General features: G+C 39.1%; 1 protein-coding gene, 3 long non-coding RNA genes and 1 other non-coding gene across 7 annotated transcripts; 1 reads left to right on the plus strand and 4 right to left on the minus strand.

Annotated features, from left to right (window-relative positions):
* Positions 1–95,148: 95,148 nt before the first annotated feature.
* LOC138437421 (uncharacterized) lies at positions 95,149–98,151 on the minus strand. Its single transcript, XR_011255955.1, has 2 exons — positions 97,734–98,151; positions 95,149–95,491 (listed from the first exon to the last, which is right to left on the minus strand). It is a non-coding gene; the product is annotated as an uncharacterized lncRNA (long non-coding RNA).
* A 13,365-nt stretch (positions 98,152–111,516) lies between these two features.
* LOC138437420 (uncharacterized) lies at positions 111,517–119,467 on the minus strand. Its single transcript, XR_011255954.1, has 3 exons — positions 118,101–119,467; positions 116,308–116,425; positions 111,517–111,656 (listed from the first exon to the last, which is right to left on the minus strand). It is a non-coding gene; the product is annotated as an uncharacterized lncRNA (long non-coding RNA).
* Positions 119,468–121,056: 1,589 nt separating this feature from the next.
* On the minus strand, positions 121,057–155,827 carry CAND1 (cullin associated and neddylation dissociated 1). Its single transcript, XM_069584695.1, has 15 exons — positions 155,341–155,827; positions 146,118–146,261; positions 138,622–138,776; positions 136,337–136,460; positions 135,115–135,371; positions 134,929–135,034; positions 133,613–133,758; positions 130,820–131,112; positions 129,101–129,242; positions 127,265–128,758; positions 126,272–126,367; positions 123,782–123,951; positions 123,541–123,705; positions 122,354–122,461; positions 121,057–121,619 (listed from the first exon to the last, which is right to left on the minus strand). Exons 1-15 carry the CDS (start codon positions 155,406–155,408, stop codon positions 121,395–121,397), a joined length of 3,693 nt encoding a protein of 1,230 aa, XP_069440796.1. The 5' UTR covers positions 155,409–155,827; the 3' UTR covers positions 121,057–121,394.
* A 95-nt stretch (positions 155,828–155,922) lies between these two features.
* LOC138437422 (uncharacterized) lies at positions 155,923–231,427 on the plus strand. 3 transcript variants are annotated; one of them, XR_011255957.1, is made up of 3 exons: positions 155,923–156,077; positions 221,688–222,091; positions 222,613–223,363. It is a non-coding gene; the product is annotated as an uncharacterized lncRNA (long non-coding RNA). The 3 variants fall into 3 exon arrangements; XR_011255958.1 differs by lacking the exon at positions 222,613–223,363 and adding an exon at positions 227,894–231,427 and having other exon boundaries at positions 155,932–156,077; XR_011255956.1 differs by lacking the exons at positions 221,688–222,091; positions 222,613–223,363 and adding an exon at positions 170,026–170,754 and having other exon boundaries at positions 155,931–156,077.
* A 22,612-nt stretch (positions 231,428–254,039) lies between these two features.
* On the minus strand, positions 254,040–254,111 carry TRNAE-UUC (transfer RNA glutamic acid (anticodon UUC)). The gene has a single exon. It is a non-coding gene; the product is annotated as a tRNA-Glu (tRNA).
* Positions 254,112–288,358: the final 34,247 nt, after the last annotated feature.

Genomic DNA, 288,358 nt, shown 5'->3' on the forward strand with positions numbered 1-288,358 from the left:
ACCTGAATTATTGCAATAATCTTTTAATGGGTCTTCTGACTTCCACCTAACGTACTGACCACACTGCAGTGCACTGTTGAGAACCTTCTGAGAGCTGCCCCAGGAAGACAATGGGAAGCTGACATAGGCGTGGCCTGGCATTTCCCAGCTAACTCATCCTGATGGGTCTCCCACTCACTCTCACACTCAAGATCCTGGTGTCATCCATATTCCCTCTACCTGGAATACTGCTGCCCATCTCAGTTTTGCCTATTCATCCTTCAGATCACTTTGCAAAAATTATTTCCTCCAGGAAAACTTGCTTGATTTGACAGTCTAGGCCAGGGCTACTCAAAGGGCAGTCCACAGTCTAATGCCAGCCCACAAGTCGTACACAAGGAGATATGTGCAGAAATGGAGAAATCAGAATTCAAAACCTTCGGTATTTTGATATTACCATGGCATCTAACCACATGATGATTAATCTTTTTGAACCTGGTTAGTCACACACAGGAACCACAGCTATGGCAGCATCAGTTCATGACAGATTGGAGGGGAAATCTGATCATTCATCACACTGAATTCTAGAAACACTGCTGTAGATCACATGCCATGTTACACACTCTTGCAGGCCCAGGCACCTTCCTTTCAAGTATTTATCACAACTGGTCATTTTACATATATGTTTGTGATTTTCTTTTTCTCCCACAGACTTCTAGATTCATGAATGCAGGCACAGGCTTGCTGCTTGAGACTGCATCCTCTGAGCCTAGCACACTACCTGACATATAATTGGTACTCAGGAAATGTGCCTGATTAGTTAGGGGAAAGAGTGAGCCTTGTTGATTTTAACTGTGTCCCCTCGACACCACTCTTAGTACTTACCGAGTCACCTATGGTTTATACATGAGGATGGGAGAATGGCAAGGGAAGGTCCTGAGAGGGAGATAAGAGAATAATGATTCTATTCCATGAACTCAACCAAACCCTCTCAGATTGTGTTTTAGTGGCATAATACATGTAAAATAAAAAGTGGACAGAGTCATTTTAAAGAGTACAAAGGAAGGCTTTGTCTTTGATAACTTTTCTCTAAACATTCTGTCACACATCAAGGGTGTTGTGTCTGATATTCATATTTGACTCTCATTAAGTAACATCAGAAAATATCACCACCGTCCCAGCACTAGAGCTGGGTACATGCCAGCTTTCTGCAGGATCGTATTTGCGCACACAGCCCTCCCGCCATACCCTTGTTCCAGCTGATCTGATAAAAGGAGAGAAAGAAAGCTTGTGTGCTGGTGTGACTGTGACAGCTTGACTTCCGGCAGCCGCTGGGCCTCAGAGAATAATTTCCTCCCTAGTGGGTTATCAGAATCAAAAACCTCTGATGAATCAGAATTTCAAAGGATGCAGATATCCAGTTTAAGAGGATTATTCTAAAACTGCTCTGAGGAGGACATTTGGACTTCTGGCTCCCTGATTCAAACAGGCATCAGAGGCAGCTGAGATCTTGAACTTTTCCCAGGAAAGAGAAGAAATTTTAATACAGTGAAAAGAGCACTGGATGGCATCAGTCTTAGCCCCAGCACTGGGAAAGGTACCTCATCTCCCTGGATGTTTACTCTTCTCATATGTTAAAAAAGAAGGTTTGATCCAATGACCTCCTCCACCTCTTCTAGCTCTGAAATTCTCCGACTCCAACCTCTAAGTCCTCTTCTAGCTTTAAAATTGGTGGATGGAATGATTCAAATTCCTCTAGGCTACAAGCTTCAAGCATGTTAAGGAGCTCTCTCTCTGTTCGTTAGCCTCGATTTCATACCGAATGAGGTGGTACTGAAAAGTTATATTTAGATAAAGAACTTGCCGTGTGCTACTCATTGTTTAAAATTTCCTCTGAAAAGCCTACAAGACAGCTTCATGCCCTGTATTGTGAAAACAAATTTGGTTACAAAATCCTGGGGCTCAGAGTCTAACTCTAGTTCTACAAAGGGAAAGTGTATATTCTAAGATTCTTCCCCAAAACAGCATGTCTGGAAAAAAGGCCCTAGGATCAAATAACTTCCGAAGTAAACTGCATTGGATACCCTCTTCCTGATGTATCGCCCTGAAGAAGTATACATGCTAGAACTTGGCAAGTCCTACACTAAAGAAAACCAACTGAACTTCACTGTCCTGGCCTTTCTCAACATTTCACCACTTGAAGGCTTCTATTTTTCCTCTGAAATATTTGTTCACATTTAGTAAACTAGGGCTTCACCAGACATATTTGGAAAATGCTGCTCTAAGCATCCCGGGCTTGGTAGATGCAGGAAGTTCCTGAAAAAGGCAAATTCTCCAGTCCTACCCCAGACATCCTGAGTCAGTATCTCTGGAGGTAGAATGCAGAAATATTAGTTTTCACAGGCCCTCAGGGCAGTGATGTACTGGAGCTGGTGAGTACCAACTTCCAAGAACTGAATGTTAAAATTCCAGGAATCTGAGAAATTTCTGAGCCAATCAGCTTCACATAAGTAGACTGGAATTTGCCTTGGTGGAAGTATTTACACCATGAAAATCAGCAAATGCAACAATTCAGGAGTTTTTGTTTTCCCCAGATTGCTGGTTATTAAAATTTATCTGCAAATCATGGCCTCCAGGTGATCCTTATATACAGTACAGTTTGAGACTCACTGATAAAGCAAGGAATTATATTATGTGTCAAAACGATGCCAAAATTTCAATCATTTGTTTTTAACCATGGTTTTAGATATTCTAAGAAAATAGCATACAGGAGAAAGTCTATCATTTTCTTAAAATAAGAAAAAATTATCAAGGAAGTAAAAATAATCAGGTAAGCAGAATCTCATTAGGAAGACGAAATTTTTGCTTTTATAGACTTCGTGAATGCAGACCTGTGAAGGCCTTGCTGACAGATATAGCTTTTGATGGATCCTCTTTAGTAATCTGAAAAAAAAAATCTAGAGATATAAAAATGTTCTCAGACTATATTGACTGTCATTTTTCCTTCTTAATTTTCTAAACTCCTCTTCACCACTACATTTCAGACTGAAAAGAAGCACATCTCATATGTGCTGAGATTCTCCTTGGACTCTTATGTCCCTGGGGTGTCTTTAGAAGGGGTGATATGGTACATTATTTCTTTCTTAAAGGGACTTCTCTGACAGATCCAATTACAGTTCTGATTTCATGTCTGATAGCAAACAGAGTCCAGGGTGATCTTTTCTTTATTTCTCTGGTTCAAGCAAAGTGCAAAATCCGAAGACTGAACAGAAAGAAGACTGTGAGACCGAAAAGTTTGAGTTTCTACTTAACATTTGCCTTATTATCCCCTCTAAAGGTAGACAACCTCAAGGTGCCTGCTGGATTAAATAGGGTTTTGCCTGAATGGCTTATCTGGCATAAACACACTGCACTGGGTGTCATATCCCAGGTCCCTACAACCTGACCCACAAGCAAACAGGATTTAATTGTTATGAATCCTGCAGTTCATTCTGACAGCCAAACGCAACGACACTGCCTGTCTCTCCTGTAAAATACCAAGTGGTATATGCTTAAAGACAGAAGACTGTCTTCTCTCTCATCAAGTCTAAGACTTCCTGACAGCATTGAAATATACCTGGGGCAAAACAATGATGAGGAAGGAGAGATGAGGAGATGTTATGTTTATTGAACATTTATCACTTGCCATGCTCAGCCCAGGCATTGTGTGAATTATCTAAAACAACCTTTACAGCAAACCAAACAGCTTTTGCTGTCCAAAACCCTTTTAAACAAAGGGTCACAAATCCAATGCCTTTGGAGTCAGACAGATAAGCTAAATAATTGAAGTGAGCAAGGCGAAACAGTAGAAACACAACGAAAACTGGTAACTCCTCAGTGGTGGGGAGACAGAAGGGAGTGGCAGAGACCTTGACAAAACATCTGCTTTTTGTGGCTAATAACTTTAAATCTTTCAGTACTAGCCAAGTTTTCCAGTTTAAAAAAATACAAAATAAAAATTCTGTGGTTCAAACAATACACATATATGGGTCAGATCTAGCCACTGGCCACCATCTGCCTCAGACACAGTCCTCCCAATTGCCTACTGCTTCCCAGAGGCCTAGCACAACAGCTGCAGGATGGGCTGGTTCTAGGCGTGCTGCCCAATCCCACAGATTACAGTCTATGCTGTAGCCTTGCATTTTTATGTATTTCTGGTTTGAAGCAGTGCTTGAGCCTCTGGACCCTTCCATTTAGGGGTCTCTCTTCCTTTCCCTCTTCCCTTTACCCTCTCAAACAATGTTTTCTCACTCAGTTCCCACCTCAGCTCACTCTCTGGACTATTATCATCCTGCGGTCAAGTGGAAAGCTCTGAACCACACCCCTGGGGGCATGCGCACTCCTGCATTCCTCTCTAGGAGACCTGGCCATACACATTGGTGACACCAGTAATCAAGTCCCCTCCCCCTACCCAGACTGCTGACCATCACACCCCCTCTATACCATACTACAGATAGAGGCTGTTGACACACTGTAAGTGTACAGAATTTATAAAGGAAATACTTAAAACCAGTTTGTGACACTTGGATGTTTAGTCAGATAAAAGATATGCAAAGATGATGGATTTAGGAAGAGATTTTCCTGTAGAGAGTTATTGCCACACCATGAGTCTCTACCCTCTCCACGAGTCCCTACCCTCTCCACTACCCTTCAGGCTCCACTCTGAGAAGAGAAGTCTGTAAATGGGTCACTGGTTCTTCTACCGTGCAAGGCAAGGGGTGCACAAAGGTTTCCCTTAGTCAGATGTGAACCACAGGAGAAAGCCAGCATGGGGTCAAAGGACATCCCAGAAGGCTGGAAGGAACCTAGCAACACGAAGCCGAAGGGAAAAGTTGTGTGCTTACTGGTTCCAGAAGGAGTTGAAAATGGCCACCCAAACTCTAGACAAGGCAGCCAGCAAAGTTTTCCTGGAGAAAGCCAGATAGTAAATCTTTTAGCCTTTGAGGTCTGTGTGGCAACTACTCAACTCTTTGTATCATGGAGGTAGACATAAACAAGCTGAGTATGACTGTGTGCCATCAAAACTTTATTAACAAAACCAGATAGCATGCTAGACATGGCCACACAAGGCCAACTTTAATAGCGGTACCCCAGACACATCAGCCACCAGCCTGGGACAGAGGAGAGCAGAGCAGAGCTCAGCTATGGAAAAGCTCATGAAGAGGCTTTCCTTGGCAGTCCAGTGGGATCCCACATACCTCGAGGCCAGAAAACTAAGACATAAAACAAACAGTACTGTAACAAATTCAATAAAGACTTTAAAAATGGTCCACATCAACCAGCACAACATTGTAAAACAATTATCCTCCAACTAAAAGTTAAAAATTAAAAAAAAAAAAAATCAACTAAGAACCTGAAGGCACCACAATGGACACCCTTCTCCACCAACACAAGGATTGTGACCTTTTTATTTGCAATGGCACTTTCCCTCAAGGGAATTACAAACTTTAAATTACCCTGGAGGGAATTGGATCCTCACAAGTAAAAAAGCAAAATAAAGCTCCTCAACCCTTAGAAAAAACACACACACACATCAAAAAAAAAAAAAAAAAAACCTAAAAGAAAAAAGCTCATGAAGATCGAGTCAATGTTAACACCCTGCCAAGCCTGCTACATGACCACCAATTCACTTGAGAACCTTTCTCACCATCCGCCCCTCTTCCCTGTACTCCTATCCTGGAGAAGTTAGAAACTAGCCAGCTGTAACCAAGCAGAGCATTACAGTACTTTCTCAGGACAGATTCCTCCCCTGTATCCTCTGCTTTAGCTCCTCTCTGAAGTACCTAGACAATAATATCTGAAGGATATTTTCTGAGTTGTTTTATAGAAGCTAAAACCCCCACCAAATGGAATAAATTAACTGCTTAATGATCAAGAGCACATAACACTGGCCTGTTACCTTGCCATCAACCAATCAGAATTGTGCACAAGGTGACCAGGTACCCTGGGACCCTCCCTCACCTGGCCTTTAAAAATGAATTGCTGAACCCCATCAGGGAGTTTGGGCTTTTTGAGCACTGTCTCAGACTCCTTTTATAGCACCTTAACAATAAATGTTCAACAAGAAATACTTCACCACAACCCACTATCAGTAGATTGGCTTAGTACTGCCCTCAGGCCAGCAGACCCAAATTTGGTTCGTAACACAGCCAGCTGGGAAGGGAGAGAAAAGCCAAAGGAAGAAAAATAGAGAAGCAGCAGCAACCAGCTTTCCTCCCAGCAAGCTTCCAGCCTGTGGAAGACAGAGCTGAGAGAGGACAAGGTATTTGACACTAAATCCAATTTGGGTTGAACACACTTAATTTCTGAATTGAGACTGTGTTTCCAACTTAAAATGACCATAGATGGACCTATTTATTACTTAAGAGTCAATAGAAAGATAGTGGGGGGGGTGGGGAGAGAAAAATGAGATTGATTAAAATCACTGTTTCCAAAATACTGGTGACCTACAAAATCAGAGTCCAGCATTTTCCTTTCTCTGCTAAGCCCCCAGCTCTAATGAAAAAACAAACGGTGAAGTCATCCATCTCAATCTGTGCACAACTTATGACAGAAGCAGCTCATCAGGAAGGCAGCTCGATAGTGGTAATGTTTTTGACTCCTTGTCACATCCAGTTTCTTCAACTGTCCATAATAGATATTTGGTTATGGAAGATAATTGGGGATTCTTTTGTCCTTTGATAAATATTATGACAATATCTGTCTTTCTTCAGGCAAGGTGCATACGTCCACTCAGATGCATTTAATTCTCCAACAGGGGCATGATTCTCAGGGTTCTGCCTTTCTAAGTGTTGGGAAGAAATGGGAACATATGGGAAGAAATGAGGGGTGAGGGCTGGAACCGCTGGAAAGCCTGTCACTTGCAATTCAGAGCAAATGCCTAATTATAGAAGGTGCTGATCAGTTCATTACTGGCTTTTGAACCACCCCCCTAAGGGTAGTGGTTTAGTTGCTAAGTCGTGTCCCACTCTTGCGACCCCATGGACTGTAGCCTGCCAGGCTCCTCTGTCCATGGGATTCTCCAGGCAAGAATGCTGGAATGGGCTGCCATTTCCTTCTCCAGGGGATCTTCATGACCCAAGATCGAAGCTGGGTCTCCTGCACTGCAGGCAGATTCTTTACTGTCTGAGCTACCAGGGAAGCCCAATGAATACCGCCCCCCTAGTGAAAGCCGACTTAATCAGCAATTTCACCACGCTGAATGGGGCCTGTGGGGCATTTGCAGGAATCAGCTGGGAGCACTTGAGTTGAAAGCTTTATTTGTTCTAAGACTAGCACAGCCAGCAGTAGGAGACTCTATCTGGCTTTCCTTAAAGATGTAAAGTATTACTTGTTTTATTTTTCATTTTCTAAGCTAAAAAGGTTTTTAAAAGAAACAGCATCATCTTCTAATGATCTTAGTTACCCTGTGCTGAGAATACTATAGAATAAAGATTATCTAACTCACACTTCAGGCTTCCCTGATAGCTCAGTTGGTAAAGAATCCTCCTGCAATGCAGGAGACCCTGATTCAATTCATGGGTCGGGAAGATCCCCTGGAGAAATGAAAGGCTACCCACTCCGATATTCTGGCCTAGAGAATTCCATGGACTGTATAGCTATTGAGCTGCCTTCCTAATGAGCTGCTTCATTCCGTAGCATAGTCAATGGGGTCACAAAGAGCTGGACACAACTGGGTGACTTTCACTTTCAACTCACTTCATCTACATTTTCCAAAATGTATAACTTCCCTGATTTCATTGTCTTTCACAACCGTCACACAGACATGCTATTGCTTGATAATGATGTGGTCCTATTTAATTATGGCATTTGCTAGTTTTTGGCTAATCACTAATTACTTTATGCTTGGTTCAGTTCAGTTGCTCAGTCGTGTACAACTCTTTGTGACCCCATGAATCACAGCACACCAGGCCTCCCTGTCCATCACCAAGTCTCGGAGTTTACCCAAACTCATGTCCATTGAGTCAGTGATGCCATCCAGCCATCTCATCCTCTGTCATCCCCTTCTCCTCCTGCCCTCAATCTTTCCCAGCATCAGGGTCTTTTCAAATGAGTCAGCTCTTCACATTAGGTGGCCAAAGTATTGGAGTTTCAGCTTCAACATCAGTCCTTCCAGTGAACACTCAGGACTGATCTCCTTTAGGATGGACTGGTTGGATCTCCTTGCAGTCCAAGGGACCCTCAAGACTCTTCTCCAACACCACAGTTCAAAAGCACCAATTCTTCAGCGCTCAGCTTTCTTTACAGTCCAACTCTCACATCCATACATGACTACTGGAAAGTAGTATGCTTGGTTACAATGGAGTTTTCCTTCTTATCCTATCTGCTGCTACCAGGGAGAATGGATATGTGTCTATCACCTAATTCATACAGTTCTTAGTGTAGTGTAATGCATATCATATTTACTTAGCTAATTTTTTTTTCTTTTAAAATTCCGCTACATCCACTCTACAATGGTGACCAGAAGAAAAAGAGAGGAGGTCGATGATTATGCGAGTCTTGGTTGACTGCCAACTCCAGTAATCATTTCATATTTGAGAATTTTTTGCAATACCAATTTTTCATCTCAAGTAGTGAAATTAAGATCTACACCTCCTCTTTTTTTCTTTTTTCAGTAACTCATTGTCATTAAGAATAAAAAACTCTCCTAATCAAGGTTGGATTTTGTCTTCAAAAGGGTAGATTATGTAGAAGACTGTCAGAGTACAATTTTCAAATTTAGACTGTAAATACCATTTTTAATGAAAGAAAAATTAGGTACATGTTCAGCCTCTGGCATTATTCATTCAACATTTCTTTTCTCACTTTCACTCAAGAAACACTCATGTAGAGCCCATCATGTCTGAGAAAATGTCCTAGGCACGAGGATAGAGCAGTGGAAGTGAAAAGGCTAAAACTGTTATCAAAGCAGATGAAAGTTATGCAGAGATGTAAAGTAGGATGATATAAGGAAATGACTCAATAATAAATTGAGGCCTCTCTGAGAAGGTGAATTACAGTCAATCTGGATGATGAGGAAACGACCATGCAAAGATCAAGTAAGAACCAAAACACTCTGGATGGAGAGAAGTGTAAACGCAAAGGACCTAGCATGGGAATAAATTTCAGGGAGCAGAAAGAAGCTCAGTGTGGCTGAAGCTTCGTGGGTGGTGTGAGATGCTACAAGATGAGCACAGAGGATGAAGCAAGGGTCATAGGATGAGGGCTTCTCAAGAAGGGTCTTATTCTGTATTACAGGAAATCAGACAAACGGGGGATATTTAAGTCACAAGAATAATGTAATCATAATCTGATCTGTATTTTTAATATTATATTCTGGCTGCTATAGGAAGAGTGGATTGTAAGAAGACAAGAATAGAAAATAAATACAGCAACTGTGATGCTCCTCCAGGCAAGAGATGTTGGTGTCTTGGAGTAGGATGGTAGAAAAGATGGAAAAAAGTAGAATAATTCCAGATAGACTTTGAGGTTGAGTTCATAGGCCTTTGCTGCAGGGCTGATGTAGGAGTAAGGGAATGGAAGGAATAGGAATAATGCTTAGATTTTTGTTTTGAGCAACCAGGTGGTACCACTTATGAACTGGATCTGCAGGAGAGGACCAGAGTGGGCAGGTCAGCAAAAAATGAAAGTTATTTTAGTCATGTTAGGCTTGAGATATCATTTGGCAACCCAAACAGAGACAAGATAGGCAGACAGAGTTGGAGAAGTTCAGGATGGTTATAAATATTTGAGAATTACCTATAGAAAATGGTGCTTGGAGCCATGGGATAGATGAAGCCACCAAGGGAGAGAAGGACAGAAGAAGAGTGAAGAAAATATCCAAGGTGAAAGGCCGTGGCATAGCCCACTATTTAGAATAACAAGAAGAAAGAAGATTCATTTTAGAAGCCTGCAAAGCAGCAGCTGGCAACATAGGAGAAACACCAGGCAAGTGTAGTCTCAAGCCACCAAAGTCTCAAGAAAGTGTTCTAGGAAGAAAAAAATACCCAACTGTACCTAATGCTGAGGAGATGCCAAAGAAAGTAAGGGAAGGGGTGTATCCCTTATAATCTGCAGCATGGACACCGCTGGTGAGCAATTCAAGAACAGTTTCAAGGATTTGTGGTGGTCATTGGCTAAGATTTCACATGCCTAATACAGGGACACGGGTTTGATTCCTGGTCAGGGAACTAAGATCCCACATGCTACAGGGCAAATAAGCCCGTGTGCTCTAGAGCTGCTGTGCCACAGTGAAGATGAATCCTAAATAAATAAAAATATATTTTTTGAGCTTTTATTTTTTGTAATTTTTTTTACTTTACAATACTGTATTGGTTTTGCCATACATTGACATGAATCCACCACGGGTGTACATGAGTTCCCAATCCTGAACCCACCTCCCACCACCCTCCCCATATCATCTCTCTGGGTCATCCCAGTGCACCAGCCCCAAGCATCCTGTATCCTGTATTGAACCTAGAACTGGCAATTCATTTCTTACATGATAGTATAAAAAAAATTAAAAAGAACAGTTTCAAAGGAGAGGTGCTGTCAGAAGCTCAATCAAAAGAAGTCCATAACTATAGGACAGTCACTTAGGACATCTCACTGAGACAAGTTGAAATAGGAAAGTCTCTAGAGGGCCATTTTCCCCCTCAATAAATATTTATTGGCCAAGTGCTAAGTGCAAGGCACTGTGCTAAGTATTTTTGAGGCATAGAAAAATAAGTATTGTATAATACATGCTTTAAAAATCTCATAATATGTGGTAGAACACCAGGAGAGTTATAATAGTCATCTGTATCTGTTATTATTGCCATAATAATGCTGCATAGCAAACTGCCCCCAAACTCAAACACAATAAGCTTTGATTATTGTTCATCAACCAGCTGGGAGGTTCTTCTGATCAGGGTCAGGCTCAGCTAAGCTGGGCTGAGCTTGCTCACATGTCCAAGTTTAAGGCTGTTCTAACGCTGAGACCTTTGTGAGCATAGGGGCTGTATATCCATGAGGCCAGCCCTGTCCCTCAAAAAAGATCATCCGCCAAAGAGGAGGACGCCAACATATAAAGAGGAACAGAGATACTTATTAAAGAGACTGGTGGCTCAGATGGTAATGAATCTGCCTGCAATACAGGAGACCTGGGTTCAATCTCTGGGTTGGGAAGATCTCCTGGAGAAGGGAATAGTTACCCATTCCAGTATCCTGGCCTGGAGAATTCCATGGGCAGAGGAGCCTGGTGGGTTACGGTCCATGGGGTTACAAAGAGTCAGACATGACTGAGCTACTAACACACAACAATCCCGTTGAACCTAAATCCAAGACTATTTGAGGTCTTCCATCCTAGATTTCCTTTGAAAACCCCAAACTCCCCTCTGTATTGAATATAGTCTGAATTGAACTCTGTCACTTGCAATCCAAAAAGTTCTGACTAGTACATCCAAGTTGGAATTTGGATGCCTAAAAAAAAATAATCCACTGACGATTATTTATTCAAAGAGATATGTTTAAAGGCAGATTTTAGGAAGATTGATTCTCACAGGCTGGTTGGAAGAGATAAGAGCCTGCTGAAAGAAAGCGTAGCTTTCAAAAATTTCAGAATTTCGTTTTTGGGGATAAAAAGGAGAATCCCATTTCCTGTTGCCCAGCTGGTATTTGGTTGGTGTCCAGAGGTGCAGCCCTGCTGGTCATTAAATGTCAGCATCCATTCTGATAAGTGACAGGCACATTTTCTGACTGTTAAGCACCTTGATGATCACACTCTACCCACTTAGGCTTCAGTATATCTTCAACTAAGTGAAATTGCTTGGAAAAATTTTAGAATTTAGGGTTTCCCAGGTGGTGCAGTGGAGAAGGCGATGGCACCCCACTCCAGTACTCTTGCCTGGAAAATCCCATGGACAGAGGAGCCTGGTAGGCTGCAGTCCATGGGGTCGCTAGGAGTCAGACACGACTGAGCGACTTCCCTTTCACTTTTCACTATCATGCATTGGAGAAGGAAATAGCAACCCACTCCAGTGTTCTTGCCTGGAGAATCCCAGGGACGGGGGAGCCTGGTGGGCTGCCATCTATGGGGTCACACAGAGTCGGACACGACTGAAGTGACTTAGCAGCAGCAGCAGCAGGTGGTGCAGTGGTAAAGAATTCACCTGGCAATACAGGAGACACGGGTATGATCCCTGGGTCAGAAAGATCCCCTGGAGAAGGGAATGGCAGCCTGTTCCATTATTCCTGTTCCAAGTATTCTTGCCTGGAAAGTTCCATGGACAGAGGAGCCTTGTGGACTTCAGTCCACAGGGTCGCAAGGAGTCGGACACGAGCACACACGTATTTTGGAATACTGCTTTCTCTCTGCCTGTGATGCATGACCTCAATTATTTCCACTTTGGATATCAAGATGCACAGAAATAAATTTGCCTGAGGCCTGGATGAACTGGCTCCCCATGAGAGGGACTGACTTCACTCCTTCTCTGACCTAGTCATGCTGAAATAATCAGAGCAGAGCCCGGCAGAATGCAAATAGCAATAACATCCAGACCATCAAAGACACCGACAGGAAGCTGACATCTGGCCACAAGACAGCAGAAGCCGACAGGCGAGGAGAGAGTCAGGGTGATGCCACAGAGAAAATGAAGATATGATAAACCGTTAAGAATCATGTTGGCAATGCACAAAGTATTGCTGAGTTGACTTGTATTACCAACAAAATCCAGGAGGTCAGGGCCTGTGGAATATCCAGGCCAGAAAGATGATGTGTCTCCCCACCTCCTGCCTCTAACACCTCCCTCCCCTACCCGCGGGCTGCTGCTCACAACTCCACCATCCAAACACTTTCAGGGAGAATGGGTACATGTATATGTATGGCTCAGCACCTTCGCTGTTCACCTGAAACTATCACAGAGTTAATTGTAACTAGCCAATGTTAATTGGCTATACCCCAATACAAAACGAAAAGTTTAAAAAATTAAAAAAAAATAATTCTACCATCCAAATGCTGTTCTTTGCTCTAAGGAAATAATCAAGCAGTGGACAGTGATTGAATCTTTGTTCATAATAGCAATAATTTTAAAACAACCTCCATGTCCAAACTTAGCCGGCTTCCTGTGACTGCCTGGATAAATTATGATGTGATCATACAGTGAGATACTGTAATTCCATTTAGTCAAAGCTGTGTCGCAATGTTATCCCTACATACAAGGGAATCTTAGCAGTTTCAGTTGAGGCTATTGTCATCTTGAACAAAATCAGAATTCTTTTTATCAAAAAGAAGTGAGAATAGATGTTCCTAAGCAGCTTGTAGCATCTACCATGCCACTTATATATCCTGTAATATGTGATTGTTTAAGTAATGAATGGTGCAGTCACAGGATGGAATACTCTCTGCAGCGGTCCGTAGCTATGAGAAGAATAAAGTAGGAAGTTCTATGGTAAATGTCCTAGATGTTTTTTTTTAATTGCATTCTGGCTTTTAAAAATATTTATTCATTTATTTATTTGGCTGTCTCAGGTCTTACTTGGGTTAGAGTTAGCTAGCATACAGGACCTGTGCTGTGGGGCATGCAGGATCTTCGGTGGCTCACAGGCTCTACAGTTCATGAGCTCAGCAGTGGCGGCCTGTGGGCTTAGGTGGTCCGCAGCATGTGGGATCTTAGCTCCCTCACCAGGGTTTGAACCTGTGTCCTCTGCCTTGGAAGGCAGATTCTTATGCACTGAACCACCACGAAAGTCCCTGTCCTGGACATTTTAAATGAAAAAAGCAAGCTCAAGAAATGTAAATGATATGATGCGTGTGTATATCTCTTTAAAGTACAAATAAAATTTGTGAAATGTTTTATTTTTTAAAAATTATCAGTAATTATTTTTGGAAGATGAGACTGAGAAGGAGTGCAATATTTACTTTTCACTTCAACCCATACGATATTTTTGTAAATGGAACCAGAGAAGTTGGTATGAAAATATTCAGGAGTCCTACTCTGATAATTTGCTTTCAGATAGGTCTAAATATAACAACGCTGAGGACATATCTGCCTGGTTCCTGCCCTCTGAGATCCTCGGCAAAAGGTCTATTAGCCAGGTTTTCTCTTCAGCAAAGAAGGCTCATTGAAAGAAAGAATCATATACCCACCCAAGATTCTGTCTCAGACAGAAGTCTACCCCAAGGCTTTGGAGGGCAACATCAGTTCCTCTCCATGTTATTTTCTTATTTAAGGTAAAGGATATACTCCCAACTGTTTCTTTTTTTGGCTGCGTGCTGTGGCTTGCAGGATTTTAGTTCCCCAGTTCAGTCCAGCTCAGTTGCTCAGTTGTGTCAGTTGCTCAGTTGCTCTTTGCGACCCCATGAATCACAGCACACCAGGCCTCCCTGTCCATCACCATCTCCCGGAGTTCACTCAAACTCACGTCCATCGAGTCAGTGATGCCATCCAGCCATCTCATCCTCTGTCGTCCCCTTCTCCTCCTGTCCCCAATCCCTCCCAGCATCAGAGTCTTTTCCAATGAGTCAACTCTTCGTATGAGGTGGCCAACCAGAGATCATATCTGGGCCCCAGCAGTGAAAGCACTGAGTTCTTACCACTGGACCACCAGGGAATTTCCATCTTGTTTCTAAAATCATTTTGATAGTTTGATTTATTTTTAATCACCTGCAATAAGAGTTCTTCTTCATATTTAAGTTAAAACCCCCTCTGTGGCCTATAAATTCCAGCTCTATCAGGCCAGTAGAAAGTTGGTCACTATCTTCCATGTTGTAGTTAAAAACTGGAACATCTCCTAATAACTGAAGACATTAAACTTGTATATCCTGAGCTTAGAAAACTAACCTGTAGCAGTTCAAACAAAAGTGTAAAGTTTGCTTTAAATCTTGAATTTTATAATTTGCGAGAATGTTGCACTCTGCTCCATGATACAACTACAACTGATTCACGTGAAAATAATTTTCCCTTCACCACCAGTACTTGAATACAATGCTCCAAGATGTGTTGTATCTTTGCAAAGACTACCCTCAACACTATGTTTCCTCAAATTATGCAGCCACATGACCTCACCCCTCAGTCTTCTCAACTTCTAAGTCAATCTGTAGACATGGGCCCAATTCTTCAGTTCTTTACATTTTCCATCATTTTCCTCCAAAGCCTATTCCAACCTGGAACTACCCTCAAAGCATGGTGCTCACAAATTCACTGCTTATACTCCAATGAGATACTTTTGACAAAGGTCCATATTTATAGCCTCATTTTCTCTCCCCTCTTGTTTTTACACTCACTACTTATTTGTGCCTCTACTTTCTGGAAAAGGAAGAATGCATTTAATGGTTGAGTCAGTATTACTGAGCTCCTCCACTAAAGACTGGTGCATCATTGAACAGTGTACAACAGGAATGATTAACATGCCATAGTGAAGATAAGAAAAGATAAACTGGAAAAGCCAAGGAAAGTTATAATAGAATGTGCAAGTTATAGAATAGAAATAGTTATAGAACAGTCCATGGGATAGTTATAGAATAGTCCATGGGATTTTCCAGTCAAGAATACTGAAGTGGGTTGCCATTTCCCTCTCCAGGGGAATCTTCCCAACCCAGGGATCAAACCCAGGTCTCCGACATTGCAGGCAGACTCTTTACCGTATGAGCCACCAGGGAAGCCCACAGAATAGAAAATCTGTTCTGATATCAGTAACATACAGGAAATCAGGCAAGTGTGTACATAAAGTGAACAACCACATGGTGAGTTTCTGGGACACCCAGCATCTGTCCCAGTCCCACATGCTTATCTTTAAGAAAGCCAACCTTCCCGCTACTTCCCTCAGCTTCAGTGGAAGGACACCCCAGGAAATCTGCTGTGTTCCCTGCCCAGTGCTGGACCATCCTGCCTGCCACACCCAGCCTGTTCTGATGAATTGAGCTCTTGTCTTTTCTTCCCAGCTGCTGCCTTTGACCTCGCCAAACTGTCAGTGTCCAATATTGTTTCTCTTATACTAAATTTGGCTGCCCAAAATTGCGTTCATCCCTCAAACTACATTTTCTTCTCATAGCGCCACTAAGTGCCAGCATAGTCTCAGCACATCCTCCAGATAAAACCCAGGTTGGAACTAATCAGGAAGATTAAAATGACTGCTGGGATGGTCTGAGTCTCTGAAGAAGAGAACTGGACAGTGATCTGGCAGAATCTCCAGTATATTTGCAAAAGAAATGTTTTTGTCCAGGTACATAGAGTTCAATTTGAATAATATATATGATAGGACTCCACTGATTGTAGTTCCAGAATTGGAAATGTATAAAGTTCTAGAAGGGTTTGGACAGAAACTAGCAAAGAATAAGCATAGAATAAATTCAAGGCAAAACATGCCTTGTATATTTCCATTGTAGATGGAAATCTTTATAAGGTTATAAAAAAAAGTGATTCCTATTTACAATAGCCAGGACATGGAAACAACCTAGATGTCCATCAGCAAATGAATGGATAAGAAAGCTGTGGTACATATACACAATGGAATATTACTCAGCTATTAAAAAGAATGCATATGAATCAGTTCTAATAAAGTGGATGAAACTGGAGCCTATTATACAGAGTGAAATAAGAAAGAAAAGCACCAATACAGTATATTAATGCATATATATGGAATTTAGAAAGATGGTAACGATGACCCTATATGCATGACAGCAAAAGAGACAGAGATGTAAAGAACAGTCTTTTGGACTATGTGGGAGAAGGTGAGGGTGGGATGATCTGAGAGACTAGCATTGAAACATGCATATTATCATACGTGAAATACATCACCAGTCCAGGTTCGATGCATGAGACAAGGTGCTCAGAGCTGGTGCACTGGGATGACCCTGAGGGATGGGATAGGGAGGGAGGTGGGAGGGGGGTTGAGGATGGGGGACACATGTACACCCATGGCTGATTCATGTCGATGTATGGCAAAACCACTAATATATTGTAAAGTAATTCACCTCCAATTACAATAAATTAATTTAAAAAATAAAATAAGTGATTCTCAGGCCAAAAATAAGAAGGAATTATTGTAATTATGAGTATGTTTCCCTAAAAAAAATCTTTAAATAAGATTTCTTTGCTATCCAGAGGCCAGAGTATACAGTGATATGATCTGCTGCTGCTGCTGCTGCTGCTGCGTCACTTCAGTTGTGTCCGACTCTGTGCGACCCCATAGACGGCAGCCCACCAGGCTCCCCTGTCCCTGGTATTCTCCAGGCAAGAACACTGGAGTGGGTTGCCATTTCCTTCTCCAGTGCATGAAAATGAAAAGTGAAAGTGAAGCTGCTCAGTCATTGTTGCTGCTGCTGTCAAATATGCTTGACTATCATAATTTAAAAGAAAAAAATTAAAGGTAGATTCCAGGCCAGGTAGATTAGGATCTCATGAGAAAGAGTTAGGAAGTCTATTTTTAAAGCATTAAATCTATTTCTGATGATTGGTTAGATATGGGATTCATTGTAGAAATCTACATCCTATGGTACCTTCCAGAGTAAAGATTAAACCTTTTGTTTCCTGAGGCTGGTAGTAGTGATGGGTTTCTCTCTTGCTATTTTGAATTTTTAAATAATAACCTGTTTCTCCTCAAGCCCGAGGTCATCTTGGTGGATACCAGCCCAATTTATAATAATCCTTTCTTTAAGAATTTTCCAGTCTCTAGGGAGGGTGGACATGGAACAACAGACTGGTTCCAAATAGGAAAAGGAGTATGTCAAGGCTGTATATTGTCACCCTGCTTATTTAACTTATATGCAGAGTACATCACGAGAAATGCTGGGCTGGAAGAAGCACAAGCTGGAATCAAGATTGCCGGGAGAAATATCAATAACCTCAGATATGCAGATGACACCACCCTTATGGCAGAAAGTGAAGAGGAACTAAAAAGCCTCTTGATGAAAGTGAAAGAGGAGAGTGAAAAAGTTGGCTTAAAGCTCAACAGTCAGAAAACGAAGATCATGGCATCTGGTCCCATCACTTCATGGAAAATAGATGGGGAAACAGTGTCAGACTTTATTTTCTGGGGCTCCAAAATCACTGCAGATGGTGACTGCAGCCATGACATTAAAAGACGCTTACTCCTTGGAAGAAAAGTTATGACCAACCTAGACAGCATATTCAAAAGCAGAGACATTACTTTGCCGACTAAGGTCCATCTAGTCAAGGCTATGGTTTTTCCAGTGGTCATGTATGGATGTGAGAGTTGGACTGTGAAGAAGGCTGAGCACCGAAGAATTGATGCTTTTGAACTGTGGTGTTGGAGAAGACTCTTGAGAGTCCCTTGGACTGCAAGGAGATCCAACCAGTCCATCCTAAAGGAGATCAGTCCAGGGATTTCTTTGGACGGAATGATGCTAAAGCTGAAACTGCAATACTTTGGCCACCTCATGCGGAGAGTTGACTCATTGGAAAAGACTTTGATGCTGGGAGGGATTGGGGGCAGGAGGAGAAGGGGATGACAAAGGATGAGATGGCTGGATGGCATCACTGACTCGATGGACATGAATCTGAGTGAACTCCAGGAGTTGGTGATGGACAGGGAGGCCTGGCGTGCTGCGATTCATGGGGTTGCAAAGAGTCAGACACGACTCAGTGACTGAAATGAACTGAACTGAACTGAGGGAGGGCACTCCTAGAGACACGGAGGGGAGCAAGAGACTCTAGTTCGATTCCAGGGTCTGGAAGATACCCTGGAGGAGATCATGGCAACCAACTCCAGTATTCTTGCTTGGAGAATCCCCATGGACAGAGGAGACTCACAGGCTACAGTCTATGGGGTCACAAAGAGTCGGACATGACTGAGTAACAAAGCAGCAGGGAGGGCACCCAGCAGACTTTCTTTATGACATGAATCCAAATGCTGGCCTCAGTTTAGTGGAAAAGGAATGTTCCAAGCTCAGAAGCCCAGGCCTAACCCCAGAAATCTGGAATCAGGAGCAAGAAAGAGAGTTAGACTTTGTGGACTTGGCAGCTGTGGCTGCTACTTTCCACTGGACTGAATAGCAGAAAAAGTTGATCCCAAAAAAGAAAGTGAAGTCGCTCAGTCATGTCCAACTCTTTGTGAGCCCATGGACTGTAGCCTACCAGGCTCCTCTGTCCATGGGATTTTCCAGGCAAGAATACTGAGTGGGTTGCCATTTCCTTCTTCAGGGGATCTTCCCAACCCAGGGATCGAACCCCAGGTCTTCCGCATTCCAGGCAAATGCTTTACCATCTGAGCCAGTAGGGAAGCCCAATCCCAAGAAAGAATACAACAAATACACAGAAGCAGAATGATAGAACAGAGAGGGTGCTCTCTGGATCCCCAATGGGTTTCCAGACCTACTGCAACATTCCAAGGCCTAGCTGCATTTGGGTTAGCCTTTGGGTACATAAGGTACCTCTCTTCCTTATAATTAATTTTGTATATTTTAAAGCTATCTCAAAATGAAACTTGCAACAAGTAGTCAATCTAATGTGCCTCAGTTCAGTTCAGTTCAGTCGCTCAGTCATGTCCGACTCTTTGCAACCCCATGAATCGCAGCACGCCGGGCCTCCCTGTCCATCACCAACTCCTGGAGTTCACTCAGATTCATGTCCATCGAGTCAGTGACGCCATCCAGCCATCTCATCCTTTGTTGTCCCCTTCTCCTCCTGCTCCCAATCCCTCCCAGCATCAAAGTCTTTTCCAATGAGTCAACTCTTCGCATGAGGTGGCCAAAGTACTGGAGTTTCAGCTTCAGCATCATTCCTTCCAAAGAAATCCCAGGGCTGATCTCCTTCACAATGGACTGGTTGGATCTCCTTGCAGTCCAAGGGACTCTCAAGAGTCTTCTCCAACACCACAGTTCAAAAGCATCAATTCTTTGGCACTCAGCTTTCTTCACAGTCCAACTCTCACATCCATACATGACCACTGGAAAAACCATAGCCTTGACTAGATGGACCTTAGTCGGCAAAGTAATGTCTCTGCTTTTGAATATGCTGTCTAGGTTGGTCATAACTTTTCTTCCAAGGAGTAAGCATCTTTTAATGTCATGGCTGCAGTCACCATCTGCAGTGATTTTGGAGCCCCCAATAATAAAGTCTGATGCTGTTTCCACTGTTTCCCCATCTATTTTCCATGAAGTGATGGGACCAGATGCCATGATCTTCGTTTTCTGAATGTTGAGCTTTAGGCCAACTTTTTCACTCTCCTCTTTCACTTTCATCAAGAGGGTTTTTAGTTCCTCTTCACTTTCTGCCATAAGGGTGGTGTCATCTGCATATCTGAGGTTATTGATATTTCTCCCGGCAATCTTGATTCCAGCTTGTGCTTCTTCCAGCCCAGCATTTCTCATGATGTACTCTGCATATAAGTTAAATAAGCAGGGTGACAATATACAACCTTGATGTACTCCTTTTTCTATTTGGAACCAGTCTGTTGTTCCATGTCCAGTACTAACTGTTGCTTCCTCACCTGCATACAGGTTTCTCAAGAGGCAGGTCAGGTGGTCTGGTATTCCCATCTCTTTCAGAATTTTCCACAGTTTATTGTGATCCACACAGTCAAAGGCTTTGGCATAGTCAATAAAGCAGAAATAGATGTTTTTCTGGAACTCTCTTGCTTTTTTGATGATCCAGCAGATGTTGGCAATTTGATCTCTGGTTCCTCTGCCTTTTCTAAAACCAGCTTGAACATCTGGAAGTTCATGGTTCACATATTGCTGAAGCCTGACTTGGAGAATTTTGAGCATTTGTTTACTAGTGTGTGAGGTGAGTGTAATTGTGCAGTAGTTTGAGCATTCTTTGGCATTGCCTTTCTTTGGGATGGGAATGAAAACTGACCTTTTCCAGTCCTATGGCCACTGCTGCGTTTTCCAAATTTGCTGGCATATTGAGTGAAGCACTTTCACAGCATCATCTTTCAGGATTTGAAATAGCTCAACTGGAATTCCATCACCTCCACTAGCTTTGTTTGTAGTGATGCTTTCTAAGGCCCACTTGACTTCACATTCCAGGATGTCTGGCTTTAGGTGAGTGATCACACCATCATGATTATCTTGGTCGTGATGATCTTTTTTGTATAGTTTTTCTGTGTATTCTTGCCACCTTTTCTTAATATCTTCTGCTTCTTTTAGGTCCATACCATTTCTGTCCTTTATCGAGCCCATCTTTGCATGAAATATTCCCTTGGTGTCTCTAATTTTCTTGAAGAGATCTCTAGTCTTTCCCATTCTGTTGTTTTCCTCTATTTCTTTGCATTGATCACTGAGGAATCTCTTATCTGTCTTTGCTATTCTTTGGAACTCTGCATTCAGATGCTTGTATCTTTCCTTTTCTCCTTTGCTTTTTGCTTCTCTTCTTTGCACAGCTATTTGTAAGACCTCCTCAGACAGCCATTTTGCTTTTTTGCATTTCTTTTCCATGCCTACTTGTACTTAATAATGACATCTTGAAGTCAGAGAAGTTCCATGGCCCTCAGTAGAGATAAAAGTCATTCTTTTCCCAACTCTAATAGTCCAGAGGAAAGAGTTATTAGAAAAGAGCCAAACTCTTCTCTAATACTGATCAGTATGCATAGATACACAGTGTATGTAGATCTTTGGACATAAAGGAAGTTGTCATGTGTCCTCTGAACTATTAGAGATGGGGGGAAAAAAATCAACTGCTTTCTTTATTGAGCTTCCCTGGTGGCTCAGATGGTAAAGCATCTGCCCACAATGTAGGAGACCCGGGGTTCAATCCCTGGGTTGGGAAGATCCCCTGGAGAAGGAAATGGCAACCCACTCCAGCATTCTTGCCTGGAGAATCCCATGGACAGAGGAGCCTGGTAGGCTACAGTCCATGGGGTCACAAAGAGCCGGACATGACTGAGTGACTTCACTTTCTTTATTAACATGGAAAAAAATGTTCCATACATGATCTGGGACAAAATTGTTTTGTAAGATTATTTACAAGCTGCTTCTGGGAACAAACTATCATTCCTGAATAAAACTGCTTAAGCAATTTTCTGATACACTTTAATTAGCCTAAGGCCTCTTCTCAGAATTTGGTACCCACACTCTCAGCTGCCTGTTTGTCAGGAATCAAATGATATTCAACCAGCTATTGCTTTTTATTCTATCCAGTCAAACCAAGATCATCTAGCCAGACTCTTTTCTTCGAAGATATTCTTCCAAAAACAAGTCTTTGAATTGGCCAATAGAATCTCTTTGCTTGCAGGAAGTGTGAAATAAAATTTTGACATCAACTCATAACAAAATTGTATGAAAAAATTTAAAGTCATGTTGTTGGGCCTCAATAAGGACCTTTTTAAAAAAAAAAAATTGTTATTGGAGTATAACTGCTTCATGATGTTGCATTAGTTTCTGCTATACAACAAAGTGAATCAGCTATATGTATGCATATATCCCCTCCCTCTTGAGCCTCTCTCCCACCCGCTGCTCCCCTCATTCCACCCCTCTAGATCAGCACAGAGCACTGAGCTGAGCTCCCTATGCTATGCAGCAGCTTCCCACTGGCTATTTTACACATGGTAGTCTATGTATGTCAATGCCACTCTCCCAATTTTTCCCACCCTCCCCTTTTCCCCCAGGTGTGAACATGTCTGTTCTCTACCCATAAGGACCATTTTTCTGATCATGTTGAAGTTTCCTTTAGACCACCAGCTGTAACTTTACTTTAGACAAGTTTTTTGTTGCTTTGTTCAAAAAGATGCAATTCAATTTTGATATAACAGATTAGAATATCTGTTGGGGATTTTTCTTGAGCTATTCAAAGTCTTGTTGCTATATTATTTCAAAGGCTTAGAATTATGCCTAAAAATTTTGCCTCTCTTCTGTTCTCTCACTTTTAATTTTGTTCATTGAAAAAATGGTTTGGCATCTGATATAACTTATTTGCTTCTCCTGGAAAAATTCCTTCTTTTTTCCTCCTTTCTTCCTGGTGTTACTAAGAGCCTAACTGCTAGGGATACTTCAAAAGAACATCACTATCATTTTGTCAATTAACATAGGCATGTGTTTATTCATTAGCTCAAATCTTTGTTAGTAACCACTATGTGCAAAGTACTCTTTACACTTTCTGTCCTTCAGAAAATGACAGAAAAAAACAGTTCAGTAATGCAACAGTTAGGCCACTTCACGTTTCAGAATTACATTCACTTACATACCAGCTGTATTTAAGGGACTAGATGTGATAGACAGAGTGCCTGATGAACTATGGATGGAGGTTCACGACATTGTACAGGAGACAGAGATCAAGACCATCCCCAAGAAAAAGAAATGCAAAAAGCAAAATGGTTGTCTGAGGAGGCCTTACAAATAGCTATGAAAAGAAGAGAAGCAAAAAGTAAAGGAAAAAAGGAAAGATATACCCATTTGAATGCAGAATTCCAAAGAATAACAAGGATCTCTTCAAGAAAATTAGAGATACCATCATGCAAAGATGGGCTCAATAAAGGACAGAAATGGTATGGACCTAAAAGAAGCAGAAGATATTAAGAAGAGGTGGCAAGAATACACAGAAGAACTGCACAAAAAGGATCTTCATGACCCAGATAATCATGATGGTGTGATTACTCACCTAGAGCCAGACATCCTGGAATGTGAAGTCAAGTGGGCCTTAGGAAGCATCACTACAAACAAAGCTAGTGGAGGTGATGGAATTCCAGTTGAGCTATTTCAAATCCTGAAAGATGATGCTGTGAAAGTGCTTCACTCAATATGCCAGCAAATTTGGAAAACGCAGCAGTGGCCATAGGACTGGAAAAGGTCAGTTTTCATTCCCATCCCAAAGAAAGGCAATGCCAAAGAATGCTCAAACTACTGCACAATTACACTCACCTCACACACTAGTAAACAAATGCTCAAAATTCTCCAAGTCAGGCTTCAGCAATATGTGAACCATGAACTTCCAGATGTTCAAGCTGGTTTTAGAAAAGGCAGAGGAACCAGAGATCAAATTGCCAACATCTGCTGGATCATCAAAAAAGCAAGAGAGTTCCAGAAAAACATCTATTTCTGCTTTATTGACTATGCCAAAGCCTTTGACTGTGTGGATCACAATAAACTGTGGAAAATTCTGAAAGAGATGGGAATACCAGACGACCTGACCTGCCTCTTGAGAAACCTGTATGTAGGTCAGGAAGCAACAATTAGAACTGGACATAGAATAACAGACTGGTTCCAAATAGGAAAAGGAGTACATCAAGGTTGTATATTGTCACCCTGCTTATTTAACTTATATGCAGAGTACATCCGGAGAAGGCAATGGCACCCCACTCCAGTACTCTTGCCTGGAAAATCCCATGGATTGAGGAGCCTGGTAGGCTGCAGTCCATGGGGTCGCTAAAAGTCGGACGTGACTGAGTGACTTCACTTTCATGCATTGGAGAAGGAAATGGCAACCCACTCCAGTATTCTTGCCTGGAGAATCCCAGGGACAAGGGGAGCCTGGTGGGCTGCCGTCTATGGGGTCGCACAGAGTCAGACACAACTGAAGCAACTTAGTAGCAGCAGCAGCAGAGTACATCATGAGAAACACTGGTCTGGATGAAGCACAAGTTTGAATCAGGATTACCAGGAGAAATATCAATAACCTCAGATATGCAGATGACACCACCATTATGGCAGAAAGTGAAGAAGAACTAAAGAGCCTCTTGATGAAAGTGAAAGAGGAGAGTGAAAAAGTTGGCTTCCAACTCAACATTCAGAAAACTAAGATCATGGCATCCAGTCCCATTACTTCATAGCAAATAGATAGGGAAACAGTGGCTGACTTTATTTTGGGGGGCTCCAAAATCACTGCAGATGGTAACTGCAGCCATGAAATTAAAAGAAGCTTATTCCTTGGAAGGAAAGTTATGACCAACCTAGACAGCATATTCAAAAGCAGAGACATTATTTTGTCAACAAAGGTCCATCTAGTCAAGGCTATGGTTTTTCCAGTAGTCATGTATGGATGTGAGAGTTGGACTGTGAAGAAAGCTGAACACCAAAGAATTGATGCTTTTGAATTATGGTGTTGGAGAAGACTCTTGAGAGTCCCTTGAACTTCAAGGAGATCCAAGCAGTCCACCCTAAAGGAAATCAGTCCTGGGTGTTCCTTGGAAGGACTGATATTGAAGCTAAAACTCCAATATTTTGTCCACCTGATGTGAAGAGCTGACTCATTTGAAAAGACCCTGATGTTGGGAAAGACTGAAGGCAGAAGAAGAAGGATATGACAGAGGATGAGATGGTTGGATGGCATCACCAACTCAATGGACATGAGTTTGGGTAGACTCCAGGAACTGGTGATGGACAGGGAGGCCTGGTGTGCTGCTGTTCATAGGGTAGCAAATAGTCAGACACAACTGGGTAACTGAACTGAACATGCCAGCTGACATTGAGAATATTTCAATGTTGGAAAATGTGTAACTGTACTGAGATGTTTCAAAGGTGCACTTAATTCATTTTATTGTGTGACCCAAAGCAGTTGTTCTAAGGTTCCTCCTCTGCTTCCTTCAAATCTCTTTCTGCCTGTCCCAGTTCTAGCAACTGACTGACTTTTCTTTCTCTCTCTCAACTCCTCTTACATTAGTCTAATATCTCAAACTAAAGCTGTTCTTTCAGGAGGTTTTGACCCTTTCTAGCCATTCAACACTTTCTGAGCATTTGCAACTGTATTCTCTCTGTGAGTTTTAGTCCAGGTCTGGAAACTGTCCTGTCAACCAGATGCCCTTCCCTTTTACTTGGGGCTGAGAGGAGTAACAGGACTTTAATACTCATATAATAATATGAAGTCTGCTGGGAGAAACATTAACAATCTCAGATACACAGATGATACCACTCTAATGGCAGAAAGTAGAGAGGACTTGAAGAGCCTCTTGATGAGGGTGAAAGAGGAGAATGAAATAGCGGTTTGAAACTCAACATTCAGAAAACTAAGATCGTGGCATCGGGTCCCATCACTTTATGGCAAATAGGAGAGGAAAAAGTGGAAACAGTGACAGACTTTATTTTCTTGAGCCCCAAAATCACTGCAGACAGTTACTGCAGCCAGAAAATTTAAAGATGCTTGCTCCTTGGAGGAAAAGCTACAATAAACCTTCATAGGGAATTTAAAAAGCAGAGACATCACTTTGCCAACAAAGGTCTGTATAGTCAAAGCTATGGTTTTTCTAGTAGTCATGTATGGATGTGAGAGTTGGACCACAAAGAAAGCTGAATGCCAAAGGACTGATGATTTCAAACTGTGGTGCTGGAGAAGACTCCTGAGAGTCCATTGGACAGCAAGGAGATTAAACCAGTCAATCCTAAAGGAGATCAACCCTGAATATTCATTGGAAGGACTGATGCTGAAGCTGAAGCTCCAATAATTTGGCCACCTGATGTGAAGAACCAACTCACTGGAAAAGACCCTGATGCTGAGAAAGATTGAGGGCAGGAGGAAAAGGGGATGAGATGGTTGGATGGCATCATCAATTCAATGGACATGAGTTTGAGCACACTCAGGGAGGTGATGAAGGACAGGGAAGCCTGACGTGCTGCAGTCCATGGGGTCACAAAGAATAAGACACAACTTAGTTACTGAACAATTATTCTGTCTCCAGTAAAGCTAAGATCATACAATGTGAAATAAAGGCCATAGACAAGTTTGAAGTATCAAGGGCATCTAAAAGAGTGGGAGACCATTTCTATTTGTGAGGATTAGCCAAGTTTCACAAGTCAGCAGATGGAAATCGACTCAAAGTTCACACATCAGTCATCTAGAGAACATGAAGCCTGATTCCCATGTGAACCAAGAACTTGTCCCATCAGGCCTCACTTCCTGATGTACTGCGGCCCAGGCAAAGCTATTTCTACCTGCGCTTCTCTCCAGATGTCCTGGGCAATTTGCTGAGGGACTGAGTCAGAGCTGTCATGGGCCAGCACAATGGCACTGCACAAAGCACAGAAGAGTTTCTGCCATTGCCTTTGTCATGAAACAAACCCACCTGCATAGTTAATATGGTGGGCCTGAGACTACTATCCTTAGGGCTAGCTTGCAAGATGGTCCTCTCACTACATATGGGAATTTGGTTTCCAGGAGACTTTCCATTGTTTCCAGAACTGATAAGAGTGGTTCAGTGTGCTAATCTGTGAAACCCACATGGTTCAGACTGAACACCTGCTTTCCTCTGAAGAGTCTAGAATTTTAGTGTATGCTAGGGAAAGTATATGCCTATGCCACCAGTCCCCAGGAAAAACCCTGGGTACTGAGTCTCTAAGAAGCTGTCCTGGTCACAACTTGGTGCTGGAGAGATCAAGGCCAGCCTGTGCAGTTTCACTGGGAAAGGGCCCTTGGGAGTTTGTGCCTCATTTCCCCCAGACTTCACCCCGTTTAACATGTCTCTGTGCCAGTTTTGCTTTGAACACTTTTGCCTTGAGGACTATTTAAGTCCTGAGAGTCCTACTAACAAATTGCTGAAACCCAGGCATGGTCTTGGAACTCCTGACACATGACTCCCCCTACATAAGTGGGCTCATCTCCTTACACTCCTGCCCTTTCTCACTCTATTTCTTTCTGTTCCTTGAACAATTTAAATTCTTTCCTGCCTCAGGGCCTTTGCATATACTACTTCATCTGCCTAGAATACTCTTCCCTGTCTCTTCTTATGGCTCATCCTGCACGCTTCAACTTATATGTAACCTCTTCAGATACCTTCTCTGACCACCACCAACTGAGTTATCACCTCTCACATCACCTGTTTATCTACTGTCCACCAACCTTCAACCTAAATTGTCTTTATTTACTTGAATATAATTAGACTGCAGTTTCAAAAGGTGTGGGACCTATTTGTTCACACAATAGTCTAACATTTATGACACAGAAATAATTTAATCTATATCTGTTGATAGAGCACATGGATACACCCCTGCATTGAGATCAAAATATCAAAGGAGGGAGAAGGAGACATTTAGAAATCCATCCTACAGTTCCATTCTTCTTTCTCAAGATTGCTTTGGCTATTCGAGGTTTTTTGTATTTCCATACAAATCTTGAAATTATTTGTTCTAGTTCTGTGAAAAATACCACTGGTAGCTTGATAGGAATTGCATTGAATCTGTAGATTGCTTTGGATAGTATACTCATTTTCACTATATTGATTCTTCCGATCCATGAACAGGGTATATTTCTCCATCTATTAGTGTCCTCTTTGATTTCTTTCATCAGTGTTTTATAGTTTTCTATATATAGGTTTTTAGTTTCTTTAGGTAGATATATTCCTAAGTATTTTATTCTTTTCGTTGCAATGGTGAATGGAATTGTTTCCTTAATTTCTTTTTCTACTTTCTCATTATTAGTGTATAGGAATGCAAGGGATTTCTGTGTGTTGATTTTATATCCTGCAACTTTACTATATTCATTGATTAGCTCTAGTAATTTTCTGGTGGAGTCTTTAGGGTTTTCTATGTAGAGGATCATGTCATCTGCAAACAGTGAGAGTTTTACTTCTTCTTTTCCAATTTGGATTCCTTTTATTTCTTTTTCTGCTCTGATTACAGTGGCCAAAACTTCCAGAACTATGTTGAATAGTAGTGGTGAAAGTGGGCACCCTTGTCTTATTCCTGACTTTTGGGGAAATGCTTTCAATTTTTCACCATTGAGGATAATGTTTGCTGTGGGTTTGTCATATATAGCTTTGATTATGTTGAGGTATGTTCCTTCTATTCCTGCTTTCTGGAGAGTTTTTATCATAAACGGATGTTGAATTTTGTCAAAGGCCTTCTCTGCATCTATTGAGATAATCATATGGCTTTTATTTTTCAATTTGTTAATGTGGTGAATTACATTGATTGATTTGCGGATACTGAAGAATCCTTGCATCCCTGGGATAAAGCCCACTTGGTCATGGTGTATAATGTTTTTAATGTGTTGTTGGATTCTGATTGCTAGAATTTTATTGAGGATTTTTGCATCTATGTTCATCAGGAACTGGAGGAATCAACTTGCCTGACTTCAGGCTCTACTACAAAGCCACAGTCATCAAGACAGTATGGTACTGGCACGAAGACAGACATATAGATCAATGGAACAAAATAGAAAGCCCAGAGATAAATCCACACACATATGGACACCTTATCTTCGACAAAGGAGGCAAGAATATACAATGGAGTAAAGACAATCTCTTTAACAAGTGGTGCTGGAAAAACTAGTCAACCACTTGTAAAAGAATGAAACTAGATCACTTTCTAACACCGCACACAAAAATAAACTCAAAATGGATTAAAGATCTAAATGTAAGACCAGAAACTATAAAACTCCTAGAGGAGAACATAGGCAAAACACCCTCCGACATAAATCACAGCAGGATCCTCTATGATCCACCTCCCAGAATACTGGAAATAAAAGCAAAAATAAACAAATGGGATCTAATTAAAATTAAAAGCTTCTGCACAACAAAGGAAAATATAAGCAAGGTGAAAAGACAGCTTCCGAATGGGAGAAAATAATAGCAAATGAAGCAACCGACAAACAACTAATCTCAAAAATATACAAGCAACCTATGCAGCTCAACTCCAGAAAAATAAACGACCCAATCAAAAAATGGGCCAAAGAACTAAATAGACATTTCTCCAAAGAAGACATATGGATGGCTAACAAACACATGAAAAGATGCTCAACGTCACTCATTATTAGAGAAATGCAAATCAAGACCACAATGAGGTACCACTTCACACCAATCAGAATGGCTGTGATCCAAAAGTCTAAAAGCAATAAATGCTGGAGAGGGTGTGGAGAAAAGGGAACCCACTCACACTGTTGGTGGGAATGCAAACTAATACAGCCACTATGGAAAACAGTGTGGAGATTCCTTAAAAAACTGGAAATAGAACTACCTTATGACCCAGCAATCCCACTGCTGGGCATACACACGAGGAAACCAGAATAGAAAGAGACACATGTACTCCAATGTTCATCGCAGCACTGTTTATAATAGCCAGGACATGGAAGCAACCTAGGTGTCCATCAGCAGATGAATGGATAAGAAAGCTGAGGTACATATACACAATGGAGTATTACTCAGCCATTAAAAAGAATACATTTGCATCAGTTCTAATGAGATGGATGAAATTGGAGCCGATTATACAGAGTGAAGTAAGCCAGAAAGAAAAACACCAATACGGTATACTAACACATATATATGGAATTTAGAAAGATGGTAATGATGACCCTGTATGCAAGATAGCAAAAGAGACACAGATGTGTAGAGCAGACTTTTGGACTCTGAGGGAGAGGGAGAAGGTGAGATGATTTGGGAGAATGGCATTGAAATATGTATACTATCATGTAAGAAACGAAGTGCCAGTCTATGTTCGATGCAGGATGCAGGATGCTTGGGGCTGGTGCACGGGGATGATCCGGAGGGATGATGTGGGGTGGGAGGCGGGAGGGGGGTTCATGTTTGGGAGCTCATGTATACCCGTGGCAGATTCATGTCAATGTATGGCAAAACCAATACAGTATTGTAAAGTAAAATAAAGTAAAATTAAAAATTAAAAAAAAATCCATCCTAGCTTCTTCCATCCTATTGGAAGTCCATTTTGTACACAACAGAATAACACCGCACACAAAAATAAACTCAAAATGGATTAAAGATCTAAATGTAAGATCAGAAACTATAAAACTCCTAGAGGAGAACATAGGCAAAACACTCTCAGACATAAATCACAGCAGGATCCTCTATGATCCACCTCCCAGAATACTGGAAATAAAAGCAAAAATAAACAAATGGGATCTAATTAAAATTAAAAGCTTCTGCACAACAAAGGAAAATATAAGCAAGGTGAAAAGACAGCTTCTGAATGGGAGAAAATAATAGCAAATGAAGCAACTGACAAACAACTAATCTCAAAAATATACAAGCAACTTCTGCAGCTCAATTCCAGAAAAATAAACGACCCAATCAAAAAATGGGCCAAAGAACTAAATAGACATTTCTCCAAAGAAGACGTACGGATGGCTAACAAACACATGAAAAGATGGTCAACATCACTCATTATTAGAGAAATGCAAATCAAAACCACAATGAGGTACCACTTCACACCAGTCAGAATGGCTGCGATCCAAAAATCTGCAAGCAATAAATGCTGGAGAGGGTGTGGAGAAAAGGGAACCCTCCTACACTGTTGGTGGGAATGCAAACTAGTACAGCCACTATGGAGAACAGTGTGGAGATTCCTTAAAAAATTGCAAATAGAACTACCTTATGACCCAGCAATCCCACTGCTGGGCATACACACCAAGGAAACCAGAATTGAAAGAGACACATGTACCCCAATGTTCATCGCAGCACTGTTTATAATAGCCAGGACATGGAAACAACCTAGATGTCCATCAGCAGATGAATGGATAAGAAAGCTGAGGTACATATACACAATGGAGTATTACTCAGCCGTTAAAAAGAATTCATTTGAATCAGTTCTGATGAGATGGATGAAACTGGAGCCGATTATACAGAGTGAAGTAAGCCATAAAGAAAAACACCAATACAGTATACTAACACATATATATGGAATTTAGGAAGATGGCAATGACCACCCTGTATGCAAGACAGGGAAAGAGACACAGATGTGTATAACGGACTTTTGGACTCAGAGGGAGAGGGAGAGGGTGGGATGATTTGGGAGAATGACATTCTAACATGTATACTATCATGTAAGAATTGAATCACCAGTCTATGTCTGACGCAGGATGCAGCATGCTTGGGGCTGGTGCATGGGGATGACCCAGAGAGATGTTATGGGGAGGGAGGTGGGAGGGGGGTTCATGTTTGGGAACGCATGTAAGAATTAAAGATTTTAAAATTTAAAAAATAAAAAACTAAAAAAAAATAAAAAAATAAAAAATAAAAGAAGACACAGTTGTTCTTGCTATGCATGTGTCCTCTCAGTGCTAATTTTAGCAGTTCTCTTGAGATCCTACAAATATTTTAGTCCCTGCTCAAACAACTGGCTGTAATTGACCTGAACTCATATTTCACTTGAGACCCAAGAATTAGTAGTGATCCTACTTGCCAATGGTAAGAACTCAGATTCTGATAAGGCAACACTCTGTCCCTGTACCTCAGAATGCTACTCCCTAGTGACCTTCTCCTTTTTGTATATTGTTACAAAATTTATTGCTTCCCTTGTGGCTCAGCGGGTAAAGAGTTCACCTGCAATGCAGGAAACCTGGGTTTAATCCCTGGGTTGGGAAGATCCTCTGGAGAAGGGAAAGGCTACCCACTCCAGTATTCTGGCCTAGAGAACTCCATGGATTGTATAGTCCATGGGGTCGCAAAGAGTCAGACACAACTGAGTGATTTTCACTTTCACTTTCATGAGATTCATAACTTTATACTGATGCTGAGCACTTTTTAAAATTTCAGTTTAGATTTTAAGAATCAATTGCTTTACAAAACCACAAAATAATGTTGCCAAAGTATGAAACAAAGAGAAGTATGAACAGCCTCCTCAATGACTTCCTTTTTTCCAGTAGTTCTTGGATCATCCGAAAGACCTGTACTCAGAAACGTCATTCTGAGTCATTCATCTGTCAAATGAAAAAAGCAGAGATCAAAAACAAAGGTTTGTTCTAAAATGCACTGGCCTTTAAGGAATCCTTTATAATCAGAGATCAAAGCCAGAAGACTTCTATGAAGTACTATAGCTCATCTGGCTATCTAGGATAAGACTTTATTTTGCAAAAACTTTATTTTTCTACCTAGAGGAAAACTATTTATTCTCCAAAAATCTGATCAGATACCACTTCCTTGGCAAAGCCTTTCCAAATTCCACAGACATTAGTAGCTTCCTGCACTGTGCTCTTATTGCCATTGGGGGAAACCTTTGCCATAGCACCACAAGCATATTATATTTTAATTATTTGTTTGTGTATCTTTCTCCCCCCAGCCAGGCTATGAATTCTTTAAAGCAGCCATCTTCATCCATCTTTGTATCTTTATACTTCGGTGGCTTCATAAATACTGATCAACTGGCAAAAGAATCAGAATTGAAACTGTAGGTATATGATTCCAAGTACTAACCTCTGGTCTGTTAAAGAAAGCTGATGAGTAATAGGGTGTACATGTTGGGTTTGTTTATTTATTTACAGCATTCTAAAAGATTTGATACAAAAATTTCTAAGGAATTTTGTAGATCAAAGGAAGCATCAAGTATTTTTCTCTCTTCGTTTAAATACAGCCAGGCTGTAAATTCCAATTTTCTTTTTGTCAAGGGGTTTTAGAGCCTATACTCTGTGAATTCTGTTTACAGTTTAGAGTATAGATCCCTCTGGAGCCCACTACCCCTACCCTACTTCATCCAGGCTGTGCATTCTGGGAGGTCTTTACACATCAAGGGAATGTTAATGCCCAAACTTTATGAAAAAGCAGTTGTAGAAAAATTAACTAATGAAGACCAGGGCCACAGGAAGAGAATTATGGTGTGTGTGGTGGCTCATCTCTGGGAAGATTTACTACCCCACCTGAAAAGACATGCTGCTGTGTGACAGGAATTTATTTACAGTTCAAGCCTGACCTTTTTCCTTGTTGAGGGAGATTGCATTGCTGGGTAGCTGGGGATTTATTGTCCCTGTTTAGCAGCAATGACATTTCCTGACGATTGGCTGCAGAAGCCCTTCTAAGCTCAAGCAGAGAAAATCCTGGCCCTGAGGCCCCTCCTGTACTGAGGGGCAGGTTTCATGGGGCAGAGTATTAATAGGTTTAAAGGACAAGGTTTACTGGAAGAGAGAGAGAGCGCAGGGGGCAGTGTGATGGCACAAACAAGCAGGCTGCCCCGCCGCCTCCCACAGACACCAAGACAAATATGTTCAAGTCACCAGGGGACTCTAGAGTCCTGCAGTGTGAAAAGTCAGCTGGCAGACATGAGCATGTAGGACCGCAGGAAAATGAAATAGAAGCCCCTTCCCCTCTCCCCATCTTTTTGGCCTCTCTCTGCACCATATCTAGGTCAGAGCACCGCATCGTTCCAAACCAGAGAAGGGATTCTCAGAAGGGCCTCTGCCAAACAACTCCCATTCCAGGTCATCTTTATAGTTACACCAACTGCCAAACTAGCATGTGAGCATCATAAACATCTTTTTGTTAAATCTGTATTTCTTTTCTCCACCCTCCCCATTGCAATAAAACTTGGGGTTTTTAAAAAATATTTTATTTATTCTTTTTTGGCTTTGCTGGGTCTTTGTTTCTGCACGCGGGCTTTCTCTGGTGGCAGTGAGCAGAGCAGGGGCTACTCACTAGATGTGCTGCACATCTAGTTCTTGTTCCAGTGGCTTCTCTCATCACAGAGCATAGGCTTTAGTGTGCTTGGGCTTCAGTAGTTGCGGCTCAAGGGCTCCAGAGCCAATGACTCAGTAGTTGCAGCACACAGGCCTAGTTGCCTGCCCCATGTGGAATCTTCCTGGACCGGGGATCAAACTTGTGTCCCCTGGGTTGGCAGGCAGATTCTTAACCACTGGACTACCAGGGAACTCCAACTTTGTGAGTTTTTTTGAAATATATATATATATATCCAAGGAAATTTAGAATAAAAAAAATTCTCAGACTAAGAAAACACCATGTATTGGTTATTGTGATTAAGAAAACCAAATGTTCCTAAGTAAATTAGAGAGTAAAGTTGACTCAAGACAGGGACTTAACCACAAGAATGATTTAGATGTACTAAATTCAAAATGAATCACCTCAAGTGTAGCCTGTTTGGCATCATTAGATTCAGAGGCATAAATATAATCTGCCACTATTAGCCCAGAGAATAGCAATTTAATGATCAGCTTGCCCCCTCCTCCCCATCTGCAGTGTGGACCATTAATCACAATCATAAATAAAACTCCAAGACACAAATGGACAAGAACTACAATGTTTCACTAAAGACATCTCTTTTTAAAATTATACACATTTTTATTCATGTTGCAAATTATTTCTGTGGTTTAAAGTATAGAATTAAAAGACTGGAAGAAGATCTAGTTATCATCTTGGACAGTTTTTCCAACATTTTTAAGCAAAGAAAAACACTTCCTCCCAAAAGAAGCCCGAAAAATAAGACAAACTGAAGCTGAGTTTCTCACCAGGAGGTCTTGGAGACCTCTCCTCCTTGCTGCCCTTAGCCCAAGAGCTCGTGGAGCATCATGTAGGGTTTGGAAGTGCTGAATCTTTTCTCAGGAAAGTCTGAAAGCTGCTGATCTGGAAGGAACCTCTCCTTTTTTATGAAGAAAAATGAATCCAGAAGAGGTTAAATTCCTTTCTTAAACTGACACAATCAGCTGCTTCCTAACCCAGAACTAGAACCCAAGTGTTAGGAGGCCAAAATAATTCCAGTCTGGATCCAAGTCTCTTCTGGAGCAGAAGGCTGGAAAGCAAGCCTTTTACATCTGGGTTAAAAAGATATGATCCACTGCCTTCTTCATTGCCCAAGATAGAAGTCAATTTTTAACATGTAATTCGATATAGCAGTTAATGAACATCTGTTTCCTATCAAACACTGCAATTCTGGGTTTCTCCTGTTAAAAAGAGAACTGCTGTATTATTAACAATAGCCAAAATATGGAAACAACCTACGCGTCCATCAGTGAATGAATGGGTAAAGAAGATGCGGCATAGACATACACACACACACACACACACGCATACACAATGGAACATGAGAAAGAGGGAAATCCTGCCATTTGTGACGTGATGCATGGACATAATGCCTGAGAGCATCGTGCTAATAAGCCTGACAGAGAAAGATAAATACTGCCTGGTATCACTTATATGTGGAATCTAAAAAGAAAAAAGCCAAGCTCATAGAAATAAAGAGTTGAAAAGTGGTCAGGAGCTGGTGAGAGCAGTTACGGAGAGGTTGGTTGCTGCTGCTGCTGCTGCTACTAAGTCGCTTCAGTCATGTCCGACTCTGTGCGACCCCAGAGATGGCAGCACATGAGGCTCCCCCGTCCCTGGGATTCTCCAGGCAAGAACACTGGAGTGGGTTGCCATTTCCTTCTCCAATGCATGAAAGTGAAAAGTGAAAGTGAAAGTGAAGTCGTGTCCGACTCATGGCGACCCCAGGGACTGCAGCCTACCAGGCTCCTCCGTCCACGGGATTTTCCAGGCAAGAACACTGGAGTGGGGTGCCATTTCCTTCTCCAGAAGAGGTTGGTAAAAGGGTACAAACTTTCAGGTGTAAGATAAATAAGCTCTTAAATCTAATGGTGACTATAGTTGATAATACCCTATTGTTTTGAAATTTTCTAAGAGAGTGGAACTTAAATTCTCTCACCAAAATAAATAAATCTGTGAGGTGATGGGTGTGTTAATTAACTACATGAGGGAAATCCTTTCATAGTGTATACATATACCAAATCTCTAGAATGCATACTTTATCTTACAACTTTTGTGGTAATTACAGCTCAATAAAGTTTAAATCAAAGAAGAACCAGAACTGCTCTTTCACGTAATCTATAGTCAGTTATCTCCACCAAGTACAATTTGGTTGTCAAATTTGTAACATGAACAACACATAATGATTGCAAAGCATTTGAAAACTGTAAAATGCTGCATAATTTAAACATAAAAATATAAAGTCCTTTCCTGTAAATAGGCATGTGAATCTGTGAGTCTCGCTGCCTAAATATTGGACACTTCTCTCAGGACATCACCTCTCTCAGGACGTCAGTGATGCAACATCACAGATAAAGCAGGGTGGCAGTGACACAGAGAAGCAAACGTGGCCCAAGATTAAAATGGCCTGTTCAGACACTGAGACATTCAGAGTGCCGCCAGTGGCGGATGCTGCCGGTTTGTTTTCTACAGTCAGCTTTTCTCAGCATTTACATCAACCCTGAATATAAGGTCACTATATCCTGTTACTGTTTATTTTACTTTGTTTGTCCTGGGCAGAAAGTGAAAAGGAGAGAAGGTATTCCCAGTGTAGTATAAAATGATCCAGGCTAATTAAACACAGTTAAGAGCCAAGTGACAGATTAGTTTTTCATCCCATTAGCACACATGCATAAACCAAAGTCATAAACATTTACTAAGTTCTTTGTCATTTATTTTAATGCTTTCTAAATGTGCTAAGGAGAAAAAATTTATGATGTGTTTCTACAGCACTCTGGTCTTAAGGTTCTATGCATCAAGAACTAATTTATTTCCATAATGGATTATCAGTTTACAAAGAATGCCTCACATAATAAATGTAAGGAATTAATGTCAGAGTCTCTAATTATTGAATAATGTAAGCAAACATATAAGCGGTTACTGAAAAAAATTTTATGTGCTGAATCTTCAAAAAGCAATATAAGGAGAAAAAGTTTTAGGTATTTTAAGAAAAACAAGATTTAAAAAAATCACATAGATTCACATTTTTACCATAAAAGAGTTTCAAAGCTGTTTACCACCCACTATTTAAAACCTAAATTCTAGTCCAAAGAATTTTGCACCACCTCCAGCAAGATTATTGTAATAGGATTCAAAGGATTACTAAAATATGGCTATTAGGTAAAAATAACTGACTCTACAGCTCACTTGCTTAAAGATTTATTTATCTTAGTAAACCTAGTAAGTCAAACATAGCCACTTAGTCTAACATTTCTACTCCCAATATATCTGAATTTTCGGTATCACCAGCAATCTGCAGAACTGATACATTTACCTGGCATTTGACTACTAAAAATACTTTAACAGAAATAAAAACTGTAAACAATTTTAACTAATTCACCTATTTTCCATGGTTACATTGCTTCAGCTTTGTCCCAAATAAACTTCACTGGATCTTAACATTATGTGACGTGATTTATATTGATAAGATGGCTGAAATTGATGAACATTTGTTTTTCTCAATCATGAATGGCAATAACTGACCATATAATCATTTTGCTGTAACCATGTAACTCAGTTTTATTTCAGGGTTTATGATAATGCATCTCAACCAAAGAAAAAAATGTAGAAGTAAAAACTACTTGACATGTATTGAGGAATATTAAAAGTATGCTGCTGTTGCTGCTGCTGCTGCTAAGTCACTTCAGTTGTGTCTGACTCTGTGCGACCCCATAGACAGCAGCCCACCAGGCTCCCCCATCCCTGGGATTCACCAGGCAAGAACACTGGAGTGGGTTGCCATTTCCTTCTCCAATGCATGAAAGTGAAAAGTGAAAGTGAAGTCGCTCAGTAGTGGCTGACTCCTAGCGACCCCATGGACTGCAGCCCACCAGGCTCCTCCATCCATGGGATTTTCCAGGCAAGAGTACTGGAGTGGGGTGCCATTGCCTTCTCCGATTAAAAGTATGTGTTAGTACAATTCCCAACATCCCTTTCTGTGGCAAGACCACCCACTCCCAGGAAACAGGGAAGAATCTAGGAAGATCTACTAAAGAAAGCACTCCTTTCTCCACCTTTCCTAAAACAAGTATCCTCAAAGCTGCTTATGGAAAATTATTAACTTAGACCACAGGCATAATATTCAAAGTCCCTCTCTGAATTACAACAAATTAGTTCAAGTCTTTAAGCATGGCTTGATGCCTGTTATGTGTGCTAAACATCATAGAAAGAACAGAACAGTCCCAAATTAAAGAAACGGGATTCTACTGAGACGAGGTGTGTGCATGAGAAGCTCTAGCAGGGAGTGAGCTGTTAGAAAACAAGACACACGGGTCATGGTCAGGGCTAGGTAACCTCAGAATTTAGTACATGATGAACTGGCCAAGAACATGGGCTTTGGAATATCGGTCATAGTTGCCATTTATTGAGTAAACTCAGGAGGTATAATTTCCACTGATTTTTTAATAGATAAGGAAACAGATGCAAGGAGGGGTCATATAATTTGCCCCAAATTACACAGATGTAAGTGGTAAACCCAAGTTATTTGACTCCTGAGGCTGGGTTCTTGGATCTGATAGCATACTGTCAAGTCCGGCCTCAGATCATAGTCCCCACCGGCATCACGACCCTGGACACATCCTTTAAGCCCTCTAAAGGTTTCTCACCTATCAGATGAGACCAAAATGAGATAATATATCAAGGGGCCTGGCATACTATCTGACACTTATTGTGCTCTGCAGCTCACAGTACTCTTTCTTTCTTTATTTTTGACGGCCCTGGGTCTTCGTTGCTGCGTGCAGTCTTTCTCTAGTTGTGGAGAGCGGGGGCTGCTCTCTGGTTATGGTGCACGGGGCTTTTCACTGTGGTGGCTTCTCTTGTCGCAGAGCATGGGCTCTAAAGCACAGGCTCAGTAGCGGTGGCCCAGGCTTTGTTGCTCCTCTGAATGTGGGATCTTCCTAGACCACTGATCAAATCCATGCCCTCTGCGTTGGCAGGCAAATTCTTAACCACTAGACCTCCAGAGAATTCCCTATAGCTTCTATTATTATTACATAATGATATCATAGTAATGACCATCCAGACTTCCTTTCCTGATTTGAAGACAAGTTTCTGATTCAAGAGAAACAAAAGAGTTAAAGCAGAGAGACAAGAAAGGCAAACACTGAAAATGCAGGAGACTTCTCCATCCATCCCAGGTGGATTACAATCCACCCAGGTTCTTACAATCAAAGAGAAGAGCTAAAAATTGCCAGTCTCCAAAATATCTGCTTTCATACATATCTGCAGTTTTCTCCTGGTGCTGCTTCAAGACCTTAGCCGTACGCCAAAGGCTGGCCAATTCCCCCTTCTTATAATCATCATTTTTGGAGGGTTTTTTTCCTTAAGTCAATTTCACCCTTATCATTACTATTGATATACTTTCTGTAATGAAGATTTAAGAATCAACATGGTCTGTTTTGTGAGGATTTTTAAAAAGTCATCAAAGAAAAAAAACAGTTTAAATGCCATTGCCCTGTTGATTGAACTACACAGAGAAAGTGTGGGGGAACTGGATGCATGGTGTTTGTTAGCAGCTTTGACATTCTGTCCTTTTCAACCTCACTCTTATTTTTCATCACAATTTCTTCTGTCAATTGGCAAGCTTCAAAAGAAAATTTTAAAAATATCTCTGGTGACAAGTTGCAAAGGAAGCTAAAAAAAAGTCATGTTTTTTTCCTTTCTCTCTAGATATTTCTTTCTCATGCCTTTCTGAGAAAATGTAAAATATTTCATCAAACATGAAAGAGAATTTCCATAAATATGAGCATATTTTTATAGTAAACATCTTGTTATGTAAGTTATGAATTCTTTTTAATGGATTCACCTGGCTTCCCTGGTGACTCGGTGGTAGCCTGCCAATGCAGGAGACCTGGGTTTGATCCCTGGGTCAGGAAGATTCCCTGGAGAAGGAAATGACAACCCACTCTGGCATTTTTGCCTGGGAAATCCCATGGACAGAGGAGGCTGGTGGGCTACAATCTGTGGAGTCACAAGAGTTGGACATGATTTAGCTACTAAACTACCCCCACCATGCTATTACTCAGGTGCTTCGTGATTTGGGTTTCACAAGTCCTCTCTCCCCACACCTCCCCACAGGGAAAACCTTTAGTCTCTCAAAGTCTCTGTGACTGAATCTGCAAGGTTTGGAGATAGAGAGGCAATTCTTATTTGACAGCAACTGCTGATTCCCATTGTGCTATATTAGCATCCCAGAGACACAGCTTTTCTCATTCCTACAGCTTAGGTACTCTGTGCCTTGAGCAAATTCCTTAACCTCTCTGAGTCTCTTGGTCTGTCTATAATAAGGAAATAATAATACCTACTTTGTGAAGATAAAATGTAAGTAAAAGTTCTGACCGTACTAGCCAGCACAGAGTAAGCCAATATATGATGCCTATTATTATAATTACTTGCCTTATACTTCTCTGTACATCTCTATACTTCTCTATACTTCTCTCTACTTAAGTACACAAAGGAGGTACTATTACAATAAAGGGTTTAGAGGCCTGAATAGCCTGGCTCTGAGGGTGTCCAGGCGAACTTAGTCTTTGGGTCAGGATGGCCAGGCTTTTTCTGTGGGAAGACTCTTTTTTTCTCCTGTAGTTCTGCAGGATTGACTTGTAGGCACTCCTGGTGGGTCCAAGCACTGGCAAAGGTAATCTACCTTGGTGATCCATTGCTCACAGTGTAGATTAAACTGGAATTTGAGTATCAATTCCACCATTTTGGTAGCATGTGACTGTGACAACAAAAAGTACTCAACTTCAGTTTTGAGAAAGGAAATATTGCCTGCCGTATCAGTAAACAAAGGATGATGCAGTCACCAGTGATTGCAGCCACCACCGACGGGTTAGACGGTAAATCCTGACAGAAATCAGAAAGGAATAAAGAATACCTGCTTGCTGTCTAGCATCCATCAGACTGCAGCCACTGAGGAAACGCTGGATGAAAGAACATGGGGTATTGGCCCCAGATAACTGAGGTACGTGTCAAAGGAATGATTTCAGTGACCCCAGACTCCTTGCATATTCCCATACATAGAAAAGCACTAGATTTCTTAACTTGAGATATCCAGTTTTCTTTTACTAACTGAAGTCTTTTGTTCCAACTTCTTGCCTTTGTTGTAAAACTCCTACATATTCTGGCTCCTCGCCTCGCCTCCTCAGAGCAGTTTTCTCAGGGTTGAGATGCTGCCTCCAGAGCTTAAAGTCTCATTAAAGGCATAATGCTCAGCTTTTAGGTTGTGAATTTTTTTTTCTGTTGATACAAAACTCATCTGTAAACTGGAGATGGATTGTAATATTCTCCACTTCCAAGAATTATTGCAAAGATTAAACAAGACAGTATAGTCAAGCACATGATGGAATTCAGTAAATTCTTTATACCTAGCTCGTTTGCCCCCAGCCCAGGTGATGGTCATTTGAATTAAAAGGTACATGGATCAGCTCTCCAATTGCACCCAAGTCCTAGGGGTCAAAACAACCTCACCATAGTTTTTTTCTATTTTGAACATTAAAATGTTCTTATATTAAGTCTCTGCTTAAATTATAATTCTCCCTTACCTAGTTATCCACCAGACAATCATTCTTACTGGTGTTTACTGACAAATCTATATAATATAAGCACTGAATGGATGGATTTGTGCATAATCAAAGCCAAGACTTACCAAGGGATTCCTATATCAATTACTTGTCATGAGTTATGTCATTTAATATTGACATGAACCCTTTGAAGTACTATCCCCAGTCTACAGATAAGAAAACTGAAGCTCAGAGAGATAAACTTACCCAGATTTACAAAGCTAGGAAGTAGCAATGCCTGCCTTTGAATGGAAAGAGTTTAAGTCCAAAATGTATAGTATGATGTATTTTCTTCAAAATGTGTTAACTATTTTATAGATGTAATTTCAACCCCTGTGATGACAGACCTCCAGCTGGTGCTGCTGCTAGTTGCCTGCTGGCACTTGGCTTGGCAGTCATTGACACAGCCCCCTGGGGAGACCGAGTCGGGCAGACCAAGTCCTCCAATTCACCATCAGGTTGCTCTGAGTCTTTGAGCCTGGGCCAATCCCTTGCCATGTTTCATGAAAATCTTTCCATGGGATCATGCAAGGAAAACAAAGAGGGAATGCAAAAACCCAGTGGTAATCTAGAGCTTCCATGCGATTAGGGAAAGGGGTGTTCTGTCAATCAAGCATTCTGGTTAAGTCAGAGATGTCAGTGTCTGTACAGAACATTAAGTACCCATGTTCAAAGACTATATGTCATCAGGAATCAACATTATCAACCCAAACAGAGCATATTTTTGTCTTTCTTTGACAGTTCAGAAGTCATGGGTGTGTCTCAAGGCCATTATAAGGCGTATCAATCACATTGTAAACTACCAGTGAGGAAGAAAAGTGCAATTTTTTTTTTAGTATTTTGTTTTAAATTTTTTTATGTGAACCATTTTAAAGTCTTTATTGAGTTCATTACAGCATTGCTTCTGTTTTATATTTTGGGTTTTGGGCCCTGAGGTATGTGGGATCTTAGCTCCCTGATCAGAAATCAAACCTGTACCCCCTGCACTGGAAGGTGACGTCCTAACCACTGGACACCAGCAAAGTCCAGAGAAGTGCAATTTAAAAGGGATTTACTAGACTAGAGAGAGTACATTATATATGTATATTGGATGAAAGAGTGCCCTAATTTTTTTATATTTTAGAATATAAAAATTTTATATTTTTATATTTCAGCTTACTTAAGCCAAAATCCATGAGAGCCCTTTGTCAGGTAAGTCAAAACCATGTGAATATTTATTTCTCTAGAATAGTTTGGGTCAAGTTCATTTGTAAATGTGTTACTGAACCAAACTTATGTCTCTTGCCCACAGGAAGTAAAGCCAGTCTACTGACACAAGGTTGTCATAAAGGAAAGTGCAGTGTTTATTGCAGGTGTCAGACAAGGCATGTAGAGCAGCTACTGCTGAAAAACCCTGAACTCCCCGGTGATTATCAGTGACAGATTTTTATAGACAGGGTGTGGGAGAAGGTTGTGGGGTGCATGACCAGCTCGTGGACATTCTTCTGATTGGTTGGTGGTGAGGTCATCAGGAATCAACATTATCAACCTTCTGGTTCCAACTGGTCTGTGGTTCACGTGCTTGTGGGCAGGATACAGTTAAATTCTTCCACTTGGTGGGGGTTTGTGTAACTGCAAAACAACTTAAGGATATGGCTCAGAACCCCGACAACACCTTAATGCCAGGCTTATAGCCTCCAGAACCATGAACAGAGATTTTCAGCCAAGGTGGTGGAGTAGGACTTGAGCTCACTCTCCTCTCATGAGCACACCAAAAAAAGTCTACATCCAAAGACAAGAAGACGAAATCAAGAGGCGATAGGAGGGGTTCACTCACGGTGTAATCAGATCCCATACCACGCAGATGGACAACCCACAGACTGGAGAAAAATTAAATCACAGAATTTCTCCCACAGGAGTGGAAGCTGAGCCCTATGCCAGGCTCGCCAGCCCAGGGGTCCAGTCATTGGGAGGAGGAGCCTCCAGAGCATTGGGCTTTGCAGGCCAGCGAGGCTTAACTACAGGAGCCCCCCAGGACCAGGGAAACAGACCTCCACCCTTGCAGGGCGTACACAGGTGCTCAGGGCAAAAGCCAAGACTCCACAGAAACTTGAGCCAGACCCACCTTCTGGTCTTGGAGGGTCTCCTTGGGGGTGGGGGTGGCTGTGGCTCTCTGGCATCATAAAAGATGGTGGCCAATACAGTGGGGACCTATGTGAACTCTGGGTGGAGTCAGACATTTTAAGTCCTTGGCACTGGGACCCCACCCAACAGCCTATAAGCTCCAGTGCTGAGACGCCTCAAGCCAGACAACCAACAGGGTGGGAAATAGCCTTGTCCATCAGCAGACAGGCTACCTAGACTTCCTGACTCACAGCCGCCTCTAGACACATCCCTTGACAGAGCTTGGCCCACCAAAGGGTCAAGACCCGACTCCACCCACCAGTGAGGAGGCACTAGCCTCTCCCACCCAGAAAACCTACACCAAGCCCTTAGACTAGCCTCACCCACCAGGGAGCAGATGTCAGAAGCAAGGAAAGTACAGTTCTGCAGAACTGAGTTTACAACACAGATCAGAATCTACACTGGGACCAACTGGTCCCTGGCCCTCTGCTGGGACACAAAGGACATCCCCTACAGAGAGCCCCTTCTCTAAGATGGAGAAACATAACTAAGCTACTAAACACATAAAAATACAAACAGAAATGTAAACAATGAGGCAGCAAAGGAATATGTCCCAGACAAGGGAACAAGATAAAGCCCCCATAGAACAGTTAGGTGAAGTGGAGATGGCCAACCTATCTGTAAGAGTGCAGAGTAGTGACCATAAAGAGGATCCAAAAACCTGGAGAAAGAATGAAGATGCACAAATTTAACGAACAGCTAGAAGATCTAAAGAGCAAATAGATGAACAATACAATAATTGAAGCGAAAAACACACTAGAAGGAATCAATAGCAGAATAAATGAGACAACGAATGGAAGAGACTGCTAGGATAAACATTAAATGCACCAATATTTGCATTACAGTGGGGTCACAGAAGGAGAAGAGGGAAAGAAAAGGCCTGAGAAAATATTTGAAGTGGTAATAGCTGAAATATGGGAAAGGAAATAGTCACCCAGCACAGAGTCCCATACAGGCTAAGCCCAAGGAGGAACGTGCTGAGACACAGAGTAGTCAGATGTGCAAAAAAATAAAAGACAGAAAATATTAAAAGCAACAAGGCGAAGAGCAACAAATAACATACATGGGACGCCCCTATGACTGTCCGCTGATTTTTTAGTAGAAACTCTACAAGCCAGAAGGCATGATATATTTAAAGGGATGAAAGGGAGAAACCCACTACCAAGAATACTCTACCTAGCAAGGCTCTTGTTCAGATTTGGCAGAGAAATAGAAAGCTTTACACACAAGCAAAAGCTAAGAATTCAGTACCATCAAGTCAGCTTTACAGTAAACTCCAAAGGAACTTCTCTAAGTGGAAAAGGCCAAAACCAGAAATAAAATTATGAATGGGAAAGCCCACTGGTAAAGGCAAGCTTCAAGATACAGAGCAAATATTGACAGACATAAAAGGAGAAATGGACAGTAACACAATAATACTGGGGGGACTTGAACACCCCACTTACCTAAATGGGCAGATCATCCAGACCGAAAATTAGTAAGGAAACAAGCCTTAAATGACGTAATAGCCTAGATAGGCTTAACTGATATTTATAGGACATTCCATTCAAAAGCAGCAGAATACACTTTCTTCTCAAGTACACACAGAACATTCTCCACAATAGATCACATCTTGGATCACAAAACAAGCCTCGGTAAATTTAAGAAAATTGAAATTGTAATCAAATATCTTTCCCAGCCCCAAGGCTCTTAGATTAGAAATCAGCTACAAGAAAAAAACTGCAAAACACACAAATGTGGAGAAAAAAATGAATCTATGTATATACTTTGTGTGACAGATGTAAAACAGAATTATAATTCTCATGGTATCAAGTTTTCCAAGTAATTATGAAATGAGTATTTTCATATTAACAGAATAAGTATTGTTATCCTCTTTCAAGATGAGATTACCAAGGTCCTCTGAGGATCAATAACTTCACCACAAGGCTCCTTAGCTACCAAGCCGCCTCATGAACCCACATCTGTCTGTGCAGCCTGTGGTCTTTTCCTGGCTTTCTCATCCAGGCTTACATATCAGAGTCACCTGAGGTGGTCTGCTAAATGTGTATCTTTGCTGGTTGGGACTCATGTTTTGCAAAATGTTGATTCTAATGTACATTGATTATCCAGAATATCCTGTTTGCTTAAATAGGCTTAGCTTTATCACTATGTGTATACTGTAAATACCCAGAGCTGTTAAGAGTATTTTTTCATAAATATATTAAGTGAAGTGAAGCCGCTCAGTCGTGTCCAAGTCTTTGCGACCCCATGGCCTGTAGCCTACCAGGCTTCTTGGTCCGTGGGATTTTCCAGGCAAGAATACTGGAGTGGGTTACTATTTCCTTCTCCAGGAGATCTTCCTGACCCAAGGATTGAACCTGGATCTCCCACATTGTAGGCAGACGCTTTACCATCTGAGCCAACAGGGAACACCAAAAATATATTAAAATATATTAAATCAAACTTGAAAAAAAAGAAAAAAAATATTGTCTACATCCCTGGAGGAGAAACTAAAGTCTTTGACTTTGTTTAATGGCTAAACTATCATTATTTTGTCTTTTGTTGTTTTCAAGGACATTAGGTATTTATTAGGGTTAGGAATTTTTTTTAATTAATTTCTTGCTCGATGGTTTGTCTTTGTTTTTGCGTTTTCCCACTTATCTGATTAAATTTACACTTTGAAAATCCGCGAAGGCCTAGGAGGCTAGTTTTTCTGCAAACAAGAGGCAGGTGGGAGGTCATGGGTGGAGGGAGGAGGTCGGCTCTGAGAAGGCGTCAAAGGGTCCTGCTCGGTTACAAACATGTTATTTTCTAGGTTGCCAAGGTTAGCCCTGATAACCTTCCTACAGTTTGGTATGTTGAATAAGGTGGATTTATAATGTGGTTTCAAGGATGAAAACTAATGAAATAGAAAACAGCTAATGGAAAGTCACCAGATCTGACCCCAAAATTCACTCAGGTGTCTTCAGGGGAGCATCAGAGAAACTTCCCACCTATCAAGGTCTCCCTTTCCTTTATGCTCTACCATCCCCAGAGAAACTTTCATTACCAGCCCCTGGAGTCTTTCTTCACTATTGTCTTTCACCTTCTTTGAGGTTCAGACTCAACTTGCCAGAAATCCTTAGGTCTGAGTCTCCACGTTCTCGGTCCCACTCCCCAGGTGAGTTCCTAACTAGACATCTCCGGCTCTGACTCTATCCCTGGGGACTTTGCCAGACTAGGAGTCAGGATTCTGAGAGCAAAGGCAGTGCTGATTCTCTACGTATGCTCTAGGGTCTTGGTGTGTCTAGCAGCATTGTTAGATGAAGAAAGATTATCTTTGGGTTGTCTCATATAATCTTGGTGACAAAACTTGAGGGCTTTGAAACTGGTCCCCATGCACAGAGGGCAAGGAGAGATGAAAGAGAGAGGCAGACCACTCCAGTCTGGTAGGTGGCAGATTTAAGGAAGGAAGGAAGCAAGCAAGCAAGGACACTTACATACAAGGCTTGGCTTTGGCAACTACAGGATGAGTAGATTTCCACACCTGCCCACCAGAATCTTAAAAGTTTACAAGAGGAGGGATTTCACTGGCGATCCAGCGGTTAAGACTTCACCTTCCAATATAAGGGGTGCAGGTTCAATCCCTGGTTGGAGAGCTAAGATCCTATGTACCTTGCAGCCAAAAAAACATAAAGTAGCAACAATATAGTAACAAAATTGATAAAGACTTTTTAGCAACCTAGATATCCATCAGCAGACGAATGGATAAGAAAGCTGTGGTACATATACACAATGGAGTATTACTCAGCCATTAAAAAGAATACATTTGAATCCATTCTAATGAGGTGGATGAAACTGGAGCCGATTATACAGAGTGAAGTAAGCCAGAAAGAAAAACACCAATACAGTATACTAACACATATATATGGGATTTAGAAAGATGGTAATGATAACCCTGTATGCAAGACAGCAAAAGAGACACAGATGTATAGAATAGACTTTTGGATTCTGTGGGAGAGGGAGAGGGTGGGATGATTTGGGAGAATGGCATTGAAACATGTATACTATCATGTAAGAAATGAATCGCCAGTCTAGGTTCAATACAGGAGGCTTGGGGCTAGTGCACTGGGATGACCCAGAGAGATGATATGGGGAGAGAGGTGGGAGGGGGGTTCAGGACTGGGAACTCATGTATACCCTTGGTGGATTCATGTCAATGTATGGCAAAACCAATACAGTATTGTAAAGTAAAAATTTTAAAATGCCTCAGGCCAAAAATAAATAAAATAAATAAATACAATTACCTTAAAAAAAGCTCTATTTAAAAAAACTTGACAAGAGGAAGTCTTAACCAGGTGTAGTCATGAATAACACCCAGATGACCTCAACACTACATTGCTCACTCAAGGCTGAGTCCTAGAGAACAGTTTCCACTGTGGGAAAAGTGGGTAGAACATACATTCCAAGGACAGAGGAGGAGGTTAGGAGCCTTCCATCGCCCAGGACCAGCTCAGGGGTCAACTGGCAGTCATGTCCTCTCAATGACCTCCTCCAACATTTATCTAGTGACTATGAAAACACCATCCCCAGAGAAACTTTCTGATTTGGAAAGGAATCACGCAAAGTGATTCCTTATGTCAGTAGTTATGTACATTTCATTTGGTTACCATATTAAAAATCTATTATGTGCTGGCCACGGGGTTCATGATAGTCTTGTTTTCAGGAACAAAAAATATAAGTCAGCAGTAATGTGGAATTCTAAGTCAAAACTCACCATCCACCCACATCTGGCCAGTTCCCAATGAGTGGCCTCTGCTGCATTCATTTCTGGAGTAGAGTTCTAAACAGGTCTCCCCAAGATTACACAATCAAATACAAATCCAGGTACTGCTATATAGAAATCACAAAGATGTAATTAAGGTTCAGTTCAGTTGCTCAGTCATTGCAACTTCATGGACTGCAGCAAGCCTGGTTTCCTATCCATCACCAACTCCCAGAGCTTGCTCAAACTCATGTCCATCAAGTTGGTGATGTCATCCAACCATCTCATCCTCTGTCATCCCCTTCTCCTCCTGCCTTCAATCTTTCCCAGCATCAGGGTCTTTTCCAATGAGTCAGTTCTTCACATTAGGTGGCCGAAGTATTGGAACTTCAGCATTAAACCTTCCAATGAATACACGAGGTTGATTTCCTTTAGGAATGACTGGTTTTATCTCCTTGCAATCCAAGGGGCTCTCAAGAGTCTTCTCTAACCCCACAGTTCAAAAGCATCAATTCTTCTTTATGGTCCAACTCTCACATCTATACATGACTACTAGATAAACCATAGCTTTGACTATACAGACCTTTGTTGATGAAGTAATGTCTCTGTCTAGGTTGTCATAGGTTTTCTTCCAAGGAGCAAGTGTCTTTTAATTTCATGGCTGCAGTCACCATCAGCAGTGATTTTTGGAGCCCAAGAAAATAGTCTGTCACTGTTTCCATTGTTTCCCCATCTATTTGCCATGAAGTGATGGGACCAGATGCCATGATCTTCATTTTTTTGAATGTTGAGTTTTAAACCAGCCTTTTCACTCTCCTCTTTCACTGTCATCAAGAGGCACTTTAGTTCCTCTTCACTTTGTCATTAGAGTGGTATCATCTACATATCTGAGTTATTGATATTTCTCCCAGCAATCTTGATTCCAGCTTGTGCTTCATCCAGCCCAGCATTTTGCATGATGTACTTGGCATATAAGTTAAATAAGCAGGGTAACAATATATAGCATTGATGTACTCCTTTCCCAATTTGGAACCAGTCTGTTATTCCATGTCTGTATGCTTCTTCACCTGCATACAGATTTCTCAGGAGGCAAGTCAGGTGGTCTGGTATTCCCATCTCTTTAAGAATTTTCTACAGTTTGTTGTGATCCACACAGTCAAAGGCTTTGGCATAGTCAATGAAGCAGAAGTAGATGTCTTTCTGGAATTCTCTTGCTTTTTCTATGATCCAGCAGATGTTGGCAATTTGATCTCTGGTTCCTCTACCTTTTCTAAATCCATCTTGAACATTTGGAAGTTCTCGGTTCACATACTGTTGAAGCCTAGCTTGGGGAATTTTGAGCATTCCTTTGCTAGAATGTGAGATGAGTGCAACTGTGTGGTAGTTTGAACATTCTTTGGCATTGCCTTTCTTTGGGATCGGAAAGAAAACTGACCTTTTTCCAGTCCTGTGGCCTCTGCTGTTTTCCAAATTTGCTGGCATTTTGGGTACAGCACTTTCATAGCATCATCTTTTAGGATTTGAAATAGTTCAGCTGGAATTCCATCACCTCACTAGCTTTTCCCATAGTGATGCTTCCTAAGACCAACTTGACTTCACACTTCAGGGTTCTAGCTCTAGGTTAATGACAACACCATTGTGGTTATCTGGGTCATTAAGATTTTTGTGTGTGTAGTTCTTCTGTGTATTCTTGCCACCTCTTCTTAGTATCTTCTGCTTCTGTTAGGTGCCTACCATTTCTGTCCTTTATTGTGCCCATCTTTGCATGAAATGTTCCCTTGGTATCTCTGATTTTTTTGAAGAGATCTCTAGTCTTTCCCATTCTATTGTCTTCCTCTATTTCTTTGCATTTATCATTTAGGAAGGCCTTCTTACCTCTCCTTGCTATTCCTTGGAACTCTTCATTCAGACAGATATATCTTTCCTTTTCTCCTTTGCCTTCCATTTCTTTATTTTCTCAGCTATTTGTAAGGCCTCCTCAAACAGCAATTTTGCTTTTTGCATTTCTTTTTCTTAGGGTTGATTTTGATCACTGCCTCCTGTACAATGTTCCAAACCTCCATCCATAGTTCTTCAGGCACTCTATCAGATCTAATCCCTTGAATCTATTTATCACTTCTACTCTATAATTGTAAGGGATTTGATTTAGGTCATACCTGAATTGTTTAGTGGTTTTCCCTACTTTCTTCAATTTAAGTCTGAATTTTGTAGTAAGGACTTCATGATCTGAGCCACCAGTCAGCTCCTGGTCTCATTTTTGCTGACTGTATCGAGCTTCTCCATTTTTGGCTACAAAGAATGTAATCAACCCGATGTTGGTATTGACCATCTGGTGGTATCCCTGTGTAGAGTCATCTCTTGTGTTGTTAGAAGAGGGTGTTTGCTATGATCAGTTTGTTCTCATGGAAAAACTCTGTTACCCTTTGTCCTGCTTCATTTTGTACTCCAAGACCAAACTTGCCTGTTACTGTAGGTATTTCTTGACTTCCTACTTTTGCATTCCAGTCCCCTATAATGAAATGGACACCTTTTTGGGGTGTTAGTTCTAGAAGGTCATGTAGGTCCTCATAGAACCATTCAACTTCAGTTTCTTTGGCATTAGTGATTGTGGCATAGGCTTGGATTACTGTGTTATTGAATGGTTTGCCTTGAAAATGAACAGAGATCATTCTGTTGTTTTTGGCACTGCAACCAAGTACTGCATTTCAGGCTCTTTTGTTGTCTATGAGGGCTACTCCATTTCTTCTAAGGGATTCTTACCCACAGTAATAGATATAGTGGTCATCTGAATTAAATTTATCCATTCCAGTTCATTTTAGTTCACTGATTCCTAAAATGTTGATGTTTACTCTTGTGATCTCCTATTTGACCACTTCCAATTTGCCTTGATTCACGGACCTAACATTCCAGGTTACTATGCAATGTTGTTCTTTACAGCATCAGTCTTTACCTCCATTGCTAGTCACATCCACAACTGGGTGTTGTTTTTGCTTTGGCTTAGCCTTTTCATTCTTTCTGGAGTTCTTTCTCTACTCTTCTCTAGTAGCATATTGGGCACCTACTGACCTGGGGAGTTATCTTTCAATGTCATATCTTTTTGCCTTTTCATATTATTATTAGGGTTCTCAAGGCAAGAATACTGAAGTTGTTTACCATTCCTTCTCCAGTGGACCATGTTTCGGTTTTGTCAGAACCCTCCACCATGACCCGTCTATTTTGGGTGGCCATACACAGCATGGCTCATTGTTTCACTGAGTTAGACAAGGCTGTGGTCCATGTGATCAGTTTGGTTAGTTTTCTGTGATTGTTGATTTCATTCTGTCTGTAATTAAGGTTACAGATCTTAAATTAGGGAGATTATCCCAGATTATCTGGATAAATCCAATCTAATCACTTGAGCCCTTAAAGCAGAAATATTTCTCAGGCAGTAGTCAGAGGGATGTAGAGGAAGAAGAAGATGAAAGATGAGGCAGGAAGAAGAGGTCTGAGAGATAGGAAATGTGATGAGGGGATGTCCCTGGTGGTCCAGTGGCTAAGATGCCATGCCTCCAAAACTGAGGACTCAAGTTCAATCCCTGGTTAGGTTAGGTTAGATCCCACATGCCTCAACTAAGACCTTGCACAGCCAAATAAATAAATATATAAGTATTTATTTTTTTAAAGAAGAAGTGTGATGAGATTTGACCCACTATGGTTCGTTTTTATGTACAAAGAGAGCCAAGAGTCAGGAAACATGACTGGCTTTTACTAGTTGACAACAACCTCCAGTGGGCAGCTGGCAATAAAATGAGGACCTCAGTTCTTCAACAACAAAGAACTGAATTTACTCAACAACCAAAACAAAGCTGGGGCAGGCAGAGGAATTCTCCCCCAAGAGCCTCCAGTAAGGAATGGAGCCCTGCTGACAATCTGATTTCAGCATTTGCAACCCTAAGGCAAACTTGCTTGGCTTCCAACCTACAAAATTGAGAGAAAATAAATAGGTATTATTCTAAGTTACCATGATAGTGGAAATCTGCTACAGTGGCAATAGGAAATTAGTGCACTAATCTCCAATGAGAAATTCATGTTTTCTAAATCCTGTGCCCTATTTGGTTTCCTAGTCCTCATTATCTTTGATTTGATTTCTCACCTTTTCACTCCTATTCACTAGGATGCAGAGATGGATCCGTAAAGTCCATATTTACTCAAAAACTGAGATCCATATTTATTATAGGATAAAGGTCATTTTGAGCATCTAATGGTGTGAAATTTTTCTGCCATTTACACATTAACGTACAGGAAACTTATTGTGTCCCAGAAATGCATGCTCATTTAACATAAAGCCAGTAGGTTTGAGGAAGTGAAAGGAAAGCTTTAAAATTCTGTCAGATGGATTTGACTCCATTAAGCCTAAGTTTTACAAGAGAGAAACCTAATTTTAGAAGTGAATTTTAAGTACCTATGTTGAATATTGGAAAGTTTTAAATGCCTTGTAAAAGCTCCAGGAATGGGTACAATATCATTTTTATAAAACCTTGCAGTGGAAATCAAGGATATTCAGTCAGAAATGCCAATGAACAGCTATGATAGACCTTAAGGAAGCCAGAGTTTATTTTCTTCAACCATTTCCTTCAGAACCTGGGAACCATTTATAACTAGTGACATGACAAAAACACATAATGTTTAATGTCTCTCAACCATAGGTTCTAAGTGCAGTTTGAAAGAGCTGACCGTATAGTAGCACAATTAAATAGGATTTGGCTTATTGGTACTGATACTAATATCAGCTGTTCTCGCAAGCATCAGCCATGAGTGAAGCAGCTTCACCTCCCTGATGACGGAAAGGTTAGGAAGACAAATGGGTCTACTCTGGAACTGAATGTGGCCTGCCTTCCCACTGAGGTTTCCCTTTGTGATAAAACCAGTAACCAGTGATATGGAGACTGCATAGGCTCTGAACTGCCCTCTGTGTGCTGACATGATGTTGGTATTGGGCTAAGATGGTTCGGGGGTGGGCATGGCCCTAAGTTCCTGCATTTCTGTTCACTAGAGTGGACTATATAGAAATCAAATGCATGTTTGGCATTCTGTGTGCAGTTTTTAAAAAAATTCTATTGGCACATGATTTACTTCAGATGTTATTTTTTGAAATGGTGAAAAATAAACTCTTCAAAGAAGCAAAATCGGCCAATAGCTGTCAATGGGCCAAGATACTAAAATCTGGACTCCATTTCTGGTTCTGCCAGTGACCTGGAACATGAAAATGAACAACTTGCAGGTTAGGCACACCTTGGTTCACATCCTCTGTCTACCATAAAATCGCAGACAAATGACACTGTGCCCAAGGGCATGGATCTCCAAGTCAGGTGGACCCAACCTCTAGTCCCAGCTCTGCTATTTAGCAGCTGTGTGCTTTTGCATCACTTAAGCTCTCCAAATGTCAATTTCTTTATCTTTAACTGAGCATAATAACATTTTCAATAACATCATAAAAATGGTGTTTTAATAAAATAGAGTAATAAGTTTAGCACAGTGCCTTGCCTATGGTGAACACTCACAAATTGTACCTGTTATTATTATAACTATTAAATAGAACTGGCAGAAGCCTTCATGCAACATAGGCAAAATCAGGCATTCCTAATTTTCATATTTATCTACAAGTTTACATCATCAGAATCAAATGATCACCAAATAAATTGCTTTGTATAATCTGTCTCAAAAAATAAATCTCATTGGCCACACACATCCCACTTCTGCAACTTTATATTCCTGAGATGCTCTAAGCTGTAAAACCACCTCTCACTGTATGAATTCAAATAACACTGCTTGAAAAAGAAAAATGGGAGAGAGAGGAAAGAATGCAAGGAGGCAGCTGTTAGCATAGGGCAAAGCCCGCATGCAGAGGACAAACAAAGCACATTTGTCTCTGTCATCACCACCTGGCCCTGCTTCCAGAGCTTAGAGACCATTTTTTTATGTTCAGTTTATTAATTGGGTTCCTGTCACCTCCTAAGTCCACCACTGTCAGTCTGGTTCTGTAATCTCAATGCTAACCCTAGGAGGAAGCTTCCTAAAAACCCTCAGTAGCCACGACTAGGAAGGCTGCGAGGTGTCACTGCAAGGTGACAGCCCCTGCCAGTGCCCAGTGAAAGGAGGAATGGCACGTGTTATCATAGGACCAAGGCATCCTGTCTAAACCAGTCAAGAAGCGTTTCAAATAACTTGTCAAACAAATGGAAATATCAAAAAACTAATATAAGCTGACACACATGTTGGCAAAAAGCATTACTCATGAGAAGCAATATTTGCTTCTTTGCCCACATTCTGTGATCATAAAAAACTAGACAAGAATATGGGCTGTCTCCAAGATAACAGAGACAGATACAGACACAGATATGAGGTAAATGTACAGATCCTGTTATACATGGATATTGATCCTATTTTATATATATTGATAATAGGTCATATATACACAGAGACAGTTGGTAACTAATTAAATAAGATATCAAGGGAAAGCCTCTGACTTTGGTATATTCTTAATGCCCAGCTTCAAGTCCCAGTGTGACCTCTACCACCCAGTTGATTATATTAGTTAAGGGTTACACAGATCTTTTCTTACTCTTTTCTCTTTCATTTTTAGCATTTCCATAGTTGTTAGGCTCTTCATTTAAAGTTACCCCTACCAGAAGGGAAAATCAATGTGGGAATTTATCAAGCATTCTTATAAAATATTAGAAAGTTATTGTTACTGGGCTTAAATAAAACGTATATTTCATTTATATAGATTCCCTTGAAATCTATTAAAAATCCACCAAGTCTGTATTAGCTATACAGATGTAAGAACCAATATTATTTCTTTAGTACTCATTTGGCTTAAATACGTCAGAAAGTTGGGATAGTATTTTAGTAGCAAGATCATTTTACATTAATACCATTTCAGAATCACCATTATTTTTAAGAAAGATTTTTATAAAGTCTGAATTTCTTCTTTCACCTTCCTGTGAAAATATTGTAACATTTTGCCCTTGATAGTTACCCAAATAATACTTTAGCTCACAGGAGAGAATTAAATGGCTTCTGTCCAAGTGAGATATTATTCTAGTTAATTATTAGCATTAAAATTCCAATTTAGAGTTCAACACACAGACAGATGCTGCTGCTGCTATGGGTCAATACTTCTATAAAAGACAATCTCGTTCTAGTCAGGTATGAAATTATGTGGAAAGGCTGAATGAGCTAATGGCACTGTGTGCTGTCGGTGTGTGCTCAGAACTCCTAGAGCAGAGTAAGGGCCACAGAGATTGCTTAGGACGAGCAAAATCTGGACTGTTAAAAATGCAGTTCATTTACATTCTGCAAATTGTGGCTATGAATAGCATTTATGAATAAAATATAGTAAAGGACACTTTGGGGCATTTCAAAAGGAATAGAGGACCCCCAGGCTCCAAGAAGGGCAGACAAGGCACAGAAACACAAATCCAGTGAAGAATGGCTTTACATGGAAATACACAGGATTATGACCTTTAAGGAGAGTCTCAAGTTTCAGATGTTTTAAGAAGTATGTAGACCCCACCCACCCCACTACAGTAGTCTTGCCTGGAAAATCCCATGGAGGGAGGAGCCTGGTAGGCTGCAGTCCATGAGGTCGCTAAGAGTTGGACACGACTGAATGACTTCCCCTTCACTTTTCACTTTCATGCATTGGAGAAGGAAATGGCAACCCACGCCAGCATTCTTGCCTGGAGAATCCCAGGGATGGGGGAGCCCGGTGGGCTACTGTCTATGGGGTCGCACAGAGTCGGACACGACTGAAGCGACTTAGCAGCAGTAGCAGCAGCATACCTAAGTTCAAACAGTTTCATCTGCCCTCATAAGAATTTAGAATAAGACAATGAAATTACATCTTTTTAATATAAATAAGTTGGGGTCAGGATGGAGGGCTTCCCTAGTGGCTCAGATGGTAAAGAATCTGCCTGCAGTTCAGGCGACCTGGCTTCAATCGAAGGGAATGGCTACTCACTCCAGTATTCCTGCCTAAGGAATTCCATGGACAGAGGAGCCTGGTGGGTACAGTCTATGGGGTTTCAAAGAGTCAGACACGATTGAGCAGCTAACACTTTGACTTTCACCTTTTGGGGAGGTGGGGCTGTGAAGGAAGAAAAACTGCTAACTTAAAATACCCAGTGAATACCCTTTAAAAATTAAAAGTGAAATAAGATGATTTTAGACAAAAGCTGAGAGAATCTGTCACCAGTAGCCTGGCATTATAAGATCTTCTAAAGGAAGTTGTTCAGAGTATAGAGAAACAACCCCAGATGGGAGCTAAAGAAGTAGAAAACAATAAAAAGTAAATATAAAGTCATAGTTATTGCTTTAAAACATTCATAACATCTTGTGGAACTTACAAAGTGCAACAGGTAGTATGTGAAGTTAAACTATTGAAAATACTTTCACTGGGTAAAATTTATGAAAGCCATTTTATCATTATTCAGAAATGCACACTAAAATCTCTAGAGTAGCCCTAAAAATGAATCCAAGAATATATACTTAAAAGGCTAATCAAGCAGAAAAATTTAATAAATATACCTGATTAATAACCCTACCCCAGACCTACTGAATCAGAGTCTATAACGGTTGGCCCTCCAATCTGAAATTTTAATTAGATTGCATATTAAATAGACCCACCCCCTGATGCTCACATTTGATAGCCACTGCAAAAGAACTTAATCATTCAACAAACTTTTACAAATTGGTTATAGTTAAAACTATTAAGTGCCACACATTATAAAAATACAAGTTTATTCAGAGGCCACTGAAGAAAAATAAACAGATATAGCATAAGTAATACCTAGTAATAAACAAAAGGGAAGATAAATGTCCAGCATCCAGTATAGTGTTCCCAAGGGCATCTTCTACTATAAACAAAGTGAGGTCAATGAATGGAGAAGAGTTTTCTCATTACCCCAGGCTTTCTCTGGACCAAGCCATTAATTCTCACCAATCGCAGACTCCTTAAAGAAGTAAACCACTTCTGTATTGAGAAGAGGAATAAGATCATCAGATTTCTTTTTCAACTTTGCATTCTGATAACTTCCCTAAGTTCAGAAACTAAAAGGTGATTTATTGCCATTTTGACAAGAGTCATAGTAACTATTACTGCTGCTGCTACCTCTGAGTCTGCTACTGATACTAACACTTCTTTAGCACTCTGGCTTGTAAGGTATGTCAATACACATAGTTTCTGTATAGAAACCCTAAGGCAAATATACAAAATTTCATTGTTATTATCATATTTATGCTTATATGTGAGAAGGAAATGGAAGCTCTAAATAAAGAGCCTGTGCATTTGAGGGCATGTTTGTTTTAATGGCTAACATTGCCTAATAGAGTGACCAAAATGAATATTCTGCCACTGCTGCTATCAAACCAGTCAGGGAAGCAAGTGGCATCCTATATTCTGTCTCCAATTGCTTTCCCTCTTGTTCAGTATTACAAGCCTAAACCCAAATGGTATCACAAGAAAAAAAAAACAATAAAATATGAAGAAAAATTTTAGTGAATCAAAGAGATTATATGTAACTACTTTTTTACTAAAGTTAGAATTATCTAAAATACATATTTTTTAGAATACAGGAAGAAATAACATTTCATTTAGAGATAATTTACCACAAAAAGTCAACATTGAGTGGTAGAACATATAAAAGTGGTTGGAAGACAACATGCCTTTACACCTATTTGTTTTAATGTCTGTTCTCAATCCCTAACCCCATCCCCCGCTTCTAAACTTAATCCCTACTTATCTCCAGCACACAGCACAGCATCTGGTATATACCTGCTTCTTGAAAAAATACTTTCTGAATGAACAAAACTTGCCTCACCTTGCAGTGCTACCTCAAGACTATCTCTGCTATTTCCCAAATATGTGTCTTATCAGTTTTTTTCAAAGACAAAGGCCATGCTTGATGCTATTTCTAATTCTCCAGTGGCAAATACAACATACAAAAAATGAACAGTATAATAATTTGAAAATCTCAAGAATTTGGACTTTGTACTATTTTCAGTCCCCAGTGTCCTTGCCAATGCTAAGGAAAAGTGAATATCATCTTCAAACAAAATTCTCTTTTCCTCAAAGAACATGTCTAATAATAACAATCACAATGCAGGCATTCTACTAGGTGCTGTGTTTGTGTGCTAAGTCACTTCAGTCATGTTCAACTCTGCAACCCCACAGACAGTAGCCCACCAGACTCCGCCATCCATGGGATTTTCCAGGCAAGAATACTAGAGTGGGTTTCCATTTCCTCCTCCAAGGGATCTTCCTGACCCAGGGTTCAAACCGGGGTCTTTTACATCTCCTGCATTGGCAGATGGGTTCTTTCCCACTAGCACCACCTGGAAAAACAGTCTAACAATTTTTAAATAAACATATACCACTGGGCTTCCCTGGTGGCTCAGATGGTAAAGAATCCACCTGCAATGCAGGAGACCTGGGTTTGATCCCTGGGCTGGGGAGATTGCCTGGAAGAGAATCCCCATGGTCAGAGGAGCCTGGCAGAGCCTGTGCTGTGACTAAGCACAGCACACATCTCGGCATTCCACTCCTAAGTATTTGTTCAAGAGAAAGGAAAGCATGTGTCTGTACAAAGACTTGTCCACAAGGCTTCATACTGGTTTTATTTGTTATTGCTGAAAGCTAGAAACAACTGTCTACTAGAATAGGTAAACACATTGTGGTGTATATATTGCAATATTTTCAGCACAACGTGCGTAAGTCTCAGGATGATGATATGAGTAAGGGAAGCCAGACACAAAAGAACATATACTATACGATTCCATTTATATGCAATTTTGAAATGCAGGCTTATCTGCAGTGACAGAAAACAGACTGCTAATTGCCTAAGGACGGGTGTGGGACCTGCAGGGATAGGGGGTAGAAACTGCAAACGGACAACAGAAAACTTTGGGGGGTTATGGAAACTGACTTTGGGTTCCGTTTTCTCAAACTCTCTCACAGACTTGGCACATGACAGTTAACCAGTGTTGTTGCATGAATAAATGAATAAGCAGTTGCAGGCCACTGTTTTGTAGAGCTTGGTTGAAAAGGTAAAAACAGACATAGGACAATAGCTAAACACATGCATTTGTGTATATGTGTGTGTGTGAATGTGTGTGTGTGTATGTGTGTGTGAATGTGTGTTTTAAAGTGGTTAATATTGGAGTAGGTTTTAAATGAGAAAGAAGGCAGCAATAAAGTTAAAAATGAAGAAAGAGAAGTGATTAGAGGTGGGATAAAAGCTTATTTGGATCCTGATTTGAACATACACCTGTAGAAGAATTTGTTTTAGGCAAGTGGGGTAATCTGAATATGAATTGGTTATTAAATAGTACCAAGAAATTGCTATTCATTTAGTTAGGTGTGATAATGACATTATGGCCATACAAGAATATTTTTATGTTTTTAAGCTATGAAAATTGAAATACACAAGGTAAAAAGTCATGGTGCTCGAGATTTACTTATAGGTGCAGCCAAATCTAGTCATTGTTGAATGTGGATACTAGCTATATGAGAGTTCATTATTCTCATCTCTGTATTTTTATATATGTATGCACAGTCTCATAATAAAGAGTTTAAAAAATATAATTAGTCTTTCACAATTCCAAAAAAAGAAAAAACAATGAATATAAAGTTACAAGCACAGAATTCAAGATCAAGATCAAGTTCTGACACCTTCAAAAATTTATGCAATTTCAATCTCACCTTCTTCATCTACACCACAGAGATAAATGGTTTCTGGACCCATTTTAAGTCACTGAATTATTGTAATTTTCAAATGAGATAATATATATAGGGGTACTTTGAAATGAAATCTTTGAAGGTCTAGTCACTGCAATAATAATTACTTTAGGCAGAGCCACAACCAGCTGTGTGGTGCCTTTTGTGAAGAACAAAAAGGGAGATTCCCTCTGGTGGATGAATTACACAGGCCCTCTCTGGGCTGACACAGTCTCTGCAGGGTATACAGTGGGAGCAATGGCGTCTCTTAGCAAAGAAAGGGGCTGAGCACCCTGGTGAAAGCAGAGCTGGATCTCTGCCCATGCAGCTCCCCCAGGCTGAGTGACTGAGGCCAGTCAACACACCCCTCACCCTTCCATCTGGGTTTTAGATGTAGTCTAGTCTTTTCCTCCGAACTGGGTGGAAGCCACATATCTCAGTGAGAGAGAGTTTGAGTGCAGTGAAAGATGAGAGACAGCAGCAGGCACTTCTGGGCCTGGGGTAGCTTGAATAACAGTGACTGGTAAACTCATGGATTCCTCAAGGGCCCTGGCCACTTATGAGGGCACACCAAGAGGCAGCAGCACAGCTCAGAACAGGAAAAACTGTTTCCATGTCTTGGCTATTGTGAATAGCGCTGCTATGAACACAGGGCTACTCTGTATTATTTTTGAATTATAGTTTTGTCCAGGAATATGCTCAGGAGTGAGATTGCTGGATCATTTGGTAATTCTATTTTTAGTTTTTTGAGAAGCTTCCATACTGTTTTCCACAGTGGCTGCACCAACTTACATCCCTACCAACAGTGTAAGAGGGTTCCCTTTTCTCCATACTCTTTCCCCATTTGTTATTTGCAGATTTTTAATGATGGCCATTCTGACCAATGTGAAGTAATTTTGATTTGCATTTCTCTAATAATTAGTGATGTTGAGCATCTTTTCACCTGCCTACTGACCATCTGAATGTCTTCTTTGGAGAAATATCTATTAAGGTCCTCTGCCCATTTTTCAAAGTCAGAAAGGGGAAGACAAATACCATATGATATCACTTATACGTGGAATCTACTATATGGCACAATGAACCTATCTACAAAAGAGAAACAGACTCACAGACATAAAAGGACAGATTTGTAGTTGCCGAGAATGGCTGGGAGGAAGATGGATGGACTGGGAGTTTGGGGTTGGTAGATGCAAACGATTACATTTAGAATGGATAGACAACAAGGTCCTACTATATACAGCACAGGAAACTATGCAGTCTCCTGGGACAAACTATAATGGAAAAGAATATTAAAAAAAAGAATAGGTATATGTGTTTAACTGAGTCACACTGCTATATAGCAGACTTTAACACAACATTGAAAATCAGCTCTTTGTTGTTCATAGTTCAGTCGCTAACTCATTTCTGACTCTTTGCCACCCCATAGACTACAGCACGCCAGGCTCCCCTGTCCTTCACTATCTCCCAGAGTTTACTCAAACTAAGTCCATTGAGTCAGTAATGTCATCTAACATCTCATCCTCTGTCGCCCCCTTCTCCTGCTCTCAATCTTTCCCAGCATCAAGGTGTTTTTCAATGAGTTGGCTCTTGGCATCAGGTGACCAAAGTATTGGAGCTTCAGCATAGGTCCATGCAATGAATATTCAGCGTTAATTTCCTTTAGGATTGACTGGTTTGATCTCCTTGCTGTCCAAGGGACTTTGAAGAGTCTTCTCCAGCACTGCAATTGGAAAGTATCAATTCTTTGGCACTCAGCCTTCTTCATGGTACACCAAGGCTTTGACTATATGGACCTTTGTTAGCAAAGTGATGTCTCTGCTTTTTAACACATTGTCTAGGTTTGTCATAGCTTTTTTCCAAGGAGCAAGCATCTTTTAATTTCATGGTTGCAGTCACTGTCCTCAGTGATTTTGTAGCCCAAGAAAATAAAGTCTGTCATTGTTTCCCTTTTTTCCCTATCTGTTTGCGATAAAGTGGTGAGACTATATGCCATGATCTTAGTTTTTTGAATGCTGAGTTTTAACCCAGCTTTTTCACTCTGCTCTTTCACCTTCATCAAGAGGCTCTTCAGTTCCTCTTTGCTTTCTGCCTTTAGGATGGTATCATCTGCATATCTGAGGTTATTGATGTTGCGCCTGGCAATCTTCATTCCAGCTTGTGTTTCACCCAGCCCAGCATTCCGCATGATGTACTCTGCAAATAAGCTAAATAAGCAGAGTGACAATATATAGCCTTGACATATTCCTTTCCCAATTTTGAACCAGCCCGTGGTTCCATGTCTGATTCTGACTGTTGCTCCTTGACTTGCATGCAGGTTTCACAAGAGGCAGGGAAGGTGGTTGGTCTGGTATTCCCATTAAGAGTTTTCCATAGTTTATTGTGATCCACACAGTCAAAGGCTTTAGCATAGTCAATGAAGCATATACTCCAATTTTTAAAAAAGACAAGGAAAAGGAGAAGGGCTCGGTAACATGATACTACTTCCCTCCTTCATGATCTTGCCTTCTGCCAGCCCACACTCTTCACCTGAAGGCAGAGCTGCCTTATTCTTGGAAGCTGAATTAACCATGTGGGCTAATAGACCAGAACCAGGAGCAAGTCAGGGTCAGGTTTCTGCTCTCCACTCTACATTAACTTGCTCCAAATTACTAAACCAAAAGCCATTATCACAACATCATAAACCTTATTTCTAATTAAGATGATATATGCCTCTTTCAGAATTACACATTCCAATTAGCAGGGAATAAAGTTTTTCCTATTGTGTACTGACACACTGAAGTTATCATGGAAAAAGTAAAAAATGACTTCAATTACATAAAAGTATTAGTCTTTTGTCAGGCTTGTTCTGAAATATGGGTTCTTCAGATTCCACTTAATGAAACTATAGCTTCATTAAGTATATTTGCTTGTAAAAATATATTCTTCAATATTTTAACAAAATGTCTCTCAGTGTTTTTAAATAGTAGCATGTATATATATATCAGCTATGAGTTCTGCAATCTCTCACACCTCATGTCCATGTTATCTGCATCTATACAATTCACTTGACCTTATTACAGAAGATAATTTTACTCTAGGGAGATGCTAGATAATTTTACTCAGGTGAGCCCTGGCATCATATTTCCCCATCATGTAATTATTCAATGTTTTTTTTTAAAACCCTATACATTCTATAGTCCAATGATCCCTGAAAAAAGTAATTTGTAATTATGTGTTATGATGGATGTTAGCTAGTTTCATTGTGATGATCATTTCATAATATATACATATATTGAATCATCATGTTGTACACCTGAAACAAATGAGAAATGTTGATTATATCTCAATTAAAAAGAAAATACTGACAATACCACATATATGCAAGGACATGGAGCAACTGGAGTTCTTGTACACTGCTGGTGGGAGTGAAAATTGGAATAAGCACTATGGAAAAACATTTGATAGAATATTTAATAAAAATAGACATATATGTGCGCTATGACAAAAAAAAAACAAAACAAAACAAAAAAAGATGATTCCATTATGCCACAATATTTCAGTTCAGTCGCTCAGTCATGTCGGACTCACTGCGACCCCATGGACGCACGCAGTCCATCACCAACTCCCAGAGTTTACTCAAACTCATGTCCATTGAGTCGGTGATGCCACCCAGCCATCTCATCCTCTGTCATCCACTTCTCCTCCCACCTTCAATCTTTCTCAGCATCAGGGTCTTTTCCAATGAGTCAGTTCTTCACATCAGGTGGCCAATGTATTGGAGTTTCAGCTTCAACATTAGTCCTTCCAATGAATATTCAGGACTGATTTCCTTTAGGATGGACTGGCTGGATCTCCTTGCAGTCCAAAGGACTCTCAAGAGTCTTTTTCAACACCACAGTTCAAAAGCATCAATTCTTTGGCAGCTTTCTTTATACTCCAACTCTCACATCCATACATGACTACTGGAAAAACCATAGCCTTGACTAGATGGACTTTTGTTGGCAAAGTAATGTCTCTGTTTTTTAATATGCTGTCTAAGTTGGTCATAGCTTTTCTTCCAAGGAGCAAGTGTCTTTTAACTTCATGGCTACAGTAACCATATGCAGTGATTTTGAAGCCCAAAAATGTAAAGTCAGCCATTGTTTCCACTGTTCCCCCATCTATTTTCCATGAAGTGATGGGACCAGATGCCATGATCTTCATTTTCTGAATGTTGAACTTTAAACCAACTTTTTTTAAGCCACAATGTTAGCTCTCTTCTAGTACCCAGAGCAAATAAAAACTCAGAAATGTGGTATCTAGACGTTCAAGGCTCATGGATTTAAATTCCAGCTCTGCCACTTCCTCCCTAGCAGCTAGCCTTCCCTGGGTTTAGATTCATCACCTGCACAATGGGTTGATGAGGAGATCAAGTGAAATAAGGTAGGCAAAACTCATGTCATATAATAGGTGCTCATTAAATGCCAGTATCACTTAACTCAATATCTAGCCCATAGTGGTGGTTTAATAAACATTCATTCAATTTATTGAAAATGGGATTCCCAAAGAAATTTTTACTGATTCTGCAAATGAAGAATATCCTTTGTGGAAGTAGAAGTTGAATCAATGACAGGCTGAGTTCTGGAGGGAAATTTCTAATAAGCCCATTGTTATCCCATGCTGCTCAAATGTATCTTGGCACCCTTTCTCCAACTCTATAGAGGTTCCAATGTCCTTCATTGGCGTGCATTATAATCTCCAAGAAGCCTTCTGGTCACTGGAAATCAGTTCTTATTTGGCACTCACCATTTAACCTGCCCAGAGACAGTTACCTTTTTCTTTTTTAAAAACCTGAGGTTTTTTAAAGTTCTGGCGGCCCAATGGTTAAGACTCTGCTTCCACTGCTGGGGGCCTGGATTCAAACCCTGTTTGGGGAACTGAGATTCCCTCAAGCTGCAAGGAGCTCCCCCCTAAAAAAAGCCTAGGGCATTAATTCAAAAGAAAAACAAATCAGCATGATTTTAGGCAACAAATAAACAGAAAAAATTCTTTTGTGTGGGAGAGGCATTTAGAGTCCAGGACAGACTTGGGACCCACACTCCTTAAATTATGGCGTTTAAACTGCTCAGGAGTCCTTGCTGGCACAATGGACTGTGTAGTTACTCAGTGGGGCTTCCTTTGTGGGGAAAGACTCATACTTTGGAACCATTTCATCTGGATACCCCTTGGTGATGCTTTTTACTGGCTCAGTATCATCACTGTGACTGACTAAGAAATGTCAGTCAGAAGTACCAATATCAAAGTTTTATCTCACAGAAAAATTTGAAAAACTTCAATAGGTTTTTTGGTCCTAGGGTAGGAATTTGAGGATTTTGTTTGTTTTTATTTTGGCCATACTATGCAGCACGTGGGATTTTATTTCCCAGACCAGGAATGGAACCCATGCCCCCTGCAGTGGAAACATGGAGTCCTAAACACTAAACCATCAGGGAAGTCCCAGGAATTTGTAATAAAAGAATATGTTTTAGGTGAGAAATGACTGAATTACAAGTTGCAAAAGTAATTTAACTTCCAGAAACTAGGAATTGTTTGCATTACGATCATAGATGCTTATAGATGATGGAGAATACACCCAGAATGATGAAATCCAGGAATAATACTTGAATTTCACTTTTGGCCATCTTTTTCAACCTGTCTTATCTCAATTATTTTATCAAAAATGTTAATAAGTAAGAAAGTCAGCAGTTTTACAGATACTAGAACATAATACACTCTTTCAAACGCATAATTATGGCTCCAACACTGGTGGAGATTTTAAAGAGGACAGATCTTAAAGAATAAATCGAGAAATGAGGAAATTTGAAAGCCTAGATAATTCATTAAAATGAGCGACTTTTGAATAATTAATCACTTACAATTTTCCCTAAAATAAAGTCTGTGACCTTGGCTTTTAGAGTGCAAGAGATAGTATCTTCACATCAATGCTGTAGGAAAATCTATTACCATTTATAAAACTATTGCTTCCTTTTGTTTCTCTTATATCTGAAGACTTTTTCCCCCTTATAATTCTCATAGCTCCAAGCAGGAAATAAAATAATGGAAAAGTTTTCCCAGAAAGTACTAGAAGACCTTTGCTTAGACTTGTCTTCCCTTTAGATGGAGTTAGGAGAGATATCAGGGGAAACAAGAACCAATGCTTGGACTCCAGCATTTCAGTATCACTCCCAGAAAATAAACCCTCACTCCTCAGAAATACAGTGAGAATGTTTCGTTAAAGCCTCTTCACTCCTTGCCTCAATTAGGGCCTCACGGATACCCTCTGGGAAAATGTGTTGGAGGACTAAGAATTGCCAACATCAACAGCACCTCCAGAAATGCTGGTGCCAGACCCCCTAGGTGGTTTAAAATAAGAAGGGCCTCCCAGAGAGCTTGATCCTCCATGAATATGAACAAACACAACTGGTTCTCCTACGCATTTGAGATAAGGGTGCTAAGCCCAAGTCCTCAGTTTCCTGGGGTGGGGCAACACCTCGGGCCCTGGGCCACCCCAGACTAAGCAAGCTGAGGCCAAGCTCCAAGACCACACTCCCTTGGCTCCTGTTCTCAGCATTTTCACTGGCTGCTACCGACCACCCTTGACTTACCAATTAGGTCAAACTTTGCACAGGCGCTCCCTTTTTTGGATTGAACTCCTTTATTCCTCCAATATCTCCATTATCTTCCTTGTTGCTTGCCCACCAGTGCCGGGGGCCAGCGTGAGGAACTCCGCCCATGGCAAAGGTCATGAGGAAGGAGGCTTGGCATACACAAAGGTGTGATCAAGCTTTAGGAAACCCCCTGTTCCCGAGCATCTACCCCAAAACCAGAGTCTCTCTTATGCTCTCACCTACACCTCTGACTTTACAGGGGGCTCTCCCCCATAACCGGTTCTCTCAGAGAAGGAGTAAATGTGCAGCTCCAAGGCAATAAAAATTCTTGGGCGTGACAAGAGTGTTTCAGCGTACGGACTCCTCTGAAGGATATCTAGCCCACCTATATAGGTTCGTCCGGCCACATGTGATTGTTTACAGCCTCCCAATCTGAGAGGCATGAGATGTTTTAGACTTACTAAAGGCAAATTCTTTCGGGAAGTTAGAAATTATTAGTATAGTGGGTTGATTAGAAATTATATTGGTGAAGGGTTTTTCATTTGTCCTGCCAATAATTACTGCTAATTCCCTGCCCTCAGTGTGACAAGGGTGTCTCAGGTCAAACTTCTCTGCTGACAGACTAGCTTGTGTGACAACCTCTCAACCATAAACAGCATAGAAAGTTTTGGAGTATTTTGAGAGTCTTAATTAGCATAGGGCTTTTCTCATTGTTGAGTCAATGATTGCCGCCAGGCCTCCATATCCTTAGGCACCTGGGAATATATTAATCAATGTATTTGGAATATAGAAAAGGAAATATAGTAGTTTTTAAGGTTAGCAATACTAGATTTTTGAGTTAATGAATTTTCTCTTTTGTAATAGATCACTGTACTTTGTTATAAATCACTGTGTCCTTGCTATGTAAAAATGTAACTTTATCACTATCTTAAGACTAAATAGATCTTAAGGGGAACATTGGTGAAAGGCTTTTCATTTGTTGGGTTGATGTTTGCTGCTAAATCTCCATGTTCCCTGCCCTTATAATGAATATAACTAGCATTTAGGAGAAATAAGTATTAACCTTCAAGCATATAGGAGAAATAAGTACTAACCTTTAAGATTAATCATGTTAACCTTGGCTTAAATAAATTCCTTTCTTGATTGTAACTCACTACACCCCCACCCCATAGGAATGTAACTTTATTTGGAGGGTGGTGCCTGGTTTAAGAAAAAACACCCTTGGAAAAAATAAGTTTTTTGGTTATCAGAAAGAAAGGATCATAAAATGTCAGCAGGTCTCATGGCCAGAAGATGATGTAAAATCCCTAAGACCTTTTTATGTGAAGCACCTGATTTTGATAAAGGTCAGGACTGCTGACCCCCGTGTGACTCTGTATTCATCCCTATGTGTAACAAAAGGTATATAAGCAAACCCAAAAATAAAGAAATTGGATCAGTTTCCAGAAAGACTGATTCCCCCGTGTCATTTCTTTCTTGCTCCCCGTTTTTCTGGCTGAATTCCCATCTGGAGCATAGATGCTATTCCACATAAACCAAGTTATTCAGCCTCTTTTTCTCCACTAATTTTCCTACTACACTATCCGTTTCTAATCTTTCTATATATCTGTGATTAAATATGTATTTTTCCAAGGATGCCGACGCCATCCCCACCTTCGAATTCCCTGGATCCACCGGGGCTGGACCCTGGCACACCAGGGCTTTAAGAAATACTGAGTAGTTGAATTGAACATCTTGTGAAACCCTAAGAGAGGGTGTGGCTTCTTGCCTTGGTTAATCTCAGGGTTACATCACCTTCCCCTCCACTTTTTAAACTCCTCCAACACCTCTCTAACTAGTGTCCATGATGAACAACTGCTACCACCTGTCACAGGTTCTGGTTTCTTGTCTTGAATTTGACCAAGGCAAATATATCTCAATAATGTTTATTTGCATCCTCTCCAGGTTTTTGCTGGTGTTTGAAGGATGGATGGTCTTATTTGATCATCCACAATGTCCTCTGATGTCCTTTACATCTCTTCTGGCCTTAAGGGGCATTGAGGTGACATCTGCTACTACAGTCTGTGATTTCAGCCATTTGCCTCCAGTTGATGGGTGCTCAGATTCTGCACTTATTTCTTCTGCACCAAGCCTCTGCCTCCGATTCCCTGGGCTCTGAGCAGCTCCAAATCCCATCATCAGGGCATCCAGGGGCTCTGAGATCTCCTGCAAGCTGTGGTTCCCTGTGGCCTCAGGACTCTCTTCCTTTCTTCATTCCATCACACCATTCCACTGTATTATTCTTTCTCTATTTTGGATATGGTGCCAATTGTTTTTTATTTTTTTAACTGAAATATAGTTCATTTACAATATATTAATTTCTGGAGTACAGCAAAGTGACTCAGTTACATATATATTATTATATATTTTTTCAAACTCTTCCATTATGGTTTATTCAACATATGGAACATAGTTCCCTGTACTATACAATAGGACCTTGTTGATTATTTTATATATAGTAGTATGTATCTATTAATCCCAAGCCCCTAATTCATCCCTCCGCCACCACTCTCCCTTTTGGTAACCATAAGTTTTTTTTTTGTTTTTGTTTTTTTTATGTCTGTGAGCCTATTTCTGTTTTGTAAATAAGTTCATGTGTCAATTTTTAGATTCCACATATAGGTGATATCATATAAGTGATTCCACATATAAGTGGTTAATCTCAGGTTTACCTCACCTTCCCCTACTTTTTAAAATTCTTCTAGCACCTCAGGCTTCCCTTGTGGCTCAGACAGTAAAGCGTCTGCCTACAATGCGGGAGACCCAGGTTCCATCCCTGGGTCCGGAAGATCCTCTAGAGAAGTAAATGGCACCCCACTCCAGTACTCTTGCCTGGAAAATCCCATGGACGGAGGAGCCCAGTAGGCTACAGTCCATGGGGTCGCAAAGAGTCGGACACAACGTCACTTCCCTTCACTTCCATCACCTCTCTGCCATTTGTATCTCTCTGTCTGGCTTACTTCACTTAGTATAATTTCTAGGTCTATCCGTGTGGCTGCAAATGGTATTATTTCATTCTTTTTTTATAGTTAAGTATTCCATTGTGTACCCACACACATCTTTATTCATTCCTCTGCCAATGGACATCTAGGTTGCTTCTGTGCTCTTCCTATTACAAATAGTGCTGCTATGAACACTGTGTCTTTCAAATTATGGTTTTCTCTGTTATATGCCCAGGCGTGGGATTGCTGAATCATATGGCAACTCAATTTCTAGCTTTTTAAGGAATCTCCACATTGTTTTCCAAGATGGTTGCAAATAGTGCCAGTTTAACTACAGGATTTCTAGACGCCTGCAGCCTGCCCTAGACTATGCCTGTGGAACTTGGCCACTCACTTCACCATGTTCCTTCAGGCTTACACAAATGTTTCTACAGCTCAAGCCTTACTGCGGTTCACCCCTAAGAAAGCAGAATGAAGCAAGGACTTTGGCATCTCATTCTCCCCACTCCTGCTCTGCCTCCCTCCCATCTCGCCAACTCCTCTTCAAATCAGAAGAATTTTCTTTTACTTCTTGGTCCTATTTGACAGGGCCTTATCAGATTATTTCCTTCTCCCTCAAAGTGTTATTTATACCCATCACTCTCCTGGGAGTCACGCTGACAGAAAGGCTGCAGGAAAAAATGATCTTGAGTTAAGGGAAAGAGGAATGAAAAATAATTCATTTACATTTTAATATATTATTTCCACTACATGCTCCCTCTTATACAAGTATGTCCTCCTCAAAGGATATTTTTTCTTTTTTAATATTTATCTATTAATTTATTTAATTGGCTGCACCAGGTCCTAGTTGCAGCAGGCAGGGTTTTTATTTGTGGCATATGAACTCTTAGCTGTGGCATGTGGGATCTCCCCAGAGATGGAAGCAGTGCCCCTTGCATTGGGAATGTGTCATCTTCAGCGTCTTTTGTCAGTGTCTTGGTTTTCAGAGTACAAGTTATTTACCTTTTTGGTTAGATTTATTCTTAGGTATTTTATTCTTTTTGATGTAATGGTAAGTGGGATTATTTTCTTAATTTCACTTTCTGAGAGTTTGTTGTTAGTGTATGGAAATATAACACATTTCTGTATGTTAAGTTTATAACCTGGAACATTACTGATTTCATTTATTAGTTCTAATATTTTTGGTAGCATCTTTGGGGTATTTTATACATAATGTCAACTACAAACAGGGAGGGTTTTACTTATTCATTTCCAATTTGTTTTCCCTTTTTATTTTTTTTTCTTGTCTGATTGTTGTGGCTAGGATTTAGAATACTGTGGTGAATAAAAGTGGTGAAAGGGGGTATCCTTGTCTTATCACTGATCTCTAATTCTAGAGGAAGTGCTTTCAGCTTTTCACCATTGAGTATGATGTTGGCTGTGGGCTTGTCACATATGGCCTTTATATGTTAAAGTATGATCCTTATATATCCACTTTGTTCAGAATGTTGAATATAAATGAATATTGAATTTTGACAAGAGCTTTTTCTATATCTCTTGAGATCATGATGTAATTTTTACTCTTCAATTTGTTAATGTGATTTATCACATTGATTGGTAGATATTGATGCATCCTTGCAACTCTGGGATAAATCCCACTTGGTCATGGTATATGATCTTTTAAATGTATTATTGAATTCTGTTTGCTACTATTTTGTTGAGGGTTTTTGTGTCTATGTTCATCAGTGATATTGGCCTGTAATTTTCGACTAGTTTTACTGTGCATGTTTGCCTTTACCAGTGACATTTTTTCCTTTTATAATTTTCATATTTTTAGTTCCTTCTCTGTTTAGAGTGGTTTTCTTAGCACTTCCCATAAAGCTGGTTTGGTGGTGCTGAAATCTTTTCGCTTTTGCTTGTCTGTAAAGCTCTTTATCTTTCCTTCAAACATGAATGAGAGCCTTGCTAAGTGGAGTATTTCAGCACTTTGAATATATCATGCCACTCCCTTCTGGTCTGCAAAGTTTCACCTGAGAAGTCAGCAGACAGTCTTATGGGAGCATTAGTTGCTTTTCCCTTTCTGTTTTTAAGATTCTCTCTGCATATTAAATTTTGCCATTTTAGTTATAATGTTTCTTGGTATCAGCCTCTTTTAGTTGATCCCGTTTGGGACTCTCTTTGTTTCCTGGACCTGTGTATGTTTCTTTCCCTAGGTTAGGGAATTTTTCAGCTATTATTTCTTCAAATAAGCTTTCAGCCCCTTTTATCTTTCTGGGACCTCTTTGATGCAAATATTATTTTGCTTGATGTTGTTCCATATGTCTCTTAAGTTGTCGTAACTTTCTAAAATTCTGTTTTCTTTTTGCTGCTCTGTTTGGGTGAATTCCACCGTCCTGTCTTCCCAGTTACTGATTTATTCTTCTGCTCCATCTAGTCTGCTGTTGAGCCGTTCTATTGTATTTTTCAATTCAGTTATTGAACTCTTCAGCTCTGTTTAGTTCCTTTTTATTTTCTCTTTATGAAAATTCTCACTGTGTTCATCCAGTTTTCTCCTAAGCATCTTTATGATCATCACCTTGAATTCTTTATTATCTCTACTTCCTCTAGCTCTTTTTTTGAGGTTAACCTCAAAAAAGGATTATGTGCCTTCATTTGGAACATATTCCTGTCTCTTTATGTTGCCCAGTTCTCTGTGTTTATGTCTATATGTTTACTTAGATCCGATATGTGTCCTGCTCTTGGCCTTATGCAGGACACATCCTATGGGTCCAGCAGCATGCTCCCGTGACCACCAGAGATATATGCTCTAGGGGTGCCCCCTACGCCAGCTGCATGTGTCCTGTTGTGACAGGGCTGACTACCGTGGGTACACTGGCAGGGAAGGCTGACTCTCAGCCAAGTTGGCTAAGTGGTCATGACTCATGCAGTAACTGCAGGCCTGATAGAGGGTGGGGTAGGCTTCCCAAGTGGCTGTCTATGTGGCCTGAAAGGATGTGGGGCTGGTGTCAAACACAAATGGGTGGAGCCAGGTACCAGAGTAGTTGTCCATGAAGTTTGGTGGGGTGTGGCTTGGAGCTGTGCCAGCTCACTCTTGGGTGGGGCCAGATCTTTTTGCTTACAGTACGGAGAGGGACGGTTCCAAAATGGCACTGCCTATCCTAGTGTTACAGTGCTAAAAGAGGCTCTCCAAAATAGCTGATGCCAATGTCTACACCCCTAGACGTGCCCCAGTTACTTCCTGCATCTCTGGGAGTCTCTCTAAGTAGGTTTGACCCAGACTCCTTTCAAACTGCTGCCACTGTGCTGGGACTCAGAGCATATGAGATTTTGCACATACCCTTTAAGAGCAGAGTCTCTGTTTCCTATAGCCCTTCAGCTCCCCCAAAAATGAACACTACTGGTTTTCTAAGCCCAATGTTGTGGGGAGTCATTTCCCTGAATGCAAGACTCCCAGCAGGGGTGCCCAACATGGGGCTCAGACCCTTGCTCCTCGGGAAGAATCTCTGCGATCGTGATATTCCTCTCTTTTATGGTTCTCCAACCCAGCGAGAGGGCTTCCCTGATAGGTCGGTTGGTAAAGAATCCACCTGCAATGCAGGAGACCTGGGTTTGATCCCTGGGTTGGGAAGATCCCCTGGAGAAGGGAAAGGTTACCCACTCCAGTATTCTAGCCTGGATTCCATGGACTGTATAGTCCATGGGATTGCAAAGAGCTGGACAGGACTTTCACTTTCCCTTTCTTTCAACCCAGGGAGAACTGACTGCCTCACATCTCCACCCTTCTACTTATCTGGTTGTTTCCTTCTTTATGTCTTTAGTTGTGGAGAATCTTTTCTGCTAGTCTTTATCTTATGCTCATAGATAGTTGCTCTGTAAGTAGTTGTAATTTTGGTGTGCCCATGGAAGGAGGTGAGTTCAGGGTCTTCCTACTCTACTATCTTGGTTGCCACTCTACCTATATATACTTTGAAAAAAATCAATATTTTTTCTTTTAAAAAAAAACTTCTCCAGCGTAAAACTTTCAGTGAAAGAACATCTACAAAAGTACTGGCCAAGAATTAAGCATTTCTCTTTTCCACTTTTCAACTGTGGAGTACTACCATACAATTATATTTTGTGTGGATAAAAAAAGCCTTCAGTGCCACATTATAGAAATTTCCCATTGTTGGTTGCCAGGCTGGCCTACTCTAGATATCCATTCTCTCACTTCTTCTAGTCTCTGATGCGTAACCCTCCAATGACTTTCCTTTTGCATACCTATTCCAGTTTTGTTTGAAATAGTTTTTGCTAAATCAAAGACATTTTATCTTAGCAAATTCTCCAAGGTAATCAAACAATGGATATTTTCAGATTAGATCACTGTGAAAGGTAGTTCACTGCAGGCAGCTCTTGGGGATAACATCTTCTCTCTCCTAATAAGGATACCGAAAGTCAACTGGTAGATGGACAAGCAGGATATGAAATTTCCATTGTCCAATCAAGGTCGTCTGAAATTGTTCCTTGGCAGACATCCCTTAAACAGGAAGGAGGATTGTCAAGTGCCAACTTGAATACTTCAAAAGGTGCTAAACATAAACAGTGAAGAACACCAGAGAGTATTATAAAAATTAGTTTCTAATAGAGCCTGTGTATTACGGTGCATGGTCAGCTCTGTCCAACTCTTTGAGACCCCCATGGATTGTAGCCCACCAGGCTCCTCTGTCCATGAAATTTTCCAGGCAAGAATACTGGAGTGGGCTGTCATTTCCACCTCCAGGGAATCTTCCTGACCTAGGGATCAAACCCACATCTCTTGTGTCTCCTGAATTGGCAGGCAAATTCTGTACCTGCGAAATCAGTAGAGCCTGTAGTATCTTCATATTGCTAGGAAACGGCATTGCTGCCATCCTGATTTACTACAAAAGCAATCACTGTAGGTTCAAAAGCCCCACCCACAACAGAGCTAGTAAAACCTAGAACCTCTCAACTGGAGACCATCCTATTTATTTTCTCCACTCAACACAAACTCTAAATAGGAAAAAATGTAGAAAAAGAAGTGAGTAACTAACCTGAAAGTATTCCTGTCCTTTCTTTACCGATGGCACTGAAGTTAACTATTGCAGTGAAATAGCTCACACATGACCCAAATCTTGAATAATAATCCACATTGGTCATAGGCTAGACAATAGAAGACCTCCAGGGGCAAAGCTCTTGCCTAGTGTAATTTGATATTTATGGTGTTCTATCGCCATCTCCTGGAAGAAAAGACCAAGAACACAAAAAGGCGCTGTAGGATTTCAGGCTTTAATAAAGATAATTTTCTTTAATTCTCAAGAAAGTAAACACTGCTGTCGCTGAAGACACATACTTGTATCCGCTTCCAGATGAAGGGGTATTCCAACATAATCTTGGGCAACCAAGAAAGCTCAAAGGCAAATGTTCAGAACTCCAGCCTCGGTTACTTGAGAGCCAGAGATAACATCAAACAAATGAGTAATGAGCTTTTAGAGTTGTCAGTCCCCAGAGAAGATCTGACTTCTCATTAGTAAAGAGGTATGAGAGCTCATTTTGCAAGACTCAAAAGTACTGCAGGAACACAGAGAGACGCTAAAAGAATAACTTCCACACTCAGCTTTGAAAGTAATCATCTTTATCTTGGCTTCTTAAGTCATAGAATTTGGCAAAAGGGTTCTAAGGATTTTGAGACATTATTAATGAGATTAAGTATTTTTTCCAGATTAACTCTTATTCCCCAGGCTAGCTTGTGTTGGACTTATTTACACGTATGGCACAAACACAGCCAAATGAATTGGAGTGATGGACTTTCTCTACTATATACTGTCAGTCTTTATTTCTCAGGATTGGTTTACATAACAACAAACGACCATTGTGAAACATTTAAAACTATTATTTTAAAACACACTTTTATTTGGATCATTATGTATTTTCCATCAATATCCTCATGCAATGAGTGTAAAAAAATCATTTTGATCATTATGTATTTTCCATCAATATCCTCATGCAATGAGTGTAAAAAAATCATAAAACTTTAGAGGAGAAATCTAATAATGTCATAAAACTTTAGCCCAACCACTTACAGATCCTAATCACAAGTTATTTTCATACCGTGAGGGGATAGCCTAAGGTCAACTCCCACTAATCATCAGGAGGGACAGTTTAAACCATCTATTCTCTCTAAGTATTTGGCCCCCATCCTGCCCCACTGCCCTGACTTTGGGGGAGTGTTACAGCTTAGACAATGTCGCAATGTCCTAAAGTAACCAGAGATTGCTGATTTCCTTTCTGAATACGGATTAAGCTTATTCATAAAACACGAAAATGGAACACAGTTTTAGAATTTTACAGCTAGAAGAGGCTCTTCTTAAAGAACTGATGAAAGAGATTTGCTGGTGACACCTGATGGCCTCTTTTAGAAGATGTCAGGTTTGAGCTCAGTATTGAAATACGTCAGGCTTTTTTTTTAAAATCAGCTTCTTGAGGGTCTACCCTGTGAAAAGTACTGAGAGAAATATCTAAAAGGTTTAACTCCTGTTCCCCAAAAAACCAAATATGGTTGCTTCTGTGTTCCCACGCTAGCCATAATTGAAAGGAAACTGAAAATAAAAGCGTCATGGTTCAATAGAAAAGTTGCTGTCTTAGACCCTAACCTTCAGTCTGTTTACAATGTATCTCAAGTAAATGATACTTACTGTAGTAACTTGATAGAGTTAATCACCACATGGGAATTCTTTCTAAAGCTGATAGCTAAGAGGAGAAATAACCCTTGGTAGTGCCAAACTTCCTGGGGCAGGAACTGCCTATGCAACAACACCAACAACAGAATTATAGCATTTCAACCTCCCAGTGAACCCACATTTGGGGTCAGAAGTCCAGTCTTCATAAATATCGAGAAATTTGAAATGCTTCATGGACCACATCAAATATTGAGATCTTTTAAGTCCATCCTTTCCTCCTCTTCATTCCTCTTCCTCCCTCACTGTCAGAGTCTCGGTTGCTTTGATGCTCTAGAAGTTTGGAATCCTTTCCCGAATCTTTCTGCTATCTGAACTCTAGCATAGTTTGTGTTTTATGACAAACCCATAGAGCTCCACTGCTTGATAGATACATAGAGGGTTTTGATACTATCAATTCAGCAGTTATCTTTCAGGTTCCTGCAGTCTCTCATCAAAATAAGATAGCCATGCTCTAAGTTGTCAGTAAGATGATACCAAAGGAAACTGAGAGGCTGGCCACCTTCATAAAATTCATTTCAGAAGTTTCAAAAACACATCACAACTGCCCCTGGTCCTTTCCCTGCAGATTTCACCAGTCTCTAATCAGTTGATTTTAGGCAGTTTCTCAGCTCCCACCACAAACTCAACTGTCAGCATGCAGAACCACTTGAAAGGTTTTCCCCGAACATGCCAAGTTTCCTTGGGTCCCTATGCTTCTTATGTGCTCTTGCTTCTACCTCTTACGCCTTTCCTCTGACAGTTTGGATAATACCTATCTGTCCTTTAAACCTCAGCCCAGGAGCTGCCTTCTCCAGGCAGTCTGGAGTCCCTGACACCTCTATGCTCCTCAAAGACCCTGTTTAGACCTCTGTCACAGCACTGCCACATGTTAGTAAGATTATCTTCCCTCCCACAAGCTATACATTAATTCTGGGGAGCGATTAAGCATTTGACTCTGGGACTTCCCTGATGGTCCCGTGATTAAGGGTCTGCCCGCTAATGGAGAGGACAGGGTTTGATCCCTGGTCTGGGAAGATTTCACATGACACAGGGCAAGTAAAAGCTTCCCTGGTAGCTCAGCTGGTAAAGAATCCACCTAAATGCAATAGACTCAGGTTCAATTCCTGGGTTGGGAAGATCTGCTGGAGAAGGGATAGGCTGCCCACTCCAGTATTCTTGGACTTCCCTGGTGGCTCAGCTCGTAAAGAATCCACCTGCAATGTGGGAGAGCTGGGTTTGATCTTTGGGCTGGGAAGATCCCTTGGAGAAAGGAACAACTCCCCACTCCAGTATTCTGGCCTGGAGAATTCCATGGACTGTACAGTCCATGGGGTCACAAGAAGTCAGACACAACTGAGCGACTTTCACTTATTCACTTACCCAAAATCCAGGGCAAGTAAGCCCCACATGCCACGACTACTGAGCCTGTGCTTTGGAGCTCAGCTCTAGAGAAGCAGCATCCACTCACCACATCTAAAGAAAGCCCATATGCAGCAACATAGGCCCAGAGTAGCCAAAAATAAACAAGTATTTATTAAAAATAGTTTGACTCTGTACCCAGCACTCAGCATTTAAGGTAACACATAGCAAGCGCTATGCAAATGTTTGCCAGATGGCCACTCCTGATGGCTGAGACACTAGGGAAGCGCCTGCTTTCCACTGGCACACAGCACCATGGGCAGACTGGACAGTTCAGATAGGCAGAAAGATGTGACCACATCCTTTCTTCCCTCCCTCTTGTCATCTGTCTGGTGTTCTAGACAGTTCCATTTTCCATCAGCCAAAGTTTTAGATCCATCAAGAATAAACACTTAATTGAAGCAGGTTATAACTCCCTAGCTTTCCCAGGCCACCCTGGAGAACTGCTGACTCTCCGTGAAGTCCAGCAACATATAGGACATCTGGAGTCATGTGACCAGTCTTCTTGAACGTGGGGTCACACAGCACTGTGCCAGGCATACAGTTGACACTCGGGTATTGTATGATTCTCAGTTTTTCAGTCATAGCCTCAGCACGGCTATCAACACTTGCCCTTCTCTCCCAACTCAACTCACTAAAAACCTAGGCCTTGTTATTTTTTCTCCTAAAGTCATCTTTGCTATAAAAGAAGTTCTGTTTTGTTTCCAGGGTACAAGTTAATTAATTACCTTATATTTTAAATTTCTGGCTGATTTTATGAAGTCACCATTATTTTGTTCAAGGGAAAAAGGCAGATTCCTTAACTTTTGAAGACCATGTAACAGAGGGAAACTCCATCTCTCAAATAGGGTGCTTTGAGATCAGTGTCAGAAAGAATATTGAGCTGGTTAGAATAAAGACTTGATATGTAGAACTTTCAGATGTACAAGCTGGGTTTAGAAAAGGCAGAGGAACCAGAGATCAAATTGCCAACATTCATTGATCATTTAGAAAGCAAGGGAATTCCATAAAATAACATCTATTTCTGCTTCATTGACTATGCTGAAGCCTTTGACTGTGTGGATCACAGCAAACTGCGGAGAAATCTTAAAGAGATGGGAATACCAGACCACCTTACCTGCCTCCTGAGAAACCTGTATGTAGGTCAAGAAGCAACAGTTAGAACCAGACATGGAATGACAGACTGGTTCCAAATTGGGAAAGGAGTATAACAAGGCTGTATATTGTAACCATGCTCATTTAACTTATATGCAGAGTACATAATGAGAAAGGCTGGACTGGATGAATCACAGGCTAGAATCAAGATTGCTGGGAGAAATATCAACAAGTTCAGATATGCAGATGACACCACTCTAATGGCAAAAAGTGAAAAGGAACTAAAGAACCTCTTGATGAGTGTAAAATAGGAGGGTGAAAAAGTTGGTTTAAAACTCAGTATGAAATTAAAAGACACTTATTCCTTGGAAGAAAAATTATGACCAACCTAGATAGCAGCAGCAGCAGACAGCATATTAAAAGCAGAGCTATCATTTTGCAGGAAAAAGGTCTGTCTAGTCAAAGCTATGGTTTTTCCAGTAGTCATGTATGGATGTAAGAGTTGGACCATAAAGAAGGCTGAGAGCTTAAGAATTAATACTTCCAAATTGTGGTGCTGGAGAAGACTCTTGAGAGTCCCTTGGACAGCAAGGAGATCAAATCAGTCCATTCTAAAGGAAATCAACCCTGAATATTCATTGGAAGGAGTAAAGCTGAAGCTCCAATACTTTGGCCACCTGATGGGAAGAGCCAACTCATTGGAAAAGACCCTGATGCTGGGAAAGACTGAACGCAAAAGAATAAGGGGGCTGCAGAGGATGAGATGGTTAGATAGTATTGCCGTCTCAGTGGACCTGAATTTGAACAAACTCTGGGAGATGGTGAAGGACAGGGAAGCCTGGTGCGCTGCAGTCCATGAGGATGCAAAGGGTCAGATACAACTTAGTGACTGAACAACAGAAAATGTGGTTTCCAGTATTATTTTTTAATCTCAATACTGTATATTATGAAGTATCAGTTACTCCTTTGACCAATTTTGATGATCAACAGAGACAGGGCATATATAAAGGTCAGAATATAACACATATCATAGTTTAAAACACCAATTGCTGTTAACTCATCATTAACACTTGGTTTAAATGTCCCTTTTATTTTTTTCAGAAAAGTCTTCTTTTTTTTAAGTCCCCAGTTAATTACTTTACTTTGTATTCTCTTAATACTATACTTTCACCATGTTATATAATCCATTGAGTAATATTTTAATATTGAATTGTATATATTTTTGCATTTCCTCTCATCTCTACCACTGCTCCCAGTCTCACATGCCCACACTCAGGTTGCAGCTAGAATTTTCTGTCTGTACTACCCTGAATTGTAAAAAACCACGCCTTCCAATTATCAGTTCAGTTCAGGCACTCAGTCCTGTCCAACTCTTTGTGACCCCATGGACAGCAGCACGCCAGGCCTCCCTGTCCCTCACCAACTCCTGGAGCTTACTCAAACTCGTGTCCATTGAGTCGGTAATGCCATCCAACCATCTCATCCTCTGTCGTCCCCTTCTCCTCTCACCTTTAATCTTTCCCAACATCAGGGTCTTTTCCAGTGAGTAAGTTCTTTCCATCAGGTGGCCAAACTATTGGAGTTTCAGCTTCGACATCAGTCCTTCCAATGAGTATTCAGGACTGATCTCCTTTAGGATGGACTGGTTGGATCTCCTTGCAGTCCAAGGGACTCTCAAGAGTTTTCTCCAACACCATAGTTCAAAAGCATCAATTCTTTAGCTGTCAGTCTTCTTTATAGTCCAACTCTCACATCCATACATGATTACTGGAAAAACCATAGCTTTGATTAGGTGGACCTTTGTTGGCAAAGTAACATCTCTGCTTTTTAATATGCTGTCTAGGTTGGTCATAGCTTTCCTTCCAGTTATATAGGCCAGGAAATTGAGAAAGAATGGCTTTGTGTGTTGTTTTCCTAGAGGAGGGGAGTTGATTTTTTGGTCTTGTTTTTGTTGTTTTTTTTTTTAGTTCTAAGAAACTGAGCCTTAAATACCACAAGCCAAATCCTAGCAGACCTCGGGCAAAGACTTTACAGTAAACCCCACAATGTGACAATAGCAGTTGCTATCTCATACCCCAAATAAAAATAAGAGTTTGACTAAAGAGTAGAAAAGAGAAAATCAGAGTCTATGACAGCATAAATAAGCTGGAGGTTCCCTGAGAATGAGTCTGCCCTTGAGGTCACAATCTGAGAGTCCTGGGAGCAGAGATGGAGAAACCCCAGCAAAGCTGGGGAGGATCCCAGCACTGATGGGACAGTGCCCAGCTTCTCAGAGTGTTGTCCAGAAGTGTACCAACCTTATGGAGACATTCACATTTAATCTGGCAGCAACAGATAGAGAAGATGTATAGGCTGTTGGCCTGAGGGAAGTCCCACTGAGTCTCATTGCCTGTGTTCCCAAGCTTTCTGAGAAGTGTGCAGAGTGGCTGAGAACCAGTCAGCAGTTCCTAAGAGCCTGTCCAAGTGAAGGGAGTGGTCGTGACAACCTGTTGTCTCAGCAAGATCCCTGTCAACTCCAGGGAAGGAATGGCTGTAAGAGCTGATGTCCAAGGGTCAGGCAGAGAGCGACACACCTCCACGAGGACAAGTCAGGCCACAGAATGGACTGACTTCCGTGCCAGCAGGATGAATGGGCCCTGTCACAATCCCTTCAGTCTGCTACAACAACATGCTGTTGACTGGGAACTTATAAACAATAGAAGTTTATTTCTCACAATTCTAGAGATTGGAAAGTTCAAGATCAAGGTTCCAACAGATTTTGTGTCTGGTGAAGACCCACTTCCTTGTGGATGACAGTCTTCTGGCTGGGTCCTCACCTGGCCAAATGGGTGAGAGAGCTTTCTGGCGTCTTTTTTTATAAGAACACTAATGCCATTCATGAGGGCTCCATCCTCATGACCTCATCACCTCCCTAAGCCCCACCTCCTAACACATTCATTGGAGGTTAGGTTTCAACATAGGACTTTTTGGAGACACAAACATTCAGTCTATTGCAGGCCCCTAGGTAAATGGACACTCTGAGCTACCTCTGAGGAAACTGGTAGAGAATTCTGAAAGAGACACAGACTTAAACCTGAATAGACCAAGTTACATTGAATTCGAAGGATTGAGTTTACCATTACCCAGTGGAAATGACGGTTTATAAGCTGTATTAATTTTAATGAAAGAAATTTATCCTTTTCAAGTATACATTTAAAAGTATATTTATACTTTTCCAAGTCCTTACTCTTAATGAATTAGCATCATTTATTAATTCAACCAAAAATCGAATGTCTGTTCCAAGCAGTATGAGGAAAGCCAGAGATACACAGATAGATAAGCTGTCTTTAAGAAAGTTATGGTTTAGTGGAGGAGAACCTACAGTCACATGTGATAAGTACTATTATAAAGATATACATTGGATTTCCCTGATGGCACAGTAGTAAAAAACCTGCCTGCCAATGCAGGAGACCCAAGTTTGATCTCTGGGTCAGGAATATCCCCTGGAGAAGGAAATAGCAACCCACTCCAGCATTCTTCCCTTGGAAATCCCATGGACAGAGGAGCTACAGTCCACGGGGTCAAAAAAGTGGCAACACCACTTAGTGTCTAGACAACAACAAAAATATATGTATTTGTTTCCTGAGGTTGCTGAAACAAATTACCATAAATGTTATGACTTAAAACTACAGAAATTTATTCTTTCACAGCTCTGGAGGCCAGGAGTCTAAAATCAAAATTGTGGTAAAAACAATATTTGTTAAATTAGGAAATCCATGGAACACTCACAGGTAATTCATATATAATATATAAATCCATCCAAAATACATTTCTATAATCTGCTAATGAAAATAGGGTGGCTTTTACATATGCAATATAACTACAGTCACACATCGGAGATATTGAGGGTTCAGTTCCAGACCACTGCAATGAAGTAAATATTACAGTAAGGGAGTCAAACAATGTTTTTTATTTCCCTGTGAATATAAAAAGTTATACTTACACTATATTGTAGCCTCTTAAGTGCACAAGAGCATTGCATCATCATAAATGTACATTAATTTACAAATACTTCATTGCTAAAAAATACCATCATCAGAGCTTTCAGCAAGTCATAATCTTTTTGCAATAGTAATATCAAAGACCACTGATGAGAGATCTCCCTGGCAAATACAATAATAATGGTAAATTGCCAGAATGAAACATTGTGAGAATCACCAAAATATGACACAGAGCACAAAGTTAGCAAACGCTGTTGGAAAACGGTGATGATGCCGCGTTGCCACAAACACTGAACCTGTAAAAATAGGCAGTATCTGTGAAGCACGATAAAGTGAAGTGCATAGGTGAGCGAGGTCTGCCTGTTCACATAATTAAAATAACTGACCTAGCTGGTGATAAAGCTGGTGTTGAATAAAAACAGTATTGTAGCATGGCACTGTTTTCTCTGTTGTCTGTGATCAGCTGGATTTAAAGTCATTAAAATTTTTTTTTACTTATTGTTTGGCTGTGCGGGGTGTTCATTGCTGTGTGTGGGCTTTCTCTAGCTGTGACAGGCAGGGGCTACTCTCCGTTGCAGTGAGCAGGCTTCTCGCTGCGGCGGCTCCTCTGGTGAAGCACAGGCTCTCGGCACGAGGGCCGCAGTGGCTGCAGCATGTGGGCTCAGGGGCTGTGGCCCAAGGGCTTAGTTGCTCCGTAGCATGTGGAGTCTTGCCAGACCAGGGATCAAATCCATGGCCCCCGCGTTGGCAGGCAGACACTTATCCACTGCACCACCAGGGAAATCCCAAATAAGTCACGAAGCAACTTGAGCAGCCTACAATGATATTAGATGTTTTTATAAACAAATTCTCTACATTTTGTTTGCATGTTATTCTAAAATATTGGAATTGAGATATTTTGACAAATGGAGAATCAAAAAAACATCAGCTTGTGAAATGTTTTAAGGAATTAAAGTTTTTGAAAACCGAGTTTATAAACAGAGAAGCAATGAAATTTGTCCCTACCAAAGCAAGGAAGTTAACAAATGTATAGCAATAAAAATTTAAACAGTATACAGGATTTTATTTTTAAGGTCCATAATTGAAATTTGGAAAATCTCAACTTGGGATAGATATTTTGATGGAGTTCCTATTTTTAATTGGATAAACTGGCATTCTGTTTCAGAATAGATTGGAATAGAGTTGGGAAACCTACACTTTTGTGACATTTAAATTTGGACAGCCTTTTTGATAAGTCTTGTCTTATAAAAACACATGTCAAAAAAAGGATATTCTAGATTGAACCAAAAATATCTGGGCCAAACTTTTTACTCATTTTAATATATTTTTAAAAAATAGAATTGAGAACTTCCTCCATTTAGCAGAATTTGCTCTGATCTTACTACATACTTCTACATACTGCAGCCATGAAATTAAAAGATGCTTACTCCTTGGAAGAAAAGTTATGACCAACCTAGACAGCATATTAAAAAGCAGAGATGTTACTTTGCCAACAAAGGTCCATCTAGTCAAGGCTATGGTTTTTCCAGTAGTCATGTATGGATGTGAGAGTTGGACTATAAAGAAAGTTGACCACCTAAGAACTGATGCTTTTGAACTGTGGTGTTGGAGAAGACTCTTGAGAGTCCCTTGGACTGCAAGGAGATCCAACCAGTCCATCCTAAAGGAAATTAGTCCTGAATGTTCATTGGAAGGACTAATGTTGAAGCTGAAACTCCAATACTTTGGCCACCTGATGTGAAGAACTGACTCATTGGAAAAGACCCTGATGTTGGGAAAGATTGAAGGCAAGAGGAGAAGGGGACAACAGAGGATGAGATGGTTGGATGGCATCACCAACTCAATGGACACAAGTTTGAGTAAACTCTAGGAGTTGGTGATGGACAGGGAGGCCTGGCATGCTGCAGTCCATGGGGTCGCAAAGAGTCGGACATGACTGAGCATCCAAACCGAACTGAACTACTACATACTTCAACTGTGGCAGAGAGAATAGCTATATTCTCATTAAAAACACAGTCTTCAGAGAAAAGTCAATTAAAGGTGCCCCAAATCTCTAATTTATACATCATAAAATCTAATTTTGAATATAATAAGCAATTTTATAGAATTTTAGGACCATATTGGAATAAACGCATTATTTATTCAAAGAAAATGCAGGAACAAGAGAGAAAGAGAAACATCATGTCATAGAATTCAGAAGAAATGACAGTGGGCTCTCAATATCCAGGGGTTCTGCATCTGTGGATTCAATCAACTGAAATTTTGAGCCAAACGTTCATTGAATCCATGGATGCAAAACCCATGGATACAGAGGGCAGGCAGTCCTGTCACCACCTATCAGACTTGAATATCCCTGGATTTTGGTATACATGGGACCTCCTGAACTAATCCTCCCATGGATACTGAGGGATGACTGTAATCCATATATAGTAACATGGTATAAGGGGCTTCCCAGGTGGTACTAGTGGTAAAGAACCCAGCTGCTAATGCAGGAGACGTAAGAGACCCAAATTCGATCAGCGGGTCAGGAAGATTTAACATTTGGAGAATCAGTATATCTGCCTTAATATTTTTGGAGAGACTTTTAAAGTACAGTTGATTTACAATGTTGTGTTAGTTTCCGCTGTATAGCAAAGTGATTCAGTTATACATTCTTTCTCATTACTGTTTATCACAGAATGTTGAATATAGTTTTCTGTGCTCTACAGTAGGATCTTGTTGTTCATCCATTAGGGAGACTTTTAAAAACAAATTTTAATGGGATTTTTTTTATGGGCAACAATAACATAAAACCAATTTGTTGATTAATAAGTATATATTGAAAGTTCAAATCATTATAATAGTTTTTAACAACTCTTACTTCAAAAATTGTTTGCTTGATTAACTAGTTTCTCATCTAAGCTCAGCTGAAGTGCAGATTACATGGCAAACATGAGGGCAGAAAGAAGGCGTTTTATAGGTTCTGAGGGGTGCTGACTCTTTCCTAACTGTTCAGACCATTGGACAGCATAAGAGGGAGAGGTGGGTACAGCCTACAGAGGCAGCCTACAGAGGCAGGCAGGCAGTCTGTCAGGCCCCCACCCCCACTCCATCCAGAACAGCTCAGCTTATATCTGTTTTACTCATTAGATTGCCATATAAGCTCTAATTTGAAGGAATGGTTCACTGCCTAAAAATAAGCTTGAAAACACTGCAATGAGCAATGGAGTATCGGAGACGAATTTTAAGCAGTGGAATAACATGATCAGGTTCACGTTTTTAAAAGTCACTCTGGCAACAAGAGGGAGACTAGGCACTTATGAAAAGTCAACACTGGGATTTATACTAAATCCACATTTCTCAGTGTGTATTTTTCATAAAGTCCATTCTCCCTCTTACAAATGACAAAAAAGAATCATATTTCCAAAGTCCCTCCTGTGAGGAACTGCATGTTGAATTATGATTAAAATCTCATTAAAACTTCTGTTTCTTTTTCTTTTTTTTTAAGAAAGAAGTCAAGGTACCTGTATTTTAAATAATATTTTGACATGGTGAAAGAATTTTACGTTATAATCCAAGGTGTGGAGGAGGGGCCATGGAACAACCCAACAAACTAAAAGGGAAACTAAGAAACACATCGTGAAAAGTTCTTTTTCTTCTGACATCCTAGTTTGACTTAAATTACAAATCAACAAGAACAACATTACACAATATGTTTTGTTCTTTTTTTTAATCTAGCTGCCCAGATGCTCAGAACTAAATTAAATGTTTGTAGCAACTAGTTTATTGCAGTTACTTGTAATACAAATTTTCCTCTGCTTTGCGTCCTTGTTTTGTTTTGCTTTTTTCTAAATTGCTATTTTGAATACCATTTGGAAATACTGATCTAAATTGTGAATAATTGTAGTGATTGCTAACATCATACAGGGCTTACATGTGCCAACAATGTTCGAGACCCTTTATATTAACTCATTTAATCCTCACTGAAACTAAATATGGAACTCTCTCTGGCTTTGGGATTAGTGAATTTATTTATAAAACACTGGTAACATCAAAGGACATCTGTTTTCCCTTTATCACCAGTATAAGCTTACTAATTAATTTCAGTGCTTAAAACCCATCAGTGCATCAAAACAGCCAATTTCAAAAAACCATTCTAATGTACAAAAAGTCAAATCCCTAGAAGTCACCTCTCTAAGCCTCAACTCCCTCTTCTGTAAAATGAGTATAACAATAATGACACAAAATACTATTGTAGGCAGTTCTAATGAAAAAATTCATGTAGAATCTTGTTGAAAACTTTTAATGTGATAAACAAATGTTATTGTTATTCTGCAAAAAGGCAAGGAAAAATTTGTTGTTATCATCTTACACATCTCATGCATTCCATTGACAAGTCACTTTCTGCAAAAAGTCCAGAATTTGACCACTTTTCAGCACTTCACTTCTGGTCCTGGGCACTACCATCTCTCACTTAGGACCATTGCCGCAGTGTCCCAATGGGTCTCCTGGTTTACACTCTTTTCCTCCTCCACACAGCAGGCAGAGTGATTCTTTTAAAATACAGTTCAGCTCATACCACTTCCCTGCTCAAAACCCCGTAAGGTAGGCAGAATACTGACCTTGCAAAAATATCTGTGTCTTAGGAACTTCCCTGGTAGTCCAGAGGCTAAGACTTCTCTCTCCCAATGTGTAAGAACCAGGTTCAACCCCTAGATCTCACATGCCCCAACTAAGAGTTTGCAGGCCCCAACTACCGCAAACAAGGCCCAGCACAGTCAAATAAATAAATAAAAATCCTTGATTTTCCAGATGTAATCACAAGAGTCTTTATAAGAAGGAGGCAGAAGTCAGAGGAGATGTGACAACATAAAGAGGGAGGGGTGCCATTACTGGAAGGGGGCCATAAGCCAAGGTTTGTGGGGAGCCTCCAGAAGGTAGAAAATGTTCTCCTAATGTCCCCAGAAGAAAAGCAACCCTGCTATCACTTTGATTTTAACACCATGTTACAGATTGAATTGGGTCTCCCCTTGAAAATATGTTGGAGTCCTAACTCCCAGTACCTCAGAAGGTGCCTTATTTAGAGAAAGGGTCTTTGCAGAGCTAATCAGCTTCAAATGAGGTCGTCAGGATAAGTCCTATTCCAATATGACTGGTACATTTATAGAAAGGAAAAGTTCAGACACAGACATGCATGGAAGAAGAATGTCAGGTGAAGCAGAAGGTGAAGCAGAGATCAGAGTGATGCTGCTACAAACCAAGGGATGGCAAAGAATGCGAGCAAACCACCAGAACTGGGGGGAGAGGCTTACAACAGATTGTTGCTCACAGTCCTCAGAAAGAACAACCTGTTGACACCTTGATCTCAGACATCTAGCCTCCAGAAGTAGAGGACAATGCACTTCTATTGTTTAAGGCACCTCATTGTGGTACTTTGTTTTGGCAGCCCCAGCAAACTAGTTTACCCTGTAAGACCCCCTTGGGATGTTGAACCTCCAGAACTGTAAAATAATTAATTTATATTGTTCTAAGCCATTAAGTTTTGGTAATTCATCATGGCAGCAATAGGAAACTAATATATTCTCCCCATTAGAAGTCCTAAAACCTGAAGTCTGTGCCATAGCTTAACATCTTCCAACCTGAACTTCCTCCCTGGCTTTGTTGTTCAGTCATTAAGTCATGTCCAACTCTCTGCAACCCCATGAACTGCAGCACACTAGGCTTCCCTGACCTTCACTATCTCCTGTCAAGTTTGCTCAGACTCATGTCCATCAAGTCGGTGATGCCATCCAACCATCTCATCCTGTCGTCCCCTTCTCCTCCTGCCTCCAATCTTTCCCAGCATCAGGGTCTTTTCCAATGAGTTGGCTCTTCATATCATGTGGTCAAAGTATCGGAGCTTCAGCTTCAGCCTCAGTCCTTCCAATGAATATTCAAAGTTGATTTCCTTTATGATTGACTTGTTTGTTCTCCTTGTTGTCCAAAGAACTCTCAAGAGTCTTCTCCAGCACCACAATTTGAAAGCATCATTCCTTCAGCACTCAGCCTACTGTATGGCCCAACTCTCACATCCATACATGACTACTGGAAAAACCATAGCTTTAACTATATGGACCTTTACTGTCAAAGTGATGTCTCTGCTTTTTAATATGCAATCTAGGTTTGTCACAGCTTTCCTCCCAAGAAGCAAGCATCTTTTAACTTTGTGGCCGCAGCCACCATCTGCAGTAATTTGGGAGCCCCATTGCTCTTCCCTCACTCCTTCTGTTCCAGCGCCACTGGTTTCCTTGCTGTTCTTGGAACATCCTTTTCACTCACACCGGGCCTTTGCATTTGCTGCTTCCTCTGACTGAAATGCTCTTCCTCTCCCATGCTCCCTTACTTCTTTCAGGTCCCTGATCGTGAATGACCTTATCAGAGAAGCCTTCCCTCAACATCCAATGTAGAATAGAACTCTCTCCTTTCTGCTTTATTTTTCTTAGCACTTATCACCCTCCGTGTGTTATATACTATGTGTTAATTTGTGATCATCAACTCCTCTTGCTTCCATTAAAACCAAAGCACCTTGAGAGCCGGGAGTCATTTGGTTCATTCCTGCGTTTCCACTACCGATAGGTGCCAGGCACACAGGAAACACTCAAGACATCTTTATTGATTGAATGAATTTTGAATGAAAATTGAAATCAAAATTTCTGCCTCTAAAGTGATTTCCACTTAAACTGTTTTTTATATCTTTGTTTTGAAGCATATAAGCAATGAAACCATGGGCTCTGGGTTCATAAACTCAATGTCCCAAGTGACTCTCATTAAAAAAAAAAAAAAAATTGGAAGCTCACTGGGAAGGCAGCAGCACAGATTTCCTGCAGAACTTCAAAACCTTTCAAACCAGAGAGTCAAAAGCACAAAGGCAGACTACGCCTGACCAGAGAAACCAGTCAAGATGTAATGATAGCTCTGGACTTGTAATTAATCTCAAAAGTCTAGCTGGGCAATTAAGCCTGCATTTGGAATTAGATATTAAAATATTTTTAATGCAGTAATAAAGCAGAGTGGCTTTTGTTGTTTATAAGGAATTCAAAACTAGTCCTAGTCTTCAAAAGCTCTTCCATTTCCAATTTTAATAGGATGTGACCATGGGTGACACATAGGCAGCCTTGAAACAGAAGATATGATACGGGTAGACGTTTAAGCTGCTAGAGAGTGCAGCTTAAATGAGGGCACTTCTCAATCTCTTGTTCTAACGATTGTTCCCTTCAACTTAGAAGTCAGAGCCTATGGGTAAGGTTCTAAGGGCTTTGTTTTCACCTGTTTTAACCATCAAGTCATCATCCTTTGTTTATTTGCATCACCCTGCCCATAGGTTTAAGACTTGTAAAGCCAAACATGAGCAAAGGAATGAATGTGGCCATTCTTAAACAAGCTTAAACAAAGTATCTTCAGCTAATTATCACTGCTGGACATACATTAATGGATAAATAGCATAAATTCAACTCATGTCTTGGGAGATGCTTCTAGACTCCTCAAATCCCCACATCCGTGATTACCATTGTGCTGTGTGTGTGTACTCAGCTGTGTCTGACTCTTTGTGACCCCATGGACTGTAGCCCAACAGGCTTCTCTGTCAGTGGGATTTTTCAGGCAAGAATACAGGAGTGGTTTGCCATGCCCTTCTCCAGTGGCTCTTTTGGATCCAAGGATAGAACCCAAGTCTCCTGCATTGGCAGGCATATTCTTTACCACTCAGCCACCAGAGAAGCCCCCATTTGTAAGAGGAGGAATACCTAAATGCCCTTCCCAGACACTCTTAAGAGAGGAGGAGGGGTAAAATCTGATGAGTCAGAATCCAATAATACTCAAAGGGACAAGTTTATTAACAGGTTTTAAATATCCACTTGCACTGAACATTAATCCTTAGCCCCTGTTCACTCTCTATAGGAGCAACAGTCTGAGTCAGGGCTGTCCCTGAGGCCCAGTAGCCTCCATGTTTCCCATCACATGCCCCAACCTGTTGGTCACTAATAAAATTTCCTCCACCGGGGGCCAGGCAGAAGTGATAAAAGATTCCAAACTTTGGATGTATGTTTGAGGGCAGCTAGGAGACTCCTTTTAGGCCAAAACTAAGCCAAGAGCTCCCTCTATTCATCGCTAGCCCCCTGCACCCCAATCATGATGTGATCCTTTGTTTTACCATCTTCTATTGGTCCCTATATCTCCCTCAGGCTTTCCTGGGTCCCTCCCGCCAAATTCTATTAAAACTCTGCCTTTGACTTCACTAACCATATAATTTCACCCTGCAGGATAAAAGCAAACATAAACTCTGCAACGATCCCTTCGGTTCCTTAATGGGCATTAAAAGACATTACCTGTGGCTGAGTACCACTTCGCCACCAGCTGGGCACCCTTACCAGTTAAAACTCTCCCACATTTAAGAAACATGAAACATTACAACAAAATCACGTGAACCTGCAGCATGGCTGGTGAGCAGTCAAAACTGTATATAGTCGTCCCTTGGTCTGTGGGTAGATTGGTACCAGGAGCTCCATGGATAAGAGTCCCTTACAGTCAGCCCTTGTATCAGGAGTTTCCACATCCTCAGATACTGAGGGCCAACTGTATGTTAATATGAGATGCCTAAGATATTCTCCCTAACTACTTTTTTCCTGTTTATCATATAAAGCTGCTTAATTCCTTACTATCTCAAACAGAAACCTCTGATATCTAATCTCTGTCCTTTCTTTAAAAATTTTTTTTAAATTGAGATATAGTTGATGTACAGTATTATATAGGTTTTAGGTATACAACATACTGGTTTCTCCTCTTCTTAGGCCTGGTTTTGACTGATTTTTATAGGGTGGTCTGTACTTTCGATTCCCATTTTTGCTCTTACCACATTTACTATTTACACCCACATTTTCACTAAAATTACTCACCGTCTCTCCAAAGCCTTTAGAAATGTGGTTGTGAGGTGGAGTGGGGAACATTCTATAGTAATATGATTAGATCTCAGCCTTTCTGTGAGTCTGTACGTGCCTCTGGATTGTGAACCTCGCATGTGTTTCTCAGTTTTTTGGGGGGTGGGACAGGATGGATAGATTGGGCTGATGTTAGGTATTTCCCTTCTTCCATGTGGAAGGCTAGAGCCTGCTAGAGTTGAGCATATCCCTTCCCCCAGCTCATTTAGGCTCTGATAAGAATACCTCAGCAGGTTAGGCTCTGGATAACTAGTTTCCCCTGAGGACAGGGCTTCTGAAAAACTGAGTGCTCTGGTGTATTTCAAAATGGCTCCATTCCCCTCGCCTTGCTGGAAGGTCTACAGAGATTCTTTCTTCTCCAGGATCTACTGTGAGAACCTGGTGGAGCTCTGCAAAAGTGGGAGCCACCTCTATGCTCAAGTCCTCTAGGAGTTTTTAACTCTCAGGCTTGTCCACACTGAGTCTCTGTCAATTACAGTTCAGGCGTTTCTTCCCCACCCTTGGTTCCTGCAGCGGTTTCCACTCTCTGCTCCGATAAGTCAGGACTCCCCATATCCGCCTGTCTCTGCAATCGTCGGGGCAGTGGCTTGCCCAGTGTCCTTGCCGCTCTTCCAGAAAAGTTATTGATTCTTTAGTCTGTTTAGTTTTTACTTCAGGGCCTTGTCGATTTTCACTGAGTCCATTAAATTGATCCTGTCTGGTTCCCCTTCCCCTCATTCCTCATCCTGTAATTTAGCTTTCTCTTTTATTCCTCCATATCCCCACATATGCTATTTCACTTTACATTACTTCCATTTTCCACGTGAAAAATATTGTTGTTTAAATTAAGATTCTATTGGATACAAGCAGGAGGAAAAAACCACTAAAGCCGACTTTAGTGTGTAAAGAGAATGGAGCTGAATTTCCAGGATAAGCTGGCTTCAGGAACAACTGGATTCATGGCCCGGAACTTGTCACTGAGACTTTGATTTCTTTCATTTGTCTGCTTACCCCTGCTTTTTCGGAGTCATTGCACTGCCAAAGTGGCTGTGGTAATTCCCACCTCATATTCTTGAAGTTTGAGTCCAGCTAGGATGAGAGAATATCTCCTCCTAGGCATCTAAGCAGTTCTGATTGACTTAAGTCACATGGCCAGCCCTGACCCAATTGCTGTGCCCAGAGAAGCAGAAAGCATTTATTGGCTTAGATATTGGTTACCTATGTTCCTATCCCACTGTTCCCCAAGGACACAAGAACCAAGAATGGCAGAGATAGATCCCCTGATGAATACCAGGGACTATTACCCTAAGTAAGGCAAATAGCTACTGCATGACTGAAACACATTTACCTACTATATATATTTTTTTAAGACTAAGTTTAAGCATCCCCATGAGACAGAGATCTCTGAGGTCAGGGGCTATATCTATTTTATTTTTGTACCTTAATGCCTTAAATGTATTGAGCACTCAAAAAGCACGTGCTGAATGAAGAATATGCCTACAGGAAAACAGTAAAGACAGCAACTAACTGTTAAGGGGAATTGGGGAAACTTTTCAAGGAGACGTGGCACCTCAGACAGGTGTGATGATGAATGTGAGTCCACCAGGAGCAAGGTAAATTGCAAGAAGGGCATCCAAAAGAAGTAATAGTCTATGAAAACACCTACACCAGCATGGAACATTCAAGACTAAATCACCTAGATTTGGAGAAGTAGGGGATAGAACAGGACAAGGAGATGCAGGTAGCTTATTAAAGACAGGAAAAGAAAAAGAAAGAAAGAAAGAAAACCTAAAGATTTGTATTTATCTCTAGGTGGTGAAGAATCCATGGGCAAACTCCAGGAGATGGTGAGGGACCGAGAGGCCTGGTGTGCTGCAGTCCAGAGGGTCAGAAAGAGTCAGACATGACTTGGCAACTGAACAACAACAAAAGTGGAGAATCACTGCATGCTTTTGAAAGAGGGATTAATATAATTGAGTATTCTTACTTTAGAAAGACAACATTGATTTCTTTCCTCTCCCTGTCTGTCTTCCCCACTGCTGTGAGAATCAAGAAACCAATTAGGAGATTGATACCTAATCAGTCCAGGGTTTCCCAGGTGGCTCTGTGATAAAGAATTCACCTGTCAATGCAGGAGACACAGGAGACAAGCGTTTCATCCCTGGATCGGGAAGAACCCCTGGAGGGAGGGCATAGCAACCTACTCCAATATTGTTGCCTGGGAAATCCCACGGACAGAGGAGCCTGGTGGACTACAGTCCATGGGCTTGCAAAGACTTGGAGGACATGACTGAGTGACTGAGCACACACACAGCTAATTAGTCCAGAGACTAAAAGGGAAATCAAGAAGTATTTCTAGGAAGTAAAATTAAGAAGTGATAGTAAGCACATATGCTTAGAGATGGACACATAAGAGAATGTAGATTTCAGATTGTCTGACAAGGCAGATGGCAATACCAGCAAAAAGGATATGGAACAGAGAAAAAGGAAGTCATGCTGAAATGTGCCTCTTTTTCCTACTTCTTGCTTTGCTGTCTATGCTTTGCTTTTTCAATCCAAGGAAACATTTAACCTGTACTATGTGTAACATGTTTGGGCTTCCTGGTGGCTCAGATGATTCCTGCAATGTGGGAGACCTGGGTTAGATCCCTGGGTTGGAAAGATCCCCTGGAGAAGGGACTGGCAACCCACTCCAGTATTCTTGCCTGGAAAACCCCATGGACAGAGGAGCCTGGTAGGCTATAGTCCATGGAGTCGCAAAGAGTCAGACACAACTGAGCAGCTAACACACAGACACACACACACACACACACACACACACACACACACACGTGCAACATTGTTATGTAAGATTGTTAACGAAGGGAGTGTGTGGGGTCCACTGCTCACCACTCAAAAGCCAGTAAACAGACCAGGCTGGTGGAAAAGAAAGTTTGCTTTATTTCAGATGCCGGCAACTGGGGAGGGAGAGGGTGGCGGACATCTGTCCAAAGGGCAACTCTCCAACCCTGACAAACAAGGGGTGAGAGTTTTTACAGAGTTGGGGTGGGGCGGCTACACGCAGAAACAACAGTCATCTCCAACAGTCATCTTCAAATCGGTCATCAGTGGTCTAACCAGCATCATCTTCGTTGTTTTAGGTACAGTTAATCTTCAGTTCCAGGGTCATTGTTCCCATTTCTTTGTGATCAGTTCTCGGAATCGTGGCAGCTCATGTCCTGGGTACAGTCTGTTCACCGTGTAGTTAACTTCTCCACCTGCTGTTTTGGTACCAATAAGACAACTCACAAGATATGGCTCAGAATATTATCTATCTTGAGAAAGAACTAAAGGTCCTCGACTATGGTTAATGACTACATTATTATTATTTAATCTCCTCTGACTGTTCCTTTGTTTCTGTATTTCTCATTTCTATGATTAAATTTATGCTTTGGCTAGAGTTTTCGACAGACAATATGCAGGCAGAGGACACTGTGGGGACACAAGGACCACAGGGTCCTGCTCCATTTCAAGATCTCCCCCAAACTGATGACTCTCTTGCCAAGGCTCCAAGGATAAATATGGGATGCATTTTCTAGAAACCTGTACAGGGTTCGGTTATAAATTCACCAGCATAGACGTATGATTTTCCCCAGGAGAGCATGATTGGAAATAGGAAGTCTGAGAAACCTAACCATAAGTCCAAGTCATTGCAATGGAGGAGGTGAGGGAAGGCAGCCAGGGCGGGTTCTGATCCTGCATTAGCTGACAATAACTGCCTTTTGTTAGAGTGTTTTGTTGCAGGGTTCTCATCTGATAGGGAAGCTGGGTGCTCTATTGATGGGAGGGACTTGATTTGATTTTTATTGAAGGACAGTCGATTTACAATGTATTTGTCCCAGATGTACAATGTGGTGAGTCAACATTTTTAGATTATTTTCTATTTAAAATTAGTATAAAATATTGGCTATATTCCCTGTACAATATATCTTTGTAGCTCACTTTATGCACAGTAGTTTGTACTTAATCCCTTGCTCCTATCCTCCCTTTCCCTCTTCCCACTGGCAACCACTAGTTTGTTCTCCGGCAATCACTAATTTTTGAGTCTGTTTCTGCTTTGTTATATTTATTTATTCATTCATTTTATCTTTTAGATTTCACATGTAAATGATAACATGAAGTACTTGTCTTCCTCTCTTATTTCACTAAGCATTACACCCTCTCAGTTCATCCACATTGATGGAAATGGCAAGATTTTGTTCTTTTTATTAATGACTAATATTCCATTATACATGTATGTGTATATATCTGTATGTGTTATATACACCACATCTTTGTCCATTCATCTGTTGATGGTCACTTAGGTTGCTTCCATATCTTGGCTATTGTAAATAGTGCTGCTAAGAATGTTTGGGTGCTTATGAAGTGAAGTCACTCAGTCGTGTCTGACTCTGCGACCCCATGGACTACATGTAGCCTACCAGGCTCCTCTGTCTATGAGATTTTCCAGGCAATAGTACTGGAGTGGATTGCCATTTTCTTCTCCAGGGGATCTTCCCGACCCAGGGATTGAATCCAGGTCTCCCGCATTGTAGACAGACGCTTAACCGTCTGAGCCACCAGGGAAGTCCATATCTTTCCTAATTAGTGTTTTGGTTTTCTTCAAATATATATTCAGAGATGGAATTACTGGGTCAGATGGCAGTTCTATTTAGTTTTTTGAGGAACATCTTTACTGTTTTCCACAATGGCTACACCAACTTACATCCTCACTGGCAGTGTACAAGGGTTCCCTTTTTTCTGCATCCTCACCAACATTTGTCATTTTTTGGTCTTTTTAATGATAAGTATTCTGACAGATGTAAGGTAGTATCTCATTGTGGTTTTGATTTACATTTCTCTGGCTAGTAATATTGAATATCTTTTCAAGTGCCTGATGGCTCTGTATGCCTTCTTTGAGAAAAAATGTCTATTCAAGGGTTCTGCCCATTTTTTAATTGGGCTGGGCTTTTTAAAATATATATATTGAGTTGGGCTGTTTGATATTTTATGAGATGTTTGATATTGTATGAGCTGTTTATATAGTTTGAATATTAACTCTTTATCAATTGTTTGCAATTATTTTCTCCCATTCAGTAGGTTCTTGCTTTGTTGACAGATTCTTTGTGCAAAAGTCTAATTAGACCCCATTTGTTTATAAAAGCAAAAACTTTTATTTCCTTTGCCTTAGGATATTCCCAAAGATATTGCTGGGCTTCCCTGGTGGCTCAGCAATAAAGAATCTGCCTACCAGTGCAGAAAATGCTGGTTTGATCCCTGCATCAGGAAGATCCCCTGGAGAAGGAAATTGCAATCCACTCCAGTATTCTTGCCTGAAGAATTCCATGGACAGAGAAGCCTGGCAGGCTACAGTCCATGGGGTCACAAAGAGTTGGACACAACTTAGCGACTCAACAACAACAACAACAAAGATATTGCTACAATTTGTATCCAAGGTGGTCTTTAGGCATGTTATCACCTTACCTGATGTGGGTGGGATCTGGTGAAAGCCACAGAGGCTGGTAGACATTTTGTTAAATGTCTGGAGGCAGAGTTGGTTGCTGTTTTGCTGTGAACGAGGATGCTGGTGGTGGCCTGTATTCTCGCGCTCCAGGCCAGAGTCCTGGCCCTGACGGCAGGCCCACAGTGGAGAAGACCCCAAGCCTTGTCTTCCTTCCCTGCCCCCACCAGCTCCCCTGGGAGAGGCAGAGCTGGGCAGGAGCACAGACAGGCTCTTCGGGTACCTGGATGGAGGTCACGGCTCAGTGCGGTTCCAGGGAAACAGCCTTTGTCTGTTGTATTGAGGAGTAAGGAGACAGAGTAAACCCCACCAGAAGGATGGCAGCGGCGTGGAAACTGTGTTCCACTGGTTTCTTCTAGGAGTGTTATGGCTTTTGGTCTTACACTGGTCTTTAATCCATTTTGAGTTTAAATTTGTAAATGGGATGAGAAAATGTTCTAGCCTCATTCTTTTACATCTAGATGTTCATGGCAACTTTTGATTAAAGTTGATCATTTTCAAATGCCATTTAAATGCTTTAATGAAATAAATAACATAGGATATTGTCCTCCTCCACAAAGTTTCATTTCAGTTAGATTTTTTTTAGCCCTATACTTTGGCGACCTGATGCAAAGAGCTGACTCATTGGAAAAGACCCTGATGTTGGAAAAGATTGAGAACAGGACGAAAGGGGGACGACAGAGGATGAGATGGTTGGATGGCATCACCGACTCGATGGACATGAGTCTGAGCAAGCTCCAGGAGTTGGTGATGATCAGGGAAGCCTGGGGTGCTGCAGTCCATGGGGTTGCAAAGAATTGGACACGACTGAGTGACTGAACTAATCTTGTGGAGACGACTGAGTGACTGAACTAATCTTGTGGAGTCGTGGAATTTTAAATAAAAGCAACATTGTGACTCATTTTTTTTCTTTTAAGTCATTTCTTTATAGCCTAGTATCATTTGCCTGGAAAATTCCAAGGGCTACAATCCATAGGGTTACAAAGAGTTGGACATGACTGAGTGACTTCACTTTCACTTTTGTATCATTTCCTTAAAGGAAAAATTAACCTCAGAAAATCAAAAAATGTATAGAGATCTATAAAAGAATTTTAAGAAGTCTACAAGCATTCTGAAACAGCCTTAAGATTCCTTAGATTTTGAAACATTATACCAATATCATAGGACTATCAAATTCTAGAATTCCTTTATGTAGAAAATACTTCATTTAACTTTTAAATATTCCATATTAAATAATGTTCTTTCTCCATTCTTCATTACTATGTTAAACATACTAATTCTAAGAGTTAATATCACATTGAGTGACATAAACTATTTCCAGGATAGTTCAGGATAAAGTTTACTTCTAGAGAAAATTCCTTTTTATCCCCATTGATTACTTCATTTCCTTCATAATTAGAATTGTTTATTACTCTCATATTCCTATACCTAAAGCTATTATTGCAGTCATGAAAATAAAATGCTGACACACCTGGCAGTTCTGCCACACCTAAATCAAAGTAGTCCGTCAAAAGCAAATTTGAATCTTCAAAAATAATAATAGGCGATACAGGCACAGCTGGCTTTTTACTGCATCCATTTATCCAATACTGAGCACAGGAGACTTTTATTTTCTTTAAGTCTCTGTTGTTTGGATTTTTGTCTTGCAATATGTGTCACTCCATTGTAAAGCATATTTTAAGTCTGTTAAAACTGAGTTAGCTGCCAAGGATCTCACAGTTCTTTCCCAAAACCCAATTTTAAAGGCGTTTTCAAATCTTAACTATTAAGCAGGTTTATAGCTTAGAGAAGCAAAGTATCTGTTAGAAATCTGAAGATTGCCTGTGCCATCCAGACATGAGAATAAAGGAGAATATGCTTGAGAATATTATGCTCCAGAGATCCAGTTCCCAACTTCTCACCCTCAGGGTGTAGGAGAGTCAGCAATAGTATAATCATGACTCCTAGGACCTAGAGTCCATCATCATTATTTTCAGATTAAAAATAGAATGTTTCATTAAGCAGTGACTCATTAGTAAAATGCACATTAATAAGCTTAAAAGATAATTAAGGTAATTTGCAAAAGAAATAATGTTCAAGATAAAGAATGGGTACATAATTTTCTTTGAATGATGGATAACAGTGCAATAACCACCTGGTTACATAGCTCTCCTGAAATATGGTTCCCTGGTGAGGCAGAGCAGTGTTTAAGGGCTGGCAGGCAGATGGAGCATAGGAAGGAAGGAGTTCAAAAAAGAACAGGGAAACTTCAGAGACCATCTGACCCTTACTGATCCTGACTCAAATCCTAGAGATGGCCACTGAGGAGTTAAGGTGAATATCTTATACTTATCAGGGGGACATTTTAAAGTGGTCAAAACAAACCAAAAAGGAAAGAAAAGAACATCTCGTTTAGAAGTAACTAAACAAACCACAGTTAACCCATCTCTCCCACCCCTCAACCTTTGGCAACCATGAATCTGTTTTCTGTATCTATGTGCCTGGTTTATCTAACTTTAGATTTCACATGTGAGACTATATAGAGAATTTGTTTTTCTCAGTCTATTACAGTTCTCATAATGCCCTTGGAGGTCTGTCCATGTTGTTGCAAATGGCAAGATTTTATTCTTTTAATGGGTGAATATTTCTATGTGTGTATTTCAAAATTTCTTTTACATTCATCCATCAATGGACACTTAAATTGTTTCCATATCTTGCCTGTTGTAAGTAATGCTGCGTTCAACATGGAATTCAATATATTTTGCTTAGTGTTTTCATTTTCTTCTGATAAATACCCAGAAATAATATTGCTGGATCATATGGTAGTTCACTTTTTAATTTTGTGAGAAAACTCCATACGGCTTTCCATAGTGGCTATAACAATCCACATTCCTACCAACAGTGCACAGGGATTCCCTTTTTCTGTATCCTTGTCAGTACTTGCTATTTCATAACTTTTTGATAATAGCCATTCTAACAGGTGATATCGCATTGTAGTTTTGATTTGCATTTCCCTGGTGATTAGTAATGCTGAACATCTTTTCATTTGCCTATAGTCCATCTGTATATCTTCTATGAAGAAAATGTCTATTCACATCTTCTATTTTTTAATTGTTTGGCTTTTTTTTACTATTGATTTAAAATTCTTTATACATTTTGGATATTAACCCTTTGTCAGAAATAGGATTTACAAATATTTCTTCCCATTCTATTGGTTATCTTCTCATTTTGTTGATGGATTCTTGGCTGTGAAGGTTTTTCATTTGATGTGGTGCCACTTGTTCAAATTTGTTTTTTCTTTTGTTGCCTTTCTTTTGCTGCCTTTCTTTTGCATATTTTAGGCTCAAAAAAATCAACCTGAAGACCTATATCAAAGTGCTTACTGCCTATGTTTTGTTTTAGGAGTTTTATAATTTCAGGTCTTACAATCAAAACTTTAATCCATTTTGAGTTAATTTTGTGAACAGTATAAAACAGTGGTCCAGTTTCATTCTTTTTTATCAGTTCCATTCAGTTGCTCAGTCCTGTCTGACTCTTTGTGACCCCATGAACTACAGCACTCCAGGCCTCCCTGTCCATCACCAACTCCTGGAGTCCACCCAAACCCATGTTCATTGAGTCAGTGATGCCATCCAGCCATCTCATCCTCTGTCGTCCCCTTCTCCTCCTGCCCTCGATCTTTCCCAGCATCAGGGTCTTTTCCAATGAGTCAGCTCTTCGCGTGAGGTACCAAAGTATTGGAGTTTCAGCCTCAGCATCAGTCCTTCCAATGAACACCCAGGACTGATCTGCTTTAAGATGGACTGGTTGGATGTCCTTGCAGTCCAAGGGACTCTCAAGAGTCTTCTCCAACACCACAGTTCAAAAGCATCAATTCTTCAGCATTCAGCTTTCTTTATAGTCCAACTCTCACATCCATACATGACGACTGGAAAAACCATAGCTTTGACTAGACGGACCTTTGTTGACAAAGTAATGTCTCTGCTTTTTAATATGCTGTCTAGGTTGGTCATAACTTTCCTTCCAAGGAGTAAGCATCTTTTAATTTCATGGCTGCAATCACCATCTGCAGTGATTTTGGAGCCCAGAAAAATAAAGTCAGCCACTGTTTTCACTGTTTCCCCATCTATTTCCCATGAAGTGATGGGACCAGATGCCATGATCTTTGTTTTCTGAATGTTGAACTTTAAGCCAAATTTTTCACTCTCCTCTTTCACTTTCAAGAGGCTCTTTAGTTCTTTTTCACTTTCTGCCATAAGGGTGGTGTCATCTGCACATCTGAGGTTATTGATATTTCTCCCGGCAATCTTGATTCCAGCTTGTGCTTCCTCCAGCCCAGTGTTTCTCATGATGTACTCTGCATATAAGTTAAATGAGCAGGATGACAACATACAGCCTTGATGCACTCCTTTTCCTATTTGGAACCAATCTGTTTTTCCATGTCCAGTTCTTTTGCACATGGCTGTCTAATTTTCCCAATATCATTTATTGAAGAGACTGTCCTTTCTCCATGATATATTCTTGGCTATTTTGTCATAAATTATTTTACATATATGTTGGGGTTTATATCAGGGTTCTCTCTTCTGTTCCAAGGTCTATGTGTGTGCTTTTATATCAATACCTTATAGTTTTATATATTATGTTGTTGTTCAGTCACTCAGTTCTGTCCAACTCTTTGCAACCCCATGGACTGCAGCACACTAGGCTCTCCTGTCCTTCACATCTCCTGGAGCTTGCTCAAACCCATGTCCATTGAGACAGTGATGCCATCCAACTATCTTATCATCTGTTGTCCCCTTTTCCTCCTGCCTTCAGTCTTTCCCAGCATCAGGGTCTTTTCCAATGAGTCATTTCTTCACATTAGGTGGCCAAAGTGTTGGAGTTTCAGCTTCAGCATCAGTCCTTCCAGTGAATATTCAGGATTGATTTCCTTTCAGATTGACTGGTTTGATCTCCTTGCAGTCCAAGGGACTCTCAAGAGCCTTCTCCAACAACACAGTTGAAAAGCATCAATTCTTCAGTCTCAGCCTTCTTTATGGTTCAACTCACATCCATACATGACTACTGGAAAAACTATAGTTTTGGCTATCTGGACCTCTGTCAGCAAAGTAATGTCTCTGCTTTTTAATACGCTGTCTAAGTTTGTCATAGCTTTTCTTCCAAGGAGCACGCGTCTTTCAATTTCATGGCTGCAGTCACCATCTTCAGTGATTTTGGAGCCCAAGAAAATAAAGTCTGTCACTATTTCCATTACTTGCCTATCTCTTTGACATGAAGTGATGGGACTGGATGCCATTATCTTAGTTTTTTGAATGTTAAGTTTTAACCCAGCTCTTTCACTCTCCTTTCACCTTCATTAAGAGCCTCTTTAATTCCTCTTCACTTTCTGCCATAAGGGTGGTGTCATCTGCATATTTGAGGTAATTGATATTTCTCCCAGCAATCTTGGTTCCAGCTTGTGCTTCATCCAGCCAAGCATTTCGCATGATGTACTCTCTATATAAGGCTTCCCTTGTGGCTCAGCTGGTAAAGAATCCACCTGCAATGCAGGAGACCTGAGTTCAGTCCCTGGGTTGGGAAGATCCCCTCAAGAAGGGAAAGGCTACCTACTCCAGTATTCTGGCCTAGAGAATTCCATGGACTGTATTGACCATGGGGTCGCAAAGAGTCAGACATGACTGAGCGACTTTCACTTTCATTCTCCATGTAAGTTAAATAAGCAGGGTGACAATATACAGCCTTGATGTACTCCTTTCCTTGACGTACTCCTTTAAACATCACAGGTTTGTAATACAGCTTGAAATCAGGGAGCATGGTGCCTCCAGTTTTATTCTTCTTTCTGAAGACTGCTTTGGCTATTCAGAGTTTTCTATAATTCCAGATAAATTTTAGGATTATTTGTTCTATTTTGGTAAAAAATGCCATTAGAATTAAATCTATAGTTTGGGTAGCATGGACATTTTAACAATATTCTTCCAATCCATGAGCATAAAATAGCTTTGCATTTATTTGTGTCTTCCTCAATTTCTTTCATTAATGCCTTGTATTTTTCAACATACAGGTCTTACACCTCCTTGGTTTAATTTGTTCTTAGGTATTTTGTTGTTCTGATGCAACTGTAAATTATATTTTCTTAATTTCATCTCCTGATAGTTTATTATTAGCAATATAGAAACATAACAAGTATTAGATTTTATATTCTGCAACTCTACTGAATTCTAACAGTTTTTTGGCGGAGTTTTTAGGGTATCTACATACAATATCATGTCATCTGCTTACACTGCTGTGCTGTGCTTAGTCATTTAGTCATGTCCAACTCTTTGTGACCCAATGGACTGTAGTCCACCAGGCTCCTCTATCTGTAGGGATTCTCCAGACCAGAATACTGGAGTGGGTAGCCTTTCCCTTCTCCAGGGGTATTCCCAACCCAGGGATTGAACCCAGGTCTCCCCTGCATTGCAGGTAGATTATTTACCATCTGAGCCATCAGGGAAGCCCAAGAATACTGGAGTGGGTAGCCTATCCCTTCTCCAGGGGACCTTCCCAACCCAGGAACCAAACTGGGGTCTTCTGCATTGCAGGCAGATTCTTTACCAGCTGAGCTACAAGGGAAGCCCGTCATCTGCACATAGGATAGCTTTACTTTTTTCTTTCTAGGTTGGATGCCTTTCATTTTTTGTGCCTAATTGTTCTGGCTAGGAATTCTATGTTGAGTAAACGTAGTGATTGTCTTGGTCCTGATTCTTGTCTTAGTCCTGATCTTGGCGAAGATTTCAGCTTTTCACTGTTGAATATGATGTTAGCTATGGGCTTGTCATATATGGCTTTTATTATGTTGAGGTACAGTCCCTCTATACTTGCTTTGTTGAGTCTTTTTCTTAATTATAAATGGATGTTGCATCTTGTTAAATATTTTTCTGCATCTATTGAGATGATCATGTGATTTTTATCTTTCAACTTGTTAATGTCCATATCACATTTACTTATTTGGTGATGTAGAACTATCCTTGTATTCTTCGGATAAATCCCAAGTGATCATGGTGTATGATTCTTTTAATATACTGTTGATTTGCTTTGCTGATTATTTTGCTGAAAGTTTTAAAATCTACGTTCATCAGGGATATTGGCCTATAATTTTCTTGTGGTATCCTTGTCTGGTTCTAAATTCAGGCCTCATAAAATAAATTTGGAAGAGTTTTTTTTTTTGTTTTTTTTTTTTTAAACAGTCTGAGAAGAATTTGTGTTAATTCTTTCAATGTGTGCTAGAATTTATAGAATTTACCAGGGCAGCTATCTGGTCTTGGACTTGTGTTTGTTGGTAGGTTTTTGATTACTGATTCAATCTCCTTATTCTCAGTTGGTTCACATTTCTTATTTCATTATAATTCAGTCATTAGACATTGTATGTTTCTAGGAATTTACCTGTCTCTCCTCAGTTGTCCAATTTATCGGCGTATAATGGCTACTATAATCCTTTGTATTTCTGTTATCCACTATAAAATCTCTTTCCATTCTGATTTTGAGTTTTTTCTCAGCTAATCTAGCTAAAAATTTGTCCATTTATTTTTCTATTTTTAAAGAAATAGCTCTTAGTTTCTGTGACCCTTTTTATTGTCTTTTAGTCTCTATTTCATTTAACTCTGCTCTAATCTTTACTTCCTTCCTTCTAACTTTGGGCTTCATTTGTTCTTCTTTTTCTAGCATTAAGCTAGGTTGTTTGAGACTTGTTTCTTGAGGTAGATATTTATTGCTACAAACTTCCTTCTTTTTCCTGCTTTTGCTGTATCCCATAAGTTTTGGTATGTTTTAGTTCCATTTTCATTTGCCTTAAGATATTTTTAAAAAAATTTTTATTTCTTCTTTGACCCATTGGTTATTCAGGAGTGTTCAGTTTAATCCCTATTTGTCAATTTTCTTGTTTTCTTTATATAATTTCTAGTTTAATACTATTGTGGTTGAAAAAGACATCTGATATTATTTCAAGCTTCTTATTTAGATTTTTTTGTGGCCCAAAGTGAAAGTGAAGTCACTCAGTCATGTCCAACTCTTTGCAACCCCATGGACTGTAGCCTACCAGGCTCCTCTGTCCATGGGACTTTTCAGGCAAGAATACTGGAGTAGGTTGCCATTTCCTTCTCCAGGAGACCTTCCCAACCCAGGGACTGAACCCAGGTCTCCCACATTGTAGGCAGACGCTTTTATAAAGTCTGAGCTACCAGGGACCTAACATATGATCTATCTTGGAAAATGTTCCACATGTACTTGAGAAAAATGTCTATTGTGCTGCTTTGGGATAAGATGTTCTATGTATGTCAAGTTCCTCTGGTCTAACATGTAATTTCAAGTTGATGTTTCTTCTGATGTATCTGGATGATATATCCATTGATATAAATGGAATATTAAGGTCCCCTACTACTACTGTATTTTTATCTTTTTAGGTCTATTAATATTTACTTCATATATTTAGGTGCTCCTAGGTTGGCACATAAATATTCCAAATTTATATTCTCTTGTTGAATTGATGCTTTATCATTATGTCATGCCCTTCTTTGTCTCTTGTCAGAGTCTCTGTTTTAAAGTCTTTTTGTCTGATATAAGCAACCCTAACCTCAGTTTTCTTTCAGTTTTCATTGATATTGAACACCTTTTTCCAACCCTTCACTTTCAGTCTGTGTATGTCCTTATATCTGAAGTGAGTCTATTGGCAGCATGTAGATAGGTTTTTAAAAAATCCATTCAACTGGTTTATCTTTTAAAAAGATTTTTATTTATTTGGCTGCACTGAGTTTTAGTTGCAGCATGTGGGGTCTAGTTCCCTGACCAGGAATCAAACCTAGGCTCCTTACATTAAGAGTGTGGAGTCTCAGCCACTGAACCACCTGGGAAGTTCCTGCTTTATCTTTTGATGGAAGAATTTATTTCACTTATATTTAATTATTGGTGGCATGTGCTTATTCCCATTTTGTTAATTGTTTTCTGGGTGTTCTGTTATTTCTCTCTGTTCCTTTGTTCTTCCACTCTATTTCTTTGTATAATAGTTTGGTGACTTTCTTTAGTGGTAAACTTAAATTCCTTTCTTTCTCTTTTGTGTATCTGCCATAGGTTTTCACTTTGTGATTACCATGAAGTTTACATATAACCTGTATTTTAGTCTTTGTCTTTTCTTAGATAAGAAAAAGTCTTATCTAAGTTAATGTTTGAATGCATTCTAAAGCTCAAAATTTTTGCTCCCCCTCCACATTTTGTTTTCAGTATTATACTTTCCATCCTTTTATCTTGTGTATTCCCCGATTTTTATTTTACTACTTTTATCTGTCAAACTTTATACTAGTTTTATAAGTGATTCATCCACTAATTCTATACTTACTTTTATCAGTGAAATTTACTCTCATGTATTTTCCTGTCAATAATTAGTAGTGCCCTTCTTTTCAGCATAAAGTCCCTTTTAACATTTATGATAAGGTTGGTTTAGTGGTGAATCCCTCTCCTTTGTCTGAAAAACTCTCTCTACTTCTAAATCATAGCTTTGTGGGGTTGCCTGTAAGGTTGTTTTTAAGCATTCTGAATATATCATGTCAATCCCTTCTGGCCTGCAAATTTTCTGGTGAAAAGTCTGCTGACTGTTATGAAGGGTTCCTTGTATGTAACAAATTGTTTTTCCTTTTAATATATTCTCCTTGTCTTTAACTTTTGACACTTTAATTATAATGTGTCTTGATAGGAGTTTATTTGGATTCTTATTTGGAATTTTCTGGGCTCCTTGGATCTAGATGTCTGTATCCTTCCCCAAGTCAGGGAAGCTTTCAGTCATTATTTTTTCAAATAAGTCATCTGTCTTCTTCTGTCTCTTCTCATTCTGGGTCCTTGTATAATATAATTCATTGGTCTACTTGATGTTGACCCATAACTTCCTTAAGCTATCTTCACTTTATTCTTTTTCTCCTTTTGCTGCTCTGTTAGGTGAGCTCCATGCTGTGTTTTCAAATTGACTAATCCCTTCTTCTGCTTCAGCTAGTCTGTATTGAATCCCTCTAACATATTTTTCAGTAGTTACTGTATTCTTCAGCTCTATTACTTGACACTTATCTTTTGTTGAATTTCTTACTGTTCATCAATTTTTCCCTCAAATTCAGTGAGCATTCTCACGATCATTTCTTTGAACTGTTCATCAAGTAAATTACTTGTGTTTCATAAATTTTTCCCAATGTTTTTGTTATTTAGAACATATTTTTTTATGTCTTCATTTTTCTTGAGTCTCTGTGTTGGTTTCTATGTATTAGATGAAGCAGTTCTCTCTCCCAGTCCTGAAGGAGTGGTCAAGTGTATTAGATGAACTTATCATTCAATCTTGCCTTAGCTCTTGGTTGTCTCTAGAACCTTTGTGACTGTCCAAACAATCTTATTTTTAATCACTCCCACTGTGGATGGGCTAAACGGGTGGAGTTCTGGCTCAGCACCTAGATGCATGCTAATTGGAGGCCAGACATTCGGGCTGCAGCTTTAAAGCATGAAAATAAATACAATCCTGTGGAACCATAAATGCAGCCCTCCTGGCCACAAGGCCCAGTGATTCAGAGGTGTGCCCTGGGCTACAGTCACATAATTTGGAGCCCCAGGTGAGTAGATAAGCTTCTTTCTGAGAGATACTGGTCAGCTGTAGCAAGGCAGCGGGAAAGTACAAAGAGGGCATCCTTAAGTTCCCTGAGAGCATCTCTGTAGACCTGCTCGATGTGTGTCAAACCTGAACTCTGCCTCTTAGGCCAAAACTCTGTGACGAGCAAACAGGCCTTTCACAGAAACACTAGGGCAATGTTTCAGTCCGCCATCCGTGCAATGCTCTGCTGAGCACTCTCTCTCTGACTGGATAGTCCCAGGAGACCCAGGAATGTAAGCCCCCTTGTCCACCAGATCCATGGGTTCAAAGTCTGGCTCCTGGGCATACAAACCAGGCACACCTGCCATAAAATCCAGGACATTAGACATGTGTAAGAGCTCCCTTCCAGGAGGTACTTCTGCTCTGGAGCTGGGCAGAGGAGAATACAAAGATAGTGCTCACCGTCCCAGGCCTCCGCAAAGGTTTACTTTCAGCCCTTTAATGTGTGTGCATCTAACTAGAAGCCTGCCCCTAAGGCTGCAGTGATGATGGGCCTTCTGCACAGAATGAGCTCCTGGATTCTTTGCCTCTTGGTAGCTTTTAGAGAACTGTGTGTTGGTTACACTCCTATGAGACCTTTGAGCATAAGCCCTGCTGGCCACCAGAACCAGGCCACATAGAAATGTCCCCTAGCAGCAGCTGCATGAAGGAGGGCACCAGATAAGGGCCTAAGCTGCTCTCTGGAAGCTGAAGCAAGGCCAAGAGCACAAAGATTGGGTCTACCAGCCTCTGTTCCCCAAGAGCACCTCCATGGCCTCTATGAGTATTAGCCTAGAAGTCTGCTCCTTTGGCCTCTTTCTCAGAAAGACAGGGTATTCTTCAGTCCGAGTGTCCTGGGGACGGTAGTCTGCCAAGAACTCTCTGTCACAGTCCCGTGGGAATCAGGAATTCAAGCTCCACCCTGGCCTCTATAGTCAGGTGATCAGAGTGTCCTTTGAATGCCAGCCACAGAAAACTGGGGCATCAGATGTGAGTAAAGGCTCCCTTCTGGGAGATACTGGTGTCACGGAGCGAGCTAGACAGAGGAGGTGAGGACGGCACCCACTGAAGAAAAAGAAAGAAAAAAACTGGCACCCGCCAGGGCCTGTGTCCCTATAAAGTGTCCCTGTAGGTCCCTGCCTCTCTGGTGGTTGCTGCAAGATTAGCTGGTCACATAAAGCCTGGGCACTCTCAAACAACTGCTTTTTCGCTAGGCCCTGGGATGAGTGATTCTGTGCAAAACAGCCCTTTGTGTCTCGTGCAGCCTCACTGGTTTTCAAAGCCAGGTATTTGGGAGGCTTGTAACAAGTCCAGGTCTCCAAAGTTGGGGTGCCTGATGTGGGGTGCCTCAGGGAGGAGCTCCAGGTTTGAGTTTCCTCCGTTTCCAAGGATGGATTGATGGTGAAACCATGTCTCAGCCTCTCCTACCCACCCTAGTGTGGCCCTTTTTTCATTTGCCATGTGAAGGAGCTGTTCCACTAGTTTTCAGGTCTCTTTCAGAGGAAATGGTTCCACATGTAGCTGCAGCCTTGGCAGGTCAGTGGGAAGAGCTGAGTCCAGGATCTTCCTGTGTTGGCATCTTGGACTGTCCTCCTGTGTCTAGTTCATATCCTTTTTTTTAAATCTCCAAATATACAATAATGTTGGCAGTCCAGCACTGACTTTAAATCAAATTAATGTTTCACCATTTAGGATACTATTTATTGGTTTTTGCTAACCAGTCTTCCAGAGAAGGCAATGGCAATCCACTCCAGTACTCTTGCCTGGAAAATCCCATGGATGGAGGAGCCTGGTAGGCTGCAGACCATGGGGTCACTAAATCGGACACAACTGAGTGACTTCACTTTCACTTTTTGCTTTCACGCATTGGAGAGGGAAATGGCAACCCACTCCAGTGTTCTTGCTGGAGGATCCTAGGGACAGGGGAGCCTGGTGGGCTGCCATCTATGGGGTCACACAGAGTCAGACACGACTGAAGTGACTTAGCAACAAAAACCAGTCTTCAGTTTAAGTTTAGGAAGCCCAGGTGGCACAGTGGTAAAGAATCTGCTGACAATGCAGGAGACATGGGTTCACTCCCTCAGTCGGGAAGATCCCCTGGAGGAGGAAATGGCAACACACTCCAGTATTCTTGCCTGGGAAATCCCATGGACAAAAGGGCCTGGTGGGCTACAGCCCTTTGGGTCACAAAGAATCAGACACAACTGAGCACACACAACAATAATATAATAGTTTAGGGACTTGCCCGGTGGTTCGGTGGTTAAGAATCTGCCTTCCAATGCAAGAGTTCAGTTCAGTTCAGTTGCGTCTGACTCTCTGCAACACCATGGACTGCAGCACGCCAGGCCTCCCTGTCCATCACCAACTCCTGGAGTTTACTCAAACTCCCGTCCATTGAGTTGGTGATGCCATCGACCATCACATCCTCTGTCGTCCCCTTCTCCTCCCGCCTTCAATCCTTCCCAGCATCAGGGTCTTTTTAAATGAGTCAGTTCTTCACATCAGGTGGTCAAAGTGCAGGAGACGTGGGTATAACCCCTGGTTGGGAAAATGAGATTCCACATGCCACAGGGCAACTGAGCCCATGTGCTCTAGAGCTCACGCTCTGAACACTGCAACTAAAGGCGGCTGCCACGAGACGCTCCTTCACCACAACTAGAGAGAGACCCAGTGCAGCCAAAAAATAAAATTAGTTTATGCTGACAGTTTCTAATACTGAGGCATCCTAATATTTTCAAAAGTGGCTAAAAAGTTTCTCTCAATGTACGTTTTAGAACATCCCTCTCCCTCTTTAGAAAAAGCCCAATCAATCATCAAAAATAGCATAAGGAAAAACAGAGTGGACTATTAAGCTCCTATAGTCAGTCATTCATGATTTATATACATTTGAGTGTTTACTGTGTTTCATCTTCTTTATGTATGTTAACCTTCTTAACAATTCTTTGAGGCTGGTACATATCCATTTTACAGACGGGAGAACAAAGATGTTAAGAAGTTGCCCAAAGTCCCACAACTAAGGGATGGGATGGTCAGATGTGAACCCAAGTTGAGAGCCTAAACTCTTTAACATCTATTTTAAAATGTTTCTCATTAAAATATTAGAGAAGATAAAAAAAATAACAGAAGCTCCAAGATGGCAGACCAACTTAATGTGCTATTTATTGTCTCCAAATTCTACTGAAATGACAGTAAACATCTGTGAATGAAAATAAATCCAAAATAATATATAGAGCAGAAGGGAAGGCCCACGTAGCTCAAAAATTCCGAAAAATTCCTAGAAGACAAGAAGCAAGGAGGCATTAGAAAAGTTACAAACCAGAAAAGCAGGGATCCTTTCCGTCCAGTCAAGCTCTACAAAGGACTTGAACCTGTGAGACATTGGGCACAGAGTGTGGACAAGGTTGTTGGCAGTACTGTTTTACATAAAGGGCTATCTATGAACAATTAGCCCACTCAGCTCTTCCCACCCATCCTCCCCCACTCAGCAATGTTTGCACAATGTTAAAAGAGAGGTGCTTTCTAAAGAAATTTGGACTATATTACATGCACAAAAGGGAAAACAAGCTCTAAAGTTGGGAGCTGGCCCCTTGATTATGTCCTTGTCAACTGGCATCATGGGAGGCTTCTGGAGTCCTTGACTCAGCCTACAGGATAGCAGTCAACTTCATCAAGGAAGGGCTTCCCTGGTGGCTCAGTGGTAAAGAATTCACCTGCTAATGCAGGAGACACAGGTTCAATCCCTGTTCTGGGAAGAATCCTGGAGAAGGAAATGGCAACCCACTTCAGTATTCTTGCGTGGGAAATCCCATGGACAGAGAGACCTGGCAGGCTACAATCCATGGGATTGCAGAGCTGGACACAACTTAGTGACTGACAACGTATAAAATGAAGAAAAAGCAAGATATCCAGGCAAAAGGTATAGCTTGAGCAGCGGTATAAAGGTTAGGAGCAGCATGGTGGCTGAGAGAAATATTTCACCCTTGCCTGAAGATAAAGGCCAATCTTACGCGTGACAGATGCTGAGGCTAAAGGGGCTGACAGTATCCAGATCTAGAACTTGTACTTGCCCTACAGGCCAAAAAGGAGTCACTGAAGGATATAGCCCAAGACTATGAATGGTCAAGACCATGGTCTTAGCAGTTGAGCGGCCTTGGGAATGAATGCTCTCTGGGTATCCTAAGGCAGTGGGTCCCAAAATGTGGTCTGAGAAGGCATCAGGACTGCAAACGTAAAGGACAAAAAATAAAAAATAAAAAAGCAAATTATTGGGCCCCACTGCAACCTATGGAACCAGACTCTCTGGAGGGCCCAGCAATCCATTTTAACAAGCCCTCGTGGTTACTGTGATGCACTCACTTGAAAACAACTCTTCCAAGGTAAAATACCTCTTATCTCAAGACATTCCATCTCTTCCAAGAACCCTTCCTGCTCCATGTAGAATGGATCACATCCTCCATTGTTACCAATATAATTCTTATACAGTAGAATTCTGTGGTATTTATTATGTCAGTTTTCTCCTGGTAACCAGCACTTCTTTATGTCAAGTATGTTCTCTCACCTGCCTTTACAGGCCTGGCAGGACCTAGCTAAGTTCTTAAGAAATTAGTTTCCTGAGTGAAACAAAATACCAATTAAGAAGCGTCTGCAGTCATCCAATCAACAGATGAGGAAATGAGGTCTTGAACACACAGTACTGGGGATGGACCTGAGAAATATTTAGCAAATCAAATTAGCAGAAGTTAGTAAGAGTTAACAATTATATAACACTAACTAGGTACCAGACAGTTTTAAGTACTTTACAAGAATTCCTATTTAAACCAATAAGGTAGCTACTTTTAGATGAAGAAATTGAGGCTAAGTAATTTACCAAAGTCAAATAGCTACCATTGAGCCAAGATTAAAAGCCAGATGTCTGGCAGCATCTTTATATTCTTTGTTATTTACCACTTTTTGCCTCCAAACTTGTGTTAAGATTTCCAGCTTGAGTGGTTGGATAAATGGGTTGCCAACAGCAGAGAGAGAAAGACAGGGAAACCAGGGGAAGATGCGGAGTTCAGGTTTAGCTATCCTGTGTTTGAGATACCTGTATGGGGTTGTCCAGTAAGTGATTTGATATAAGTCTGAAATACAGGACTAAGGTCTACAGATTTAGAAATCAACATGTAAACCATGAGAAATGGATGAGATGATCCAGGCAGGATTATATATAATGAGAAGACGTGAACTGAAGGGCCTAGTGAATAATGTTTTAGCAAAAGTAAGATACAGTGGCCTCGTAGCTATTTGGAAGCCTCCAGAAGATGATAACATCCTAGAAGCCAAGGCAACAGTTAGTCAGTCTCATGGAGGGAGTGATCAACAATACTGATATCAATTTGAGTTCAGGTAAGAAAAAGACTGAAGGCCATTTTGGCATCTAAGACTTCACTGTAATTGGTTTGTAATGATCACCTATAGAGGGATGAGAGCCAGAGTAAAGTGAAAACACAAAAAAATCAGGAAAGCATATCTAGTTCTCTACAGAGATGGTATCTTGTAGAAGATACAATAAAAAACATTTAAGTCTTTTTAGATGAGATTTCAGGGTATTTTTGAGGGTCCAGCAGATGGAACTAGTGTTAGTGGTACTGAAGATAAAGGGAAGAGGAGGAGGACTGATTTAACCAAAACCTGGGACAGGCTGAGGGCTTCCCTTGTGGCTCATCAGGCAAAGAATCTGCCTGCAATGCGGGAGACCTGGGTTTCATCTCTAGGTTGGGAAGATCACCTGGAAAAGGGAAAGGCTACCCACTCCAGTATTCTAGCCTGGAGAATTTCATGGACTGTATAGTCCATGGGGTCGCAAACAGACAAAACTGAGTGACTTTCACTTACTTTTCTTTCTTCTAGGACAGGCCGGAGGAAGGTAGACTCTGGGAGGACAACCAACTCAACCTCTGAGATGAGGATGTAAAGATGGCAATGGATATGAGATTCTCAGGTTGGAAGGACTAGAAAATGGCCTTAATTTTATTGACAAAATGATGTTAATGGTAATCCACTGGGTATGGAGACAGGGTTAAGTGTAATACTTAAAGATATACGGAATGGGAGAGGGGGCATCCCTAGATGCAACAGATGGACAAGTATTTCATGAATAAATCATTTACAAAACCCAGGAGATCCAGATTAGGTAAACAAAAGGCTAAAAGAAACAGAAAATGGTGGGAAATACAGATCACAGGACTCTGAGGTCAAAAGTCAATTTAGAGCAAGTGAAGGCAGACCTTGATGAACAGGAGATTGCAGTTAAGAGTAAGATAGAGTTTAACTTCAAACAGCTCTGGATGAAAATATCTAAGCTTGTAGCCTTAAGAGTGGTAGCAGAGATAAAGGTTGATCAAAACCAAAAACAATATTGAATGGTACCTACATAATTAATTTCAGAAAACATAAAAATTGCTGGCACTTTTAGGAGACTGCTGTTTCTGTATACAACTTGCAATGTGAAGATTAAAAAAAAAAAAAAAAAGCTTGAGGTAGATGATCCATTTCCTATGGGCCTGGGAGCCACAGCCGGTAACAAAAGTTGTCACTCCGGAAGGTGTGAAGATGGTTGTAGAAGATATGGAAAAGATGGAGAGGACCCAGTGAGTGGAGAAAGCGCTCAGAAGCAACTGAGTGGCGGGGTGATTGAAAACACTTGTAAGAATAGGTAGGAACATCTAATTGTGAGTTGTTTACCATGACCTAACTCTTCTGCCCACATTTTGCCTATCAAAAAAGGGCCCTCCACAGCTCAACAGAGCTGACTATTCTCACCAATGCCTCATGAACAAGTATTTAGCTGTTAGATATGACCTTATGACTTCTTGCCCATGGGAAAGCACTAGGTGACAGAAATGACTCACTTCTCTCTTTGCCTCTGCCACAGCAACTCACATTCCCAGTGGCAGCCTGATTATCCAGGGTCCCCGTGAGGTGCTAACCCTGTGCTATCCAGAATACTACACAGAATAATTATGTATTCTACCACCTATTTTGGGGACTATTTGTATTGCAGCATAATATAACTAACTGTGCTTATTCCCAGCAACCAATCAACTGTTGTCCTGTCAATTTTATTTCAAACACCCTGAGTGCCCCTCCATATTTATACTGGTTCAGCACAACATTCCCTTTCATACAGTTTATTCTATTAATGTATTAACTCATCAACAAATGTCTTATGTTCCTTCCAATCCATTCTCTAAAGTGCACCTAAGTATTTCTAGGTTTGCCATCACCTCACCCCTGAAATTAAATCCAAAATGTTTACAAAGCCGTCTATAAAATCTGCCCATCCTAGCCTCTAAACTCATATTCCACACTACAGCCATATTCAGCTTCTAAAACCTCGTCTCTATGCTTTTGCTAATTCTGTTCTCACTACATGGAGTACACGACTTCCTTGGCTTGGGTTTGTCCTCAACCCGAGACCAGGAACCTGTGCCACAATCATACACATACATATGTTTTCCCCGTACTGTCTCCAGTGGCAAGCACTGGAGAGTATTAGTACCAAGGCAAAGGAGGGGAAAAGGTAATTAATTTTGATCCACTTAGAAGGATGAAGGCATGATAGTAAGTTTTACATAAATCTTGAACACTGTGAGCAGGGGCTATAGCAGTACAGACCAGCAGTGGGGCGTCTCATCTGGGTACATACATGGTCCTCTGCGAATGCAACTGATGCTGAAACAAATTTCTACATCTTTTAAATGCAGGTTTTAAAGACTGAATTTTCAAGGTTCCAAAATGAGCGTTCTGAACTTACTAAAACTGTTGACCAATCAGCCTCACGAATACTTCAAAAAACATCATGTAAAAGGAAATTAACTTTTATTTTTGTTTATGCCAATTCTGCTAAGAGGGACTAAAATGGTTCAGAAATTTCAAAGACTCACTCAATGATCTTGTTTCAAAGAACAAGCAATCTGATTTGTGATAGTTTCTCTGCCACTTGCCTCCCACCAACCAGTCTTTATTCACAAGGATTTTATTGTCTGCAAACATCAACTAATCCTAGAAAAATAGAAAAATGTGCCAGTCAGGTTTATTTTCAAAGTTCAAATATATAATTTTGAAATTATACTCCCCCAAAAATCACTATTTGGCATGTCTTTAAATATTACAGCTAAACAGGAAATTACCTATACTGGAAAGCAAGTCTTTGTTCATTATATTTACTTTCTTGAACTAGAATGTTCTCTTGAAGAGAATATAAATGAGTAATTCTGAAACTCCAACTTTTAAGAACCCAAGTAAAGTGTACTACTTGCCCTTTTATATAGTACATCAACTGCAAAGCACTCACTGCCTCATATCACCTGGTACAGTAGAAGCCCCTTTTATACTCCTATTTCTTTCAGCATGAGGAAGCACTTTACAGCCAGGAAAAAAAAAAAAAGCCAGTATATTAAGTGGTTTAATAAAGACCATCCATTTAAATCAGAGGAGGTAGTAATATAGAATAGAAACATTTTCACTAGATCATGATAGTTCTAATTAATTTAGTGGAAGAAAATATTGAAAACAGTACAGTGTACTTAAATTTAGTTAGGAAGATGAACTGATACCAAGAATGAAAACTTCTGTGTGTACAGAATCTCAGTTGGTTATAGCTCACAAGAGAAAGCTCTCGATAATAGTGGTTCTTAACTGGGGCAATTTTGCACTCTCCCCCTCTTTCCCTACTCCCGTGGGGACATTTGGCAAATTCTGGAAACAATTTTGGTTGTCACAGCTGAGAGTTGTTTATGGTACTACGGGTATCTAAGTGCGTAGAGCTCAGGGATGTTGTTATTTTACAATGCACAGGGCAGCCCCCATGACACAGAATTATTCGGTCCAAAATGTCAGTGCTAGGCTGAGAAATCCTGATCTTAAAAGAACATGCATTTTTCTACAGAAGTCTAAACTGATTTCTAGAATAAGAAACTAAGAGTTTATTTCTAGACCTTTTAGGAATGCCTAATTTAGTTCATGGATGGTAAGGATTCCAAGTAAAGTACACATTTGGTTTCTTAACAATAATGCATTAGGGTTACAGTAAGATACCATCACACACATTTAGCTGCCCTGACCTAAGTAAGCAGTTGGGTTTATATTAAAAGTGAAATGTCTATGAAACAAGTAAAATAGCTTTTCAAACTAACAGGATTATTACAGACTATTAAATCATGAGGTCATCATGGTATCATACATTAACCAGTTCCATAATATAATTCTTCAGAATTTCCCTGTGAGAGAGCATTCTAGAATAAAATCAATGTGCATCAACCACTAAGTTACTGATAATGGTTAAATACACTAATTCCAACACATTCTAATTTAGAAAGAAATTTCAGATAGCCTTTTCTCATCTAAGACTTAAGTGAAACAATTCAATTTGCCAAAGTAATCACTAATAATCATTTAAGATCAGAACTAAAAAGTACAAAGAGGTCAGGGTATCCACACTTCCTCCACTAAAAAGCATTCTGACACATTAACATTTCAGTCTAACAAAGTAAAATTATCTGCAATACTCCCATTCGTTTTAACTGAAGTTGATTTTTGTGAAAAATTCCATTTTCAATTAAGAGCTAACTTTCAAAGTTATAAACAGCAAAAATATATTGCTGATAACTCTTGACTAAATTACAGGTGTTCACAAAATCTTATTTTTCTAGTATTAATAGGAAAATCAGCAACTTACTGTACTATGAAGGGAAAATAAGTAATTTCAATGTGCATCTTTCTTAAGAAAATGACCACATATGGTCAACTTTTGCTAGCTTGCCACATGATTACTTCCAATGTGTTCCATTTTGTAGCCAAAGGTATCAGGAGTTTTACTTAACTAGAAAAAAAAAAAAATCCATTAAAACCAGAATATCCTCTTCCCAAACAGCAAAATGGAACTGTTGTTACTACTGTCCGTTTTCCATTTCACAAAGGATAAATTAAAATTTCAAAAACACGTGTGACTCTGGAGTGGCAGTAATTTAAAAATTAGGATTTAATTTAAGAGCTAGAATCAACATCTCCTGAAATTTTAAAGCTCTTTAATATAAAAATATTTACTAAGTATACTATATCTAGAGACTGGCAGTTAATTTTTACAATGTAAGTTTTTGGTAGAATTTTTTACCTGGGCAGAAAATGTTACTTCAACTTTTAAAAAATTGTCACGCATTACTATATTACTTTGTCATGTGGTTTAAATACACCTTAAAAGGATTACTAATTAACTGAATTTTCTGACTGAGGATCATGTGTATTTCATTAAACTTCAACATGCCTATCTATATAATCATATTCATATATCTGAAATTGAGTTAGATATAAAAGGTATCAGAATATGCCTTTAAAACTGGTTAGATATGCCCATGTTATTTATCATTTACCCAACAAAAGTGCAAAAACAAAAAAGTGGCCTGGTTATTTATGGTTATATAAAAACTATGTAAATATCAAACATTTGTTGAAGTCTCCATACTCCAATTTGTGAAGCATTCTGAATGGTTAAGCAACTTTAGATATCATTAATTAATATATGACCACATTTTGAAAATTATCATGCAGTGCTACTGACTTTAAATTTTTAGGTTGCACTTTGCCATACCAAATTTCCTTTCTGCCTTAGTTTCATACTGTAACAACTTAAAAACAACCCATATTGAGCTGTCTTTAAAAGAACTTGGCTAAATCTAAAACAATTTAAATGTCCTCATCAGTGAACAGCTGTTTTATTCTCCTGAGGAACCATCATGTGCAGAACTGCTAAGCAGAACTTCCTAATAATTAAAAGACCAGTGAGCAGTATGAGTGACAGACTGTGACTGAACTGCACACCTTCCATTCCAGTACCAGGACATCACCACGAGAAGTATGAACTTGATCAGTATGACTCAGCATTTAAAATTTGAGTATTCTTCTTTTACTAATTTTGTTATATATGTGAATATATACATTATAATATGTATATCATATATATAAACACAAATCGTATCAACTACTAGAAAAGAGCAGAACCTCTTTTGTTAAAAGAGAATTTCAGCTATATTAGAAAAATGAGCCATTTTTCAAGACTCAAAAAACAAAAAACTACAAGCATTTTAGAAGTTAAAAAAAACTGAAGGTGTGAAATCCAATATGTGAGAAGAGTTTGGATTTAACTTCAATTAACTAAGACATTCACACAACATATGCATATCAGTCTCCTACTTGGTCCTAGAGCCTACAGTATTGTAATTTATTGTGAAACCGTGAAACCAAATACTTAAAATATATCCACAACATCTGTACCACGGTAATGCATAGTACATAATATACTAACAGCTTGAAATAAATTTCTATTACAGTTTTTTGCAAATTATAGTATGATTATCACCTGCCACACACTCTGAAACAGCACCAACTTTATGTAACGTTTCATGTCCACATACTAATCAAAATCCTTACTGGTAATGAAGTCTTATGCACGATCATCTGAATACTTGAAGTTAAGCTGTTCGTCTATAACCGCAGTATGTTATAATTAAAATCACCTCATATTTGCATGTTAAAGCAGGTAAGTCAAACAGCAGGAAAAATATTTCCAATTCACAGTTTCAAAAATAAAGGGTGCAGTTTTCAAATATCTGAATGCTTAAAACTTGTCACTCAATTTAACAACTGCCTCCTTCAATACATGTAAACTATGTTTGCACAGCATTAGGAGATGTCTTTTATTTCAGAAGTTAGTTCTTACTGTTACAGGAGCACCACAAATTTGAAGGAATAGGCTACAGTGTGAAAGGAGCTCACTGAAGGATATGTTAAATAAAATTTTAACTACAGTATAAGGTACTGCAAAGCTTTGCTTCCCCCCAAGCACAGACCCTTTCATCAGGAGTAGTCAACACTTACCAAATACAATATGTAAATTAGCTCTAGAAGAAAGGGGGGAAAAAAATCTAACTCAACTAAAAGAAAATACTATTAGCTAACCAACCTGTGACAGACAGCTTCAGAATTTTCCAAAAAATAAAATTCACAAGCACACAGTTATTAGAATCATTCAATATGGAATGTAGAGGTCCAAAGGAAATCAAAGAAAAATCTGGCTACAAATTTCTAAGGGGAAACGCACACACACAAATGGGTAACCGGGAAAAACTGAGTACTTAAATATTCAAATTTAAATTTATAATAGAAAAAGTGGCAAATTGTTGACTTGATTTGCTGAAAACACCTGCAAATTCACACTGGCATTAAGAAAACCAAAGTTTCAAAAATTTACTCCCCTCTCTCTCCAGACATGTGTTTTCTGTGCAAAAATAAATATCTGAAAATTGCACTAATACAATAATACTTATTTTAACTTTTGTATTATGAATAATCTGCACATGCTGCTTTACAGACAATACATATTTGCAAACTTGCTCATGCAAAATTAGTGTGCGCAACAGGGATATTGTTAATCCCCATACTTAAAAAATGATACCCTACTGTCTCTCAAACTGCCAACCCCTCTGAAATGTAACAAGTCTTACACAGATAATTCTTGTCTGCCAGCTAAAAAATCAATTTATGTTGCTGAAACAAAGTTACACAAGAAAAAGAAACATGGTTTTTGTCTTGCAGAATTTTTGATTTTTAAATAAGAGAAAATTTATAAAAGAAAGAAATTCATGGTCACAAAATTTTAACATTTTAATCCTAAACATTACAGGGTAAATATACTGGACCCTATCTCCATCAATCCTAACGTTTAGTTGTCATTTTAAATGTTGCCCTAACCACTAGAACATCAGTGGTTTTACAACCTCTGGATTATGGAAATACATATTTCTGAAATAAATGCTACAAAAACAACAATGGAAGAAAGTCAAACTGTCTCCATGAAGGGAAAAAAAAGTGGAACATTGTGAAGCTTTTAAATACTTCTCTTTTCATGTCTTATGATTAACCTGCCAAATCAGTGCATCATATGGTCAATATAATGGTCCCCAGGTTGAACAAATATCTAACTAGTGTCCATTGATTCCAAGTTAGTGGATGATGAATCTTTTTGGATACTTTCAAAGATGGCTGCCAGCTCAGGGTTAGAACTGATCTGTGACTGGAATTCACTCATCAGTGGACTCTTCTCTGCTTCTGGAATGGTTAGCAGTGCTGCCACTGCTCTCATGGCAGATCGCTTTAGTTCATCTTGCTTTTCAAACTCCTGCTTTACTGAGTTTGCTTTTACCTGGAACATTGAGTAAATTTATATTACATGCTATAAAAGGCAGTTCTTATACCAACAAAATCTAAGCACATAAAAATAAAGCAAAGCTACTCTTGAACAGATCCACAAGACACATTATTCTTCAAGCAGAGGTGTTTTGAAACTTTTTTAGCAATAGCTGTCTCCTTTTAAGGGAATATTTTATACAAAGCCCTTTATAAAAACCAGAGTGGGATCTGCTTAGCAAGTTCTACTTTGTCCTCCATCAAACTACTGTTTGATGTTACCATATTTGTTCATTATTCTTCAAACATGTCATGTACTGAAATCTCTGTGCCTTAATTCATATAATCATTTTTGTATGAAAAGTCTTGCTTCACTTTCTGAACTTAAAAATAATCCTGATTTTTTTCAAGGTCCATTTTAAATACTGTCATGTGCATATATGAAGCCTTCTATGACTCCCACCCCCATCTGCCGCCTCCAACAGAATTAAACATTTTCTCCTCTTTTGTGGATCTATCACTTTACCCATATCAGTACTTTAAAAACGTGTCACACTGTTACAACAAACTTTTAAGAATAGCATTTAACAGTGGTAAGCTTTCTAAATCATCCACATTTAATAAGTTAATTTTTGAAGCCAACTACTACACAGGATGCCAGCACAGTTAAATTTGGAAAACCACAGTACAGAATCAACTGAGAATCCTGAACATACCAAGTCTGGCCTAAATCAACAACATCAATATTACCTTAGTTGTACACGTGGCACGTAATGGCTCGACAAGTCGGTCCAACCTCTGCAGTACCGCACTTGGACAAAGCGTAGAGAGTCTCACCAACATTAAAAATGTAAGCATCTATTACGAATAAAAAAGACAAAATTTAGATTCTGAATTTATTTTCTAAAGACAAATCTCAAATTCTGACAAAGTTTTTAAAAGAAAATGACTAGCCTGTGCCACAAAGTTTCATTTTTATGTAGTCTGCCATTTGGAATCACACAGAGTTCAAATCTAAGAAATTTTAGCTACAAGTACTAAAGTTATCTATCATATGGTCTGAGAGTACAGAACTAGAAAAGTGATTCTCAATCTTGACTGCACATGAGCTAGAGCTGGGGAGCTTTCCAATTTACTTTTTTTGTTTTTTTTACTTCACTCATTGGGATAGGGTCATAAACTGTTTTTCAAAAAGTTCATGTGGACCAAATGGAAAAAATCAGTGAGTGAGAAAATAACTAGAAGAAAAGCTTTATAACAAGCTTCTACTGTCTTAGATTTTTCTAAACAACAAACAAAAAAAAAACAAAACCAAAGAGCCTACTTATTCAGATTAATCCATTAAAGTCCAATAACTGATAGTCTTTTATCTTAAGACTATAAATTGTAGAAGGATTCTATTCTTTCAGGGCTCTTTTCACTGAATTCTGGGAGAATCAGGTTATTCCATATTACATTACGGAAACATCAAAGTAAGAGTTCTGATAGTATGGCCGAATTACTGCTCAACTACCACTTTTGCCCTGCTTGACCAAAGGCCCTGAGTAAAAGATTTTTCAAATCACCCTTTTATAGTTCACATTTTAAATAGGAAGATAAAAAGGAGCTATAAGCAAAGTTCATGCTCTAAGCCTAAGAGGTGGTATAATTTCTCTGTGGTTGCGTCTACAGATAGCTTTGTGTATAACACCCTTTAACAACACTCTGATTCTGACTTCCTCCGCCAATGAAAAGGTTTCTGGATTTTCCTATATGTCAACTGATGTTATTACACTGCACTGCTACTTTGTTTGCATATTAGAGAGTTTCTAACACAATAAATCATGACAAGTAAACCAATCATTCTCACTGAATAACAAGCATAAATTACAAAGGTGAAAGTCACTAGCAAAAAGTATTCTTCTAAAACATTTTATCAACAGGCACAAACATCTCACCTTAATGTCATAATGGTCCTTTAAACCATCTTCAACATGATTAAGAAATTCAAAGATATCAAGTCTATCCAGACAACTATCTAGAAGCGTGTACATACACTCAAAAGCTGCCTTTCTAATATCCAGGCCGTCATCAACTGTATGCTTAAATGGACCCATTTCTACCTGTTGAAATACAAAGATATATAAATATTCTACAAAGTAAAAGACAAGCTTAGGTAAACAGTGTAATCTAACGTACCTCTCTTATAAGCTCCTTTCTAACTTTTGTTTCATTATAAAGATGTGGAAGAACAGTATCCAGAAGATCCCTTATTAATGATGGCTTATTATGTGCTGCTGAGTTGAATGTGACCAAAGCTACTCTTCTTACATTTAAATCTGGGTCTTCTAATGTTTTTAGGAAATCACCTGAAGAAGTCAAAGAGAAGCAACATAGTTATATGGCAAGCTTAAAATTAAATACGCATTATACTGTTATTTTACTAGTGTTGGTATTACTGCTATTTCTTCAACGTGGATCATGAAATATGATGAAATACTAAGTGAACTATATAATTTCTTTTGACAAGTTAAACCATCATGTCTGAATCTGAGTGCATTTAATTGATAAACCTATTCTCAGAACCTTTAAACACAGGAGTGAGGGCCCCTAAAGCTCCCAATTACTTTTATAGATAGTTGATAAAAAAGGTGGGTGGCAAAGAGAAGTGATGGAGTCAGTAACCACAAGAACTAGTAACATGAATGACTCTCCTTAAAGTTCAAAATTAGTATCCACACTAAAAAAACCACCAACAGAGGTGGGATCTTTTTTCATTCCAAAAGTACTTGTTGAGCATTTACGGCATAAGGCATTGGGGTACAGCTGTGGGCAAGTCAAATTTATGCTCATATGAAGTTTACATTACATGTATGCTATAGTTTACACCCCAAAGGTGAAATCTTAAAACCTGAGTTCAAAACATAAACAAGGGTGGGGACAGATCCACTGCTGGAATACTGTTAACAAGTAAACAGTTTATCAGATGACAGAGAAATGTGCCTCCAAAAGCTAATTTTTATCTTTAACAAAAAATGTATAAATTGACAAGAGGTCTAAGAGTAGAAAAGAAGGAAACTGAAGCCTAACATAAGACAAAAATCTAGAGAAAGTGCCCAGCCACTCTAAACACAGATGTAAGTGTGACTGTTCTTACACATGGAGGAAAGAATATAGTGCGCAGATCTTTGGAGTTACACAGACGGTGATCCAAACTGCTTCACTTGTCAACTGTAAGACTGACTTCTAGCAATTTATCATAGGCAAGAGCCTCAGTTTCCCAGTTTATAAAATGAGAATTATAAGCTTTTAGGGCCACAGAACAGAATAAATAGCATGTACATTACTGAACACAGTGTCTGGTACATGTATTCATTCACAGCTATTCATCAATACGATGATAAGCAATCTTTTAGAATACATGGTGGGGAAAAGGTGCCAGAAAATGTATCAAAACAGCAATCTGATAAAATGGGAGATGAAAAAAATGCTTCAAACATCATAGACTGAGTAACCTCAAGACTGACCACCCAGGAAAGTTCTGACTACAAAAAAGGTTAAGAGATAGCTTGTGTTCAAAAAGAATTTAAAGCTCCTCAGCTCTGTTTAGAATTACTATGATGGTAAATTGCTTTTAAGTAAAGCTCCTAAAGTACTGCTATCATTCTGGACAAATGGTGACACAATCTAGGATCAGTGGTCCCCAACAACTTGGTCTAGGAATTTCAATCTTAAATAACCAGAATGATCATCATCTAACTGAGTAACTACACCAGTGATGCACACTTGCTGACTGATGTCTCTAGAGATCTGGCACAGGTCTCTTCCTTTGTTGTATCTTGTACAATGCCAAAAATGAGAGTAAACAAAGAAAAAACAGTAGAGGAGAACAAAGGCAAGGATCTTCTGACAGAGACTTCCAATGAATTATCTCTACGTCTCAGCATTGTCATCCATTTATCCTCTATGTCCCTCTTACTCTGAACTAATAATCCCTTTGTGTAGTTCTTTTAGACTGTGTTTTTGCCCCTTCTGGTCCACTGCAGAATGGCATGAAGCTGCTAAGTTTCTATGCATACACCCCTCTATCCTTTCTGCTGATATTCCCATTCTTTTGTCAAGAAAACACCAAGAGTTTAGTTACTAAAGATTCTAGGTAAACTGATGATGAAAACAACATAGGAAGTTATAAAATCATGAAAAATAATAAAGAGATGACCTTTTGCTTTCTTGTGTATCTCCTCTTAGGCTGACAGGGCTAAATACCTCAAGAATTATCTTTTTTAGTCTTAAATTTCCACCTTAAACTTAAAAGCTTCCATAGAGCCCCTTGGGAGCTAGAGGGATATAAATAACAACAGAAAATTCGGCCATCACAACTCAAATGAGATTCATTTACAACTGGGAAGAACTTCAGACTGGTCAGATCATATAACATTTCCCTTTACCCATTAGTTTACTTTAGGTCATTCTCAAAACACTATTATCAAATGTGCAATTGACTTTAAAGACATCCTAGCATATTTACCTAATTTCAATTATTTGCAATTATGTTTTTAATGAAACAATTACCAGACCCTTAAAAGTATTTTAGTTCCTTGGAGATATATTTAGTTACTGAAATAATTCAGGTTTTGATAATTAACTACTAACTATTTAGGCAGTATTTTCATCTTCTTTTCCACTTACCTATGCAGTTCTTTAATAGTGGATCAATAGGTTGTGGATGATCAGAAATAGTAAACTTCACAGCTGTAACCACTGAGCTTCGGGCATATGATGAACCTAATTAAAAATAAATTTGAAGTCTACAGTTTTTAACCGCTAAAATCCATGGACACCTTTATCACTGTCAAACCACTTCAACTAACATCAGTGTCTGTAATTCCTTAAAATTCTCTGTGATCAAGAAGGGCATTTCTTCTTTCCCTCAGAATACTAATGGAGCAAAGTTTATTCATTTTGTGAAATATAATCTCACTAGATCTCAAAAGAAACAATTTCATCCAAGAAGGAGGCAGCCTGAGAAACCAGCAGTGAAGGATCTACCCCTCCTAAAAGGGAACTGGTTTAACCACATCAGCAGATAAGATTATCAAATTTTTTATTAAAAATGGAAGCAATTTCTAAGAATGAATGGCCATTTTTACCTTCTCCTTGGATAATAAGGGTTGACACTGGTAAATCTTAAAACTGTTCCCAGAATTTTTCATTTGAACTTAGTTCACCAATTTTAGTACTGTAATTAATACAAGCATAGTACTCTGGCTTTATTAATTCAAGAGACATCTATCTTTTCAACATTAAGACAAAAGAGTAACATTAAAATATACTGAACACTAGAAATGACACCAGATTTATTTAATCATTATCTAACTCCACTCTTAATTCTTTTAAACAACAAAATGTCATTTGAACATGTAACAAGATACAGCATTAGCCATCTTTCCAGGCAACCAAATACTAGTAAGAATTTTTAGGGGGAGGGGAGGGAGGCTCAACAAGGAGGGAATATATATATATATATATATATATATATATATATATATATATATATATATATATAATTATGACTGATTCATGTTGTTGTACAGCAGAAATCAACACAATAAAGCCATTTTTCTCCAGTCAAAAAATTTAAAAAATAAAAATTTTCTTATATAAGAAAATCTAGGTACCCACCTGATATTAAATACCCCTTAAGTCGTGGAAGGAGAGTTTCTGGATCAATTAAAGTGAGTTTGCCTAGACATTCAGCAACAACATTTCTGGTTCCTTCTTCTGCACACTCACAGTGCTTTAGCAGTAAGGCCCAGATGTTTTCAACATATGGTTTAAGGCCCACCACTGATGCAGAGCTAATAATTTCCTTCAAGGAATGAAGCAGTAGATACTGCCTTTTGGGTTGACTGGTTATCTCTTGTAAGACAAACGGCAGGTACTCAGGAAGGTTGCCCACGCTGATGCTGCCTAATGCATACGATGCAGCTGACTTTACTTCTTCACTAGGAGATGAGAAGGCTTCTAATATGACAGACTTTAGTTCCAGCTGCCCACTCAGATCAATATGATGCCCAACTTCTCCAAGAGACAGTAGAGCTAAGAGACGAATTGAATCTGTAGACCTTGAGTTCTTCACATCTTGAATAAACTGACCTACTACAGCTGGTCCTTCTTTAGGGCATGCTCGAGTAAGAGCAGCTACACATTTGGCAATGGAATAATAAGACTGCTTATGAGTAAGAGCTGTGCTCTGAGAATAAACTGGGCCAGTGAGCATGCGCAACAAATCCATATATCCTAGATTATTCGTTCCAGTAACCACCAGAGCTTGGAAAAAGTCTAGCATGGCGCTAAGAGCTCCCCCTTGCAATAAAGGTGATCTAACAAGTCCAATAAGTTCATTGAGAATGGATCCACTTATCTTCGAAAGGGAGGAGGGATACACTTTTGCTAGTGTGGTTAGAAAACTGATAGCCATCTGTGAAACATGCATATCACTTTCACTGATAAGAGGTGGGAGCTCATCTAGAACTGCATCAATCATGGCAGCAGTCAAGCTGTCACTATAGTTTTTAATTAAAATATCTAGAGCAGAAAGGGTACCCAGTTTCAAAGCTCTCTGGTTTTTCCTGAGAAATGAGGCAAGGATAGGAACCCCTTCTCCCAGGACAGGCCTCAAATCTATCTTCAAAGGGGACCCAGCAATCAGTGTCAACGCCTTCACTGTAGTTAACCGTGTAATCTCATTCTTCAGTCTCTCCAAGAAAATCTGAAGTGTATTAGGCAAGTCAGAGCCCAAATTGTCTCCAAGGTTGCAAATAATTTGTCCCATACAGGAAATAGCCCTTTCCTTGACTTCCTGATCAATGTCAGCTGCTTTTAACCTCTTAATGGTACAGGTAAATAGATCTTTGATGTAAGGAGTTGCATCAAATGAGGAAGGCTGATCTAAAGGACGAATTACTTTGACAAGTTGTTGAGTAACAAGAAGAGCTTCAGATGTAATCTTGTAAAATGGGTCTCCAACACAAGCCACCACTGGGGGGACCAAAGCTTGAACATGAGGATGGAAGACTTGAGGAGAGTGGTTACAGAGGATTACATATAGACAGGACAAAGCATCGATCTTCAAATTTGATGAGCTTGATTTATCATTCAGTGAGAAAATGATTCCTAAAAACCCAACCAGAAAAGAAAAATCCAATGTTTTTATGCATGACAACTTTATGAAAGCAAAAATATAAAACTAATCCCTAAAAGACTGCTAAAGCTTCCACTTTATGTTATCTCTAAAGTCACAGAAATTCCACAACCTGTGATAAATATTAAAGTAAAATATTTTAGGGTATCGTTTTAAACTTTTTACTTTTAACTTTAGATATTCAATGTTCCTATTAAAAAGTTAGTTCCATGTGCCAATTAAGTTGTCACAAATCATCCTTCTCAAGAAAACAATTATTTAAGCTTATCTAAGTCTTAATAAATCCCAAAAGTGATTTACTATTTCTTGCATACCTGGTACAAGTACAGGAATGTGTTGTGTTAGGGCCCCGGGTAATACATTTACCAGTTCAGTTAACATGTTAAAACAACACTGTCGGGTCTTCACACTTTTCTCTTTCATCTGTTTGTGCAGAGCTTTAACAATGTTTGGAACCTGTAATTATCAAGTGCTCATTAGCTGGTTCAGTTACTGGTACTTCCTCAGTTCACTTAACACAAATTACAAGAGGTGGGGATGAATGGAAGAATTTTTCTGGTCAAATTCCTAATTCTGCTAACCACTAACAATTTGTTCGATATAAACTTTGTTGCATCTACTACGCATGTTCTCTTGTAACTATATTTGCTTGATACTGATAAATAGAGAAAAGCTATCATTAGCTTTCTACAGAACAACAGAATAGTCTTCCTTGATTAATTTTACTTATGAAATGCACAAGACTAAATAGAAATCTAAATAATAATTTTCAACCAAAACTTTAGGAACATAATTTATAAACTTAAATAGCACATATAAGCAATTACAGGAAAAAAGACAAATTACGGAAAAGAAACCATTAAATGGGCCCTTGTTTTTGCTTTTCGTTGGCTCTTAAATGAAATCAACCTCACTTCAAATGTAGTTACAAGCAGCAGGAATATGAGTCAAAGACATCGCTTCTATACTTTCTAATGTTAGTGAAACCTAAATAGGGTATTTGCTAATAAGTCTTAAGGATAGCAGGATACAGACACATACCATATTGAACAATGATGTGAGAACTAGAGGCAAAAGAAAACACCTATCTAATTAATTCATCATAGCACCATCAGAATTTTTTGTGATTTTTATCTGCTTTTTATAAACTTAGTCAATTCCTTACGTCTTGGATACACTTTCTTTTTCTTCTACAATTTGTCTTCAGTGTTCACCTTTAAGTTCGCCACAGTCTTTTAAAATTTTTACTACTTAAAACAAGATAGCTATGACACGTACATCCCTTCTCCTGGTTTAGCTGTTTAGTCTCTCTCAAGATCTCTTCTGTAATCCATAAAAATGGACATATATGTACCCCATGGGGCTGCTTTAGAGATTACATGTAAGATAGGAAAATGCCTAATGTGAATATTATTAAATATTCAGTAAATGGGGACTATAAATACCTAATATTTAGATTCTAAAAAAGATGTGCTAAAGTGAAAAAATATGTATTTTATCAATAATAGGTGGGATATAAAGCCAATGTCAGTAATAATATGTGGCATATAAAGCCTGTGTGGCAGGCTTCACCATATGTTTAAACAGAGCATATCATTTCCACCTTGGGTAGACAGTTTTAAGTAAACCATTACTACAAATGCGAAAACTGAGGCTTAATAAAATGTCTAAATAACTTGTCCAGGACTACACACACACATACACAAATCCTAATTTCTCTAAATTACAAGAGAAAGAAGCTATGAACACAAGTAGTCCAATTCTACTGCCTAAGATTTCTCCATTAATACATCAAAGATAAAGATATTTTATTGAATCTTAAAATTAATACTGTTCAGCCAAGAAAAATCAAGAAAACTTCAATCAGAATAAATTATAAGTAATGTTATATGAGGATCCATAAACTATTATACAAACATATCCCAGAAATGTTTCTCTAAAGCTATTCTGGAACTCCTATTTCCATACAAAACCACCATTTAAAAAAAATCACATTTACTAGCAGGACTTTCAAAACCACACTTTAAACTGACCTGACTCTGAAGCATTGTTAAAGGTGTTTCTCCCTGTTCCATCGCGTCAGGGTCACACAGCCAACTTTGCACAGGACGAGTTTGCTTCAAAAGAGAAAGGTACGCATGAAATACATCTGCTTTTACATTCTCTTCACGCTCTTTAAATCTGGATATCAGCGCAGGAGAGACGGTCTTGTAGAATTCTGGAAGCATTTCATGCCTTGTGCTAACTACAGCATCCAAGCACTTAGCAGCTGCACGTCTCACTTTCCAACTCATGTCATCATCGTCACTGTATTCATCATCACTCCCTAAAGAGAAGTTTTAATGTTAACAGACTATTAATCATATGAAAAGTTTAATACAGAAAATAAATTGATACTCATAATTAAGATAATTTTCTAACTTTTAAGATATACAGTCAGAGACAAGGTTTAAAAAGAGCTAGTTCATAAACCAGAAGCAGAGTTTATTTAAAAATCTACCCATAAACCTCTAAAGAAAAATGATCTGATTGTGTTTTTAATTTGTTAAACATTTTCTCATTGATGGATAATGAGCTGCTTCTTAACTATCATTTATTAACACATTAAACATCTTCAGATTACAAATATGTGTAAATGTCCCCGCCTTTTAAATAATATGAATAGAAGTTCAATTCAAAAGATTCACTTGACACTACAGGAAAATCAAACAACTGGGGAGTTTATAAGATAAACCATAAAAATAATGATCACCAATGGCATATCACACTGTGAAACTAATTTTTCAGGGGAGAAAAAAGAATCCTGATATTAGCTTTCTTTGTGGCTACATGGCTTTCCATTAAGTTTCTTGATGGGCTATTAGGAACAAATATGCATATCTGTTATCAACTTATCAAAATACTATCTTAATATAGTTTAAAGAAGCTATACTTTCTCAGTTACAACAATAAAATTCTGTCCACAGAATAGAGCACTAGCTTCTCCAAACTCTTGCTAAACATTAAAACAATATTCTAAAAAATAATAAAATAAAACAATATTCTAAGCTTAAGTATTAACAATTCCGTCTCTCTTATACCAAATACTGCTAAATCAAGGCATCTGATTTGAAGAAAAATTACAGGGCACTATCAAGTAGACTATTTAAAGCAAATAAGTAAAAGAAAAATTTCCAATGGCAACCAAACTATGGGAATAACTTTATAGAAATATACTTTATTGAAAAAGTTATAAAAATTAAATAGCCTAGTAACTAAAATTATGGCTATATAAGTTACAATAACACTACGATAAAAAAATATTAGGCATCAGAAAATGATTAGGTGTAATGAAGAAAGTAAGAATAATAAAAAGGGAAATAAGAGTATGCAGTATGGGAAAGTCCTGAGATGGGAGACTGGATGAGGGAGGTATGTAAAAAGTGATCAGGTATAACTCCAAAGTTTTTGGCCTGAGAAACTAAGGAGAATAGAGGTGCTATTCTGAGATAGAGAAGTCTAAACAAGAAACAAGTTAATAACCAACAGTGGAGGAAGGGTGGGAAGATATTCTGGACATCTAGGCAGTATATCAATTAAGCAGTTTTGCATATATGAACCTAGAATTAACAGGAAAGATCTGGGATAAAGTTTGGGTTTTCAGCATACTGATATTAAAGCCAAAAGACTAGATGAGATCAACAAGATTATAAAAACATAACAGAGAAGTCAAGAACTAAGCTCAGAAATACTCCACAGTTGAGTGATCAGGGTGATGAAGAGGAATCAGCATAGGGACAGAGAAGGAGTAATCACAAAGACAGGACTAAAACCAGGAGAATGTGATATTGTGGCAGTTAAATAAAGAAATGCTGCTGAAAACTGAGGAACAAGCAGAGTCAAACATCTGAGGTCACTAGCAATCACTGCAAGACTGGATTCAAAAGAAAAGGGGGAAAAAGGAGTTGGAGAGCATTTATTCTTTTGAGGAGTTCTGTTATAGTGCAGAGAAACTGAGCAGTATCTGTTAAGAGTCTAAAATGAGATTAAGAGAGCGTTTTTGTATCTTTTTTTTTTTAAGATGGATGAAATTACAGACTTTAGAGCAAAGGCATTACCTAAATTCATTCAAAGAATCAAACTTAAAAGTATAATTAACAGGAAATCCACCAACACATATACCCAGTAACTTATTTAAACATTACTATTATGGTTCTTTTAACAGAAAAGAGACAACTACACATGAGCAACCTTGTGCCCTTGAAGTGTTACCCCTTTCCACAGTAAATACCACAAATCTCAGCACAACGACATCAATCTCAGGAACCTCAGAAATACTTGGATTATTCATGAAAGTTAAGTGGAGCCTCAAATAATACTTAAAATTTCTCATTAAAAGTAACTATGTATAAAACAAACCAAACTGCTAGGAATATGTTATAGATATCTATAGGTACAATTTTAAAAATAAGATTCATTTCCCTCCTTACAAAAACACTGTGTAATCACTGATAAGTGCTTTCCAAGAGAAAAACAGTAACATTTTTTTTCAGCTTATTTTAAAAAATTAAATTGGGACAGAGTAATTTTGCTATCTACTTTTCATTCAACTTATTAACTGCTTTAAGAAATGTTTACTTAGAACATGATTTTGAAAATATTGCATACAGTTCAATACCTGGATGCCCCATAATTAAATCAACTTGCTCCTGTTGAATATTGTGGTAATTTCCACTTTCACTATTATAAGCAAGCAAACAAACAGTACATTTTGGGGCTAAGAATCATCTCCATCTATAATTAGTTCTTTCGTGAAAATATAACAAATCCTACTTAATTTGAAATACCTTGGTCGTCATCATCACCACCGTCTGCATCCATGGCATTTTCATCTTCATCTTCATCATCATAATTATAATTAGGATCGTAAGTAAGATACTTAAGACATATATTTATAATGGTAGTAACATGGGGATACACTTCCTTAGGACATCTGTAGAAAAAACAAAAGCTACCTTGAATAATTGTACTTATCTTCTTGATTCAGTATCTGTCAACTTTATTACCAGATTCTGTCTTCCCTTTAATGTAACATCGGAAAAGTGGTCTCCAGCCTTTTCAACACCTAAGATCCTTCATCTTTCCCTCTCACTGACTTCATGTTTTAAAAGAGATTTACTTTTCAAATTACTCTTTTTTAATCAATTTTAAGATGAACTCTTCCCTCCTACCACCACCATTGTAACACCTTTGAAGTCAGGATGATTCTTATAATAAATGGTATGACATGGTTAGTGTGGGGACATGCAAAGAAAGATTTGTACACAGTCTATCTTTTCAACATACAACTGTAACACAAAGGCCAAATAAATGTATTCTGCAGTAACTAGCATTACTGGTGAAAATGGTAGGGTACATTAATTTAGGTTTAGTCTTATAACTTTAATGTTCAGAAGACAGAACATATAATAAATGCCCAAGAGTAAGTATTTCTCAATTAAAAGGACAGAAATGAACCCCACAGTTTTTAGCAATTTTATATGACTATAAAGCTACTTATCAAAAACCATGAGTGCAAACTGCTTACTATTACTACAAATAGCAACAGTCAAGTCACAAAACACTGTGCTACAATGCTGTCAATTCTAGCCAGGAGTAGGGGAAAAAACCCAACAATCTCGCTACTTAGCCAGTATGATCTTCTCACACATAAATGCAGTTATTATTAGAACCAAGGTTTTCAAACTGAGAATCACTGCCCTAGCAAAATGGACGTAACAGATCTCAAAAATTGTTGAAGAGATACAAAATTCACTAGTATATATTTCTGACCAGATAATTAATTTGTTCTGGTAAACCACAGTAAGACATCTGAAAGACAATTATATATACTTTTCCCAAGTTCTTTAAGTTCTCACAGTAAGGGGAAACATTTCAAAATAAATGTGACAACCGCATTTTAAAATTAAGATGATATTCACTTCAAATACTGTATTGTTATCACTTATTATTTAAAACTTAATTAAAACATCTGAAATCCAAAATTTAATCCAGCTGTGAATAAAATAATCCATTCTTCCTCACCCACCAAATCTAGATCTTCATTATTATTCTATTCTTAAGAAAAAATTTTATTTGAAAAATAGAGATCTTAAAAACTTGCCTTCTCACAAATGATTCAAAGGCTTGAATGCAGTACTCTCTTAATTCATCGTCATCTACATTACAAAATTTTACCACCAAAGGAATTATCTTCTCAAGGTATTCACCTAAGAAAAGCATATTAGTTCTTATAAATATTCATTAATATGTTTTAAAGAAAAATTTTAATCATATAAATATTTCTTACCTATTCTATGACCAGCTTGCCTACTAATAGCAGCAATACATTGTATGTAGGTTCTTGTGGTTGACATGGAATCATTTTTGGACAACTCTGACAACAGATGTTCAATAAGATCGACAAAAACTATATTTCCACAGCTCATAACCAGATGGCCAAGAGCAATAATGGTTCTTTTCCTCACTGCAAGTCTAGGGCTGGTCAACTGGGGGAGCAGACAGGTCAGAATTGAAGGATGGAAATTAACAAGAAGTCCTCCTTGCCTTAAAATAAAATAAGAAGGAAACAAATAAATTCAAGATGTCCAAGAACTACTACAATTTCCGCCCTCTGACCATCTCTTGATTACTTTTCCCTATTGTCTTTTCTCTACAAATCTATACACTCAGTTTCAACCACTGTGTTGGTTCAACTCCTCTCTCTCTCAAATCATTTCACATGTGCAGTTCAATGACTCAACAGCAGTCAAATATCTGTGTCCTGGCCAGTACAGTGCTAGTGATCAAGTCACACACAGGACAAAAGGTCTAACTGAATTTTCACTACTTATCAAATTGATAAGACTCCAATCAATCAGAATGACCTCTGACTACCTTCTATTCATTCTATGTTCTGGAATAATAATGCTTCCCAACTCAAGACTACTCATATATTCTGATATATTTTATCCTTAAGCACATATACCTGTGCTCTAACCACTTTGCAAAACTCAATCCAGATGTGGTTTCCATAACAAACTTTCGTGGCTCCTTCCATTTTAAATGTCAAAATACACTGTACTCTGCGTTAATATTTAGTCCAGCTCTGCCTTACATTACAGCCATTTGTCTTATCTCCTATAGTGAAGTATAAGCTTTTTGTGTGCTAGGATAGCTCTTCGCTTTTACTGTGTATTTGTACCACATGAAGGCACTTGATTATTTTCAAGTTCAAGTGAATTAGCCACAAATAATGATGACTATATTCAAGAAAATAAAGGGTAAAACAAAATATAAAAACTGTGCTGAAATATTTAAATTACAAATTTTATTATTTTTCAAGCTACAAAAAATATGCTTGCTATGTAATATTACATAAGTATAATTAGCTTTTTTCTTCCCTCACCCCTCACCACACATTTATAAAACAATTTAAATATTAATAATTTGACCAAGTTTTATATTTATCAGAAAGTGTTAATAAATGCAAATATCTGTATATAAGTAATAGAAACCACAGTCATGTTTACCTGCTTAACATATCAGCCATAATATCCAAGGCTTCTAGCTGAACAGAGACATCTTCCTGCTTTGCTATTGCACTGGTAAGACGCCCAGTAATCTTTTTACATACATTAGCAGCTAATGCAGAGCCTGCACGAAAAAGGAACCATAATAATTTCTAGGCAAGTATGTTGAATTCCACCTTAAATTCATTCTAGTTATTAAATACTCAGCAACTCTAAACTTGATTTAAAAACTGACTCAAGAGATCCATATCAGAAAAATGTTTCAAAATAGACTGTTTTTCAATAAAATAAGTTATTAGACATAAACAAGAATTGGAGATAACTGCAGAAGAGTGCATGAAACAGGGAAAACAATATCAATTCAGTAAACTCATACTGCACAACTATTTCTGTGCACCAGTGGGAATGCTGGCTATGGAGCTATTAGCAGCTGTAATGTTTACACCTCTAAACTGGAAAGCATATAACATTTTTCTCTACTTGAGTCATCTTTAGTAGTAATCTAATGAGATCCTTTCCAATCTAAGTAGAAATGTTGTTCCTGGGGACTCATCAATAAAGGTTATTAATATTTTAAAGTAGATCTGTATTGTTACTGACCAGAGAGAGGAAAAAAAGGAAAAAGAAATTGTGAAAGTAAAAATCTGCATGGTTAACAGAATTCCTGTTAGAGCCAGAAATCAGCTAAAAACAAACATGTTTTATTTAATGAGAGGGAAAAAATGAGGACAATTATAACTAATAAAAGGACACTTGCTCCTTGGAAGAAAAGTTATGACCAACCTAGACAGCATATTAAAAAGCAGAGACATTACTTTGCCAACAAAGGTCCGTCTAGCCAAATCTTTGGTTTTTCCAGTCGTCATGTATGGATGTAAGAGTTGGAAGTATGAAGAAAGCTGACCGCCAAAGAATTGATGCTTTTAAACTGTGGGGTTGGAGAAGACACGAGAGTCCCTTGGACTGCAAGGAGATCAAACCAGTCAATCTTAAAGGAAATCAGTCCTGAATATTCATTAGAAGGACTGATGCTGAAGCTGAAACTCCAGACTTTGGCCACCTGATGAAAAGAACTTACTCAATGGAAAAACCCTGATGCTGGGAAAGACTGAAGGCAGGAGGAGAAGAGGACAACAGAGGATGAGATGGTTGGATGGCATCACCAAATCGATGGACATGAGTTTCAGCAAGCTTCAGGAGTTGGTGATGGAAAGGAAGCCTGGCATGCTGCAGTCCATGAGATCACAAAGAGTCGGACTTGACTGAGCAACTGAACTGAATACAATTATAAATAACATGCTCAGAGTTGGTGAAATGTTTTTGAAGTAACTAATTCAGTAAGGGTAAAGTAACAATGACATGATACAGAAAATAATGGGTATGAATCTTCTTCACCCAACAAGGTAATCAAAACTTTGGATGAACTGACCTAATCTCCCTGAATTTGAATTCTCTTTATCAACAATCTACATTATTAAGACCTCTCACATGATTGATGTTTGGACAAAGTGAAACAGTACACATGCATCATCTAGCATGATAGTTAGCACAGTGATTAATAAATATTAAGTAAATGAATGAAAACTACATACTAAGACTACATTTTTACCAATATACATCTTTCCATGGAATAGTAATTGCACTCCATTTGCAGATGAGACAGTAACTTTAGACTGTTAATTTAAGCCAATAGCTTAGTAGTGAAGACCAATTCTAAAACTTACATAAAAATTTCTATTGGAGATCAAAAGCTAATTACTTGACAAATTCATTAACTGTAACTGTTTTAAACTTTTTAAAATTGTAAGTAGTTATAAAAGGCTTAGCCTGAACTAAAGATACTAGTAAACTGAAATCTTTCATAGCTATCTTAATAGTGTTAAGTTTTACACCATAAATTCTAATGCAAAGCAAAATTAATACTGAAAATGGAAAGCTAATCAAAATAACTCATGATTTTGGTTATCTTTTCTCTCATGCATACACTGGTTTAGCTCTTTTCTGCAAGTCACTGCACATGTAATGATATAAAATCAAGTTTCAACATCAAAATTTTTCAGAACTGGCACTCCAAAGAAATACTTAAATTCAATCAAAATAACTGAATTTGTTTTTAAGCAAAAATAAGACTCTAGACTTTTTTCCCTTCACTGTTCGAAGGGATGTTTACAAGATCTTCAGGGGTAAATACATCTTTCTCTCTCTGTGACCAGGAGAAAAAAAAAAATTAGAGAAACACTTCCATTTTTAAAAGGGAAACAGAAGGAAAACACACTCTTGCTTACCACTGGAAGCTGGAGGAAGTTCTCCAATTACTGTTTTGAGGCCAATACTCGAAATATCTCGAAGTTGTTCTTTATCAGAAAGCATGTTAGTGCAGAGGGTATCTACAATTGTCTCTACTTGGTATTCTTTCACTTTACTCACTAAAGGGCCAAGACTGTAACACAAAAAGAAAAAAAAAAATTTAACCTAGATAAAAAAACAGAAAGAGAGAAAACAAATATACAAAAAAGAGTATAAAAAATTCTTGGTTAATAAGCTTCTTGCAGTTTCCAATTTCTTCCCATTTATTTTCTTCACAGTATCATGAAATTCAAGATGCTTTCACCTGACCCCCACCCTTGGCAAACCCTTCAAATACACATCTTGTAATAATAAAAAAGCTAATTAGCAGTCTGTTCCTAACAAGAATCCCATGTTTTACCTGCAATAGAAATTCCACCCAACATATCACATTTTGCCAACTGTGATCCTCTCTTCCTACCATCTAACACCAACTTCATTCAATTCATAAGTCCAAGAATTTATATCTTTTATTTTCTTGTTTTAAGCATCAAGTAATAGTTGCAGAAACCAAACAAGTCAGAACCTCTCCATGCTTCCAAAGCATCTTGAATATGCCTTTCATATTAGTATCTCATACTGCTATTATTTTAGCACTGCATGTAAGTCCACTGGTTGAGGATAAAGGCAAGCTCTCCTCCTGTGTCCTTCCCACAGAATTTAGCACATAGGTAATACTTGGGACATGACTATCCACTGAAGAGCCACTGTACTCAAGACTGTACTGAATAACAAAAGTATGGCCCTGATCTTCAAAAATTTACCATATGGTTGGCGAGGCAAGGAACTCACATAACTATTTTAGAAATTAACTGAAGGCATTCACTACTCTGTGCAACTGAAAAAAAAAAAAGATAACTTTTAAATGCAAAGTTAGTATTTATTTACAGACAGGAGACCGCACTTAAACAAATTTTAGGTACTTGCATTTACGGGATATAGTTAGAAAAAAGAGCATTTCAAATGGAAGGATCAGATGCTAGAATGAATACAATATGCACTAAAGAGATGAGAAGTCAAAAGAATTGCCTGACTTAGTCATTACTCATATTAGTTTTAAACTTTCAGGGTCACTTTTCAGGGACCCCAATTCAAACTTTGAGAACTGTTGCCCCAAAAAAGGTGTTAAAAAATGGTATAAAAAAGGTATATAAAAACTTTGAGAACTGTTGTCCCAAAAAAGGTATAAAAATACCAACAGGGATTTCTCTGTTGGTCCAGTGGTTAAGACTCTGCCTGCCAATGCAGGGGACATGGGTTCAATCCCTGCTCCAGGAAGATTCCACATGCCATGGGGCAACTAAGCCCATGTGCCACAACTACTGAGCCTGAGCTCTGCAACAAGAGAACCCACCCTCAGTGAGAAACCTGTGTACCACAACTAGAGTAGCCCCTACTTACCACAACTAGAGAAAGCCCTCTCACAGCAATGAAGGCCCAGAGCAGCCAAAAAAATAAAAATGGATTTGCAAAAATAAATAAAAACCAACAACAAAAGAAACAAATAGAAAAAGGGCAAAATGGCACGCTGAAAGCTTCCTACATCAATATTTACAATAAACAATGAACTAAAAAAACAATGCCATCAAAGGGAAGAAATTATGAAACTGAATAGAAGGAAAAAAAGCAAGACTTAACCATCTGCTGTCTACAAGACACATAATTTAAAAATAAAAACAGATTAAAAGCTGAAAGTAATAGAAAAAAGATGCACTATGCAAATACTAATTTAAAAACAAAACTGGGGCAGCTATATTAACATAAGAAAAAATATATCCCAAGATACAGTGTATTTAAAAAGAAACATTTTTACTCATAAACACATCAAACATCAGGAAGACATAATTATAAATATGTATGCCTCTAATCATACAGCTTTAAAATACATGAAGCAAAAATTGCCATTATTAAAGAGAAAAACAGATAAACAATGATAGCTGAAATTTTTAACACTCCTCTCAGTATTTAATATCAAGAAAAAAAAATCACAAAGGATATATAAATCTGAACAACACTACCTTGACCTGACATTTATAATATACCATATTCAACTTCTGTAGAAAACACTTTCACATATACACAGGGAGCATCCACCACAGTGAAAGTCACTCAGTCATGTCCAACTCTTTGTGACCCGATGGACTATACAGTTCATGGAATTCTCCAGGCCAGAATACTGGAGTGCGTAGCCTATCCCTTCTCCAGGGGATCTTCCTACCCAGGAATCGAACCACAGTCTCCTACTTTGCACGCAAATTCTTTACCAACTGAGCTATCATATGATGAATCATAAAACCAATCTCAATGAGTAGACAGAACAATACAAACCAAAACAAACAAAATAAACCTCTCTGAAATCTTAAAGAGTATGATTCTCTGATCATATGCAATTAAGTCAGAAACCATTAAAAATAAACATCCAGATAAATATTTGGAAATTGCTTCTAAATAACTGGTAAATCAAAGAATAATCACAATGGAGATTAAAAATGCTTCAAACTGAATGATAAAAAAAAATAATCACAAACTACTTGGAGAAAATATACCTTTAAATGTTTAAGAATTAGGAAAGGAAAAAATGAGCGGAAAGAAAAACAGTAAAAAAAAAAAAAGAAGCAGCAGCAGCAATCAGTAAAATAAGGCAACACACAATAGGGAAAATGAACAAACCTTGAAGTCAGTTCTTTGATAAGATTAGTAAATATGGTAAATCCTTGATTAAATGAATTGAGGGGAAAAGAGAGAAAACAAATTACCAAAATCAGGATTAAAAGAAGGAGATATTCACTGACAACAATTGTTAAGGTAGAATATCCCAAGGAATGAACAGAAAGTACTGAAATAATTATGAGATACTGCAGTTAACGGTTAAAAGATCTAGTATTATTGTAATTGCTGATCCTCTTCAAATATTTCTATAGCTTCAACACAATTTCAACCAAAATTTGAGCAAGCTTATTTTTAAAACAGAACCTGAGAACCTGATTCTAAAATTTACATGAAATACAAAGAACTTAAAAACTCAAAATACTCTTGAGAAAAGAAAAATGAGGCTAGAAAACTGACATGACCTTACTTCAGACTTCTACAGATCTGTACCAGTGTTTCTCAACCAAGGGAGATTTTTGCCCTTCAACAAAAATTTGGCACTGTCTGGAGACATTTTTGGTTGCCCCCACTGAGGGATGAAAGAATGCTACTGGCAAAAATAGTGGGTAAAAGCTGAGAAACTGCTAAATATCCAACAATACATGGAACATACAAGATAGTTCCTCATAACAAAGAATTACCTGGCCCCGAAACTGAAGAGCACCAAGCCTGAAAAAGCCTGAGCTACGCTAACAAAACAATATGGCATTGGCATTAGAATAGACAAATAGACCAGTGGAACATAACAGAGTCTGGAAATAGACTTAACACTTTTATAGTCAATTGACTTTTAACGGAGATGCCAAAACTGACAGCACAGAAAGGAAGATGCTTTCAATAAATGGTGCTTCAACAACTGGATATCCATATGGAAAAAAAAAAAAAACCACATAACTTCAATTTCTACTTCATAAAAATTAATTCTAGATAGATCACAGGACTAAAAATAAAAGCTGAAACTATAAAGCTTTTAGAAAACAAGGGAGAATCTTTACAACATAATATAAACAGATTTCTAAGAACACAGAAAGCAATAACCATAAAAGCTGAAATGAATTTATAAATTAAGTCAAACTAAATTTTAAAGTAAATTAAAATTTTAAGATCAAATTGTGAGAAAATACTTATAAAACATATATGCGCAAAAGGACATATACCCAAAATAAATGAACTACAATTCAGCAATAAAAAGACAACCTCAATTTTAAAAAGTGGGGAAAGTCCACAAAAAAATAAATGGCAATAAACAAACAAAACAGCATTAAACATCAGTAGTCATTCAGAGAAATGGAAATTAAAACTCCACCTATACACCAACTGGAAGAGATAAAGAGCAACATAACCAGGACTTCTGGCAACCCAGCAGTTAGGACTCCATGCTTCCACTGCAGGGGGCACAGGTTTCATCCATGGGAGGGAAACCATCTGCAATGCTGAGAGTCGTAGCCATTACCAACCGTTGATAACGTGGAACAACTGTACTTTCATGTAAAATGGTACAAATCCTTTGGAAAACAATTATCAGTTTCTTAAAAATCTAAAAGTTCAAGCATGCTAAGTCGCTTCAGTCACGTTCGACTCTTTGCAACCCAACGGACTATGGCCTGTCAGGCTCCTATGTCCATGGGATTCTCCAGGCTACTGGAGTGGGCTGCCACTTCCTCCTCCACGGGATTTTCCCCCACGCAGGGACTGAACCCGCGTCTGTTACGTCTCCTGCATTAGCAGGTAGGTTCTTTACCACTAGTGCCACCAAATAGACAACAGCAATTTCATTCTTCCTAAGAAATAAAGACACATGTCCTGAGATTCATACAATAACGTTCCCTCTACCTTTATGCACAACAGCCAAACCCTAAAAAGATATCAATGAACTACTAATCAGCAGCAAAAAGTCACAAAACACTAATATATCCAAAATAAAACCAAGTTAAGGTGAACAATGTTGACATCTAGTAAGAAGTTATGAGGTAAGGATACAATTTTATGTTTTCCAAATGGTAATCCAGTGTTTTTTTCACAAGGTTCAACTTTTCTCATGATGCCGCCAACTGCATCGTGTAGTTTCCACCCTACTTCCCACTGCTATTCTATTACTGTGTCACTACCTCACTGCTTTCATCCATTAGATAAACATAATAGTATGTTTCCATATCAAGCAGGGTTAACCAACACATCTCCAAGTCCAGTGATTTTCAGGGCTTTTGTGGTCTATCAAGCAAATATCCTGCCCTTCTTTGCTCTTCATACCAAAATGCCCTTTAAAATCAACTTGTCTAGCTTGTGGGAAAAACTTACTGATTTTTCGAGTTAAGTTAGCATTAAAATAACCCAGAACTAATAACTCTGTTGAGTTATTCTATCCAGGGACCTGAGATGTCTTGCCATTTGTTCACAAGTACATTTTTGCTATTGGTCAAGAGTATTTTAAAGTTTTTCTCCTATAAAAGTTTTTTAAAAGATAAAATTATACACTTACTTTAAACCACACAATATCCTCACCCAAAGTCACCACTGTAACATCTGTTACATTTATTGCTAGGCATTTTGTCTTTCTGTTGCGTAATAAATGGACATTTGCTTCCATATCTTCTGTTTTATTTGCTTATATGAAGGCTGATTTTTGTTCATTAATTTTACAGCACACTCCCTCACTAAATTTTTTATTCTCTTTTCTTGATTGACTTGTTTTTGCCTATGACCTTTTAAATTCTTTTATGTCTTAGTTTTCTCCCCCTTGTCTTACAGTAGTTAATGCCTTCAAAAGAAATCTAATGAAGATAGAGAGACACTCGTGTTCCTGCCTTTAGCGTGAAAGTATCTGGTAATTTACTGGCTTTTGGGTTGAGGTATAAATGTGTTTGTGCACTTTTTAAAAAAGGACCTATGGATTTCTTGTTATGCTTTACTTGAAACAAGTGATGAATTCACTTTAATGATATAAAGCATCTCTGACCTGTTCTTCACCCTGACATCAAATATGATGCCAGTTTTCAGAAAGAATTTCATCCCTCTAATTATATTAAGCAGTCTAGGTGTTGGATTTTATTTTTTTCTTTTAAATGAAGAACACAAGTTGAGTCTCATCAGTACCTTGACAACTAACAAGATAGTTTTTTCCCCCGATCTATTAATATGATGAAATAAAAGTATTAATAAAGCACATAATATTAAATTGTCCTTATACTCAGGATGAAATTCACTTGGTCATGGTAAACTGCACTTAATATACTACTGATTTTATTTTGAACATTTAAATGAAACTGATGTGTAATCTCCTCTTTTAGTGTTATATTTAGTCAGAATTTGTTATCAGTATTTTGTTTAAAAGGTTTTAATACTTTATGTTCTGAAATAATTCTAGAACTATCTGTACTGGAATTATCTGCTGTTTGAAGTTTCAAAAGAGTATGCAAAGATTTTTGGGCAGGAGTTTCTTTTGGGTGATGAGTTCTTTGATAAATTTTTCAACTTCTTGATAAAGCTACTTAGTAATTTATCTATTAGGACTTTCCCTCCTCCTAGAATCAGTTCTTGAGTTTTATCTCCTAATATATTACTTTTGTTTATATCTTAATTTCTTTCTTATATTACTAAATATATGTCATTTCCCCCCCAACCTGTTAAATTTTAAGTATAAGAGATCACCAAAAGCTCAGGTTTCTAACAAGATTCATACTCAAGTGAATCAAGATCTGTGTATCTCTCAATCTGGGACAAAACCTACTTTTTATTATCATTTTTAAAGGCTAGTAATTGCTCAGCACATATGTTAGACAAAATTTTGTTTGTTAATTAATAAGCATATATCAAAACAAAAGATGAAATAACTACTGAAGTAAAACCAGACCCACTGGCTCTATTCTGCAACTTATTTTTTTTTGAAGACCCATTTTATTTTAAACTTGCAAATGTTACGAGTTAAAGAAAGCTGTATTACATATCTAGAAAAATCTATGCTGACCAATGATTTCTCACACTTTGCCTGTTTTTACAGATGCGTAAATCCTTAGCCTAAAATAAATTTAAAGCCTTTATAAGAAAATTCAAAAGTAACAATGAGAATGCTATTTAAATCAATACCAAATATTATGTCATACAAAATGAGATTAAATTCTATAATTTAACTTTATAGGAAGCTAAAGGTTGTACTTACCAATAACTTACCATGTAAATTTTTAAGGATCTCTAATATTTGATATGCATAAATTTAAAAGGTGCATTAATACAATTTACCAAGAACTCAAATTCTCTCCCCAGCTGTCAATATCACCTCTAAAAGATACTCTCAATGCACCATTCTCCAAGGTAACGGGAATTCTTTGTAACTATTATATCATCAGTGTTAAGTGACCTATAGTTTTAACTGCTGCTATCCTTTACTAAGTCTTATTATTTTTTACTTCCCTTATCATTGGTTCTTAAACTTCACCCCGCCTTGGAATATACAATAAGTAGGCCTTTTAACCTAGCTAAAAAAATCTGGCCGAATAAGTAAGAGAACTACTCTTTCTAAAGTTTCGTAAGATATAAATACTATTGTATACTTTTTAATTGTGACCCTGAAACCAGAAAGTTCCCTCTGTTAATGTGTTAAAAAGTTTGCAATATAGAAACTACATATAAGGATATGTGTCTACGTACCAAGTACAAATGCTAAGTCAAGTTACCCGCAAAGTCTAAAACACTCCACAAAGACACAGAACAAAACTAAGAAAATTTACCAGTTACCATACTGAACTTTTTAAAAGTTGAGGTGGTAGGAAGCAAGTAAAAAACAACTTACCATTTGACAGCTAAATTCTGTACCTCTCCATTTTTATCTTCCAGTAACTTCAAAATCATTTTCACTACCTTTCTTTCACTATCATCATCCAACTTGATGGAATCTTTCTGCAGTTCTGTCATCAAATCATTTGTAGCCATAAACCTAATAAGATTAAAATTTGTCAGTAATTAAAATTTTTAAGCATTAATAAAAATCAGTTTTCAAATCCAATGCTATCACTTGTATCTAAGTCCTGATGTACTCTTTTAAAAAAGGTATCATTGGCTTTATTTTCCTCAGGTTAGCCTTGATTTCAAATTTACTGACAGGACCTTCAATGAACACTCATTCAGTCTAATAAAGCTGACCCTTGAGCAATGTGGGCATTACAGGCTTCAATCCTCCCGATGTACCGCGCCCCCCGCCACAGCCCTCCACATCTCATCAAAAATCCATGTGTAACTTTACAGTCAACATCCACATCTGCACAGTTCTCCACCTGCAGATTCAACTAATCCAGATCATGTAGCATATGTGGTATGCATTTAATGAAAAATTTTCCCATGTTAAGTGGACCCGTGTAGTTCAGGCCCATAGTTCTGGGGTCAACTATAATTGCATCAAGGCTTTTAGGGGAAGAAAAGTGCCTCTTTACTTTTACTTTGCGTGTGACTTGAATTTTATCTAGGAAGTCTTTAACATTAAGAATACCTTCCTGTGTAATGCTGTAGTGTCAGATTGGGCAGCTCATATTACAAACCACTGGGAAAACTACAAAATGCAAACTCTCACCTCCATCCCAACTCCCACCACCAGAATCAAGTGTATTTTCAAAAGGATGTTTTGAAGCAGAAAGCTGTTCCACCAGACATCTAGCCTCCTTTCCTTACGAACCAACTGCCAAAGGACAAAGTTTTAAACTACACACAAGCATAATTCTTATCAAGTCTTGTGAAACTGCTTAAAAAGAAAAGCATATGGTCAAATTGGGATAACAGAGGTAAATTAAGCCTGTGCCTTTTAAAATTAACACAGTTCTCCTAACTGGAAGCCCCTTCCCATTTTACATGATGAAAAAAAAAAATGAATTTAAAATCACGTAAGAGTCCAGAAAGTTAAAAAGAAAAAATCAACTGAATAGAACCATGCACACACTTCTACACATAAAGCATGAAAAGCATCTTCACCAATTATTTTACTTGGATAAAATCCATTAGACAGGCATATCAGTTAGGAACCCCTAAGGATCTCCGAAATGTTAATCATATGGTTGAAGAGAAAACACAGGGATCATCAATTTGAATTTAAAAAAGCATATCATCCCAATAAAAAGTTATTTTATAGTTCTGAAGAAACTACTGGTACAAAGATGCCTTCCTTTATTTACCATTTATTTATTCACTGCCTGTTATGCTACAAAGGTTGGATTATGAGCAAAGGATCCTCAAAGAACTTATACTTCTAATAAAGAAGTTTATTGATTTCAAAAATCTAGTTAAACATTTTTAAAAGCTGAAATGAGCATCAGCAAAATTAGCCAATAGATAATATTTTTAAAAATCAGAAAACTAGACTGCAATAGTAAGAATTACTTTTTAATTGTGACCCTGAAACCAGAAAGTTCCCTCTGTTAATGTGTTAAAAAGTTTGCACTATAAATCTTAAAAAGAAGTTGTTTGACCAGTTTGAAAGCTATCCATGGCAGACTGAGAAGCAAATTTGTAAAATGTCTTTTACACATTTATTGCTTTAGCTATGGCACTAAGGGCTGAAATGATAAACTCAGACCCAGTCCCTCCTCTGAACTTTTCATCTCACATGGCAGACAAACAGGTAAATTGGACAAATCTCACACAAACTTTTAAAAATACTCAAGGGTGTGTGGCAATGACCACACCAAAGAATTGACAGTTTGGATTTCAAAGGTTTGAGAGGGGTTTCCATGGAGAAAACTGGTTTGGGATTTTAAATCTGTGTGCATGGCGGTGGTGCTGGGGAGGAGCATAGCACCCCAGAGTGAGAAGCAATTCAGTGTGTGAGACCCAGGGAAACCTAACGGGAAGATGGAAACACAGGCTGAGGTTAAGATGGGAAAGGTTGTATATACTCATTCACTATGTCCTGAGAACCTTTTATTTGTCAGGTACTATGCTAGGTGCCAGCATACACCTACAAGGGCTAGCAAAAGCAAACACAGGTGCTTCCTGCTACCTAGAAGCTTACATAACAATCTAATTGAGGCATAATAATTTTTTTAAACTACATATATGAGTACTTACATCATATGTAGTTATGAACTGAGATAAATGCTATGAAGGAAAGGAACATGATACAAAGACAATGGGATAACAAAATAACATGAGCTAGACTGGAAAGAAAGTTGTATATCAGAAAAGACTGAGATCCTAAACATGAACAGGAACTGTGTGTGGAGAGTGGGGAGGTTATAACCAAGTAAGCAAGGGCCAAAAGATTAAAGAGATTTGAAGACCTTACTAAGATTCTAGTCTTTATTATAAAAGTGATGGGAAGCTACCGAAAAGCATTTGAGGTAGAGATGAAGAGTAAGTGGAATGATCAGATTAACATTTTCTAAGTATTACTCTAGTTACACTATGGAAAGTAGTTTGAAGAGAATCAACCTTCATTTAGCAGACTGAATGGAGAACAGTAAGGAGAGCTACTGCAGCTGGAATTAGACTTGTGACAGTCAATGGAGATGGAAAAACGGACGTACAGCCAATTCTCATTATTAGCAAAGTAAAATGTGTTGTAACCCCCAAATCAACTCTCCAATGCTTTCATGTCATTTGCAGACTTGTGAAGAACCACGAAACATTTGCAGCACCCAAAGCACACATCCGCACACACTCCCAGCTGACAATGCGCAAGGTGATGGTCTGCCTTATTTCGCCTCTCACACTGTAAACAAGCACCCTCTTCTCAGTCTATCTGGTGCCATTTTTTTTTTTTTTTTGCATGTCTGTGCTTTTTGTTGGTAATTTTGCTGTTTAGAATGACCCCTCCGGGTGCAGTGCTGAAGCGCTATCTACTGTCCCTGATAGCACACAAGAAGGTCATGATGTGTCTTCCAGAAGAAATACATATTAGACAAGTAACTACTGTAAAACAAGAAACAACCCTATTTGAGATTTACAAGATTAAAAATTAACAGGCTTTTGAAATGGATTAGATATGGGGGTAGTAACAGATGAGTTAAGCACAAAGAAATAGGAGGGAAAACACAGGATTTTGGTGTTACAGCGGGTATGCATCCTGTCCAGTCTTAAGGTTACTGAATAACCACCGTCACACATTAGATGGTGCAATCACTCATCTTACATCAGAGGGAGAGAGAATTAACAAGCCTAGTTCCACTACAGACTACACTGAATGGCCACTCCTCTGATCCTAATCAACAAAATCCCAGCAAAAGTGAAGCCGTCAACATCATGAATTACTGCCCTGAAGACCAGTTTCATCTGCTCTTGGCCAAAAAAATGAAGATTTGGGGGGAAGGGAGAGATGCTGAGAAAGGGGGGCCAGTAGCCTCTACAGTCCAGGAACTGGAGTGTAGTTCTGAGGTTCATATCTAAACTCCAATTATAATATCCAAATGAATAATCCAAACAGATCAACAGATATTATCTTACAGTGAAAGGATATTGTTTTCCTATATATAATCACACAGAACATCCATTTCAGGCAACCTCACTTAGCAACACAAAATACCAAACATCCTCCTAACTAAAAGAGTGACTGCAACTTCTGCTTTACAATAGCTGTTCCTCTGCTTTACCATGCCTCCTTATAACATTTATTAAGATGTCAAGTGATCGAATTGCCCCTTTCTGACAACACCCACTCTAAAGCAAACAAACCCCTGCCTCCTTGCTGCTGCTGCTGCTAAATCGCTTCGTAGACGGCCTCCTACCAGGCTCCTCTGTCCCTGGGAGACCTTACCAAAATTATCCAAATAGATACTAACAACCTCTTACTGAGACAAAGGGTAACAAACCCAAACCTGTGGGAGGGACACCTATACATATGAAAATTTCAAGAAGGAAAAAATGGTAAACAGTGTTTACATACGAAATAAAAGAGCAAAGAAATCACCCACTAAGTTACCTGGAGATTGTTATCAATTTGAGGGAGAGTAATTTCAGTCAGCTTAGGTGGGCAACCCCTTAGGAGTTTATCTCATCTATGGGAGGCAATGCAGAAGGCAATGATCAGCTGTGATATTTAGGAAGAAAATGCTAATGGAAGAACTACCAACATACTGCATTAAAAAGAGGCCTGAGATAAGGAGACTAATTTGAGAAATACTCATCAGGGAACTAAAGCAAAGAAGAAACGGTGATATCAACTGGGACATTTGGTGGATGGTAACATTAACAAGACAAAATAAGAAAAAATAAGTTTTAAGGTGGGAGAGGAGGAAGCTGGTAACAAGCAGACTTCTATGGAAGTCCCAGGTGGATTAACCTGCAGGCAGTGTCATCTCATTTACTCAAATATTTTGGTGCTACCATCATTAGAAACTGTGCCAAGGCTCTGCACAATAAGTTATAAGCTAGACAGTCAGAGACTGCAACTGAACACACTTGGCTTATTCTACCGAACTGAAAGTTACCTGAGAAGTAAACTTACTCATCTTAAATAAATCCAATGCGGAGAGGCAGAAATAATGGTAGAAAGAGATACTCTGTACTGTACTACTGTACAGTGAGTGGTTTTCACAACACTTCTAATACACAAACACAAGTTTACCCTTGCTTCCAACAGAGATTTAAAGGCCACTGGCAAACTGCATCTCCCAATGAACAAATTACCTTTCAAAGATTTCATACACACCCCACCACTATCTCACCTTTTCTCATTACTTCTCTTAGTCATGAATCAACTTGGGACAGTCTTAATATTGTTCATGTAAATAAAACTCATTTTTAGTCAGGTTTCTTCTTCCCAGTTTCCTCAATGAGGTCCCTTTCTCCTCTTTTTCAGTGATGAGACCTAACTATTGCTGATAATGTGTTAGCAGTACCTGCATCCACACCTCCCTCCAAATCACATTAAGTGAAATCATGTAAATTACTGCCATCAACAGGCAAAGTACTTAGCAAATGCTCAGATATCACCTTCTTAAATCTCTACAAATCTATTTCTTCTGATTAAACCTACTTTTCTTCAAGCACAAGCAGAAGAGCCTCTCCTGTTATAACTGTTGTCATTCAGTTGCTCAGTTGTTTGATCTTTGAGACGCCATGGACTGCAGCATGCCAGGCTTCCCTGTCCTTTACTATTTCCTGGAGTTTGCTCAAACTCATGTCCACTGAGTCAGTGATGCTATCCAACCATCTCATCCTTTGTTGCCGCCTTCTCCTCCTGCCTTCAATCTTCCCATAACACATTATTATAAATGCCCACACAGTACTTTCAGCTGTTACAGGATCTGTAAGGTCCCTTCCAACTCTGAAAGCTGATGATTCCATAACAGGCCTGATATTTTTATTAGCACTTTAAACAGTTTTCAAGGGCAAATGTTTTCCAATAGTCAAAACACATAAATTAATTTGGTGACAAACCATTATCAAGCTGGGAAATTCTAAAATGCAGTGAATTATTTTAAGATCGCATCAAATAATTTGGGTAGATTTCACAATGATTTCTTAAAGAAACTTTCCCAATCCTTATGTTTTTTTCTTAACTCTGGAATTAAAATCCAATTCAACTAAAACAAGTTATCTATTGAGAACTCCCAGGACCAAGGCCCTAAATTAAGTGGAGGATTCAGTTCAATAAGACAAGGTCCCTGCCGTGTCTAACAAGATTATTTATACTCTCTCCCTGAGTGGTGTTTTGTATAGAGTGCTCTCACACCTGTACTCATTTTCTCTAACTAGAACTTCAAGACCTAGCTCAGATCACACCTTGCAGGTGAATCTCCTTGCTTTCATGTTCTCTGCCACGAAGGCCTGAAAGCTACATATAGCCCTGGGTTCCTTATCTTTTCACAAATGTCTTAACCATTCAACAAGCATGCAGGTAATACTGAAGGCAAGCACTAATCTTCAACTTTTTGGAGTCCCTCTTAGGGAATTTAAAGTGTCTTTTAGCACAAAATATTCCATAAGCCTAACTTAGAACTGAAATTTAAGGTCTTGTTCTTAATGTCCCCTGGTAAAAACCTTGGTGAAGTAGAGTATGGTAGTTGAGAGTTTATGCCCTGAGGGTATCTGGAAATCCTAGATCTGCTGCTGTCAAACTGACCTTGGGCAAGCACTTACTGCCAGATATAAGTTTCCTCAACTGTAAGAGACTGCTTGTGTCCACTTTATTAAAGTTGTAAGGATAAGTGTATAAAGTCCACAGTAAATATTAACTATTACGTACAGAGAAATAAAACAATGGTAAAAATTTTGTTTAGCTTTTGATTCCCTGGAATACTTTAATTCAGTTGGTGGTGAAATACATGAAAATAAAAGCAGAATATCATTAGTTACCTCAACCCACTGAATATTCCGGATTAATATTTATAAGTGAAGCATTTGCTTTGTTTGTGCATATTAAAGTTTTCTTCTCTTATCTACATAATCACCAAGCACTAAGCCTTACCATCCCATCTTCAAAGAATACAGAATGCTAAAACATGAAAGAAAAAGGACACTAGGTTTTGGTTTTCTCTCCCAATGAATCTGAGCCTATAATTTAAGTCCTACAACAATAACAAAAAAAAGATTCTAAAATTTAGAAGCCTGCATCCATTTATTTGCCCCCTTCACATTAAAAAACTATGTTGTTATTCAGAGACCTGAAAATCTGGGCCTGTAAGGGACCTTTTGTAATCATCCATATTCAAGTTTCTCAAAAGCAAAAATTTAATCTCAAAGTAGCCTGCCCAAGATATCAGATAGTTTACAACAAAGAATCCTACAGGACGAGAACCTGCATTTGTGACTAGTAGTCATATTCTCTTTGGATTCCACCATGAGGAAAATGATTTTTTTTTCCTTTTGGATGTACTGTTTTCTTTTCCCCTTGGCACAAGGTAAAGTAGCCTGCATATGTTAAGATCTTCTATAATGCTAATTAATCTTGTCCTCAAGATCCTTCTAGCATTAGGTATTTTTAAAAATGTGACTACAACTGTGGTATTTCCAGCAAAATAAACAAGTATATAAATTTCTAAAGAGAAATTAGAGAGCAACATTTTAAAATAGAACACATCTATTCAAATACAGAAAAATCTTGTACTTGACCGCAAATGCTGTTTTAATTAATCTCTTACATGTCAGTTATTTAACATACATAGTGCTTTGGTTTCAAAGTCTTGTCTATTACTAAAGGGTGTGAGCGTATTACAGGTCTTAAAAATATAGTTATTAAGAATAGCTTTATGACAAATTACTGAAAGGCACTTACTGTTCCTAGGCATATCTTCTATAATATTCACCAACTATTAGAAAGATATCATTTTTAGGAGATTAAGTAATCCTCCAAGCAATGTTTTGATTTATTCAAGCCCAAACTGGTAGATAACCCTTATCAAGTTCCACACTGAGTATTACTCTTCCACATAATTTGTAAAAAACCCTCAAGCATATATGTATTACTTTCTTTTACAAAAAATGTAAGCAGGCTTTGGTCAATATCACATATGCAGTATTATCACGACTTGATTTCTGTATTTTCAATGGCTTGCACTGAAAGCAAGCAAAGCTCCAAAGGGAAACAACATTCTAATCCTTTAAGGAACAAACAACTTTTATTTCCCCCAATAATTTTTATTTTCACACTAAAACTCACAAACCTAAAAATACCCCAAATAATCGTCTCTTTCCAAAACACTAAAATATTTATTATGAGCAAACTAATTTTAAAAGTTTTGAATGCAATACTTAAAAACTCCCTAGGTAGCAAAACTTTTTGAAAATCATTCTTGGCTTTGAAGCCACAGAACCAAAATGTATTTCATTGGCTCTCTTAATATACCAGCACACCAATTTAACTAGCAACACGATTATTACATTTTTCATGATTCTTTAACAAACAGAAAAGTGTTCCCCCAGGACCTAAGGTTTGGGTGTGTTTTCAGGTTTTAAAACGTTCTGTTCATACAAAAGAAAAAACCCTCCGACCAAAATTCAAATTGAAGACTATTTGTTCTTCCCTTTAAAATACAACCACTAGAAAACAAAACAAGTATCAAAAAACATAAAAACCCGCTTCAGATCGGGAGCTTATTTAATTCGTGATGGAATAGAAGGCGGGAAGCAAGGAATGTAGCAATTACTACTGTGCAAAACAGAAAAGAGGAAAAAACCAAGATAATCTGTGAAAATATAACAATTCTTCAATATGCATGTGACCAAGGTCTGGAACCAACAGCACAAGCCTCCAGGAACAGAACTGTATAACAAACCTTCATATTCACCGCCCCCATATTAGAAAACTCCTTTCAGTAAGATCCATTTGTTCCCTGTACTTTTTTAAGGTTCAGCAATTCAACTTTCTGGCCGTAATTTTGAATAAAAGGAAATAAGACTGAAACCCTGAGTTCCTGCTTGGGTTTTTACCTGCCAAGGAAAAATGACAAGAGATGCTGGCGGGAAAACTCTAGGAGTCAAGTTTCCACCATCCCAGTTCCCCCTCCACCTTCTTACCACCTTCACTAAAGAGATAATCCAAAGAAAAAGTTTATAACACAACCCCGAAGACTTGGGAGGAAAAGCAAATCGTTCAAGCAGAATGCACCTAGGCCTGCTCACATCTGCGGGAAAGGAGACGCAGCTGGGACCCCGCGTGGGCAGCAGCTGCAGCAGCTCGGGCCCCACGAGCAGGGAGGCCTAGCGCCTCGGGCAGGCCGGCGGGTAGGCCTGGCCTCCACGTCTCCAAGCCTAGAGTGACTCCCTTGCCCACAGCGGTGCGTGATCTCGCCCCTTCACGCTACCTGGGACGCGAAGTCACGTCCTGGGAGGGTAGAGCATGCGGTGGGGGACGCAGAAGGGGCCTATGACCGAGATGGGCAACGGCCTAGAGGAAATAACGGGGGAGGGGGCTAGAAGGTGGGCGAGGAAAGGGGCCTGCTGGGATCGGGGAGCGGAGGGTGGCCTGGAGGCGTCAGGAAAGCCGAGGAACCAGTTAAGGCCAAAGGGGTGGGGCAAGGCCTGTGTGAGGGCCAGGGCCGCGGATGGGGGACGCCCGCCGAGGCTGACTGAGGGTCGGATTTCGGCCTCACCTGAAGTCCTTGTCGCTGGACGTCATTTTTTCCAGCAAATTGGAGATGTGGTACGAGGCGCTCGCCATGTTGACGGCCTCAATCCCGCCCGCCGGCGTTGCTGGTGCTGCTGCCCGCCGCCGCTGGGGCTCCTCCTCTCGCTCGCGGCAGCTCCCGCTTCCAGGGTCGCAGCGCGACGCAGACGCTGACTAGGGAGGGGCCTCGACAGGCTGCCCCCTCCCCGGCAAGGCGTGGGCCTGTCCCGGGGGAAGCAGAGGCTAAGGGGCCGGCCTAACGACGGCGCTGCTCGCCGGAGAACGGGCTCATGAGCAGCGTGGAGTACAGCAGGGCCTCTCCGAAGAGTTGGACACTTCCACTCCCTCCGCACTCGTTCCCTAGGGCAAGAGGCCAAAACCCGCCTCCTTCGCTCCGGGGGCGGGCACGGTAGACGCGGGACGCTACGGAAAGCTAAGGTCAGGGTTCACGGAGGTCTCCCCACGCACGCTGTGGAGACGCCAGATGAAGGGCAATCCTGTTGGCTGAGGCCCATGTCAATCTACACGTGATCCGCCCTTCAGAGGCCTGCCTACTCCCAAAGGAGCTGATCTCGCGAGATTTAAAAGCGACGGTTAAAGGACCGGGTGGCCAGTAGGATGAGGATGCCTTCATCCGAAAAATCTTGTTTCCTGTACGACAGTAAGAAAAAAAGTTTACGATTTTTAAGGCGCACAAGGCCTGGGAATAAAACTAATTAACAGGTTAGCCTGGGGCACCAACGGAATAATTATTAGAAGGAGCTTTCGTTTGGAATCGGACGCGGGGCCTACATCGCCTTAAACACGATGGTGTAATGTTGCCACGTGAAAACCACAAACCCCATAATTCAGTCGGCATGTTATACTGGGTTAGGGTATGATTGGCTGAAGAAATTTGTAGCTTCCTTATTGGCTCCCGTGTGAGGAGTGAATGCTGGGATTTGTAGTCTGGCAAGGCAGCCGCGCTGGCTAAAACCTTTGGAGCGCGGCGGGCGAGGTTGCTGCTGCAGGTTCGAATTTTCTCGTACAGCTGTTTTTGGTGTTATGGGGTGTATGCAGAGCTAGGCTGCTGCGGTCTGGGCAGGCGCATTGCGGCTGAATTGATGTTCTTGGCAGAGGCCTAGTAGCGACTTCTAACACCAATCCAGGAATGGGATAGTTCCCTCATTCTCAGAAAGCAACCAGTGCTTCTGCTGGGTCTCTCAACGTGCATTGAAGAACCAGACCCCTAAAGCTAGAAGGGCGTAATAAAACCAGCGACCATGACCGATGATTGTATTCGGGGCTTACTCCTTTTGTTTAGAATTACTAAACGGTTACCCTCTGTGTGCAGCATTTGTGGAATTGACAATCCGGCAGCTATTTCATTGTTGCTTAAAACACACAGACAGCAATCGGGTATCAGATACCAAATCACGTGTGAAGGTGGCCAAGTTTTTATCGCCTTCATTCGAATTGAAGCTAGCTAAAAGGCCTTCCTAAGTAAGAAGAGAGAGAAAGCCTAGTTAGGAGACGAGGAAAATTCTGTCTCAATCTGTTATTGCTCCTCTTGGGAGAAAAAAAATTTACTGACTTCTACCGAGTGTTAAATCTCAACATTTCTCTACCGTTCTTTCCTATATCACCAAATGTTAATTTAGTGTCTTAGAAAAGACAGACATAGGCAATAACAAAGTAGATGAAACATTATCTGTTTTCATCATTCACATTTAAATGTCATCTCATTACTTGTTTACCATTTTGTATTCTTTAATACTGCTTTCCTCCGCAGTAGTACCATATCTCTTCCCTCGTTTTACTCAAGTCTGCTATTACTAGGTCCATGAGTACTTAAGCCATAATTCCTTTCTGCTCTAAACAACCTTTTCAGAGTATTTAATATAAACTATACACATACCACACATCACACACAAGCTACTCATTTAACTTGTGTGAACCCCAAGGCCTAAAATCTCAATAATTTAGTGATAATCCCCTTTTTTTTTAGCCTGAATCTAAGAACTCTAATAAGTCTCATAAATCTAATAAGTCATGTATCTGCCTTTTATGTGTATAAATTCTTTCATTTATCAATTTACAACTGAACTATAATATTTGTAGTAAGACAGCTTAAATTTAAATTCTGTTTACTGCTACTTATTAACTGTCTTAGGCAATTCATTTTAAGCTCTCTGAGCCTCTGTTTCTTCAATGGTGACACAATGATGGACAGACTGTTTCTCCATAGGGCTAGTTTAAGGGTCAAATGAGCCATTGTCTTAGTCTGCCAGAATTGCCATAACAAAATTGGGTGACTTAAACAAGAGAAATTTATTTTTGCAACAGTTGTAGAGGCTGTAAGTCCAAGGTCAGGGAGCCAGTAAGGTTGGTTTCTCCTGAGGCCTTGGCTTGTAGACAGCCACCTTCTCACTATGGCCTCACGTAGCCTTTTCTCTATGCACCTACATTCTCCTATCTCTTTGTCATATGGACACGAATCATAGGGCCCCATGTTTTATCCTCATTTAACCTTAATTACCTCTTTAAATGCCCTATCTCCATATACTGTCATACTGGAGGTTAGGGCTTCAACATATGGATTTGAAGAGGGGCAGAATTCAGTCCATAGAAATATCCCATATAAAGTGCTCAGCACATTGTCTGAACATAATAATAGCTAATTTTTTTGCACTTGCAAAGGTCATGCAAAGCATCTTATAAAAGTTGACTATTATTATTATATTCTCTGTCTTGTCCCTGTCCCAAACCGTCCTACCTAACCAGTTTAGTTTGCCGAAACTTTGTTTTTGTGGTGCTCCACACCAATTTTATAAGTTCCCTGGGTCTCTGCTACTGAATAAAGTCCAAATGTTTGCAATCAGTGACTTCCTTCATCTGTCCCTAATCCTTTCTGATCTTTCTCCTACTATTATAATATAGGAATTGCTCAGGAATTCTGCTTATAGGAATCTGCTTTTTAAGTATGAGAGACACAGAGAGGTTAAGAAATTTGACAGAGATAGCAGTGAAGAGCAATCAGGATCAAAACTCAGGTAGTGTTGCTTCAGAACCCATGCCTCCAAACATCTATACTGGAATGCCTCTCACCTCCCCTGTCTCCCTTTCTAAGATCTTGAACCAATCATCATGTTTATATGCTAGCCTCCAGCTACAGTGTAAGTTCCTTAGAGTTTATACCAACTTTATTTATTTATTTATTTTTATACCAACTTTAAATCTCTTCTGCTCCATTCATGTTCTTACCCTGTGACAAATTCATAGTAGGCACTCAATAGTGCTTAATTTTATTTTGTATTCTTGACCACTTAGAGGTTTGATTTGTATATCACTGAGTATAGCTTGTCACTCAACAGTGGGAAAATGTTTTGCTTTAAGAATCTGTAAATGCTAAATTAATGATAAGTGCAAAAGAAAATAAGTCTAGATAAGGCTATCTTCTTAGAATTTTCTTTTTGGTTAGTAGTTACAATGCAAAACTGAGGCAAGAAATTTGATTTTTAAACAAATGGGGTCTTTCTAGCTGTTGGGAGGTTCTTCAAATATAAACCAGTAGTTTAGCTTGTTTCTCATTTATTGAGTCTACACTGTGCCAGACACACCCTCCTGTCTATATCAGGACCACCTTGGAAAGAGAAGATTTAAGGAGAAATGTGGTTATTAAGTTCACAGAGTGATGAGTCTTTCCTCCTCGTCCCACTCAAAAATCGAAAAAGAAAAACCCAAACAAGAAAACAAAAGAAAGCCACTCAGAGAAAATGAGTCTCTCTGTATGAAGAGAAGGACTTGAAAAGCTTTGAGGTTTGCCCAAGGTGTTATTCCAGATGAAGGAAAATATTTGACAGAGTGCATCAGAAAGCAGTAATTGGAAAACAAAACAAGAGAGAAAAAGTTCATATAGGTACCCCAAAGCTTCAGATTATTCATCCTTTGGTTGGCCACTTATTAATCTATACCTATTTGAGGAGGTCAGAAGAGAAATGGAGGCTAGAGAGGGATATTGCATTAAAGCAGCTGCATTCCCTCTTATTTTTAAAGATACCCACCAAGAGTGGGTGGCAGTCACCCCTTATAGAAGTGACTTTGTTACCATTATCCTTCCAGTGCCCTCCATTTAGTGTGTCAAGGATGCACATGTCTCCAGTGGGCAAACTAAACAACTCCTTCCAAATTATTGATAAGTTGGCTTGAGTGCCCTCTCTCTCTGCCATATGAAGACACAGAAAGAAGGCAGTCACCTGCAAGCTAGAAAGAGAGCTCTATGGAATTTTGTTATGGTAGCCCAAGCTGACAAATAAAAGTCTGCAGCCACCTGATATATTCAAGCATAGAATTTCTTAAGGTCCTGCCTATTACCATCTCAAGGGAAAGAGTACCATAAAACATGTTTTGGTAATCATTGTTCCATTGCTATTTTTTTTTCTGAACTGAATGCTGAACTGGTGATGTGGAAGAAGAGAGTCTTGGTAGAGAATAAGTTTAGTTGACATTTATCTTAGTAAAGCCTTATGCCAAGTAAATGTGAACTGTACTTACGTCATACATTTGCTGTAAATTGAGTTCTGTACTTACTTACACTTACTGTAAATTGAGTTAAAGGAACTAAGGAAAATAGAGCTATTTTTTCAACTAGTTATTAATTTTTGAAATATAATTGTTGAATGTCAAAGCTGATCTGTTAATAAGGGGGGTAAAGGGCAGTTCTGATTTGTGTTTCAGTACCGGAGAAGGCAGTGGCACCCCACTCCAGTACTCTTGCCTGGAAAATCCCATGGATGGAGGAGCCTGGTAGGCTGCAGTCCATGCTAAGAGTCAGACACGACTGAGCGATTTCCCTTTCACTTTTCACTTTCATGCATTGGAGAAGGAAACGGCAACCCACTCCAGTGTTCTTGCCTGGAGAATCCCAGGGACGGGGAAGCCTGGTGGGCTGCCGTCTATGGGGTCGCACAGAGTCGGACATGACTGAAGTGACTTAGCAGCAGCATGGGGTCACTGAGGGTCGGACACAACTGGGCGACTTCACTTTTACTTTTCACTTTCATGCATTGGAGAAGGAAATGGCAACCCACTCCAGTGTTCTTGCCTGGAGAATCCCAGGGACGGCAGAGCCTGGTGGGCTGCCATCTATGGGTTCGCACAGAGTCGGACACGACTGAAGCGACTTAGCATAGACAGCTTTGCACACAAATGAACAGAGACAAAATACTTCCTATTACAGATCATTTGTCAGTACTGAATTCAGCTTAGATGCAAAAGGAAGTAAATGCTATACAACACTTAAGATTTATTTCCATTTGATTGAAAACACTCCAACAACTAGAGTTTTTCCTATAATCTACTGTCTTCTATATAACTGATAGAAGTTCTTAATTTTTAGTGGCACTCTAGATCAAATTTAATTGTCATTCTGTGAAGGAATTACTCTTTTAGAGATAGAAATATGTTTATATCATTAGATAAAATCACAAAGATTAAGTCACAAAGTTTCTTCACTTGGAGTATCTTCCATTTCTTTTTCACTTTTGACTTTTATAGTAATATTGACCACCATCTGGCATTTTAAAATTATAACATTTTCTGATATGAACTTATAAAGGATTTTCAGACAACTAAAAATAGAACTTTATAAATGTAAAGCTGGTTATCAGTTTTGGCAGAAGGATGCAGAAGAAGGGGCTAGAATTCAGCAAATGCTGCATTTTGCTATAAATACAGATGTTTGCTGACGATGACTTGTCCTGTTACTTTAAAAGATAATCTGCTTACTACCAAGTGAAAGTTTTAATTTGAGGAGGGGAAAAAGGTGTGAAAGACTAAAGAGAAATCATGAACCCACAGAATCAGGAATTGGAAAAAAATCAGAAAAAATAAAATTGAGGCAGGAGAAAATTATTAATTTTAGTGAAAACGAATTTAATGAAGTGGTACTGAGATTCTCTCAGCAATGAATATTTATACAATGAAATTAGTCCATTATTATTACTTATACTATCAGATAAAATGGTAAAAATATAACCTTCTAGAAAAAATGCCAATCATAAAATATATTTTTTGCTCTTATCATTTTGGAAAATACAGACTTTTCTATGTGACCAAGTAAACTCTCTTTGTACTTCATGGAGAATTCAATAAAATTTTTCATCAATTTGTAAGTGTGAGAGCTTTGTTATAATGGATGTAGTTATTAACATTTAAGATATGGTGCAACCTAGAAGTGGTTTAGAAGAAAATGTTTATTGATTGAGGCAAACTATTACTTTTAACAGTATAACCAAAGCTTAACACAGGAAAAAATATTTGCAGAACATTTATTTGACAAAGGACTTGTATTTAGAACTCATATAACTCCATAATAAGAAGACAGAAATCTATGCTTAAAAATAGGAAAAAGATTTGAAAGACACTTCACTGAAGAAGCTACAGGATGACAAATAAATGAAAAGATGCTCCATATCATTAGTATCAGGGAAAAATAAAGCTACATGAGACATCACTACATGTTTATTAGAATAGTTAAAATCAAAAAGAGTGATCTTACCAAGTGTTGGTGAGGATATAGCAGAACAGGAACTCATGCACTGCTGGTATAGAACAGTTTGGCAGTTTCTTAAAAGCTAAAGTAATCTACATATAACTCAGGTATTCCACTCCTGGGTGTCTACCCAAAAGAAATGAAAGCATATGTCTACACAAAGACAAGAACATGATTTTGTCTTACCAGATTTATTTGTCATGCTAGACTGGAAACTACCCAAATATTTGTCAACAAGAGAACAGATAAGCGCATTGTGATGTATCCTTACAGTGGAATACATCATAGAGATAAAGAGGAGCAAAACATTAATACACACCCATGGATGAGTCTCTGAATCATCATTCTGAGTGAAATAAGTCAGAGAAAAAAACATACATAATCTGAGTCTATTTTTACATAATTTTAGAAATTGAAAACCTATCTGTAGGGACACAGAGCAGATCAGTGGTTGCCTAGGAATGAGTGTGGAGACAGGGACAGATTATTAAGGGTTCCAGGACAGTCTTGGTATTGATGAAAATGTTTTTTAATTGCAGTAATGATTTCACATGTGTATAGATATGTCAGAACTCATCAAAGCATGCACTTTAAATGTATGTTTATCAAATGTCAATTACATCTCAGTAAAGATGCAAAAATAATGATAAAAACAGAAGCCAAGTTATTTAAAAACAAACATATTTAGAATACAAGAGTCAAAGTAACTTTAGTCTTCTTTTGTTTGACTTGAGGCATAAGAAAAATAACAGTATTATCATGACAAAAAGCAAGAGATTTTTCCTCCAAAGGAGCAGCAAGGAATTGTATAAAAAGAGTATATATTTCATATATATATTATAAATGATGGATAGATACTACCTATAGTTTTATACATTTTATATACTATATTTATGACAAAGATGTTTATGTGCTAATGCTTCACTTAAAATTACTTAGTATAGTCTCCCAAGGCAACAGAAGTAGAAACAAAAATAAACAAATGAAACCTAATCAAACTTACAAACTATTGTACAGCAAAGGAAACCATAAACAAAATGAAAAGGCACCCTATAGATTGGGAGAAAATATTTGCAAATGGTACAACTGATAAGGGCTTAATTTCCAAAATATACAAACAGGTCATAGAGTTCAACAACAAAAACTACCCAGTCGAAAAATGGATAGGAGATCTACATAGACACTTTTCCAAAGAAGACCTACAGGTTGCCAATAGGCAAAAGAAAAGATGCTCAACACTGCTAATTATTAGAGAAATGCAAATCGAAATTACAATGAGGTATCACCTCACAACAGTCAGAACAGGCATCATTAAAATGTCTACAGATAACAAATGCTCCAGAGGGTGTAGAAAAAAGGGAACCCTCCTACACTGTTGGTAGGAATGTAAATTGGTGAAGCCACTATATGGAAACATTATCGAAGTTCCTACCACAATATTGTAAAGTAATTAGCCTCCAATTAAAATTTTAAAAAATATAAAAAAGAGTAACTATAGAGTTGCCGTGTGTGTGAAAGTTGCTCATTTGTGTGACTCTTTGCGGCCCCATGGACTATACAGTCCACAGAATTCTCCAGGCCAGAATACTGGAGTGGGTAGCCTTTCCCTTCTCCAGGGGATCTTCCCAACCTAGGGATCAAACCCAGGTCTCCCACATTGTAGGAGGATTCTTTACCAGCTGAGCCACAAGGAAAGTCACAAGAGTTGGCATATCATCCAGCAATCCCACTGCTGGGCATATACATAGAAAAAACTATAACTCAAAAAGATACAGGCACTCCTGTGTTCATAGCAGCACTGTTAACAATAGCCAAAGACACAAGCAATAACCTAAATACCGTTGACAGATGAATGGATAAAGAAGATGTATATACAATGGAATATTACTCAGCCATAAAAAGAATGAAATAATGCCATTTGCAGCAACATGGATGGACCTAGTGAAGTAAAAGACATACCTTTCCTTTTCTGAAAGTAAAGACAAATACCACATGATATCATTTAATGTGGAATCTGAAATATGACACAAATGAACAGCTACAAAACAGAAAACAGACTCACAGACATATAGAGAACAAACGTGGTTGTCGAGGGGGAGAGGTAGAGGGGGAGAGAGGTGGGGGAGGGATGGATTGGGAGATTGAGGTTAGCAGATGTAAGCTATTATATAGAGAGGGAATAAACAACATCCTACTGTAAGCACAGTGAGCTATATTCAATGTGTGTGGTTAGTTGCCCAGTTGTGTATGATTCTTTGCAACCCCGTGGACTGTAGCCTACCAGTCTCCTCTGTCCATGGAATTTTTCAGGCAAGAATATTGGTGCAGGTTGCCATTTCCTACTCTAGGGGATCTTCCTGACCAAGGGATCAAATCCTCATCTCCTGCATTGGCAGGCAAATCCTCTGCCACTAGTGCCACCTGGAAACCCAACTATATTCAATATCCTGTGACAAATCATGATGGAAAAGAATATGAAAAGAATCTATATACATATATGTATTATTGAATTACTTTGCTGTACAGAAGAAATGAACACATTCTAAATCAACTGTAGTTCAATTAAATAGTTAAATAGATCTATTTATAAGCTATTAGTTTTCTGAACATATAATCAATTATTTTGTCTGTGTTCTACTCCCATATTTCCAATGGTTCTGGCACATTTCTGCTTAGATATTGCACAGTTACATTACATTCAATATGTTATACATATAGCCAGTTGATTCAGAGTGTAGGCCCTGACTCACAAAGACCTAGGTTCAAATCCCGAATATAGCACTGAATCCATCATCTGGACAACTCCTTTAAAATAGAATAATGCTAATAGTACCTAGGGTTGTATGAGATGAATGTAAAATGCTTGGCACAGCTACTTTATAAATAATAACTATTATTAAAAGCCAAAATGATTTTTCTCCAAAAAATGAGCCCTCTTGCCTACCACGGCACTTCTTCTCATAGGTCCTACAAATATTCCCAGCTCTTGGATGGAAAATCTTGGGAAAATATTTAAATTTTCTATTTTTCTATATTCATCATCTATATTCACTTCAACACCAGTTCTTCATTAAAATATCACTTAGATTTCCCTTTCTAATAAATTCCTGATACAATTAGTCTCTCCACGCACTCCTCAGTTTACTACCATATAGCATTCATTAAGCCCTTGCCACACTAGATGCTAGCTGGGTGATTTAGATAAGTTACTTAACCTCACTAAACTTCAGTTTTCTCCACTGCAAATTGAGGATGACTGTATAATGCATTTAAAGTCCTTTTTACTGTGCCTGATACAAGAGTAATTGCCTGAAAAATGGGAGTTACTTTTACTATTTCCTAATTCGATTCAATATTTATAATTAATGGTCATTTTAGCTTCTTTGGTTGTCCCATCTCACCATCGCTTCATTGATTTTACAGTTCACAGAATCCTCTAAACATTTCCATACCTTGTACTGGACTGTGGTTATTCCACTTGTCACTCCCTCCTTATCTTTCACAATTAGTGTATTCCAAATGATTCTCAGCTCTGACTGAACTTAGAATCAACTGAAATGCCTCTTAAAAATACTCAGCCTGTACCCAAAACCAATTAAATAAAAACCTCTAACTCTAATGTGCAACTGGTTTTCAGAACCACAATTTTGTTTTACTTGTTTGTTTTTGGTTTTGTTGTACATGTTTTGCTTTGTTTTGTTTGGCATTTAATTATAAGATTTGCTTTAGGTTCTGAAGATCTTGGAGATGGGCATGGCAACCCACTCCACTATTCTTGCCTGGAAAATCTCATGGACAGAGGACCCTGGTGGGCTACAGTCCATGGGGTTGCAAAGAGTCAGACACGACTGAAGCGACTTAGCATGCATGCACTGAAGATCTTATTTGCATCTTGTCTTTACCATGAGACATTCTAGCTATTCCTTGCAGTTACTGAGTTTCTGCAAATTTAAGCGTTGTGCAGCAATACCCTTGACCAATTCATTGGTAAAAAAGAGAAAGAAATAAGATAATAATATAAATCCTGGAGAATTAATGAATGAATGAATGCTGAATTAATGAGAAATTCATTAATTTCCTTAATCAGCACATCGAAGAATATCATTAATCAAGTACTTTAATTATAAATCCACATAAGTGCACTGATGATACCTCTTAATAACTGCAAACATCATCCCTTCTAAATCTACAAATGATATTTGGAGAGAACCTGTCAAAGGACTCTATATATTATGCTGCTGCTGCTGCTGCTAAGTCACTTCGGTCGTGTCCGACTCTGTGCGACCCCATAGACGGCAGCCCATCAGGCTCCCCCGTCCCTGGGATTCTCCAGGCAAGAACACTGGAGTGGGTTGCCACTTCCTTCTCCGATGCATGAAAGTGAAAAGTGAAAGTGAAGTCACTCAGTCGTGTCCTACTCTTAGTGACCCTATGGACTGCAGCCTACAAGGCTCTTCTGTCCATGGGATTTTCCAGGCAAGAATACTGGAGTGGGGTTCCATTACCTCCTCCGTATATATTATAATCCTATCTAAAACTGATATGAGGTTTTTCTGGTGAGATTTTCTTAATAAATCTTTTATCTTCCTAATCCCAGTTTTCCTTCCTCAGTTCTTAAAGACTCAACAATTTATTCTAGAGTTTTACTGGGAGTCATAGCAAGCTCTTGATCCCATAGTTTTCAGTCTCTCTCTCTCTCTCTCTCTCTTTTTTTTAATCCTATATTTTAAGCACCTTTTCAATTCTCTCCAAACTCCTAAAGATTACCAAGAACTTCCTGGTGGACTGAGATTATATCCTTTGATATCCTGAGATTATTGTTCACCCAAGCCTGAAAATAAACAAGAGCAGATGAGTATTTTTCACAATTTTACTGTGTTAATTTCCATTTCTTCTTATTACCACTAATTTTATTCTTTACAAGTGATGATGAATCTTCATAGAAAAGACAGAAACATACTTAAGGAGTTAACAGTTAGAGAGTTAAGTAATCGACTTAACTTTCTCTATTCAGTAGCATTGTACCATTCACCCCAGTGGCATTCTTACACACCATTCTTGTTTCCTTTACTTATAAGAGTCATTTTTCTTGCTGTTAATAGTTTTCACAAGCTTCAGAATCTTCTGGGCTTTTAGCCTCACTGACATTTTCATATATTTCTTGCTGCTTCTCAAAATTATTCCTTCCTTCTTCTGAATCTTTCCCTCATATTTCTTTTCATATTTTTTCAAAAGTCTTTTAAATATAAATTCATGTACTCACTGGAGACTTCTCTGTGCATTCATATCTATAATTTTATATTCCTCCCCTTTTCCCTTTCATCACTGTCAGTCAGAGGTTGGCAAACTTTTTCTGTAAAGAGATAGACAGTAAATATTTAAGGTTTTCTGGGCCTGCAGTCTCTGTGGTATTTACTCAACTCTGTCATTGCCGCACAAAAGTAGCCATGGAAGATAAATAAATGAGTGATTATGATCTGATAGAACAATATTTATGGGCACCTATCTTGGGCTTTTATATACATTTCACATGTTATAAAATATTCTTCTTTTGATTTGTTTAGTATCTTTTAAAAATCTATTTTCAGTTGATGAGTCTTATCAAAACAGGTGATTGGGTGTAATTCACATGTAGGCTGTAGTCTTTCAGCTCCTGCTAAAGAGGAGTCAAAGTGTTTAATACACATTACAGTCAGTAGGGGAAAGTGATAATAATAAAAATAATCACGTAAATAAACTCTACTCTCTCTTAAACACATTTCTGTTGGAAACTTGTGGGTCAAATTATATCTCCCTAAAAGAGATGTTCTTTTTTCAAATACTAACATCTAGTATTTATGAAATACAATGACTAGATTTGGGTCCACAAAGGCCTGGCATGGTCTTGCAGCTTCTAGCACAGTACCATATACAAAATGAGGAATCACAAATGTTTGGTAATTTGAAATGATAAATGCAAAAAGAGCTACTTTGAGTATACGTATTCACATTATATACATATTTAATGTATAGTTTTAAAAGTCATTGCATTGGCACTTGAAAATTATATTGTTCTTTAAAATATATTTTTGTCAGTTTTTTTAAGGAAAAAATATGGAAAGGAATATGGAGTAAAAGTCAGGGATTACAATAGTGTACTATTCTAGAGAAAAATATTAGGAAACAATACAATTTAGGTGGAGAGATACTGAAAATAAGAGAAATTTATCACTTGAGAGAATGGGCTTATATTATATTCTATGTCTAAAATTTTTGTTCTTCTTTGACTCTTCCCAAAACACAATAGATGGTTAATGATACATTAGTGGTCAGATGGTTTGATGCTACAATGCTACCACGCCAGGCCTTAAGGGATCCCACTGTAGTGACAATACTTCATAACATGCTGTCTGCAGAAGGGTTTGGACTCTGCAGTCAGTCAGACTTGAGCTCTTCTTTGATCTGTCATCTACAAACTGTGATCTGGGGCAAAATAGCTGATATTATTTTTCAGGCTGATGATTCCAAATGCAACAACATACAACATGTGGACTAGAGGGAAGTGACTAGTTCTGACTATAGTGAGGACAGATTTCAAAGTAATAGAGAAGGAAATAAAATTAGAGGGGGACTTTGAAACACAGCTAAGACTACAGAAGGTGGAACTGGAATGAGCCCAGGAGAAAACAAAATGTTCTTTAGTTTATAAATAAAACACCCATTGTTTTAAAATATTTATCTTATTATTTGACCTAACTGTTTAAGTAATATAAATGTTATTTCATGACTATATGTATATACCAATCTGCTATTTTGTTGTGTATATTTTATGAAATATCCAGATGAATATGCTGTGGAAAGTGCTCTGATTTGATATAACCCAAAATATATATATTTTAAACTATCATATATAATTAACCAAAAATTACTTTTAAAGTAAAAGTTGAGGAATTCCACACGTTAGTCCCATGCCTATCCAGTAGTTTTTTTTTTTTTTTCAATTTGTATTAAAATCTTCAGTTCAGTTCAGTTCAGTCGCTCAGTCGTGTCTGACTCTTTGCGACCCCATGAATAGCAGCACGCCAGGCCTCCCTGTCCACCACCAACTCCCGGAGTTCACTCAAGTCCATCAAGTCGGTGATGCCATCTAGCCATCTCATCCTCTGCCGTCCCCTTCTCCTTCTGTTCCCAATCCCTCCCAGCATCAGAGTCTTTTCCAATGAGTCAACTTTGCATGAGGTGGCCAAAGTACTGGAATTTCAGCTTTAGCATCGTTCCTTCCAAAGAACACCCAGGACTGATCTTTAGAGTGGACTGGTTGGATTTCCTTGCAGTCCAAGGGACTCTCAAGAGTCTTCTCCAACACCACAATTCAAAAGCATCAATTCTTTGGTGCTCAGCTTTCTTCATAGTCCAACTCTCACATCCATACATGATTACTGGAAAAACCGTAGCCTTGACTAGACAGAACTTTGTTAGCAAAGTAACGTCTCTGCTTTTGAATATGCTATCTAGGTTGGTCATAACTTTCCTTCCAAGGAGTAAGCATCTTTTAATTTCATGGCTACAATCACCATCTGCGGTGATTAATCTTGTATAACCCTAAATCTATTTTACTGGCTGCTCTCAAACTGGCTTTAACTTTGTTTTGAGCAGAATGTTTTCCACAATATGACAAACAGCTTAGATACCAGGAAAATTCTTTTTCACCATTGCACACAGCCTCTAGAAATATTGTTCTTGAGAAAATGTGATATCTTTTTCAAGTATTGCCTCATCCTATTCCTAACAATTAAAGACATCAGGATAGTTGCTAATCAGTGGACTTGTAGATTTGAAAGAAAGCACAGGTTAGCCTGTACTTGTCCTGTCCAGGCCAGCAGTCCACTCAGTGGGAACAGGGTAGATGTGTGCCCTCTGGAGATTATTCAAAACAATCCATGGAGATACAGCCAGAAAGTAGGAGAAATTTGCTTTACATATTTGTATTTAAAAATTCTACTTGTAGAAGTTTTATTATGTGCATAATTTATTAGTATAACAACATGTATACAGTTTGTAAATGAATACATCACCCGTGTTGGAGAGATGTGTTTGGGTATGCAACTAAAAACACTGAGTGGAGGTTAGTCATTACACCCCCTTCTTCCCATTTTCCAGATGCAGCATCAGTCCAAGAGAGCCTGGATTACATCATTCCATGGGCTGTGGGCACATGCCTGTGCTGTTGTCAGAAGCTGCTGTGGTCCTGAAATGCTGCAAAAGGAGAATTTGTGCCTTTTAAATCTTGGGTTCTGGGGATTATGCCAGGACTGGTTACACAGCAGGAGAAAGCCACACCCATGATGTCATTCAACATATCTTCTCCCAGAGACTAGATACTGTTGTGAGCTAGATTTGGACTTTTGTACTTGCTTCATGGGAATAGGTATTCTGTTTTGCTTTGTTTTGTTTTAAACCTCAGATTATCCCATATCCCATGGCCCTGGTTTTAGTAAATATCCTTGTACTGCTCTGATTTTTCAGCTTGAGGTTGTCAATAACAAACAATAGTAACTTCATAATGGGACAAAGTGCACTGTTGTTGTTTGTTGAATCATTTTGCATCTCACAGAAAATGTAATGGATGATAGTGACAGGCTTCTTTCACCTGCCATAGCTCCAGAAGAGGAGGACTTTAATCTCAACTGCAGAAACTGTTAGTTAACTCTTCCTGTGGGAAGCTCCAGACCCCCACCATCACTGCCACCCCTCCCCCACCCTCCTCCCCCACCCTTTAGCCCTCCCCCAAAATAGGCTGTTAATGAGAGAGCCTCTAAATTAGGGGAATGAAGGATGCTCTGGTTGATTTTTTTTTTCTGGAATAAATTTTAGTTAATCTAAGAAAAATGCTTTTTAACCATTTATATTAAAAATGACTTCAATAAACCTGACCAAGGAAGTGAAAGATTTATATACTGAGAACTATAAAACATTAATAAAGGATACTGAAGATGATTTAAAGAAATGGGAAAATATCCCATGCTGTTGAATTAGAAGAATTAAAATGTCAAAATGACCATACTATACAAGGCAATCTACAGATTTAGTGCAATCCCTGTCAAATTACCCATTACGTTTTTCAGAGAACTAGAGCAAATAATTCAATTTATATGGAACTGTAAAAGACCCAGAATTTCAAAAGCAATCCTGAGGAAAAAGAACAAAGCAGGAGGCACAACCGTCCCACACTTCAGAGAATACTACAAAGCTACAGTAATCAAAACAGTGTGGTATTGGCATAAAAACATATAGATCAATGGAACAGAGTAGAGAAACCAAAAGCAAACCCACACACTTATAGTCAATTAATCTTTAATAAATAAGGTAAGAATATACAATGGGGAAAAGACGGTCTCTTCGGAAAGTGGTGTTGGGAAAGTTGGACAGCCACATGTATACCCATAAAGTTGGAACACAGTCTCACACCATATATAAAAATAAACTCAAAATGCCTTAATGACTTAAATATAAGACTCGAGACCATAAAACTCCTAGACTAGAACATAGGCAAAACACACTCTGACATAAATCATACCAATGTTTTATTAGGTCAGTCTCCCAAAGCGATAGAAATAAAAGCAAAAATAAGCAGATGGGACCTAATCAGACTTACCAGCTTTTGTGCAGCAAAGGAAACCACAAACAAAATGAAAAGACAACCTATAGCTTGGGAGAAAATACTTAGGAATGATGCTACCAACAAGGGCTTAATCTCCAAAATATACAGCTCATTTAACTTAATAACATTCAAAAATAACCCAATCAATAGACGGACAGAAGACCTAAATAGACATTTCCCCAAAGACAACATACCAAGAGGCACATGAAAGGATGCTCAACGTCACTAATCATTCAGTTCAGTTCAGTTCAGTTCAGTTGCTCAGTCGTGTCTGACTCTGTGACCCCATGAATCACAACACACCAGGCCTCCCTGTCCATCACCACTCCCAGAATTTACCCAAACTCATGTGCATTGAGTCGGTGATGCCATCCAGCCATCTCATCCTCTGTTGTCCCCTTCTCCTCCTGCCCCCAATCCCTCCCAGCATCAGAGTCTTTTCCAATGAGTCAACTCTCTGCATGCGGTAGCCAAAGTATTGGTGTTTCAGCTTCAATATCAGTCCTTCCAATGAACACCCAGGACTGATCTCCTTCAGAATGGACTAGTTGGATCTCCTTGCAGTCCAAGAGACTCTCAAGAGTCTTCTCCAACAACACAATTCAAAAGGATCAATTCTTCAGCGCTCAGCTTTCTTCACAGTCCAACTCTCACATCCATACATGACCACTGGAAAAACCATAGTCTTGAATAGATGGACCTTTGTTGGCAAAGTAATGTCTCTGCTTTTTAATATGCTCTTGCCTGGAGAATCCCAGAGACAGGGGAGCCTGGTGGGCTGCAGTCCATGGAGTCGTGAAGAGTCGGACACGACTGAGTGACTTCCCTTTCACTTTTCACTTTCATGCATTGGAGAAGGAAATGGCAACCCACTGCAGTGCTCTTGCCTGGAGAATCTCAGGGACAGGAGAGCCTGGTGGGCTGCTGTCTATGAGGTCACACAGAGTTGGACACGACTGAAGCAACTTAGCAGCAGCAGCAGGTTGGTCATAACTTTCCTTCCAAGGAGTAAGCATCTTTTAATTTCATGGCTGCAGTCACCATCTGCAGTGATTTTGGAGCCCCCAAAAATAAAGTCTGACACTGTTTCCACTGTTTCCCCATCTATTTGCCATGAAGTGATGGGACCAGATGCCATGATCTTCGTTTTCTGAATGTTGAGCTTTAACCCAACTTTTCACTCTCCACTTTCACTTTCCTCAAGAGGCTTTTTAGTTCCTCTTCACATTCTGCCATAAGGGTGATGTCATCTGCATATCTGAGGTTATTGATATTTCTCCCGGCAATCTTGATTCCAGCTTGTGTTTCTTCTAGTCCAGCGTTTCTCATGATGTACTCTGCATAGAAGTGAAATAAGCAGGGTGACAATATACAGCCTTGACGTACTCCTTTTCCTATTTGGAACCAGTCTGTTGTTCCATGTCCAGTTCTAACTGTTGCTTCCTGGCTAATCATTAGAGGAATGCAAATCAAAACTACAATGAGGTACCACCTCACAGTGGTCAGAATGGCCATCATTTTAAAGTCTATAAACAACAAATACTAGAGAGGGTGTGGAGAAAAGGGAGCCCTCCTACACAGTGGGAATTTAAGTTGGTGAAGTCACCATGGAAAACAGCATCAAGTTTCCTCAGAAAACTTAAAGGAGAGTCGCCATATGAACCAGCAATCCCACTTCTGGTTATATATCTGAACAAAACTACAGTTCAAAAAGATACATGCACCCCTATGTTCATAGCATCACTATTTAGAATAGCCAAGACATGGCAACAACATAAATGTCCACTGATAGGTGAATGGATAAGGAAGATGTGATACATACATACAGTGGAATGCTACTGAGCGCCCCCCCCCCCAAAAAGAGTGAAATAGCGACACTTACAGCAACATGGATGGACCTAGAGAGTAGGTCAGAAAAAGAAAAATACACTATGATATCCCTTATATGGGGAATCTAAGACATGGCACAAATGAACCTATCTGTGAAACAGACGCACAGCCATAGGAAACAGACTTGCCCTTGCCAACAGCAAGGGGTAGGGCGCGGGTGGAGGAGGGATGGAACGGGAGTTTGGGGTTAGCAGGCACAAACTATTATACATAGAATGGATAAACAATAAGGTCCTACTGCATAGCACAGGGAACTATATTCAATATCCCAAGATAAACCATAATGTAAAAATATTTTATCTATATAACTGAATTACTTTGCTGTATACCAGAATTCACACAACACTGTAAATCAACTATACTTCAGTTTAAAAAATGACTTCAAGATATTATAGCATATTTCATTACAGTAAAGATGACCAAGTCTCTCTCTCTCTCCTTTTTTTTTTCCTGATAAAGTATTTTATAGGGATTCAGGATTACTATTCTTTATACCAAGTTTCAATCTCTAGAAGTATAGCAGTAGGACAATACACAGCGTGCATTGACCTCAAGGAAACATTTGACGTTTAGGGACTGCTTTCACAAGATATTTAAACTGACAGCCTGTTCTTATCATCTGCCCCTTTCTCTGAAACTATGTCACTGTCAGACGGTCATGGTTATATCGGGGTGGGGGTCTGTTATGCCTCGTTTCACTCTAACTGTTCTTTTTAGTGACCAGTATCTTAAAAAGCAAGTCTAAGGAGAATGATTATTTAACATTATGAAACATTTAACCTCTTTCTGATTCCATTTTCTGACTTTTCATGTGAAAATTTAGCACTAAGGACTTTGAGAGTATTTTTCATAATTTTTTTTTTCACCAGGAAGGGCATAAATTCTCTAATACAAAAAATAGAGAGAGATTTTATAGCTACAAGCATTTGAAATTTTTAGGCATACTGGTAACTTAATTTTCTTCTTGGTTTCCAATTTCTGCCTACACATGCTATCAAGTTTGTTTTATATATTGAGCCCACTGCTGAGTACACATAATCTCAGAGATGAAAGGGTTTATCATCTACAGTACAAGAAGTAAGACATACAGTACTTATTTATCTTGGGTACTCAGTAGTGGTGAGCCTACACTTGCTTCCAGTTTTTTCAGAAAGAAGTATTTCACCTTAAAGGTGAACCCAGATGATATAATTTCTGTACTAGTTATGACGTTGTTTGAGTGTTTTTGAACAACAGTCTCTCCTAAAATTATTTCCTGAAGAGTAAGCAAAAAATTCAGCCTTAAAAAAAAATCATCTAATAATTTTTTCAACAGTGGGCACTAGTATGATAACTTGTTAGAATATGAGGTGTTTAATAAAATTTTTGAGTAATAATGTAGAATGTTGCATCTTTTTATACAGCTTATGTGAAAAAACTGGCCTTTCAACAAATACATAATTATATAGGGACAGTTTATGATTTTAAGATATAAATATCATTTTGCGTTTGTTCTTTGAAATTTCTAAATTGTTATTTGGTAGCACAGAGCATCATGACAGAAGTAAAATGCTCTCAAGTGGGAGCATAAGGCAGTATTAAGACTTTGGAGTTGGACAGAAATGCGTGAGTTAGAAAAGAAGATCTAGCTTAACTAGCCTATTTAATATAAGAATAATAACTTCTAGTTCGTAGGTTTATTGTGAAAACAAAATGGAAACATGCAGATACAGAACCACTCACCACCTGGCAGGTGGGTATGCGTTCTGCTGGAGGAGACATCTGACAGTGATGTTGTGCTAACCTGTTGAAGGTCTTAAAACTGTCAAAGGACCATACCCTTTTCTGGAGACTGAGAGATTGTGAGAAATAAGCAGTAGTGTTTGTATGTGGGGGGAAAGAAAGGTTGCTCTCACCCTCTGAATGTTTCCTCTCTTCATCTGCAGTATTCAGCTCTGTAGTTCAGAAACAGAGCAAACTATTCTCAGAAGTTAAAACGCTTAATGAATGTCATTCCCATGGAAACTTCTGAGGAAGTCATGCTGATCAAGGGTAATTGATGATGTATAGAGTCAGATGCAAAATTCAGCTCTCCCTGCTTTTCAATCTATGTCTGCTTCTTTTACATCCATCAGGGATTCAGCCTGGCCTTTGCCTGTGCTCATAAGAAATACAAAAGATACTTAGCTTATTATGTTCACAAGCAGAACTTAGTCTTTATTCCTGTTGATCTCTACCAAATCACTTCACAAGTCTTCTTCATAACATACTCCTATACTTCTGCACTTGTGTAAAGCTTTGGGCCAAGAGACAAGCAGTTCTAACCACAGTGCAGTAACTGAATACAGTTTTGTCTTCATTTTTAGCAGTCATGATAAAAGAAAATTCAATTCTGTCAAATAGCTTAGAGAGTGGTTAGTCACATCAGAATTCCTTTATCATTAGCTTCTTGAAGAAAACAAAGGGCTGGTTGAGAGGCATGAAGTTAAAATGTCAGGGGCTCGTAAGCAATGAAACAATGGAAAAATAATCAATTTACAAACCTTTTAATTTACAGAGAGTTTTTCAGGGCAAATTTACCTCTGTATACTCCTGGATCTCTTTCAATTTGCTTTAATAACATTAAAGAGCTTTTTATAGACTCAGTATATAAATGATTCTGCTAAAAATATAAATATTCAGAGTCAAGTTGACTTTAAAATCTCTTTCATATATGAAATGAAACCAACCCCTGGGGGATGTCAACTAAAAAAATGCACCTAAAAAAGTTGAGAATTATGTCTTATTCAGCAGACTTTCTGAGGACTTCAAGCCCAAGAGAAAACCTCTCTGCTCAGAGACACTGCTCCCAAGAGGTAGGCGAGGAGTCAGGATATAGAGAAATTTTGCATCAAAGGCCAGGTAGTCTGGAACTTCAAAAGATTACTGTTAAAGAAAACTAGACATCTCACGTTGATGAATTTAGCATTTTTTCTGTGAAGATGCCCGAGCAGGGCTCATTGACATCATTGCTTTGATATGCACCTTAGCTCTCTCTAGCCAGAATCCTCTCTTTTCCCATCCTGACTCCCCTCAGGCTGTAGTGGCTGATGGCTTAAAGGCCACAGCATCCTTAGTTTGCTTATATGGCTGGCAACATTTTTCATTCACAGGGGCAAGGGTGAACCAAAAACACAAAAGGGGTTCTTATAAATAAGGAGAAATATTCAGAAAACATGGCAAAGAAGTTTTTGCTTCCTCATCAGTCTTTTCAATCAACATCTAACTGAAAGTCAATGACCTGAGTGGTTCTGGAGTCTGGTGGTATCAGAATCAGTTAGAGGATTAGTCTTCAGCATGGGTTGGCACAGATCTTGCTCTCAGCTGTGCATCACTTTGTTGCTTTTGAACCGGGTTAAAATAACAGTTAAGAATAATTGTTCTTTGCTTGAGCTTAATGACATCACAGAATTTTCTAGTTTTGCTTCTGGGCCACTATCAGCTTACTGATTCAAATGAATTAGGACATGTGCTATGACAGACCAATCAACCCCAATATTTCTTTTTTACAATCTGAACTCCACAAAAGTGAACACTTAGAACTATGGGCTTTTGACAAGAATCTTATGCAGTATAGAAGAAAAATATCACCCAAAGCAGGGATTTTCAAACATACTTTTTTACCATGTCACATGTTAAGAAAAGTACTGTATATCTCAACTCAGTGCAAGCAAACTTGTAGATGTAGTTGGCGCATATCCATGGATTTGCATCCTCTGACCAACCAATTGTGGATCAAAAGTTTGATATATACAGTATATTTGATATATTTTACAAATGTGACTGTATATATACACACATAGGCATGTGTTAAAAAAATTTTACACAACATGATAGTTACCAGTTAAGTTTTATTGGGGCCAAAATGAGGCCTGCAGCCTGGGAGATAGCATTTCAGATAGCTCAGAGAAACTGCTCTGAGGAGGTGAGGGAAGGAGCTAGAATATATAGGAGTTCTGCAACAAAAGGCAGGTAGTAAGGAACAACGAAAGATTACTGTTAAAGAAAGCAGATATCTCAAGTTCAGAAATGTAGTGCTTCTCTGTGTATGAAAGATGTAAGAGTCTGGGCTCACTGAAATCTTCCCTTTGATTTGCACCTCAGCTATCTGGGGGCTTCCCTGCTGGCTCAGTCAGTAAAGAATTCGCCTCACCTGCAATGCAGGAGACCTGCCCTTGACCCCTGAGTCAGGAAGATCCCCAGGAGAAGAGAATGGCTACCCACTCCAATCTTCTTGCCTGGAGAACCCATAGACAGAGGAGGCTGGTGGGCTACAATCCATGAGGTCACAAAGAATCTGACATGACTGAGCTACTAACACCTTCACTGGCCAGTATCCTGTTTTCACATCCTGAGTTCCTCAGGGCTCATCATATGGAGTGGCTGCAGGGAGTGACTGCAGTCAGATGGCTACTAGATGGCAGGTATTCCTTCCTTTCTGAGTTCCCTCAGAGCTCATTGGCTCATCATCCATGGTGGCTGCAATTGCTGGTGACTGTGACGTCTTTGTTTACTAACACGGCAAGAAATAAATCACTGCGGAGTGACCATAGCCATGAAATTAAGAGATACTTGCTCCTTGGAAGGAAAGCTATGGACTGTAGCCTACCAGGCTTCTCCGTCCATGGGATTTTCCAGGCAAGAATACTGGAGTGGGTTACCATTTCCTTCTCCAGGGGATCTTCCCGACCCAGGGATCGAACTCAGGTCTCCTGCATTGGAGGCAGGCATTTTAACCTCTGAGCCACCAGGGAAGCCCATAACAAACCTAGACATTGTAATAAAAAGCAGAGACATCACTTTGCTGACAAAGATCTCTATAGTCAAAGCTATGGTTTTTCCAGTAGTCGTTTACAGATATGAGAGTTGGACCATAAAGAAGGCTGAACCCCAGAGAATTGATGCTTTTGAATTGTGGTGCTGGAGAAGACTCTTGAGAATCCCTTGGACTGCAAGGCGATCCCACCAGTCAATCCTAAAGGAAGTCAGTCCTGAATATTCATTGGAAGGACTGATGCTGAATCTCCAATACTTTGGCTACCTGATGCAAAGAGCTGATTCATTGGAAAAGACTGATGCTAGGGAAGATTGAAGGCAGGAGAAGAAGGGGACTACTGAGGATGAGACAGTTGGATGACATTACTGACTCAATGAGTTTGAGCACACTGTGGGAGATAGTGAAGGACAGGGAAGCCTGGTGTGATGCAGTTCCTGGGGTCACAAAGAGTCAGACATGACTTAGTGACCGAACAACGCCAACAATTCCATTTCTCGTATGTGTGATACTATGATTTCTAAGTAAAAAATATATATGTGGTCTTCCCTTTCTGGCAGAGAGCTCCTAAAACTGTTGGTATTTCCTAAGTACTTGAGTGCAATCAAGGTGTCTCTTGTCATGTTAATAATCTGACTCCTGGAAAGCACCTAAGAATGGGAGTTGGTTGCCTGCATAGTCTATTGTGTGATTAGAGTTGGTTGCCTGCACTGTCTATTGTGTGATTAGAGGATTGGAACTTTCAATCCCACCCCTCCCTTAACCTCCAGGAAAGAAGAGGGGCTGGAGGTTGCATCAGTCACCCATGCCCAGTGAATTAATTAATCATTCAGCCTGAGGTAATAAAGCCTCCATAAACAGCCAGAAGAATGCAGTTTGGAGAGCTTCTGAGTTGGTGAATACATGGAGATTTGGGGAGGGTGGCCTATCTGGGGAGGGCATGGAACACCACACCCATTCCCCACACCTTTCCATCTCTTCCACCTGTCTGTCTCTGAGACATCTACTCTTATGAAAACCTGGTTATCTAGTCAGTAACGCCTTTGACTGTGTAGATCACAACAAACTGTGAAAAATTCTTAAAGAGATGGGAATACCAGATCACCTTACCTGCCTCCTGAGAAATCTGTATGCAGGTCAGGAAGCAACAGTTAGAACTGGACATGGAACAACAGACCAGTTCCAAATCGGGAAAGGAGTACGTCAAGGCTGTATATTGTCACCCTGCTTATTTAACTTATATGCAGAGTACATCATGAGAAGTGCCAGGCTGGAAGAAGCACAAGCTGGAGTCAAGATTGCTGGGAGAAATATCAATAACCTCAATAACCTCAGATATGCAGATGACACCACCCTTGTGGCAGAAAGTGAAGAAAAATGAAAGAGTCTCTTGATAAAAGTGAAAGAGGAGAGTGAAAAAATTGGCTTAAAACTCAACATTCAGAAAACTAAGATCATGGCATCTGGTCCCATCACTTCATGGCAAATAGACGAGGAAGCAATAGAAACAGTTCAGTCAGTCGTTCAGTCTTGTCCAACTCTTTGCGACCCCATGAATCGCAGCACGGCAGACCTCCCTGTCTATCACCAACTCCCGGAGTTCACTCAGACTCACATCCATCGAGTCAGTGATGCCATCTAGCCATCTCATCCTCTGTTGTCCCCTTCTCCTCCTGCCCGCAATCCCTCCCAGCATCAGAGTCTTTTCCAATGAGTCAACTCTTCGCATGAGGTGGCCAAAGTACTGGAGTTTCAGCTTTAGCATCATTCCTTCCAAAGAAATCCCAGGGCTGATCTCCTTCAGAATGGACTGGTTGGATCTCCTTGCAGTCCAAGGGACTCTCAAGACTCTTTTCCAGCACCACAGTTCAAAAGCATCAATTCTGTGGCACTCAGCTTTCTTCACAGTCCAACTCTCACATCCATGCATGACCACTGGAAAAACCATAGCCTTGACTAGACGGACCTTTGTTGGCAAAGTAATGTCTCTGCTTTTGAATATGCTATCTAGGTTGGTCATAACTTTTCTTCCAAGGGGCAAGCGTCTTTTAATTTCATGGCTGCAGTCACCATCTGCAGTGATTTTGGAGCCCCCCAAAATTAAGTCTGACACTGTTTCCACTGTTTCCCCATCTATTTCCCATGAAGTGATGGGACCAGATGCTATTATCTTAGTTTTCTGAATGTTGAGCTTTAAGCCAACTTTTTCACTCTCCTCTTTCACTTTCATCAAGAGGCTTTTTAGTTCCTCTTCACTTTCTGCCATAAGGGTGGTGTCATCTGCATATCTGAGGCTATTGATATTTCTCCCAGCAATCTTGATTCCAGCTTGTGTTTCTTCCAGTCCCGCGTTTCTCATGATGTACTCTGCATAGAAGTGAAATAAGCAGGGTGACAATATACAGCCTTGACGTACTCCTTTTCCTATTTGGAACCAGTCTGTTGTTCCATGTCCAGTTCTAACTGTTGCTTCCTGACCTGCATACAGATTTCTCAAGAGGCTGATCAGGTGATCTGGTATTCCCATCTCTTTCAGAATTTTCCACAGTTTATTGTGATCCACACAGTCAAAGGCTTTGGCACAGTCAATAAAGCAGAAGTAGATGTTTCTCTGGCAGTCAGGTGATCATAATCAGGGAGCACTTCTGTCTGTCATAGCAGAAATTTGGAGAGATGGATGTGACAGAGCTTGGACCCAGAAAACTGAGTTTGTAGCTTCTGCTCCTTGTGTATTACACTGCCTTGAAAATAAAACATTTCACCTCTCTGAGCTTCAGACTAATAACAAACATATAGAGTGTTGTCATGTGCCAGATACAGTGCTAGGTTGTAAAAGACAAAGATGACTAAATAATAGTGCATACCCCTAACATAAAAATGATAAAACTAGAATAATATTCTCATAATTTTATTATGAGAATTAAAAGGGAGCAAACAGGGAATATCTAGCACACATGTTAGGATTATTTTTGTTTCTTTTTGCATTTGAATCCACTTGTTTATGAAATAGCACAAAAACTTTGAAAAATGCAAAAACATGTCTGTTCCACTAAATGAATTATTAAAAAAGCAAATACTCATTTAACTGAAACCAAGATATAGAAGTAGAATATTGCTGTTTATCCCAGAAATCCCTCTCTGCTTTATGAAATCACAACCCCTCTCTCCCAGAAGGCAGCCATTCGCTTGGCTTTTATAGTTGGCACTGTCTTGTTTTCCTCACGTGTGTGTGTGTGAGAGTGTGCGTGTACATTGTTATTGTTGTTCACTCTCTCAGTCGCATCCAACTCTTTGCGACCCCACAGACTGCAGCACGCCAGGCTTCCCTGTCCTTCACCATATCCTGGAGCTTGCTCAAACTCATGTCCATCAGGTCGGTGATGCCATCCAGCCATCTCATCCTCTGTCAGCCCCTTCTCCTCCTGCCTTCAGTCTTTCCCAGCATCAGGGTCTTTTCCAATGAGTCGGCTATTTGCATCAGGTGGCCAAAGTGTTGGAGCTTCAGCATCAGTTCTTCCAATGAATATTTAATGTTGATTCAGGTTGTGTGTATAAATATATATACATACATAATTTTAACCACATAGGTGTACCTCTTAAATATTACAATTCAGTCTGATTTTGAACTTTATATACAATTGTTTTTACTTTTTACTTTTAAAAAGTAAGTAAAAGGCTTCTTTTACTTACACATTATTATTATTCAGAGTATTTTAATTCTTTTTTTTTAAAAATATTTTGAGGATAATTACTTTACGATATTATGATGATTTTTGTCATACATCAGTATGAATCAGTCATAGGCATACTTGTGTCCCCTCTTTCCTGCACCCCCCGCTCATCTCCCTCCCCACCCATCCCCCCAGGTTGTTACAGAGCACCAGCTTTAGGTTCCCTTCATCACACATCAAACTCCTACTGGCTCTATGTTTTACATGTGCTAACATATATGTCTCAAAGCTTTGCTCTCAAATCATCCCACCCTTTCCTTCTCTCACTGAGTCCAAAAGTCTGTTCTTTCTCTGTGTTTCCTTTGCTGTCCTGCATGTAGTATTAATGGTACCATCTTTCTAGATTCCACATATATGCATCAATATATGATATTCGTCTTTCTCTTTCTGACACTCAACTGTGTGTAATAGGCTCTAGGTTCACCCACCTCATTAGAACTGATTTGGCCACGTCATGTGGGTGGCAGGAATTTCATTCCCTGACCAGGGATCGAAGCTAAGCCTCAGCAGTAAAAGCGCTGAGTCCTAACCATTGGACCATCAGGGAATTCCTCATACTTATCACATTTAAAAAATTATTTTAAAAACGACCTCATTGTAAATGGGAGTTGTAGTTCGTTCATTTCTGTTGCTGTGTAATATTCATTTGAATAAACGTACCGCATCTTCTATTTTAATCTACTTTATCATTTGAACATTTGGTTTGTTTTCACTCTTTGGCTGTTACACAAAGTGCAGTGATTAAAATTCTTATCCATGTCTAAGCCTGCATTTCTGTACAGTATATACTTAGGAAAAGAATTGCTGGGTCATACAACAGATATATCTTTGTTCCTGCTACACAATGTCTGTTTTCCAAAGTATTTACATCAATTTATACTCTTGGACTTCTCTGATGGCTCAGATGGTGAAGAATCCACCTGAAATACGGGAGACCTGGGTTCGATCCCTGGGTTGGGAAGATCCCCTGGAGGACGTCATGGCAACCCACTCTAGTATTCTTGCCTGGAGAATCCCCACCGACAGAGGAGTCTGGTAGGCTATGGTTCATAGGGTCACAAAGTGCTGGACATGACTGAGTGACTAAGTACAGAACACAGCACACTCTAACCAACAGTGGATAAGAACTGCTTTTGTAGCACTTTATCACCAACTCTTGGTTATTATCAGACTTCAGCTATTACAGTGGGTGTAGATCTCATTATAGTTTAAATCTTCCATCCCTGATCACTAGTAAGATTGAACACCTATCAGCCATTTAGGCATTTCCTCTTATGCAAAATGCCTGGTTAAGATTTTGCCCCTACTTTTTTTTGAGTTGTCTTTCATCATGGTTTGTAAATAATCTTTTTGTTAGTATCTATAATATAAATGTTATGTAAATGACTTCTCCCACCCTGTACCTTGTCTTCAATATCTTCCTAGCGTCTTTTGGTGAACAGAAGTTCATAATTTTAATATTAGCACACTATATCAAATTTTTCCTTTAAGAGCTTTTCTTTGTTCTAATTATGCTTTTTGAAAAGATCTTTTCGCTTATTATACTCCAGTGTTACTTCTGTTATAAATCAAGCGCCCATATATGTGTAGTTCTGTGTGCAGTTTCTTTTTATGTTTCCATTGATCTATGTGTCTATCATTGTAATAATCCCACAAGTCTTCTATATCCTTAGTGATTTTTATCTACTTATTTAGTCAGCTACTGAAAACTACATGGTATGATTTCTCAATATGATTGTGGATTTGTATATTTCACTTCATAACTATCAATTTCTACTTCCAACATCTTAAGTCTAAGTTATTAGATGCATACAATTTTTTATTTGCTATAAATTTCTTACAAATTGAACTTATCATTCCTCTTTATTTCTAGTAATTGAAATAGAAACTTTTTTCATACCATCCATGTTTTCATTTTCTAAATCTGTTACTTATATAGCACCTAGTTTTAATTATCTCAAAGTTTTTTTCTTTTAATGAAATCATTTGATTTATTTACACTTAACACAATTATGGATCCATTGGTTTATACTATTATAATCTGTTGCCTCTCTGCCCCACATTCACCCTTCACTGCCAGGCTTATGATACTGGGCCATTTCTCCCTTGTCAGCTGGCACAGTGCTTGGCTTCATCAGTGGAGGCCACTGGAGACACAAAGGAGAGTGCAGACGCCAAAAGTATGTAGTATCCCCCATGGACAGCTTCCTCTGGCACTTAGAGGGAGGCTTCCAGTGAGTTTTGTCATTGGGGAACCTCACTGGGCTCTGTCATACTTTAACCAGTCCCTTCTCTATGCTATTTCTAGTGTTGAACTTTGCACATTGCATTATAATTTGTCTAGGTGTCAGACTGTCCACTACCAGGATATAAGCTCTTTAAGAACAGGATCTACGTGTTTGTCACCTCTGTTCTACAGTGCTCGTCACTGTTCTAGCAACAGCAGTAATAGCTAACCTATTGTTAATGTTAACCTAGACTATGTAACCTAATGTCCATGTTAGACATCGTCTCATATGTTTGAATACAGTGGACATTTGTGCAATGTTTGTTGACAAAAGTGTAACTTATTAGTCCCATTTTTTTCAGGAGAAGTAAGTAAGGATTGTAAAGGGAAAATAACTTGCTGAAGGTCACATAACTAGGCAATGGCATGGTCAAAATTAAAACATATATATGTTTCTTTTCTCTCTTCTGTGCTCGTTAAGATACAAAAATGATAATGCCAAGAAAGAAAGGGAAGTCGCTCAGTCGTGTCCGACTCTTTGCGACCCCCTGGACTTGTAGCCTACCAGGCTTCTCTATCCATGGGATTCTCCAGGCAAGAATACTGGAGTGGGTTACCATTTCCTTCTCCAGATAATGCCAAGAGGGACTGGTTTTATTTTGTTGCTTTAGAGTAGAATTCTCTGTTGAATTTGAACTCAGTAGTAGGGAATAGGGATGTGTCTTATGTCACTTTGATTATATGCAATCACTTTTCATATATGCACTGATAAGATGGGTGTTATTATCATCATGATACAGAGGAAGACACTGAAATCCAGAGAAATTAAGCAAAACTTCTCAAGCCACACAGTTTCTAAATGGCAAAGACAGACTTCAAATCCAGTTGGTTAGGGTCTTGAATTTATACTTGACTATTAATATACTGACTGACCAGGTACCAAACAGGTAAGGAAAATAATATAATAAATACCTATGTACCTATCGTTCAACATGAGAAATGAAACATTACCTCATGTATTGATTACATTCTCTAGAATTTGGTGGCTATCTTTCATATGCATGTCTTTAGGTTTATATATATATATATATAAATACCATGCAATATACAGTATTATTTTCATGTGGTTATATAAATGACATTCCTCAGTAAATATTTGAATATGTATTCTGTGCCAGCCACTCTGAAGTACAGAGAAAACAGTAGTGACAGAACAAAATCCCTGCTCTCATGAAATTTAATTCTGGACTGGGAAGACAGACAATAAATCATAAAAAAAGCAATACATACTATATCTGGTGGTAGCAAGTAAAACAAAGCGATACATAATAAGGGATAAAGAGAGATAGGGCTGAAGAAAAAGATGAAGTCCTCTTTTATCAAGGGATATTTGAGCAGATATCTGAAAGAAATGAGCAAGTGTCTCGCATTATAAAACAAAACAAAAAAACACTCTTGCCAGTATGGAGAATAGATGGCGGTGAGCCAGGAGTGGAAACAGGGAGACCAGTTTCAAAAAGTCCAGTTGAGAAATAATGGTGGCTTGGATTGTCTAGTAGTCAGATTTTGCTTGTGTTTGGAAAGTAGCATTTAAAAATGGGATGGGGTGGAGTGGACATCTTTGACTACCATTTTGATTTTTAAAATTCTTACTGCTTTCTTCTGATTCTCACCTTTTAATGTCAACATCTTCCTTTTCTTTGAATTTTTCCATTTCATTAAACTTTTATTTTTAAATTTCTTTAATTGGAAGATAATTATTTTACAATATTGTGATGGTTTTTGCCATATATCAACATGAATCGGCCATAAGTATACATTTGTCCCCTTCAATCCTGAAACCCCCCTCCTACATCCCTCCCACCCTAATAAATTGGCTAGTGTATACTTGGTTGCATTATTGTGTTTGCATTTTCACCCCTTTATTTATTCTGTATTTTATTTTCATATTCTCTCTTTTCATGTATTAGTCTTGCAAGACTATCTAATTAAACTTTTGAAGAACAAGGTCTGCAGTTTTTAAAGCGTCACAATTTTTATCATTGTCATTTTTTGTCCATTTCAAAGTGAGAAGATAAGTTATATTTCCTAACATTTTGTTTTTCTAGATGTCCCTTTATGATTCTCTCTACCCCAGCTCCTTCACTGAATGCTTAGCTTATTCTCATGATTCAAAAGCCCCAAAGTACAAAACATTTTATAGTAGAAACCCAATCTCCTATTGTTGTTGTTGTTCAGTTGCTAAGTCATGTCCAACACTTTGGGACCCCATGAACGGCAGCACTCCAGGCTTTCCTGTCCTTCACTATCTCCTGCAGTTTTCTCACACTCATGTCTATTGAGTCAGTGATGCCATCCAGCCATCTCATCCTCTGTCACCCCCTTCTCCTTTTGCCCTCAATCTTTCCTTGCATAAGAGTCTTTTCCAATGAGTCAGCTCTTCATATCAGGTGGCCAAAGTATTGGAGCTTCTGTGCCAGTCCTTCCAATGAATATTCAGGGTCGATTTCCTTTTAGGATTGACTGGTTTGATCTCCTTGCTATCCAAGGGACTCTCAACAGTCTTCTCCAGCACCACAATTCAAAAGTATCAATTCTTTGGCACTCAGCCTTCTTTATGGTCTAACTTTCTCGCCTGTTACTGGAAAAACCATAGCTTTGACTATATGAACTTTTGCCCACAAAGCAATGTCTCTGTTTCTTAATATGTTGCCTAGGTTTGTCAGAACTTTTCTTCCAAGGAGCAGGCATCTTTTAATTTTGTGGCTGCAACCTCCCATACTTGTACCCATATGCTCAGCTCTTACCATGGTATCTACAGGTGAATAATTTTCTTAGTTCCCCATGTATCATTATGGATTGTCTTTATGTGTATTTATTGTCTTTAACAAAAGGTTGCATATTATAAATACTCACCCTGACCCTTCTGATTCACTGAATCATATGTGTTATAGATTTTCCATAACACTACATAAGATACTTTCTAATTTTTTATAGCTTCATAATATTAGATGCATTTTGGGCAGTCATTCTCCTATTGATAGCCTTTGGGTTGCTTCTCATTTTTTTGCTGTTATAAATGATGTTTGTAACAGACATCACTAGGATCTTTTCAGCCTCATCAGGATCCCTTTTCCACTATTTTCCCTCCTTGTGCTCCTATGATGACCTATCCAGAATGAGCTATGGTTTACTCCAACTAGACAGTGCCTTGTCACTTGTCCAAGACATGTGAATTTCCCTCCTGACATAGGGTCCCCCTGCTATTCCTAAGGCATGAGATGTCTCAGGACAGGCTCAGCACATACACATTCAAATCAGAATTGCAAGAAAGGGAATCTTAAAGAGAATCACAGAGAGCAAATCTTAGAACAAAGAGACATGGAAACCAGCAGAAAAATGATCAATCCTCACTCCTTCCATCTCACAGACTACCCTAAAATGCAGTAGTTCATAGACTCTTAGGATCCCACAAGATCAAGCAATGAGTTTGTTTGAAACTAGATGGAAGGCTGCTCAGTAATATACCTTGTGCTGCCTCCCCCTACCTCTTTCTCCCTTACTTTGCTTTTGATCTTGTATTTTTGAGTAAAGGTAGCAACATATAGGTGTTTGTCCTGGAGAACTCAGCTAGGACTGTTGGATCCAGGGACAATCCTTGAAAGCAGACCCTTCAGAACATGATTTTGGAGTTTTCTCTCCAGCCTTATGCCAATGGGTTTCCCAGGTGGCTCAGTGGTAAAGAATCCAGCTGCCAAGCAGAAGACAGGGGTTCAATTACTGAGTCAAGAAGATCCCCTGAAGGAAGAAATGACAACCCACTCTAGCGTTCTTGCCTAGGAAATCCCATGGACAGAGGAGCCTGGTGGGCTATAGTCCATGGGGTCGCAAAAGACTCAGACAGTTGTTTAGTGACTAAACAACAGCAATTTGATCCCAATAGGGACTGTATTACTGATAGTAAGTGGAGGTGGCATTAACTCCTGCTCACAGTAGCATCAGAATCACTAAGACTTTCATGTAGGGTCAGGTTAGGATGAGGTATGGTGCAAACTGAGACTCTAGCATGTGCTGAGGTTGTAGCACATTGCGTGTCTCAATGGTACAGGAACAGTCACAAGCGTGAGTCTTACGGAGGAGACTGGGTCCTGTTCACAGCACTGGGCAACTCATATATGGCCACATTGAGCCAGTTGCCAGGGTGATACTCTAAGAAGTACCATGCTGATTATTTGACTTTTGTTTCCCGGCTCCAATCTGCTTTTCTCTATAATGCTTTGTGATGCTCTGTGAGCCATGTTTCTGTTTTAGCAGCTGGCTCCCTGTTAGGTTTTTCCAAAAGGGAACACTAGAGGGAGACTGAAAGCCTAGAGGAGAAACCACTAACTCCTCGGTTTGTGTTTGTGCTTGTCAACATCACCCTCTCCAACATCCTGGCTTCTAGCACCCCTCCTCAAAGGCCTGAGTTCTTGCTCTATGAAGGCTGCCCAAGCCTCTAAATTTTAATAAATCCAATCTCCTTCCTTTGTCTTCCCCTGTCCCTGGAATGCTGGCCTCTTTCCTTATCATCATTTCTGTGTTATTGTTTTCCTTTTGCCTTTTCAGTCTCTTAGGTATCTGTTTAACCAGTTCCCTATGATATATTGTTTCTTATATAACTGAATTAAGTCAAATAAATTGAGTGAGGTACCCTTTCCAGAGATTGTAGAAGTACAATGCATTACTTTGTACATACAGACATGGTTCCAACAGTTTACTTGGTTGGTTGACAGAACTTGGGTTCAGTGGAAGCATGCATTCATTGAGATGAGGATGTAGAAACTTTCCCCAGTAATGCAGAGGATGGAATTTAAAGGTTTCAGAGGGTAGGGGTGCAGTGGATTTATCATCAGTGACCTGTACACTAACTCCCTGGACCCGTCCTCATTACATCATCAGTACCTCAGGGGATGCTTCAAGGGCTAACCAAAATGCTTGGCCACCAGCCATAGAAATGAAATTGGTAGACATTCTACTGAAGTGTTACTTGATCATCATAACAGAAAAAAGTAATCCAGGTCTTATGGCCAGAGAGTTGACATGAGTCCCCACAATGGAGAGTCAAGACCTTCCATCTAACTTGCAAACCTAAGCCAGTTCAAAAACTCAAAGACCTTTGATTGAAAAGGAGGATGGGTCCCTTGAGAAATACCCTGCAAGTATATACTGTCCTTACAAGTATATACTGTAAATCTTCCTCCAAGCTTTTCTCAGAGATAGAGCATGACTCTATCTCTATCATGACTGTGTGCTGAGAAAGAGGAAATACTCAGAATGTGGCTTAACCAGCTTCTAGAATAGATTGGAAGAAAATGCTCAGCTCCTGCAGCCACAAGGTAGACTGTGCTGAAAATCAGGCTCTGGATCTGATTTTAAGGGTGGAGATGATGCAAAGGATGTTATGCACACTTGACAGATTTCCTCTGTAAATGAACGAGCTTTGATACAAAAAGGATAAGGTCCTGAGACTTGGAATTTAGATAGGTGAGCTTGAGAGTCTGTGACACCTAAATTCCTCTAAACTCTCTAAGCTGACAAAAGCAGACACTTGCTAGGGCTTCCCAGGTGACACTAGTGGTAAAGAACCTCCCTGCCAAAGCAGGAGACATAAGAGATGAGAGTTGAATCTCTGGGTCAGGGGAGATCCCCTGGAGGGGTCATGGCAGCCCGCTCCAGTATTCTTACCTGGAGAATCCAATGCACAGAGGAGCCTGCTGGGCTACAGTCCATAGGATTGCAAAGAGTCGGACATGACTGAAGCAACTTAGCATGCACACGTGCGTCACTTGTTAGGAGAAAGGCCTTCTTGTACCTGGAGACCAAGCAATGATCTCAGCTATAGCAAGTATCTTATAAAATCTTGCTGATTATTAACACACACACACACCCACCCCATTACCCATGCAGAAAACTAGGATCATATTTCAGCACAGGTTGAATGAAGAAGTACGCTGCTCCAGGAAGAAATAGTTTATGTGTCAAGGGAATTGAATAATGTGGATCATATATACAGGCTTTAACTAGGGGAACATGTGAGGGACTAGGTTTTTAGAGCATGGGGGAGGAGTTTGAAATACAAGGGCAGAAGGGGTAATTTACTGATATGGGGACACTCATCTATGACTTGGGATTCAGTGCTTTGGCAAAGACAACAGGACCTTGTCCTCCTGGTCTGCTTGCTGAGATGGCTCTTTGAAGTTTGGCTAGATCAATAGCTTATAGTAAATGAAGAGGTGTTGCTAGAATTTCCTTGGCATGAGACTGGGAAAGCATTCAGAGGCTCAAGGATATGAGAAGTTTTGAAGGACCCACCACCTAACAGTTCATGAGGGGTCCTAAAGGATGCTTCTTTTGTAAAGCAACAAGATGTACTTAAAGGAGTCGTTAGTATCTTAAAAAGTATGATGGTTTCTGTCTCACATGGGCTGGGGTTGACAGTATGAGATGCTGCATGGCAAAATTCAGGAGAATGAAAGGATTAAGAAATGGCAAAAGCCAGGTGGCAGCCCTGAATCTTTGGAGGCAAGATGGAACCAATGACCAAAATGAGTAAGGCAACATACATCATAGTTTGGTCAGGACAATTTTCACTTGTTGTCCCAGTATTATTATTAATGATAGTGCCAACTTTCACTTTCAACATCCTGATTTAGACAATAAGTCGTTGGTCATCATAGTAATGGACAGAAAGAGTGGAATGGCCATCAGGACGCCTTTATCCATAGGAATCTAGGGTGACAGCTAGGTGATGTTTCTAGGGTCAAAATACAAGGATCATGGAATGAAAATCTAGTTGATTTGTACAACAACAACAAAACAATTTTTAAAAGTGAGAGTTGGTGAGTAGTGAGCTGATGTCAGCTATTATAACAGAAAATCGCAATTTCTCATTCATTTTCTAGAGCCAAGACAATTCACAGACCCAGAGCCGGCAGATTGAAACAGAGGGTGTAGGCCCTTGAGGAAGTACCCTGTAATGTTATCACAAGCATGTCTTTTTCTAGTCATTGCCCAAAAAAGATCTGTGATATTTTTTTCCAGGATAACTCCCCACTGGAGCATGTAGAATGGTCAGACTTTTCAAGGGCCAAGAATAAAGTAAAATTTATGCAGGCTAGTTGGTAAATGGAGTCCTGGCCCATGTCCATCTCACAGTTTATCTCATGAATCCGCAGATCTATCTTGTGGTAATTTTCTCTGTCCTGAATGTAAAATTGGAATAAATATTCTTGGCACAAACAGTAATTTTACATTTGACCATAAGATTTGCAAAGTAAGGACTGTGTGATGCTAGTAAAAGCCAAGTGAAAGTTCCTGAAACTGTCACTCCCCCACTTGGCAAAGATAGTAAGTCAGAAGCATTACCATCCAAGAGACACTGAAGAGATGAGTAGCGCTCTAAGACTGAAAAGATGTAGGAATGGTGCTCCCCATCATCTCAAGGTTTAATTCTTTCTCCTGTAAAAAAACATATGGCTAATGGGGGATATTATTGGAATATTCTAAACAGGTGGTAGCCCCATTTGCAAATTCCATGCCAAATATGGTAGGTTTATTGGAGCACATCAATGTAGCCAATGGTATTCAGTATCCAACTATTGATTTGCTTAATTTCCATCAGTAGAAAGGATCAAAAGCAGTTTATATAGTAAACGTATTGCCTTGACCCAGATCTATGTTAAGTTTCTTGTTCTCGGTCATGTGTCTGCATGCTGTATCAAGTCGTCTTGATATTTCATGGAACATCATGGGTCCACTATATTGATGACATTATACCAGTTGAATCTGGAGAGCAAGAAGTGGCAAGAATCCTGAATGATGGCATAGCACTAGAAAGTGGAAGAAAAGCCCCATGGAGAGTCAAAAGCCTGCTATATTGGTAGAATTCTCTGGAGTCACTGGACTGGGAAATACTGGGATATCTCGTTCCAAGATGAATATACTATTGCACCTCACACCTCGTGCCACAGGAAAATAAGCACTGTGTTTTGTCAGCCTCTGGAGTTTGGAGGAAGTACATACTGTAGTACAGAATACGGCTTTGATCCATTTATTGGATCTCTTAGGAAGCTTCCATTTTCCAAGACATCTAGAGCAAGAGAGGGCTTGGCAATAGGTCTGTGATAAGATGCCAGAAGTTTCTCTGCTACTCAGGCCATGTGATCCAGTCATTTACAGTATGTTTCTTTCACATCTTTTTATAGATTTATCCCTAAGTATTTCATATTTCTGATGCTATTTGAAATGTTTTTTTTCCCCTCAATTTCTGGTTGTAAAATAATGTATATAAAATACAGTTTATTTTCATATATTATGCTCTGCAATTTTGCTAAACTCATGTATTAGTTGATTGGAAGCCAGATTTTGAAACTTTACCTCATTAAGTACATGTTTTTTATTCCTGTAAATATTCCTGAGAGTTGTTTTGGGATCCAGTGAATTTAGATACAAGGATAGGTTATTGATGATTCTGAGCAGCTACCACAGTAACATGAGTATAAAATTCTTTTTGTATAAAAGACAAACTTCTTTCTCTTTTAAGCCATTGTCACTTGGAAGTTTTCTGTATTTGCTTTAAATCATTTTATCCTGTACATTAAGTTTGCCAAATTGCCCAAAATCTAAACAAATACCTAGAGACCAAACTTGTCACAAAATATTTTGAGGTTGTGGGACACTATAAAAGCAGTGCTTAGAGGAAAGTTCATAGCAATACAGGCATACCTCAAGAAACAAGAAAAAAGTCAAGTAAATAACCTAACTCTACACCTAAAACAACTAGAAAATAAAGAAATGGAGAACCCCAGAGTTAGTAGAAGGAAAGAAATCTTTAAAATTAGGGCAGAAATAAATGCAAAAGAAACAAAAGAGACCGTAGCAAAAATCAACAAAGCCAAAAGCTGGTTCTTTGAAAGGATAAATAAAATTGACAAACCATTAGCTAGACTCATCAAGAAACAAAGAGAGAAAAATCAAATCAATAAAATTAGAAATGAAAATGGAGAGATCACAACAGACAACACAGAAATACAAAGGATCATAAGAGACTACTATCAGCAATTATATGCCAATAAAATGGACAACGTGGAAGAAATGGACAAATTCTTAGAAAAGTACAACTTTCCAAAACTGAACCAGGAAGAAATAGAAAATCTTAACAGACCCATCACGAGCATGGAAATTGAAACTGTAATCAGAAATCTTCCAGCAAACAAAAGCCCAGGTCCAGACAGCTTCACAGCTGAATTCTACCAAAAATTTCGAGAAGAGCTAACACCTATCCTACTGAAACTCTTCCAGAAAATTGCAGAGGAAGGTAAACTTCCAAACTCATTCTATGAGGCCATCATCACCCTAATACCAAAACCTGACAAAGACGCCACAAAAAAAGAAAACTACAGGCCAATATCACTGATGAACATAGATGCAAAAATCCTCAACAAAATTCTAGCAATCAGAATCCAACAACACATTAAAAAGATCATACACCATGACCAAGTGGGCTTTATTCCAGGGATGCAAGGATTCTTCAATATCCACAAATCAATCAATGTAATTCACCACATTAACAAATTGAAAAATAAAAACCATATGATTATCTCAATAGATGCAGACAAGGCCTTTGACAAAATTCAACATCCATTTATGAAAAAAAAAACTCTTCAGAAAGCAGGAATAGAAGGAACATACCTCGACATAATAAAAGCTATATATGACAAACCCACAGCAAACATTATCCCCAATGGTGAAAAATTGAAAGCATTTCCCCTAAAGTCAGGAACAAGACAAGGGTGCCCACTTTCACCACTACTATTCAAGGAAGTTTTGGCCACAGCAATCAGAGCAGAAAAAGAAATAAACGGAATCCAAATTGGAAAAGAAGTAAAACTCTCACTGTTTGCAGATGACATGATCCTCTATATAGAAAACCCTGAAGACTCCACCAGAAAATTACTAGAGCTAATCAATGAATATAGTAAAGTTGCAGGATATAAAATCAACACTCAGAAATCCCTGGCATTCCTATACACTAATAATGAGAAAGTAGAAAAAGAAATTAAGGAAACAATTCCATTCACCATTGCAACGAAAAGAATAAAATACTTAGGAATATACCTACCTAAAGAAACTAAAGACCTATATATCGAAAACTATAAAACACTGATGAAAGAAATCAAAGAGATTTCTAAAGTGATTTCTATTCACTAATAGATGGAGAAATATACCATGTTCATGGATTGGAAGAATCAATATAGTGAAAATGAATATACTACCCAAAGCAATCTACAGATTCAATGCAATCCCCATCAAGCTACCAGCGGTATTTTTCACAGAACTAGAACAAATCATTTCAAGATTTGTATGGAAATACAAAAAACCTCGAATAGCCAAAGCAATCTTGAGAAAGAAGAATGGAGCTGGAGGAATCAACTTGCCTGACTTCAGGCTCTACTACAAAGCCACAGTCATTAAGACAGTATGGTACTGGCACAAAGACAGACATATAGATCAATGGAACAAAATAGAAATCCCAGAGATAAATCCACACACCTATGGACACCTTATCTTCGACAAAGGAGGCAAGAATATACAATGGAGTAAAGACAATCTCTTTAACAAGTGGTGCTGGGAAAACTAGTCAACCACTTGTAAAAGAATGAAACTAGATCACTTTCTAACACCGCACACAAAAATAAACTCAAAATGGATTAAAGATCTAAATGTAAGACCAGAAACTATAAAACCCCTAGAGGAGAACATAGGCAAAACACTCTCCGACATAAATCACAGCAGGATCCTCTATGATCCACCTCCCAGAATACTGGAAATGAAAGCAAAAATAAGCAAATGGGATCTAATTAAAATTAAAAGCTTCTGCACAACAAAGGAAACTATAAGTAAGGTGAAAAGACAGCCTTCTGAATGGGAGAAAACAATAGCAAATGAAGCAACTGACAAACAACTAATCTCAAAAATATACAAGCAACTTATGCAGCTCAATTCCAGAAAAATAAACGACCCAATCATAAAATGGGCCAAAGAACTAAATAGGCATTTCTCCAAAGAAGACATACGGATGGCTAACAAACACATGAAAAGATGCTCAACATCACTCATTATCAGAGAAATGCAAATCAAGACCACAATGAGGTACCATTTCACACCAGTCAGAATGGCTGCGATCCAAAAGTCTACAAGCAATAAATGCTGGAGAGGATGTGGAGAAAAGGGAACCCTCTTACACCATTGGTGGGAATGCAAACTAGTACAGCCACTATGGAGAACAGTGTGGAGATTCCTTTAAAAATTGCAAATAGAGCTGCCTTATGACCCAGCAATCCCACTGCTGGGCATACACACCGAGGAAACCAGAATAGAAAGAGACACATGTACCCCAATGTTCATCGCAGCACTGTTTATAATAGCCAGGACATGGAAACTACCTAGATGTCCATCAGCAGATGAATGGATAATAAAGCTGAGGTACATATACACAATGGAGTATTACTCAGACATTAAAAAGAATACATTTGAATCAGTTCTAATGAGATGGATGAAACTGGAGCCGATTATACAGAATGAAGTAAGCCAGAAAGAAAAACACCAATACTGACACATATATATGGAATTTAGAAAGATGGTAATGATGACCCTGTATGCGAGACAGCAAAAGAGACACAAATGTATAGAAAGGACTTTTGGACTCTGAGGGAGAAGGAGAGGGTGGGATGATTTGGGAGAATGGCATTGAAATATGTATACTATCATATAAGAAATGAAGTGCCAGTCTATGTTCGATACAGGATACAGGATGCTTGGGGCTGGTGTATGGGGATGATCCAGAGAGATGATATGGGGTGGGAGCTGGGAGGGGGATTCAGGATTAGGAGCTTGTATACACCCGTGGTGGATTCATGTCAATGTATGGCAAAACCAATACAGTACTGTAAAGTAAAATAGAGGAAAAAAAAATATTTTGAGGTTGGAGAAATTTATTCGTGGTGATTAAAGCTCATCATTTGGTGTCTTTTTGCCACTTTTCCATCATCATATATGCTCAGTGCTTTCATACTATTTCCTTGTCATCAAAATTGCTGTCAAAGAAACGATCCAAAACTCATTTACTATGGTTATTTTCATATTAATAAGGATCAGTACTTACATCTAAAGAATTATATTCTAATAGTAGATTTTGCAACAAGCAGGGTAATTGAAAAAAATTACCAGACTTGTGTGTGTGTGTGGGGGGGGTGGGGTGGGAGACACTCCTAAAATTCTATCTGTATAGGAGCCTGTACTCAAATGGGAAAGATGGCTTCACCTAACAAGTGGATTTTTAATGATATGCTTTAGATAGTCAATATGCAAATACACAACTCATAAATGGGCCCGCAGCCTGAATTCAAAACCAGAGGGTAATATCTAGGGGAGACCTATTACTCCAGTTTTCCTCCAAGCTTTTCTCTGAAACTATATTGTATAATTTTGGCATATCTCATGATCATAGAGTTTCTCTTTCTCTCTAGTTTACTCTGGAAAGCTGATGGTTTATACAGAATAGACTCAAGGCTCAGTTGACATCCATGTCTAGTTGAAACATTGACATGTGACCAATCACAGCAGGTAGAGATAGATAGACAGGTGTTATCCAGTACGTCTCACCTTTACAAACTCAGTTTTTTAATTTATTCAGATTCTCATGGTGCTGCTGCTGCTAAGTCACGTCAGTCATGTCCGACTCTGTGTGACCCCATAGATGGCAGCCCACCAGGCTCCCCCGTCCCTGGGATTCTCCAGGCAAGAACACTGGAGTGGGTTGCCATTTCCTTCTCCAATGCATGAAAGTGAAAAGTGAAAGGGAAGTTGCTCAGTCGTGTCCAACTCTTCGCGACCCCATGGACCACAGCCTACCAGGCTGTCCATGAGATTTTCCAGGCAAGAGTACTGGAGTGGGGTGCCATTCTCATGGACCTATATATTTTAATTTTGAATATAGTTCTCTGAGCTTTTGATGAAGGAAAAAAGATCTGTAAGACATGAATGTTAATTTTTTTTTTTAATTTTTTGGCTGAGCTGGGTCCTTCTTGCTGCTCAGGCTTTTCTGTAGTTGCAGCAAGTTGAGGCTGCTCTCTAGTTGCAGTGCCTCGGCTTCTCCTTGCAGAGGCTTTTCTTGTTGCACAGCACAGGCTGTAGGCTCAGGGGCTTCTGTGGCTGCGGCACATGGGTTCAGTCATTGTGGCTTCTGGGCTTTAGAGCACAGGCTCAATAGTTGTGGCACAGGGGCTTAGCTGCTTGGTGGCATGTGAGATCTTCCCAGATCAGGGATCGAACCCACGTCTCCCGCACTGACGGGTAGATTCTTTACCACTGAGTTGCCAGGGAAGCTGGGAATGTTATTTTGATCAGTTTTCTTCTCTGCTCTAGCAGCATTTGCTTACTTTACATCTACTCTATGTAGAGGGATGATAAGATAATCCCTTTCCACTCCTTGTGGGATTTATACAAGACTATAACTTTGTGGAGTTGGCAGAGACTCACTGAGAATTTCGTAGGCCTTGGGATATATTTAATTCTTGGACCTAGTAAACAAACTCATTCATAACTCATATGTACACAGTTTAATAGGACTGCCAAGGACTGCTTGCCTGGTTATGAATTTATATGTACAAATGACAGGTGCATAACATGTTTTTTTTAAGAAGGAAAATGCACTTTGAAAATTTTATATTTTCACGTGCCTGGCAAATGGGGGGAAGCATCTGAAAGGGAAATATCCAGAAAATAGTAAGGTACATTGCAAAGTAAATTATCATTGGAACACTATTAACCAATGGATACTATTAATTCATCTGTAACGGATGCATTTGTCAAGGACAGTTGCTCTTGTCTCTGCTCAGAATACTCTTCTCCAAGCTCTCTCTATGGCTATTTCATTCTCATCCTTCATAAGTCCACCTACTTAGAAGGGCTTTCCCTGGCCACCCTGTCAATAGTTGTGGCACAGGGGCTTAGCTGCTTTGTGGCATGTGAATTGTCTCCCCTGATTACTCTTTTGTTTTATTTCCATCATAAAATGTATCACAGCCTATAATGGTCTTATTTATTTACATTTTTACTTATTTAATACCTGTCTTCCTGAGAAAAATTGAGCTTTATGAGGATAGAGAATGTTTTTAATCTTGTTTCTCTCTTACTTTACAGTCTAGCATAGAGTCAAGTATCTGGAATGGTCTCAGTTAAATACATATAGTTGGATAAGTTGTAGGAGTGAAACATAGAGTTAGCTCCTACTCTGTGCCAGGCTTTACTGAGCCAAGTGCCCTTGATACTCAAAGTCTTACAAGTAAAGAAGGACTTGTAAATAGTAAATATCAGCAATACAATAATAGGTGTATACATTCTCAAAACATCCTGCATGTACCCAAAGCTACTTGTAAGTTTGCTACCACATCATCTGTGAGTAAACATCATTATACTTCTTCATTTCCAAACTGTACGGCTTGATTTTTTCTTCCTCTTGCTTTATGGCTCTGGCTAAGAACTCCAGTGCAGTGTTGATTACGAATGTGGAAATGAACATATTTACCTTGTTCCAACTACTGTCACAGTGGTTCCTAATAATAAAAACATGAACAATGATTTTATTTCAACATTTTATCGAGCCTGTTTACAATGTGCCCAGAGGCATTCTTCTGTGTACTTTTGTAATCAGTCCCCGCAACAACTCCTTATGTGTCATGATCATTTCCATCTTACAAATAAAGAAATCAGGCTGCAGAGAGATACACTCATTTGCTCAAAATTACACAGTGAATAAGCGGGGGCGGGGTGTGTGTTATAATTTGGATACCAAGGATTTGGGTTGACTCCAGAACTGGTTATCTCAGCATTTCATAGCCATAGAGTAGCTGAACAGTAGGACATAGAGCAAAGATCTTCGCAAGAGAAAACTTGGGTTTGAATTCTGTCTCTATATTAGTTTACTTCAGGTCCCTCACATTTAAAAAGGGCAATAATACTTATATCGCACAGAGTTTTTAGGAGAATTGAGATTTACGTAAGAAAGTATGTAACACATCATTGGTGCTAAATTTCTTTGTTTTTTAAACTCTTTTATCTATTTTAGGTTTAGTGGTGTTTTTCTCTGGTAGAGTAAAAAATGCACAATATTTTTGATGTGTATCCTTGACTTACTCTCTTCTATCTTTTGGCGTCTTTTCCAGCCCAAAATAATATTACTTAATGCAAACTTGAGCAGGCAGTGCACATGACAGAAAGGACTACTGTGAGAAGAACACAGTCATCAGTTTTGCTATGCCCATCAGAGCTGCTAATAGTTCAGGTGTTTTGTGGCGATTCTGTACAAGACACTTGTAAGTACATTTTAGTTATCTTGATAAAGGGTCTTCCCAGTACTTTATAATAATAGTTTTAGGAATGTTAGGTATAGCGGAGGGAAGAGAGGCCAAATGTCCAAAAGTAACAAGGGTGGGCTCTGAAAGCAGAAGGTCTGTGTTCAAGCCCTTCCCTGGCCTCGTTTGTTAGCTAAGGAACTTTGAACAAGCTACTCAATCTGTCTATCTGTTTGTCTGTCTGTCTATCTGTCAATCTGTTTGTTTCCTCCTCAACTAGTGGGGGTGTTAGCAGCTCTTAACCCTTTGGATTTTTATGAGAATTAATTGTAGTATATAATAAGTGCTCATTAAGAGTTGATTTTGAGACCTAAATAGACATTTCTCCAAAGAAGACGTAGAGATGGCCAGTAGGCATGTGAAAAGATGCTCAACATTGCTAATTATTAGAGAAATGTAAATCAAAACTACAATGAGGTATCACCTCACACCGGTCAGATGGGCCATCATTAAAAAGTCTACAAAGAACAAATGCTGGGAAAGGCATGGAGAAAGGGAACCCTCATACACTGTTGATGGGAATATTAAGTTGGTACAGCCAGTGGGGAAGACAGAGTGAGGATCCCTCAAAAAACTAAAAATAGAGTTGTCATATAGTCTAGCAATCCCACTGCTGCATTGCCAGACAAAACTATATTTCAAAAAGATACATGCACTCCTGTGTTCATAGCAGCACTGTTCACAATAGCCCATATGAACCAATAACCTAACTATGCACAGACCAATAAATGGATAAAGAAGATGTGGTACCCATATACAATGGAATATTACTCGACCTTAAAAAGAATGAAATATTGCCACTTGCAGCAACACAGATGGACCTAGAGATTATAATATTAAGTGAAGGAAGTTAGAGAAAGACAAATACCATATGGTATTACTTGTATGTGGGATCTAAAATATGATACAAATGAACATATCTATGAAACAGAATCAGACTCACAGACAAAGAGAACAAACTTGTGTTTGCCAATAGGTAGGGGGAGAGAAGGATGGGGAGTTGTGGATTAGCAGATGCAAACTAATATATATAGGTTAGATAAACATGGTCCCATTGTATAGCACAGAGCTCTATATTCAGTATCCTGTGATAAACCAAAATGGAAAAAATATGAAAAAGAATATGTATATTATAACCAAATCATGCTGTTGTACCAAAAACTAATACAACATTTTATTAATAAATCAACTATACTTAATAAAATAATTTTTTTAAAGATAAAAGTTAACCTTTGCCACTTTTTAAAACTCATAGAACTCATTTTGAAATTTGAAATGTATGTTAATGTTTTAAAAGTTGTCTTGTTATTTAATGTTGTTGTTTAGCCACTAAATCATGTCTGACTCTGCAATCCCATGGACTGTAGACCACCAGGTTCCTCTCCATCCATGGATTTCCCAGGCAAGAATACTGGAGTAGGTTGCCATTTTCTTCTCCAGGGGATCTTTCTGACCTAGGGACTGAACCCAGCATTGGCAGGTGGATTCTTTACCACTGAACCACCTAGGAAGCATCCCAGTATTTCTACTTACACAGTAATATTACTCCCAGTGCTAATAGAGTGTTCTCTGCTTGTTTTTTTTTCCCAAACATTTCTTAGTTTTGCTTGAGTTAATTCTATAATTTTGTCCAGGACTTTTTAACCTTCAGGTTGTGAAGCAGCTGGGAAATTTGCCTCTGGTTGTAAGAGGCTAATACAAAGCTGATCTTGTCTATAAGTTTACACACTGTAAAAAAAAAAAAAAAAAGACAGTATTTGGGTTGACTAAAGATTTAGGTCAGCAATGAAAAGAGAGAATTCATGTTGACTTCAGAAAGTTACAAATCAAGGAATTTCTGTTGACTTATTCTTCCATTAAAACAAGTTCACTGACTGGTATGGTAGAAGTAGCAAAGTAAACTTTCTAGATTCCTCTTCCTAAGCCCCCAGAGTGTTGCTATCCTTGAAAAAAAGTCTTTCTTCCTTCAGTTTTCCCTTCCCTAATTCCTTCTATGCATGTCTCTGTCCCAGTACTGTTTCTTAGCAATTTTATTTTATCTATTAATTTGAGACAAAGAAGCAAATACCTTTCAGTTCTGCAATGTCATATCAAACTATTTTTAGGAAACAATTTAAAAATCTGAAAAGAAAGAGGGGTGACAGCAGTATTTCCAAGACTCAAACAACTCTAGAGGAATGCAGAAAGCTGTTTTCACTGTATCAGTGCCCACCTGGATGTTCTTGATAAATAATTCACAGCTAATTTGCTTGTTTGAAAGATTAAAAATGGATTTGAAGGGCTGTTTTCACTCAATCTGCCTGGTGTTGATCTAAGCAGTAAAGACAATAATGAAAAATCTCTCAAGAGATTACACTCCAAAGGAGGCATTTTGGGAGCCGGCATGAAGCCAGTTTTTGTCCAGGACTATACAAAGCGTTTCTGAAACTAAATGCTGAGTCTTTGCAGCCATTCCCAATTTCTCTCTTGGTGTGTTTGGTATAACATTGATCTCTGTATTTTCAGCCAAAAGATGTGTCCATCTGCCTCTCAAAGATTAAACCATGGCTGTTGACAAGAAATAGGTACTGGGGAAACATATTTGTTGTTAAAAAGGCATGTTTTCTTTACACGAAGTGTTAAGGGAATGAATAAATTAGCATTCTCCTGCTTTGTATTAAGCTATAGAGTAAATTTTTTGCTGTGCAACATTAATCTCAGGAGACAGGATGTCTTGATTAATACAGGAGGGCATAACCATTGGCAGCAACATGAATGGACCTAGAGATTATCATGTTAAGTGAAGGAATTCAGACAGAGAAAGACAAATACCTGAAGATATCACTTGTACATGGAATCTAAAATATGCCACAAATGAACCTGTCTACAAAATAGAAACAGACTCACAGACATAGAAAACAGACTTGTGGTTGCCAGGGGAAGGGAGGGTGGGAGAAGGGTGGTCTGGGAGTGTGAAATTAGCAGATACGATTATACAGAGAATGGATAAACACAGTCCTACTATATATACAAGAAACCATATTCAATATCACCTGAGAAACTACAATGGAAAAGAATATGAAAAAAATGTATGTATAACTGGATCACTTTGTTGTAAGTAAAAAGCAACACTTTGTAAATCAACTACACTTCAATAAAATAATTTTTGAAAAATATCAGAGGACATAAGATCAAGAGAAAATCAAGAGAAAGTCCAGTAACCTACCTAGAACTATAATAGTCATAAAACAATATTTAATCCAAAATCATATACTGACTGCAAACAATTATAGACCTCTTATTATAGACACATTCCTCAAGGAATATATATATATATATATATATATATATATATATATATATATATATATATATATATTTCTTTCTTTCCAATCCCAGGTAGAATTCCTATGTCATCTAAATCAAAAAACACAAAAATTAACATTTCAATCAATAATTCTTTGTACATCAGGTATGGTTTTTAAATTATTCAAATGATGTAAATAGTTTGATTTATCTTGACTTTGGGTTTCCTTCTATTTGTAATTATATGTCACCTTGATTTTTTTCTTCATTTTAACTACAGGGGAAAAGATAAATAGCAGGAGAACTCTCTTGAATATTTCATTTAGTTTTAAACATAAGAATTGAGATACAATTTGTTAATTATATATAAGCATTACAGTGGTGCTAGTAGTAAAGAATCTGCCTGCCAATACAGGAGATGTAAAAGACACAAGTTCCATCCCTGGGTTGGGTAGATCCCTGGAGAAGGAAATGGCAACTCACTCCAGTATTCTTGCCTGGAAAATTCCATGGACAGAGGAGCTTGGTGGGCTACAGTCCATGGAGTCACAAAGAGTCGGATACAACTGAGCAATCGAGTATATAAAAAAACAAAATTTAAAATTTCAGCAAAATCATGATTAAAGGTCCTCCTACTGAGGAGGAAATACAAACAGACTAAAGGGCAAGAGATACTTACATATAAAAATAGAGCTACTTTTGAATAGATGCACTGAAATACTATCTAGATACTTGTATTTCAGAATTATGCAGAGAAGAAGAATATTCCTAAAATTTATAACATATAATTCAGTGAAATAATAGAGAACCAGGAATGCAAATTCTGAAGAGAACATGATCAAAGTGTGAAGGGTTTCTCAGGTAATACCTTTTTTGTTTGATTTAATTGAAAAATATAGGCATTGTGTTATATATTTTCACTATCATCATTAAAAATTGTGTTACTATTCCTGTTTTTGTTGTTTAGTCATCCAGTCATGTCCAACTCTTTTGCAAACCTATAGACTGCAGTCCACCAGGCTGCTCTGTTCATGGGATTTTTTAGGCAAAAATACTAGAGTGGTTGCCATTTCCTTCACCAGTTATTATTTTTTAAATGCTTTTAACAACTGAATACCAAAGATCTAACAAATTAAATCACACAATTAAGTTTGGGATCATAGGGTGGATAGTTTGGAGAATACATCTAGATCATATTTTTTTGTTGTTAGGGGGAATTATTCCTTTTACTCGTAGTAGTATCTTTTCTTTAACCCTTTCAATGTTGTTCACTAAGCTCTTCTATTTTTATGATTTGGACATTGCTATGTGAGTTTCTTGATGTTGATATTTGTCAAAATATTTTTTTTTCTTATCCGATTTATCTATTTCTGAGTAATTCTGGGGACAGCACACTGATGGATTTACTAATTCTGAGAGTTTCTATCTTTTGGAAGATAAGTTTGATGCTCATTGTATGATTGCTAATATGTTTATTCTTGTGTCTGCCATACTATTTTGTGTTTTTAATCTATCATCGCTTTCCTTTGCTTGTTTTTTCTTATTTTTCCTGTCTCTTCAACTGATTAGTTCTCCCTTTCCCATCCACATATTTGCATATTATTTATTTCTTCCCTTCCTTCAATTTTTCTTCCTTTCTTTTTCTTTTACTGTTGACCATTAAAATTTTTAACATTTGTACATATATTTATATTTTCTTAAAGTTCAAAGTTAATTGGCATCCCTCTCCCCTTCTGAAGAAGACAATCATCTTAGCATATTTCACTTTTCTTCAAGCTTTTCTCCAACCGCTATATACTTTTTACTTAAAATTTTTACTAAAAATAAAAATATGATTTTTTTTGTTTACAAACAGCATGCATTTTAATTTTTCATTATGGTTTTCTGATTCTTTGCCCATTTTTAATTTTGTACATCCCTGTATATTTAGTTAGTTGAAAAATAGACCTTCAAAGTTTTCCTAATGATGGTCATTGTCTTAGAGGTATAAGTTTGCTTAAAATGTATTCATATATTATAGGTTGGTTGTAGAACTATGGTACGGTTACTTTAGTTTTTTTCAGAAAGCTTGCAGATAATCTATTTTCTTAGGCATCTTTTTTTTTTTTTTTTGGCTACACCTTGAGGCACGCAGGATCTTTGTTCCCTGACCAGGGACGGAACCGATGCCCTTTTCAGTGGAGTGCAGTGCAGTCTTTTTAGGCATCTATTTTTACTAAGGAAAAAGCTATAGAATTAATCTGATTTTTATTTTTCTTTTGCAGAATTTTCTCTTTATCTTAATATTCTGCAAACTTGCTATCATATATCTAGAAGTTAATTTTTAAAGTATATTTACCAGTTTGACACGTGGTGGAATCCATCAGTCCAAGGATCCTAATCTGTTTTTTTCTTTCTTCTTCTGTTTTTATTGAGATATAATTTACATACAGTACTGTGTAAGTTGAAGGCGTACTTTATAATAATTTGGTAAACATACATCATGAAATGATTTAATAAACATCAGTCGTCTCATATAGATATAACCCCTTGTCCTTCATTCTGAGGAATTCTCGGCATTCTCTCTTGTCATGTTGCTTTGGGCCCATTTTCTCTGTCCCTCCTTTTGTAGCTCCTGTTAGATTATGCCAGTCCCTCAGCTTCAGTTGCCTGAACCAAACATATTTCTGTTTGATTTTGTTTTGTTTTGCCATTTTTATGGTAATATCTTGGTTTCTGGACCATATATTTCCTCTCCTTGTTTTTAGTGTGTCCATGTGCTTTTCAATTTGTGAAATCTGGTTTATCACACTGTCCTATTTTTAGCTGAAGATGGGAGTTTTAGCATTGGTTTCAATCACCATCCTGACCTGGAAGTCACCAGAACTTATTAAAAAGAGACTAAATACATAACATACCATGGGTACATGAAAATACAGTATGCCAAACTTACGCATCCACTTACTTAACCCCAATCAATATTGCTTTCTCTGCCATAAAATAAGAAGACTAAATTTTAGCTGAGTCACTCTAGCAGTTATGATTGAATTACAAAAGCATAATTTCATAGCCTCCATTATCTACTTTTAGCTGAAGAAAAAGATAACTTCTTCCTTCTAATTCTCTAAGCTAATAGTTGCCATGACTCAAACCCTATTTCCCCTGCAGTTCATATTCCTTCTAGATCTTCAAGGAAGAGGAAGACCATTATCCCAGGTAATTGGCCAGTGAAGCCATGCAGTTCTGCAGAAAACTAATGCAGAGCAAGAAATGGCCTCTGATGCAACAGAAAGTGAGAAATGGCAGAAGTATATAGAGCAGAGGAAGAAAATATTTGCCATTTTATAAGTTATAGTCAGGAGAAAGACTTTTGAATTATTACATTTAGATCTTTCCAGGTAGGTTGGTAATAGCAGTAGCTGTTCCCATGACAACCTACAGATGATGTTAAAATTCTCCAAATCATAAGGCACTTATATTGTCAATAACAAAGCCGAAAGGAAGCAACTTTCAGTTTTTGCTTACGTTTAAATATTTAGCATTATTCTGACATTGTGCCGTGAGCACATGCTCCCAAATGATTATGCTCCACAGTTTTCTAAAGTAAGTTTAAATAAATGAATAACTCCCCCATAGAAACAAAGATGTTCAGATGCAAAAATCAGAGATGACCAGCCTGAATTCCAGAAAAGTGTCAGTGATAGACCTCATATGTATGAATGTATTGACTCTATGGCTCATAGCATTTAAATCTTTGTCATCCCCAGACCCCAAGATAGCAGTTGTGATACATACACACGCACACACACACACACACACACACACACACACACACACACACACACCCATGATCCCTGAAGTCCAGTAAAGCCAAATCTCTAAATACCATCTTTCTTGGCAGAAGAAAATGCATCATTTGTTATCTGATTTTTTTCTTCAGATTATCTTCCAAGTGGTAATTAAATTAATGTCCCAGACTGCACTGAATGAGGTACACATATAAAACTCTAGGAAAATTTCAGAAAGATAGTTCTTGTTAGGGTTGGGGAAGCCATGGAATGAAATATAAAATGCAAGAAGCTATTTTAGTCTAATGTCTACACAGATGAGACGTTAAAGATCAGAGAGTTCAAACAACTTATTTAAGGTCACACAATTTGTGGGCAGAGTCAAGAAGAGAAAACTTGTTTTCTTAACTTCCAGAGCAGGGCTTTTTCTATTGTATCACCCTGAATATGATTATTTCCTCCCTTAACACAACTGACGGAGTCTGACAGATCACTAGGCAGGTGGGAGTCAGTAATTTGCTGTGGTAGTCATCCTTTGCCTGTTATTTTCATAGATGGAACAGAAAATCTAACTTTTGTTGTACTAAAAGTAGCATGCGTGCGTGCATGCTAAGTCACTTCAGTTGTGTCTGACTCTGCTATCCTATGGACTGTAGCCCGCCAGACTCCTACGTTCATGGGATTCTCCAGGCAAGAATACTGGAGTGGGTTGCCATGCCCTATAAATGAACTTTCAATTAACATTCTACCAAGCTTGATTTCTCTGCGGCAAGTAATTGTATATCTTAAAATTCAGACTGTTAGGGAAATAGAGAATCAGATATTACAGAGAACTGTTTCTGATAGTACGAAGAGAAAATACATGATCACTGCAAAAATTACTACCTCTATGTGACCTTCCACAGTAGCAGAACAATCAGCCCCACTTGGGAAGTGCTTGTTTGGCTGCAGCGGCTCAGCCTTGCCATAGTCCAAGCCTTTGGTCTGGCTCAGTTCCTAGTGATGTTTCCTGATAGCAAGTACTCTATCTTTTGAAGACTATCAATGGTTAAAAGAGACATAGCCCATCAGAGGCATTTACCATCTCAGCCACAATTGTTTTTTCCACTGCTCATTTTCAATAAACATTTTAAAGAAATAGACTTAACTTTAACCTTCCACTGGGATCACCTGATGAGTCATGGCACGTTGAGAAAGGAAAGATGTCAAGAATGTTTAATCAGCAGTGATTTAAACAAGGGACATATTTGAGGAAATTAACAAAATCAGCATGCACATGGCTCCAGGGTGATTTTTCTTGCTGGTAAAACTAAATGAAAATCAGAACCCAAAGCAGTAGAAGGCTTTCAGGTCCAATTCATGCTGCCAAAGTTAAAAAACTGCCAGGATTGAAGACTGAATCACTCCCTATGCCAGTTACAGCTGTGTTTTTCATATTTATAATGAATTTCTTGATTCCAACGTTAAAAAAATTCACTCATCTTCCAAAGTTTTATTCTTATCTCACACCCTCCATCCCTTCCCTTTCCCCCATGCCCACTCCATTCCTGGGAATTGATTGCAGAGCAGTTAAAGGCATTTAGTATAATAACATCAGTTCAGAATGTCCTGATTTAGCTTGATGTAAACATCCTGAGGTAAAATATTCAGAAGGAGGGCTAAATCGATGACTGGTGATTCTTCTTCTTAGTGAAGCCATCAAAGACAAGTGCGCCAGAGAAAGTGCTTAAAACTAGTAAGATAGAATATATTTGGGAAAAACTATAAACTGTAAGTTAAAAAAAAAATCAATGGTAAAAGTGCAGGATGTGAAACTGATTTAACAACCATTCATGGAAGAAAAGCTGTGAGATTATATTGACTGAAAGATCAGTAGGAGCCAGAGAAGTAGTGTGGCAAACGTTTGTTGCATTCTGAGAAGCGTGGTGTCCAAGACTAGCCTGGGAAAGATTCAATTTCACCTTGCAGTAGTTCTACACTACCTGGATCATCATCTAGAGTTCTGGTAGCCAGATTTTCAAGGAATGTTTCTGGCTGATGTTTTTGGACACTTCCATGTGGCATTTAATTTTCATAATGTGTGCCTGTGTTCTGAACCCATCCACTGAAAATTAGTAGCTCTTAATACTTAGGGGGGAAAATGTCAAATACCATATGAAGAAGAATCAAGTGACAAAGAGTGGGCCTATGAATACCCAATCGCAAATTAGAGATGGAGTATTGCCTCACAATCAAATGCTTTCTTCAAGTAACATTAAGTAAGATTCCGATGAAGATGAAATTAATCTCTACTGTTCTGCTTAGGACTTCAGATCTCATGGATGCAAAATAAGCAATATGTTTGCTTTTTATAATGGAAACCAAATGGGATATCAAAGCACTGTATCACAGATGCAGAGCCTATTAACTAGAAACCTGATCTCTTTCAGTATGTGTGGGAATTATGACCATGTTTGTATTGTGCTAAATAAATTGTAATATCCAGATGTTTATCCAAACCACTGTGCTTGTTCTATTAAAAGGTGATATGCTTGATTAATTATTGCTAGACCTGAATGTTTAGCTTGGGAGCGAGGGTAAGATATCCCATGGCAGTGGTTGAGAGTTATTTTCTTCACATATGTCTATTGCTTGTTTTGTATGATCCAGGTCCTTCAGAAAGAAAACAGAGGACAAGCTAAGGTGACTTGGCAGCATCAGGAAAGTGATTCAGGTTTATAGCACCATCTTTTGAGCAGGTGTAGAAGGACAGGCTGACCTGGTCAATACCATTGGCGGTACAGACAACTCACACAGACCACAGCAAACAAAAGAGCAGTTGTTAATGGTGCACAATTATCCCCCTAAGGCTCAGCACAAGGAAGCAGGCAAATCCACCAGTCTCCCAGTCTCTCATAGAAAGCGGTCCATCTGTACACTTGGAAAGCTGCTGCCTGAGGCTCAGACTTGTACTCTAGCATCACATCTACAGGTGCCCTGCAGTCCTCCCTGGAGATCTGGGAAATGTGGAGGAGGGCAGGAGGGCATTATGCTAAGTGAAATGAACCAGATAGAGAAAGACAAATACTGAATGGTATCACTTCTATGCAGTATCTTAAAAAATGGAACTGAAAGAAACAGAGAATACAAAAGTGGTTGCCAAGAGCTGGGGGCAGGGGTGGAGGAAATAGAGATTGGTAAAAGGTACAAACTCAGTTACAAGGTAAATAAGTACTGAGGATCTAATGTATAATATGGTGACGATAGTTGATACTACTGTTACTGTACAACTTAAATTTACTAAGAGAGTAGAATTTAAATGTTCTTACCCAAAAGAGGGGTAAATATATGATGTAGTGGGCGTGGTGATTAACTTGATGCAGGCAATATTTTCCCAATGTATACATATGTATAATTATCATATTACCTCAATCAAGCTGAAAAAGAAAATAAATAGATTATATCTGGATCCAGAACCAGTGACCTAAATAAACTCAGTAAATAGCTTTCTACAGGGAAAACTTCTACTGTAGTTAACGCGATTAAATCACAAGGAAACGTACTGACCCTCTTCTCTTAAAACTGACCTTTTCTAAGGTAAACTGCTCAGTTTAGGAAGGGGAGAAGTTGCTTTGAAACTGCGTATTTCTTTCTTCTTCCAGTTTTACTGAGATATAATTGACACACTACACTGTGTAAGTTTAAGGTATACTGTATAATGATATGATTTATATACATCATGAAGTATTATAGTAAATTTAGTGAACACCTATCATCTCATATAAACACCAACTTAAAGAAATAGAGAAAAACTTTCCTTGTGATGAGAACTCTGGATTTACTCTAACAGCTTTCATATATAATATACAGCAGTGTCACATTTACCATGTCGTATGTTGCATCCCTTCCATCATTCTGTTTTAAAAGTTGATTTATTGTGCTGGGCTAGGTCTTGGTTGTGGCATTCAGTATCTTCGATCATTAGCTGTGGCATGCAGACCCTTAGTTGTGGCCTTCCATCCTTCTTAAATGCCACTCTGTATAACTTAATTAAAGGTGAGGAGAGTGGACTCACAGGCTGAAGATACGAGTGAATGTCACATTCGGAAAATTTCAAATGGTTTGGAATGGTGGTGATGAGAAAGTAAGTGACAAGGGATGAGGCTAAACAGGAAATCGATGGGAACACAGTGGAAACAGTGTCAGACTTTATTTTTCTGGGCTCCAAAATCACGGCAGATGGTGACTGCAGCTATGAAATTAAAAGACGCTTACTCCTTGGAAGAAAAGTTATGACCAACCTAGATAGCATATTGAAAAGCAGAGACATTACTTTGCCAAGAAAGGTCCGTCTAGTCAAGGCTATGGTTTTATGCTGAGCTCTTTATGTTGAGCCATAAAGAGCTTGCTGGCCTCACTGAGGAAAATGAATTTCTGAGGGTTCAGTTCAGTTGCTCAGTCATGTCCGACTCTTTGAAACCCCATGAATCGCAGCACGCCAGGCCTCCTTGTCCATCACCAACTCCCGGAGTTCACCCAGACTCACGTCCATCGAGTCAGTGATGCCATCCAGCCATCTCATCCTCGGTTGTCCCCTTCTCCTCCTGCCCCCAATCCCTCCCAGCATCAGAGTCTTTTCCAAAGAGTCAACTCTTCCCATGAGGTGGCAAAAGTACTGTAGTTTCAGCTTTAGCATCATTCCTTCCAAAGAAATCCCAGGGCTGATCTCCTTCAGAATGGACTGGTTGGATCTCCTTGCAGTCCAAGGGACTCTCAAGAGTCTTCTCTAACACCACAGTTCAAAAACATCAATTCTTCAATGCTCAGCTTTCTTCACAGTCCAACTCTCACATCCATACATGACTACTGGAAAAACCACAGTCTTGACTAGACGGGCATTTGTTGGCAAAGTAATGTCTCTGCTTTTGAATATGCTGTCTAGGTTGGTCATAACTTTTCTTTCAAGGAGTAAGCGTCTTTTAATTTCATGGCTACAGTCACCATCTGCAGTGATTTTGGAGCCCCCAAAAATAAAGTCTGACACTGTTTCCACTTTCCCCATCTATTTCCCATGAAGTGATGGGACCAGATGCCATGATCTTCGTTTTCTGAATGTTGAGCTTTAAGCCAACTTTGTCACTCTCCACTTTCACTTTCATCAAGAGGCTTTTTAGTTCCTCTTCACTTTCTGCCATAAGGGTGGTGTCATCTGCATATCTGAGGTTATTGATATTTCTCCCAGCAATCTTGATTCCAGCTTGTGCTTCTTCCAGCCCAGCATTTCTCATGATGTACTCTGCATATAAGTTAAATAAGCAGGGTGACAATATACAGCCTTGACATACTCCTTTTCCTATTTGGAAACAGTCTGTTGTTCCATGTCCATTTCTAACTGTTGCTTCCTGACCTGCATATAGGTTTCTTAAGAGGCAGGTCAGGTGGTCAGGTATTCCCATCTCTTTCAGAATTTTCCACAGTTTATTGTGATCCACACAGTCAAAGGCTTTGGCATAGTCAAGAAAGCAGAAGTAGATATTTTTCTGGAACTCTCTTGCTTTTTCCATGATCCAGCGGATATTGCCAATTTGATCTCTGGTTACTCTGCCTTTTCTAAAACCAACTTGAACATCTGGAAGTTCATGGTTCACATATTGCTGAAGCCTGGCTTGGAGAATTTTGAGCATTACTTTATTAGTGTGTGAGGTGAGTGCAATTGTGCGGTAGTTTGAGCATTCTTTGGCATTGCCTTTCTTTGGGATTGGAATGAAAACTGACCTTTTCCAGTCCTATGGCCACTGCTGAGTTTTCCAAATGTGCTGGCATATTGCGTGAAGCACTTTCACAGCATCATCTTTCAGGATTTGAAATAGCTCAACCGGAATTCCATCGCCTCCACTAGCTTTGTTTGTAGTGATGCTTTCTAAGACCCGCTTGACTTCACATTCCAGGATGTCTGGCTCTAGGTGAGTGATCACACCATCGTGATTATCTTTGTCTTGAAGATATTTTTTGTACAGTTCTTTTGTGTATTCTTGCTACCTCTTTTTAATATCTTCTGCTTCTGTTAGGTCCATACCATTTCTGTCCTTTATCGAGCCCATCTTTGTGTGAAATGTTCCCTTGGTATCTCTAATTTTCTTGAAGAGATCTCTAGTCTTTCCCATTCTGTTGTTATTAATTTGTGTGGTTCAGCAGCTGTGTCTTAAATCAGATATACAATTTAGAAAGACCACTTTCACTACAATATGGGCACTGCTGGGCAAGCCAGTATCTTGGAGGAGACCAGGAGAGAATAGAAAGTTATTCCAATAATTCAGCAAGAATTTGGTGCATGTTGACCAAGTTGGTAGTAGGGATGACACAAAGAAGTGAAGAGAATCAAAGAGATCTTTGAGAGGCAGAACTCTTAGGAACTGGAATCTAGTTTGATTTTGGGATGAGAGAGATAGGGTTAAGGATGACTCCCTGTCTTGGGCAGTGGTGTAGATGGAGGAGTCTTCTTGGAAGAGGAGACTACAGGAAGAAAGACCAAGTCTTGGGAGGGAAAGACAAAGATATTAGGTTTCATTTTGGAGCTGCTGAGTTGAAGTGCCTGTGGGACATGTAAGTGGAGATGTCTGCTAGCACTTATATGCATGTACCTGGAGGTCTGAAGGGAGAATATGCTGGAGCTCCAGATGTGGGAGTTATTGGTATATATGAATGTTAGTTGGAGTCAGTGGAGCACATGAAGTAATATTGGATGCATCTGTAGAATGAAGTGAGAAGCAAGTTGATCCCTGAAGAACATCAGCTTCAAAAATGTTGTCAGAAAAAAAGAACCCATGAAGGAATACGATCAGGTGCAGCTTGAGATAGGAGAACTAGCTGAGTACAGAATCACAGAAACCAAGGACATTTCAAAAAGGAAGATGTGGTAACTGCTGATGTTCACATCCGAGAGATCAAGTAAGATAAGGGCTAAAAGAAACACACTGTATTTAGCAATGATTAAAATAGCAATGAGTTGGCCCTCAAGTTTCTTACAATTTATATGGGATTGGCAGGGAACTGGCATAGTAAATACCTGGGAAGACACAATAAAAGCACAAGAACATGCAAATTATGCTATAAGCATATATAAACATAAGAACTTAAAATGTCTGAATCACATTCCATATAATTAATATAGAAAGGCTTAAAAATAGAATTTAAATGAAGTTTTACAAGAGAGAGAAATTTGGCTTGATAAGAAACTTCCTGTAGGAGAAACAGAAAATTGATTGCATTTCTATAAACTTTTGTTGGAGTGCTCTGAATTCTCTTCTCATGTTTCATGTGTTCCAGGTAACTTTCCAAACTGTGACTATTTTACAGTAGCAATACATCATGTTTATGACACTTGGATTCATTGACACATAATATGTAAAAGTTTTCTCCCTATGGTCACTGTTGGTTTCATTTCATATATTGTTTTCAAGCTTAAGTTTTTCCCTTTTTTTCCAAAGGAAAGAATAAAGAAAAAAGATTTACTGAGCTAGAGGGCTAAGTCTCAGCATGGCAAGTGAAGAAGTTGAGCCTTAGAGGGATTCAGTAACTTGCTTACAATGAAGCTGATTTTTTTCTAACATATGTTATTCTGCTGCCTCTTCCCTTTGTCATTCTTCATATTTTGCAAAGCTGTCACCAAAATAATGGCAAGATTCCCATTCTTTCCTCCTAATAGGTTTCTGATAATATTTCTTCATTCAAATGCTGTCTTATATGCCTAGATTAAAAATCTTTGCAGGTACATACTGCTCTGAAAGAAAATGAAATGCAGAGCTCTTTGCCTGATGACACTCTAAGCAATTAGGATAATTATAATTGTTACCGCCACCATCATCACTGTTACAGTCTCACTGGCAGTTTACTCAGACACCAATAAAACATTTAAAAAGACCTTACAAGGTGGTTCAAAAATCAAAAGTGACTTAAGGTGCATTCAGTTAATGTGATATAATCTCAGTGGTCCAAGAAGCCATGTTTATTTCTCAGATATCAACCCCGTGCCCACATGTATATTGGCTGATGTTTAAATTTCTATGAACTTTCATGTTTAAGATTTTATTAACAAGGAATAAATACTTTCATTTCACAAGAGAGATGAGACTTAAGGACATGTCTTTTGGAAAAGGGAAACTGGATGAATGGAATGGACTTAGAGATGTAAATTACTATTTTAATGAGGTACCACTTCACACCAGTCAGAATGGCTGCGATCCAAAAATCTGCAAGCAATAAATGCTGGAGAGGGTGTGGAGAAAAGGGAACCCTCCTACACTGTTGGTGGGAATGCAAACTAGTACAGCCACTATGGAGAACAGTGTGGAGATTCCTTAAAAAATTGCAAATAGAACTACCTTATGACCCAGCAATCCCACTTCTGGGCATACACACCGAGGAAACCAGAATTGAAAGAGACACATGTACCCCAATGTTCATTGCAGCACTGTTTATAATAGCCAGGACATGGAAACAACCTAGATGTCCATCAGCAGATGAATGGATAAGAAAGCTGTGGTACATATACACAATGGAGTATTACTCAGCCGTTAAAAAGAATTCATTTGAATCAGTTCTGATGAGATGGATGAAACTGGAGCCGATTATACAGAGTGAAGTAAGCCAGAAAGAAAAACACCAATACAGTATACTAACACATATATATGGAATTTAGGAAGATGGCAATGACGACCCTGTATGCAAGACAGGGAAAGAGACACAGATGTGTATAACGGACTTTTGGACTCAGAGGGAGAGGGAGAGGGTGGGATGATTTGGGAGAATGACATTCTAACATGTATACTATCATGTGAATTGAATCGCCAGTCTATGTCTGACGCAGGATGCAGCATGCTTGGGGCTGGTGCATGGGGATGACCCAGAAAGATGTTCTGGGGAGGGAGGTGGGAGGGGGGTTCATGTTTGGGAATGCATGTAAGAATTAAAGATTTTAAAATTTAAAAAATAAAAAACTAAAAAAAAAAAAATAAAAAAAATAAAACATCTAAGTTGAGAATCAGAGATCATATTTTAATAAAATCCCAATTAACCTCACAGAATTTAAAGTATCCTGCAGCAAGTGCAATCTTTGGGACAGAGGAGGGTGAAATAAAATGGTGATTTGAACATGGGCATGAAGCTCACAGGAATACAAAGTGACCTGATACCAGAAGTATAACAAACTGAGGCTAACAAGTGTTTTCAATCAAGAATAAGCCCAAAACTAAGAGAGATGAGAGAGAAGATAAAACACAGAAGGTCATTTGGGTCATCTAAAGAATAAAATTCTTTTTGAGGAAAACATTCTATTAAGACACTGCAAAATAAATTCATGAATTGAACAGCTGTGCTTTACTTCTAAAAGATTCCATGGAGAATTTATTAGTATGCATCACATCTAAAAGACTGAAGTTTAATTATACAAAATTATTAAAAAGAGAAAACTTGTGTTTCTCTTTCTTTCAATGATAGAGCAAAATAAGTGCTTGACTGGATACCTCCAGGCTTTTTCAAAAATTGAATTGGAAACATCTTGTCTTTTATAGTCTTGGGCTCTGCTCATACCAGTCTCTGGAGAAGGCAATGGCACCCTACTTCAGTACTCTTGCCTGGAAAAGCCCATGGATGGAGGAGCCTGGTAGGCTGCGGTCCATGGGGACGCTAAGAGTCGGACATGACTTCACTTTTACTTTCATTCATTGGAGAAGGAAATGGCAACCCACTCCAGTGTTCTTGCCTGGAGAATCCCAGGGACGGGGGCACCTGCTGGGCTGCCGTCTATGGGGTCGCACAGAGTCGGACACAACTGAAGCAACTTAGCAGCAGTAGCAGCAGCAGCGTATCAGGGTCTACATTTGAGGAGAGAAAATGCATCCTGGCAAGAGACCGTAGTGTTAAGGATAGCATACAGTCCATCACCATTCCATTCCATAGTTAACACAGTATGATTCCATGTTGCTAAAGCTTTAAGCCAGAAACCTACAGTGGATATGAGAGGTCGATGAAATTTATTTCCTATTCTCCCATCTCAAAAAAAGGAAAGAGTCTAAACTATTAATACCATGACATTAAAGTACCACAGTTCAGTCCAAGTCAAAGTCAATGAATGAGATGGCTCCATGTTTCTGAAAGCTAACAAGAAGAGAAGTCCCCCAGTAAATCAAGATTAGTAGATCTGTTCAGGGTCCTGACCCCATTCAGCAACATTTCTGGCCTTCTGTCTTCTCTGTCTCTATATTTTCAATACTAATCATCCTAACCCTCAGCGTTCTTTTCAGAAATGCTGACAACTCTTGCCTATTACTCCATATCACTTCAATACCTTCTTGTGCAACCCAACTGTAGAAGATCTTAGTAGATGTGGCTTTCTTGCCTCTCAACCTGTGGACATCAAGATAGGGAGCCTGGTTGTTGTTCAGTCGCTCAGTCATGTCCGATTCTTTGTGACCCCATGGACTGCAGCACACCAGGCTTCCCTGTCCCTTGTCACTCCCGGAGCTTGCCCAAACTCGTGTCCATTGAGTTAGTGATACCATCCAACCATCTCATCCTCTTTTGTCCCCTTCTCTTCCTGTGTTTGATCTTTCCCAGCATCAGGGTTTTTCCTATTGAGTTGGCTCTTTGCATCAGGTGGCCAAAGTACTGGAGCTTCAGCTTTAGCATCAGTCCTTCTAATGAATATTCACAATTAATTTCCTTTAGGATTGACTGGTTTGATCTTGCAATCCAAGGACTCTCAAGAGTCTTCTCCAAACTACAAAATATGGTCCGCTGGAGAAGGGAATGGTAAACCACTTCAGCATTCTTGCCTTGAGAACCCCATGAACAGTTTGAAAAGGGAGCCTAGAACTCTCTGGATTAAGTGCATGCTTTGATGCCCCTGGAAAGACTAAGACCACTCATTTTTTCCTAAGGACAAAGTAATTTATTTACATTTCAAATTTATTTCCTAAGTTGAACTTCTGGACTTAAAAAACATCCATGATTTGACATTCTTATGCCCCAGTGCCCACCAGCATAATAAGTTATTAAAAGATAAAGTATGACAGCATACTCATGGTCATGGAGTCAAGGTCAAGATTAAATGGCCAATATAGCCATGGTCACCATTCATCACACACATGTTCCTACACTAGAGCAAACACTGCTAACAGGGAAGAACAGCCAGATATTGCATAACAGTCTAGTTACCAGGAGGTATTACTGCCACATTTTCTGTCCAAAGAAAGAATAGGAGAGACCAAAGAAAGTGTTCTGAAACTTTATTAGGTAAGAATATTCAATTGTCAACTGTGATTTAATATCTATCATTTATGCATTTATCTTAAGTCTTTCTCTTGAAGCCATAAATGTTTGAAACCCCTCATGTTCATGTAATTCATATGATGGTTTGTGGTTGGATGCTATTTTCCTCCACTCTGGAGATCTAGATCATTATTGAAAATAATAAAAATCCACATGGCTTATTTTCCAAAAGGTTCTTTTAAAATCCATTAAATTTATTCTTAAATAATGCAACTTCTGACCTGCTTAGTATTCAAAACCAAAAACTGAAATTTTGCCACACTCTTTGCAGTCTATTGATTTGAGAACTACAGCTGCTGAAATTAAACTTTATTGTTAGCACAGAGCTTTCAGCTGAGGAAGCAATTTCAAATTGGTTTCTTTTCTAGCCCAGCCTAATATTAAGTAAATATGTGCCTATAAGTATCTCTAGCAGATTATTACCTAAAGTGGTACATGCAACTTTGCAGGTGCAGCTCTGAGAAACTAAAATCTACTTTGGTGGTGAGTCTTACTACCCAATGGATAAACATTAATATTGAAACTGAATACACAGTTACCCTCAGAGCTCTAAGAGTGATTGCAAGTTAGACATTTCTTCATTTAACATACTTTTAAATTTAGTGCTCTAAGATATGTGCATACAGCAAGGAAATGGCCACAGTCCCTGTCTTTGGGGAGTGCCCCATCTAGAAAGAAGACAGAAACAGAAATAAATATAATGTAACATGTCAATAAAGAGAGATGTGTACTTTATATGATGGGAAAGGCTTCTCACTTATTTAAAGGGTAGTTTTAGGGAATGGAAAAGACTCTTGAGAGGAAATCAAGTAAAGATTAATGAGAAAGATGTCTTTGCTTTATTTCTCTAAAATAGCAAGATCAATTTCCTGTTTCAAGAAATAGCTCTTATTCTCTAAAAATAATAAAATAATGTTTCCCTGCTGGCATAAACACTAACTGAAGCAGCAGAAATAATAACCCATCATTTTACAGACATTCTGAAAGACAACAGGGAAAATGATGAATAGAAGAATAAGATGAAGAGCTGTGAATTTTAAATAACAAGATCAGTAAAGATACCGCCTATTTTGATCTCAAATCTATAGGCAGCAAAAGTTTGGGAACTAGAGGAAAGAAACACAATGCTTTTTGTGAATGCCCTATTTTTTAAAAGAATACCCTGCTTTTTCAAAGTTCTGCTTTGAAATATGATGAACAAAAATCTCTCAAAAACTTGTTTTGGAAATCAATAAAACTTGACTTAGTTTGATATTGTACCAATTTAAACTTACATCTGAATTCTATCAGACTTCCCTTCTTAGTAGAGAAAGCCATGGTTACTAGTCTAAGCAAAGATAAATATCTACCTCAAAAATTTTCCTGCCAATTTACCTGCTGTGATACATCTTTTATGCCATGAAAAGATGAGGCTGAGAGTATTGAGTGAAACTATTTGTAAAACCCACTTTTATCAATTGTCTGTAAAAAACAAGGAAAGATGGTACAAGCTATACCCTGTGTCTTTGTAACACAAAGATGAGTGACAATTTGCCACCTTTCTACATGATGTGAACAAAAGAAAAAATTAATCTGCATAATTCAATCCAAGTGTATTTGGGTACAACACTCAGGAATGAAGAATAAGAATGGAAAACCAGTACATGTGGTCCACAAATCAAAGAGACAAAGCTATAAATGGCAATGAAGTCCAGGGACAACTTTATCTCCCAGTAAGAGTACATGGGCCAAGCCATACACACATTCTTATTTATATGCAGTGTAACCATCACTACCACCACCATACCAACAAGTGTTTACTCAGCATTTACGTATTTTGTGCCAGGCACTATTCTGAATGACACATCTTTATTAGTTTATTACATCTCTGCAATAACAACATGAAAATTGTCTTTCCACATTCATAGAATCTAAGATATCACTGACAGTGAGATAATGCCGCTGTTTTATATAAGTACTGTTAAGAGAATGAAAAGCTATGATTTGCTTTCCATTTAAGCCACATTTAGATTTTTAAATACAAAATAATGTGCACTTGGGAATCAATGAAATTCAATACTCTGCTCTTTATTTTACAAAAAAGCAAACAAAAGCCAGGAAGGTTAAGATGAGTTTCCCAAGGTCATATTCAAGCACAGAAAGAAAGTGGAGGAGCCAGAGTATTGGCCTGGAAATTAGGGGCCTCGACCGGGAGCACTGTCTATTTCTGTGATCCTAATGATCAACACCTCTTTGTGCCTCAGCCTCTTTTGAAGCAGGATTTTCAGTCTTGAGCTAGATTATTTCTAATATCCCATTCAACTCTCACATCTTGGATCTTTATTGTTACAAACAATCAGTGGTTTGGAATTTAATGAGAGGGAGAAAAAAAAAAGGATCACGCACAGCATAATTTCATGACCATGGAAATGAGAATGGGTCCTTGGAAAGAAATCAGACTTTGGGGCAATGAAACATAGACGAAGCAGCAGTGGCTTTTGATCCAGAAAAAAACTGACTTCCAACCCAAAGACCAGTTCTGCTTTAGCTATGTGACACAGAGATGCTTAATCTTTTTGAGCTGAAGTTTCATCTAAAATAGAAGAATATGCCTACTTCAAAGGGCTATTGTAAAGATGAACTATTACAGTGAAAGTGAATCTCTTGGCAAGGGATATTTGCTCCAAAACGGTCAGCTCCCCATACTGTCAGAGAAACAGTCTAAAATAACAGTATAGTCTAGGCACGGGATATTTTGTGGCTATGTGTATTCTCTTCTTATAAATGTCATATGACAATGGTACCGGAAAGTTGAAAGTATGGGGAAATGGTGCAGTGTATTATTGGTAGACAGACACTTTGGAAAGTAACAGTTGTAGACATTTGTTATTCCCTGCTCCACCCGCAGTGTCCACTTCTCCTTCTTCTGCTGATAGTACCACAGTCCCCACTCATCCATCCTCAATCCACATGTTTGAATGCAGTTGGCTGAAACTTCAGGGAGGGGCATGAGACTCAGGCTAGGAAAATGAAATATCTCATCAGATCTGAAGAGCTACAGCATGGAAAGTTTTGCCACAACTATGTGCTGTTTTCCCTGGACTTGAAACTTGAATTTGATGATGGCCATCTTACTAGCATGGGAGTGTAAGAAATAACAGTGCAGTTGAGAACAGAGTTGAGAGACAGAGACACAGAGTGTCTTGATGGCATCACTAGTGGCCACACTGACCCCATGTATGATTCCTGCCTTAGTTCAGGCTGTTCTATAAAAAGTACAATAGACTGAGTAACTTTTAAACAACAGAAACTTGTTTCTTACCGTACTGGAGGCTGGACGTTTGAGATCAGAGTGACAGCATGGTAAGGCTCTGTTATCCTCTCTGTATAACAGACTTCTCATTGTACCCTCAAATAGCAGGAAGAGGGTGAGGGAACTCTCGGGGGTCTCTTTTTTGAGGCACTAATTCCATCATGGGGGCTCCACTTTCGTGACATTGATTACCTTCCAAAGGCCCTACCCCCTGATGCCATCACATTGGGGGTTAAATTTCAACATATGAATTTTGGGAGGGACTCATTTAGTCCATTGAAACCCCTGTGAACTAATAAGTTCACTTCTAGCTTAAGCCTTTTTGGGTTAGGTTGTCTGTTACTTATTGCTTGAGGGAATCTGTCTGCTGGAAAGAGGGACTGCTACTATTAACTTCCTTACCTAATTCTCTTACTAGGACTGGACAGAATCAGGACTACCAGTATCATTTTGCAAAATTCACTTGCAAGCATCGGTGACAGGAAGTCGGGCGGGATTCTGAAGAAGAGCCATGGCACCTCCCTGGTTCCAATGTGTGGACAACCTGTACCAAATGGCTTCTAGCATCATCACTCCTCTATCTTCTGAGATACAATCATGTCTAATCAAAGGCCATATTCTAGAGATTGCTTTCAGGTTTTTTTTTTTTTTTTCCCTAAACCTTTTAGTTAAACAGGCAAAACTCAACTTCTGTAAAATGGATTGGAGTCAGTTCCCTTTTCTCTTACTTGGCCCAAGCACTGAGAAGAGGACTGGAACAGATGACAAGCAGCCTGCAAGGGAAAGAGGAGAGGCCGGGGGGCCTGCACCAGCTCAGAACAGGTGAGAAAAAGAACACTCAGTGTGGGGGAAAAGGGTCATATGAAACATTGTGCACACAGACTTGGAGTTGCTCCTTTTATTTTTTAAAATTGAAGTAGAGTTGATTTACAGTGTTGTGTTAGTTGTAGGCATACAGTAAAGTAATTCAGTTCTAAATATATATATATATATATATATATATATATATGTATATTCAGGTTATTTTCCATTATAGTTTATTACAAGGTACTGAATGCGGCTCCCTGTGTTACACAGTAAATCTTGTTGCTTATCTTTTTATATAGAGTAGTGTGTATATGTTAATCCCTCCCTCCCCTTTCCCCTTTGGTAGCCATAAGTTTGTTTTCTCGGCCTGCCACTCTGTTTCCGTTTTGTATACAGATTCATTTGTATTATTTTTTAGATTCCACATATAAATGATCATACAATGTTTTTCTTTCTCTCACTTACTTCACCAACTATGATAGCCTCTAAGTCTGTCCATGTTGCTGCAAATGGCAATATTTGACTTTTTTTTACAGCGAAAAAAAGTTGGCTTAAAGCTCAACATTCAGAAAATGAAGATCATGGCATCTGGTCCCATCACTTCATGGGAAATAGATGGGGAAACAGTGGAAACAGTGTCAGACTTTATTTTGGGGGGCTCCAAAATCACTGCAGATGGTGATTGCAGCCATGAAATTAAAAGATGCTTACTCCTTGGAAGAAAAGTTATGACCAACCTAGACAGCATATTCAAAAGCAGAGACATTGCTTTGCCAAATAAGGTCTGTCGAGTCAAGGCTATGGTTTTTCCTGTGGTCATGTATGGATGTGAGAGTTGGACTGTGAAGAAGGCTGAGCACCGAAGAATTGATGCTTTTGAACTGTGGTGTTGGAGAAGACTCTTGAGAGTCCCTTGGACTGCAAGGACATCCAACCAGTCCATTCTGAAGGAGATCAGCCCTGGGATTTCTTTGGAAGGAATGATGCTAAAGCTGAAACTCTAGTACTTTGGCCACCTCATGGGAAGACTTGACTCATTGGAAAAGACTCTGATGCTGGGAGGGATTGGGGGCAGGAGGAGAAGGGGACAACAGAGGATGAGATGGCTGGATGGCATCACTGACTTGATGGACGTGAGTCTGAGTGAACTCCGGGAGTTGGTGATGAACAGGGAGGCCTGGCGTGCTACGATTCATGGGGTCGCAAAGAGTCGGACATGACTGAGCAACTGAACTGAACTGATAATAACTTTGTATGGAATATTGTCTATTAAAAAAATCAAATTACTATATTGTACTTTTGAGACTAGTGTAATATTGTAAGTCAACTATATTTCAACTTTTTTAAATATTAAAAATAAGCATTTAGAAAATAAAGAAACAAGTGTAATAATAGGGCATAATCTGAGTTGCTGTGTCAAAGAAAGCCAAAAGAGTGACTCAAACTAGGTAGAAACTTATTTCTCTCTCATATAATGGACAAGAAACCATCCAAGGCATATGGATAGTTATGATCCAAGAGGGTGTTAAGCGTTTGTCTCCTTTTGTTTGATTGTTCCACTATTTTTCAGGGTGCTCCCCTTGTCCTTATGGATGAAGCTATCTCATTAGCACTATATCTATATTTTAGTCTATAGGAGAGGGAAATAGAGAACTGGTAATTCCCAATAAGAATGTGATTTGGAAGTTGCAATTACAGCTGTTATCCATTTTCCAATGGGAAATGGTCTTAACATAGTCATATAACAATACTTTGCTGCAAGTGAGGTTAGGAATACAGTCCTTTGCTAATTCAGGCCATTATTCCATCTGAAATTCATGAAGTTCTCTTTCTTAAAAAAGAGAGAGAGAGAGAATGATGTATACTAGGGAGCATCTAATAGTCTCTTCCAAAATACTCAGACAAATTAATAACCCATGGACTAGAAATTTTGAAGAATTAAGAAGATATAAAATCATCAGGAGGAAAGTAAGGAATTTATGGATGGCATGAAGGTTCAACTCAGCATTAGGATTGTAATACAAATTAGGACTATTGCTAGGCTATTTGTAAATCAGAGAAATGCCAAGTGGCGATCTAAACAGGTAGTATCTTGTTTTTCCAGCTTGCGGGGGGAAAAAGAAATCTAACAATACTGTTATTTAAGTATCTGTATAATCCCTGCCTGTATATTTAGAGAAGATGCCTTAATGTTTAACATTAAAAATAATAATTAATGATAATAATAAATTGTAGAGTGAGGGTTGAAGTTGAGTAAAATGCTTCCCTGTACATGTTTTTGGCCACAATCTCTTTCAATAAGGGAGTTGGTGATTGAGTGTTGGATTTGAAAGAGGCAGAAATGTGGCTGTTTGGGAGGGAATGATGAAAGGATAAATGTTAAATGGGAGGGAATGAAGGGAAAGACAGGGTCAGCTGAAATGAAATACATATGACAGCATACATGGGGTCTGTGTAGGCACTTCATACTCAAGACCCACAAACTGCACTTAACACAACCCCAAGCGCAGCAGGATTAACCTATATATACACAGGAAATTGTTCAGTCCAAGTTCCTCCATCTTCTTACGGATGCTGAAGCATCTTTTTGCAGACAGAAAGTGATCAGTCCTGGGGGAGAATAACAGTTCACTATGTGCACGAGAAAGATCAGCATTAAGGAAACCAAGCCTAGAATTTTAGGCACATGCACTACAGAGGGTGGAAAGAGCTCAGGGCCTGGTTATGTGACTGAGGTCACAAACTTAGCACTTCGGAGATCTGGTTCCTTTGGCTGTGAGATGTAAGATTACTCTGAAGGAGACCACTACCAGCTTAGCTAATACACATTCTCCTCCCTCTTCTTACTAGTAGGAACTCTGTATTATTGGGGAGCAGAATATGATCGGCTAAAAGTATATTTCCCCTCCTTCCTTGCAGACAGCAGTGAGATCATGGTTTAAAAATCACTGCATTGGACTTTTTGGAAATCTCTTTAAACAAAATGTGAAAACTTGAAATCTTTAAAGAGAGTTAGGGGGTGTTCCCTCCTAGCTTCCCAGCTCCCTTTCTTTTTCCTCCTACAGGGAACATAAGATGTGATGGTCGGAGCTATAGTGGCCATCTTTGCAACCACGAAGCAATCATGAGACTAGAAGCCATTCGCTAAGTCTGATGAGCAGGGAGAGGAAAGAAGCCAAGCCTGGGCCTCTGGAATTAGACTGGGACTAATTAGAGGTTTTTAATGTGAGAGAAAAATAACTCCCTCTCTTGTTTTAGTCACTATCTCTTAGTTTCCTATCTCTTTTACCAGTGGTAGTGGGTTTGTTGCTAAGTTGTGTCCAACTCTTGTGACCACGTGGAGTGTAGTCCACCAGGCTCCTCTGTGCATGGGATTCTCCAGGCAAGAATACTGGAGTAGTTGTTCCTTTCCAGTAGTTTTTCCTTCTCCAGAGGATCTTCCCAACCCAGGAATTGAACCAAGGTCTTCTGCATTGCAGGCAGATTCTTTATTGACTGAGCTACAAGGGAAGCCCCCTTTTACCGGTAACCAAATGCAATTCCTACTTCACAAAACTGACATATAAATTAAATGATACCATATATGTAAAGAATCCATATATGTGCTATTGTTTTTTTCTTTATATCATGCATCAGTTCAGTTCAGTTCAGTTGCTCAGTCGTGTCTGACTCTTTGCGACCCCATGAATCACAGCACGCCAGGCCTCCCTGTCTATCACCAACTCCTGGAGTTCACTCAAACTCACGTCCATCGAGTCGGTGATGCCATCCAGCCATCTCATCCTCTGTCGTCCCCTTCTCCTCCTGCCCCCAATCCCTCCCAGCATGAAAGTCTTTTCCAATGAGCCAACTCTTTGCATGAGGTGGCCAAAGTACTGGAGTTTCAGCTTCAGCATCATTCCCTCCAAAGAAATCACAGGGCTGATCTCCTTCAGAATGGACTGGTTGGATGTCCTTGCAGTCCAAGGGACTCTCAAGAGTCTTCTCCAACACCACAGTTCAAAAGCATCACTTCGGCATTCAGCTTTCTTTATAGTCCAACTCTCACATCCATACATGACCACTGGGAAAACCCTAGTCTTGACTAGATGGACCTTTGTTGGAAAAGTAATATCTCTGCTTTTCAATATGCTATGTAGGTTGGTCATAACTTTCCTTCCAAGGAGTAAGCATCTTTTAATTTCATGGCTGCAGTCACTGTCTGCAGTGATTTTGGAGCCCCCCCAAAATAAAGTCTGACACCATTTCCACTGTTTCCCCATCTATTTTCCATGAAGGGATGGGACCAGATGCCATGATCTTCGTTTTCTGAATGTTGAGCTTTAAGCCAACTTTTTCACTCTCCTCTTTCACTTTCATCAAGAGGCTTTTGAGTTCCTCTTCACTTTCTGCCATAAGGGTGGTGTCATCTGCATTTCTGAGGTTATTGATATTTCTCCCAGCAATCTTGATTCCAGCTTGTGCTTCTTCCAGCCCAGTGTTTCTCATGATGTATTCTGCATATAAGTTAAATAAGCAGGGTGACAATATACAGCCTTGACGTACTCCTTTTCCTATTTGGAACCAGTCTGTTGTTCCATGTCCATTTCTAACTGTTGCTTCCTGACCTGCATATCATGCATAAAAGACTTAATTTTGGAATAAATAATGTTTGGTACATGAACTTTAATTAAAACAGTCATTTTAGGGTGTTTTTTTTGTTCTACATGTCAGACTGATGAATATTTTAAAATGTTATTACTTCACATACACATAATAATCACAAACTTTCCACTTCTACTTATCAACTGGTCAACTGCCCTTTTTTTTTTTTTTTGGCATTTGTGGATACAGTACTTAATTATATTTATTGCCCTCTCTGTTCTAATCAGGCTGTGGACTCATTCTTTCTCTACCTGTTCATTTTCCCCTATTGCTTCTCACACACAGAAAGTCCCTGCCCAACTGTCTACTCAATGCCCATTCATTCTTCAAGCTCATCTGGTTTCCAGCTCATGGTAACCATGCTCCATGAATGCTGCTCACAGATCTTTCCACACCTGAACTCCTCTATCAGTTAACCACAGCAAACTATTCACATTGAATAAGGTCCTTCTTACCTTGCCTTTTAGTTGTTTAAAATGTGAAATCCTTATCTTCTGCAGTAAACTGTTACTCCCTTGAGAGAGACCACATTCTTTAAGGCATGTCCAAAGGAGATTAATGTACAGGAGACACACAAGTATATCATTTTTGTTGCTTCAGATTCCACATAACTTGGGTTGTTCCTCCCATCCCCTAGTCTCACATAGTCTCCAGCACAGAACTTGGCACAGAGATGATGCTTGATAAATACATGCTTAATGAAATTGAAAACTCTTTGCTGTGTTTAGGTCATGATACCAGAGTGAAAAACATTCAAATTATGTTTAATCAAGAACTTTCATCTAAAAATTCAAAGTGCCTACCCAATGAACTGGATGTACTAGGACAAATAAGTGCAATTGAAAAGAACACTTAGCCAGAGACAGATGGAAAAATACCAGGCTGGTCAAGAACCATTTCCAAGTTCTCTGGAACTTGGGAAAAAAATTATTTAATCCAATCAAAAAAGTACTTCAGTTGAATGCCAGTGAGTTTCTTCCTACCTGGGAGAGGCAAAGGCTGAGTTTCTCATTTTAGGAGTAACCTACATGGGCATATTTAAAATTTTCTCTTAGAATGTCTGGCACAGAACAATTATCATTTCCACCTATCTCTTGTTTGGAGGAGGTGTTTTAATGCTAAGTCAGAGATTAAGCATAACATTTAATTTTCACTTTTTCATTTCCTTTACAGCTTTGAAACAGAAATTACTTTTATTAAAAGTATGAATTGAAAAGTCAAAACAAAATGTGGTGGTAGAGTTTGAAATTCAAGTGTATGAAAAAAAGAGTCAAAAGGTAAGGACTTCATTTCCATGTCTGAGAATTAAAGCAAGTTGCATGTGAACTAAAATGTCATTAGTAAAAATTCAATGAATATTTTTAAGGGGCTCTAGCAACAGTTGGGCTTCCCTGGTAGCTCAGCTGGTCAAGAATCCGCCTGCAATACAGAGACCCCAGTTTGATTCCTGGGCCAGGAAGATCCCCTGGAAAGGGATAGGCTACCCACTCCAGTATTCTTGGGCTTCCCTGGTGGCTCAGACGGTAAAGAATCTGCCTGCAGTGTGGGAGATGTGGGTTCAACCCCTGGGTTGGGAAGACCCCCTGGAGGAGGGCATGGCAACCTACTCTTGCCTGGAGAATCCCCATGGACAGAGGAGCATGGTGGGCTCTAGTCTATAGGGTTTCAAAGAGTCAGACATGACCGAATGACTAAGCATAGCACAGCAACTCTTAGCTAATACAGTAGAACATGCAGAGAAATGTATTTATATTATACAGTGAATATGTAGTCTTTAGGGGATTAGAAAATGTGGATGGAGAAAAAAAGAAAGACAAAATGTTTAAAAATCATCCAAGAGCCTACCAGCATAGAAGGGAAGGGCAATGGTAGAAGTCTAGGGGAAGACCCATTAAGAATATGTGTCCTTTTAACAAGGTGATGAGATAGATTCTTCCTGTTCTTACACAATTGACAATAAAGTCATTTGAGGATGAGCAGCGATCAGTACTTTACACTTCAGCCTCTGGGGCCAGCCTTCCTCCTGCATCCTTGCTGGGAAGTACCAGTAGCGTACCTAATACCACCCACACATTTTACAGATGATGAGGAGGAAAGCCAGCAGGATCCTTCATCCTCTGCCTCCTGGAGATGAGAAGGCTGTTTTCTCCTCCTGAAGGCCAGTGAGGGGAACTCAAAAATAATCACCCTTAAATATTAGAGGTGCTTATAAGGTGGGCACCAGCACCTCACTCTTTGGCTGGATGTCAGCTCAGGGTCAGGCCCTTGTGTGTGCATCCTATCTGGGAGCAGAAGATGGTGAGGGGTTCTTGGGAAGGCATTTGGTGCTCAGAACCTAAGAATATGGTAGTGTGATTTCAGCAGATCTTTCCATCCATGAGGAAAGAGGTTTGCTTGCCATATGTCCCTTGAGGTTTGGAGATGCACTTAATTTGGAGAGCTCTGGAAGTAGGAGAACCTCTTTGGAAGGCCCTATTAGTAGTGCTTGAGTGTAAAGTACTTAGAAAGGAGAGTGGTCTGACACCTTATTTTCCAAGGTGACTTAGAGGGCACAGAGACCCTGGTAATGATCCTGTGTGTGTGTGTGCGTGTGTGTGTGTGTGTGTGTGTGTTAGTAGCTCAGTCGTGTCCAACTCTTTGCAACCCCATCGACTGTAGCCTGCCAGGTTCCTCTGTCCATGGAATTCTCTAGGCAAGAATACTGGGGTGGTTTGCCATTTCTTTCTCCAGGTAATGATCCTAACTGCACAAAAAGAAGTATGGGAATTATGAGACAATAACCTTGAGGCTGCCCCAGATGTGTATTTGGCAGGTCAAGTAGTGAGGTATTCAATGTTGAGAAGGTATTAGGAATACATATAGCAGGTGAACCAAGAGGAGACACTCCTGGTCTGTGGAGTAAGCTCTTGAGCCGTGGAAAGTGTCCAGGTGGAGGCAGTCTTCACCCCAAGAAAATCACACTCCCAGCCTGTGAGGACCTCACCACTACAGCTGCGATCGCCAATATCAGATCAAACCAGACTGAGCCAGACCAAAAATAGGGGCTGGTTAACAAATGTATATGCAGAGTACATCATGAGAAACACTGGGCTGGAAGAAGCACAAACTAGAATAAGATTGCCGAGAGAAATATCAATAACCTCAGAAATGCAGATGACACCACCCTTATGGAAGAAAGTGAAGAGGAACTTAAAAGCCTCTTGATGAAATTGAAAGAGGAGAGTGAAAAAGTTGGCTTAAAGCTCAACATTCAGAAAACTAAGATCATGGCATCTGGTCCCATCAATTCATGGCAAATAGATGGGGGAACAGTGTCAGACTTTATTTTTGGGGGCTCCAAAATCACTGCAGATGGTGCTTGCAGCCATGAAATTAAAAGATGCTTACTCCTTGGAAGGAAAGTTATGACCAACCTACATAGCATATTGAAAAGCAGAGACATTACTTTGTCAACAAAGGTCCGTCTAGTCAAAGCTATGGTTTTTCCAGTGGTCATGTATGGATGTGAGAGTTGGACTGTGAAGAAAGCTGAGTGCTTTTGAAGATTTGAACTGTGGTGTTGGAGAAGACTCTTGAGAGTCCCTTGGACTGCAAGGAGATTCAACCAGTCTGTCCTAAAGGAGATCAGTCTTGGGTGTTCATTGGAAGGACTGATGCTGAAGCTGAAACTCCAGTTCTTTGGCCACTTCATGTGAAGAGTTGACTCATTGGAAAAGACTCTGATGCTGGGAGGGATTGAGGGCAGGAGGAGAATGGGACGACAGAGGATGAGATGGCTGGATGGCATCACCGACTCAATGGACATGAGTTTGAGTAGACTCCTGGAGTTGTGACAGACAGGGAGGCCTGGTGTGCTGCGATTCATGGGGTTGCAAAGAGTAGGACATGACTGAGCGACTGAACTGAACTGAACTGAGTACATATGTGAGGAGGGTTCTGCACACTCTTTCGTCTGGATCACCAACACTGGAAGAATTAGTGCCTGGGAAAGGAAGGGGAGGGAGATGTCTTAGACTCTAACCATGTTCCCAACACTTCCACTCCCTACAGGAAGCAAGCAGGGAGAAGGGGAGAGGCCACGCTTTGACTTAAGAATTAAGCATTACATCTTAAACTCAGAAATAAGATTTTTCTAGAAACTGAAAGTGACTGGAAAGGTATAGAATCTAGCCTAGACTTCACAAGCAACCACACACTCATTTGTGTCCTATTGAATTGCAAATTCTCAATAAGCCTGGTGTGTGTGTGTATGCACAAGTGCTGTGATGATATGTAGCGCTCTGTTGAACTCTCCGGTTGAAAACAACTGAAAATGATGGATAAGGTTTTAAAAAATAAACCTCTTAAAAATAAACCTCTTTAATAAACCTGAAGAGCATGGAAAAGACATGAATTATTACTAAATTAAAACTTTAGTATGAGAAACAACTTAGAATGGTAAGTCAAGGACAAAGTCCCTTTTTGTCTTGAGGACATTTGCCTAAGCAGAAGAAAATGAGCTGTAGCTTGCATGGCCTGGATGGCACAGGGAAGTAGGTGAGGGCCAAGAACTTATCCATAGCTTGTAAAACTTGGATCCCAAATAGTGATACACTCAGTGTTGAGATAAATCATAAGAGACTATCAAACAACTGTGTCTACCCCATGTAAAGAAATGAAAAATAAACTTGAAAATATCTGCAAGAAATAAATAATTGTGAAAAGTGATCTAGATTCTTTTTACTGTTTTTAAAAATTCATTTAATTAATGTATTTACTTTTGGCTATGCTGGGTCTTCATTGCTGTGCACAGACTTTCTTTAGTTGCAGTGCACGGGTGTCTCAACTGTGGTGGCTTCTCTTGTTGCGGAGCTCAGTTAAGAATCTGCTTACCAAATCCGGGGACATGGGTTTGATCCCTGATCCAGAAAGATTCCACCTGCTGTGAGGCAGCTAAGCCTGTGTGCCACAACTACTGAAGCCCGTGTACCCTGGAGTCCTGTGCTCTGCAATAAATGTGAGTGTTTTTAACAGCAAATCAGACTCAGAGGAGAGAATCGGTGAACAGGAAGATGGGTCAGAAGGAGTTATCCAAAAGACTGAACAGATAGAGCAAAAGATGAAAAATATGGAAGAAAGATTAAGAGTCATGAAAAATAAATGGAGAAGTTTTAATGCATATTTAGGTGGAGCTCTAGAGGAGTGAGTGAGACAGGGACGTATCTCGATAGATTATGGGCAGAAATCTTTCTAGAGGTGGAAGTCACCAATCAATCCCTTCTAGAAGTCAGGATAAATAAGAAGAAATTCACATCTGAACACACTAGAGTAAAATTGCAGAAAACCAAGCAAAATAAATCTTAAAACAGACCAAAAGAATTCTAAGTGGAATTACCCTCATACCAACAAAACAGCATCAGTTATATTGACAGACTTCTCAAGAAATACTGAAACCTGGAAAAGAGGAAAATGATCTACTGAATGTATTGGGGAAAAGAATGTCAACAGATTTTACACACAGCAAAATGCTCTTTTAAGAATAAAGGGAAAATAAAGAAATTTTCCGTTTCAAATTTCAACAAACACTCAAAGAGCGTGTGACCATTTGACCCTCTCCAAAGAAAATTCTCAAGGAATACGTCAGGCAGGCAGGAAATAATTCCAGAGAAAAGTTTTGAGGGGCAAGAATTGAAGAACAAAGAACATGTTAAATAGGACGTAAAACTAAGTGTCCCTTAAACATTATAAGCAACAGTAATAATGTGCTTAATGATGGCATTAAAATACATTTTAAAAAATCAGATGGGGTTAAATAGAGTTTAAGTATTGAAGTCAATAACAAGAGTAATTTATTGGCTTTACATATTTATAGGTTAAAGTATGCATGTTGCAAATCTAAAGTATCAACTAAATGAATAGAAATAAAGTAAACAATATCACAGCTTATTGGGGGGGAAGCAAGTCCAAATAAGGCAATACAGAAAGAAAAATAAATACACAGAGCAAAGTTTTTAAATAACAAAATATATTAAAAAACTAAGCTAGATAAAATTATTAGTAAATGCTCAAAATAAAGGGCAAAGATGGTCCTGAAAAAATACCTTGTATTTTGTCCATATATATAGGGATATGTTTGAAATACAATGATAAAGAAAGGTTAAAAATAGAATGATTTAAAATATATACCATATGTAAACTACATATATAAATACAAACTATAGTATATGACATATAAAGCTACAATTCCTTCCCTCCCACAAAATCTGGTGTTACAATATTACCAAGAATGGATTTCAAAACAAGTAAGCATTACCAGAGAATCAGATGACAATATACCAGAAATACTGTTTTTTCAAATTTGTATGAAATATATAATGTGGTAAAATTCATGAATCAAAAATCTATAAACCTATAAGAGAAAATTAATGAATTCATGATTACAATAGGAACTTTAAGACACACTTCTTTTAGTTAACTGTTCAACATAGAGGCAAGAGTTTATTATAAAAACAGAAAAAAGATCAGTATAATTAATTCATTATAATAATTAATTCATATATCAAAAGCAGCACCAACATCTGCTGAATATATATTCTTTTGAAGGGCACAGGAAAGTTTATGAAATTAACTACTGACCCATCAAAATTTAAATAATTGAAATCTTCTGACCACATTGCAATTTAGCTAGAAATGAAAGTGAAAAAGAGAATGAGAAAATCCTCATATGTTTGGAAATTTTTAAAATATGTTTCTAAAACAACCATATTATGTAAAGAAAATCATAATGGCAATTAGAAAATAGTTAACTAAATGATAATAAACATACCGTGTATCAAAAATTGTGGGATATAGCCAAAGCAAGAAGAAAATTTACATTCTTATATGCCAATATTGGGCTTCCCTGGTGGCTCAGATGGTAAAGAATCTGCCTACAATGCAGGAGACCAGGGCTGGATCCCTGGGTCAGGAAGATCCCCTGGAGAAGGAAATGGCTACCTGCTCCAGTATTCTTGCCTGGAGAATTTTATGGACAGAGGAGTCTGGTGGCCTACAGTCCATGGGGTCACAAAGAGTCAGACATGACTGAGTGACTAACACTTTCAAATCACTTTTCAACTATGCAAATATTAGGAAACAGGCTGATAATGAGCTAAGCACACATCTAAAGAGATTTTGCTGCTGCTGCAGCTAAGTCGCTTCAGTCATGTCTGACTCTGTGCGACCCCATAGACGGCAGCCCACCAGGCTCCCCTGTCCCTGGGATTCTCCAGGCAAGAACACTGGAGTGGGTTGCCATTTCCTTCTCCAGTGCATGAAAGTGAAAGGGAAGTCGCTCAGTCGTGTCCAACTCTTCGCGACCCCATGGACTGCAGCCTAACAAGCTCCTCCATCCATGGGATTTTCCTGGCAAGAGTACTGGAGTGGGTTGCCATTGTCTTCTCTGAAAGAGATTTTTAAAAAGACCAAAATAAACCCAAAGGAAAAAGAAAACAGAAGTAGAATAAAGAGCAAAAATTTGTGATAATGAAAATAAACATACAGGAGAAAGAATCAACAGAGCCACAATTGATTTTCTGAAAAAATATTATTACATTACAAATTGTGATGAAAATGATAAAGAGTTTAAGATAGTAGATCTTAAGTGAGTCACAGAGATGCTCACTATCACTGCTTCTATCCCATGTGGTAATGAAGGTCTTTACCATCAAGGCCCCAGACTTGAAGTATAAAACCTAAGGCCATATCATCTTACCAGAGAATCAACTTAGGATTGGAATGGTACTGGCAATCATCTCATCTATTATTTAGGGAACTAATAAAGTGACTCGTTTATGGTCAGTTACATTGGATATTAAGTAACTTTAGCAAAGAACTCATATATCTGTTAATTCATCCATTTGTTTATATGTCCATCCCATTCACTTATCCTCCCATCTCTTCTATTCATTATCTACCTGTTTGAAAACGCAATTTGAATCCATTTCCTGAAAGGACTCAATATTATTAAGATTTCAAACCTCCCTTAATTGATTTATAGATTCAATGTAATTCTAGTAAAATCTCAGTAGATGTCTGTGGCAGTGAGGGGGGGGGAGGCTGTATTAATATAAACTATGATTATATTTATATGAAAATACAAACAGCTAAAAGTATCATGACCTCTTGAAAAAGAAAAATTAAGTAGGAGGACTTACTCTATCAGATAGCAATACTTAATGTAAAGGGGTGGGAAAGATACTTAGACCAATCGGACAAATAGAGCCCCCAAAAAGCTGTAAGTATGAAAATAGCTACAAATATATAAAAGATGATAACGATTATATATAGGATGGGTAAACAGCAAGGTCTTGCTGTATAGCACCAGGAACTATATCTAATATCCTATGATAAAATATAATAGAAAAGAATATAAAAAATAATATATTATGTATAACTAAGTCACTTTGCTGTACAGCAGAAATTATCCCATTATAAATACACTATAATAAAAAATTTTTAAATAGCTGCAAGTATATATGTATGCTTGATATACAGTAAGAAGCACTGCCAATCACTGAGAATATTGCAATATTCGATCATGAAGCTAACAATTGCTAAGAAAATTAATCCTTTACTTCACATCATATGCAAAATTAAAGACCTATAGTTGAAGGAGAAACCCAATAATGCTTTAAAATGTCAACATGTTGCTGCTGCTCGGTTGCTTCAGTTGTGTCCAACTCTGTGACCCCATGGACTGTAGCCCGCCAGGCTCTTCTGTCCGTGGGATTCTTTAGGCAAGCATATTGGAGTGGGTTGCCATGCCCTCCTCCAGGGGATCTTCCCAATCCAGGGATTGAACCCATGTCTCCTGTGTCTCCTGCATTGCAAGAGGATTCTTTACCCACTGAGCCACCAGGAAAACCCCAAAATGTTAACATAGAATATCTTCATAGATTTGAAATAGGGAAGGAATCATCTAACTATATACAATTATTAATAATTCTAAAGGAAAATAATTAAATGCAACACTGTTGACCTTTGAACAGCTAAGAGTTTAGGGATACCAACTCCCCATGCAGTAAAAAATTCACATATAATTTTATAGTCATCTCTCTATACCTAGATTTCCTCCATCTAAGGAGGAAGCATTCAAGCAAACAGAGATCATGTAGTACTGCAGTACATTTTTTCCTTGTTGGCCATGCCATGTGGCATGTAGGATCTTACATGCAGGGGTAGAACCTGCATCTCCTGCAGTGGAAGTACAGAGTCTTAACCACTGGACTGCCAAGGAAGTCGCATAGTACATATTTATTGAAAAACATCTCTGTGTTAGTGGACCCATACAGTTCAAACCCACATTGTCCAAGAATTAACTGCATATTAAAATTAAGAACTTTTATTAACCACAACCACCATAGAAACAGTGAAAAGATGAGCAGACAGTAGAAAAAAAATTATAACACATATAGCTGATAAAAGTATATATTAAAATGTAGTATTCATATAAATAATTTATTCAAAAGTTTAAATTAAGTATCTAACATATATAAGGCACTAGTCTAGGCAATGGTAATATGTTCCAGTAGGGACAGGGAAAATAAAGTAGGTGAATAGATAAAATATATGTAGTATGTTAAACAGTGATTACTGCCAATGAGAAAAACAGCAAAAGGCATCATTTTTTTGTTGTCAATAAATATACAAGTGCATTGTAACTCATTCACAGGTGCCTGTTCCGAGTCTGGGGTAAGTTGGGCCAACCCCAAGACTTACATAGGCTTAGGAAAGTCATCCATCTGCACCCTGTTTCCCCCTCCACACACTTCCCTGTGCATAGACATACCTACTTCACTCTTCAGCTTGTGGGTATATGCAACTCCATAAAAAGAAACAAAGCTTTTACTTTTAAAATGCAAAGATGTTTTATAAATATTTAAGTTCATTTGTATTCTTTCTTTTTAGATTTCACCTATAAAGGATGTCATATGATATTTCTCTCTCTGTCTGACTTACTTTACTCAGTATGACAAGCTCTAGGCCCATCATGTTGCTGCTAATGGCATTGATTCTTCTTAATGTCTGGATGATATTCCATTGTAAAAAGAAATAGACTCGCAGGAGGGAAGGGTAGAGAAAAGGGATAGTTAGGAAGTTTGTGATTGACATGTATACGCTGCTATATTTTAAATGCATAATCAACAAGGGCGTACTGTATAACACAGGGAACTCTGCTTAATGTCATAAGGCAGCCTGGATGGGAGAGGAGTTTTGGGAAGAATGAATACACACATGTGAATGGCTGGACCACTTTACCATGCACCTGAAATGATCACAACATTGTTTTTGGCTATTCTCCAATATAAAATAGTTTTTTAAAAATGCAAAGATGTGTTAGAGAGGTAACTCTGTATTGAATTTACGTTTAATTTCAAATTGCCCGTTATAGACTATTTTCCATGAGAATGCATGGAGAGAAACAAGGAAGAGCTGATTTCTGGTGTTGCCATCAGCAGTGGAGGGGCATGAATAGGTGGGCTGTAGCAAACAATGATCATGCAATGTATCTTACAGTTCCTGGAGAATCAGTAAATGTTTATCCTGTTGTTGGGAATGTGTGATATACATGATGGGACTGGGGTTGAACTGGATGCTGAAACAGGGCATCTGAGTATAATTTAAGATAATTTGAAATGAGCGTGTCAAAAGGAGCTGCAGGGAAAAAATGTCAGGGTGGAAGGAGTTACCTGCAGTAACTGAGCCTTTGTGCCCATTAATGCATAATAAGTAGGAGAACACTTGACTGTCACCTTCTATCATGCACTCCCATATCCTAGGTGTGATTATGTGGGGGAAGATCCCCTGGAGAAGGGAACAGCTACCCACTCCAGTATTCTGGCCTGGATAATTCCATAGATTGTATAGTCTATGGGTCGCAAAGAGTCGGACATGACTTAGTGACTTTCATTTCACTTCACTTCACTTCAAGGTGATCATAATCTCAATAATAAAGTAGCTGTAATCTGGAGCAGACTCAGCTGTGTTGGGACTGCTGAATCTCTGACGTAAGTTGGAAATAACTCAATTTTCATCCCTTTTATTTAATGTTTTGAGTAAAATAAAACATCCATAAAACAGACATTTTTCATCCAGAAAACACACATTTGCATATGCGTGTCTTTCCAAGTTCCTAGTAAACCAGAACATAGAGTTTGATAAGAAAATGGAGGGGAGGTCCAAAGAATGAGCACAAATACTCATGAAGCCTGAAAGGAGGGATCAAATATTATCACGGCAAGAAAATGTCCAGTAGAGAAATTTTAGGGGCTTGAAATAAACCTTCACTTATTACATTGTTTTCCTAGGTCCTGGCAATGTTCTCCATTTTTCTAGCCTAGTCACTCTTTCCCTTCCACAATGTTCTCTAAACAGCTTCAACTGATGACTTCAAAATGTAGGTAAATGTGTGGGGTGAGCCACATGGAAAGCTGAAATAATTGGGAGCAGCCTGTGTCTCCTCCTGCCGCCGCCAAATGCCTGTGTCGTTTGACTCCATTCAAGCACAGAATTGAGATCTCTGAAATACATGCTGGCATCGTTTGGGCTGAATATCTTGGATTTGGATAATTTCTCATAATAACTCCATTATTCCCCTAAAGCAAGAAAAAGTGAGATTTTTCAGTCATGGCTATGATAACTTTGATTGCTGTTTAGTTCTGAAAAATCAAAAAGCTTTGAAAGTCTGGTATCCCTCTTCCATTAATGTGGATACACCAAGGTCATTGAAAGCCAACCACAGCATGCCTACATCTATTCCTTGGTACCACTGAGCTGATTTTGATTTGTTTTCATCAGTCTGTGAGACCATTACTATCCTGCTGTATAATTGAATCGTTCTATATTAGCATCAAGTTTTCTCAAAATGCATTTACCAACAGGGAGTGGGACATTCAGTAGCAACAATTATCTGGGTATATTTCTCCCTAGCAACTTTTCTTATGGAATGTTCAACTTATGTTAGAGAGTACAGTCTTTTATTGATAGCTTTTTAATAAATCCTGCTTTTCAATTCCCTCTGATCTCTCTATCATAGATACCAAAAATAAAAACCCAATTTTTGGAATGGATGAGTTAGCATATGGCAGATTTTCTGTGTATGATTGTCTCAAATCTTTGATCTCTGTAGTCCTTTCATTTGGGGTTTTTATATAAAATTGCCATTGACCTTGCAAGTACCAGCTGTCCTCTTGAAATATGAGGCCGGTAATGATGATACACAGTACTGATAATAACAAATGGTAGTTCATATTTCAGCTGAGTTGGACTTTTATGCTCTGCTATTAAACCCAAAGTATTCAGTATGAATAGAAAATATTAAAATGTAATTCAACTGGATGATATCTTCTTTTTGCTACTGAGCAGGACATCTGGAATTGAAACCTACATTGAGTCTGCTCACAAATCAGGTCAGATCTGGCACTGGGGTTAGGTGACTCTCAAATAGAAGATCTGAAGTTCTTATTTGGGGAGATTGGATTTTTATCTAAGATAGAGACCCTTTTAACATGACTCTCAGCTCCGTCATAGATTGCAGGACAAATTTACAAAACACTGGACTCTTTCATAGTTTAGAATAAAATTAAGCCAAAGCAGGGCCTTAGGAATAGCAAACTAGCAAATAAACAAAATAAAAGAAATTTGGATTCAAATTAAATTATTTTGACTAGAAAAGAGAATGTTTCTCTACCCTGTCTTGAAATGCTGATCTCTGGTAAAGTTTTGCCTTTTTAAGCACATCCTTATATGGATCTTTCTTCCAGTCATGAAGAGATGTTCATACTGCCTTGATAAAAAAAAAAAAATTTATGGCATGGATATAAAGAAAAAGGATTTACAAATGCTTAATTTTTCTTTTTTTAACTAAAAAAAAAGACCTTTGATATGTGAAATTTAATTTAAATAAATGATACAATGAACTTATTTACAAAACAGAAATAGACTTACAGATATCGAAAACAAACTTATGCTTAGCAAAAGGGAACTGTGGGAAGGAGGGCTATGCGCTTGGAATTAACATACACACACTATTATATATAAGACAGATAACCAATGGGAAAGACTTAGAATAGGAGGAGAAAGGGACAACAGAGCATAAGATGGTTGGATGGCATCACCGACTCAATGGACATGAGTTTGAACAGCTCCAGAAGCTGGTGATGGACAAGGAAGCCTGGCGTGCTGCAATCTATAGGATCGCAGAGTCAGACACAACTGAGTGACTGAACTGAATTGAACCAACAAGGACTTACTGTACAGCACAGAGAACTCTGCTCAATATTCTGTAATAACCTATATGAGAAAAGAATCTGAAAAAGAATGAATATATGTATAACTCAATCATTTTGCTGTACACCTGAAATGAGCACAATGTTAGAAGTCAACTATACTCCAAAAAAAAAAAAAGACCTTTGAGAAAGAGAAGTTCCTAAGGACTTAGCATTTAACTGTTAACCATTGTGATGGAACTGGGATATGCCTTGGATCTCCCTCCAAGGCAGGACTTGTGGCTCCTGCAGCTGGAAGTGCTATGAGTTGAGAGCCTTCAGCTGTCAGCTCCGTCAGGAATTGCCCAGCAGCAGCGAACTACTTTACTCAAGGTCACAACCTTTGTGAGACAGTCTACCTCGAAGGGTGGATAAAGGCAGGAGTACAGGGATCTGGTCCTTTTGTCTCAATGCAGGACCCCTTTGACCAGCCATGTTAAATCCAGAGTTTCCCCGCGGCACAAGGCAAGGCTGTAAGGTTACAAAGAAGCTTGTCTTCACTTTTGAGTCAAATCCCACCTCTCTCCCTCCTTGTCACAAGTATGGGACCCTAAAGGACACACCTGATAAACATCCTGCACACAGTGTCAGCTTCAATATCCAACCTGCAACAACGATAAGCCAGAAAATAGAGAGGAGTGAGAGGCAGATGATACTGTCTCCGAACATTTCTGATGAGAGTCTCTTGGACAGGGAAAGAGAGGAAAGCATGATGCGTGCTTGGGTGTGTTGGAGTGGGAGGAATAATGGACTTAACCTCAGAGGAGGTAAAATTACAAAGAATCTGAGCTAGATGACCAGATGGGAAAGAGAGATTAAGTTCTGCTATCAATCGAGCATGTGTAGGGTGGAAGTGGGGGTCTCCCACACGACACCAAGCAATTTTCACACACCAACTGAGTGTCTCAGAACTCATTTCAGTTCTAACATCATCTACTGTGAGAGAACATAACGGATTCCACAGGTCAAGTGTTCAGTCTTACAAGACTGGCCCTCACCACCCCCCATCACATGCCAGTTGTTACCTGTGCTTCTGACCTATCCTTCACAGCATTTGCTACCAAATAAATATTTGATAATTCCTCAGAGAAGTCTAGTCACTTTATGAAATATACCTGCAGTCTTCTTTTAGCAGCCTGCTGGTTGTTTCCATTCCACTCAACAAGCAATTATTTGTACCTGTGATGTAAAGGTGCTATGAACAGAAAAAAAGACTTGGGAGATTTGATCCTCTGCCAAGAGACCTGCAGTCAGCTGTAAAAAGAAAAGGCATAAACACATGGGATGGGCAGTGAATGATCCAAGAAGGCTGTCATTAAATGGTACAGGGCTCTAGGACTTCTGATAAAGGAGAGACCAATAAAAATTGGATCCAGGAGGGAAGACTGAGGTGAAGAGACTCAATCAGTGCCAGAGACAGATAAGGGAGAAGAGGTACCTGAATACTCCAGAAGATAAAACATTGATGAGACCTGTGTGGTTTGAGCACAGAATTTGCCCTTTCTGCCAAGATGAAAAATCTTTATTGGGAATTCTAACTCTTCACTACACAGGACATCAGATAACTTAAAACAACAATTGATGTATTAATTATTGATCTTTCAAAACTATATAGCACACAGTGCCCCCCCCCAATTTAAGAAAAAATGTATAAATCCAGATTAACTTTTTGTGTCAGAATAATTCACTGGTATTCGAATTAGTGAAGATATTGAAATAAAATTGTTAAAAGTTGTGTTTTTTTTTTCTGGGATTTTATAAGGGGTTGAAAAGATCTAGAATCATAGGTACTTAGTAGCTCCCTTCTTTGGGCCTCCACAACATTTTGTACTTAAATCTTTTTCACACTATGTATTATAAAATAGAAGCTTAAAAAAAAAAACTGACTTCCATTTAACCAGGTTAAATGGTACATGATGCTCTCTATTCTGTCTGTGAAACATGCTGACTGATGCTTATGACACTTACTGCTTAAAAGATTCTACTCTTCAATTTGCCTTCACAATATTCACATCAGTTGAGCTATTTGCTTACCAACAATCAGTTGGGTTAATTCCCAAAGCCCCTTAATCTGTGAAAATTAATAAAAGGAAACTTCACTAAAATGGAGTTGAGAGGCTAGAAGGGGGATCACTCAACATTAATACAGATCCCAACAGGAGGAGACATACTTGGCGGACCAAGCTGGAGGAAGAAAAAAAATTTCTCCTCACCTGGCAACAGCTCAGCCAATGAGACACTACCACAACTCAGCCAATGAAAAGCCATTATACTTCAAACTTCCAGTTTCCTGCAATGGACGTTTTATTTATCATATCCCCTGGCAACTTATTCTTCTCCTTTATAAAAAATTCTCCTCTCTTCAGTAGTTTTGCCTAGACTTGCTTGTGGTTCACCATAGTTGCATGTCTCCAGTTACAATTCTAAAACTACTATTTTTTAATAAACCTGTTTCGCTGGTAAAAATAACTTGCTGGTTTTTTTGCTTGTTTGTTTTAGGCTAGCAAGTCAAACTGTACTTGTTATCTCAATAATATATTTTAACTATAGGGTAACCATTACTTCTTGGGAAATAGATGGGGAAACAGTGGAAACAGTGTCAGACTTTATTTTGGGGGGCTCCGAAATCACTGCAGATGGTGATTGCAGCCATGAAATTAAAAGACGCTTACTCCTTGGAAGGAAAGTTATGACCAACCTAGATAGTATATTCAAAAGCAGAGACATTACTTTGCCAACAAAGGTCCGTCTAGTCAAGGCTATAGTTTTTCCAGTAGTCATGTATGGATGTGAGAGTTGGACTGTGAAGAAAGCTGAGTGCCAAAGAATTGATGTTTTTGAACCGCGGTGTTGGAGAAGACTCTTGAGAGTCCCTTGGACTGCAAGGAGATTCAACCAGTCCATCCTAAAGGAGATCAGTCCTGGGTGTTCATTGGAAGGACTGATGCTAAAGCTGAAACTCCAGTACTTTGGCCACCTCATGGGAAGAGTTGACTCATTGGAAAAGGCTCTGATGCTGGGAGGGATTGGGGGCAGGAGGAGAAGGGGACAACAGAGGATGAGATGGCTGGATGGCATCACTGACTCGATGGACATGAGTTTGGGTGAACTCTGGGAGTTGGTGATGGACAGGGAGGCCTGGCTTGCTGAAATTCATGACGTTGCAAAGAGTCAGACATGACTAAGCAACTGAACTGAACTGATGTTAATAAAATATAGGCAACAAAAGGGTCATTTCTAAGGGGGAAAAATGGAAGATTTAGAAACTATTAGTAAAGCCAAGCCACTGAAAAGACCCTGTTGAAATAGACATGACATCATTATTTTTTAAAAACTGGGTAAGGGAATCAGACATTATTTTGCACTCAGCTTAATGGAAAATACCTTTAAATTCCTGCTCCACTTTAAAGAATTTGAAACCAGATATATTTATACACTAAGTAATGGGGCCATACTTTTGAGGACTCCGTATCAAAATATTGGTGATATGGACGGAGAGGATGAGATGGCTGGATGACAACACCAACTTGATGGACATGAGTTTGAGTGAACTCCGGGAGTTGCTGATGGACAGGGAGACCTGGTGTGCTGCAATTCATGGGGTCGCAAAGAGTTGGACATGACTGAGTAACTGAACTGAACTGAACAGATTATCATACTAAATGAAGTCAGCAGAGAAAGACAAATATCATATCACTTATATGTGGAGTCCAAAATATAATACACTATATATAAAATAGATAACCAACAATGAGCTACTATATAGCACAGAGAACCAGAGAACTTCGCTCAATGTTTTGTAATAACTACAGGGGAAAAGAACATGGAAAAGAATATATATATATATATATATATATATATATACACACATACACAGACATATATGTTGAGATATATGTTATGTATACATATGTTAAGATATATTTTATGTATGTATATATGTTAACATATATATGTTATATATACTAAGATGCCATGATCTTAGTTTTCTGAATGTTGAGCTTTAAGCCAACTTTTTCACTCTCCTCTTTCACTTTCATCAAGAGGCTCTTTAGTTCTTGCTGTACACCTGAAACTAACACAACATTGTGAATCAACTGTACTTCAGTTTTAAAAAAGAAAAAAATGACACAAGAAAACTCATTACAAAACAGAAATAGATTCACAGATATAAAAATAATATATGGTTGCCAAAGGGAAAAGAGGGAAGAGAGGGAATTAGGAGCATAGGATTAATATATACACACTATTATATTTAGAATAGATAAATAACAAGATTCTACTATATAGCACAGGAAACTGTGTTCAATATCTTGTTCAATTCAATTCAGTCACCCTGTCATGTCTGACTCTTTGGGACCCCATGAACCGCAGCACGCAAGGCCTGCCTGTCCATCACCAACTGCCAGAGTTTACCCAGACCCATGTCCATTGAGTTGATGATGCCATCCAACCGTCTCATCCTCTGTTGTACCCTTCTCCTCCTGCCCTCAATCTTTCCCAGCATCAGAGTCTTTTCAAATGAGTCAGCTCTTCGCATCAGGTGACCAAAGTATTGGATTTCAGCTTCAACATCAGTCCTTCCAATGAACACTCAGGACTGATCTCCTTTAGGATGAACTGGTTGGATCTCATGCTAGTAAAGTAATGCTCAAAATTCTCCAAGCCAGGCTTCAGCAATACATGAACCGTGAACTTCCAGATGTTCAAGCTGGTTTTAGAAAAGGCAGAGGAACCAGAGATCAAATTGCCAACATCTGCTGGATCGTGGAAAAAGCAAGAGAGTTCCAGAAATACATCTATTTCTGCTTTATTGACTATGCCAAAGCCTTTGACTGTGTGGATCACAATAAACTGTGGAAAATTCTGAAAGAGATGGGAATACCAGACCACCTGACCTGCCTCTTGAGAAATCTGTATGCAGATCAGGAAGCAACAGTTAGAACTGGACATCAAACAACAGACTGGTTCCAAATAGGAAAAGGAGTATGTCAAGGCTGTGTATTGTCACCCTGCTTATTTAACTTCTATGCAGAGTACATCATGAGAAACGCTGGACTGGAAGAAGCACAAGCTGGAATCAAGATTGCTGGGAGAAATATCAATAACCTCAGATATGCAGATGACACCACCCTATGGCAGACAGTGACGAGGAACTAAAAAGCCTCTTGATGAAAGTGAAAGTGGAGAGTGAAAAAGTTGGCTTAAAGCTCAACATTCAGAAAACAAAGATCATGGCATCCGGTCCCATCACTTCATGGGAAATAGATGGGGAAACAGTGGAAACAGTGTCAGACTTTATTTTTGGGGGCTCCAAAATCACTGCAGATGGTGACTGCAGCCATGAAATTAAAAGACGCTTACTCCTTGGAAGAAAAGTTATGACCAACCTAGAGAGTATATTCAAAAGCAGAGACATTACTTTGCCGACTTTTTCCAGTGGTCACGTATGGATGTGCGAGTTGGACTGTAAAGAAGGCAGAGCACCGAAGAATGCTTTTGAATGTGGTGTTGGAGAAGACTCTTGAGAGTCCCTTGGACTGCAAGGAGATCCAACCAGTCCATTCTGAAGGAGGTCAGTCCTGGGATTTCTTTTGAGGGAATGATGCTAAAGCTGAAACTCCAGTACTTTGGCCACATTATGCGAAGAGTTAACTCATTGGAAAAGACTCTGATGCTGGGAGGGATTGGGAGCAGGAGAAGAAGGGGACAACAGAGGATGAGATGGCTGGATGGCATCACTGACTCGATGGACGTGAGTCTGAGTGAACTCCAGGAGTTGGTGATGGACAGGGAGGCCTGGTATGCTGCGATTCATGGGGTTGCAAAGAGTCGGACACGACTGAGTGACTGAACTGAACTGAACTGGTTGGATCTCCTTGCAGTCCAAGGGACTCTCAAGAGTCTTCTGCAACAACACAGTTCAAAAGTATCAATTCTTCTGTGCTCAGCTTTCTTTATAGTCCAACTCTCACATCCATACATGACTATTGGAAAAACCATAGCCTTGACTAGACGGACATTTGTTGGCAAAGTAAGTCTCTGCTTTTGAATATGCTATCTAGGTTGGTCATAACTTTCCTTCCAAGGAGTAAGTGTCTTTCAATTTCATAGCTGCAGTCACCATCTGCAGTGATTTTGGAGTCCCCCAAAATTAAGTCAGCCACTGTTTCCCCATCTATTTGCCATGGGACCGAATGCCATGATCTTAGTTTTCTGAATGTTGAACTTTAAGCCAACTTTTTCACTCTCTTCTTTCACTTTCATCAAGAGTCTCTTTAGTTCTTCTTCACTTTCTGCCATAAGGGTGGTATCATCTGCATATCTGAGGTTATTGATATTTCTCCCAGCAATCTTGATTCCAGCTTGTGCTTCTTCCAGCCCAGCGTTTCTCATGATGTACTCTGCATATAAGTTAAGTAAGCAGGGTGACAATATACAGCCTTGACGTACTCCTTTTCCTATTTGGAACCAGTCTGTTTTTCCATGTCTAGTTCTAACTGTTGCTTCCTGATCTGCATATAGGTTTCTCAAGAGGCAGGTCAGGTGGTCTGGTATTCCCATCTCTTTCAGAATTTTCCACAGTTTATTGTGATCCACACAGTCAAAGGCTTTGGCATAGTCAATAAAGCAGAAATAGATGTTTTTCTGGAAATCTCTTGCTTTTTCAATGATCCAATGGATGTTGGCAGTTTGATCTCTGGTTCCCCTGCCTTTTCTGAAACCAGCTTGAACATCTGGAAGTTCACGGTTCATGTATTGCTGAAGTGTGGCTTGGTGAATTTTGAACATACTTTACTAGCATGTAAAGATTCATATATTCAGGGAAAAGTATATATAGATATATAGATATATAACTGAATCTTTTTGCTATACACCGGAAACTAGCACAACATTGCAAACCAGCTATGCTTCAGTTAAAAACAAGAAAAAAATCTCAAATACTGGTGAATTAACATACATTATTTGTATTAAGTGAGAAAAAAAATCACTATGTGTGTATCATACTTTAAGTAACCTGTTTTAATTTATTTGTTTCTATTAACTGACCAACTACCTGTCTCAGTTACAAGGGAATCCACTATCTTGTAATCACTGGTTTACAAGCTCCTGTGTGGTTGAGGCAGCCACCTAAGGTCAAAAGTTCTGAACTGAGTGAGTGGTCCCAGGGTCAGAACCCTGGAGACAGAGGATCAGAGATTACAGTGGGCTGCAGAGGACCAAGACAAGCAGGGGTTCATTACTTTGAAACATCCTGAACTGGTACAATTTTATAGTAACATTTTGTTAAGTAAAGCATTAAATAAGCCAACCATGTGTTACCACCAATATTTTATAAGAACAAGTTTAATCTTACAAAAAAGTAATAACATCAATTAGACATTTGTTTAAGTGGAATATTATTCTATTGTTGTTCAGTCACTCAGTCATGTCTGGCTCATTGCAACCCCATGGACTGCAGCATGCCAGGCTTCCCTGTCCTTCACTTTCTCCTGGAGTTTGCTCAAACTCAGGTCCATTGAGTTGATGATGCCATCCAACCATCCCATCCCCTGCCATCCCCTTCTCCTCCTGTCCTCATTCTTTCTCAGCATCAGGGTCTTTTCCACTAAGTCAGCTTCAGCATCAGTCCTTCCAATGAATATTCTTAATACTGTCCTTATTCTGCCCATTTTTCCTCAACTACATTAAAACCTTCATTCACAGTCTGTGCTGATTCAAAGACTGGGATTCCTGAGGTCCTAAGTGTGTTGGTTGTTTAATGCAGTTTACTAAACTTGAATAATGTGTATTCTCAATTTAAATGGAAAGGCATGCCTGCAGATACACCCCTCCCCATGCTGCCTTACACTATTTTATCATAATGTAAAAAAATATGCACATATTTTATGTGAATATAAAAGAAATACGTGCTCATACCTTTTATCCAACTAAAAACAAAAGCAAGTTTGCAAATTACATACTAACAAAACTGTAAAATCATTAAAATTCAAATTAACAGCACTAATTTAATATGATATATGAGGTTGTGTTTCTGCAACTACATTGCTAATGTAGGCTTTAATATTCAAGGTTGCAGCCTCAGGTCAGGTTTTATATATAATTGACTTTCATATTTTGACTTCAAACATACTAATGCAAGGTAAAATACACTTTCCTCTAAGTATGATTTTGTTTCCTAATTCAGAATAAACAATCTTCCTATAGAATCAGAACTCTTCCAGTGAACAATGGTCTTAGAACAATTGTCATGAGTGTCAGTTCTGTAAATTGTTCAAGATAATTTTAACATTGTGGCATTAAACATGGGTCTCTGCATGGGTACTTACTCCAGTTATTGAAATAATGAATACTTCATGACATATTTATTGTTAATGAATTTTCCGGATTAGTAACCAAACAATACATGCACTTATAAAATAAACATGATACCAGATGCTACAGTACAGGTTATTTTCTTCTTTTGATTTTCTATATCCACACTCATATTTCTCATGACCCAATGCTCTCACCACTTTCTTCTACTGTTATAACATTGAAACCTTCAGGCAGGCAGCACTCCATGATGCCATCTGGTGCAAACACAATCATAAATACAAATACAAGCTCAGGCACTTGGTTTACAAGGAACTAGTCAGTTAGAATGTCATCATTTTGATGTCAGAATATGCTTTCATTAATTTTTAAATTTATCAGTGAAATAAAAACATAAACAACGTTTGCCAAAAACTGAGATTCCACAAACCATATCCGTGGCTCTCTCAGGGTTCCAAAGACTAGTTTTTCTGAAATAAAAAAGATTGGGGGTTTTCACAAACTTTCTAGAAGAAAGTGTCAATTGTCAATCACTTTTAAATTTAAAAACAAAGGAATAAGGTTGGGGTGATACAAGAATGGAAAATAAACTTAGAGTGAAAGATTCCGAGGACAAAGACCATAAACAAAGAGGAAGTCAAGAACTAAAGACAAAGGGTATATTCCAAGAGAAAGACCCAACTGATGGGAGAATTTGACAGGTAAGCCCAGCAGGACCTAAGCACAGCAGAGCCAGCAGGGCCTAGGTGCTTAGGAGTTCACCCTGAAAGCTGTCAGACAGGCAGGAATCACCATGGCTCTTAACTCTATGCATCTTTCCAGTTCAGTGTTCCTACCCCTAGGTATTAAGAAAAGGCACGGATACCATGTCAGTTTTCCTCTTTAGATTGTAAACATCTCAAGAGCCAGAGCATTGTCTTGTTAATCTCTGTCTCTCCACCACCTCACACAGTCTCAGGTACAGGGTACAGCTCCAGCAAAATATGTGGAATGAAAGCATTCCTGAATTGGAAGGGAACTTCAGTTCAGTTCAGTTGCTCTGTCGTGTCCGACTCTTTGCGACCCCATGAACTGCAGCACGCCAGGCCTCCCTGTCCATCACCAACTCCCAGACTTCACCCAAACTCATGTCCATAGAGTTGGTGATGCCATCCAGCCATCTAATCCTCTGTCATCCCCTTCTCCTCCTGCCCCCAACCCACCCAGCATCAGAGTCTTTTCCAATAAGTCAGCTCTTCGCATCAGGTGGCCAAAGTATTGGAGTTTCAGCTTTAGCATTATTCCTTCCAAAGAAATCCCAGGGCTGATCTCCTTCAGAATGGGAAGGGAACTTAAAGACCTCTACACCAGGATTTCACAAATTCCAAGCTACTGATTAGGAGGTAAATTTTAACCTCTAGCAAGAGCTACTGTTTCATGAAGGCAAGAATATTTTAATAACATTTATTGAGCATTTACTCTTCAAAACCATGTCCTTCTGATTCTAGAGACTGAATTGTTAACCATTTTGTTATAAAACCTCCAAACACATTTGAAGTCATTAGTCAAGTTACTAACGTTTTTTAAAATTTATTTTTAATTGAAGGATAATTGCTTTACAATATTGTGTTGGCTTCTGCCATACATCAACATGAATCAGCCATAGGTATACATATGTCCTTTCTCTTTTGGACTTCTTCCCAAGTTACCAAAAGTTTAATTTTAGAGTAATCCACAGGATGGGCATTAGCGTGGGGTTGACCAGCTCTCCACCAACATTCTTACTCCCCTTTGTATAACAGAGTTGTTGGAAAGTGGCTGTCCAGCCACAGACTCAGTTCAGTTCAGTTCAGTCGCTCAGTTGTGTCTGACTCTTTGTGACCCCATGAATTGCAGCACGCCAGGCCTCCCTGTCCATCACCAACTCCCGGAGTTCACTCAAACTCACGTCCATCGAGTCAGTGATGCCATCCAGCCATCTCATCCTCTGTCGTCCCCTTCTCTTCCTGTCCCCAATCCCTCCCAGCATCAGAGCCTTTTCCAATGAGTCAACTCTTCCCATGAGGTGGCCAAAATATTGGAGTTTCAGCTTCAATATCAGTCCTTCCAATGAACACCCAGGACTGATCTTCAGAATGGACTAGTTGGATCTCCTTGCAGACCAAGGGACTCTCAAGAGTCTTCTCCAGCATCACACTTCAAAAGCATCAATTCGGCATCAGCTTTCTTCGCAGTCCAACTCTCACATCCATACATGACCACAGGAAAAACCATAGCCTTCACTAGACAGACCTTTGTTGGCAAAGTAATATCTCTGCTTTTCAATATGCTATCTAGGTTGGTCATAATTTTTCTTCTAAGGAGTAAGCGTCTTTTAATTTCATGGCTGCAGTCACCATCTGCAGTGATTTTGGAGCCCCCAAAAATAAAGTCTGACACTGTTTCCACTGTTTCCCCATCTATTTCCCATGAAGTGATGGGACCAGATGCCATGATCTTCATTTTCTGAATGTTGAGCTTTAAGCCAACTTTTTCACTCTCCTCTTTCGCTTTCATCAAGAGGCTTTTTAGTTCCTCTTCACTGTCTGCCATAAGGGTGGTGTCATCTGTGTATCTGAGGTTATTGATATTTCTCCCAGCAATCTTGATTCCAGCTTGTGCTTCTTCCAGTCCAGCCTTTCTCATGATGTACTCTGCATAGAAGTTAAATAAGCAGGGTGACAATGCACAGCCTTGACATACTCTTTTTCCTATTTGGAAGGAGTCCATTGTTCCATGTCCAGTTCTAACTGTTGCTTCCTGATCTGTATACAGGTTTCTCAAGAGGCAGGTCAGGTGGTCTGGTATTCCCATCTCTTTCAGAATTTTCCACAGTTTATTGTGATCTACACAGTCAAAGGCTTTGGCATAGTCAATAAAGCAGAAATAGATGTATTTCTGGAACTCTCTTGCTTTTTTGATGATCCAGCGGATGTTGGCAATTTGATCTCTGGTTCCTCTGCCTTTTCTAAAACCAGCTTGAACATCTGGAAGTTCACGGTTCATGTATTGCTGAAGCCTGGCTTGGAGAATTTTGAGCATTACTTTACTAGCGTGTGAGATGAGTGCAATTGTGTGGTAGTTTGAGCATTCTTTGGCATTGCCTTTCTTTGAACTAAAATGGACTGGAATGGGTGAATTTAACTCAGATGACCATTATATCTACTACAGTGGGCAGGAATCCCTTAGAAGAAATGGAGTAGCCATCATCGTTAACAAAAGAGTCTGAAATGGAGTACTTGGATGCAATCTCAAAAATGACAGAATGATCTCTGTTCATTTCCAAGGAAATCATTCAATATCACAGTAATTCAAGTCTATGCCTCAGCCAATAAAGTGGAACAAGCTGAAGTTGAACGGTTCTATGAAGACCTACAAGACCTTTTAGAACTAACACCCAAAAAAGATGTCCTTTTCCTTATAGGGGACTGGAATTCAAAAGCAGGAAGTCAAGAAACACCTGGAGTAACAGGCAAATTTGGCCTTGGAATATGGAATGAAGCAGGGCAAAGGCTAATAGAGTTTTGCCAAGAGAACACACTGGTCATAGCAAACACCCTCTTCCAACAACACAAGAGAAGACTCTACACATGGACATCACCAGATGGTCACACCAAAATCAGATTGATTATATTCTTTATAGCCAAAGATGGAGAAGCTCTATACAGCCAGCAAAAACAAGACTGGGAGCTGGCTGTGGCTCAGATCATGAACTCCTTATTACCAAATTCAGACTTAAATTGAAGAAAGTAGGGAAAACCACTAGACCGTTCAGGTATGTCCTAAATCAAATCCCTTATGATTATACAGTGGAAGTGAGAAATAAATTTAAGGGGCTAGATCTGATAGATAGAGTGCCTGATGAACTGTGGAATGAGGTTCGTGACATTGTACAGGAGACAGGGATCAAGTCCAACCCCATGGAAAAGAAATGCCAAAAAGCAAAATGGCTGTCTGGGAGGCCTTACAAATAGCTGTGAAAAGAAGAGAAGCAAAAACCAAAGGAGAAAAGGAAAGATATAAGCATCTGAATGCAGAGCTCCAAAGAATAGCAAGAAGAGATGAAAAAGCTTTCCTCAGCGATCAATGCAAAGTAACAGAGGAAAAGAACAGAATGGGAAAGACTAGAGATCTCTTCAAGAAAATTAGAGATACCAAGGGAACATTTCACACAAAGATGGGCTCGATAAGGGACAGAAATGGTCTGGACCTAACAGAAGCAGAAGATATTAAGAAGAGGTGGCAAGAATACACAGAAGAATTATACAAAAAAAGATCTTCACGACCCAGATAATCACGATGGTGTGATCACTCACCTAGAGCCAGACATCCTGGAATGTGAAGTCAAGTGGGCCTTAGAAAGCATCACTACGAACAAAGCTAGTGGAGGTGATGGCATTCCAGTTGAGCTATTTCAAATCCTGAAAGATGATGCTGTGAAAGTGCTGCACTCAATATGCCAGCAAATTTGGAAAACTCAGCAGTGGCCACAGGACTGGAAAAGGTCAGTTTTCATTCCAATCCCAAAGCCACAGACTACATTTCTCTATTCCACACTCATCTAGATGAGGCCATGTGAGGATGGAATGTGAATGCAATTTAGGCATGGTGTTTCTAGAGCAAGGCTCTAGGAAGTACTGTGCCTTCTCCACACTCACTTTCATCTTCTTCCAGTGTGATTCAGGTGACAACTGTTAGATCCTAGGGCAGCGGTCAGCAAACATTTTCTGTACAAATACAGAGAGCAAATAATTTAGGCTTTTCAGGGCATAATATCTCTGTTACAACCATTCAGCTCTACCATTATAATGTAGCCGCAGACAATACGTAAATGACTGGGCATGGCTATGTTTCCATAATATTTTATTTACAAAAGCAGGCAGTAGTTCAGATTTGGCCCACTGGCTATAGTTTGCTTATTCCTGCTCTAGAGAATGGTGGAACAGCAGTACTGAAAGCTGTGTATTTTCCATTCTTTTTTATCCAAATGAGAGCTTCGATGGCATATATCTCACCCCTGCTCTGCCACTGCACATTTTCTTTTTCAGTTTGTAGACTGCCTGACCTAAAGAAGACCATGAGACCTGGTGAAGAGAAACATGCATCACCAAGAGATCGTGGAGTTGAGGTGACTGTAGAAAGTGGATGGTACTGAGGCTTAACTTTTCTGGGGAGCAGTAAGCATGTCCTACGGGTAAAAAGAAGGGTGAGCACAGATATTTGGCACTAGAGGAGCAGATTATGCAGAGAGCTAGATGAGCATAAGTTTGAGTACTGTGTTCAGAGCATGGAGTTTTCCCCAGGAAGGGACAAATTTCTCTGCTGCTCTTACATCCTAGTGTGGGTAGGTAACTAATTCTCACCAAAGGAATGTTTGTAAAAATGACATGCAGCATTTCTGGGCCAAGGCTTATAAGAAGTGGATTATTTCCTTATTTTCCCATCCTCCCCCGTTCTGTTGGCTAGATGCAGATAATAACAGTGAGGACTGACAGAATGATGGAATGACAAGATAGAAGAGCTGCCTGCTGAATCCTGTGTATTGATATATGAGCAAGAAATTAACTTCTATGGTATTTAAATCACTTTCAAGTTTTAAGTCTATTTCTTATGGTACCTAGTGTTACTCCAACTAATACAGAAATTAGAATAATTACTGGATTTGTTTTGGCCTCACCACAAGGCTTGTAGGATTTTATTTCCTCAAGCAGGGATTGAACCTGGGCCTCAGGAGTGAAAGTGCTGAGTCCTAACCACTGGACTACCAGGGAATTCCTGGATTCTTTATTGTTGCGAGCATTAAGTGAGGTAAAGCACTTAATACAGTCCTGGAATATTTTGATGATTAATTTTATGTGTCAACTTGACTGGGTCACTGGGTGCCTAGATATTAGGTCAAATATTTTTCTGGGTGTGTCTCTGAGGTTGTTTTTGATGTGATTAACATTTCAATCAGTAGGCTGAGTAAAACAGATTGTCTTCCCTACAGTGGGTGGGCCTCATCAAATCAGCTGAAGGCTTAAGTAGGAAAAAAAGACTGACCCTCCCAGGAGCATGAGGGAACTCCTACTGCCTGACTGCATAAGCTGGGGCATTGATCTCTTCCTGCCTTTGGACTTAAACATCAGCTCTTCTCAGATCTCTATCCTGTCAGCCTTTGGACTGGAATTTACACCATCAACTCTCCTGGTGCAGGCTGTCAGGCTTGGGCTGCAATTGTGCCAGTGGCTGTCCTAGATGTCTACTTTGCTGACTGCAGATATTGGGACTTCCCAGTCTGCATAGTCATGTAAGCCAATTTCTTGTAATAAATTTCTTTCTATACACATACACCCTGTCGGTTCTGTTTCTCTGGAGAACCTTGAGTAATACACATATATTAATTGTGCAATAAATATATTGATGCATTCATTCTATTTCTTAGTAAGCAATTAAATCCTATTTTCTCGTCTGCTACTTCACATCTGCTTGCTTTTATTTCTCGTTTATCTGGCAGAGGATATTTGCTTCATTCTGGCCTCTTTAAAGGGATCTTTCTTGCCCAAAGTAAGAATGCACTAAAAGCTTATAAAAGCTAGCCTTGGATATTAGCTATGGTCTCTGGAAATCATCCAGAACATATCTCGGTGTATTTTATTCCCATGCATAAATCTTTGTCCTCTTCCATCATATAACAACCTTCTACTGCCTCGATCCAGATTTTTACTTCAGAATCTGATCTTGCATACTGAAGAATATGCATCCCCCATCTTGTGCTCCTGCACCACGCACCCACTACTGGGCCCTGTCCACCATCCCCGTCCCACTTCCCATATCTCTTCGGAGTCCAGAATCTCTTCAGAAAATAAGATTTTTGCGCTCAGTTGTTTTAAAAGTGGCTCCCTACTACATTTAGTAGAAGCTGGATATGTCCAACAGAATCAAGGACATCGTGTAGCTTCATGGATCATGCTCTTATCCAGGAACCTTTGAAACTTGACCAAATGACTTTACTATGTAAACAAATCATTGTTACCTACCCCATGTTGGAAGCTGCAGATTGGAAAACCTATCAAGATGTCAAAAAACAAATGGAGTCCCTTGTGTGCTGTGTGCTCAGTCCCTTCACCCGTTTCCAGCTCCGTGCAACCCCATGGAGTGTAGCCTCCCAGGCTCCTCTGTCCAAGGGGTTATCCAGGCAAGAATACTGAAGTGGGTTGCCATGCCCTCCTCCAGGGGATCTTCCCCCTGGGATCAAATCTGTATCTCCTGTGTCTCCTACACTGCAGGTGGATTCTTTCCCTACTGAGCCACTGAGGAAGCCCCTTGGAGTCCTTTATCCATTAAGAAAATTCCCCTTTATGTCCACCCTCTCCAGTTTAAAGATGTTAGCAACTTGAAGGCAGGAATCTTGGCTTTTTTGCTGAGGTTTTCTAATCCCAGAAAAGCTTTTAGCACATAAACATTTGTTAAATTAGTAACTACAGATCCTTGCACCTCATATCCTTTTCTTCACCTGGAAATTTGGCCACCAGCACTACTTATACCTTCATTAGGTCTCCATTTCACTTTGCCTCATTCACTAAAAGTTATCTAAAGTGAAAAAAAGTGAAAGTGAAGTCACTCAGTCGTGTCTGACTCTTAGCGACCCCATGGACTGTAGCCTACCAAGGTCCTCTGTCCATAGGATTTTCCATTCAATAGTACTGGAATGGATTGCTACTTCCTTCTCCAAGGGATCTTCTCGACCCAGGGATCGAACCCGGGTCTCCCGCATTGTAGACAGACGCTTTACTGTCTGAAGTTGGCAACAAATGAAGAAGCAGGGGAACTACCCTTGTGTGAAACTGTTAGTCACTCAGTCATGTCTGACTCTTTACGACCCTGTAGGCCATAGCCCACCAGGCTCCTTTATCCACAGGATTCTCCAGGCAAGAATACTGGAGTGGGTAGCCTTTCCCTTCTCTAGAGTATCTTCCCAACCCAGGGATTGAACCCGGGTCTCTTGCATTGCTGGCAGATCCTTTACTGTCTGAGCCGGCGGGTCATTACCTTTGTGTAGTTAGTTCCAATGTGCGACTAAACAATGGATCTAGCACCTGGTTCCAGCAAAGCAGACATATTACTTTCATTGCTCAAAGCCAAGGATTTCTGCAAGATCAAAGACACTAATTATGGTCCCTCAGACCAACTCCTGCTAGTGCAGTGGGGTCCTGTTAGGATTACTAATGCTTAGGATGACAATATCATCTGAGACAATTACTCTCATTAACACTAATCTAGAGAGCTGGTTATAGACCAACTCTATAATATTTTGATGAGCATGAAGAAGTAAGACTTTCATGCAATCTACAGCTTTGGGCAAAGCAGAAAGAGTAAGTGATGACAGCTTTGCAGAAACACCTCAACCAACTCGCGTATTTGGTGACAACTATTCAGCTGGTCCAGCATCCCTGCCTTCCAATGAGTCATAAAGGGGATACTCTATGACTTTCTGGAATGGAAGGTTTCTTTATGCACATGAATTTTAATGAATACTCGGTTCAGTGTTACAGCTGGGTCATCCTATTCTGTCTAAAATAGATGAGTCAATGATTTCTGAAAAAGTGACTGCTATTTTAACATGTTCTACAGAATCAAGAATACCAGTTTGTTCCAAGATTTTTGTGGCTATGAGATTTCTAGGGTTTTCTGGTGATCTACCTCTCATGTCTCCAGGCCAATGGTTCTCCAAGTGTATTTTCCACACTAGCACCATCATTTCAGAACCTGTTACAAATTTGCAATTTCAGGCTCCATCTCAGACCTACTTAATCAGAAACTCTGGTGGGCAAGTCCAGCAATGTGTGTTTAATAAGCCCTTCAGATAAATCTGATACTTGTTTAAATTTGAGAACCACTAGCTGAGATTCATGGGGTCGCAAAAAGTCGGACACGACTAAGAGACTGAACTGAATTGAACTGGCCTGAACTGAACTTGACTATACTTTGGAATTCTTTACATGGAACAAAGGGTTTTCTTGGCACCTAGATATGACTGTGACCTCACAGTCATTGAAAACCTCATCCTTTCAGTTCTAAACCTTACCTACTCTGGTTCTTCATTAGCTTTGATGATACGTTATTGGAGGAAAGAACATTCTTTCAGAAGCAGATCTAAGCTCTGGTGGCCTCTGCCCTGTGATTCTTCTAGAAGTTGATCTCAGCCTAGGCCAATTACTCTACGTGGGAACAAGTAGTATTAGGGGTTACGGCTGCCTTTAAAATGTGTGGGCACGTCCCTAAGGGCCCCTAAATGATGTCTGAGAAAACCATGTGTAATGGAGGCAAATGTACACTGTTTATGCCGATTGAAATAGACCCATTCAAGCTGATACCTGAATCAAATGCTCAGCAAACAGATCTGCCTGACTTTAGTATGGAAAACAGAATGTCAGGGGGCAGAAGACTCAACCCCAGGAAATCCTCTGACACCTGAAGATAATGTGCCCAGGCAGCAGTGCTGGGCAGAAATCCAGTTCTACATTCTGGTGGCCCTTCAGCCATGAAGTAGACCAAGTATGTCTAATGCATAGAAACCCTTTCAAATTTATAATGCAGTCCATCAGGATTTTTGATGGTATCTAACTTGATCTGAAACCCTCTTTCTAATCCTTCCTTGTCATATCTATAATGAGTCAAGGGACCACTGGACATGCTCACAAACTCAAATGTCCCCGCAATATCGTCACCTTCACTTCTCCAACTGCCCCTTCTTCCCCGTAGCCACACCTTCATCTATAGATGGGCACCTTCTCCATGAACATGACACATTTCCTTTTCTATATGCATCCCTCACCCTAATAGGCCTGTCTCTGCACAACACTCCTGCTATTTTGTCCATTTTTTCTGTCTTTTGTGGCTTAGTTGTCTGGCTCATATTTGTCATCCTTTGTCTGTCTTTTCAGCGCTAATTTATTGCAAATATTGGTTGAAAACCTAGCATACATCCGGGGCTTCCCCAGGGGCTCAGCGAGTAAAGAATCTGCCTGCAATGCAACAGACAAAAGAGACACGGGTTCAATCCCTGGGTTGAAAAGATCCCTTGGAGAAGGAAATGGCAACTGACTCCAGTATTCTTGCCTGGAAAATCCCATGGACGGAGGAGTCTGGCGGGCTACAGTCCATGGGGTTGCAAAGAGTCAGACGTGACAGAGTACGACGCACAACAACTATACATCCAGCATTAAGAACATAGAAATAAATACGGTTATTTCTTCCTGCCCCACTCTATTTTTGAACCCCTTTATTGAGTACTTGCTATGCACCAGGCCCTAGGATGATAGATTTGTATACACAAACAACATTGAACATGTTGGCCTTTGAACATAAGTCTACTTAGACCAGAATTTTTCTCAATTGTAAATACTACAGTACTCCACAATCCATGGTTGGTTGACTCTGTGGATGCCAAATGATGGCTAGGAGGAAACAAACAGGATATGAAGATCTGATTCTAAGTTATACATGGATTTTCAAGTGTACAGAGGATCAGTGCCCAACACCTGCATTATTCAAGGATCAACTGCATATGATTTTTTCCTTTAACATACTAGGCATGTAAAATTAATGTTTTATTTTAGAGATAAGTCATTTAAGGCTCAGATAAGTAATTTTGTCAAGGTTACATAGCTGGTAATTGGAAGGCTTTGGATGACATCAAGGCTCATAAGTATCATAAAATACATATTAGCTGCTCTAACATAGCCATTCCACTTCTTAGTGACAATTTGTTCAGCTTCTGTCCAAAATAGTGACTCCATCCTATCATGAGCCCTTTAGATAAGTTCAAGTTAGCTGGGTAAACAAGTTTGAGAAGAGCAAGAAGAGCCCATTAGCTTACATGGATGGAACTAATGGGCTTGGTTTTATGTCATCTCCTGGGATCAACAACTCAACTAATTTTGTTCTCCAGCTTCTGTTTCACTTCATATCATCTAACAACACTTTTGAATAATCTAACTTGGATAGACTAGCATTTTCCCTCAGATCTTGGCGTTTGTCCTCAGGCGCTTTGCATCTTGCCAGTGGCCAAGTTACATTTCCAGGCTGTTAATACTACAGGAATGACTAGTTTTTGATCAACTTCCCCACCAGTGGAAGAACTGCTTAGATAGAAAATTATATAACTTTAAAAATATTCAAATTTTAAAAACATTTTTTTAAAAACCTAATTCTTCTGGAAAACTGTGGAGAAGTTCGACTTTGCTTGAATTTAACAAGATTACAGTCCTGCTAAGTCATTCCTCCAAGACAAACTTTTACACAGCCAGTGTGGAATTGTGGACCATTCCATCTCTGGACAACTCTTAATTATACTGATTCTACTAAATCTGAACTGTGTTTTGCTTTGTGTTGTTTAATCCTTTGTGGTCATGTAAATCAAAACGATTCCTTTTTGCATAGTACTGTCAAATATTTCAATCATCTGTCATGTTCCTTGCTGTGGCCAGGAAACCCTCTCACCCCCAGGTCTTCTCTGTCTGGCTAAACTTCCCCTAGTTCATTCAACTTTTCTTATACCAGTCTCGTCCTTATATCAGGGTCACCTTCTAAATGTTCTCATCAGTCTAAATCTCTAAGTATAGCATCCAGATTACTACATGATCTTTTGGAACCATCTTTCTTTTAAATGTAATTATGAAATATTCCAAACAACACACATAAAGAATAGTATAAATAACACCTATTGACATACTGCTGTTGCTACTGCTAAGTCGCTTCAGTCGTGTCCGACTCTGTGCAACCCCAGAGATGGCAGCCCACCAGGCTCCACTGTCCCTGGGATTCTCCAGGCAAGAACACTGGAGTGGGTTGCCATTTCCTTCTCCAGTGCATGAAAGTGAAAAGTGAAAGTGAAGCCATTCAGTCGTGTCCAACTCTTAGCGACCCCATGGACTGGAGCCTACCAGGCTCCTCCGTCCATGGGATTTTCCAGGAAAGAGTGCTTGAGTGGGGTGCCGTTGCCTTCTCCGACTAGCCAAGTTTAAATAGAGTATTATCAAATGATGAAGCCTCCTAAATATTCTCCCCTTCGGCCTCCCCTTCTTATCCTCTAGAGGTAATCACTGGAGGTTATCATAACAAACAGAATGATAATCACTGTTTTCCATTCCAGTGTATTTTCTTATGCCACCAAAAACCATTTTATGTTGTCTATGCCATCTCAAGCTGATAACTATCAATCTTTTTTTAATTAATTAATTTTAATTGGAAGCTAATTACTTTACAATATTGTGGTGATTTTTGCCATGCATTTCAATCTTGTTTTTATAAACCTTCCAGAAGAGAGTTAGTGAAATAGCTCTTAATCTCTGCTTGCAGTTTTTCATTATCATTCCTCTCAATGATTTTTAAAAAATGTTTAACTTAAATTCTTACTATATTAATTAAGACAATTAAATCTAGAATGGGCAACAATGAAGATGAGGACACTTCTTCCCCATCTTCTGATGTAATACTTTCATATAGCTTGAAGGCATGTTTTAAATGTTTTATGTAAATATCTCTTAACCAGTCTAGATAGATACTAAATATGATCACTTTGTGTTTTCTTTTCAGGAAGTTTGAGCCTTGAAAACTATAATCTTTTCCCATAATCAGAAGTAATATTAGTTTGGTAGTCTAAGCCTCTCTTGGGAAGATCAAAATTTCCCCCATTCCTCTGTGGTCCTGGAAGTCTATTAATAGGTTAATCTTCAAGTTGGATCGAGCAGATATCCACATAAGCTTTCCTGAAGAGCCTTAAACTTGGACATATAACATATTGTCTGTTTCAAAGTAAGTGGGAATTGACTAAATTTTCCCGTATTTAGGGACTATTGATTCTGCTGAAATCTTGAATTTTTCAAAGGACTTGATTAATAAAATAGAATATGTAGGGAGATGATAGGCAGCTTAGATCTATTTTTTAACACTGTAGCTTCAAGAATATTATGAATATAAATTTTAGAAATTTTTCAATTTTCTGTTATTTTAAATAGACCCTTCAGGGAATTGGTTTTTGATTTAGATGCTGTTGCAATTGAAATAAAACTAATTTTGAAAGTGTTGTTTTTCCATATTAAAGAAAAATGGTTTTAATGTCTATTACTATATGGATTCTGTCTTCATTAGTCAGAAGGCAACAGACAAATCTCTTCTGGCAGATTATACATAGAGAAAGAAGTTAAATATAGTTTATACCCTCTAGAAAGATTATATTTGAACATTTAATATTAAATAATCTGAAAATGTACATATCTCTGTAGTCATCAGAGCAGAATGCTAATCAAATGAATTCTATAGTTTCAGTATTCGTAACAAAGTTGTACCCTTAATTTGTCCAAAAGAGAAGCCTATGAAACAGAATAAACAATTTCTAGAAAAATTGTTTTAAATTAGTCACAAATGCAAATAATAGAATTAAATAACCATGATTTTGCCCCCTTTAAAATTTATTAAAATATAGAAATTAATTAACCAATTCCCATATATTATTAAACAACAAAAATTAACAAGTGCTGTTAAACATTTTAGCTTCAGTTTTTAAATTTAATAAAGGAAATAAAGTATTTCAAATGAAGGTAAAATTACCTTTGTCTCCCCCACTCAGTTCCAGTCGCCTCTTTTCCTTCTCAGAGGCAATTTCTACTTCACTGATCATTCATGTGACGTGTATCCTTTAGTTCACGTTTTATACTGTTCACTGACAAAAAACACCCAACTTACAATTGAGAATTATTTAGTGGACATTTTAAGGACTTAAGCTTGGGAAGCAGTCTCTCAGAATAGCCCTGAGGGACTGCTCTGGAGAGGTAAGGGGGGACCTGGGATATGAAGGAGTTTTGAAACAAAAACTGGTCAAAAGATTACTGTTAATTAAAGAAAACCAGATATCTCAACTTAATGAATTTAACACTTTTCTATATGTAGGAAGATGCAAGAATCTGGGCTCATTGAAATCATTCCTTTGGTAGGCACCTCAGCTATCTAAGGCCAGTACCCTCCTTGGGTTTTTTTGTTTGTTTGTTGTTTTTGATGTTGTTGTTGTTGTTTATCCTAAGTCCCTCAGGATCTGGTGGGAGAGAGTATGCCTCAGTGGCTGATGGTTCAAGAGCCACAACATACTTTGTTTACTGTTACAGCAGGTGACATTCTTTGTCTACAATACTCACTACATTTATGTGCTCCTTTCATTTATTTTTAATTTACATAAATGTTTTCATATGGTATTTATCATTTCTGAAACTTTTTTTTACCATCCTGTTATGTAGAACTATTAATGTTGATTAGTATAGATCTAGGTCATTCATTGGAATTGCTGTGTATATTTCATATCATAACACAATTTATTTTTTCATTAATGGAAATTTTGGTCGATTCTAATAGTTTGCTGTTTTAAACATGCTGCTGTTGACATCTTTTACATTTTGCCTTGTGTCTTGTGCTGGAGTTTCCCCAGAAATACATGCTGTTGCATGGGTGCAATTACCAAAACACTCTCCACATCAGTTGTACCATCTACAGCTCCATCCAGTGTTCTTGTTTCTCATCTTCTCCGGGATATGGAGTGTCAGGGCAGTGAACACCTGTCATTCATTTTGGCTACCCAGCACCCTAAAGATCCTGTTATACTTGGAGAATCGCCAGTTATGAGTCTCTACCTCCCACTATAGCCATCAAGAAGAAGACTCTCCTTCCCACCCTCCCTAGATTGTTGGTCAGACTTACTCACACCAGATCATGAATAGAAAACCAGTGATTTTACAGGAAACACATGCTCCTTGGAATTCACTCCCACAGGCAGCAGTGACATTGGTATTCTGTGTCCTGGTAACACGAACAGTTGTTGATATTTAGGATTTCTGAATGGCTGTGGAGTTTTCAGTGACCTGGAGTGGTGTGTTTTCTAATAGATAAATGAACTTACCTCTAACCAGGGTTGACCTGAGAAACAAGCTGCTATGTTGAAACCATTGTTTCTTGACAGACTAGCTGTGTTCAGTTCAGTTTAGTTGCTCAGTCTTGTCCGACTCTTTGAGACTGCATGAACTGCAGCAAGCCAGGCCTCTCCGTCCATCACCAACTCCTGGAGTTTACTCAAACACATGTCCATTGAGTCGGTGCTGCCATCCAACCATCTCAACCTCTGTCATCCCCTTCTCCTCCTGCCCTCAATCTTTCCCAGCGTCAGGGTCCCAGCGTCAGATGAGTCAGTTCTTTGCATCAGGTGGCCAAAGTATTTGAGCTTCAGCTTCAGCATCAGTCCTTCCAATGAATATTCAGGACTGATTTCCTTTAGGATGGACTGGCTGGATCTCCTTGCAGTCCAAGGGACTCTCAAGAGTCTTCTCCAACACCACAATTCAAAAGCATCAATTCTTCAGCATATAGCTTTCTTAATAGTCCAATTCTCACATCCATACATGACCACTGGAAAAACCATAGCCTTGACTAGACAGACCTTTGCTGACAAAGTAATGTCTCTGCTTTTCAGTATGCTGTCTAGGTTGGTCATAACTTTTCTTCCAAGGAGTAAGTGTCTTTTAATTTCATGGCTGCAATCACCATCTGCAGTGATTTTGGACACCCCCCCCCAAAATAAAGTCTGACACTGTTTCCACTGTTTCCCCATCTATTTGCCGTGAAGTGATGGGACCAGATGCCATGATCTTAGTTTTCTGAATGTTGAGTTTTAAGCCAACTTTTTCACTCTCCTCTTTCACTTTCATCAAGAGGCTCTTTAGTTCTTCTTCTCTTTCTGTGTAACCTCAGGCAAACTAAGCCATCAGTCTCCGCTTCCCATTCTACAATGTATGGGAAATAATGACACCAATTTTATAGGGTTGTTGTGAAGATTAAATGAGCAAATACATATAAAGCACTTAGAACTGTACCTACACACAAAACAGTGGGTAAATGTTAGCTATAATGATTTAATACATTCTTTTTCTGTTTAAACTGTGGTTGGTTTCTATAGTTTGCAACTACAGCACCATGTCTGATCTAGTCAGATGCTTTTATTTTTTCTAACTTGATGGATGTGAAATCATATCTTATGAATTTTATTGCATATTCCTTAATGCTAGTGAGTCTAAGTGTTTTTTTTTTCATGTTTATTGGTCATTTGAACTTCATCTGTGAATCTCTTGTTCGTAGCCTTTGTGCATTTTCTACTGGGTTATCTTTCTTTTTCTTATTGGATTGCTGCTGTCTATATATTCTGGGTACTAAACCTTTGCTTTATGTGCTGCAAATAGCTACTCCCAGTCTGTCCCTTGCCTTTAACTTTGTTTATAGTGTCTTTTATCATGCTGAAGTTTTAAATTTTGATGTGATCCAATTTATTACACTTTTCTTTTTATCAGTTAGGTTTTTTGTGCCTCATTGAAATTCTTTCCTATCCTGAGGTCGTAAATATATTATCCTGTTTTTCCTTCTAGGAGATTGAAAGCATTCTCTTTTTTTTTTTTTAACTTTTCAGTGTTTACACTATATAGACCATGATTATTCTAAATAAATAATAGATTATAGCAATAATAACTTTCCGTTATTTCTCAGCTGCTAGCTTACTAGCAAGGAATGCAACAGAATTGTCTGTTCAGAAATTTTAGAGCCATTTTACTAAGACACAGGAAGCAAAGAGGTTGACTCTCAGGAAAGACTGATAATACAAGCTGACGGGAGTCTAGTTTTTTAGGACCTTACTCAGTATCGAGTAAGTATACTATCTTGCCTTTTTAAAGCTCTTCCAATCGCACGCAGACACTCCTCACGCATGTTTTAAATATATCTCACAAAACATAGATCACCACTTAGGAGGTAGTGCTTATGTCAGACTAAGATGAGTTTTCATTTTCCCTAAGGCAGGTGTCCCCACCCTCCAGGATCTAATGCCTGCTGATCTGAAGTGGAGATGATATAATAATAACAGAAGTGGGATTTCCCAGGTGGTTCAGTGGTTAATGATTCAGCTGCCAATGCTTGAGCTCTAGACTCCATGAGTTGCAGTCTCTGAGCCTGCTCCGCTAGAGCCGTGCACCACAACAAAGACTAACCCTTGCTCACAACTAGAGAAAGTCCTCACAAAGCAACGATGACCTAGTGCAGCCAGAAATAATTTTTTTTAATTGAAATACAGTGCACAATAAATATAATGCACTTGAATCTTCCCGAAACCACCCCCCTCCTCCAGTCTGTGGAATATTTATCTTTCACAAAACCAGTCCCTGGTGCCAAAAAGGTTGGGGACCACTGCCCTAAGGGAATTCTAGGCTGAAAGGGTTAAGAACTGAATGAAACAGCAGCATAGGGGAAGCTTCTGGAGCTTAAAGCTGTCAACAGCCTTGCTCTAGCCCTGCTCATGATCAGCACAATGTCCTCGAGCCTCTGCATCAGTGCTCTCTGCTATGACTTGAAATGGATTGTGTCATTTTAAATTAATCAATTCCAAACTTCTTTCCATATCTATTTTGGCCCAGAATAGATGTCTGGTGTTTCAAATTCTATCCACCACTCGAGTAAAAATGACTGTCTTCATTTGCTGCCATATCTCTCACCCAGGAGTCCATATGAAGCTGAATTTTGGGCGCATAAAATATAAATATTCATTTACTTAAAACTAGGTTAGTTTTGCTTGAAGCTGAAATCAGCTGGGGCACCACAGTGTAGTGGGAAGGACCAAGCTGAGATCTCTGCAGCTACGTAGTGCCAGTCTGCCCTGGGCTTAAAGACCTACAAGTAGATATTGAGTTGGCCAGAAAGTTTGTTTGGGTTTTTCTACAAAAAAACCAAGAGATTGAGTATTGTTACCCAATACTTGAGACTTATACTAATGGGTGAAGGCATTTATTTTCAAAGGCTAGGATCCATTAGAAACAGCTGGAGAGTTTCTGAAAGTAAAGATTGTGGTTTGGTAGGTCCAGAATGAGGGCCAGGCATCTGCATTTTTACATGCATGCCTAATAAAGAGAGTCCATGAATCTCTTTGAGGAAATAGAGGTTATGCTAGTTCATCTCTCGGAATCTTCTGTTGAGTTCTAAACACCCCAGAACAGGGTAATACATTATATGTTAATGTGAACCAATGATCAGTTTTGCTAGTCATTTAAGAACGTTGACAGAGAGGGATCTGGAAAGGAGGTTTTGGTGGGTGAGAAGGATGAAAGTACCAGGAAAGGCGTAAGAAACTTGTGGACTCTGCACATGGGCGCAAAGATGGGTTAGTGGTCATGTCTCACTGGCTCATCCAGCCTTTTCAGCTCTGCCTATCAGTGCGCCTTGGTTCTGCATCCTCTTCTCAAGCTACATTCTCTCCTAAGCTGATCTCACATTAATGGGCCAATTTTATCATATGTAAATTGTTTCTCAGTAAAGTTGCTTGGTTTTGTTAAAAGCTTATTGTATTCTACAAAAGACAAAGTTAGGGAACTCAAAAAGATGGGATAAATAGAACATAACCAAAATGAAGCCCCCACACCCAAAAACATCCCCCCCACAAAAAAATACACACACACACCCCCGAAAGAAAAAAATGCACAAAGAACTTCAAAAAAGAAAAAAAAAAAAGGGATAACAGAGTATAAGACATGTGGACTAGGCCAGAAGATCTAACCACATGTGATTGGAATCCCACAAGGAGAAAAGAGAACAGGGCAGTAGCAATATTTGAAGAAATAATTGTGCAGTTTCTGAAACTGGTAAAAAAAAAAATCCACAGACTTAGGAATCTCAGTGAATCCAAAGCAATATAAATAACAAAGCAAACTACATCTTGGTATATCATAATCAAACTGCTGAACACCAAAGATGTTTTTAAAAAACTTAAAAACACTGCAATCTCTCTTACCTGCATTTTGAACACTGGTTCTGGAAGGAATGGATGGGAGAGGAGAAAGTGTTGAGAGAATCTGGACCAAGTGATGACCTTCTCATGACTGCTGACCGACCTGCTGCTGCTGCTGCTGCTGCTAAGTCGCTTCAGTCGTGTCTGACTCTGTGTGACCCCAGAGATGGCAGCCCCCCAAGCTCCCCGATCCCTGGGATTCTCCAGGCAAGAACACTGGAGTGGGTTGCCATTTCCTTCTCCAATGCATGAAAGTGAAAAGTGAAAGGGAAGTCGCTCAGTCGTGTCCAACTCTTCGCGATTCTATGGACTGCAGCCCACCAGGCTCCTCCGTCCATGGGATTTTCCAGGCAAGAGTACTGGAGTGGGGTGCCATCGCCTTCTCCAGGTGACAGACCTAGTATAAAAGAAAAGCCTTCAGTTTTCCACCTCCTATGTAGGAAAAAAGGCAGTTCTTCCTACTGTTTCTTCATCCTTTATCCTACTGTTTCCTCATCTTGTGCATCTCTTTTACCGCTCACATAGGACACTTCACTTCTGACACTCTAGTCACCAAAAGTGAGAGGGTTTTCCCCACAGCAACAAGTCTCTCTGACACCAGTTGGGTGTCCTGCAATCTAACTCCATTCTGACACCATCTACCCAGAGCTGCCATCAGACCCCTGGGAAGGACTCAGTCCCACAAGACTCATCCCTGCCCCCACTTCAGATGCCAGTCAAAACTTAGGTTATCACCTGTGCTTCTGAGTGGCTACAGAACAAATGTTTCAGTGACCCCTCCTCAGGTTCAATTACTTTGCTACAGCAGTGCACAGAACTCAGGGAAACACGTTTGCCAGGTTATTAAAGGATGTGATTAAGAATGAAGCGATACATAGGGTGAAGTCTAGGAAGGTCCTGAGCACAGAAGCTTCTTTTTATCCCCGGGGAGTTGGGGTGTGTGATCATCCCGGCGTGGATATGTTCACCCAATGGGAATCTGTCTGAACTCTGTACTTCTGGGGGTTTTATGGAGGTTTCCCTGTGTAGGCATGATAGATCATTAACTCCATTTTCAGCCTTTCTCATGTCTCAAGAGAATGGGGGAGGGGTGAGGCTGAAGTAACCAGTGTTCATCCAAGAACCCACCCAGAGTCACCTTATTAGGCAACAAAAGACATCCCTATCACTCCTATCACAGTGCCAGGTGCTGGGATCGAAGACCAAATACTAGAGCAAAAGATGCTCCTAGGGCTCTGATCACTAGGAAATTAGAAGGTTTCAGGAGTTCTGCGCTAAGCAGTGGGGGCAGAGAACAATCCATCTGTTTTCTATTATGTCACACCTGGTTGGTGTCCACCATGGTTAAATAGCGGTCATAGAAATGGAGCTGAAAGGAAGAGCACTCTCAAAGCCAGGTTGGCTCATGTCTTCTGGCTAGCCATGTCCAGCCTCAGGGATCTGGTGAACGTAAGCTTGCTTGGAGTGCACTTTGGTAACAATGCTGAAATTTATGCTCATTGATTTAAGCCAATCACAGAGGCTACTAGTAATAAAATGATGAATCACACAGTCAAGTTGGGGATGGGGGAGGATTAACTCCACAGGGACCTCACCTGATGCACATTAATAAGATAGCTTCCTGAACAGAGGAAAGCAAGATGCCTTAGAACAACATACAGCTGGGTTTGAATTCTAGCTCTAGCACTGACTGATCGTATGACTCTGAGACTTTGCCAGGTTTGATGTCTTCATCTAGCAAATGGAGATAGTATTTATCTTGGAAAGACCCTTGAGAAGGTTAGATGAGAATATCAATTTTGATATAAATAGAGGGGGCTTCCCAGGGCACAGTAGTAAAGGATCCACCCACCTATGCAGAAGATGCAGGTTCTATCCCTGACTCAGGACGATCCCTTGGAGAAGGAATGGGAATCCACTTTAGTACTCTTTCCTGAAGAATCCCGTGGACAGAGGAGCCTGGCAGGCTACAGTCCTGAGGGTTGCAAAGAGATGGACACGACTGAGCACACACACATAAATGTATAAAATAGATGCGAATTTACATAATCCTGGCATATTGGGTTGTCTACAACATTCGTTTATCTTCAACTACAAAATAAGAGGCTTCAAATTCCCAGAATCAATTTTTTGATACCACATCATGGTGGCATAGCTCTTGGTACACTCTGGCAGAGCTAATAAAAATGACCTTTGTCTTAGAAGAGAGATTTCTACCTGGTTACTTTATATTTGTTTTATTTCCCAGAGATATGACTTTTTTTCAGTTAATTCGAAACTGTTTGCTCTATCAGTATGGTAAGGAAGATTCTGGCATATCCAACAGAACAGAATGAACACATTTTTGAAAAATTATCTCCAAGGGCCTTTTTGCATAAAAGAAAGTAAAATGCTAAAAAGATATCTAGACTGGATTGGCTACTTGAGTTTTAAAATAAATATAATAGAACTCAATCGCCACTCATGCCACCCCTCCAATTTGTTACATCGATAAACAGTTAACCTGTGGCTTTTGCTTATAAATTTAAATTTAAGAAATAAAAATTTTCCTATTCCGCATACATTCAAACTCAGCTCTGCAGAGTTGAAATTTACCCATTATAAATAATTTCAGGCGTTTCTTTCAGAGTTCTGAATATGTCGTAATACATTTCCTACTTCCTTGCAAGAGAATTAAAATCTGAATGCATTTTTCTTTAGCCTTATTATAAAGATGACTCAAAGACAGCCTCAGGTGGAATTATCCCTGTAACATTTTCTGTGTTAGATGCAGCCACTGTCTTAAAAATATATTGCTATATTTGGGGAATTTACTTCCAATGACATCAATTTCACGATATGTGTTTCTGTTAATAAGGTTCCCAAAGATTAGAAGTTCATTAGGAGTAAAAAAAAAAAAAAAAAATCTCCAAGTCAGAGGAGTTTTGTGCTTTCTTACTTTAGAGAAGTATTGAGTCCTTAAGTTCACTCATCATTATTTTCTTAAATGTCCTTGGTATAATTTCATTTAAAACTTCTCACTCTATTGTGTATTATTATAGTTGATTGTATTATTTAATCTATGACAGTGTTCTCTACAGAGAATAAAACATTTTAAAATTCAGTTCTTATCTAGTTGGGTGGTTTTATATGTTCCTTCTTTTGAAGGAGTAATTACTTTTTTCTTTGTGGTCAAGGGTGACAGTTTCATTATTATCTGTAATTTAGCAAACACATTAACTATAATGTTGTTTGAGAGTTACTCTATACATCCCTCCTAGGAAAGTTTTCAACATGCTATAGAGTTAAGAGAAGTGATAAACAAATCTCAAAGATCACAGTGTTCGCTCCTGAAATGCTATCTCCCCTAGGGAGAAATTGCCACTGCTTAATAGTGTAGAGTGATGTTTCATGCTGCTCAGAGGAAGTAAGCAAGAAAGAATAGGCCAAGTCACATTTCCAGGCAATAGGAATTTCTTATATTTTAGCAACGTATTCAAAAATCTCTGGAGTACCATGAACTATGACTCAGGTCTTGGTCCTTTGTGTCCAGTTGAAATGGCAAGGATGCCTGAACTGACAGAATGTCAAACCTATATATAAGCTAGTCTTTATCTAGGACATGAAAGCTGAAGTCTGTACATTGAGCCCATACCCATACTGGCAAAGCAAGATGGAGAATTTAATTCACAAGATGGAGAGAAAAAATAATAATTAAGATATTTCAGGACAAAATTTCCAAGTAAATAGAAAGTTCTTATTAGTTCTGAGAGAACATAGTCTTCCAATGTAAACTGAAATTACAGTGAAATACTATGATCTCTATCTCCTGACATTTACACCTTTGTGAAACCCCTTGACTGCAAACAAGATGTGTGCTCCTGCTGCTGCCAAGTTGCTATAGTCGTGTCCGACTCTGTGCGACCCCATAGACGGCAGCCCACCAGGCTCCGCCATCCCTGGAGTTCTCCAGGCAAGAACACTGGAGTGGGCTGCCATTTCCTTCTCCAATGCAGGAAAGTGAAAAGCGAAATTGAAGTCACTCAGTCGTGTGCAACTCTTCGCAACCTCATGGACTGTAGCCTACCAGACTCCTCCATCCATGGGATTCTCCAGGCAAGAGTCCTGGAGTAGGGTGCCATTGCCTTCTCCAACAAGATGTGTGATATACTTCTAATTGATAAAATGTGGCAAAGATGGTGGGGTGTCACTCATGCTATATAAGACTATTAACATACTGGAGATAATGTTGTGACTGTGGTTCAGTAAGTAGTCAAAGAGAAACCTGAACTGAAGGTAGCATCTAGGAACTACGGACAACTTTTAGGACCAGAAAACTTCCAGCCAACAGCCAGCAAAAACCCAGGGCTATCAGTCACACAGTGGGATGAAAACATATATTGCCAACAATCTTTGGGAGTTTGGAAGCAGATTTTGGCCCAATCAAATCTACAGATGAGAATGCAACCCAGCTGACATCTTAACTGCAACCTTATAAAATTCTGAACAGGTGACTCAGTTAAATTGTACTCCTAATGCACAGAAACAGTATTATCATAAATTTGTCTTGTTTTAAGATACTAAAATTTGTGATTTGTTATATAGCTAGAAAACTAATACACTCGTCAAAATGGCAAAAATGTAACACAGAGAATACCAAGTGTTGGCAGGGATGTTGGCAATAACTGGAATTGTCATGTGCTATTGGAGAGAGTGTGAATTAGTTTAGCTACTTCAGAAAATTATTTGGCAGCATCTCTTAAAACTGAATATATGTGCATCCTATGATTCAGCAATTTCATTTCTAGATATATGAATAAATTAAATGTACATGTGTACCAAAAGACATGTCTGGTAATATTCTTAATCACATTATTTATAATAGTCCCAAAGTGAAAACATCATTAGTGTACTTGAAGGAATAAATTGTGGTTTATTTATAAATGGAATGCTGTACAGCAGTTAAAATAAATGAACTACAAATATATACAACATGGAACTTACAAACATAATGTGATAAAGAAGTTGGTAGTTCAAAAACAGGCAACACTAAACTGTGCTATTACAAGTCAGAATGGTGATTACACTGGTGGGTGTAGTGAGAGGGGCTGGTAGGGGCTAGTAACGTTCCATTTCTTGACATGAATGTTGTGATACATGGATATTTTCACTTTGTGATAATTCATTGAGTTATACACTTCTTATGTGTGTACTTTTCTGTAAGAATGTTATACTTTAACTAAAAGGTTGATCTAAAGATAATATTTCTCTATATAGCCTCTCTAAACCTTTTATGCCTCCAATTTACCTGTCCCTTTGTACTTTGAGTGCAAAAGGAAAAAGAGAAAGAGGAAAAATTAAAACAGTTAATAAGTGGTAAAACCAGGAAGCAAAATCATGTCCTGTGTTTGTCTAATAAAAGGCTTCAGGCTCTTTTATATAGCATGTGTGCATGCAGCCAAAGCCGTGTCTGACTCTTCACAGCCCTGTGGACTGTAGCCCACCAGGCTCCTCAGTCCATGGGATTCTCCAGGTGAGAATCCTGGAGTGGGTTACCATGTGATCCTCCAGGGAATCTTCCCAACCCGAGAGAACCCGCATCTCTTATGTTTCCTGCATAGATAGGCAGATTCTTTACCACGAGTGCCAGTGGGAAGCCCTTTACATAGTATACATTTCTGAATTATCAGAGTGTAGGTTGTGTATACCATGCCCTTTTATCCTTCAACATTCCAGTGTGTTTTCTTCCAAGAAAATATATTCTTAACCACAACTTACTTACCAATTTTTGGAAATTTAGCATGAATATGATAATTTTCCATTATCCAATACTGAAGCTTCAATACTTTGGCCACCTGATTGGAAGAGCAAACTCATTCGAAAAGGCCCTGATGCTGGGAAAGACTGAAGGCAGGAGGGGAAGGGGACGACAGAGGATGAGATGGTTGGATGGAATCATGGACTCAATGGACATGAGTTTGAGCAAGCTCCAGGAGATGGTGAAGGCCAGGGAAGCCTGGCGCGCTGCAGCGCATGGGGTCGCAAAGAGTCGGACACAACTGAATGACTGAACAAGTGCAACAACGATAATTTTATTTAGCCCCAGTCCATATTCTAGTTTTATCACTTTTCTCAGTAATGAGATTTCTAGCATTTTTCCTCCCTTCTCTCCTCTTTGTCTATTATCAGTATGAATTCATGGGTTTTCAATGTTTAATATAACTTATTATTAGTCTTAATTATTTTGATGCTTAACTTCCCCAGAAACTGAGGTCCCTATGGAGGTCCCTTCAGACTGTCTCTGTACCCTTTTGCTGCATTCCATAATTTTTGAGCACTTCCTTACCTTCTCATAGAAGATATACTAGGTTCACATTTTATTTTTCCTACCCCAGCCCTGAAGTCAGCCTTTCTCCAAGGTATTCAGTTTGCTTTTAGCAGAAAATGATATTTTTTCATACAGTGAAAATGTATCAGTTCAGTTCAGTTCAGTCACTCAGTCGTGTCCGACTCTTTGCGACCCCATGAATCGCAGCACGCCAGGCCTCCCTGTCCATCACCAACTCCCGGATTTCACTCAGACTCACGTCCATCGAGTCAGTGATGCCATCCAGCCATCTCATCCTCGGTTGTCCCCTTCTCCTCCTGCCCCCAATCCCTCCCAGCATCAGAGCCTTTTCCAATGAGTCAACTCTTCCCATGAGATGGCCAAAGTACTGGAGCTTCAGCTGCAGCATTATTCCTTCCAAAGAACACCCAGGGCTGATCTCCTTCAGAATGGACTGCTTGGATCTCCCTGCAGTCCAAGGGACTCTCAAGAGTCTTCTCCAACACCACAGTTCAAAAGCATCAATTCTTCGGCGCTCAGCCTTCTTCACAGTCCAACTCTCACATCCATACATGACCACAGGAAAAACCATAGCCTTGACTAGATGGACCTTAGTTGGCAAAGTAATGTCTCTGCTTTTGAATATACTGTCTAGGTTGGTCATAACTTTTCTTCCAACGAGTAAGCATCTTTTAATTTCATGGCTACAGTCACCATCTGCAGTGATTTTGGAGCCCGAAAACATAAAGTCTGACACTGTTTCCACTGTTTCCCCATCTATTTCCCATGAAGTGATGGGACCGGATGCCATGATCTTCGTTTTCTGAATGTTGAGCTTTAGGCCAACTTTTTCACTCTCCACTTTCACTTTCATCAAGAGGCTTTTGAGTTCCTCTTCACTTTCTGCCATAAGGGTGGTGTCATCTGCATATCTGAGGTTATTGATATTTCTCCCGGCAATCTTGATTCCAGCTTGTGCTTCTTCCAGTCCAGCCTTTCTCATGATGTACTCTGCATAGAAGTTAAATAAGCAGGGTGACAACATACAGCCTTGACGTACTCCTTTTCCTATTTGGAAGCAGTCTGTTGTTCCATGTCCAGTTCTAACTGTTGCTTCCTGACCTGCATACAGATTTCTTAACAGGCAAGTCAGGTGGTCTGGTATTCCCATCTCTTTCAGAATTTTCCACAGTTTATATTTAATATTATAATAAAATGACCTAATATTTGGGCCAGGGTGGTCATTGTTACTGGGGTGACTTACTTCTAGCTCTCTTGAAAGACAGAGATGAAGATAGGTTGATACCTATAAACCCACAGACACCTGGAGGTGAGATAGCATCGTTATTATGTTGTGAGTTCTTCTGGGTTATGATTCCTACTTATCTTGTATGAAACGTATAGGATTTAAGCTATGTTAAGTAGTTAAAAATGGAGTCACAGAAACCCAGGTGAACTTCTGTGTTAGTTGTTTTGATATGTTTGTGGTAGGATTATGACTGTCTTAGAATCTGAGTTACTTTAGAAATTTGTTTGACAATTGGAACAGAAGAAACAGCTGATAAAGACAAGGCTTCCAGGGCATAACTATTACACTCTACTGAGAAACTCCTTAAAGTGATACCCAGCAACTTGAATGAAGGCTCTTTGCTGAGACCTGACTCTTTGCTGATGAGAGCTGATCCAGAGGATGTTGCCAGAGGCTCTGTTGGAGCAGAGGGCGACTCCCCACTCACCTTTGTTGTGAGACCCTCTGCAGGACTGAGACTCTACTTATGCTGAAATGCCCCCTTCCCAGACTTCTCCTTGGAGTAGTTCCTTACCACCTTGTTCCCTACTTAAAGTAACCCGTGCTGTGTGCCAGTTGTGTGCAAGAAACCAAGAGATTCATGAATTGAATGTTGCTACATTTCATACAATATCATGAAACATATCTAATCCCCTGATTCTTACCTTGCCTTGCCACTGGGCCCAGCCACCAACAATATGAAACTGATGGGGCTTCCTGTCAGTTCTATTGCCTCTTTGCTTCTGAATTCCTAACCTTTCCTCTAGTATCACCCAGCCCAGTCTTCCCACCTCCATAAATGCAATAGCATAGTAATTTGTAGTTTGTGAGACACTTTTATGGACATTCTTTCCTTTGATCCTCAAAACAATCTTCTGATAGAGCCTGGGCAACATGTTCTTATCGATTTCCAGACGAGGAAACTGAAACTCCTAAAACTCAAGTGACGAGTTCAGGGTCACATTATAAGTAAGGGCCTAAATCCCAAGTCTGGTGTTGTTACATCTCACCTTCCACATGGGAAAGCACACTGGCCTTCGAACATGGCTGGACACTCCCAGTCCAAGTAACGTAAAGGGAAGTCAGAAGTTCTCTCCCCATCTATGTGGCTACCCTATCCCCAGCTTAGCGCACACCTACACACGTGATGGGTGAGAGAACTGAGCTGCTTCATATCCAGCCTTATGTTGAACAATATAGTTTCTCCTCCTTGGTTTCTGTCCAAAATATTGTGGCAAACAAGTAACACACTGGAGTTCATCATTTTGAAAACAGTCAGAGCCCTCAATGGCTAATGAAAATATGACATAAACGGAAATACAAACAGTCTGCATCTTTACAAAATCGTATCAAAAAGATCCCATGTCTTATCATTTTTGAGCTTGGAGAGTGTCTGCCAATAATACAAGTCATGAGAACATTACTTTTGAGAAGAGCTCCAGTTACTTGGAAATAATTTTACAGCATCGTGTTATTATACATAGTATATGTATCTATCTTATCTAATACCATTCTCTCCACAGAAGTCATATTGAATGAATTCAGTTCTATATCCATGTTTATCTCTAGCTTTATAACCCTGACAAAGATAGAATTTTATGTGACAGTTGTGGAAGATCATGACTTCTTACATTTGCATTACATTTCTCCTAAGAGGAGCTCTTTCTTGAGCATAGAAAATTGATTTGATTTATCTAAGTAATGGGGCAACCACAAAACTCCTCAGAGCTTCTTTTCTTTGCTTTGAGTTGCTTTGCTTATAAGAGGATTAATGCTCTCCTTTGGGAGGTAAAATATCTCATACCCTTTAGAGGTGAAATAGCTGTGCTGTGTTAGGCTTTCCTACTTTCTGGGCTTTATCCTTTTTTTTATCCTGCTTTAAACAGGGCTTCCTGATTTTATGGGCTATTGCTGTTCCCCTCATTTTAGACTACAGGTAGTGTATATCACCACTTCCTGATTCTGTGGGAGACACTGTTTTTCCGACTTTCTCCAACCATCCACCATCCTTTCCAAACACCTTTCTCCTCTATTGTTCATTCATATTTATTCTCACAGCTTATAGAGGGATCATAGTTCAGGAGGAAATGTATGGTAATGGTAACAGAAGTCAGTAAGCCTGGATTGTGTCTCTGCTTTATTCAGAAATATCTGTGTCACTTCAAGCTATGACTTTACTTCTCTTGGTTTCAGTTATCCACTACCATGAACATCATCCCTGAAGTTCTTCAAGCTCTGAAATTCTGGATTCTATTTCAAGTACAATGGTACATGCTGGTTTAATGGTAACTAGTTTAATAAGAGGAATTCCTCCACTCTGCTTGATTCTGATATGTGCCTGTATGCACATAAATATGAGGCCCAAATAAAACTGAGTATTGTGATTCTCACTTAGGAAATTGGACAGAGAGCCTAAGTGAGAGCTTTATTCATTCATCTCGCAAGCATTTTTGATTTCCATGAGCCAGCTACTCTTTTAGATATCACATAATTAGCAGAAAATGATTGCTCAAGGACCCTGTTGTGATGAAGTTTCCATGTTTAGAATATGTGAAGGACAAAGAATAAATATATGAAGATATTTTTTAAAAACACAATTTCAAATAGTGATAAATATTATAAAAAATAAAACAGGAAAATGAGATTAAAAAGAGCCAGAGAGGTGAGCAGATAATTCAGAATGGATCATCAGGGAAGGCTTCTCTGGGATGGTCACAGGGAAACTGAGTCCTCTGGCCAGTTATACAAAAATTTGGTCACAGAACTCTGAGGCAAATTGAGCAGCACATCCAAAGAAAGCTTTTCCAAGATGGCTTTGTGTGCTGGAGGAAGAGAATGAAATCCAGTCACTGCAGCGTAATGAACGATGGCAGAATGATGGGACCTGAGGCCAGCGTGGTGAGCAGGGCAGATGAGGGGTCCATGCGGACAGGAGAGCCCCTTCTCTGCATGTGCCAGGAATGATGCTTCCAGGGCAGGGTTCTTTCTCCTTGGGAAGAACCAAGTGTGTCATAGGTATGAGATCAAGTGACATCAACTGTCAGACCAGCAGGGCTCATCATTGATTTAGATCTCATCTACAGAAAACCTAAATGCAATTGGAAATCTGAAGATGGAAATCCAAGTTTCAGTCTAAGACATTTATCATACTTTTCCTCTGGAAAGGCACAGTGTGTTAACAGAAGAAACTTCAGCCTTTCCCTGAAAGGTGGATTATGAAAGATGGTAATTGAGAGAGAGAGAAAGAGAGAGAGGGAGGGAAAGAGAGAGGGACAGAGAGAGAGAGACAGAGACAGAGAGAGAGACCCATAACAGATGATGCACCATTAAATCATGCAGCTAATTTGTTGGGAGCCTGGGAAAGACACGTTACCTCTCTTGATGTCTGTTTTGACAACTATAAAATGAAGGCTTAGACAAGGTAATCTTGAAGTTCTTTTCCCATTCTATAGTGAAATTGCTTATTTGTAACTCTAAAATAGCTTTTTAAAAAAGGTTTTCTTGCTATTTAAATAATCTCTGCCACATTAAACTTAAAATTGAATAAGAAGCATACATTTTTCTAAGACAGATTGTAGTTTACACTTCTAGCCTCAATCCTATACATAAGTAATTCATACTATTCAGATTATTTCCATTAGCACATGTGTTCTCATTAAAGTTCATTATTTTAGCTTGTCATCCATATTTTTAGCAGGATAAATTGAGAACTGAGTTGTGTTATACTCTACCAGAGACCATGATTTAAGGTCACTTATCTAATCATATGGAAATCTCTATATTTCCTTTATCCCTATTATATCATGGAAACTTGGGGTCACTCATTTAATCAGGTGAGAATCTACATTATCTCCTTCATCACTAGTATATCATACAAATTCTACCTTTTTAAAAAAAAAAAAAAAAAACCTTTTGTAAAACTCAAGGCAACATTTCCCAGTTTCTAGATATCCAGAAACTCTCCTATTCTGCAAACTTCCTTAAAAAGCAGTCAACTAATCCATAGAACTAGTACTTGACATTTATTCAATTCATTTAACCTCCTGGAAGGTTAAGCTCACTCGAAAATAAATTCTCTCTGATAACTCTAAACAGGTAGGATTTTAATTCTTTTCCCCCAGTGTCTAATCTACATTTCTGGTATGGCCATCAATCTCCATCACAGAGAATATAGAGTAAAATCAATATATTCTTATTTTTCTCTTCAAGCTAGACCCAATAAGAATGCCCTTTGTTATTTTTTTAATAAGTTTTCATTCTTTCTGGCTGTTTATCTTTCTGATAACATTATAGTTTGGTCCATGTCATTCTTAAAAGAGTTTTAAATTGTATGTTCTTTTCATATTTTTGTTCGTTTGCATTAAAATACCATTTTATGAGGCAAAGCTATTAAATAGGCAAGTTCATAAAGGAGGAAACATAAATGTGGACAAAACATGGGCATACGTGGTTTACCTCACTAGTAACCAAAGTAGCACAAATTAAAGCAATGAAAAGACACATTTACCTGTGATACTGGAGAAGTTTAATGGATAGTATAGTAAGGGAGCGGGGAGACAGAACCTGTCCTAGTCTGATGGTTGGAAAATAAACGTTATCATCTTGTCATAAGGCACCATCTGATATGCACTTTTGAGCTGGCTCTTCCCTTGCAAATAATTTTTCTTAAGGAAATAATCAGTTATGGACAAAAAGTTATGTCTAGAAAGATACTTACCATAGGCCCATTCGTAATTCAAAGCGATATAAACGTCTAACAGCAGGGATTATGACTTAGAGTAAGTGGATTATGGTACATCCTTTCTATGGAATTCTATAAATCTATTAAATTTTATATATTTTTTTTTATTTAAAAAATATTTGGCCACATCATGTGGCGTGAGGGATCTTATTTCCCTGACCAGGATTCAAACCCACACTCTCTGCATTGAAAGTGTAGAGTGTTAGCCACTGGACTACCAAGGAAGTCCCACATCTACTAAATTTAAACTGTTGCTATAGAGAACTTAATGATGTTTCTCCATAAATGTTCAGGCAGACAATGCACTTTGCCTACCTAACAACCATTTTCCTCTTTTCATTATGATAGACTTTCAGTTTAGTTCAGCTGTCCATTCCTCATTCCTCTCAACTTGATTCTGGAGTAAATCCTAAATTTAAGCCAATCATGGCAGTTCTCTTCTTGCACTTCTGGTCCATGTGACTTTAAAGTCTGTGGGTATGTATGGAGGTCGCTTCTGGGAAAGGCATTCTGCCTTTAAAGAATCACATTGAAAAAGATGAAAAAAAAGTTAAGAACAGTTACTTTGGCTTGATTTTATCTTTTCCAGATATGATGCAAGGAACTGTTCCAGCCTTGCGTGTCCATGAGAATAATTAACTATTACCAGCACTCTTTATTCTTTTGAGTAAATCCATGTTTCTGTCCATTTTATTTTCTGCCTAAAGTGTTTCTTTAACATTTTTTGGTACTGTGAGTCTACTGGAGATGAAATCTTCCAGCTTTTGCATGATTGAAAAAGTCTGTATCTCATCTTCATTATTGAAACATATTTGTTGGATGTAGAATTCAATGTTGAAAGTTTTCTGTTTACTTGAAGATTTTCCTCCACTGTGTTCTCACATACATTGTCTCCAACAAGAAATCTGCTGCCATCTTTATCTTTGTGTTCTTACATAAGTGCTTCTGCTGCTGCTAAGTCGCTTCAGTCGTGTCTGACTCATAGACAGCAGCCCACCAGGCTTCCCCATCCCTGGGATTCTCCAGGCAAGAACACTGGAGTGCGTTGCCATTTCCTTCTCCAATATGTGACACATATATAAATGTGTCTTTACCTCAGGTTGCTTTTAAGATTTTCTCTTTGCCACAGATTTGGAGCACATTAATCAGAATGCCTCAGGGTGTGCGGTTATCTTTGTGTTTCTTGTGCTTAGGGTTGATTTGTTTTCTTGGATTTGTGGATTAATAGTTTTCATCAAAGTGGAAAATTTTTGACCATTATTTTTTTCAATTTTTTTCCGTTTCTGCATCTCTCTTCTTTCCTACATAGACACTAATGACGTGTATATTAGGCTGTTTGAAGTTACCTCACAACTCACTGATGCTATGTTCATTTGAAGATCTTTTTTATCTCTGTGTTTCATTTTAGATACTTTCTATTGCTTTATGTTTTATAAGTCACTACAATTTTCTTCTCCGGTGTCTGATCTACCCAAATATCCATCCAGTATATTTTTCATCTCAGCCATTGCAGTTTTCACATCTAGAAATTTTATTTGGATATTTTTTATACCTATCCTGTCTTCATTTAATTTTCTGAACTCATGAAATATAATTATAATAACTTTTAAAATGTTTTGTTTGGTAATTATAGTATCTGCATCAGTACAGAGTCAGTTTCAGTCTATTGATTTTTCTCCCCATCATTGTTCATAGATTTTTGCTTTTTCACTGCTAGTAATTATTTATTAGATGCCAGATATTGTGAATTTTTCTTTGTGGGTGCTGGATATTTTTGTATCCCTGTAAATATTCCTGAGTCTTGTTTTAGGATACAAAGACTTTCCTAGTGGCTCAGACGGTAAAGCGTCTTGCTTACAATGAGGGAGACCTGGGTTTGATCCCTGGGTCGGGAAGATCCTCTGGAGAAGGAAATGGCAACCCACTCCAGTACTCTTGCCTGGAAAATCCCATGGACAGAGGAGCATGGTGGGCTACAGTCCGCTGGGTCCCAAAGAGTCGGACACGACTGAGCAACTTCACTTAAGTTATTGGAAAGAGTTCAGTCCTTTGGGCCTTGTTTTTAAGATTTGTTAGGCAGCATCAGATCAACAGCAACATCAAATCAACAGCATTTAGACCAGGACTAATTATTTCTCACTATGGAAGCAAACTCTGCTGAGTAGTCTACCAAGGCTCTATGAAGGATGAAGCTTTCTGGTATGGCTAATGGTGACAGGCACCATTCCCAGCCCTGTGTCACTACTGGGCACAGTTACCTCTCATCCTTTTGAGTGGTTCTTTCCTCAGCCTCGGGTAGTTTCCTTATTTATGAGCACTGGTCAGTACTCTGCTAGACACTGTGGGGCAACTCTCTGCTTACCTCCAGAGTTCAGTCTCTGAGATTTCTTTGCTCTGTTCCTCTGTCATGTGAATTATAGCCTCCTGAAACCTCTAAGACTCTCACCTCTGTCTCCTCATTTCAGACTTGACCTGGGTCCCACTTTCCTGAACGACTGTCTGGAAGTGATCTCAAGGCAGCAATCTGGGGCATTGTAGGAGTTTGGCTTACATTTTACTCATCTTTCAGGGATCACTGTCCTTAGTCACCTAATGTCCTATTCCTTGAAAACAACCTTTTCATGTGTTTTGTCCATTTGTTTTGTTATTTCAGGTGAGAGAATAATCCTAGTCCTTGTTATTCCAGTATTTTTTCATATTTTAAAATCTCTATAGTCACATTGATCTTTCTAAATGCTTCCCATTTGTCTTCCTCATTTACAGTAAAATATTTCTTCAAATACTCATTCTAACAATCTAATGTCATTACAATCTCTGTATACTATCCTGAGACTATCTTACATTTAGATTCATGGATATTTTGGTGCATAACTGTCCTCTGAATTTCCATTTGCTTTATCACATATCCTTGAGGTTAGGCTGGGCCATGAGACTAATTCTAATGAATAGCCTAAGAGTAGAAGTGACATGTGCTGTTTAAGGTCAAAGATTTAAAAAGAAAGAGTGAGTTCTCCATCGCTCTTCACTGTTACAGGGAAGGCTGAAACCCCAGTTTGAGATGGCAGCACCAGGAGATGGTGGACATTCCATCAGTTTGAGTCTTGGTTCCCTACTAACCTGCCATTCAACATGTAGTGTGGCCAGAATAAACAACTGTAGTTTAAAACCACTGGGATCTGGAGTTAATTTCTTAATGTAGTAAACATGGTCTAATTTGACTGACATTTTAAAATAATATATATCTTTTCTACAAACAAACTTGTTTTCTTAATATCAAAATTATAGTAACAGAATTTCAAACAAATCTCAGCTTCTTGGAGATAGCAATAATAAATAAAATAATTTTGGAACAAAAATGTTATTATAAGTGATTTAAGAAATAATGACATGAGGACACTTTATAAAAATAAATGAAATGCTGCAAAAGCTATTTGTAAAGAATTATTAGTAACTGATTGAATTTAATACTGGAAAATGCATATGATCAAATAAGCTTTTTCCAAGCATGATTTAATGTTAGAAAATTTACTAATATAAAGCATCCACACCAAAAGGTTAAAGAAGAAAAATAATCTCCAAAGATGTTGCACAGAAATCTTTCATTTTAATTTTTTAAAAAAGGAAAGAGAAACCCTTAGCCAATGAGGATAAGGAAAGTGATTCTTTAAAATTATAATGAAAAATCGATCTCTAAACAATATTAATACCAGTATCATGCTTAATGACTAAACATTGAGACTCCTTGTTTAGAAGGAATAAAGAGACAAAGACTTCCTTTATCAGCACTCTTATTTATCATTTCCCCACAAATTTTGGCCAATGTAAGACAATAAAAAGCAAGAAAGTTTATCTGTCATTATTTGAAGAATCGGTTACCTAGAAAATGCAAGAGAATCAACTGAAAATATTTTAGAAGCAGTAAAAAGTTTAGCAATGCAACTATAAATAAATAAAAATATTAGATTTTTATATACCAGCAAAGAGGAGAGTGAAAAAGTTGGCTTAAAACTCAACATTCAGAAAACTAAGATTATGGCATCCAGTCCCATCACTTCATGGGAAATAGGGAAAAAAATGGAAACAGTGACAGACTATTTTCTTGTGCTCCAAAATCACTGCAGATGGTGACTACAGCCATGAAATTAAAAGATACTTGCTCCTTGGAAGAAAAGCTATGACCAACCTAGACAGTATATTAAAAAGCAGAGACATTACTTTGCCAACAAAGGTCCATCTAGTCAAAGCAATGGTTTTGCCAGTAGCCATGTATGGATGTGAGAGTTGGACTATAAAGAAAGTTGAGTGCCAAAGAATTGATGCTTTTGAACTGTGGTGTTGGAGAAGACTCTTGAGAGTCCCTTGGACTGCAAGGAGATCCAACCAGTCCATGCTAAAGGAGATCAGTCCTGGGTGTTCTTTGGAAGGAATGATGCTGAAGCTGAAGCTCCAATACTTTGGCCACCTGATGGAAAGAGCTGACTCATTGGAAAAGACCCTGATGGTGGGAAAGATTGAAGGCAGGAGAAGAAGGGGATGACAGAGGGTGAGATGGTTGTATGGCATCACCAACTTGATGGGCATGAGTTTGAGTAAGCTCCCAGAGTTGGTGATGGACAGGGAAGCCTGGCGAGCTGCAGTCCATGGGGTCTCAAAGAGTCAGAAACAACTGAGCAACTGAACTGAACTGATACCAGGGAAATCCAGTTTGGGGCAAATAAAGGCAAATTGCCAGAGGTCACACAAGCAGGCCTCTGTAACATTTATTGAGGAAACATTATAGAGACTGAAGCAGTAGCATGGCCTGTGAATTTAATATTGCCCTTCACATTCCAAAAAAGCACATAGAGGTCTAATAAGACCAGGTGTCAGATGCCAGGAGAGGGCTCCTGGCTCAGGGATACAGGACTTATAAATGCTTAACTGGAGAAACACCAGTCTCTCACCAAGCATGATCAAGAGAACAACAGAAGCTTATTCTCCATCATTGCATGGCCACTTCAGCGTTCACAGTTTGGGAAGCACCAATCCTTTAGATATTATTTGGGGACAATGGAAGATTCTATTACCCAAAAATGGCCACAGCAATATTTCTGATCCCACATGCTCTAGTAGAACCTTGCCACACTCCACCAAGAGTAGGGTCTATCTATCCTCTCCTTGTGGCTCAGACAGTAAAGCGTCTGCCTGCAATGTGGGAGACCTGGGTTCAATCCCTGGGTCGGGAAGATCTCCAGAAGAAGGAAATGGCAACCCACTCCAGTATTCTTGCCTGGAAAATCCCATGAATGGAGGAGCCTGCTGGGCTGCAGTCCATGGGGTAGCAAAGAGTCGGACACAACTGAGCATGGAGACACACATCCTCTCCTTGAACCAGAGTATGCATGTGACTGCTCTAACCAATAGGATACAGAGGAAGGAATATTATATGACTTTCAAGGCTAGTGAGACAAAAGGACACAACTTCAACTGGTGCTTTCTGTTTGAGAGGCTGGCATCGGGGAAATTAGCCACGATGCCATGAGGAAGCCCAAACTAGCCTACCTGGAGAGGCCACGTGGAGAGACCTGCATGGAAAAGAACTGAGGCTCCCCCAACAGCAAACATCAGTGGCGGCATGTGAGTTAACAAGGCTTCAGATGGCTTCAGTCTCCAATCTAAAATCTTCCAGTGAGCCCCAGACATTCAGGGGACAGAGAGGAGCCATATACACTCTGTCCTGCCCAGATTCTTAATCTGTAAATGTAAGAAATGGTTGTCTTATGGCACTAAATGTTGGATAAATTGTTATGCAACTACAGTGACTAGAACAATGACAAGTGTTTAAGTTTTGCATTTGGAGCTTATATGATTTGTGATGGATCCATCTCCTCATATTATGCCAAAATTGATGACTTTAACATTTGGCTTTATCTAAGTTCCACAAAGTTCTGCAGAAGGCCAGTTCTGTGAGAGCCAAATTTCAGGAGATCAATCAGGTTAATCATTACCTCTGAGCCAAATAGAAAATATAAGGGGAAATGATCACATTCATAATAACAGTCAACAAAACATCTAGAAGTTAACAAAAAATCTGGAGGGCCTAAATAAAGAAAATAATTTCTTTTTCTGAACAACAGAGGAAAACTGGTTTCTCTAGAAGAAAACCAATATTCAATATTAAAAATATGGTAACTGTGGGGAATTCCCTGGTGATCCAGTGGTTAAGATTCTATGCTTTCATTGCCAAGAGCATAGGTTCGATCCCTGGTAGGGGAACTAAGATCCCACAACCTGGACAGTGCAGCCAATATATATATTATATATATATATATATATATGTACACACACACATATATATAATATATATACACACACATATATATGCACACACATATATAAACTTTCACAAATTAATGTATAAGATTAATGTAATTATAATGGAAAATCTAAGAGGATTTTTCTTGAATTTTACATACCCTAAAATTCATCTGGAAAAATAAAAAGATAATTTATGAGGTTTTGGAAAAAGAATGGTATTGCTGAGGGTCCAATCAGGAGACAGAAAGAAAACAATAATTCAAACAGGGAAGATTTAATAATAAGAATTATTAACTTTAAGAAGGGGCTTCGTTGAAGTAATGCGGGCTTAGCCAGTGAGAAGTAAAGAGAGTTGAGAATATAAAATTAGCATCTATACTAAGCAGTCATGGATTTTAGGGCTATTAGAAGGAAGAATCTCTTAAGAGCTGAGGTCTAGACCTTGCTGAAGGCACAGTTGGGGCTCACTGAATGGCAAAGAAGTCATTGTGGTACTTCACCAGTGGAACTCGCTTGAAATTTGCATTCTAGATGTTGGGGAAAGCTGTTCACTGTAAGATAGCTCACTAAAATCTATTTATCACAAAACTGCCCAATAGGAGAGCTGGCAGAGCGGAGGCGGGTTGGGGGGTGGGGTGGAACTGTGGGCTGCTAGATACCTTACACTGCTGTGCCCTGCAAGAGCTGGGCATTAGAGAAGCCCTGCCTGCTGCCTGTCAAGGAAGCAAGCACTCCAGGACTGAGGGCAGGCATCTTCTTTTGCCATGTCTCTTTACTGCCCTCTACTGACAAAGACTGCTATCATGCCAGCGGACCAAGAGAAATATTTAAAAGAGCCAGCTCCATTTTCCCAGAGCATTCGATGAAGGGTGAATCTGGAGCTGAGAGGCAATGCATTGATTACTGGCACAAAAGACGGTTTGGAGTGCCACTATCTGATGTTAAAATATGCCTTAACACTAATGATGAAAACAATATGAGAGTGACACGAGGCTAAAGAAACTGACTAATGGAAAATAATACGGGAAGAGAAACCTCAGAAACAGACACGTGTATATATGTATGTGTACATATATCTGTGTGTACATAAACATATAAATTTAATGTACAAAAGAAGTAGCATTTTGAATCATTGTGAAAATAAATCATTACTTGTTAAAAAATAGCATAAGAGTAGATTTCCATTTCACACTATACCCCAGAGTAAATTTCAGATGTATTAAAAAATTAAATTCCAGAAAGTTTGATCCTTTGATTATTACTACATCAGTTCAGCCTGGTCCCATCAAGGCAGCACAGCTTCCAACACAACCCCACTTGCTGGCATCCATGACAAGCAGGACTCTGATAGCGCCAACAGTCCTCTTTCAATTTACTTGAAGGCACTTAATCTGGAAATCAAGGGCTCTACTGGAAGAGGTTCCATAAGACACATCCTCCAGAGTGATGGGAAGAAAATAAAGGTACAAATGGAGGATGCTGTAGGATAACAGCGATGCTGAGCTGTCATGTGCCGCCATAAATAGGTAACTTATCACTTAGAAAAATGCCAAGTATGTCACATATGCAAATGTAGAATGGTAAGTGAAATGTCGAAAAGATTACACCAACAGAAACATCATAATGTGAGGAGCAGGAATTATTTACTTCCTCTTAAGGCAGTCCCAATAGATGAAGCACAAGATTTTACTAGAGAGAATGGTCTGTCATCTATTGAGACACCTACTCTGAACCGCACAAAATTAGAGTTGCTTTGTAGGCAATGCTTGTTTCTCAAAGACAAATGAATGATGTGAATATGATCTGTCTCTAAACAACAATATAACCTAATTATGTTTCACCAGCCACTAACAAACAGTAAAATGTACAAGGAAGTCAGAACATGTAAATCAATTCTCTTCAACCCTAGAGTGCTGTGTATAATTTAATTTACAGGTCACATATTTTAAAATTTGTAAGATTGACATAGCTAAAAACTAGATTCAATTTTTAAAAGAAAGTCTTTATATTTGCTCAAAAATAGGATTAAATATGTGTCTGAACTCAGAGAATGCAAAGCCTTTCTCATCACAATACAAACAGAAAACAATTGTGGAAAATACTGATATATTACTAAAGTTTAAAGTCGCAAACATAAAAAGAGACCATAAATAAAATTTTAAGGCTAATTTTTAGAGGAAAAGCTTGAAAATTTTATGAAAAAATTGACTATTATTAATATGTAAAGAGTTTTTGTAAATCAATAATAAAAGTGTAAAAGTCAGTAGAAACTATGCCAAAAACATTATCATGTATTTTTAAAGTAATCTAAAGCCCCACAAGTAATTTAAGAAATATAAATTTAAACAAAAGTACATTTTTTATCAAATTGGCAAATGTATTTTAACTATATCAAGCATCTTTAGATCATTCATATTCTTTCATCCAGCAATTTTATTTCTTAATAGCTTTATCTTAAGGCAATAACAATGGATATTTATAAAACTATATGACCAAAGTTGTTAAAGACAGTATTATTTGTAATTGCCTGAAACTGGAAAT

This window comes from Ovis canadensis, chromosome 3 (assembly GCF_042477335.2).
Source record: "Ovis canadensis isolate MfBH-ARS-UI-01 breed Bighorn chromosome 3, ARS-UI_OviCan_v2, whole genome shotgun sequence".
NCBI lineage: Eukaryota > Metazoa > Chordata > Mammalia > Artiodactyla > Bovidae > Ovis > Ovis canadensis.

Coding starts and splice junctions, on each gene's coding strand:
- CAND1 (XM_069584695.1), bottom strand. CDS start 155,408: ATGGCGAGCGCCTCGTACCACATCTCCAATTTGCTGGAAAAAATGACG. Junction 146,262..155,340: donor TCCAGCGACAAGGACTTCAG/GTGAGGCCGAAA, acceptor TAATCTTATTAG/GTTTATGGCTACAAATGATT. Junction 126,368..127,264: donor TAAGGGGTATTTAATATCAG/GTGGGTACCTAG, acceptor ATTTTTAATTAG/GTTCATCATATGCCCGAAGC.